General features: G+C 54.2%; 2 protein-coding genes, 1 long non-coding RNA gene and 1 other non-coding gene across 15 annotated transcripts; 3 read left to right on the plus strand and 1 right to left on the minus strand.

Moving 5' to 3' along the window:
- Nucleotides 1–533: 533 nt before the first annotated feature.
- Nucleotides 534–165103, plus strand: HMCN2 (hemicentin 2). 11 transcript variants are annotated; one of them, XM_054501579.1, is made up of 98 exons: nucleotides 534–899; nucleotides 13851–13921; nucleotides 14393–14551; nucleotides 15422–15544; nucleotides 24095–24266; nucleotides 24914–25020; nucleotides 25921–26041; nucleotides 28274–28537; nucleotides 32224–32368; nucleotides 32875–32996; nucleotides 34115–34387; nucleotides 35515–35656; nucleotides 36341–36468; nucleotides 36989–37102; nucleotides 39463–39612; nucleotides 49416–49616; nucleotides 50251–50346; nucleotides 50670–50797; nucleotides 51682–51826; nucleotides 55454–55566; nucleotides 55670–55829; nucleotides 57168–57333; nucleotides 67795–67922; nucleotides 70997–71251; nucleotides 72208–72294; nucleotides 77427–77621; nucleotides 78798–78928; nucleotides 79226–79373; nucleotides 79779–79905; nucleotides 81645–81799; nucleotides 83135–83413; nucleotides 84925–85206; nucleotides 85908–86016; nucleotides 86250–86419; nucleotides 87917–88071; nucleotides 88473–88569; nucleotides 89567–89662; nucleotides 90579–90755; nucleotides 92196–92353; nucleotides 93056–93179; nucleotides 94901–95076; nucleotides 95817–95913; nucleotides 96074–96193; nucleotides 98474–98635; nucleotides 99755–100036; nucleotides 101153–101320; nucleotides 102484–102597; nucleotides 103221–103307; nucleotides 104688–104879; nucleotides 105754–105927; nucleotides 106066–106179; nucleotides 106732–106874; nucleotides 107864–108014; nucleotides 109592–109810; nucleotides 112541–112654; nucleotides 113036–113223; nucleotides 113861–113957; nucleotides 114752–114913; nucleotides 115064–115177; nucleotides 115939–116141; nucleotides 116822–116903; nucleotides 118806–118937; nucleotides 121307–121450; nucleotides 121534–121693; nucleotides 121780–121904; nucleotides 122270–122453; nucleotides 123843–123940; nucleotides 124373–124636; nucleotides 125013–125203; nucleotides 125655–125736; nucleotides 125828–125964; nucleotides 126540–126681; nucleotides 126766–126910; nucleotides 128128–128255; nucleotides 129149–129305; nucleotides 130201–130322; nucleotides 131475–131639; nucleotides 133567–133674; nucleotides 133972–134106; nucleotides 134519–134653; nucleotides 135644–135834; nucleotides 136731–136944; nucleotides 138335–138469; nucleotides 139486–139676; nucleotides 141274–141355; nucleotides 149486–149755; nucleotides 153270–153419; nucleotides 155497–155634; nucleotides 155730–155851; nucleotides 156778–157015; nucleotides 158399–158461; nucleotides 158583–158705; nucleotides 159446–159580; nucleotides 160648–160776; nucleotides 161285–161605; nucleotides 162351–162470; nucleotides 163415–163541; nucleotides 164338–165103. In XM_054501579.1, exons 1-98 carry the CDS (start codon nucleotides 650–652, stop codon nucleotides 164681–164683), a joined length of 15231 nt encoding a protein of 5076 aa, XP_054357554.1. In that variant the 5' UTR covers nucleotides 534–649; the 3' UTR covers nucleotides 164684–165103. The 11 variants fall into 11 exon arrangements, with proteins under 11 accessions (XP_054357554.1, XP_054357555.1, XP_054357556.1 ...); XM_054501580.1 differs by having other exon boundaries at nucleotides 616–899; nucleotides 78894–78928; XM_054501581.1 differs by lacking the exon at nucleotides 162351–162470 and having other exon boundaries at nucleotides 616–899.
- A 10565-nt stretch (nucleotides 165104–175668) lies between these two features.
- ASS1 (argininosuccinate synthase 1) lies at nucleotides 175669–231968 on the plus strand. 2 transcript variants are annotated; one of them, XM_054501340.2, is made up of 15 exons: nucleotides 175669–175789; nucleotides 183010–183119; nucleotides 185092–185160; nucleotides 189075–189263; nucleotides 194835–194891; nucleotides 197418–197492; nucleotides 201524–201594; nucleotides 202177–202207; nucleotides 207551–207641; nucleotides 210391–210475; nucleotides 211069–211133; nucleotides 220063–220194; nucleotides 225620–225776; nucleotides 230255–230320; nucleotides 231690–231968. In XM_054501340.2, exons 2-15 carry the CDS (start codon nucleotides 183015–183017, stop codon nucleotides 231733–231735), a joined length of 1239 nt encoding a protein of 412 aa, XP_054357315.1. In that variant the 5' UTR covers nucleotides 175669–175789; nucleotides 183010–183014; the 3' UTR covers nucleotides 231736–231968. The 2 variants fall into 2 exon arrangements, with proteins under 2 accessions (XP_054357315.1, XP_063506026.1); XM_063649956.1 differs by lacking the exon at nucleotides 175669–175789 and adding an exon at nucleotides 181048–181110.
- Nucleotides 180632–180731, plus strand: LOC129044819 (small nucleolar RNA U13). The gene has a single exon (XR_008504809.1). It is a non-coding gene; the product is annotated as a small nucleolar RNA U13 (small nucleolar RNA).
- On the minus strand, nucleotides 215946–232522 carry LOC129043947 (uncharacterized). Its single transcript, XR_008504571.1, has 3 exons — nucleotides 232364–232522; nucleotides 230662–230828; nucleotides 215946–216088 (listed from the first exon to the last, which is right to left on the minus strand). It is a non-coding gene; the product is annotated as an uncharacterized LOC129043947 (long non-coding RNA).
- Nucleotides 232523–281219: the final 48697 nt, after the last annotated feature.

The following is a 281219-nucleotide window of genomic DNA, read 5'->3' on the forward strand; positions in this document are numbered from 1 at the left end:
ATGGTTAACAACAAGACTTCTTGTTGATTATAACAGTAGTGCTTGCAATAACCGGGAAGCACAGAGCCCACCCAGCAGAAGGAAGAGGCATGGCACAGTTTGTGTGTGTGTTGCGGGGCGGGGGTGCGGGGATTTGTCGCAGCACTGGGTAGAGGGAGCTGCAGAAGCCAGGGTCCTCATTGGCCAGGTCGGGGTGGGGGGAGTTGGGGTTGGAGGGAGACGGGGCCGTTGCGCCTCCCCCTCCCTCTCCCCCACCCCCTGCGCGCCATCGGCGGGAGGCGCAGGTGTCCACTGCATCCTGCGTGTCCCCATGCCTCGCTGCCCTGGCTGGGGCCCCAGCTCCCTTCTGCCTTCCGCCCCGCGTCCTCCCCTAACCTCGGATCTGGACGGACGAACAGTGGGGCTGGGAAAGTTTGAGTCACGGTGTGGGGAGCGGAGGAGGCGGGCCGTGACCCTGAATGGTGTGGGCTTTAGGACCCGCCTCGGGCGCCCAGCAGAGGGACCCGCCGCGCGCCCCTATCCCTCGCGCACTGGCCGCGGCCCGACGGAGCAAGGCACTGCCTGCAGCCGCCGTGTGCACCGGGGCGGCCGGCTAGCTCCGACCTGTGCCTCCACCGCAGCACCCGCAGCCAGAGCCGCGCTCAGCGTGATGCCCGGGGCGCCGCTCCTGCGGCTGCTGACCGCGGTCTCTGCGGCAGTGGCGGTGGCCGGAGCGCCCGGGACGGTAATGCCCCCCACCACGGGGGACGCCACCCTGGCCTTCGTCTTCGATGTCACCGGCTCCATGTGGGACGAACTGATGCAGGTGATCGATGGCGCCTCGCGCATTCTGGAACGCAGTCTGAGCCGCCGCAGCCAGGCCATCGCCAACTACGCGCTGGTGCCCTTCCACGACCCAGGTAGCGCCCCCGCACCCCCGCCCGCCGGGCCCCCCCTTCGCGGTGCTCTCACCTGCCCGACCCCCTCGGTTGGCCCCGAACGCACCTGGACGTCGTGGGCTGCGCCGCGGCTTGGCGGGCGCGCCTTCTCGGCATATCCACGCCGCAGGTACCCTGGGCACCTGGGCAGTCCTTGCAGCTGTCCCTTCTCTCCCACCCCCTGGAACATTCCCTCGCTCAAGAAATCTGCTCTCCCTGCTCTCCCGCGCCGTTGTGAGACTTCAGCAAGTGACCTCACCTTCCCGCGCCTTACCGGCCCCACCTGTGAAATGGTGAGGACGGCCTCCCAGACTCGCTGAGATGTTGAAATGAGGCATTCCTCTTGAGGACTTGGGACCCCACGAGCCTTTGCAGGGTTTTTCCTTTGGCTAATTCTTAGAATTCGCTCCCAGCATAGGCTTGGAGACCGGAAGAGCTCCCAGAGGCAGGCCTTGAGACGAAATGGGGTCCACCACGGACCCTGCAGCGGGGAGCGGACTCACCCTTGCTGGTCTTGCCCCCTCGCCTGTCTTCCCTGGGGAAAGAGCAGCACCTCTCGTGTGCTGGCCCGGTGGCCTCCACCTGCTGTGTTCTCACAGCTGAGTCCCGCCCTAACTCCTTCTTCCCTGCACGCTGCACCTCTGCTTCCCCTTTAACCCCCTTCCTTTCAGCTCAGTGTTAGGAGCGCCCTTGAAACGGTCCCTGGGCGCTCCACTGTAGAGAGTCCCAGGGGGAGCGGTTGCTGAGTGAGCTGCAGGTTCCCAGCCGCGAGGAGCAGGGCTGCTTTCCACACTTCTTTTTTTTTGAGGCAAGGTCTGGCTCTGTCACCCAGGCTGGAGTACAGTGGCGTGATCACAGCTTCCTGCCGCCTCAAACTCCTGGGCTCAGGTGATCCTCCCGCCTCAGCCTCCCAAGTAGCTGGGACTACAAGCATACGCCACCATGCCTGGCTGATTTTTAAATTTTTTGTAGACGTGGAGTTTCTCTGTATTGCCCAGGCTAGTCTCAAACTCCTGGCCTCAGTGATCCTCCCACTTAGGCCTCCCAAAGTGCTGGGATTACAAGCATGAGCCACTGCACCCAGCCTCCCCAGCGTTTTTTGATGGAAAATTTCAAACTTACAGTAAAATGGGGAGAAACGTACATGGAACTGCCTATGCCCACCACTGAGAGCCTCTGAGTCATATTTTGCTTTATCACATCTCTCTATCATTCACCCCTCTGTCAAGGATAGCTTTATAAAGCAACAAACAAACAAACAAACCCCCCCAAAAATAAAACACATACACACACACACACACACACACACACACACACACACAGATTCCTTGCAAAATTGTACTGCAGAGTGTTCTTGTGCTGAGGAAATAGACAGCGGCCATTGGCTGTATGAGCCAGCAAGTCCTTTCAGAGGGATTTGCATTTACTAGTCACAATACCATTACAGGTTCTTAGAAAATGGACAAAACGGTGGAAAGACATAGTTCTACGTAATCTTCAGGCTGAGTTTGTGGTCTAGGGGCTTGGAGGCCCCTCTGCTTCCAGGAGTTCCGGACACCACAGGGTTCTGCAGCTCAAAGCTCAGAAGGCAGGGCTCTAGACAAAGATTTCTAGGAACATCAGATGGACAGCTTCCATCTTGGAGTCAGGGGGCAACCAAGCTGGGGGTTGTGAGGAGGTGGGCTGTGAAGTATGTTCTGGCACTTGAGCTGGAACACAGGTCACCCTCCATCTCCCCAACTCTCTCACCCATTTTCTGAATTGTTCTGGGGCTTCCGAAGACACCACACTGAAGGAGCTTAGAGATCGTCGAATCTACCCCTTTATCTTACAGTTGGAGAAACTGAGGCTCAGGACACTGATGAGACTTTCCCAAGGCCACCTGCCAGGGTGGCGTCATTCCTGAATCATAACCCACATTTGTCTCTGAAATATGTGGCTCCAGTGGCCCAGCAGGATAGCAGCCTTTCAGAGCCAGATGTCGTGTCCTGAAGCCCAGACCAGGGTTCCTGAGGCTGTCCTCGCCGCCCCATTTGTGGCCACGAGCCTCAGGAAGCCCACCTCCCACCCCTGCTCTTCCCTCTCCTCTCTGGGCACTGAGCTGGTGTGCAGTTCTCCAGCCTTCACCAGGCTCAGCCCCCTCACTCCATCCTCTATGAAACAAAAATCCAGTCCTCCATCCTATTTCCCCAAATTAGCTTCCGAGTGACACCCCCCGGTTCAGATGTCGGGGAGACTTCAGCATCATGGAGCCCTTGATCTGTGTAGAGCCCAGGGAGGCTCACAGTGTGAAGGGGGCAGGGTTCATTCCACTGGGCTGGCAGCCCTCTGGGACAGGCCAGGTGGGGAGTAGAAAGTGACATGTGGTGGCTCAGGTGCCAGCTCGTGGCCATGGGCCAGTAAGCAAGGAAGAGGACTAAGGAAAGACCCCCCCTGAGGAAGCAGCCTGTGAGAAGGGCTTGAAGAACATCAATGAATGTTTACTGGGTTTTGGCCGTTTGCCTGGCAGATGCCAGGTGCTGGGAACACAGCAGGGACAGAGGACTCCCTGGGGCATGTGGAGCTGGCTGGGTAAGGACCAGGGGGTGGACAGGAGGGCTGATGTGGAGGGACAGGTGTGTGTGGGAGCTGGGTGTGCATGGGAGGAGTGGAGCGGGAACGTGGGGAGGGGCAAGATTGGACACAGCCATGACTGCAGGGCTGATTGATGCCTTGGCGGACTTGGATATCCTTTTCCTTCTATGGGCTGTGAACAGCCACCGAGGACTTCTGAGCAGCAGTTTGGAGCTGTGATTTAGGCCTGGCTGTGCCTTTTGAATCAGCAAGTAGAATCCCCTTTGGTGGAAGAGGAACTTGAGAAACGGGTTGTAGCTGTTTGTTCCAGCTCCCAGAGCTGCACATGGGGAGGGTTTTCTTAAAGGAAGCCGCTCTCCTAAACCCCAAGAGGCGGGTGCAGGGCAAATCGTGGTGGTTCTGGACTGTTCATGCTTGGAGACAAACTAAGATCCGTGCTTTGGAAATTTTACAGTTTCTAAATTAAAAAGTTCTATGTTCCCAGAATAGAAAAGTGAGAAATTCGCTAATCATTTCAAAAGAGCCCTGGTTCCTTTTTTTTTTTTGGAAAATAGTAGTAGAAACCAAGATCTAGTGCTAAAATTTAGGTTGTTTTCAGTTTTTCTATATTAAAATGTTACTAAAAAAACTCTCTTGTAAAAATCTTTGTCTGCATCTGTGATTGGTTTTTACGTAGGCTTAAGTTCCTCGAAGTGGAATTCCTAGGCCATTTTTAACACACCGAGTTGGGGGGATGACTCTTCAGGTTGTTTTCCAGAATGTTTCAGGAGATTGAACTTCCACCAGAAGCGTTTCAGGGGCCCGTTCAGCACAGCCACCCCCAACACTGGAAATTAATATGAAAACCTTTCTTTTCTAATTCAAAAATGGAAAATGATATCTTCTTGTTTCAATTGCTAGTGAGGTTAAATATGTCTTTCAAGCGTTTTTGGTGTGAATTTCTTATTTTGTAAACTGTCAGTTTCTTTGCAAATTTTTTCATGGGAGTTTTAGTGCTTTTATTTTTAGTTGGAATGAGGACTTTATGTTGATGATGTTATCTGTTTTTTTTTGTTGTTGTTGTTTGTTTGTTTGTTTGTTTTTTGAGATGGAGTCTCACTCTGTTGCCCAGGCTGGAGTGCAGTGGCGTGATCTCTGCTCACTGCAAACTCCATGTCCCAGGTTCAAGTGATTCTCCTGCCTCAGCCTCCTGAGTAGCTGGGACTACAGACGTGTGCCACCACGTCCGGCTAATTTTTGCATTTTTAGTAGAGACAGGGTTTCACCATGTTGGCCAGGCTGGTCTTAAACTCCTGACCTCAAGTGATCCACTCACCTCGGCCTCCCAAAGTGCTGGGATTACAGGCGTGAGCTACCATGCCTGGCCTTACCTGTTTTTTTGTTTTGTTTTGTTTTGTTTTTTTAAGTGTGCTTAGTATTTTTCCTGATTGCTTGTCTTTTAGTATTTGCAATTCTTGATGTTTTGAAGTTTTAAATGTCTATATAGAGAAATCTATATCCACTTTCTCCAACCCCTGCCCTTTAGAGATGGGATAGCTGAGTCTTGGGGAGGGGAGGCGGTTTGATGATGGTGGTGGCTGAGTGCGGGACCTGCCTGGGGTCACTGCAGCTGGAGGAGGGGGATATGTGGATCCAGGGCTGGCTCCAAAATTCCAGCCCCATTTGGAGAGAGAAGCAGGGGCAAGACAGGCCCCAGGAAGAGGCCTCGGCCTGAGATATTTCTGAGACTGGGTTCTGAGTGCCTGACTGCAGCCTTGACCGTGTCCACTGGGACACATGAAGCTGGGCGAGGAGGTGGGGCACCACGTGGGTGAGGGGTTGGGCCATTCCACCCATGCGTGCTCCTCACATGTCTGAGACAGTTCATGGGGCTGGCCCCACACCCTCCTCTTGCCCAGTGGAAAAAACCCCGCCTGTGGCTTGGTGGTTCCAGGCCAGGCTTCTGGGGCTCACATGCTGGAAGAGGGCTTGAGTGGAGCCAAGGTCACGGGTTTAATCATCCCTGCAGCCAGCGGGCCTGCTCGGAGGGACTGCACGCCACATCTGCCCAGCTGTTTGGCAAGTGCCCACCCTCAGTCGTGAACCTCCCTCCCTCTGCAGGCACAGGACAAGAGTCTGGGGAATGAGTTCTGAGTGTCTACAGCCTCATGGATGGTTGACAGCTTGCAACTGGGGTCAGACTGACCTAGATTGGACTCTCCTTTCTACTGCTTCCTAGTTGTAATTCCTTGGGCAGCTCACTTTACTTCCCTGAGCCTCCATTTTCTCATCTATAAAATGGGGATAATAAATAGTAGACCTCATAGTTTCTTGTAAGGCTTTTATGAGCAAATGCACGTCAAATGCTTAGAACAAACCTTGGTGCTTAGTAAACATCAAAACAATGGTAACATCACCATTACCACCATCATCATCATCACCACCACCACCACCATCATCATTGTTTTTGGAGGCAGTGTAGTCAGTGGCAAAGGGAACAGGCATTGGAATGAAACGTTTGTGGATCAGGACATTGTACAGGCTTGAAAAGTGTTCTTCCAAAATTCATGTCCTTCCTGGGACTGCAGAATGAGACCCTATTTTCTTTTCTTTTTTTTTTTTTTGAGACGGAGTTTTGCTCTTGTTGCCCAGTCTGGAGTACAATGGCACGATCTCGGCTCACTGCAACCTCTGCCTCCTGGGTTCAAGCGATTCTTCTGATTCAGCCTCCCAAGTAGCTGGGATTACAGGCATGCACCACCACACCCGGCTAATTTTGTATTTTAGTAGAGACGGGGTTTCTCCATGTTGGTCAGGCTGGTCTTGAGCTCGCAACCTCAGGTGATCCACCCGCCTCGGCTTCCCAAAGTGCTGAGATTATAGACGTGAGCCACCTCACCCAGCCTGAGACCCTATTTTCTTTTTTTTTTTTTTTTGAGACGGAGTCTCATTCTGTTGCTCTCAGGCTGGAGTGCAGTGGCGCTATCTTGGCTCCTGCAACCTCTGCCTCCTGGGTTCAAGTGATTCTCCCATCTCAGCCTCCCGAGTAGCTGGGATTACAGGCACATGTCACCAGGCCCAGCTAATTTTTGTATTTTTAGTGGAGACGGGGTTTTACCATGTTGGTCAGGCTGATGGTCTCGAACTCCTGACCTCGTGATCCTCCCACCTCGGTCTCCCAAAGTGCTGGGATTACAGGCATGAGCCACCACACCCGGCGACCCGATTTTCAAATAGGGTCATCTCAGATGTAATTAGCTAAGCCACGATGAGGTCATACTGCCGTAGGGTGGGCCCTTAATCCAATATGAATGATGTCCTTATAAGAAGAAGAGAAGAGACAGACACCCAGGCAGAAGGCCACGCGATGATGGAGGCAGAGATCAGAGTGAAGTGTCTACAAGCCAAGGAGCACCAAGGGCTGCTGGCATTACCTGAAGCCAAGAGAAACACACATGGCACATTCTTCCTCATAGCTTTCAGAGCGAGCACGGCAATGCTGACCCCTGGATTTTGGACTTCCAGCCTCTAGAACTGCGAGAGAAGAAATTTCTGTTTTTAAGCCACCCACCAAGTTTGTGGTACTTTGTTACAGCAGCTCCAGGAAACTAGTATAGACATTAACTAGCACTTACTAGTGGTTTGACTGTCACCAAGGGCATTGCTTCTGTACGTTGGCATCTTCAGTTGTAACAGGGAGACATTAATAGGACTGAACTTAAGCTTGTAAAATAAGACGTGCTCAATGCATAGAAACAGTTGTTACCATTACCACCACCACCACCATCATCGTCGGTATCATCAATATCAGTATCGTCATCAACATCATCTTTGTCAATATTTTCATCATTTTCATTGTCATCAACATCAGCTGCAGCAGCAGCAGCAGGAGCAGCATCAGCTTTGTGCTAGGAAGGGCAGCGTGTTAAGACCTAAGGTTGTTGGGAATTTTTGTCCAGGACCAGCCCTGCTTGGATAGGGTGAAAGAGGGAGATAAAAAGGGACTCAGTTGACTCCTCTCATGGATGAGCCCCCATGGGGACAAGCCAAGCGTCCTGCCCTGTTTGTCCCGGTGCCTCACTCTCCGTCCTGCTGGAAGATGGAGCTTGAAATGCTGCCCTTGCCAATAGCTCCCTGTCCCAGGGAAGCTTCGGGATGGTGATTGATAATGATGCAGCAGGTCCCAGGAATGACAAATGAAGCCATGAGCCAGCCTTAATTAATGACAAGAAGGCATCCATCTCTGTTTTGCTGCCTGGAGCTGCAGGTTGGAGGGTGGCAGGTGGGCAGCAAGGAGGACAGATAGGGAGTAAGCCTCCGCATCCCCTCTCCTTCTTGGTATCTTGAAAGCTGGCCCTGCCCTGGATATGATGGGAATGGTCGGCAGGAGCTAGCTCCCAGGGCAGGTTTGGGGACTGTCTGTTCAGAGATTGCATGGGGATTGTGTGTGTGTGTGCGTGTATGTGCACGTGTCTGAGTGCATGTGTGTGTGTGTGCGTGTGCACTCTCCTGAGAAAATTCTTTGTTCATAACTTGGGGTGGACATCAAAAAGCTCTTGCCTTCCGTCTTTGCTGGGGCCTGCTCTCTATCTCCAGAGGAATCACAGACACCTTTGCCGATCTGGCCAGTGCCGCTTGAGCATGGCCAGTCTCTCCATATGTCCAAGGAAACTGCATTTGGTTTCCTGCCTTGTTTCAGATCTGTTCTCTGGGCTAGGGGCAGCAACGTCCTGTGGTGGAGGGCCTGGGGCTCGGGTGGGCCGGGCATTCAGCAGTATTTGTTGAGTGTTAACTGAATGCCTGGCATCATGTTGGGCACAGGATGTAAAGATAAGTGAAACTCGGGTCCTGACCTGTAGCTGCTCAAGCAGTATGGGATTCACTGAGAAGTTTATTCATTCATTCCTTTGGACAATATTTATTCAATATTGATTTAAGCACTTACTGTGTGCCAGGCACTGAGCTCGGTATGAGGCCTGCCGTGGTGAACGACAGAGACAGGGTCACTGCCTGCGTGATGTTTCCAGTCTACTCTTGCCCCAGATCCTCCCCCCTGACATGGAGGGGCTGTCTTCTCTTGGGGCCTCAGTTTCCACATCTTTAAAAAGGTGCGGGTCTTCAGATCTCTTCCTCCTCAACATTGTTTTGTTTTTTTGAGATGGAGTCTCGCTCTATCACCCAGGCTGGAGTGCAGTGTCACAATCTCGGCTTCCTGCAACCTCTGCCTCCCGGGTTCAAGCAACTCTCCTGCCTCAGCCTTTTGAGTAGCTGGGATTACAAGCATATGCCACCACGCCCAGCTAATTTTTGTGTTTTTAGTAGAGACGAGGTTTCACCATGTTGGCCAGGCTGGTCTCAAACTCCTGACCTCAAGTCATCCGCCTGCCTCGGCCTCCCAGAGTGCTGAGATTACAGGCGTGAGCCACCGCGCCTGGCCCTCGACATTGTTATGTTTGGCACATAGGTTGTGGTCAAATTGACTTTTCTGAAATTGATTCTTGCTGAAGACCAAATGGTGAAAGCTGTGGTAGGGTGGAATGATATCCTCCCAAAGATGTGCCTGTCCTAATGCACAGAGCCTGCAAATGTATGACCTGCCACGGTGAAAGGGACTTTGCAGGTGTGACAAAGTCATGGCTCTTGAGAAGGGAGATTGTCCTGGATTATCCAGGTGAGCCCTTTATAATCACAAGGGTCCTCATAAGAGGGAGGCAGGAAGCTTGGAGTCAGAGAGGGAGCTGTGACGACAGCAGCACAGGAGAGAGACAGACACCCTACTGCTGCTTTGAAGATGGAGGAAGGAGCCATGATCCAAGGCCTCTAGCAGCTGGAAAAGGCAGGGAAACTGATCCTCCCCTAAAACCCCCAGGAGGAACACAGCCCTGCTGACACTTGGATTTAGGACTGCTGGCTTCCATAGCTCTGTGTGTGTGTGTGTGTGTGTGTGTGTGTGTGTGTGTGTGTGTTTGAGACGGAGTCTCGCTCTGTCACCCAGGCTGGGTGCAGTGGCGCCATCTCGGTTCACTGCAAGCTCCGCCTCCCGGGTTCACGCCATTCTCCTGCCTCAGCCTCCCGAGTAGCTGGGACTATAGGCGCCCACCACCATGCCTGGCTAATTTTTTTTTTTTTTATTTTTTAGTAGAGACAGGGTTTCACCATGTTAGCCAGGATGGTCTCAATCTCCTGACCTTGCGATCCTCCCACCTTGGCCTCCCAAAGTGCTGGGATTACAGGCGTGAGCCACCGCGCCCGGCCTGTGTGTTGTTTTAAGGCACGAAGTTTCTAGTAATTTGTCACAGAAGCAATAGGAAACTGAGACAGAGGCCAACCTTAAAATCCTTTCCAGGGCTCTCTGGTCCAGGGGATCCTTCCTATAAAAATGATGTTTGACTGAGTAACTTTCTGAAAATTTGCTCACACTTGTTCAGTGAAAAGAATCAGGTTAGAAATAGTATGTTATTTATACTTCAATAAAAATTCTGCTTAAAATAGTATGTATTTTTGTAAGATGTATTTATACATTTAAATATATGAATATAAAAATTGAAGATTATATACAAAAATGAAAATTATTATCTCTGGTTGGTAGAAATACAGGCAGTTGGCCGGGCACGGTGGCTCATACCTGTAGTCCCAGCACTTTAGGAGCCCAAGGCAGGCGGATCACAAGGTCAGAAGATCGAGACCATCCTGGCCAACATGGTGAAACTCTGTTTCTACTAAAAATACAAAATTAGCCAGACGTGGTAACAGGCGCCTGTAATCCCAGCTACTCAGGAGGCTGAGGCAGGAGAATGGCTTGAACTCGGGAGGCAGAGTTTGCAGTGAGCAGAGATTGTGCCACTGTACTCCAACCTGGGTGACAGAGCGAGACTCTGTCTCAAAAAAAAAAAAAAAAAAAAAAAATACAGGCAGTTGTGCCCCTTCCCTTTTTTGTTTTGCTTTGTTTTGCCTGTCAGGAATTTCTATGTCTAGTTCCTTGAGAGCAGGAGTTAAGAAGAGCTCTGTTCTTGAGGTTGTCCAGACCTGGGCTCATATCCCAGCACTGCCACTTATTGGCTGTGTGTCACTGGACAAGTTACAGTCCCTGGGCTTCCATGTTCTCTTCTGTAAAAATGTGGGTAAGACTTGGACCCCAGCACTTTGGGAGGCCGAGGCGGGTGGATCACATGAGGCCAAGAGTTTGAGACCAGCCTGGCCAACATGGTGAAACCCTGTCTCTACTAGAAATACGAAAAAATTAGCCAGGCATGGTGGTACACCTCTGTAATCCCAGCTACTTGGGAGACTGAGGCACAAGAATCACTTGAGCCCGGGAACTGGAGGTTCCCGGGATTACAGGATCGCACCACTGCACTCCAGCCTGGGTGATGGAGTGAGACTCAGTCTCAAAAAAAAAAAAAAAGGCCTGGCGCAGTGGCTCATGCCTGCTATAATCGCAGCACTTTGGGAGGCTGAGGCGGGCGGATCACCTGAGGTCAGGAGTTTGAGACCAGCCTGGCCAACATGGCAAAACCCCGTCTCTACTAAAAATACAAAAATTAGCCGGGTGTGGTGGCAGGCGCCTGTAATCCCAGCTACTAGGCTGGGGCAGGAGAATCACCTGAACCCAGGAGGCAGAGGCTGCAGTGAGCTGAGATTGCACCACTGTGCTCCAGCCTGGGTGACAGAGCAAGACTCCGTCTCAAAAAAAAGACTTGGACTTACCAGGTGCTAGGAGGAATTCAGTGAGCTGATACACAGGAAGCATCTCAGGACATAGCCTGGCACTTACAAGGTATTTAGTAACTGTCATTATCATTCATGTCATGTTAATTTCTTTTTACAATGAACATGTGTGATTACCTAACAATGAAATAACCAGCACTGAGTAAAATGATTGCTCTTCTTAGTCAAAGTAGAATTTGAGGACCTCATATTGAAGCAAGACTGTCTTTGCACTGTGTGAGAATACCCGCTGGAGCCTGGCCAAGTGCACGTTCACGTCAGCAGTGCCTCTCCCCATTTGCTGAGCCTTTGCTCCATGCCAAGCTGTGTGCTAAGCTCTGTACCAGGGGTTTAGCTATCTGGCTTCACTGAATTCTCACAGTGATGGTTCTTGGTCAGGAGAAATGGGGTTGTTACATGTCTCGTTCTACAGATGAAGAAACTGAGGCTTGGGGCAGTGAAGTGAGCTCTGCCTGACAGTCCCCACGGCCCAAAAAGGATAAAGGAAGGATTCCAATCAGATCTGGTTGAGCTCCAAGGCTGATGACTGAGCTGCTGCAGTTGGGCTGAATTTGTTACTGTGTAGTTCAGAGGAAAGGACGTGGTGGGGATGGCCAGGGCAGACGAGGGAGGACAGGGTGGGACGAGATGGATAAACATAGAGCAGAGGGGCCAGGGCCACGGGGGAAGCTGGTGTCAGCTCATCCTTGATCATTGTGGGGCATGCTGGATAATTCTACAGGCTATCTTTTCTAAGAAAGACTGAGGTCCGCCAACTGGTTGCTGAGAATGAAAGTTTATTTAGAGCGACTGGAATTTAGAATTCCTGAACTAAAAATAGTCTGTTATTAGAGTTCACTGAGGCTGGGCACAGTGGCTCACACCTGTAATCCCAGCACTTTGGGAGGCTGAGGTGAGTGGATCACTTGAGGTCAGGAGTTCAAGACCAGCCTGGCCAACATGGCGAAACCCTGTCTCTACTAAAAATACAAAAATTTGCTGGGCGTGGTGGCACATGACTATGGTCCCAGCTACTCAGGGGGCTGAGGCAAGAGAATCGCTTGAACCTGGGAGGTGGAGGTTGCAGTGAGCCGAGATCATGCCACTATACTGCAGCCTGGGCGACAGAGCGAGACTCTTTCTCAATAAATAAATAAATAAAATAAAATACATAGAGTTCACCGAGGACTCAAATATTTTCCTAAGAAACCTGATGTCCACACGACCTTGCACAATCCCCACTGTGCGCTTATCCGCAAGGCTCCCCGGAACGCCAGCCCTGCTGTCCAGCACTGGTAGTGTTGTCTTATGTTGGCGTGGATCTCCATTACTGCTATTTAAAAAAAAACAAAAAACTCTTTGTTAGTGAACATTTCAAATATATACAACATAAGTAGAAGAGAATAATGAATCTCCATGTACCCATCACCCAGCATCGCCAAATATTAAACAGCCCTGTCATTCTCGTCTCATCTGTACCTCCTCCCGCCCCCAACCCCCACTCAGTGATGATCATTTGTTCTAGTGCTTTGCTTATGGGGTAAATTTACATACATTGAAATGCTCCCATCTTAGCTGCACACTTTTGACAAATGATACACTGAGGAACCCACATTCCTATCACAATATAGAATGTTTCTGTCTCAGACAGTTCCTTCCAAGTCAAGCTCCTCAGGCAACCTCTGTTCTGTTTTTCTTCACCTTAGATTAATTTTGACTGTTCCAGAACTTACTATAAATGGAACCATATTGTGTGTGCTGTTTTGTGTCTGGCTTCTCTCGCTTGGGAGGTGCCCCTGTTGTTGCCTGTATCGGTAGTTGTCCTGTCTTATTGCTGAGGACAACCTGGTTCTGTGAATTTACCAGTTTGTTTATCTCTCCACCAGATGATGGACATCTGGCTTGTGTCCAGTGTTGGACTATTGTGAATACAGCTGCTATGAACCTTAGAGTACAAGCCTTTGTGTGAACATATGTTTTCATTTCTCTTGGGGACATACCTAGGTGTGGAATGGCTGGACCCCATGGCAGGTGCATGTGTAACGTTTTAGAAACTTCCATTTTCGTCCAAAGTGGTTAAACCATTTTGTGTTCCCACCAGCAGTGAATGAAAGTTCCAGTTGCTCCACATCCTTGCCAACCTTGAGTGCAGTCAATCTTTGTCATTTTTATTGCTGTTCTTTTTAAAATGAGCTCATACATAGATGGGGTTTCTGGAAGGCTTTTCTCTTGTTGAGCAGCTGGTGTTGGAGAGTTGCTGTGTGTCCCAGAATGGATTGCTTGTTTGCTTCTTGTTTCTTTGTCTTCCCAGAATTCCTTCTCCACTGACTGGCAGCCGGTGGGATGGTGGAGGTGGGGGTTCTTAGGAGAGTCTTGGTCACCAAAGGTTGGGAGCTGCTGTCCAGAGGGAGGAGCTGGGGCTTGCCCTCTGCCTCACCTCTGCTTCCCTGGAGCTCGGGTCCTGCTTTGGTGCTGGGCATGGGGCAAAGTGGTCTGACCTTGTTTCCTGGTCTGATCCTGTAGCTCCGGGAGCTGCTCCCTGATCTCTCCCCGTCTTATGTGCCAGCCTCAGCTCCTCTGAACATCCATCCTCGTGTCGCCGCCAAACCAGTCCACTGGGCTGTGTGTCTAGGAGTCCCAGCCCATCTGGGCATCCCTCTCTCTTCTCCACAGATATTGGCCCAGTGACCCTCACGGCGGACCCCACGGTGTTTCAGAGGGAGCTGAGAGAACTCTATGTGCAGGTGGGCAGCCCCTGACCCCCTGTCCCACTCTTTCCAGTCTGTGTCCCACCAAGAGGGTTTGGGGAGGTAGCTTTGAGTGATTCCCTGTTGCCCAGCCTCCACCTCTCCCTCCTCCTGGGCGAATGTGTGGCTTCATTAGGCCATCTGTTAGCTGCTTCCGTGGCCCCCTCCATCCTTGCCCACTTGAAGTACTCGTCATGGTGCTGGGCTTATTGGTGTAGTGACTGCCCTCCATGCCAGATTCCGTGGGGGTGGGCCTGTGTCACTCTTGCATGGATGAATGAATGAATGGATGAATGATGCTGCTTGTCTACAGTTAAAGCAGGTTGGATGTTATATCGTGTCTCTGGGAAGAAAGTGACTGGGTGGGCAGGAAGTGACTCCCCACGCCCAATGGTTTTGGAGGTGTCCCTGAGTGGGTCCCATCTGGAGGAGGCAGGTGGCAGCTGCTGTCACGCTCCTGCCCTTTAGGGAGGTGGTGACTGCCCAGAGATGAGTGTGGGGGCCATTAAGGCTGCCGTGGAGGTTGCCAACCCCGGCTCCTTCATCTACGTCTTCTCGGATGCCCGTGCCAAAGACTATCACAAGAAGGAAGAGCTGCTGCGGCTCCTGCAACTCAAACAATCACAGGTGGGTGAGCCGGCTGTGGGGGCCCAAGTGGGGTCCCCCGGGGGTCCCGAGGAAGCTGGGGTCTCTCTCACCACCTGAACCACCTCCTGGAGAACAGAGCTGGGCAATTCTCTTCCACAGCCTTGGGTCCAGCCTCTGCCATGCATGGCCAGAGCCTCGGAACCAAGTTGGCCCAGGAAGTGTGAGTGTGCTCTCCTGCTGTAGTCCCGGGCCAGGGCTCACACTTCCCTGGCGCAGCTTGTTCCTGTTGGAGACCACACCACCTACTCCTTTCACCCCCATCAAAGTCCAGGCAACCCTTCTTCCTCCTGGCATTGCCTCTGCTCCTGTTCTCTGCCGTTCATGTCCCCTTTGCCATTGTCTCAGGGTTTGGAAGACCTGTCGGATCCCTTGCTTCTGGCTTTTGCAGTGAGGGCTGGGAGAGGGGACGTGATCCAGGGAGGGAGAAGGGCCAGCTGTTTGGCATCCTTGGGCAAGATCCACAGGGCCGGGACTGCTTCTCTGCCACCACGTCTAGAACTTGCTTGGGTTCTTCAAGGTTCTTCTAAGTCTGCAGCCTCCAGGGGCCACTCTGAGATGAGTCGACTTCCACACTCTTCTTTGTTGTTGATTTAATAGCAGTTCCCAATATGGAGCACCTACTGTTTTCCTGGCCCTGTGCTGAGCACTTGTCCTGCATCAGCTCCTGATCCCCATGAGATGGGCACTTCTATTTTCCCTTCTATTCATGTGTCATATGTCATTCTATACATGTGACAGACAGAGGAGAGGGCCCACTCCAGGTCACTCCACCCTGGTCGAGGTCCTGCTGCTCACCCCTGAAGCAGCTGGCCAGGGAAGTCGGGAGCAGGCTGCACGTCCATCTTCCAGGTGGTCTTTGTGCTGACGGGGGACTGTGGCGACCGCACCCATCCTGGCTACCTGGCTTATGAGGAGATCGCTGCCACCAGCTCTGGGCAGGTTTTCCACCTGGACAAGCAGCAAGTGACAGAGGTGAGCACCGGGAGGGGACACCATCCCGGAGCCCATCACTTGGGCACGGTGAGGACATTGACCATCCCTGTGGCTCCAGGTGGTTGAATGACAATCAATCACCTAGAGATGCAAGGACATGTATATAGCTGAGCAGCACTGGGTGCACGCCTGTGGCAGGCACAGGATGCGCTGTGCTCAGGCGCCACCACATCATCTCATCTCGCCAAACCCTTCCACCTGTCCCAAAGGCAGGTGCTTCCGTGTTTCCAGGCAAAATTGTGCAGGTAAAGAGGCTGAGGCTTGACGCAGCCCCTTGGGATGGCCTGGGTTCAGCAGTTGGTCCAGGCTGACAAGGTGGCCCGAGAGACTGTGGCAGAAATGTGGGTGTGGGGCGTCTTCTGAGTGTCTCTCCAGAGTCAGGGAACCTGGGGTGGGTGGAGGAACACAGGAGCTCTCAGGTTCAGGCAGTGGTGCTGGGCACTGGGCAGGGAGGGGCTGGCTTGCTGTGTGGCCCACAGTGCCGGGATCTGGGTTCACTCAGAGCCCAGTGCTCTGCAGGCACCTGCCACCCAGCCTTGCTCCTGGACAGGGCTCTGTCCTTCCTCCTCTCGGGGCTCCCTGGTATCATCTTGTTCAGGGCTGTCCCTGCTTTCCCTCCACCCCACACTCCCATCCCCTCCCAGGAGCACAGGGTCCTTTCAGGGGCCAACTGGGAAATGATTAACAACGCTCTCTCCGGAAAGGACAAGCACACCAATTTCCGTGGTGTAAATGCTCCCACCTTGGCTGATTCCAAGTCAGAGTTGGGAAGTGATGCTGACACTCAGCTTTCCTGAGCCTACACAAGTGGCTCCCACACACCACTGGATCCCGCACAGGCACATCTCACCACCAGGTCCCTCCCGCTTGTCCCCTGGAGAATGTCCAGCCCCTTATCTGACTCCTCTGCCTTTCTGGTCCCCCTGGTATCCCCTTGCCCAAACTTGCTGCCCTGCTGGCTTCTCTGCTGTCTCTGCAGTGTCCCACGGTCCTCCCCGCCCGGGGCCTTTGCTGGTGCGGCCCGTTCTTCGAGCTCCTCCTCTCCTGACTCCTTCTCACCTTCCTAGTCTTGGCTTAAGCGCGCCTCCTCATGGAGACCCTCCTTGACTTCCTCTCAAGATTAAGTCTCCTATTGCTTGAACCTGGGAGGCGGAGGTTGTGGTGAGCCAAGATCGCGCCATTGCACTCCAGCCTGGGCAACAAGAGCGAAACTCTGTCTGAAAAAAAAAAAAAAAAAGATTAGGTCTCCTTGTGTGCCCCTCCCAGCTCCCTGTGCTACTTTGCATAGTCATAACTTTATCACTGTGCGATTATTAAATGTCACTAGGCCGTGAAGTTTCCAGGGGCTGGGCTGTGAGTCCCGATGGCCACAGCCTTCCCAGCACTTTATATTTCCCAGCTCAGAGCAGGTGCTGGGTAAATAGTTGGCGAATGCACAGGGTCCCTCGTGCTCAAGTCCCTGGTAAGAGGAAGGAGAGAGAGGCAGGGTGTCTGAGGCTGGTCATGGCCTCGAGCCAGTCCTGCTTTGTTACCTCTGGGAGAGGGTTTTGTGTGCGTATATTTACGAGCTGCAGAGAGCTATCTCCAGGAGTGTGTTTAGATTAGCGTGCCTTAACTCCCTGTTGACAGATGGCGTTTATGGTTCTCTGTGACACTTTAGGCTTCATTTTTTGGCATGTCAGCCTACCCTCGCACCGAGTCACCCAAGCAAAGGTGGGAGGCATTTCACAGTGGAAGGATTGGTTGGTTCTTGCTTTTGGGGAGAACTATCTGGCCAATTGCATGGGAACTGGGTTCCTGCCAGGGGCAAATCAGACACAGGGCAGCTGTGCAGGTCAATGGGGGCCACTCGCCCAGGTGTGAGGCTGGGCTGTCCTAAGCCTCTTCCTTGAGGCTGGGAACCTGGGCAAGTCCACTACTCCTGGCTGTGGTGCCAGCTTTCTGCTGTGAGAGTCTGGCTGGGCAGCATGTGTCTGACTCAGTAGGACCACCAGTGGCCAGAATTGGCTGCCTCTAGGTAGGGGCCTGGAACCCTCTCCTTCCTGGACATGGAGCTCTATCATTCTTTAGCTTAATGCCTTGGACATAGCCTCTTCCAGATGTTCTCAGACATTCAGCAAGCCTGGGAAGGTGGCTGGGCAGCCAGGGCTGCGGTCACCCTCCCAGTAGAGATGAACGGTGCCTTCACCCTAGCCAAGGAGCCTCCAGCTGGGAGAACTCCCCAGAAGTTGCAAAAGGCTCCAAACTATGCGTGTGTCATTAATCCTTTTACCTCTTCAGAGTGCATCCAGTGCAGCCCGAGAGGCGTCATGCACTCTCTTCCCCTTGTTTGCCAAGCTCCTGCCCCTGGCCAGGCGCAGCTCTGAGTGCTGATAGGGAGGTAGCCATCAGTCACAGCTAGGGCTTACTGCTTTGGAGCATTTCACTTTTTTTCAATTGTGAAGTTGGCCTCACTAGTACCTGGATCACCCCTTGGGGTTCCAGGGTAACTAGAGGAAGGTGAGGATCTCTCCCTGGCAGGGGAAATTTGGAGCTTTTACAATCCTTAAACAGACACGGGATCATGTCAGAGGCAGGCAACGTGGCCCCTTGAACCTGCCCCAAAGGTGTGCATTTTTCATTAAGACTTAGATAAGTCCAAGCACCTGCTGTGCCAGCGCAGCCTCCCCCAAGTTCCCCGGCAGACACACAGCTCAATGTGCTGTCACCAGCCCTGACAGTGGTGGGGGTGGGGGCAGCCGAACTGGGCAAACCTGCCTGTCCTGCAGCTCCCCGGTGCCCAGGAAAGCCCCCCCATCTTTTTTTCCCCGGGAGATCATTGGGCCCGCTGCTCTCCTCTGCACCCCCACCCCACAACTCACAACACACGTTCAAGCACGGCCAATTCTGGAGGCTGGGAGCCTTCCCATGTTCAGCACAAGCGGGCACAAAGGGTGAATTGCCCATGTTCTGTGCATCTGCTAGGAGAAAGGTGTCCTTCTCAGACAGTAAGGGTGGGCGGAAGATGGGGGGGGTGAGGGGGAGCTGCTGGGGGAGCGTCTGACCAGGTGGCTCTGATTAATTTATCAGCAAGGGCCCAGAGATGACCTCATCCTGGACCCCTCCCAGGGGGAGGTGGTTAGGGCTTGGACTCCGGGGCAAGAGCCCTGGCTTCAGACCTCGCAGCCCTGCCACTTACCTGCAGGGTGACCTCCAGCACAGTCCTCAACCTCTCTGGGCCGCACTTTCTTCTTGTGTGCAGTTGGGTTAACGAGAGCCCCTACCTGGTGAGATGGTAGCCAGGGTGAGAGGAAGCCATGCATGGGAAGCCCTTGGTAAGAGTTCACGATGGCTAAATGCCATCCCACCCCCCTGTGCTTCAGTGTGGAGCCCAGGATATGCCCCTCAGTTCCATCAACGCCCCCTGAAGACTAGGAACTCTCTCTGGAAAAGATTCTCTGCTAGGGCGAGTGCCCAGGGTGCCCAGCTGGCAAGGGGCAAAACCCCCTGACTAGGGTTCTCTCTCTTTCACTTCACGGTGAGCCTCCTGGCACAGGGCCCAGGACCCACAGCCCCATCCTCAGTGTTTTCATCTGTGCCTCGGGCGCCCATTCGCCCCCTGGCTTTCCCTCCCTGCTTCCTCAGCCGCCCTGGCTGTCAAGTGTTCTGGGAGGATCCTTGGGGATGATTTATCTGCTGTGAAGGGTCGAGCAGCAGCCATCTGGCTGGGGGAGCAGTGCCAGATTTTTCGTTCCTTCCCCATCGGTGACAGAGATGAGCCCCAGTGCATCGCAGGCTCGCTGGTCCCCCAGCCCCTCTAACATCTGGAAGCCATTGCCTTCGCCAGATAAACATTGAGCTGGCTTAATGAAGGTTCTCTGCACTGGAGCCCTGGGGGCACCACAGGTCTAGAAGGCAATGTCCCCAGGCCTGGCCCTACAGGGGGTCTGGCCCTGCTGTGGGCAAGAGGGTCAGCTCCCCAACTCCCAAGTGGGGATATGCTTACAGGGCAGGCCATCTTGTGGGCCACTGGCTTTTTGCCTTGTGTCCCAGCCCTCTCTGTGGTTCAGTAGTCTGAATTGCCAAGCATCTTCCCTCCATCAGAACATCCTAGAACAAGCTTGTAACAGCAGTTACGACACAGTAGCGGGTGTCACTCCTCTGGGTAATTGTCGACTGGTGCTTTGCTCAGTGACGCTTCCCTCCTGACCCCTGACAAGGCCTGGCCTGGGGGAAGGGGACGGTGGTAATGGACCTGCTTTTTTGCTGTTGGAGGAGTTGCCTCACATGTTCGGCGGGCTTCTGTGGGCCTCTCCAGCTGGGAGTCCTCAGCCACTGCTCCCTTCTGTCCACCCCCACATAGACGAAGAACCTTGTCCTCATTCCTTGGCTAAGACAGGTGGGACGTTTTCAAGAGACACATTACTTAGAAAGCTAGGCAAGACACAACAATGAAGTAGCTCCAATTATAAAAACAGATGCATTTTCAGAATACAGAATTCTTATCACGTGATAGTTGAAATCTAGCCATAAACTTCTAGGCACATATCTTCTAGCTCAGTCTGAAAAAAAAAAAAAAAAACCAAAAAACCCTCATTTTCCAATTCTTTGGATTCCTTTCCCTTTTTGTAGAAGATCACGTGGTAAGCAGAGCTGAAGGACTATGATTTAGAGCAAGAATGACCAATAAGTAGCATGCAAGACACCACTTTCAAAACCCATATTCGTGGCAGACATTGCTAATCAATCACAGAACTTTTTCTACTTGGGGCTGAATGTGGCTTTGCCTTTCTTCTTCAGACAGCTTTCTAGGAAGCATTTCCAGTAGCTTGGAGTTGGCAAGCAACAGTATACCACTGTGATTGTTCAGGTGTATATTAAAGTCACAGCATACTTGCATACTTGATTTTTGTTTGTTTGTTTGTTTGTGATGGAGTTTTGCTCTTGTCACCCAGGCTGGAATGCAGTGGCATGATGTCAGCTCACTGCAAACTCTGCCTTCTGGGTTCAAGCAATTCCCCTGCCTCAGCCTCCCGAGTAGCTGGGATTACGGGCGCCTGCCACCACACCCGGCTAATTTTTGTATTTTTAGTAGAGATGGAGTTTCACTGTGTTGGCCAGGCTAGTCTCAAACTTCTGACCTAAGGTGATCCGCCTGCCTCGGCCTCCCAAAGTGCTGGGATTACAGGCGTGAGCCACAGTGCCCGGTCGCATACTTGTTATTTTTAAATGACTTTACCTTAATAAAAAATTACTATGAAGAATTTCCAAGATGCAGAAAAGTAAAAAGAACACACTTACCAACTAGATTCAACAATTGTTAACATTTCTGCTCGACTTGCTTTATCTATCTCTTTATACTTTTTGCTGAATCATGACACCTTATCTATAAATAATTCAGCATGGATTTCTGAAAAAACATAGTCTTCAGCATAACCCACAATATCGTCTAATAACATTAATGAGTTTCCTAGTATCATCCTATACACAGTCCATGTTCAAATTTCCCTAACTGTCTTCAAACTGTCTTTGATCACAGTTTTCGTCAAATCAGGATTTCATCAAGGGCTGTGCGTTTCCTTTGGTTGTTATGTCTATTACGTCCTCTTTGGTCTGAAGCCATCAGCTCTTTTTTTATGACACTAAGCTGTTCAAGAGGCATGGATTTGTACCCTGTCCCATGTTCTGGATTCTTCTGATTATTTCCTCATGGTGTCATTCACTTTTTTTTTAAATCCCCTATGTTTCCCTCAAACTGGATAAGTCCAAAGTTCTGATTTGATGAAGGCTGACCTTTTTGGCAGGAATATTTCCTAGTTGGTGCTGAGTGTGTCTTCTGTTGTATCACACTGGGAGGCAAATAGTGTCTGAGCATCCTACTATTACTGATGATAAGTTTGATGACCGGGTGAGGGTGGCGACAGCCAGCTCTCTGCATGGTTGGGCCACGTTTTTGCCTTTATGACTCAAGTGGGTAATGTTCTCGCTCTGTGCGGACATCTAGTTCCCATCAACCTTTCATCTAACAGTTTTAGCATCCACTGAGGACTCTTGCCTGAAATGATTTTTCATTAGGGGTTGCAAAATGATAATTTCCTAACTGCATCATTCCTCCCACATTTCTGAGTGGGCATTCTTACAAGAAGAAGAACTTTTATGCATCAAAAGTGATGGATGATTTGGTTTCTCTGAAGTACAATTTCTATTGAAAAGGCACGGAATCACACTTAGTTCTTTCTCTTCAATTAAGGAGTCACTTCAGTGGTGGCAGGGGAGGAGTTACTGTTTGAATTTTCTTTCTCTTTTTTGAGTACCATTACGTGCACATGGATTATATTATTCAATGTGTTTCAATTGAGCACAGTTATTATTCTCTTTTGGGCTCAAGTTGTCCCAAATTTAGTCAGTGGGAGCTCCTTCAAGCTGGTTCCTATGTCCTTTTGATATGTCCCTATTTGTCTTTGAGAACTTCTTTGTTTTATGGAATAACCCATCATTCCAGGCTCACCTTATAAATTGCCTGCCCCAGACCTGGAATTAGCCACTTCTCCAAGGAACCGTAGTGGGGAATGGTATTTAGAAACCAAGATCTAGATACTGGTGGTGATCATTGATATTGAAACTTTGGGCCATCATTCCTTCTGGATCAATTGCTCTATCTATCTATCTATCTATCTATCTATCTATCTATCTATCTATCTATCTACCTACCTACCTACCTACCTATCTACCTACCTATGAATCTATCATCTGTCTCTATCTGGAGAACTTATACTGATATTTCCAATTCAAATTTCACATTGTGGATCTTTTACTTAGCTCATTTGATTTGATACTTGCAGCTCTCTCTTACATTTGTTTATAAGAAAAAAATTTTGATTCCTAAAATATTAACATCTTTACTTATTTGCTTTATCCAACAAGATATATAAAATGGTTTCAAAATCACAATGCTAATAGTTCTTCCAAATTAAATCTACTCACTAAAGTTTTTTTTTGCAGTTCTTGTTGTCCTCCTACTGAGAAAGGATAGTTGAACTGCCGGGTTCGGAATTCACTTGGAGATGTTCTTTTCTCTCATGGTTGTGGTACCGATTTTATGGTTGAGCTCATTGTCTTTCAGTTTTAGGGTTTGCACAGGATGGATGCTCTTTGAGATAACTTGGCCTGGAAAGAGAAGGTCCAGACTTGAAGGGGCCCCCTTCCTCTCCCTCTTTCTTGCTTTCCTTGCTGGAATCTAGGTGACTTGGCTATTGCAAAGGAGGAGACGTGAGCTGGGGAGAGGAGGGGTATGGAGTGAGGTGCCTGAGAGGTGGACTTGAGGTCAGCCTGATGGCTCTGCCCAGGAGATGCATGTCCTACTGAACTCACACAGCCAGCAGGTGCCTCCTGAGTACTCACTCTGTGCCTGGCAGTGAGCTCAGGGCTGAGACACACATGGGCACAGCAGAGGGTCTCTGCCCCCACAGAGCTCCCAGGCCGGTAAGGATGAGAAGCCCAAATCCAATAAATGTGAATGACTGGAGTGCAGATTGCTGCAAAATAGTATGTATCAGGGAACAGAGCCTTTTCAGGATTAGAGAGGCCTCTTTAAGCAGCGAGCCGAAGAATAGCAAGGAGATGGTCGATGAGGAGGCAGGGCATTCCTGCAAAGAGCACAGAATATGTGGGTGGGGGCTGCCTGTGGGAGGGGTGAGGTCAAGTGTAGCAGGCAGGGGGAGGCAGTGGCACAGTGACCTTGGGTTGGCGTAGGTGCCTAGGACCATAGAACATAGGGTCTTGAAGGCCATGGTCAGGATTTGGAGAAACTAAATAAGTTCGTGCTCAGTTTGTGGTAGGGGGAGTATCTCTGAGGGAGTTTGGGAACCTCCTAAAGTCATACCCTAAATGTGTACCTAAGGGATAGGATGGTATCCCAGGCAGAGGGTCCTTACCTTTTATCTGATTCTCAGTGGGACTTGTCCAAAAGATGTAAGACTTTAGAATGAATAATCAATTATAGAAACCAAGGATTTAGGATTTCTCAATATTGCAAAAATCCATCCAGCAATTCCTCACTTCTGTGGTTTGGAAAGAGACGTGAAGTCTTTGCAGCAGTGCCTCTCAGTCCTGCTTAGGGAATGTGGCACCCTGGTGGGAGCACAGTTGGAGGCCCCTGGGGTAATCAGTCATGAACTACATGGGTCTGGGGGAGTTTCCAGATCTCCAGGGTTCATTGTGTGTAAGAGGCACCAAGAGGGCTTCCTGGAGGAAGTGTGGGTGCTGTGGAAGGAGGACAGGTGGAGAAGTGGGGAAGAGTCTTCCCAGTAGAGGGACACACCCTTGCTCCTTCCCTCTGTGCTGAGTCCTCCGAATGCCTCAATTCAGGCTTCACAGCTTGGAGCCTATGGAACCCGGAGGGTCACAATGTGTGAATCGGGCCTGGTGTTGGACATGGAGGAGTGGGGTGGCCTTGGGCGACCTGGAAAGTTTGTATGCTGCCTAAAATCCATGGGAGGGGGAAGAAATTGTGGGCACCTGCCGGCATCAGCTCCTCATACTTGCCTCCAGGTGCTGAAGTGGGTGGAGTCAGCGATCCAGGCCTCCAAGGTGCACCTGCAGTCCACAGACCACGAGAAGGAGGGGGAGCACACATGGAGACTCCCCTTTGACCCCAGCCTGAAGGAGGTCACCATCTCATTGAGTGGGCCAGGGCCTGAGATTGAAGTCCAAGATCCGCTGGGTATGGACCACCCCGGGGCTGGCCTCCTCTTTGGCCCCAAGACTGAGGTGGAAGCCCAGGATGGGACAAAGAAAGAGACCAAGGCTCTTTCTTGGTGACAGGGCTTCAGACATGAGGCTCCAGGAATAGGGAAATGTGGGGTGGGGGGGCACGAAGTGGAGAGAGGGCGCCCATGGTGTGCGAGGAAGCAGGAGGGCCATAGCAACCGACGATGGGAATTAAAGTAATGGCGGTCCCTGCATCGTGAGGCTCTCCCCAAGTCTTTTCCGTGGTACCCCAGTGGATTCTCATGGTGGTGAGAACTAGTAGCATATTGTACAGATGGGAAGCTGGGGCTCCAGGTGCTGAGTGCTCATCAAGGTCAACAGAGTCGGGGCAGTGTGATTCAGACATGGTCACCTGACCCAATGGTGCTCTGAGGATGTCATGAGCACCCAGGTCTAGAGGGCGGGCACACAGCCTGCCCCTGGGGATCCCTGAGGGTGGAGCGTGGAGTGAGGCAGTGGCTGAGGACCACCAAGACCCCTTGTCAGTTCCGGGAAGACTGAGGCTAGTGTTTGGTGCACTGTGGATTCCTGGAGACATGCGGGGCTCCTGCCACCCCCAGGAAAGGGTTAGGGACTGAGCAGCCCTTGGGGCTTCCACAGGGAGGATCCTGCAGGAGGACGAGGGCCTCAACGTGCTTCTCAACATCCCTGACTCGGCCAAGGTCGTAGCCTTTAAGCCTGAGCATCCGGGGCTGTGGTCCATCAAGGTAGGGGCACTGGGTTGCAGGAGAAGAGTCAACTAGCTTTACTGGGCTGGAACCATCTTCCTCCTGCTTGCCCTGGGGAGCCTGTGGCCTCGGGAAGCTGATGGCTAGAGTGTGGGTGGTGATGTGGTCATATCAATAGAAGTAACGGGTCAAGGACAGAGAAGGGCGTTTTGCCTTGTACCAGTAGGAGGAAATAGAGTGGTTTGGGGTTAGTTTGGGAACATTTAAGAAGGACTTGGAGAAATGACTTCAGGGTTCAGAGGTGCATAACCAAGCTATGAAGAATGTGTAAAAGAAGCAACAGCAACTTTGGTGGGAGGGCTCAGTGGGGCAGGGCTGGCAGGAAGAGGAGGGCCCTGCTGTAATCTACAAGGTGCTGGGAGCCAGGGACTGCGGGCCAGCTTGGCTCCCAACAGAGCATCCTGGGATGGGCAGGCTGCTGCCCTGGAAGAGTGGGGGCTCCTGCTGACCAGGCAAACATTTATTGAGCACCTTCTGCAGGCACTGTGCTAGGTGCTTCAGGTAAAGGGGCAGTACCACCTCTTGCCTTTCAAACTCTGAGCACCTCTGAGCCAAGAGCTGTAATGCCAGTGGGGAGGGCAAGGCAGGGAGTTAGACATGCAGGGGGACAGACAGGGCCTGCAGGGGCTGAGGCGAGCTGAGGGGCAACACAGCCTCAAGAGTACTGCTCAGGTTGGGGTTGTAAGCTGGGGCTTCAGCTCCTTCATTTGGGGAGCATCATGCTGGGCCCCTTGGGAGCAGGTAAGTTGCCCATGTGTCTACAAAAGCAGGAGGATTCCAGCTGCTGATGCAGGGCTGGGTCAGGTTGGTCGCCTCCTGCCCTGAGCTGGAGTGCTGGGGTCCCATCCTCTGGTGATGTGAGACCTGGGCCTGTGCTAGGTCTATAGCAGTGGCCGCCATTCAGTGAGGATCACAGGCGTCAGCAACATTGACTTCCGAGCCGGCTTCTCCACTCAGCCCTTGCTGGACCTCAACCACACCCTCGAGTGGCCCTTGCAAGGTACAGTACCCCGACCCTACAGACAGTGCTGAGCTGCCTCTGAAGACCTGGGGCTTGGCTTTGGGAAGTAGGGGGGAGGTGTGGGGGGAATGCTTGGCTGTGTGTGACTGTGAAAGGGACCCTGCAGGAGGCCAAGTGGGACTGTGCTCCCAGACCACAGCGATGTAAACTGAGCTTCCAGGCCAGCATTCTTTCCACTAGCCCCAGCCCAGGTGACATTGTGACATTTACCTTTAGAACATCCTCCCTGCCTCCAAAGTCAGTGTCCTGGAGGACACTTACACTGTGCCTTTTATTATTGAGTTCACACCTTCTTCTTTCTTTTTGTCAAAACATATCTGCCTAGAGTCCTACTTCTTCAGTTTTCCAGTGAACAGCAGGCTAGTTCAATGAAAGAACACATGCCAGCGAGTTGACGGCTTACCAAAAAGGAGAGCAGTGCCTTACTCCAAAGGAAGGAATGTCCTGGGGGACATTTGGGTGTCCCAAGACTGAGGAAGGTTGGAGGAGCCTGGGGGGGATATTGAGGGTGGAAGCCTAGGCATCCAATTCAAAGCCACCCACCAGGGTCCGAGGATGCCTGCATGCCCGCTATGGTTCCACTGGGAGAAGCCTGGGCACCGAGGCAGGCTTCTGGTGTGGGCTGTCTGAGCTCCACACCAGAAAATACCATCTGGTGGCCAGATCAAAGGTCTCAATTTATAGTTGGGAAAATATAGTCCCTGCCATGGGGCCATTTGGAGACTTTTGCAGGGACCAGCTCAGCTCAGCTCCTCCTGGGAGGAGCCTGGATCAGGTCAGGCTGACTCTGGACCCTGAACAGTGACCAAAAATGGTACAAGCCAGACAGACCTTTAGTGCTTTCTTTCGAGTCTGTCTGCTCTAATGTTTGTTATTCTTGTCAGCCCTTGCCGGTTTTCCTGCCAGGACCAGGAGTCACATCTTGAAAGTGAAAAGGGGCTGCTTGCTCAGTTTGTTTGTTTTGCTGATAGCAGAAAGGGAAGAAGCAGGGAAACTTTGATTCTACTGTTAAGCCAGGAGAGCTAAGATATCCTACGTGTAGTGATGGTGCGGGGACTGAAAACTGGCCTGTCTCCAGTGGAAGTGGGTGCAGGAGGCCATATGTGACCCTGTTGGGTTTCTGCTTTTGATAAAGATGTATATCCAAGATAATTTTTTTTTGAGATGGAGTCTCACTCTGTCACCCGAGCTGGAGTGCAGTGGTGCGATCTCTGCTCACTGTAACCTCTGCCTCCTGGATTCAAGCAATTCTCTTGCTTCAGCCTCCTGAGCAGCTGGGATTATAGGTGCATGCTACACACCTGGCTAATTTTTGTATTTTTAGTAGAGACAGGGTTTTGCCATGTTAGCCAGTTTGGTCTTGAACTCCTGACCTCAGGTGATCTGCCTGCCTCAGCCTCCCAAAGTGCTGGGATTACAGTCATGAGCCACTGTGCCAGGCCAAGAGAGTTTTTTTTAAAGAGAAACATTTGGGAGGCCAAGGTAGGAGAATTGCTTGAGGCCAGGAGTTCAAGACCAGCCTGGGTGACACAGCAAGACCCCATCTCTATAAAATTTAAAAAATTAGCCAGGTATAGTGGTGCATACCTGTAGTCTCAGCTACTCAGGAGGCTGAGGTGGGAGTATTGCCTGAACCCAAGAGTTTGAGGCTGCAGTGAGCTGTGATTGCACTACTGCACTCCAGCCTGGATGACAGAAAATTTAAAAAGACGTTATGAAATTGGAGTCCAGTTCTGCCTCTTCTGGGATAGTGTGAAAAGTACCACATTTCCATCAAGACAGTAAAGAAAACCAAAGAAAACCTGAACATGGGGAGAGTCTGGTCAGAAGTTGGAGTCCCCAAACTTGGTGTTTGCTTTATCTGAGGCCATTCCCTGAAGCCTGTCTGATTATGGCCCACACCAGAGTTAATGGGGTGGGGGACAGTTCTACTCCATGGGACTCCAACTCAGTGCAGTCAGAGGGGATGCAGCCATTGGGAAGCCATGGTTGGATGACTGTGGTGTTTCAGCACCACGGACAGTAGCAAGGTCCCTCTACCTATCCCACCCCCAGCGTTGGTCAGCACCAGGGTAGGTAGGGAAGGAGGGACCAGGTAGGAAGGGCCAGGCAAGCAGGACCCCTGGGATGTGGTTCGAGGGCCCCTACTTGAGGGGGATCACAGAGGCAGACACTGACACCAGCACTTTGTTCTTCACCTTCCCTCTGCAGGAGTCCCCATCTCCCTGGTGATCAATTCCACGGGCCTGCAGGCACCTGGCCGCCTAGACTCAGTGGAGCTGGCACAAAGCTCAGGGAAGCCCCTCCTGACTCTGCCCACGAAGTCCCTCTCCAATGGCTCCACCCACCAGCTGTGGGGCGGGCCGCCCTTCCACACCCCCAAGGAGCGCTTCTATCTCAAGGTGAAGGGCAAGGACCATGAGGGAAACCCCCTCCTTCGTGTCTCTGGAGTGTCCTACAGTGGGGTGGCCCCTGGTGAGTGGTTGGCTGTTTTGTCCCCCAGGCCCCTGGCTCATTCAGAGTCCCATTTCTTCCTGGAGCCTTCCCTGACTGAATTAGATTAAATTAGATTAGAAAGTGTTTGTTCATTAAGCTTCTATGGACAGCTATTCCCTATAAGGCATTATGTTAAATACTAAGATGCTCAGATGTGGCTCTCAGCTCAAGGATTTAGAACAAAGTCATCAACTCAACTATCCATTCATCCATCTACCCATTCATCCATCCATACACCCATTCATTCATCCACTGACCCATTCACTCACCCACCCATCCACCCACCCATTCATCCACTCATGCACCCACCCATTCATCCACTCACGCACCCACCCATTCACTCACCCATCCATCTACCCACTCATTCATCCACCCACCCATTCATGCATCCATTGACTCGCCTATTCATCCATCCACCCACCCATTCACTCACCCATCCATCTACCCACTCATTCATCCACCCACCCATTCATGCATCCATTGACTCGCCTATTCATCCATCCACCCACCCATTCACTCACCCATCCACTCACCCATTCACTCACCTGTCCATCTACCCACCCATTCATCCACTCATCCACTCATCCACCCACCCATTCATGCATCCATTGACTCACCTATTCATCCATCCACCCACCCATTCACTCACCCATCCACCCACCCATTCACCTACCCACCCATTCATCCACTCATCCACCCACCCAATCATGCATCCATTGACTCACCTATTCATCCATCCACCCACCCATTTACTCACCCATCCATCTACCCATTCATGCATCCATCCACTTACCCATTCATGCATCCATCCACTCACCCATTCATGCATCCACCCACCTACCCATCTATCCATTCACCCATCCACTCACCCATTTGCTTACCCATCCATCTACCCATTCATGCATCCATCCACTCACCCGTTCATGCATCCACCCACCCATCCATCTATCCATTCATCCATCCACTCACCCATCCATCTACCCACCCATTCGCTATTAATGCACCTATCTATCCATCTATTTATCCATCTATCCACCCATTCATCCACCCACCTGTCCACCCACCCATCCATCCATCCATCTATTCAGCATTCATTTTGAGTATCTACTATGTACCAGTCATGGTGCTAGACACCATGCTGTAGACACAGCAGTGGGCAGGGCAGACATGGGCATTTGCTCTTCCATAATCACAATCACTGTCATAATCACAATCATCTGAGTCACCATTTGGACACTTTCCATGGGGCAGTCCTGGGCCAAGCTCTTGCCATGTGCTAGCTCACTGATGCTTACAGCTTTTTAGAGGTGTGTCCACACTTCATGGATAAGGAAACTGAGCCCACCCAGCTCACAGGGCTGCCCTGGGTGTGCCCAAGCTAATGCACACAACAAGACAGCATTTGGGTCCTCAGAGGCTGCACTCAGAATGTGTCCATTTGTGGGCAAGGGCCCTCCAGTGTGGCAGCTGCTGTTACCGTTACATCATTGCAGGAACAGGTCACTTTGTCCTCCAGTCTTTGGCCATGGTCTGTTGGTTCCCATATGTGTGGCTTTTTGCTGGTTTCCTGTGTGTCCCTGAGGTCTCATCGTTCAGGCTGGAAGCTCCCAGGGAGAAGGGTGGATCTTTGGTCTTTCAGGTCTGCCCCTGGTCCTAACAGTGATGTCTAGGGCCACTGGCCAGCTGGCCTCCTTGCTGGCTTCATTGCCTTTCTCCTGCCCACTGTCTCCCTCCCCTGGAGGTGGCCCGAGGGGAGCTTACAAAGGTGGATGTCATTAACATTCTAGTACTTCTTTGTGGGGGATCTCAATGCCTCCTCTGTCCACTTCAAATAGGGATGCAAGGAGGGGAAGAAGGACCAGCTCTTGAGGCTGGCCAAGGTGCCCATCGTGCCTACAGTGCCCATGGTTGGTGGAGGACTTTGAGGACCTCGGTGGGGCAGGGCAGGGCTGGGCAGGAGAGCTGGAGACTTCTTTCCAGCCTCTCAGCTTCCACTCCCCTACTGTGGTTCCGGGGCCTCTCTTCCCTCGGCCTTTGCAGCCTTGAGGAGGAACTTTCAGGAAGGAATTTCAGCAGGGGAAATAACAGCCTCTGTTTTCTTTCCCCTGTTCTTTCAGATGGATCCAAGAGTTTGGAGTTTAGCTCTGGCTTTTGTTCTCTATCTCAGCTCTAGATTAAAGTTGGGGGAGGGATTTGGTTTGGATTTTTGCTTCCTTCCCCACCCTCCAGGTCTGGGAGGCTGGGATTTCGCCTTGCAGCAGGTGGCTCTGGGTTTGGAGAGATGAGGGTGGGCCTGTGGTCCCATTTAGCTCATGGAAGTGGGGAGCCCAAACTGGCTTGGCAGAGCCTCCCAGGGTGCGTGGGTGAGTGGCGACTGCTTTGCACACAACCGAGGACGTGGCTGGATGGTCGGACACCCCCCCACCGGGACAGATGTGGCAGGGAGCCTGGAGCATGATGTCACCGCCGCCTTCCCATCCCCAGCCTGGGCTCCGAGGAGGTCTAGTGCATTGTCTCACTCCCGGAGCATCTCTGCTGGGCTCCTCTGCTGGCGGAGATGGGGAGACGGTGACACAAAGGTTGAGCCCCTGCCAGGGGGCATCCAGCTCTGATGGGCCATGGCTGACCCTGCGGGGCAGTTTCTCAGACTTCTCCATTGAAGTAATTCCAATAGCCAAGGGAAGAGACTGTGTCACTCCAACACCAGGCTCCGGCCAAGGAGGGGTCCCATGGGGCTCATTACAAGCTATGAGATTTTATTGAAGTCTCTGGTTTTATCTCAACAATGTGTGTGAATTTTGCATTTATACCCATCCTCTAGCTGTGCTTTTTTGTTTGTTTGTTTTTGTTTTTTTGTTTTTTTTTTTTTTGAGATGGAGTCTCGCTCTGTAGCCCAGGCTGGAGTGCAGTGGTGTGATCTTGGCTCACTGCAACCTCCGCCTCCCAGATCCCAGTTCAAGCAATTCTCCTGCCTCAGCCTCCTGAGTAGCTGGGATTACAGGAATACGCCACCACACCCAGCTAAGTTTTGTATTTTTAGTAGAGACAGGGTTTCACCATGTTGGCCAGGCTGGTCTTGAACTCCTGACCTGGTGATCTGCCCACCTCTGCCTCCCAAAGTGCTGGGATTACAGGCGTGAGCCACCGCGCCTGGACTGGTGGGCTCATTTTTAAATGAAAAGGCTTCTTTCTAACAAATTTGGGTAAAACTGATGTTCTAGGCAGAGAAGCAATTGCACAAACCCACCCATACCCTTGGGGAGCCTAATCCTAGTTGGTAGCATTTCATCAGATTTCATACAGTTGAGACGGTGCAGTGGAAGGGCCTGGTCCAGGCTGGCCAACCTTGAATTGAATAGTCTAATAAACCACAAAAGCCCCAGGAGCTGTGCCTAGGGGAGCTGGTGATGCCACATGCATTGTGCCGTGCGTTCTCCATGCACCACTTCTCACCAGCTCTTCAGGACAACACGATGAGGATGGTACCATGATCACCCCATTTTGCAGAGGTGAAAACTGAGCTTAGAGAGGTGACCACCAAATAGTGGAGCCAGGGGTTGAATCCTGGCCTCCTGGCTGCTGGTGCATCCCTACGGGTCTCTGTGTCACTGGGTGTGGCAAGGGGGCAGTGGGGAGACATTCTGAGTCCTGGTCCCCGCCTACAGGCGCTCCCCTCGTCAGCATGGCCCCCAGGATCCATGGCTACCTGCACCAGCCCCTGCTGGTCTCCTGCTCGGTGCACAGCGCCCTTCCCTTCCGGCTGCAGCTGTGGCGAGGTGAAGCCAGGCTGGGGGAAGAGAGGCACTTTCAGTGAGTAGCCCACGGCAGCTGATTGTCCCCAGTCACAGGGCTCCTGGCTGCTGAGGCCCTGGAGGGATCTCAGGGGAGTGGGTGGCAGGAGAGAGACCTTGGTCTCTGTCATTGTCCTCCTGGGCAGCCCAGCCTCGGACTTCTAGTGCAGCCGGGGATGGAGAAGAGTTTGTCCCTGAAACTCCCACCACTGCTGGGCCATCAGCTGGTGAAGGAGCCGGGGGCCTTCCTCAGCTCCTGGAAAACTCAACCCATGCATCAGGGCAGGAAGGATGAGAGCCCAGGACTCAGAGAGAGGAACGGCCTGACTCCAAGTCATACAGTGTGTCATGGAATTTCCATGTACTTGGCTGTGTACGTCTTCTTATCACATCTCACAGAGGAATTGGGGTCTCCCCTTTGGACAGGATTCAGGGGACTGAAGTCCCTGAGGGGCAGATGAGACCGGGGGGACCCTGACCGGGGGTCAGTGTGGTTGTGCGTCTCCCACTGTTCCCTATTTGCAGGGAGTCGGGAAACAGCAGCTGGGAGATCCCGCGGGCCTCCAAGGCCGAGGAGGGCACATACGAGTGCACAGCCGTCAGCAGGGCTGGGACCGGGCGAGCAAAGGCCCAGATTGTTGTCACAGGTCAGTCCCTTGGGGTCCCTCCATGTACCCCTTCCTTACCCTCTTCTTGGGTTCTTCTCCCTAGGATTTCCTCCCGGCAAGTCTCTAGCCAGCTGCTGGGACTGTTCGTCATCCCGGATCTGGCTGCCCAGGCTGCCACTTGCCTGCTGTCCCTCATTTGGGGCTGTCTCACCCAGGAACGGCCTGTGGGTCTCCGCTGGAGGAAGGCTGAGGACCCGGCTTGGGTCTTCCTGCCCTGCCCAGATTTGATCCCAACTCTGACTTCTTGGGGCTCGGCTTCCAGGGGCCGCCATCCATCTCGTGGTCGGGACAACCTTTGTGCCTCCAAGTCCCGGCTGGGATGGTGCCACCGAGCTGGGGAGGTTGGATACACCACAGACTGTCTCCAAATGAAATTGGCTTTATTTAAAAAATTACGAACGCAAGCTGCTTTGTAGAGAAAAAAAGGAACCCGTAAGCGTGGAAAGATCAGCCACTCTACATAGACAGCCAGAAATTACACATGCTCTTTGTAGGAAAGCTGGAAAAATATAAACAACCCAAGAGAAGATCAAAATAACTTGTAATCCCTCCATTCTGCCATTTGATTTACTTCCTTTTAGGAAGTTCTTGTTCAGCAGTCTCTGATCTTGCCACTTCTTGTGGCTTTTTGCTATCCAGATAGCAGTTTGCTTAGCGCTTTCCTCCTTGGGGGCATATTTGGCTGCTATAAATAGCCCTGCTGTTGGTACAGAGAATCGTTTTGAACACATTACTCTCTTCCTCTGGCTGGAGACTTCCAAGGCTTTATTCCTCAGCGTGGCATCTTTGGCTCGGAGGCATGAAGATGGGTCTCTGGCTTGTTGCACGTTGCACTGGCTGTATTTTGGAGAGCAGGCGTGTACCGTGCGGCCCCTGGCAGGTGTATAATGGTGGTGGGAGAAGTGACCTCCCACGGGGGTGATGCCTGATGGTGAGCAGATGCTGGACACCCTATGCTGCTGGCTGACATATCCTGAATGATCTGGTTCGGGTGGACCTGCACCTCAGGGTGGGGTTCTGGGCAGCACCAGGGCTTACACGATGACCCCCTCCCTTGCCTCAGCTCCTTGGTTCCTTCTGTGTTCATGTCCCTGCAGACCCCCCGCCGCAGCTGGTCTCTGCTCCCAACGTGACCGTGTCCCCAGGGGAGACTGCCGTCCTATCCTGCCGGGTCCTAGGCGAGGCCCCCTACAACCTGACTTGGGTCCGGGACTGGCGAGTCCTGCCGGCCTTGACGGGCCGAGTCGCCCAGCTGGCTGACCTGTCCCTGGAGATCAGTGGCATCATCCCCACAGACGGCGGGAGGTACCAGTGTGTGGCCAGCAACGCCAATGGGGTCACAAGGGCATCCATCTGGCTCCTGGTGCGAGGTGAGGCTCATCCTGCTGCTGCTGTTCCCCTAGTTCAACGCGCGACCTGGTGTTTACCCCAGAAGCCGTGAGTCCTTCCCTCTGTTCAGACATTGTCTCTGGCAGGCAATAGCAGCCCTTTCAATGTTTTTTGAACTTTCAGGGACAGAGAATTCTGTAGCCTCCTAGCCAAAGTCTAATGGCTCTCACTGCTGGGAAGTTCCTCCTAATATCTAACTTAAATTTCTACTGCTGTACGCCAAGCCAATTTCAATTGTGTCTTGTCCTTTTTCCGTGCCATCGAGCCCCTCCATTGTTCCCCACTCCCCACTGCACCCTGCCCAGTATGTAGGGCAGGGACTGAATACTGGAACCTTGCGGAAGCTCAGAGGTCAGATGTATTTGGCAGGGATTGGGCAGCACTGACTAGATGGGGGTGGAGGAGGCAGTGCCAAGAGCACCCATCTGGGAGTTTTAAGAACCCAGAATCTAGACAGAGCCTCCTCCCCAAGTGTAAAAACAAGCATGTTGAACAAATGTTCTCTCTTGTGCCAGCGGCTCTTGAGTGGCTGCTGGAGTGTGTTGGGCAGGATTCTGAGGCTGTGTCTAGGCTCTGCAGGAAGGAGGGAGTCCACCAGCTGTGTCTGCTGCCAGTGTGGGAGGGCTGTAGTTGCTGTTTCTAGATGCGCGGGCCTGTGAGCTCTGTTTGAGTCCAACCAGCCTGTTGTTCTTAGTTTCCAAAAGGCCAGATTAGAACCTAAGCTTGAGGCCAATAGTAGGGCAGACCTTGGGGTCAACCTCAAGGTCACTGGAGACAGGAGCTGTCCCCAGCCCTGGCAGCTGCCTGACATCTCCCTAAGGCTCCCCAGAGCGCTCAGCCTGGAATGGACGTTCTAGGAGCACAGGGCTCCGGGCTGGGATTGTTGGAAAATCAGCCTCCATGTGGCCTGGGGATGTGCTCAGTGGCCACCTGGTCTACCCAGTTCCCAGAGGAGCCACCCCCGGGGGATTGAAGCCCTCTGGGGTCTTTGCTTTCTCTGTCTTGCCTATCTGTGACTGTGGGAGGGGAAGAGCCCAGGGCAGGGTGCCTGGGATGGCACGGCTGCTCTGATGGGCTCATCCTCACCTATCCACTTTTTGCGTGACAGAGGCCCCACAGGTCAGCATCCACACCAGCTCCCAGCACTTCTCCCAAGGTGTGGAGGTGAAGGTCAGCTGCTCAGCCTCTGGGTACCCCACACCCCACATCTCCTGGAACCGTGAGGGCCAAGCCCTACAAGAGGACAGCAGGTGAGGGGCCCAGGACACAAATCTCAGCGACTCGCAGCAGGTGGACAGGACTTCCAGGGGACCTCTCTGGGCCTTGGCCTTCCTACCTGTAAATGGGGGAGTAGAAGTTGCCTTCCTTGCTCCTGGGATCATTTGAGACTCGAGAGTGAGATCACTTTGGGAACATAAGAATGCCACCATGTGGGCTCAGTGCTCAGGGGCGCAGGCTGTGCGGACCTGCGCCCAAATCCCGCCCCCGAATCCTGCCCCCACCATTCAGGCTGTGCGGACCTGCGCCCAAATCCCGCCCCCGAATCCCACCCCCACCATTCAGGCTGTGCGGACCTGCGCCCGAATCCCGCCCCCACCGTTCAGGCTGTGTGGACCTGCGCCTGAATCCCGACCCCACCATTCAGGCTGTGCCGACCTGCGCCCGCCCACCCGAGTCCCATCCCCACCATTCAGACTGTGCAGACCTGCGCCCGAATCCCGCCCCCACCATTCAGGCTGTGTGACCTTGGGCAAGTCGTCTTACTTCTCTGAGCCTCGTGAATTAAATGTACATAAAGTGCTTAGCACAGGCCTAGAGCAAGCCATCAGTATAGAATGGTTGTCGCTAGTGGCATTGTTAGTGAATTTGTTATTAATGATGACTGTGGAGCAACCCCTGGTGTGACCCTATGTGTTTCTATGGCATGATTCTAGAATCCATGTGGATGCACAGGGAACCCTGATTATTCAGGGAGTAGCCCCAGAGGATGCTGGGAATTACAGCTGCCAAGCGACTAATGAGGTTGGCACTGACCAGGAGACGGTCACCCTCTACTACACAGGTACCTGGGCCACGAGCATCACATCACAAGAGAGGGGCCTCCTTCCCTCCCTCCTCCCTCCCTCCCTCCCATCCATCAGTATTTATGGAGCATTTACCTGTCACGCACTGGGGGCATAGCAGTGAACACATGGTCCCTGTCTGGGTGGAGCTTATCTTCTAAGGAGAAGGCACACACAGGCCAATGGGATGCTTCCCGATGCTGAAGGTGCTGCGAAGAACTGGGAGCCTCCTGGTGTGAGGGAGGGATGTGTGCTGGGGGCGAGAGAGAAGCGGCTGCCACACCCAGGACTCGGTCATGACCTCTCTGAGGCAGTGACCCTTGCCTTAGGGTCACTATGGGAACGGGGTCGCAGGTGGAGGGACCGGGAGGGGGCATTGAACCTGGGGTGCTCCAGGGGCGGCAAGGAGGTCGGTGTGGCAAGAGTTGGGATGAGGGAGAGGGCTCCCTGAAGCTGTGGAAGACTTTCTTTATGACGTTTGAGGGTTGGTCCCAAATTCTGCATCTCTTCCCCATGCAGACCCACCGTCGGTCTCTGCTGTAAACGCCGTGGTGCTGGTGGCCGTTGGGGAGGAGGCTGTGCTGGTGTGTGAGGCGTCTGGGGTCCCCCCGCCCCGAGTCATCTGGTATCGAGGTGTGTTGGTCGATGGGGGGGGCCCTGAAGGAACAGCTTTCCAGAAAGCAGGGAGTTGGGGGAAGGTGGGAAGTGTCCTGAATAAGGAGTCTGGGGAGAGCTGGCAGGTTCCGCACCCCTCTGGCCCCGACCCTCAGCCAGTGTCAGAGCTGGTTGGTTCCAGCTCCCCCACCCTCACCCCCAGCCTGTGCTGACACAGCTGATGTAGGTATTCAGAGCAGCACTGAGCCAGGCCCAGATTTGAATTCTGGCTTCCCTGGGTGACCTTGGGCAAGTGACTTGGCATCTCTGAGCCTCAGTTTCCTCATCTGGAGAATCAAAGATAGGTTGGTTGCGTGAGGATTAAATGAGTTCATATGCACATATGGTTTTATTTTTTATTTTTTTGTTTTATTTATTTATTGATTTTTTTGAGACACAGTCTCACTTTGTCACCCAGGCTGGTGTGCAGTGGCGTAATCTCGGCTCACTGCAGCCTCCACCTCCCGGGTTTAAGGGATTCTCGTGCCTCAGCCTCCGGAGTAGCTGGAATTACAGGCGTGTACCACCAGGCCTGGCTAATTTTTGTATTTTTAGTAGAGATGGGGTTTTACCATGTTGGACAGGCTGGTCTGGAACTCCTGACCTCAGATGATCCACTCGCTTTGACTTCCCAAAGTGCTGGGATGGCAGGCGTGAGCCACTGTGCCTGGCCATATGTGCAAAGGTTTTAGAACAAGCCTGGCACATGTGCTGTGCTCGGCATTCTTAGTGATAGTGCCGATGATAATGTGATTATCTGAAAATGACAGTAATAATGACAGGGTTATCCTGAGGCCCTGAGGTCATGGACAGAGCATTTTCACAGTGCCTGCTGCCAGGCTGGAGTTTGACGGACGGGTGCTGGGGTCGCACTAGGTCTTTCTGGGAGCAGTACGCAGGGCTCCCTCTCGAGGGTCAACCGAGGTCAGCAATACTGTCCCCTCCCATTCCTTGCAGCAGCTGCCTGGGACCTCGTCAGAGCCTCACCCTGACTCTGAGAAAGGCAGGGCAGGTGATATTAGCTCAGAGTTGAGCGTTTTTTTTAGGGTCACCAGCAAGTGGGTGACACAGGCTTCTGGACTCCTTCCTCACTGCATATTCTGGCCAAGAACCCCATCAACCCAGCCCTAGAGCCCCTCTTTAAAAGGTGGCCTTACCATGAAATATTCTTCCATCTTCAGAAGGAAGGAGATTCTGACACATGCCACATGGATGTCCTGCTAGGTGGATGCTATCCTAGGTGAAGTCAGCCAGACACAAAAAGACAAATGCTCTCTGATTCCACTTATGTGAGTTACCTAGAGACGTCAAATTCATAGAGACGAAAAGATGGAGTGGTGTTTGCCAAGGACTGGGGAGAGGAGAACATGGGGGGTTAGTGTTGAATAGGTATGGAGTTTCTGTTTGGGGAGATGCAAACAGTTCTGTGGAGGCCAGTGACGGTCACACAACAGTGTGAATGTACTGGATGCCACTGAGCTGGCTGCACAGCTAAAAATGGTTCAGATCGTCAGTCTTACATTATGCATATTTAACTACAATAAATAAAATAAAAATTAAATTAAATTTAAAAGGGCGGTTAGAATCAGGTGTGTCCATCAGGCCTCAGGGGCGGAGGGAAGTCAGGCAAGAAAAATGAGGGAGGGGCCAGGCGTGGTGACTCACGCCTGTAACCCCAGCACTTTGGGAGCCCGAGGTGGGCGGATCACCTGAGGCCAGGGGTTCGAGACCAGCCTGGCCAACATGGTGAAACCCTGTCTCTACCAAAAATATAAAAAATTAGTTGAGTGTGGTGGTGTGTGCCTATAATCCCAGATACTTGGTAGGCTGAAGTAGGATAATCGCTTGAACCCGGGAGGTGGAGGTTGCAGTGAGCCGAGATCATGCCACAGCACTCCAGCCAGGCAACAGAGGAAGACTCTGTCTCAAAAAAAAAAAAAAAAAAAAAAAAAAAAGAAAGAAAGAAAGAAAGAAAAAGAAAAATGAGGGAGGGCTTAGGGCTCCCCAGAGCCCTCCCAGAGCTGACCCAGATCTCAGCCTGGACCTGGGGTGGAGGAGTGGACACCAGAGGGGAGGTCCAAACATGGAGTTATTGGATGATGATCCTGTCATGCAGGGCCTGGCCTAACCCCAACCCCGTTCAACAGAGGGAAAGCCTGAGCCCCCTGCAGGACTGGACTCAGGGGTCCTGACCTTGGGGCTTAAACCTGCTTCCACCCACCGTCCCCCAGACCCTGACCTTGTGGAGCTGCAGGAGCCAAGGGTCAGGCTCCCACCTCCCACCCCGGCCTCCATGATACCAGGGACACTGGCCTGATGCTTCTTCCTCTTTGGTCCAGGGAGTCTTGAAATGATCCTGGCCCCTGAGGGCTCCAGCTCTGGAAAGCTGCGGATCCCAGCGGCTCAGGAGAGGGATGCCGGCACCTACACCTGCCGGGCTGTCAATGAGTTGGGTGACGCCTCTGCAGAAATCCAGCTGGCGGTTGGATGTGAGTGTACACCTTGTCTCCCCGTCCCCTGCCCATTCCCCTTTCCCAGCCCTCTGCCTGCTTCTGAGTAGGGAGAGGAAGCTCTCCCACACAAGTGGCCGGTGTGGATGGCATCATGTGGATCCTGAGCGTGTGGGGACAGGGGAAGTCCAGGTGAGGCGGTGCATGCATCAGCTCTTGCTGGGTAACAAATAGCCCCCAAATTGTGTGGCTTAAACAATAAGTATTTATTTCACAGTCTGAGGATCAAGAATCTGAAAGTGGCTTGGCTGGGTGATTCTGGCTCAGGGTCCATCCTGAGATTGAAATAAATATCTTGGCTAGGGCCGCAGTCATCTCAAGGTTTGCCTGGGCCTAGGGGATCCACTCTAGGCTCACTCATGGGGCTGTTGGCAGGAGGCTCCCTGAGAAAGAGAGAGAGAGAGAATCTCAGAGGGAAGCCACAGTCTTGGAAATAACAAGCCATCGCTTCTGCCCTATTCTCTTGGTCCCACAGAGCAACCCTGGTGCAGTGTGTGTGGGAGGGGCTACCCACGGATGTGAACACCAAGAGGCGGGGGCTACCCACGGATGTGAACACCAAGAGGCGGGGGCTACCATGGGTGTGAATACCAGGAGGCGGGGATCTCTGGGACCAGCTTGGAGGCCCACTGCAGACAGTTTGGTTCAGCTCGGGATGAGACCTGAATTCCAGTCTCGTCTCTGTCCCCACCTATGTGCCTTGGTCATGCCATGGAGCCTCAGTTTCTCTCAGTTTCCCATCTGTAAAGTGAGGCTGACTGTACTACTCCCCTCCTTGGGTTGCTGTGAGGATTCAGTGAAATCAGGCCTGTTAGCACAGGGTTGGGCCCACAGTGATTGCTTAGTAAATTGGGGGAGAGGGGTGATTATCCACTTGCTGCAGATGTGGAGTCCAAATTCCTTGGTGGCCAGTGCATGGTCTCAGCTGTGACTTCTGGGATGTCTCCGTTCCATATTGGAGTTCCTGGCACTGGGACTTGCTCGGAAGCTGTGGGCACAGCTCCTTGGCACACAGAACTGGGACAGATCAGGCTCTGAGTGTTTGCCGAGGCCACTGCGAGAGAGGCAGGTGCTGGAGTTCTAGAGAAGTGCAGAGAATCGAGAATGTGCTGGTCTGGGCTGAATGGGCCAGGCTGGGCCAGGGCTGGCTGGGGCAGCCGAGGAGCTCCCAAGGCGGGCCAGGCTCTGACTGGAGTAGACATAGACAGGAGGGTCTGGCCTGGGGGAGTTGTGCTGTCTCAGGGTTGAGATCCTCTCAGGCTTGGGATGCTCTTAGACTTTGTTCACTTGTTCCATCTTTCATTCCTTCAACACAGGGTCACCAGGTGCTTGTGTGCCAGGCCCTGTGCTGGGGACACAGGGCAGGTGAGACACAGCATCAGCCTTTGTGTTGCTCATGAGCTCAGGCAGAGAACAGAGGACAGGCAATGAGCATGCACAGGGCATCGAGTGGCTGGAAGTTGCATCCTCAGGGGCTGTGGGTGCCCAGAGAGGGCTAATCCCGGGAAGACTTCTTGGAGGAGGTGATGTCTAAACTGAAACCAGAAGCACCCAGAAAGATGACTAGCTGGGGAACAGTGTTCCAGGCAAAGGGAACAGCACATGCAGCCCTCCCCATGGCAAGAGAAGTGAGGCAGAGAGAGGGTGGGGAGGGGGCGGCAGGATGGCTGCCACCTGGTACCAGTCACTCCCCGCCTGGGGAGCTGCGGAGGAGTTTGGGCTGTGCGCTGAGGGGGTTGGTGAGAGGTTTCCAGGAGCAGAACCGTGTGCTCAGACTTTTCCACTGTGGCTGGGTTCTCAGATAGGCTGGGCTGGGCCATGGGCTCAGGAGCCTGATAAGGACAGCCATGGAAACACGAGCCGGCGCTTCTAGGATGTTCACCAGGTGCTGGCACCAGCTCAGAGCACGTTTTGTCGCTAGCTCATGTAACCCTCACAACAACCCTTGGAGATCTCCATTTCCCCTTTACAGATAGGGAAAACAAGGCACAGAAAGGTTGCATGCCTTGCCCAAGATCACACAGCTGGTGAGTGGCAGAGGTGGGATCTGAACCAAGGGTCTTGCACCTTCAGCCCCTGGCCTTGAGTCTGATGCTCACCAGCAGAGTGGGCCTGGCGCTGCTTCCCCTCTCCAAGCCTTGGGCTCCTCATTGCAAAATGAGACATTGTGTGAGCAAGAGAGAAGGCAGGCCTGTGGCACGTGAGCTGTGATCCAGCTGCTGACACTGGTATTAGAGGTTCTGGGTGAGCAGATAAGGTGCTCCAGGGAGGGCGCACCTTGTGTTGTGATGGGCATTGTCATCCTTTGCTCAGCATCTGACTTATTTGAAGCAGACCCTTTCTTTCTTTCTTTCTTTCTTTCTTTCTTTTTCTTTCTTTCTTTCTCTCTCTCTTTCTTTCTTTCTTTCTCTCTCTCTTTCTTTCTGTCTCTCTCTCTCCCTCTCCCTCTCCCTCCCTCTCCCTCCCTCTCCCTCTCTCTTCCTCTCTCTCTCTTTCCCTCCCTCCCTCCCTCCTTTCTTTCTTTCTTTCCTTTCTTTCACGGAGTCTCACTCTGTTGCCCAGGCTGGAGTGCGGTGCAGTGGCACAATCTCGGCTCACTGCAACCTCTACCTCCTAGGTTCAAGTGATTCTCCCACCTCAGCCTCCTGAGTAGCTGGGATTAGAGGCGTGCGCCACCATGCCCAGCGAATTTTTGTAATTTTAGTGGAGACGGGGTTTCACTATGTTGTTTAGGCTGGTCTCGAACTCCTGACCTCAGGTGATTTACCCGCCTTGGCTTCCCAAAGTGCTGGGATTATAGGCATGAGCCACTGTGCCTGGCCCAGAGTCGCATTTCTTTGGGATCCAGGCTAAGTGCCCACCTAGACCTGTTCCTTTGCCTGTCTGCTGTTGACCTCGGAGCCATGTCCCTGTGGCAGAGTTTCTGGGCCACTGGTGGCCTCTGGCCTTAACTTTAGGTCAGGGAAGGGATGGACAATGGCCCAGCACCTGTGGGTCTGGGGTGAGCTGGTCTGGCAGCAGTGGTGGGAAATGGAATTTCCTGCCTATCTGGGTGGCAGCTGTGGTCCAGCCTTCCTGGCCAGGCTGGCAGAGGTCGGGAACGGGTGTGTACTGTGCCCACTTCCTGCTGTTGAGCTGGGAGCTGGCTTCCTGGTAGTGTCTGGGGCATAGGAAGGGAGGCACCCTACTCCTCTGTGCCAGGAGGACCTGCACTTGTGGACCAGCCTGCAAAGCACTGGTGGATTATCTTCCAAGCCTGGCATTTGCCAGTCAGGAGTCCTAGGCTCCATGCCCAGGTCTGCTGGTATTTGCCTGCATTATTTGCCTCTTGAAGCTTCACTTTCCTCGTCTGTGAAACGAGGAGGGTGGTAGCAGAGCTGTGCTCATAGGGCCCTCGAGAGGCTTCCTGAGAATGTGCTTCACTCAGGGCTTGCGTGGAATAAATAATGCATGTGGGCACCCTCCCCCATAAACCTGTGTCCAGGCTGGGTGAGCTGACCAGCGCTCGGTGAGGCGGGGTGACTTGTCACATGGCTGGTTGCCTGACTGTGTGTGGCACCCCCTCCGGAGTTCAGTGCCCTGAGCTGTGGTCTGTGCTTTACTTCATTCCTCTCTAAATGAATGTGTGTCCTCTTTTTTTTTTTTTTTTTTTTTTTTTGAGATGGAGTCTTATTCTGTCACCCAGACTGTAGTGCAATGGCACGATCTTGGCTCACTGTAACCTCTGCCTCCTGGGTGCAAATGATCCTCTTGCCTCAGCCTCCTGAGTAGCTGGGGTTACAGGCATGCATCACCACACCCAGCTAATTTTTGTATTTTTTGTAGAGACAGGGTTTCTCCATGTTGGCCAGGCTGGTCTCGAACTCCTGACCTCAGATGATCCGCCCACCTTGGGCTCCCAAAGTGCTGGGATTACAGGCATGAGCCAGTGCGCCCAGACTAAATGGATATGCCTCCTCCCTCTGTCCTCTCATTTCAGTCCCTGCTTCTTAGTCCCACCCTGGAAGCTCCTGGTTGCTGGGGGCCGAGCTGGGGAATAAGGAGATGTGCTGTTTTGGACACTGAAGACTCTCCGGCCAGCCTTGGGGGAAGGGAGTTGGGGAGAAATGGGCCGGGCTTTGTGGCGAGGCGACTTCTCCCATCAGGCACAGCAGGCACTGGCAGAAGGCCCTGCACTTGTAGGGGTCCAGGATGCTTTTCTAATTTTGATTTCTTTTAAAATCAGAAAAAAAAAATGACCAATAGTGAATAGATAAAGACAAATCCAGCCTGCATCGTTCATGTCTTTGTGCCAGTGCAGTTATGAAATATAATTTTCCATGTTTCTTTATGGAGGAAGAGGAGTAAAGGCATCTTGTGGCCCTGACCAGCAGAGCTGCCACCCTAGGCCCAATCGCAGGATTCCCTCTGTGGGAAAAGCGGTCCCCGAGTCCTCAGGCAAGGGGGCTGTGGAGACCCCTCCCCAGGGTCCACTTTGCCCATCTGCACAGTCTTCCGGCCTGAGACTCCTCCCTCCTCCTGGCAAACTGAGTCGCAGGGGGCTCTTCTCGAGCTGGCTGCAACCCCCAGCCCTGCCCCCATGCTCTGAGCCACAGCCCTGGGTGGGAGGCAGACGCTAGGGGTGCGGGCTCTCCAGGCAGTGATAAGGAGTCCTAGAGCTGTAAGATACCAGGACCAAGGTGAAAATAGAGTTACTGCCTTCCAGATGGGTAAACTGAGGCCCAGAGTGAGGATGGGACTCATTCCCACATGCCCAGTGAGGCTGAGGCAGAGGCAGAGTGGGGGCCTTCAGGCCTGTGTCCCTTTCGCTGGGGGAGCAGCAGGCTCAGGGGAGTCACCACCTCTGTCATCTGACTTCACCAGGGCCTTTCCCCTGGAAAATCCCCGGGAGGGGAGCGTGGCCTGACCAGCTGCATCTGTGCTCTCACCCTCAGCAGCTCTGACAGCGCCTCCTGCAGTGGGTCAGCAGCCTTACATGCAAGCAGGAAGTTAGTTACCCCTTCCCTTTGAACCTGCCCTAGACAAGATCCTTCCTTCCTCCCTCCCTCCCTCTCTCCTCTCCCCTCCCTCTCCCCTCCCCCTCCCTCCCCTCCTCCTCCCCTCCCCTCCCCCTCCCCTTCCCCTCCCTTCCCCCTCCTCTCCCCTCCCCCTCCCTCTCCCCTCCCTCTCCCCTCCCTCTCCCCTCCCTCTCCCCTCCCTCTCCCCTCCCCTCCCCTTCCCCTCCCCTTCCCCTTCCCTCCCCTCCCCTCCCCTCCCCCTCCCCTTCCCCTCCCCTTCACCTCCCCTCCCTCATCTCCCCTTCCCCTCCCCTTCCCCTCCCCTTCCCCTTCCCCTCCCCTTCCCCTCTCCTTCACCTCCCCTCCCTCATCTCCCCTTCCCCTCCCCTTCCCCTTCCCCATCTCCCCTCCCCCTCCCCTTCCCCTCCCCTTCCCCTCCCCCATCTCCCCTCCCCCTCCCCTTCCCCTCCCCTTCCCCTCCCCTCCCTCCTCTCCCCTCCCTCTCCCTTCCCTCCTCTCCCCTCCCTCTCCCCTCCCTCTCCCCTCCCTCTCCCCTCCCCTCCCCTCCCCCTCCCCTCCCTCTCCCCTCCCCCTCCCCTCCCCCTCCCCTTCCTTTCCCCTCCCTCTCCCCTCCCCCTGCCTTCCCCTTCCCCTCCCCTCCCCTCCCCCCCTTCCTTTCCTTGCCCTCTCTTCCCTCCCTCCCTATGCACCAATTATATGCCAAGCTTGGAGGGATGGCCCTGCCTGTTGCTGGCCAGATCCTTGTACCCACGGGCTGGATGGTACTGGGGTTCTCTCCAAATGTCAGCCGAGTGAGTGGGGGGTTGAGGCTGGAGGCAGCAGCCACGCTGGGCTGGTAGGGGCATCTGAGCCTTTCCATCGCCTGGACTCTGCCCTGCCGTCCTCGGGAGCCAGGGACAGTATCCTGGTCAGCTCAGGCTGCCATGATGAAATACCACAGACCAGGGAGCTTAAACAGTAGACACTCCTCACAGCTCTGGAGGCTGGGAGCCGATGATCAGGCTGCTGGCCCAGCTGGTTCTGCCAGGGTTCTCTTCCTGGCTGGCAGCCTCTGCCTTCTCTCAGGTCCTCTCATGGCCTTTCCTTGGGACCTATGGGTAGAGAGAGGAAGGACACTCTCTGGCATCTCTTCTTAAAAGGACACTAATCCCCCTGGTAGGGGCCTCACCCTCATGACTTACCCAACCCCAATCACCTCTCAGAAGCCCCATCTCCAATTCCGTCACACTGGGGGTCAGGCTTCAACATATGGGTTTGTGGGGGACACAGTTCAGCCTGTAGCAGACAGGGCTTAGGCAGGCAAAGCCATGGTCCAGCCTGTGCCCTGGGAAGTCCCCTCTGCTGCACCACCGAGGGTGGCTCAGGGGCAGTGTGAAAGGCAGGGAGAGCAGCCAGGGGCCACCGCCATGACTGAACTCAGTGAGAAGTGGATGGAATGAGGTCGAGGAAGACCTGCTGCCCCGTCACTGCCAGGAGTGCAACAAAGGAAGCAGCATCAGGGACTGTACCCTGGGGTGGTGGGTGGTGCTGAGCCGGGAGGCACTGTGTTGAGGGCTGGGGAGTTGTGGAAGTGTCTAGGGGCAGATGGACACAGGGGTAGGGAGCTCAGTGGAAGGTCTGGGCTGGAGAAAGATGGGGGGGTGGGGGTGCTGCCCTGGGCGTGGCTGAAGTCCCAGATGTGTGGGTGGGGGAGGGAGGCAGAGCAGGAAGAAAAGGATGGGGCACCCCTGCAGGCGGCAGCCCCTCCTGTCCCCTCGCCCCATCCCAGTCTGGTGGCAGGCACCCTTCACCAGGCACGTTTCCAGGTGTTCTAGGCTCCCCCACTCAGATCCCCATCCCCACAAACAGGCAGCTGCAGCCATCAGCTGACAAGAGGCCCCTCCAGGAGTCTCCAGTGCTGCTGACAACATCGCCTGTATCCGGGTGCTTTAGCTCCCGCCCCAGAAAACTGACCGTGGCTAAGGCAAAAAGGGTCATTCCTGTGGAGCCACGGTGGCCATGGAGCCAGCTTGCTGTCCTCCCTGGGTCACGGCAGAGGGTCACCTGGGAGTCTGTGTGAGGAGGGGCCTGGGAGCCAGAAAGCAAAGATGAGGCCCTGGGCAGAGCACTGGGCTGGGAGTCTGGCATCTCCCCTGACCTCAGCAGGACTCGGGGCCTCAGCCTTCACCTGTACAATGAGGGGCAGACCAGAGGGCCTTCAGCTCTGTCCTCTGAGGGTCCTGGGCTCCTGCCTTATTTGGGGGACTCCAGGTTAGCAGGGGGAGGGATGGCTGCACAGACCCATGGAGTCACAGTTGTCTGTGTGGGTCCAGGGCACAGCAGTGAGTCTGGGATTTGGCTCTCTTGCAAGAAGATGGAGGGGGTGAGTGCAGCTCTGGCTGGGGCAGCCACCAGCTGCTGAGGGGGATGCAGGGGTGGGGTGGTTGAGAGCCTGGGCTTTAGCATTGGACAGATCAGGGCTCTGATCTTAGCCCTGCCACTGGCTTCAAGCTGTGACCTTGGGCAGGTTCCTTCATCTCTCCGAACTTTAGCTTCCTCATCTGTGAGATGGGGATTGTGACGATATCCACTTATGAGTTCACTGAGCCATAAGTGAAATTATGGTTACAATAAGTGCTCGTCTTCATGCCTGTCACTTAGGGATGCCAAATGGTACCCTTTACACTTGAGCCTCGAGGCTGCAGTGAGCTATGACTGAGCCACTGTGCTCTAGCCTAGATGATAGCGAGACCCCACCATCTCTTTCTCTCTCTCTCTGTTTTTTTTTTTTTTTTGGAGACAGAGTCTCACTCTGTCACTCAGGCTGGAGTGCAGTGGCGCTATCTCGGCTCCCTCCAACCTGACCCTCCTGGATTCAAGTGATTCTCCTGCTTCAGCCTCCTGGGTAGCTGGGATTACAGGTGCCCAACACCATGCCTGGCTAATTTATATATATATTTTTTAGTAAAGACGGGGTTTCCCCATGTTGAACCCGGGAAGCAGAGGTCACAGGGAGCCGAGATTGCACCACTGCACTCCAGCCTGGGCGACAGAGTGAGACTCTGTCTCAAAACAAACAAACAAAAAAAACAAACAAACCAGAGTCAGGAGACAAAGCAGGGCTGTTTGGGGCTAAGGAGGGCAGGGAATTGAAAGCGGTCTGGGAGGAGAGGAATCAGAGGCATCCTTGGAGTGGGAGGCTGGAGCTGGGCTCTGCAGTTGGGCTGGATGCAGCTGGGGAAGGTAGGCTGTTGTGGTGTTCTGCTCCGGATAGGTGAGGTATGGCAAAGCTGCACCCCTGGGGGCCAGGGCTCTGCAGGAACAGTGACCTTGTCTAGGGCGGGCCCAAGGAAAGGCTTTCTGGGATTCTGGGATTCTGGGATTCTGAGCTTTGGCGGCTGCCAGGCCCCGATGAGAAAGGGTGGTGTCTGAGGTTGGGTCCAAGACCGTCTTCCTCCTCGCAGTAATTTTCCAACTTGTGTTTATATCTGCCTGGAACTTCCCTAATCCCTGTGGCCAGGAGGGAAATTTGATGTCATGATTTGGATGGATGAAGGGTATTTCTGGAGACAGATGGAAAGAACAAAGAGATAGAGGCTTTTCCATGGTACCAGACTCAAAGGGTTAAAAAAAAAAAAAAAAAGGCCAGGGACCTCCCTGCTGCAGGGGCCTGGGACAAGGACCTGAGGACGGTGCCCAGAGGCTGCCGAGGGAAGGACCTGGACCCACTTGGCTCAGACCTGCTCCTGGCCTGCTGAAGGAGAGACAGGATCTTGAGTTTCTGTTTTGGGAAATAACTTCTCTTTTTCTTCTCCTGATTATAAAAGTCAAATGATGCTTAGGAAAAAAAGATTTGGAAGAAACACTGCAAGCTATTAACAGTGGTTACCTTAGGGAAGGGCGTGGGATTTGGGGTGTGTGGAGCAAGAATTAGGGGAATTTCTGCCCTTTGTGTATTATTAGAATGTGTTATAACTCCTGGTTTCCAGGACAGCCCTTGTTTAGCCAGTCGTCCTGGGGTCACTATTAATGCAGCCCCTTTTCACTCTTGAGTGGCCCAGTTCAGACCCTGATGTATAAGGTCACGTTATTTATAACAAGCAAGTTTTAATTCTGTATGCTCTTTCCAAAAAAGTTCAGCCAAGAGGGCAAGCTCTAGAGAAGAGGGTGAAGAAGACCTATAATCCCCCACGTCGCTGGCTGTTTGGGGTGGCGGCAATAGAAGGGGCTGTGGAAATGGCAGCTGAGTCCCACCAGGCCCCCCAGGCCGTGCTCCCCTCCACAGAAGTGGGCGTGGCTTAGGCCAGGGGCTTAAGCATCAGAGGGGAGCTCAGGACACCTCCAAGAGGAGGCCTCTCTGGCCCAGGAGGAGGGGAGGGGTAGGGGAGGGTAGGCAGGGGTAGAAGCGAAGGCTCACCCTTAGCTCCTATGTCAGCGTGTCACAATCAGACTCAGAAACACACCTTAGAGCCCCTTGAAGGGGCTTCCTGGGGGGTGTCACAGCCAGGAGTGGACATGCTCCTCCCTCCCCTGCACCTCTGGGGTAAAGCCAGGCCCCTGAGACCCCACGCACCATCCCACGAGTCACTTCCTCTGCCTTGTCCCAAGAGCTCTCCAGGGGTGGACGCCACTCAGCTCAGGTTGACCCTGGAGCCCTGGACAGGAGTCGGCCCCTAGGTTCACAAGGGCAATAGTACAGGGGGAGGAGAGGGAGGCAGTTCCTCGGGGACCTGCCGCTGAGCAGGTCCAGCCTCCGGGCATGGTTGACTGGTCACCTCCCTGCAGATGCACCCCAGCTGATGGAGCTGCCCCGGGATGTCACTGTGGAGCTGGGGAGAAGTGCCCTCCTGGCATGCCGGGCAACAGGCCGCCCGCCCCCGATGGTCACCTGGCGCCGCGGAGATGGCCAGCCTCTGGGACTCAGGCTGGAGGCCGGGCGAGGCAGTAGGTCTCGGCAGCCGGATTCGGGAGTGCTGTTCTTTGAAAGTAAGAGATTGGGGCTGGAGGGGGATAGGCACCCTAAACCTCAGGCCAGGTGGCCGAGAGCAGGACCCTGACCGCCAGCACTGACCATAGAACAGAGGCGAATACGCAGTCACACTTCGGCTGGGTGGCTCTGGCCAAGTCATTCCACTACTCTGACCTTGTTCATAATCACGACCATGAAATCTGCTACCCACCTGGCTGATTAACAGCCAATTTATGGGGCTGTTGTGTGGATAATCTGTACCAAGTGCTTAGCACACTTCTTGCCGCATGCTGTCACACACATATAAGCTACTATGATTACCATAATTACTACTGCGCCTACCCCACCACCCACTGTTTACTACACGCCAGGCCCGAGGGCGGGCACTTTGTCAACCCCTCCCCATCACACTACAAGGTACAGGCCAATTACCCCCATTCCACAGATGAGCAAACTGAGGCTTTCTCACCTTCCAAGGTCCAGCAGCGTCCCTCACCCCTTCCCTGTCTACCATCCCAGCCTTCCCTCCTGAATCTCTGTAAGGCCAGGCCATGCCAAGGGGCTGTCTCTGCACCTGGGGAGCTGGATCCCATGGGGGCCGCAGCTGTGGTGTGCCTTGGCAGTCACACCTGCCTGTCTTGTGCCCCTCAGGTGTGGCCCCAGAAGACCAGGCCCCATATGTCTGCGAAGCTCGAAACGTCTTTGGGAAGGTCCAGGCCGAGGCCCGGCTCATTGTCACCGGTCACGGTTCGCTGGTGGATCTGAGGGCCGTGGGAGGCGAGAGGTGGGAGGCAGGTGCTTCCGGGGGCACAGCAAGGCCGTGGGCGCCTCTAGGGAGCCTCTCCTGGCCCATCTGTTGGAACAAACGAATCCACAGCCAAATTCTCCAAGAGTAGCACCTGTGCCCCTGCGTCCAGGGCAATGTCCTGGGGGTCCTGTGACCCTTTAGGATCCCCAATTCTGATGCATCTCCCAGTTCCCTGGGGAGGGAGAGGGGAGCAGGAGCCTCCGTCCCCCAGACAACCACCCAGGGCACCTATTGTGGCTGACACCGGCTCCTCTCCCCACAGCCCCGCCACAGATCGCCAGCAGCGCCCCCACCGTCCGGGTCCTGGAGGGGCAGCCTGTGTCCCTGCCCTGCATCGTCCTAGCTGGGCGGCCCCTCCCAGAAAGGCACTGGCTCAAGGACCGCCAGCCCGTGAGTGCCGGGCTCCTCTGGGTGTGGTGGGCAGTGGCACCTGGAGAAGAAGGAGGCTGTCACAGCCACGCCTCGGTCTCTGCTTGGCTGTTTCCCCTCCTGGGAGTGTCCTCTTCCTTCCACCCTCTTTTTGGCCCCATTTCAGAACCTTCTCTGATAATGCACTGATGGTGTTTGTTGCCCTCTAAAGTCCTGCCGGCTGTCAGATGCCTCATGGCTGCTTGGACCCCTGGGAGCTCTGCAGGGGAATCGTGTGCCTCAGGAGTGCTGTGGGCCAGGCAGCAGGGATTTAGTGGAGGCCCAGTGTCAATGCAGTGGTCTCCCTGGTTCTTACGATTCCAGAGCAGGGATGTGACTTGTGCAGTTTCCTATCTGCCCCAAACACCGGCGCGCGCTGAACACACAGTGGTTGCCTTATCAACCAGTTCACGTCCATTTGATTTTCTTGGTGTTCTTCTGTTTGCCCTCTCCTGTTGACTGTTTCATTACCTCTTCCCTTTCCTCAATTCTTCTGCCTAGTCTCAGACACACCGGGTGCCTGTGTCCTGCAGGCTACAAAGAGGTGCCTTCCCAACTCTGCATTCCCGGGAGAGACTCTCGTGGGCCCAGCTTGGGTCAGGCTCACCCTGGTCCAGTTGGCTGAGGGAGAGGTGGGGTCAGGGTGTGCGGGGGTCAGGCCCACCCAGCCCTGCAGGGTCTCTGGAGGGCTTGACTGGGCACTTGGTGGGGACTCACAGAGCTCCTCAGCCTTCTCTGAGCCCACAGGCTCTCAGGCCTGGCTGCTCCCTACTGGCCCAATGGGCAGCATAGTTTTCCGAGGGTTCTCTCTCGGCTGCCTCTGAGTGAGGCCCAAGGCTAAGCTGGTGCTTCGTCACCCCCACCAGCTCCCACCTGGCAGCCGGCATTCCATCCGAGCAGATGGCAGCCTCCACCTTGACCGAGCATTGCAGGAGCACGCGGGGAGGTACAGCTGTGTGGCCACCAACACGGCTGGCTCTCAGCACCGGGACGTGGAGCTGGTGGTCCAGGGTGAGTCCTGGGGTCCCGGAGGTGGTGGTCATGGGGCAGGGAACATGATGGGGTGGGGGAATGTGCAGAGGTAACTTGATCTTGAATGCATTTGCTTTAAAAAATCACGCAAATCATATATATTCTCTGTGGGAAAATTAGGGATTTGACAAGTTAAAAAAATACTCTCATAATACCAGTAGCTAAGAATAACCAGATTTTGCATTTTGGCATGTATCTTTTCATACTCTATACACACACACTCTCTATATGTATATCACACACACCTATGTGTAGTATATATATACACTATGTATACATAGCATATATGTTCTTTATACATGATACATACAGATTCTTTATATGTTCTTATAAATTATATAAAAATTATCTATCATCTATCTATCTATCTATCTATCTATCTATCTGTCTATCTATCTATCCATCCATCTAATCTATCCACCTGTTTACAAACCTATTTAAAAACCAAATAGGATCACATGCTGTCATTGTCTTGGCACCTAAGTGTTTCCATGACAAGGTGTTATGGCTGTTCTGCTTTCTGTCAATTAAGATTCAGAGGCATCAGTTTAATAAGGGGATGATCATGTCCCCTGATTATCTAATTACCTGATTTTCTGTACCCCCCCTCCCCCACTGCATCCCCCACACCCCGGGTATGAACAGCCTCGTACCTACACATTGTAGGTGACCACGTACCTACGTGACCAATTCTTTCCTTAGGATAAACCCATTAACGTGGATTAAGTTTTACATCACAGAGATTTTACATTTTTGGAATTTTTAGTGTTTTGCCCAACTGCTCTCCTGCCCACAGCACTGGGTTCTTTTGTTCACCCAACTGGCAACCACTGTGCTTTTTAATGTAAGATGAGACGTTTCAAGCTAAATTTGGTTATATTTTGTGATCAACCAAGTATGTTAATATCGTCTTTTTTCTTGTTTGTTTCATAAAGCCCCCGAGGGATTAGTGGGAAGAACGCGCGTTCCCCATTATATAGGGGAGTGCAAAGTTCAGAAGGGCTGGGTTGAGCACTCAGGTGTAATTCTAGGTCCCATCCCCTCATAATTCCAGATCCAAATCGCCATCCAGGGTCGGGTGTGTACCACATGCCAGGCATCTGCTAGTTTCTATATATGATTCCACTCAGTTTCACCCCCTAACTTCCCACTGTGCCCTCACAGCCACTTCTGCGGGGCTGACATGAACAGGCTCAGTCTCTCTTGGCTCAGTTCATTTCTATTCAGCAAATATTTATGGGCCTCTGCTGGCTTTGCCCACCTGGGAGTCCAGAAGGCCATTTTCCTCCCTAAAGGAGCTCCAAGTGCTAGCGTCAGAGCCCCTGGCTTCTGGATTCCTCTCCTGGCTTCTCCATGCCTAGTTGCCCATCTCTTGCTCCCCTTAAAGACCCCCGTTTTCAAGCCTGCGAATCTGAGTGGTGCCCAGGGTGGGTGTGACACCTGTTTTTAAGCTCACTGTGTTCTGCAAACACTGCTCATCTATCCATTCCAGAAGGGACGACCAGGGAACTGGGGTTAAATTAGCTTTTGTGCTGATCAGGGAATCTGGGTACCAAAAGATTAAGTGGCTTATCCAGAGCCCCAGAGCAATGAATCAGCACAGCTGGTTCCCAAGCACATGCTGCCTTCTGTATGGGAAAAACAAAAAAACTGACAATGGCAGAGGCAGTGGTGGCTCAGGGATTGTGCCAGTTTTATTCTCCCATTGAAAGCTTTTTTTTTAAAAATTTTTATTTACTTATTTATTTCTGAGACACAGTCACTCTGTTGCCCAGGCTGGAGTGCAGTGGCACGATCTTGGCTCACTGCCACCTCCACCTCCCGGGTTCAAGTGATTCTCCTGCCTCAGCCTCCTGCGTAGCTGGGATTACAGGCATGTGCCACCACGCCCGGCTAATTTTTGTATTTTTAGTGGAGACGAGTTTCACTATGTTGGCCAGGCTGGTCTCTAACTCCTGACCTCAGGTGATCCGCCCACCTCAGCCTCCCAAAGTGCTGGGATTACAGGCGTGAGCCACCGTGCCCGGCCTGAAAGCTTTTAAAATTGTCAAATATACATAACATAACGTGTATCATTCGACGATGTTTAGGTGTGCAGTGGTGTTAGTACATTCACATTGTTGCGGGACTATCACCGCTATCCATCTGCAGGACTTTCTCACCATCCTGAACTGAAACTCTGTCCCCATTAAACATCAGCTCCCCATTCCCGTCTCCCCTCAGCCCCCTGGGAGCCACCCTTCTGCCTCCTATCTAGGGACTTCATAGAAGTGGAATCTTACAGTATCTGTCCTCCTATGTCTGTGATTTCACTTAGCATGTTTTTAAGGTTCATCCATGGTGTAGCATGTGTCAGAATTTTATTCCTTTTAAAAAAACAGACTGGACTTTTAAGAGCAGTTTAAGTTTATAGAAAAATTGAGCGGAAGGTACAGAGATCTCCCACATACCCCTGGCTCCCGCCACGCGCAGCCTTCTTCACCGTCAACATCCCCCACCAGGGCGGCCCGTTGTTAGCACTGAAGACACGTGGTCATCACTCCAAATCCCATAGCTTACACTGGGGTTCCCTCTTGGTGGTGTTTATTTGTTTTATTTTTTATTTTTATTTTTTTTTAGGTGGGTTCCCTCTTAGTGGTTTTTTTATTTTTTATTTTTATTTTTTTTGAGACGGAGTCTCACTCTATGCCCCAGGCTGGAGTGCAGTGGCGCAATCCCAGCTCACTGCAACCTCCACCTCCCGGGTTCAGGTAATTCTCCTGCCTCAGCCTCCTGGGTAGCTGGGACTGCAGGCGCCCACCACTGTACCAGTCTAACTTTTGTATTTTTAGTAGAGACGGGGTTTCACCCTGTTGGCCAGGGTGGTCTCGAACGCCTGACCTCAGGTGATCCACCCACCTTGGCCTCCAAAGTGCTGGGATTACAGGTGTGAGCCACTGCACCCAGCCTTGTTGTGGTTTATTTTGTGGGTTTGGACAAATGCATAGTGACATGGACCCATCACTGCAATATCACCTGTAGCTTCACTGCCCTAAAAATCCTCTGGGCCCTGCCTCTTCATCCCTTCCTCCCCCAACCTGGCAACCACTGATCTAGTTTTGTCTCTTCTTCTTCTTCTTCTTTTTTTTTGGAGACAAGAGTCTCACTATGTCTCCCAGGCTGAAGTACAGTTGTGCAATCTCTGCTTACTGCAACCTCCGCCTTCCGGTTCAAGCAATTCTCCTGCCTCAGCTTCCCGAGTAGCTGGGATTACAAGGCATGCACCACCATGCCCAGCTAATTTTTGTATTTTTAGTAGAGGCGGAGTTTCACCATGTTGGCCAGGTTGGTCTCAAACTCCTGACCTCAAGTGATCCTCCTGCCTCAGCCTCCCAAAGTGCTGGGATTACAGGGGTGAGCCACTGCTTCCAACTGCTTTGCCTTTTCCAGAATGTCATACAGTTTGAATTTGCTTCCTTTTTAAGGATGAATACTCTTCTGTTGTGTGCACACACTGCATGCTGTGTGCCCATGCATCGCTGATGGACATTTGGGCTGTTTCCACCTTTTGGCCTATGAATGATGCTGCAATGAGCCTTGGCTTTGACATTGGTTTATTTATAACAGTGCCACCTAGAATCCATCCCACTGCCACCCACCATATCACCAATGAAGGGGTTCCGGCGTCTCTCCCCTGTGTCGCTTCAGGAGTTCCCACCCCCACCATCACCTGGACCAAGGTAAGCAGTGCCTGTTACCGAGAGGGTAACTGGAGAGTTAGGTCCAGTGTGTCATGGGGTGGAGGTGTGGGCTTCGCTGATGTCACCTGTGCCTCTGCCCTAGGAAACCAATGCCCTGACCTCCAGAGGTCCCCACTACAATGTGAGTAAGGAGGGCACCCTGCTCATCGCCCAGCCGTCTGCCCAGGACGCAGGGGTCTATGTCTGCACGGCCACCAACACCGTGGGCTTCTCTAGCCAGGAGATGCGACTTTCTGTCAACAGTGAGTGATGCCAACCCTGTCCTGGGAGAGGGGGCTCAGTGGATGTGGAGACAGAGAGTCCCACCTCAGCCCTGTGGAGCCTGAGGCAGGGAAGACGTTGCATCAGCAAGTCCTGCAAAGACACGTGGCTCAGCACAGGACCCACGTCCCCAGCAGCCCTCTCACCCGCCTCTCTCTGCCCCAGACCCTCTGGTCTCCTTTCTGTTTCTGGAATGGTCCAACCTGCCTCAGGGCTTGTGCACATGTAGTTCTTTCTGCTTGGAATGCTGTTCCCCCACCTCTGGGCCCAGCTGACTGCTCCCATCTGTCAGATCTCAGCTCTCCCTGTTTCCCCAGGCTGGTCAAGTCACCTTGCTGTAAACTGTGGAATATCCCCTTCCTGGCACCCCTCACAGCTGTGATTCAATAATTAATCACATAGTGAGCTTTTTGGTACCAGTATTGCCAAAGGACCCTAAAGGCTGTGAAGATGGGGCGGGACCTGTCTCCTTCGCTGCCGTCCCCAGCATTCCCCATAGGGCTAGCACTCAGTAAATACGTCTGGGAGGAGTGAGCAAATGTATAAGCCAGGCTTTTTCTCTCATAGACCCTTACAGTCAATATTTTTATATTGCAAAAAAAATTCCTAATGGAGGAGCATTTCCTCTCTGAACTACAAATGTATGGGGGAACACGGGAGGGCTAGATGGGTTTTGATGTCCCCAACTGGCTGGCTTCTTTCACTGTTGCTGCTCAGACAGGTAGCGAGTGCCTTCCTTGTATGAGCTCCAAGGTAGAAAGGCAGGGGCGGGAAGAGAGGAGGAAGGAAGGGTACCATGCAGTTTCTGCCATCGAGGGGTCTTCAGCTTAAGGTGAGAGAGAAGTGACATGCACAGATTGCCATCAATCCCTCACCAGGCTTCGAGAGGTCCAGAGGGAGGGTCTGTGCATTCTTTGGTGGCTGATATCATGGGAATAAGTGAATGAGCAAGGGGAGAAGGTAGAGAGAGAGGAGGAGTTTAGACCCTTTCAGAATGTCCCTGGGGAAGGGACAGCAGGATGAAGAGAAGCCAGAGAAGGCACAGATCCTGGGGCAGAAGGGACTAGGTCAGGGTCCTCAGAGCAAGATGGTGATGGGGAGGTGAGTAGGGGAGGACTGAGCGAAAACCCCGGGACCTGAGTCCCACCTCCAATCTGCACTCTCCCCCTTCTGACAGCCACATCTACCTTCTGGACCTCCTGAAGGTCGAGGGTGCAGTACCGGCTCTGCCTCCTGGGGGAGCTGCCCCATGGCCCAGGGCGCTCATGGACCCTAGTCCCCTCTGCCCTGCTGACAGGCCCTGCTTACTCTCCCCACAGCCAAACCCAGGATCCATATGAACGGGTCACGTAATGCAGACGTGCCTCTGAGAGTCACAGCGAAGGCTGGCGAAGAGGTGACCCTGGACTGCGAGGCCAAGGGCTCCCCAGCCCCACTGGTCACCTGGATGAAGGACTCCCGCCCTGTACCGCCCATCACCAACAGGTAACCCCAGTCCCATGGCCTCAAGGGACAGAGCTTAGGGCTGGAGGGAAACCTGCCTCGGGTGACCAGTGACCCAGCGAGTGTCTTGGACCCTGCAGTCTCTCCCATAGGGTGCTCCTGGGCTTCTGCACACAAGGCTGTTGTCCACGGGCCCCCAGAAGCCTGGAAGGGGCCTCTAGAGGGTGCCTGGAAGCCCAGGGTGAGACTCCCCATCTGAAATAACATGCACGGGGCATTGCCTGCAGGATCCCATTTAATCTGCATAGCCATCCTTGGTATCTGACAGGACACTGACGCTCAGCCAGGGAGTGAGCTGCTCGCCATCACCCAGCTAGGAAAGAGCAAAGCCAGGGCTGGGACCACGTCCCCGCCACGACACACACCACCCCCATGCCTGCTCTGCAGACCAGGTGTCTGGCGGCTGGGCTGTCTGACTCAGCTGCTCCCGATCCGGGATCCTGGGAGTGGGCGGACAGGGAGGAGGCTGGCTTGGGTGTCCTTCAAAGCCACGCCGTACCCCCCAGGAGGGGATGTGGGGGATGCTAGGGCCCTTGCCCCTGGCTGGGGGGTTCTGTGGCTCAGTCTGGTGACATCAGCCCTGGCAGGGTCTTTGAGATGTTCCAGACCCAGAAGGTCTCGGAGCAGCCTGCTCTGTAACGTGACCCCTGCCCCCACCATGTGTCAGTGCATCTCAGAACATCTGTTTGGTGAGTCCTGCCAATCCTTGCAGCCGGGCACTCCTAATGGTGGCGGGGGCCCAGGGAGCAAGCCCTGGGCATCATCGGTGGGGCCCCCCATGCCCTCTTGGCGTCGCTGCAGCTCTATGTTGTGGGTTGGGGGTGTGGCAGGGGCCGTGGGAGCCCACAGCTCCACTAGAAAGCCTGGTCCTGGCTCCGCGGCTGGGTGGTGGCCCTCAGCTGGAGGATGCGTGTTGATTCGTGACTTGTTACTGAAACGGGAACTGCATTTGCGTTCGTTCACCCCTCCTCGCCATGGTGCGTTAATAGGTCAGCTGGGAGCTGTAAATTTGCGAAAGCCACTTTTGCAATCCTAGAGTTGTGTTGTGTTCCCTCTCCCTTGTCCTCTTCACTTCGTGCTGGCTTACGTTGTTTTATCTCCAGATTTGGGAGATTCTGAGAGTTTATCTAAATAAGGAGGAAAATGTGCTGGGAGGCAGGGGTGGGGTTAAGTGCTCAGGCCCTGGAGTTCCGCAGACCCGGTGCGGAACTGCCTGCTCCCTTCTTAGTCATGCAACCTCGGGTGGCCACTGGCTCCCCTTGGCCTGTTCCTCCATCTGCAAAGTGGACGTTATTTAAATAGCACCCTTGTGGGGTAATGATGGATGTGCAGTGCTTAGGAAGTCAGATGTGCTGAAAACTCACTCCCTTTCATATGATTTCCCTGCTGTTGCTGTTCACAAACTGAGACATCCTCTCCAGCTTTTACAAATTTATCCTCATCCTACCACACCTGTTATCTCAATTGTCACCTGCTTTTTAAATATAAAAGCTTTATTGAGATGTAATTCACATACTGTATCATTCGCTTATTTAAAGGACACAGTTCAGTGTTTTTAGTATATTCAGACTGTGCAGCCACAATCAATTTTAGAACATGTTCATCACCCTCCCAAAAAAACTTCATACTCATTGGCAGCCACCAGCCCCCCGCCATTTCTGCTCCAGCCCCACTGCAGCCCCTGACAGCCACTGATCTGCTTTCAGCCTATTCTGGACATTTCATATAAATGAATTACATGGGGCCTTTCGTTCTGTCACCTAACTCAATGTTCATCCATGTCGTAGCCAGATTAGTGCTTGCTTCCTTTTAATGGCCGAATAGTGTCCCATCCTGTGGGTGCTCACCTTTTGTGTGTCCACTCATCAGTTGATGTGCACTGGGGCTGTTTCCACATTTTGGTGACTGTGAATAGCCTCACTTTTTTTTTTTTTTTTTTTTTTTTGGAGACGGAGTTTTGCTCTTGTTGCTCAGGCTGGAGTGCAATGGTGCGATCTCGGCTCACCACAACCTCCGCCTCCCTGGTTCAAGTGATTCTCCTGCCTCAGGCTCCCAAGTAGCTGGAATTGCAGGCGCCTGCCACCATGCCCGGCTAATTTTTGTATTTTTAGTAGAGACAGGGTTTCACCATCTTGGTCAGGCTGGTCTCGAACTCCTGGCCTCAGGTGATCCACCTGCCTCGGTCCCCAAAGTGCTGGGATTACAGGCGTGAGCCACTGCGCCTGGCCACAGCCTCACTTTTGATTGTACTTGAAGCTTTGTTCACAGGCTCTGGGTCCTCTGGTTCCCTCCCTGGCCCACACTGGCAGTGTCCACACACAGAACCACGCTCAGCCTCTCACAGACACACCACACCCCCTCCGTCCCTCAGTGACTCGACCAGAACACAGATCTAAAAAACCCCTTGGAAAACACACAGTGAGACTTTCTGTCTGTCTGCTTCCCCCTCCCCTCCCCCCCTTCCCTACATCCTCTTCCTCTTCCCCTCCTGTCTCCCTCTTCCCTTTCCCTCCTCCTCCTCCCCTTCACCTCCCTTCCCCTCTCCCTTGTCTTCCTTGTCCTTCCTTCTCCAAGGACGTCCCCAGGCTCAGCCTCAAAGCTGCCCTTCTGGAAATGGAGCACTTATCTGGCTGATGCGTCTGGTGAGTCATAGGTGCCCATCTCTTGATGAGAGGGGCCAGCAGCCCTCCACACCCCCCTCCCCACTCCCCTGCTCCCTTGTCCCTCTTCCTTGCTGAGCTGCCCCAAGGACAGGGCTCCACGGCAGCCCCTTCTCCTGTCCGTGGGGAATTCTGTGGTGTGGTCAGGGCTGAGAGCCAAGATGTGCTGAGCCTCTGAGGCCCCTTCCATTCCCCTTGTCCAGGGGCGGCCCTCTCCTGCCAGCGCCCTGCAGGTGGTTGGGGTGGATGGCCCCGTGCCCAGTGCACTGAGGAGGAAACAGAAACACCTGGGGTGTGGGGACGTGGAACCTGACCCTGCAGCTCCTGGGGCTGGGTCCCAATATGCACAGACACGCAGACACACGTAGACGCACGCGCAGGGACACACGTGTCAGGTGGGCCACTGCTCTGTGAACTCCTAGGTATCTTCCACACCCCCAAGTCAGCAAGTGCTCACAGAGGAAGCATCCTAGGAACCTCAGAAGCCGTGAAGTTCTGAGCCAGCTGCGTCCCAGTCCCTTTGGAGCGGCTCTTGTCCTTGTAGGGGCTGTTCTAAAATTAAACCTCGTGCATCTTATATTCTGTCCTCATCACTTCCTTTTCTCTTTTACCCATTTTCTTGATTCATCCTGGCCCACGTCACTTGCTTTTCCTATTAAAGGGCAAAATAGACCGGTCGTGGTGGCTCATGCCTGTAATCCCAGCACTTTGGGCAGCCAAGGAAGGCGGATCATGAGGTCAGGAGATCAAGATCATCCTGGCCAACATGGTGAAACCCTGTCTCTACTAAAATACAAAGAAAAAAAAAATAGCCCGACGTGGTGGTGCGCGCCTGTAGTCCCAGCTTCTCGGGAGGCTGAGGCAGGGGAATCGCTTGAACCTGGGAGGTGGAGGTTGCAGTGAGCCAAGATCACACCACTGCACTCTATCCTTGCAACAGAGCAAGACTGTCTTTAAAAAAAAAAAAAAAAGGGCAAAATAACATTCCAGGATGCTCGGCTCCCATCATCACTTAAGTCATTGCTCTGTGTGGGGCACGGCCATGTTGCCAGCTCTCACGGTCATAAATGGGACTGTTGGAGCAGCTTTGCACAATGTTCCTCTTTCTCTCCTGGGTCGGTTCCTTGCGGGATGGTCCCAAAAGCCAACGGTGAAGTCGGAGGGTGGGAATGGTCACTGAGTGCTTCTTTCCTGTGGGGCTTGTTTTTGAAAAAGACATCCAAGTTGCAAATTCAAAATTGAAGTCAGTAGTATTGACTGAGCAGTATCCTGTGCCCAGGATTGTGTTGCAGCCTCGGAGACAGAAGACATGGGCTTGGGCTGTGTGTGAGGTCAGGTGGCAGAAGACCTGGGGTCCCATCCCAGCTTCACCCCAGCTCGCCCGGTGACCTCGAACAAGACCCTTCCCCTCTCCCCTCCCTGGGCCTCAGCCTTTCCGTTTGAGAAATGAAAGGGTTGGACAGGCGATGGTGGCCAGAGAGCATCTCGGGGCTCTGGTCCCATGATTCAGCCCAGGGATGCTGGGGCGAGGCAGTGTTTCCAGGCAACAATGTTTGTTTGGGATTCCGATGAGGAGATGGGACGGCTGTGAGCACTCCTGGCTCTGGCTGTGGCTCCCGGAGGCAGCCGGCCAGCATTCCACACAGGGCCAAATCCCTAATCCCAGCGCGGTGTGGGGGCAGTGAGAGGATGGTGCACTTCTATCTTGTTCTTCCAGGTTTTCTTCCTTTGATACCCCCACCACCCTCCTCTGCCCCTTCCCAAGCACACTGCAGGACAGGCTGCCCATCCACCCTTCTCCTGGAAGGGGGCCACTGGGCCGGCTCATTAGAGGTGAGAGGTGAGGCCTGCAGCTGGGATCTGGTGACTTGTGGCAGGGAAAGTAGCTCACTGCTCTCTGCAAGCCAGTGGCGTGCCTGGACTGCCCAGGGCCCTGTATGGGGACTGTACCTTGGTGGATCCTCAAAGCCCTTGTTGGTTTCTGGTCTGCTGGCTCTGGAGTCTGTCTGGTCAGGCTGTGGGCAGTGGCTCTCTTTCTGGAGAACATTTAAATTTACTCGTCTTCAGAGCCGGACGTTTAGATCACCATGGCGGTTAGGAAGGAGCATGGTCGCACAGTGTGAAGGTCCAGTCCTTGCTGTGCCCTGGCCAGCTGAGTGGCCGTGGACACCAGGACCACACCTCCGGAGGCTCAGTCTTCTCCTCTGCAAAAGGGGGTGTAGTAGTGGGTCTGCCTGCCTGGTAGGTCTGGCTGTTGGGATTCTAAGTGAGAGCGTGCTTAGTGGCACAGTGACACACAGGAAGCGCTCAATAGTTGACAGCTGTGGCTGGCGTCAGCACCATCCTCGTTAGCAGCACCAGCATCGCAGGGCTTATGCTCTCCGGGCTCATGCGATGGCGCTTGCTCTGTCTCCCCCTACCTACTTATTGTGCTTGGCCCCTTGGCGTGTCTCATGCACCTCCTGCTGAATTTCTCCAGCATGACCTTCCCTCATGTGGCCTCCTCATAGGTCTGTGATGCTGTTCAGGCTACAGGAAAAAGATGCGAGTTGGGGCAGTGGTTACCGGGAGGAGTTCTCTCCAGGCCGCCTGCCCAGGCTCAGACCCCGTCCTGGACCCAGCAGACAGGGCTGGCGTCCACTAGCGCATAGTGGGCATCTGTTGAGTGTTGCCTGACTGTGCGCTCTGTGCTGAGAACCAGCCCTGCAGCAGGCTGGGTGACTCTGCGGGGAGTGCCGTTCATTCCACAGCCACCGGCCCTGCTCCTGGATGCTTTATAGACAGAGGCAGCAAGAACAGCAATGTGGGAGACAGCGGGGGTCTGGGGAGGGCAGGAGAGCAGTATTGAGATGGTGGAAGGTCTGGGGGGAGGGAGGGAGAGCAGGGACCCGTGTCAATGGTGGCGGGGACGGGAGTGTGTGGCATGGACAGGCAATAGCTGCAGTTTGCCATGAAATATTTATTGAACACCCACTGTGGGCCAGGCCAGGGCCCATGCTGAACTGGGGACATGCTGGGGACCTGGGCACACCTGGCTCCTCCCCTCACGGAGCCGTCAGACAGCGTAATGACAGGCGTGGTAAACTGCAGAATGGCATGGGAACTATGTAATGGGAGGCAGGGCATTGCCTGGGGCAGCAGGGAAGGCTTCCCTGAGTGCAGCAAAGGTGTGTGCCGGGGATGAGGCAGACAGGTGAGGCCTGGGAACTGGCATTATTCCTGGCACTCCCTATCAGATGCCCTTTGGTCTCTCTGGGCAGCCCTCTGCCCGGTGGGCCCCTCTCGCTTCTCCCCACCACTCTGACATCTGTGTGCGCCTCACTGCAGGGGCTCAAGCCAGATGGATGTCATAAACAGGAAATTCCCCTCAAACCTCTCCACTCTCATCTGGGCGCTGCACGGAGCCATCTGGCCGTGCATGCCGCGATGAAGTCTGCCCTGCTCATCACACCATGCGCCCAACAGCAGCCTGTTCCTCGGAGACTGTGGCCTCCTCCCTTTCTCCCATCTCTCTGCTGCCGCCTCCCCTTCCCTGCTGGGCTGCAGCCCCCAAACCTCCCACTGAGCTTCTGGGAATGTGGCGGGAGAGTGGTAGGGGGCAGAAGGAGCAGGCAGTGGGCTGCCCTCGAAACCCCAGGCCCATAGCTGCAGCTTCACCTTTTCCCTGAGTCTCTGCAGAGCATGCGCAGGGTCGTGATAAGGCATCTCTCTGTGCCAGATCTGAGCAGGTCCTGGAGATACCAAGAGAAATAAGACGGATGACCCCTTGGAGCCACAGGCAGGCAGGTGACAGGTGGTGACAAGCCAGTGTGGTGAAGGCTATGATGGCAGGATGTTCAGGCAGCTGTGGGAGCCTGCAGGATGGACCTACCAGCCTGGGGCATCAAGTCAGCCTTCCTGGAGGAGGTGATGTCTCTGTATTGGAAGATGAATCAAGTATCATCCAGCTGAATGGGAAGTGCAGGTGTGTCCCAGGTAGAAGGAACAGCATGTGCAAAGGAGGGCTGGTGAGAAGGGCCTGGCCCCCTGCGGAGGAACGGTGGTCCAGTGCCCCCATGCAGGGATGCAGGGGAGTTGGGGGTGGTCTGTGTAGGTCCACAGAGGCCATAGTACTGTGCTTGGGTTTTGTCAGGGAGCAGTGGGCAGCCACAGAGGGCTTGAGAGCAGGTGAGGATGTGGCCAGTTTGGCATTTAGAGCAGACACAGGCTCTGCTGGGCAGGTCCTGGGTCCTTTGGCCTCAGCTTGTCCATCTGTAAAATTGATTCCCACATTTCTTCCTTGGTGATGTAGCAAGCAGAATCCTCCTTCTAGGAAATGATCTGGGCTGCTCCTAAGAAAGATAAGATACCCACTTTTATTGGTGTGAATTGTTAACACTTTTGGAAGTTTTTTTTTTTTTTCAGAAGCCCCCATTTCCTATCTTTTTAAGGGTTTGGTGAGGAGGGGAGTAGGTGTTCTATGGTCCTTAAAGTTCTGGAAGGCAACTTCTCAGATTAGAGTCTGGAGCTGCTCTCTCTCCTTCCTTCCTTCCTTCCTTCCTTCCTCCCTCCCTCCCTCCCTCCCTTCCTTCCTTCCTTCCTTCTCTTCTTTCTTTCTTTCTCTCTCTCTCTCCCTCTCTCTCTTTCTCTCTGCCTCTCTCTCTCTTCTCTCTCTCTCTCCCTCCCTCCCTCCCTCCCCCTTTATTTTTCTTCACAGAGTCTTGCCCCGTTGCCCAGGCTGGAGTACAGTGGCACAACCAGAGCTCTCAATCTCCTGGGTTTGAGTGATCCTCCCAACTCAGCCTCTCAACTAGCTGGGACCACAGGCATGTGCCACCATGCCCAACTAGTTTTTTATTTTTTGTAGAGACGAGGTCTCCTCGTGTTACCCAGACTGGGTGCTGCCTTTTCAAATATGAAATGGGGTTCAGAGATGTTGACTGCCCTGCCTGGGGCGGCACAGCATGTCTGAAGCACAGTTGAACCTCGGATCCAGAACTCCAGTTTCTAGCCCAGACCTCTTCCCACTGGCCCACATCGTCCCTGTTTGCCAGCCTAGGTGTTGCGATGAAATCTAGGGAGGGAACCGCATCCCAGCCTGGAATGTGATTGAATGTATAAGTTTCAGGATTTGGCCGTTGATTGGTGGGTGTCGACATGTCAACATTATTTAATTTTTTAAAAAGCTGTAGAAGAGAACATTCAAGCTGGAGTGGCAGACAGAGGAGAGCTATGCAGGGGAAATGTTTACTCATTGCCAGGACACATACATATTTCTGTGGTGTTTTCTCGCGTTTTCCTTTGCACTATAAAGACTGAGCAACCTGTTCAGGGCTGCGCAGCTGATTGAAGACTGGGGAGAGGTCCCAGACACTGGCTGGGGATTTGTGTCACACTAATAGTGTGTGACACATTTGTGTCACACAAGGCAGTTAGGTGACCTGGAGGAGGTGATGTCTCGGTATTGAAAGATGAGCAGGTGTTATCCACATACTATGTCCCGGGCACCTCAGGCTTTGTGTGCGTGATATCAGTTCATCCTAGATAAGGACACTGAAACTCAGGGAGATGGCGTCCTTGGCCCAAGCTCAGCCTGTAAGAGGCAGAATAGTGGTTCTCACCAAGACACCTGCCGTCAAAGACCCGCACCCATCTGCTCTGCCATGCTGCTTCTTGGGGAAGGGGCACGTCTTCATGTCCCCAGGCAGTGGTTCCCCGGAGGTGGTTCCCCAGCTACTTGTATCAGCTACCTAGGGCTTTTTAGTAAAACCCCAATTCCTACCTCCTCCATGGAATGGGTCTCTGGGTAGGGCCTGAGAATCAACATGTTTCACATGCAGCTGGGAGAATCTGATGAGAACCCCTCCCCTGCAAGGTGTGAGATCTTTGAGAGCAGAGGGTGTGAGCCTGTAGGCCAGGAGACCTGCTCTGGTGCATGTGAGACATACAGCAGTGAGTGAGTGAGTGAGAGAGAGAGAGGAGATGAAGCAAGGAAGGGAGGAAGGAGGGAGGGAAGGAAGGAAGGAAGGAAGGAAGGAAGGAAGGAAGGAAGGAGAAAGGAAGGAAAGAAGGAAGAGATAAAGATCTGAATGTTTAAATGTCCACTCAAAAGGGAGCAAGTTAATAAATTGTGGTGTGGTCATACAAGGGAATATTACACAACAGTCAAAAATGAGTGAATTAACCCTATATGTATACTCATGATGCCATTTATATCATGATATAGCTCATGATGCAAGTTTTAAAACATGCAAAACTTTGTGTATTATTTATGCATGTGCTCTTCTCTCTGTGGAAGCAGCTGACCCTTGTTGAGGGCCTTTCTGTTCCAGACGCCGTGTTATGAATTAGGCCATTCAGTTCTTTTGACAACCCTGTGAGCATTGAGCACAACTGATGGCTCTATTTTCCAAAATGAGATGGCTTAGGCACAGGAAGGTGAGGTGACTTGCCCAACCTCACACAGCTAGCACATGGCCCAGCAGGTTAGACCCAGGCAATCCAGCCCAGTGCCCGGGCTCTGGAGACCACCACCCACTGTGTCATCCACAGCCATCCTCAGAGAACTTGTCCCAAGAGGCTGCTGGATGCTCGGGACAAATGGATGGAGGGGGTGGCTGGAAAGGGGGTGTCATTGCCCTACTTTACAGATGAGACAGAGTTCTCAGCTAGTAGCCCGAGAATTGCCGATGGTATTGCCCTGTTCAATGACTGCATGGCCCGGACTTTGCTTACCATGTCTCATGTGATCCTTACAGCTGCCTTCAAGGTGGGGCTATGAGGAGCCCTAAGGATCCTATAAGGGGCTCTGTGAGCCCCGTTTTGCAGAGGAGGAAATTGAGGCTCAGCAGAAAGCAAGGTGGGAGCCAGGACTGGAGCATCCCAGGCTTGCTGGGTTCTAGAGCCCAGCTGGTGAGTGCAGGGCCAGCGACTGGGCCTTGGAGTCCCCCACCCCGATGCTGGCTGCGTGCTCTTGAGGCCAGCCAGGGTCAGTGGCCGCAGCTGCCCTCTGCGGAGGCAGGGACTGTGCGGAGCCAGCACATATGGGCCAGTGACATCATGTCTGCAGGGGGCCCTTGGGGTCCAGCCCAGCTGCAGGAGCCTGGCTGGGGGTCCTAGATCCCTGTGGGATGGGGGTGATGTGACTTATCAAGCTGAGCCAGACTGGGGAGGACAACGATGGCAGCAGGGGTGGGGACTCCGCAGCTTCCCCATGAGGACCCTCAACACAGTTCTGGACGTAAGAGCACCAAGCGACTGCAGTCAGAGTCAGGCCAGCCCTGGCGCCAGACCAGAGGGCCTCAGGGCTGCCAGCTTCTTCATCCCATACACAGGGCAGGTGTGTGTGGCAGAGGAGGGGGAGTTGCCACCTGCAGTCAACAGGTGTCAAGCGGTGGGCAGGTTCCTGGCCCTGGGCTGAGCCTGTGATAGACTCCGTTTACCAGCCCTGGCCCAGACACGGGCCGTCTTAGCATGCCCATTTTGCAGATGAGGAAATGGAGGCTCCAAGAGGTGAAGCAACTTGCCTGAGGTCACACAGCTAGGAAGGATTTAGAGTTTAGACTCGAACGCAAGCCAGTGGACTCCTAGTCCAGTGCTCTTCTTCTCTTACACTAGTAGGCGTGAGACTGGCCCTGGCCTGGTGGTTCAGGGAGGATGGAGGCGGGGGTGGGAGCTAGATGGTGGGTGCTGGCTTATTCCCAGAAGGCTTCCTGGGGGAGGTGGCTGGTTCAAGTTGGGTCTTGAAGCCTTTCCATGAGGGTGGGGTCAGTGGGGGTCTCACCAGTGCTCCTCATTCCCGCAGGCATGGCCTCCTCCCGTCTGGTTCCCTGCGTCTGGCCCAGGTCCAGGTGGGTGACAGCGGCCACTACGAGTGCACAGCCAGTAACCCTGCCGGGTCCACCTCCCGTCACTACGTCCTTGGGGTGCAAGGTAGGACCAGCTGTCAGCCCCAGTCCCTCCCTGTCCCCCATCACCCTGCCTGTCTCTCAGGTCTCTCAGTGCCCCTCCTGCAGCCCACGCCCAGATCTGTCAGGCTCTGTCACCTCTCCCTCCATGCGCCTCTGCCACCTCCTCTTGCCACCCCCACTTCCTGTCTCCCTCAGGCCTGTCTCTCCTCCTCCACCCTTTTTCTCCACCTCTCCGCATACCCCTTGAGGGGTCCTGGAGATGCTGTTCGGAGGCCCCCAAGAACACAGGGCAGAGCGCAGTGGGAACCTGGGTTTGGGAGGACGGGGGTCAGAGGGGAACCCCTGAAGGTGGGTCTGAGAGCATCTCTGCCTGGTGCGCGAGGCCCAGACGGGAGCCCAGGGTGTGGCAATGGGAGGAGGCCTGTGAGGTGCCACAGAGCCCCCTCCTGCTGTGAGCATCTGAATGCCCCCCAAGAGGCCCTTCTGAGCCCCTGCTCCCACCACTGCCATCAACGAGGCACTTTGTGCACCTATAACAGGAGGTGCCACTCTCTCTCCATGTATCCCTTCCTCTTGTCCAAGGTCCCTATGTACCCACTGTGGCTCTGATTCCCAGCCTGGTGGGGGGTCCCAGGAGTGGGTGTTCCCCTGTGAGTCCAGGGCTCATTCAAAGGGAGCCAGCCACTGGGAGTCATACACTGAAAAGGGAGGGTGCTCGTCATTCGAAAGAACCCTGAGAGGCATCCAAGACAGGCCCAACTATGGCCCCAGGGCCCAATCTGCCCTCCTGTTTTCAGAGATCATGAGCCAGTGAAGAATGGCTTCCCTTTTTAAAATAATTGGACAAGCATAAAAAACCAACCAAATAATATTTTGTGACATTTCAAATTTATCTGAAATTCAAATTTCAGTGTTGGCTAGACACAGTGGCTCATGCCTATAATCCTAGTACTTTGGGAGGCCTAGGTGGGAGGATGGCTTGGGCCCAGAAGTTCGAGACCAGCCTGGGCAGCATAGCAAGACCCCATCTCTACAAAAAATAAAAAATTACCCACTCGCAATGGTCTGCACCTATGGTCCCAGCTACTCAGGAGGCCGAGGTGGGATGATAGCTTGAGCCCGGGAGGTCGAGGCTGCAGTGAGCCCTGATCGTGCCACTGTACTCCAGCCTGGGCAACAGTGTGAGACCCCGTCTCAAACAAAACGAAAAACAAAAACTCAGTGTTTATAAATACAAGTTTTATTGGAACACGCCCATGCATGTTCATCTACGTGCCGCCTGTGGCTGCTTTAACCTCTGACGGCAGAGGTGAGAAGTGGAGGGAGCCTGCCTGGCCTCACAGCCCAGCATCCTGACCACCTGAAAAAGTGTGCTGCCCCAGATCTAAGCTCACACCCCATTTTACAGATGGACAAGCTGAGGCCCAGAGTGGGAAGGGGCTCCAGGGTTCCCATGGGTTTGCATGGGGGTGTGAGACAGCCACGGGAACACGGAGGCAATGTAATGAGCAGGGCCTCAACGTTGACAGAGCTGGGTTTGAATCCTGACTCTGCTACTGACTGGCTGTGTGACCTTAGGCCAGTCCCTTGGCCTCTCTGAGCTTTGCTTTCTTCCTCTATAAAGTGAGGCTACAATAAAGCCCATCCCATTGTGGGCATTGAATGCTCGGAACAGTGGAAGCTGTTATTGTTTTCAGCGGGTGTGTGTGAGAGAGATCGACAGATGGGTGGGGCATCCATGCTCTCTGTGCTCCTGGGCACCCAGGCCCTGGGCTAAGGGATTGGTCTCCACCCAAGGGCCAGGATCCCATGCGTGGTTTTATATCCAGGCTCCTTCTCAGAAGCTGCGTAGGGGGTGGGTGCACCTCAGCTTCCCTCGAGGGTCCAGGACACTTGTCCCAGTGTCCCATGCAGTGCCTGGAGCAAGGTGGCCCCTGGGCTCTGAGAAGTCTTCTGTGCCCACGCAGTTTGGCCCTGCAGGAGCCTGGACCCTTGGACACTCAGACCCAGGGTTGGTGCCAGCTCCTATACCCTGAGGGAGGGGGGCGACTCTCGCCAAGTCATATAACCTTTCTGAGCCTCAGTTTCCCCCCCGCACATGGATGGCATCACTTGCCGTGTAGGAAGGACCGAGTGAGATGGAGGATGAGAAAGTGACTTGAAACCACAAATGTGAAAGAACGGGAAGCCACAGCCAGGGGGAGGGAAGGACGGGGCAGTGGTGCCGCCCAGCTGGAGTGACTCCAGCCACAGCGTGCCAGCCACCGGGCTCTGTGCTGGCTGCTTTACTGCCGCACCTCATTTCACCCCGCGGGGCGGGAGGGGTTGTGATGAGGGGAACTGAGGCTCTGGCTGGAGCAGGGTCCCTTGGCTATAAGGAGCTGAACTGGGATTGGAGCCGTCTCTGCGCATGCTGCCTCCGAACCTTGCTTAGCCATTATGAGTCAACCCCTCTGCCTTGCCTCAGTTTCCCCTGTGCACTGAGCTGGATGAATCCCAAGTGGCACTTTTTTTTTCTTTTCTTAGACAGAGCCTCCCTCTGTCACACAGGCTGCAGTGCAGTGGCACGATCTCAGCTCACTGTAACCTCCGCCTCCCGGGTTCAAGCAATTCTTGTGCTTCAGCCTCTGAGTAGTTGGGATTACAGGTGCGCGCCACCACGCCCAGCTAATTTTTGTATTTTTAGTAGAGATGGGTTTCGCCATGTTGGCTAGGCTGGTCTCAAACGCCTGACCTCAGGCGATCTGCCCACCTCGGCCTCCCAAAGTTCTGGGATTACAGGCGTGAGCCACCGCTCCCAGCCCCGAGTGGCGCTTCTTAAATGATGTCAGGCACATTGGCGAGGGCAGAGGGATATACAAGCTCAGCCCTGAGGGTTGAGTCTTTCAGGAGTGCGTGTGTTCAGGTGAAAGACCGGAGCTCACTCACTTTGGGGGAGTCCATGTGAGGTGTCCCAATGTCTTTTCCTGCCAGCCTTAGATTGTGCTCCATGACAATTTTGCTGGTTGGTGACATCTGAGATGTGGCTTGGGTCTAGGTTCTGGGACCCTCTCGCCTGGGCCCCCCAACCTTGATACCCCTCGTGTGGCCCCTCAGTCCCCCCTCAGGTGCAGCCAGGCCCTCGGGTTCTGAAGGTGCTGGTGGGAGAAGCCCTGGATCTGAACTGTGTGGCTGAGGGCAACCCAGAGCCCCAGCTGAGCTGGTCCAAGGATGGCGTGGCGTTGCAGGGCCGGGGGCCTGAGGGCTCCGTCCACTTTGTGGCCATCAGAACCTCTGATGCCGGGAGGTACCGCTGTGAGGCCTCCAACAGCGCCGGGGTGGATGCCTGGGAGGTGGAGCTCAGGGTGCTGGGTGAGTCTCCCTGGCCCCAGAACCTGCTTCTCCCCAGCTCTCCCAGTCACAGCCTGGACTTGGGAGGTGCTCATCTCTGTTCCAGGCTCTGTGCCTGCCCGTTCCCTTCCTTCCTGGGACAGATAGAGCCCTGGCCCTTTCTGGGACCTTCTGGCCCCACAGCTTTGGGGCTATCCTGTGTCCAGGAGCCTTTGTCAGCCCTTGAGTATGGACCAGGTGGTCCTCAGAGCTCCCAGCAGGGGTTCCCTGTACTCCTTACCCTTGGGCGGTGACCTGTGAGGCCCCTGAGTACCTGGGTGGACAGAGGCACCTGGAGCAGTAACCAGGGAGTGGCACTGGACCCAGGGCCATCCAGACAACCATAGGCCAGTCACCTACACCCTCTGACCCCAGTTTTCTCACCTGCAAAGTGGGTCCAATAGTATGTGGGGGGTCCATGTGAGAGAGTGTGTGAAGCACCTGGCGCATAGAAAGTTCTGGATCAGTGGTGCTAGCAGTTTCACTATTAGGAATTTAAAACAAGCTTGGGGCTGAGTGCAGTGGCTCATGCCTGTAATCCCAGCAATCTGGGAGGCCGAGGTGAGTGGATCGCTTGAGCCCAGGAGTTCGAGACCAGTCTGGCCAACATAGTGAAACCTCATCTCTTAAAATAAATTAATAAATAAATAAAGGCTTGGAAAGCCACTTCTGAGAGGGACCACTCATGGCCCCTTGTGTTTGAGGGTACAGCTCAGCCTCCCCAGCCTGTGGGGCTCGGCCCTGGTGGCTGCATCATGGGGCCTCCCTGCACGGTGAGCCAGTACCCCTGGCCCTGACTGGACTTGCCAGGAGGCTAGGGGCTGGGATTCTAGAAGGGGACACCCTCCCCATTGGCCCTGGGTTCCTTGGAGGCAGGGGTTGAGGGGTCCCAGGCTTTGGGCTCGAGGTAGGAGTGTGGCCATGTTGCCTCCCTACAGAGCTACCACACTGGGGGGCTGATGAGACCAGCGGCCTGCTGGAGCGAGTGGCCGGAGAGAACGCCAGCCTGCCGTGCCCTGCCAGAGGTGAAGCTGCGTCTGGGGTGGGACTGGGGAGGTGGGGTGGGCTGGCTTGGAAGGAGTCCCCACTCACATTCCAGTGCCCTGGGTTGCACATGGCAGGCGGAGCCCACGGGGCACATCCTGCTTGTCAGCAGCATACCAGGTAGTTTGTCCCATTGTCAACCCTGCAGGATGCTGTTAGCATTCACTCCTTTTTATTGGGGGCAATCCAGGCCCAAGGGGGTTAAGTGACTTGCCTGAAGTCACACAGCCAGGGTGTGACTCAGAATGTGGATACGTGTGACCCCTGCCCTGCCCCCCTGTGCCCATCAGCATCTGGGGGTGTGATCGCCAGGGCTGAGGCAGCCCAGGGTCCTTGTGGGTTGGGGCTTTGTGGTCAGCCTGCCTCTCCCCATGCCCCTGACTTTCCCACAGAGGATGGATTCAGTGGTTCTGGCCAAACCAGCTTTTCTGGGCTTGTCTTCGGGGTAGGAGCACAGCGTGGGGCCGATAGCCACCTTGGGTCAGCTGCTCAGCGCCGAACCCTGCCCTGGCCCTTCCTGGCTTTGTAACTCAGGGCAGTTTCCATCTCCTTTCTGAGCCGCACTTTCCCTGTCTGTACAGTGGGGTTGTACCAGCCCCTCTGCATGGAGCTGCTGTGAGAACTCAGTGGGACCCCATGCGTGCAAGGGGCTGGCACCTTAGGAGGGCTCAGGAAATGTGCTGGATGCCTGGCTTCTGCCTTTTTGTGAACCCCACGGCCCCACCCAGAAGATCCCTCCTCAGCCCCTGCCACTGCCTCAGTTGCTTCTTTCGGCATTGGCCTCCTCCATGGCTGGGAGCGCCGCCTCCCCTCTGTGGGGCTGAGGTTCTCTGGAGGGTGCTGTCTGGTGTCTGGTAGCAAGTGGCAGGTCACCAAAGCCTGGCAGGAGCCTGGGGGGCATCTCTAGTCTCGGTCGTTGCTATGTGAGCCGCAGGATGCCCTGGAAGGCCCCAGAAAAGGACTCGGGGAGGCAGGTAGAAGCAGGGATGGCACCCACCTAGGCAAGGGGAGGACCTGGGTGGGAGCTCTGGGAGCCCCTCTGGATCCCCAGGCGCAGAGCTGCCCACCTGCCCACCTGCCCACCTGGCCCCCGGACCCTCCCCGACCCAGGTCCCGGGCCCTTGACTATGGCGCCACCTTGCGTTGGACTCTGCTGACAGCAAGCAGCCGTTCTGTGCTTTTGGGAGGTGGGAGACAGTGGAAGGTGGGACCCACCCAGCCCCTGACTACCACACGCAGCCCTGGTCAGTCAGGGACCAGCCCTGAGCCTGTCAGCCTCACCCAAATCCCCTCTGATAGCACTGCCTCTCCCCCACCGGGCCTGCCGCCTGGGCTGCCCCGGCCTCCTTCCCGGTGAGGAGGGCCTTGTTTCACAGCCCTGTGGCCTTGAGCTTGGAGCACTCTGAGGGCTACAGGGATGGGACTGAGCCCAGCACCCTCATGGGGACTCCCTGGGCCCTGCAGTGACACCATCTGCCTCTTCCTCGTGGGGTGGGGTGGGGTGGGGTGGGGTGGGGTGCGAAGGCCCAGAGCCTGGACACCCACTTGGTAGTGTGTGTGGTGTGTGGTGTGTGGGACTCTGCACAGTGGGGAGGGGGCGACGTGAGTGACTCTGGGCAGCAGCTGGTGCCCGGGGATCTCCTTGTCACAGAGCTTCAGGGCCGTCCTGCACTAGAGCACTTTAGGCTGAGATTGTCTGTGCTAAACAAAGTTCCACAGCAGAAACCCATCACCCCTCCTGACCTGCAGCTTGGAGGCCCCCGGGGCGGCGGGAAGTACAGGGGCTCTCAGGGGAAAGCTGAGGAAGATGAGAGGGGGGTGTGCATGTGTGTGAGTGTGTGAATGTGTAGTGTGTGTATGTGGTGTGTGTGTCATGTGTGGGATGTGTGTGCATGTATGTGTTCTGTGTGTATGTGATGTGTGCATGTCGTATGTTGGGGTGGTGTGTGTGTAGTGTTTGGCATGTATGTTGTGTAGTGTTTGGTGTGTGCATGTATGTGTTCTGTGTGTGTGTGGTGTGTAGTCTATGTATATGGTGTTTGGTGTATGTCGTATGTGTGGTGTGCACGGTGTTTGTGTATAATGTGTGGTATGTGGTATGTGGTGTGTATGTAGTACGTGGTGTTTGGTGTGTGTAGTGTGTGTGTGGTGTGTGTATGGTGTTTGGTGTATATGTTGTGTGTGGTGTGTAGTGTGTGGTGTGGTATGTATGTGGTATGTGGTGTTTGGTGTGTGTGGTGTGTGTATAGTGTTTGGTATGTATGTTGTGTGTATGTGTATGGTGTTTGTTGTGTGTAGTGTGTGATGTGTGGTGTGTGTATGGTGTTTGGTGTATATGTTTGTGTGTGGTGTGTGTATGTTGTTTGATGTGTATGTAGTGTGTGTATGATGTGTAGTGTGTGGTGTGTAAGTGTGAATGTGTGGTGTGTGTGTGTGTGTGTATGGTGTTTCGTGTGCATGGTGTTTGTGTGTATGGTGTGTAGCATGTGATGTGTATGTGGTATGTGGTGTTTGGTGTGTGTGGTGTGTGTACTGTTTGGTATATATGTTGTGTGTGTGGTGTGTGTATGGTGTTTGGTGTATGTAGTATGTGGTGTGTGTGTGTGTGGTGTTTGGCATGTATGTTGTGTGTGTGGTTTGGTGTGTGTAGTGTGTAGTGTTTGGTGTATATGTTGTATATGTTGTGTGTGTGGTGTGTATAGTTTTTGGTGTGTGTGTGGTGTGTGCATGGTGTTTGGTGTGTATGTTGTGTGTGATGTGTGTATGGTGGTGTGTGTAGTGTGGTGTGTGGTATGTATGTAGTGTGTAGTGTTTGGTGTGTATGTTTGTGGTGTGTGCATGGTGTGTAGTGTGTGTGTGGTGTGTGTGGTGTGTGGTGTGTGTAGTATATGGTGTGTATGTGGTGTGTGGTGTGTGCAGTGTTTGATATGTATGCTGTGTTTGTGGTGTGTGTGTATGTTGGTGTGTGGTGTGTGGTGTGTATGTGATGTGTGTTGTGTGTGTATGTTGTGTGTGTGGTGTGTGTAGTGTGTGGTGTGTATGTGGTGTGTGGTGTGTGTGGTGTTTGGTATGTATGTCGTGTGTGGTATGTATATGGTGTGTGGTGTGTGTAGTGTGTGGTGTGTGTAGTGTATGGTGTGTATGTGGTGTGTGGCATATGTGGTGTTTGATATGTATGCTGCGTGTGTGGTGTATGTGTATGTTGGTGTGTGTAGTGTGTGGTATGTGTAGTATGTGGTGTGTGTGTGGTGTGTGGTGTGTATAGTGTGTGGTGTGTGTGGTGTTTGGTATGTATGTCGTGTGGTATGTGTATGGTGTTTGGTGTGTATAGTGTGTGGTGTGTGTGGTGTTTGGTATGTATGTCGTGTGGTATGTGTATGGTGTTTGGTGTGTATAGTGTGTGGTGTGTGTGGTGTTTGGTATGTATGTCGTGTGGTATGTGTATGGTGTTTGGTGTGTATAGTATGTGGTGTGTGTAGTGCTTGGTGTGTATGTTTGTGTGTGGTATGTGTGTATGGTGTTTTGTGTGTGTAGTGTGGTGTGTGGTGTGTACGTGCTGTGTGGTGTGTGTATCATGTTGTGTGTGTGTGGTGTGTATCCCCACAGTGGGGAGTGGGGGTAGCAGCCTCTGGCGGTGGGACATTCTGGCCTACATTCTGGGCAGAGGATTCCAGGGGAAAACGGGCACAGAGGGATTCAGTAAGTTGCCCAAGGACACGCAGAGCGTGGGTGGACATGGAGCAGGGCCCTGGGCCCTCCCTGTCCCTCATGCCAGCAGGGAGGGTCTCTGGCACTTTATGGTGGGCAGTCAGGGTAGGGCGGAGGGGGCAGGGCACCCTCCTGCAGAGATGATGCCAGTGTGCCTTCCATGTGCCATGTCTTCCCCGCCACCATGCTTACTGGTCCTTCCAAGGATGAAAGAGTGAGTGGCCCACAGTGTTAAGTGTTTACCCCTGGGCCCCCGCTGCCAGGGGCGGGCCTTTCTGGTGATAATCAGTGTTAGCTACAACAGTCCTGATGACCAGTGGTAGCAGCAGAAGGCGGGTGGGAGTGACGTGCCGATCTGCAAGTGTGGGGACCCCACAGGCTCCCGTGAGTCAGCACTGGTGGAGGTCAGGGGGCAGGTGAGAGCTACGGCCAGGATGGCGGCAGCAGAGTGCGTGCCTGGGGCTCACGCTGTGACCTCTGGGCAGTGTGCCTCAAAGGGGTCACTTGGAGGACTGGGCTGTTAGCTTCAGCTCACATAGGACCCCCTCTGGGCAGGTTCTGTCCTTGGGGACCGTGAATGACAGCTCCACTCCAGCCCAGTGGGCAGCTGCTTCTGGCACACCTACTATGTACCAGGCTGTGTTAACAGACCAACATGGGGTGTGTCCTAGAGGTCAAGGGGCTGGGGGGTGTGGCACTCACGGTGGGGCTGGAGGCTGGGGGGTGTGGCACTCACAGTGGGGCTGGGGGTTGTGGCTGGCAAAGTGACTGGCCCAGGCTTGTGGAGGGAGGAGCAGGAGCAGGCTGAGCAGATTTGGGGCCTCCCGCAGGCCCTGACACCAGGGCACAATGCAGGGTGCTGGAGCGTGGCAGGCTCGGCTCGTTCGTTGATTTAGTGCCTACTGTGTTCCAGGCACTGAGCTAGAGGCTGGCGGTGGCAGCAGGGAAAAAAACAAAGAGCCTGGCCCTCATGGGGTGGGGGACACAGACAAGAGGCAACAGAGACCTGGATCATAGATGCGTCCTCTGGTCACTGGAAAGTGGAGGACGATGGCTGAAAAGCAGGGAGGGCAGGGGCTGGGGTTACCAGTTGGGGTGCAATTCTAAATGAGGGGACTGGGGCCTTGCTGTGAAGAGAACCAGAAAACAGGCATGCAGTCCCCTGCCTTGGTCCCTCAGGGACCCCGGGAGGCCGTATGGATGGGCAGTGTGGGTAGGTGGCGGGTGTGGGGGCGCCCACAGCTCCGAGGGAAATGCTCCTCCCAGCCTCGGGGAGACGGAGGTGCCTGGAGTCATCCCTGGAGGGTCAGCCCCTTTTGCACAGAAGAGCCATGTGGGGGACAGTGCAGGTGTGGAGGGGAAGGTGTCAGGATGTTTGTACTGATGACTCCATGCACCCTGCCAGGAACGCCCAAGCCTCAGGTCACATGGCGGAAGGGCCCGTCCTTGGAGCCCCTGCATGGCCAGCCAGGTGTGGCAGTGCTGGAAGAGGGGTCTCTGTTCCTGGCTTCCGTCTCACCCGCGGACAGTGGAGACTACGAGTGCCAGGCCACCAACGAGGTGGGCTCCGCGTCCAGGAGAGCCAAGCTGGTGGTCTATGGTGAGCAGGGAGCCAGAGCTGGGGGCAGGAGAGGAAAGCGGCAGGGACCGAGGGACGGGCCTGTCTTCCTCCCAGGACCGCATCCGGCCAGTAGGCCCACAGTAGCATGACAGTAGCATGGCGTGCCCAGGTGTGGCAGTGCCAGTTCCCCAGGGCCTGAGAGCTTCCTACACAGGAGAATCAGGTCCTGCCACCAGATGCCAGTGAGGGGGAGGGCTTGAGGGGGCTGGGAGAATGGCAGGTTGCACTGGACACCCCACTTCCCTAGAGAGACCCCCATGGAGAGAGTATGGGGGAAGCACCTGAAATTCCATCAGTGTCTTTGAGATTGGTCTAGAGGTGAAGGCATTTTAAAATGACCCCTTGGCTGGGTGTGGTGGCTTGCACCTGTAATCCTAGCACTTTGGGAGGCTGAGGCAGGAGGATTCCTTGAGCCCAGGAGATTGAGACCAGTTTGGGAAAGAGAGACCCTGTCTCTACATAAAATAAACTTAAAAAATTATTTTTAAAAATGAGCATGGATGGCAGTGCAGAGCCCCAGAGCCCACCTCTGGGTTAAAACTGTTACCCCTGGCCTCTTCTCACATTCTTGTCCTCAGCAGGGAGAGCGCCCACCCCCCACATCCAGGGTGCTATGTGCAGAGGAAGGGGACCCCCCTTAACACAGGCAGTGTGGGTGGGCTGGGGAGTGGTCTCTGCCAGCAGGATGAACTGGCCTCACTTGGGCAGTTCTAACAGCTCCTAATGCCACCTGCTGCTTCCCCAGGACCAGCTGCTCTGGCTCACCCTGTAATGACTTGCTTAAGACATTTGTTACAAAAGCATGGCCAGGCCTCACCTTCAGAGATTCTGACTCAGGGGGACCCTCCCTGGTCACTGTGACACCAGGTTGGGTGTAGAACCGGATGGATCTAAGGGGACTCCAGCACCTTGCAAAGCTGAGAGTCAGAAAGGGTGGCACCTGGGCCTGGGCACGACTGGGGGTGTGTCAGTCCCAGGGCAAGGCTGCTGTGGCCGTCTGCAGGTCCACAGGACCCTTTGTGGCTGGGTGGACGGGGACAGGCAGACCTTCTCCAACCCCAGTGACGAAGGGGAGGGAATGGCCCAGATGAGGTCCCTTCGGATGTGGCCCTAAGGGGGCAGGGAAGCAGCTCCTTGGCTCTCCTTGCCCCTAAGTGCCCCCCAGCATCCGGGAGGATGGGCGCAAGGCCAATGTGTCGGGCATGGCCGGGCAGTCCCTGACGCTGGAGTGTGATGCGAACGGCTTTCCAGTCCCTGAGATCGTGTGGCTGAAGGACGGACAGCTGGTGGGTGTCCCCCTAGGGTGAGTGGGGTACGGGTGGGATTTGGGCTGGGGACAGGCCTTCTGGATGAGCGTTCCTGCGTGTGCCAAGGTGGGGCAGGGAGATGTGACAGCTGTCTTTCGGGGTGCTCTGGGGTTCAGGGCAGTGGAGGACAGTGGAGCCTGGCGGGGGCTGCGTGGCAGAGAGCATGGCACCGTTCCGGCCACTGGCCACCTCTTGAGCCTCAGTTTCCTCATTACTGATGCTGGGGGTGGTGGCTGGATCCTCTCTTACTGGCTCCCTCTGGCCTCTCCTACCCAGATTCCTAAGGTGGGCAGCCACCGCCTCCTGGATGGGGGCCAGTCCCTCCACTTCCCCAGGATCCAGGAGGGTGATTCTGGGCTCTACTCCTGCCGGGCAGAGAACCAGGCTGGGACCGCCCAGAGGGACTTCCATCTCCTTGTGCTCAGTGAGTGAGGCCTGAGCCCCGCAACTCCCAAGTGTGTCTGGCCCTGTAGCCCCCACTCTTGCAGGCACGCCGGGGGAGAGGGTGGACTTTGCCTGCGGAGAGCAGGGGGCACAGAGGGGCCCATGACAGACCCAACCCCCATCTTCACAGAGCTATCAGGCTCGGGGGACAGACATCAGACAGGTGATTAGCAAAACCATTACTGCCACAAGTGCTACCAAAGAACAGTCTGGGTGCTGAGGGCTCCAGAGCAAGCCCTTCTGGCCAGGGTTTTGGGGGGCTTCCCAGGAAGGTCAGGTAGGAGGGGGGCCCAGGCTGGGGGGTCTGCACAGACAAGGGCCCCATGGTAGGTGGGGCTTGCAGGGTTTGAACAGTTTCCCACCCCTCATCCCTTCTCACCCCCAGCCCCTCCTTCCATGCTTGGAGCCGGGGCCGCTCAGGAGGTGCTGGGATTGGCTGGTGCAGATGTGGAGCTGCAGTGTTGGACCTCAGGGGTCCCCACGCCCCAGGTGGAGTGGACCAAGGACAGGCAGTGAGTGCCCCCCCTCCCCGAGGATGGCGTGGGGGTGGTGACCAGACTCGGCCTGCTGGTTGTGGGGGTTGGGGGAGGTTGAACTCTTCTTGGGGAGCTGAGAGGCATGGCATGTGCCACCCAGGGCCCAGACTGAGGGCTGTAGGGGTGCCTCCCACCCAGCGGAAGATTAGCCAGGGAGACCCCACTCTTACCTCAGCAAGGTCTTCTCATCTCTTAGCCTTTCCTTTTTTTTTTTTTTTTTTTGGAGACAGGGTCTTGCTCAGTTGCTCAGGTTGGACTGCAGTGGAAGGATCTCAGCTCACTGCAGCCTCAAACTCCTGGGCTTCTTGGGCTCAAGAGATCATCCCACTTCAGCCTCCCAAATAGCTGGGACCACAGGTGTGCACTACCAACAACGGCTAATTTTTTAAAAAATGTTTGTACAGATGGGGTCTTGCTTTGTTGCCCAGGCTGGTCTCGAACACCTGGCTTCAAGCAGTCCTCCTGCCTTGGCCTCCCAAAGTGCCGAGATTACAGGAATGAGCCACCATGCCCAGCCTCCTTTTTTAAACTCACTTTTTCTCTAAGTAAAATTCACATAACGGGCTGGGCGTGGTGGCTCACGCCTGTAATCCCAGCACTTTAGGAGGCCGAGGTGGGCAGATCACCTGAGGTCAGGAGCTATCAGCCTGCCCAACATAGCGAAACCCCGTCTCTACTAAAAATACAAAAAAAAAAAAAAAAAAAATTAGCCAGGCGTGGTGGCAGGCACCTGTAATCCCAGCTGCTTGGGAGGCTGAGGCAAGAGAATCACTTGATCCTAGGAGGTGGAGGTTGCAGTGAGCTGAAATCAAGCCACTGTACTCCAGCCTGGGTGACAGAGCGAGACTCTGTCCAAAAAAAAAAAAAAATTCCACATAACATACAATTAGCCATTTTAAAGTGTACAGTGGGCTGGGTGCAGTGGCTCACGCCTGTAATCCCAGCACTTTGGGAGGCTGAGGTGGGCAGATCATGAGGTCAGGAGATTGAGACCATCCTGGCTAACACGGTGAAACCTCGTCTCTACTAAAAATACAAAAAAAAAAAAAAAAATCTGGGGATGGTGGCGGGTGCCTGTAGTCCCCGCTACTTGGGAGGCCGAGGCAGGAGAATCACTTGAACCCGGGAGGTGGAGGTTGCAGTGAACCATCATGCTACTGCACTCCAGCCTGGGTGGCAGAGCAAGACTCAGTCTCAAGGAAAAAAAAAAGGCGTGCAGTGTAGTGGCATTTAGTACGTTGCAGCATGGGGTAACTTTCACTTCTATTTAGTTCCTGACATTCCATCACCCCAAAAGGACACCCTGGACCCATCAGCAGCCAGTCGCTGTCCCCCTCTCCTCAGCCCCTGGCAACCACAAGCCTGCTTTCCTCCTCTATGGACGCGCCTGTTCTGGGCACTTCACATCACTGGTATCATAGAGTGTGTGGCCTTTTGTGTCTGGCTCCTTCCACTCGGCATATTTTCCAGGTTCATCCATATTGTGGCGAGCGTCAGAATTGCCTTCATTTTTGTGGCTGAATAATGTTCCGTGGCATGGACGGACCACACGTTGTTGATCTGTTCCTCGCTTACTGGGCCTTTGCGTTGCTCCCACCTCTTGGTGCTAATGAATGGCCCAGCCTCACTTTTTACAAGCCACACACTCCTGTGTGCAGCGTGCCCCATCCAGCCCCTCGGCCTTACTGGCACTTTTCCCTTGCCCGTCTCTCCAGGCCTGTCCTTCCGGGAGGCCCTCACCTGCAGGTGCAGGAGGATGGCCAGGTTCTCAGGATCACCAGCAGTCACGTGGGGGATGAGGGACGATACCAGTGCGTGGCCTTCAGCCCAGCTGGTCAGCAAGCCAGAGACTTCCAGCTCCGAGTTCATGGTGAGCCCCAACGCCTTCTGGGACCCCGCCACAGGTTACTCAGGAAGCTTCCCACCCAGCTGCCTGCTGCCTTAGAGGGAGAGTGAGGGCTGAAATGGGGGACCTGGTGAGTGATCCCTGAGTCCAAGAAAGCTGGGGGCTGGGGTCGGGGTTGGGGTCAGGGTCAGGGGATAGAGGTTATCTGGCCCAGCATTTTCCAACTCCATGGTTTCCATCCCAGCTCTAAAAATTTACTACTTTTTTTTTTTTTTTTTTTTTTTTTTGAGATGAATTCTCTCTCTGTTGCCTAAGCTGGAGTGCAGTGGCACCATCTTGGCTCACTGCAACCTCCCCCTCCCAGATTCAAGTGATTCTCCTGCCTCAGCCTCCCAAGTAGCTGGGATTACAGGCGCCCACCACCACAACCAGTTCATTTTTGTATTTTTAGTAGAGATGGGGTTTCACCATGTTGGCCAGGCTGGTCTCGAACTCCTGACCTCAAGTGATCCTCCTGCCTTGGCCTCCCAAAGTGCTGGGATTACAGGCGTGAGCCAATGTACCTGGCCCAAATTTACTACTTCTGATACCACTTGGAATTATGATTTACTTTTCTTTAGATGAGTCACACTTCCTTACACTGAAACACATTTATTTAAATATCCCTTATTCTTATAAAGGATATTTAATATCGAAACTGTAAGCAGAAAACCAGTGCCGCTTGGCTAAGGAAGCTGAAAAAACAAACACACCCCATAGAGCAATGTTGTAAGTCCTCGAGGCGTGGACTCCGCAGAGGGCACCAAGCCTGCATCTGCACTCTCTGTGCTAAAAACGCAGAGAGTAGAAAGTGCTAGAAAGGTTAGGGACATGCATAGTAGCACCAAATGCAGCCTTTCCTTGCCGTAACCAGGATAGAAGGAGATTTGGGAGGGGCGTAACCATTCCATTCTGAGATGCGGTTATTTCATGCTGTGCCCATGTGCCCCTAGCATTGTCCTGGGTAGCATCGGTGGTGAGTGATCAGCCCTGTGTGAAGTCCTCATCTAGTCCAGCCCCTCGTTTCACAGATGAGGAGACTGAGGCCCAGAGAGGGGAAGTGGCTCACCTCTGGTCTTCCAGTATGTTAGAGCAGAGCGGGGCCCAGAATCCAAGCCTGTGGCCCCGCCCCCACCTCCTGCACCTTCCACACCAGCATGTCCCCATGCAGGCCTCTCCCATCTGTCCCCAGACCCCTGCCCTCCTTGTCTACCATGCCTTCCCCGCCCCTGCAATGGAAGCATGAGTCTGCTGCCCTGGGGAAGGTGCTAGAGGCCTCAGGGGCTGCCTGTGACCAGCCCCCACTGCTTTCCTTCTCAGCACCCCCAACTATCTGGGGCTCCAACGAGACAGGCGAGGTGGCCGTCATGGAGGGCCACCTAGTGCAGCTCCTATGCGAGGCTCGAGGAGTGCCCACCCCAAACATCACCTGGTTCAAGGACGGGGCCCTGCTTCCCCCCAGCACCGAGGTGGTCTACACTAGGGGCGGTCGGCAGTTGCAGCTGGGGAGGGCCCAGAGCTCAGATGCCGGCGTCTACACCTGCAAGGCCAGCAATGCTGTGGGGGCTGCAGAGAAGGCCACCAGGCTGGACGTTTATGGTGAGCAGCCAGGGGCCACGGCAGCCAGGGTGGGCAGTGGGAGGGACTCAGCCATGGTGGCCCCTGCCTGTCTCCAGAGGAAGGGTAGGTGGCCACTCGGAGTGGTCAGAGGCGAAAGGATAATGGGACCAAGACATTATCTAGGGAGAAGGGTCCTCCCAGCTCATGCAACTTCCTTCATACCCGTAAAGAAACTGAGGCCAGGAGTGGAAAGGCCTGTCTAGGAGGCCATGGCGGAGCTAAGTGTAGAATCCAGGTCTCCCCTCGTGGTGTGGGGCTTTTCACGAAACCATGCCCAGACCCCTGTGACTACCACAATAATGAACTGCCCTTAGTCATCACTTCTGGAAGCTAGACCCGAGGGGCACTTTGCAGCATCAGCGCATTTGATCAGCTGGCAAAGGGACTTGAGCTCTCATGTCCCCATTTACAGATGGTCACAGTGAAGCTCTGGAGCAGAGAGGTTTCCCCAGGTTCACACCACTAGGAGGTGGTGGGACCCGGTCCATACGTGGGCAGATCTGACTCCAAACCTCACGCTGTGAACCTCAGCGTCAGCTCAGCCCTGAGGGGCTTGGCTGCAGTGGCTCTGGATGGGTCTGAGCAGGGCCCCGGTGAAGTGTGAGAGGGCAGTGTGCAAGCTGATAGGGGTCAGCCTGGCCCCCAGTGGGGAGTCATTTCGGGAGCTCTGGCTTCCAGAGATGCAAAGGGCTTGGGTGCTGGAGCCTCAGGGACCCCAAAGGGCTGTTGAGCTGCATGGGCTCCACAGCAGCCTCTGAAGATGGCCCCGCTACTAGCTCAGGGAGTCTTATTTTGGGACCTGAGGTCCCCCAGGAAATGAAATAGAAAATGTGCATGTGTATGTTTTTATTAAATTTTCAAAGGGTCTTACGCCCAAATAAGGTTAAGAAGCATTTCCCAGGCTACAGTTGCCCCTTGTCCCCTGGTAATGGCTTCCTCAGCTCAGCAACTTGAGGGTCTCCTTGAGGGTAAGAGAGAAATTTCCCCTCTGGCATGGCCACCATGGGCTCCAAGTATAGTTAACATCTGGTCCCCTTGGCCGTCGCTGGCTAAGTTAGGAGCCCCCCAGGCCAAGCCATCTGGGCTCAGGTCTGCCCCAGTCTTCTGCCTCCTGAGACCAGGGAGGGAGGGGACTTCCAGGAGCAGAGCTCTGTCCCGGCCCTGGGGGTCTCATTTGAGTCCACGTGTATAGGCACTGGGGATGCAAGTAGGCTGGCCCTCGTTCCACTCATGCTGGGCTTGCCAGGGTAGCAGCGGGGACGGAGAGGCAACAGTCAGCACCCAGGGGTGGGGTGGCGCGCCCAGGGGCTGAGGAGGGTGAGAATGCTGCCCTGGGGTCTGAGCAGGGGGTTCAGCCAGTGGAGGTGAGGGAAGGAAGTGTTTCACATGGAGTGGGGTTAGTGAGGGGCTTCAGCGGGCCTGTTGGGCTGAGATGAGAGCAGGCTGGCATCTGGCTGTGGTCCCCAAGCTGCCCCCTGCCTCTTTTCCAGTCCCACCCACCATCGAGGGCGCCGGTGGAAGACCATACGTGGTGAAGGCTGTGGCTGGGAGGCCCGTGGCACTGGAGTGCGTGGCCAGAGGCCACCCGCCCCCCACCCTCTCCTGGCACCACGAGGGGCTGCCCGTGGCAGAGAGCAATGAGTCGTGGCTGGAGACAGGCGGCAGTGTGCTGAGGCTGGAGAGACCGGGGGAGGCATCCAGCGGCCTGTACAGCTGTGTGGCCAGCAGTCCTGCCGGGGAAGCCGTGCTGCAGTACTCCGTGGAGATTCAGGGTGAGCCCGGCCTACCCCACTCAGAGCTGCCTGGGCTGTGGACCTCTGCCCAGGCCTGCTGCGTGCTTGTCCCAAGAGAGCTCCTGGAGTTGGAGGGAGGGTGGGGAGAAGTAACCAGTGTCCCCGCATTGCATGACACAGATGAGGACACTGAGGCCTGGGCTGTGGGGCCGGCAGGGCTAGGAGTGGGCAGGGTGGAGCCTCAGGATCAAGGGTCCCTGACCGTGCCCAGGACCCTGGGCCGGGTCACCCAGGACGGAGGACCTCGTTCTGCCTTCTGCCAATGGAATAGCCCTTTACGGAGACTTTCCTAAGGCCGGCTTGTGGGTGTGGTCCCAGCAGGGCGGTGGGGCCTTCGCCTGCTCTTCCATCCATTGCTGAAGCATTTCAGGTCCTAGTGCTGTGTTGACCTCAAGTGGCACTGGAAATGAAGCTGGGAACAAGGCCAACTGGACTCCTGAGCCCTCAGTCTGCCAGGGAGGCAGATGTTAAATAATTAGGCCCAAGCCTTTGGGGAGCCCGGGGTGTCCCCTTACCCGCCTTGGATGGCCCTGGAAGGCCTCCTGGAGGAAGGGCCACTGATAGGGAGACCTGAGGGTGAGGTGCGGCTGGGCCTCGCTCTGAAGGCACTGGGGACTTGGGAGGGTTTGAGGCCAGTGGCTGCTCAGCTTCAAACACCCAGGAGTGTGTTCTGCCTGCAGTGCCCCCACAGCTCCTGGTGGCTGAAGGCTTGGGACAGGTGACCACCATCGTGGGACAGCCCCTGGAACTTCCCTGCCAGGCCTCAGGCTCCCCAGTACCCACTATCCAGTGAGTCTGGGGTGGTGGAGGCCAGGGCTGGGGGTAGGCAGAGAGCGTGTGCTTTGCGGATTGTGGGGGGAAGTGAACAGGAGAGAGGCTTCCTGTTTCCAGGAGTAGGAAAGAGGCCTGGAGCCACGGCTGGTGAGAGCAGGTGGGAGAAACTTCTAGGCTTCCTGCTTGTCCTGCCTGGCCTGGCCTTCCCTTGTCTCAGGTTGACGCGCCCCCCTCCCTACTCACCTTAGGTGGCTGCAGAATGGCCGCCCAGCCGAGGAGCTGGCCGGGGTGCAGGTGGCCTCGCAGGGGACCACACTGCGCATTGACCATGTGGAGCTGGACCACTCAGGCCTCTTCGCCTGCCAGGCCACCAATGAGGCGGGCACTGCTGGGGCTGAGGTGGAGGTGTCTGTGCATGGTGAGTGGGCGCCTGGGGTTCTGGAGCTGTGGGCAGCCTGAGATGCCAGGGGTGGGTGGAACCAGAGGGCTGTGGCAGGCCTGGAAGGGCATGGGGCTGGTCTTCTCTGGATGGCGTTTCTGGGCTGGACTTCCCAGTTCCCCACAGAGACGTAGGTGTGAGAGGCTGGCTGGGCCACTTATCACACTTATCCTCGGTCCTGACCAGCTCCTAGGCCTCACTCCTCTCCCCAGCTTCCTCTCTCTCCATCTGCTCTCTTCATGCTAACCATGCTGAACTTCACTTAGTTCTTTTAATATATCAACCCTCTTTCTCTTATCTTCGGTTACGTATGCTGTTCCTTCTGCCCGGAACATTCTCCCTCCTCTTTGCCTGCCTAGCTCCTTATCTTTTAGGCATATCCTGAAATACTCTTCCTCCAGGAAGCCTTCCTTGATTCTACCATGTTTCTCATCTGTACTGCCCAGCCTCTCAATGCCTTAGCCCTCCACCCACTACATTGAGATTGCTTATTTGGTTGTCCATCTCCACTGTCCACCTCTGTGAGCTTTGAGAGGGCAACATGGTAGCTGCCTTTCCCTGCTGTGTCCAGGGGCCCAGTATAGTTCTGGCCACAGAGTAGATGCTCAGCACACATGAGGATGCATGGATAGGTCGGTGGGTGGGTGGATGGGTGGGTGGATGAATGGGTTGGTGGATGAATGGGTGGACAGATAGAAGGGTGGATGGATGGATGGATGGAAAGGTGGATGAATGGGTAGATAGATGGAAGCATGGGTGGATAGAAGGGTGGATGGATGGGTAAATGGATAGATGGGTAGATGGATGGATGGGTGGATGGATGGATGGAAGGGTGGGTAGATGGATGAATGGATGGGTGGGTGGATGGATGAATGAGTGGGTAGTTGGATGCATGGGTGGGTGGGTGGATGGATGAGTGGATGAATGGGTGGGTGGATGAAAGAGTGGGTAGATGGATGGGCGGGTGGATGGATGGATGGATGGATGGATGGATGGATGCGTGGATGGGTGGAGGGATGGATGGATCGATGGGTGGATGGGTGGAGGAATGGATGGATGGATGGAAGGGTGAGTGGATGGATGAGTGGATTGATGGATGGGTGGGTGGATGGATGGAAGGGTGAGTGGGTGGATGGCTAGCTGGATGGATTGGTAGATGATGAATGGGTGGGTGGATGGATGGAAGGATGGATAGACAGAAGGATAGGTAGATGAATAAATGCATGAATAGATGCATGGGTGCACAGATGGATGGGAGAATTTTTAAAGGGAATAACTACTCTGCTGGCTCCCAGTCTAGAGCTCTTTCCCCTAAGCCATGTGTCTGGGGGATATGGTGGGCAGAAGCTAGATGCTAGCCTTTGGCCAGCCCTTCAAGGGCACCTTCTCACCCCCAGGCATCGAGGGGGTTGCTGGGTGCCCACTGTACTCCTCCTGGTTCTGACCCGGGCTCTTCCTGACTCTTTCCCTTCCCAGAGTTCCCATCGGTCAGTATCATTGGGGGTGAGAACATCACAGCTCCTTTCCTGCAGCCTGTGATCCTCCAGTGCATAGGGGATGGGGTGCCTACCCCAAGCCTCCGTTGGTGGAAGGATGGTGTAGCCCTGGCAGCCTTTGGGGGGAACCTACAGGTATGTGCAGGGGCCCCAGGCATGGTGAGCCAGCTGGGCACAGGTGGAAGGGCTGCTCTGGGGGCTTCCTGGAGACTCTGAGCAAAGCCCAGCAGGCTGGGGATAGGAAGGGCCCAGAGCCCTCTCAGCCTGAAAGGGCGAGCCTCAGTCTCTTCCGGGTCCTAGGAGCTTCAGTTGTCAGAGGGAGAAAATGTCAGTGGGGGGGACAGGGATTGGTATGCCTGGAGATCGGACGAATCCCTGGAATCCAAGTGCTTGGCTCATAACTCTACCTCCAGAGCCAAAAGTGTCCCCATGCCTCACTGCTCCTGCCCCCGGGCTCAGCAGCAGCCTGGCCACTCGCCATGTCCCGTCATCACTCGGACAGCCCCGTAGCATACTCTCTACCCTCTCCCCTCCAGATTGAGAAGGTGGACCTGAGGGACGAGGGCATCTACACTTGTGCCGCTACCAACCTGGCTGGGGAGAGCAAGAGGGAAGTGGCACTGAAAGTTTTGGGTGAGGACGTGGGTAACCAGCAGGGCCCAGGCCAAGGATGTTGGGTGATCCCTTGGGGACCCTTGGGGCTGGGGTGTGTGGCGAGGGAGGGGGAGGAGGTTTTTCAGTCATAGTTGTGCACTTAACTTCAGAGGAAGTAGAAAGCCCTGAAATGAAAATGTTAGCAACAGTTCTGTAGTCCCTTTTGGCTGCTTTTGGGGGGATTTTTTTTTCTTTTTTTTTTTTTTGAGATGGAGCCTCGCTTTGTTGTCCAGGCTGGAGTGCAGTGGCGCGATCTCAGCTCACCGCGAGCTCCACCTCCCAGGTTCACGCCATTCTCCTGCCTCAGCCTCCCGAGTAGCTGGGGCTACAGGCGCCCGCCACCATGCCCGGCTAATTTTTTGTATTTTTAGTAGAGACGGGGTTTCACCGTGTTAGCCAGGATGGTTTCAATCTCCTGACCTCGTGATCTGCCCGCCTCGGCCTCTGAAAGTGCTGGGATTACAGGCGTGAGCCGTGGTGGGATTTTTAGTAGCAGACCTTGCCCACATTCATATTTACGTTTGCTTATTTTGGGGGTTTATTTGCAGGGAAATCCTTGTCCTTGTCCCTTCCCCTGGCTGTGCTGGCGTCGGCTGTCCCGGGGTGGGGGCTGGGTGCTGTATGATTGCCGTAAGGATGGTGGGGGCTGGATGCTGTATGATTGCCGTAAGGATGGTGGGGGCTGGGTGCTGTATGATTGCCGTAAGGATGGTGGGGGCTGGGTGCTGTGTGATTGCTGTAAGGATGGTGGGGGCTGGGTGCTGTGTGATTGCTGTAAGGATGGCAGCCTGTTGCCCTTTGTTCTTGGGCTTGCTTCCAGGAGTGGGGTTGCTTAGTCTGAGGACGTGAGCTGTTTTAGAGCCCTTTGTCTAGGATTTTCTATGGGGAGCAGGGAGCAGCACTGCTGGGATGGCTGGGATTAGAGCTGCCCAGAGCTTGCACCTACCAAGCTGGGTCTCTCCTTGTCTCCCGCTAGTGCCCCCCAACATCGAGCCAGGCCCAGTCAACAAGGCAGTGCTGGAAAATGCCTCAGTGACCTTGGAGTGTCTGGCTTCGGGCGTGCCCCCTCCTGGTAAGACCCCTCCTCTTGGCGGAAAGCTACTTCCAGCCCAATTCACTGTCTAATGAGGCTGGCGAGTGACCCAGGGACTCTGTGACTGGACATAATGGGGAGAAATCAGCAGGTCTTTCCCCCCATTTCTCTCATGTTCCTCTCTTCCTCTTCAACAATGTCCTTCGGGCCAAGGCACTGCTAGGGTCCAGATCCAGTGTGAAACAGGCCTGCAGGGCATCTACTCACAGTAAGCTTCACAGGGCTGTCCGGGGTTGGGGGCAAGGATCAGGACCTCAGAGTCACCATCCGATCTGTAGGGCCCTCCCCTCTAGAGCAGTAGTGGAGGAAAGGGCCGGGAGCTGGGGGCGGGGTGTGGTTGTTTGCACAGGGGACTGGGTGAGGCTTACGGTGGCCCAGGAGGAAGGCCCCTCTCCTGCTCCCATCTGACCTAGGCCCACCCTGCTTTGCTTGTTGCCTGTGAGCCCTGGGGATATTTGCCCCTTCTCGTGGGGATGCCTGCTAAGTTCCGGGGGCACGTCCTGGCAGGATGCAGGGAAGCTGCAGATACACGTGGTCCAGCCTGGCTTTGAGGCTGCTGCTTTGGGCTGGTCCATGTTCTCTAATTCCCCCTAGGGGAGGGGGTCTCCTGGTAGGGGGAGGGCAGGGCTGAGTTTGACTCTGCTCCTGGCTACCTCAGCCTCTGTCCACAGGGCTTCTTCTGCACCCTTGGTCCTGTCTTGGGCAACATTGCCCGGTTCCACCCCGGCTCCCTTTCCTGAATGAAGAACTCTGACCTTCTCCAATGCCTGAAAAAATAGTGTGGTCACCCTGGAAGTTTCTCTTGGATGTCCACCACACCAGCAGAGTCTGACGGGCTGGCAGCACCCTTGCTTCTCTCTTCCATTCTCCCTTGCATCTCTCTTCCTTTCCCCAGATGTCTCCTGGTTCAAGGGCCACCAACCTGTCTCTTCGTGGATGGGAGTGACAGTATCAGCGGATGGGAGAGTTCTCCGCATTGAGCAAGCCCAGCTTTCTGATGCTGGGAGCTACCGCTGTGTGGCATCCAATGTGGCAGGTAGCACAGAGCTGCAGTATGGCCTACGGGTCAATGGTGAGCTTCCCTGGGCCTACAAGGTCCGTTGTCCAAAAAGTTGTCTTTTCATTCATTTGTCTATTAGTCTGTCCATCCACCTGTCCACTCATCCATCCATCTACCACCCCATCCATCCGTTACCCCATCCATCCATCCATCCATCCATCCATCCACCCACCCACCCACCCACCCACGCACCCACCCATCCATCCGCCCACCCACCCATCCACCCACCCACCCACCCATCCATCCACCTACCCATCCATCCATCAACTCATCCACCCCTCCATCCATCCACCCATCCACTCATCCACCTATCCACCCATCCATCCATCAGCTCATCCATCCATCCATCCATCCATCCACCCACCCACCCAACCATCCTTTCATTCATTTATCTACCCACCTGTCTGCCCACCCATCCACCTGTCCATTTGTCTACCAGTCCACCCTCCCATCCATCCACCCATCTATCCATCCATCCATCTACCTACCCATCCACCCACTCACCATCCATTCACTCATTCAACTACCCATTCTTTCATTGATCCATTTTGTATCCAACCACATTTATTGAGTCCATGCTCTGGGGCAGACACTGGCAGACACAGCCCTAAATAAGACAGACCTAGGAGCTTTCAGTCTAGTGGAGGACACAGCAATTAGATCATTCCCCAGAGTACTACTTGATATCAATTGTGATGGCAGCTGGTGAACATGAGGTGCAACTGAGCACCTATAACAGGGCACTGACTTGGCCTGTGGAGTCCAGGAGGCATCTTTGACACTTGGATACCTACACTGAGGTCTCTGCCAAGGCCTGAGGTTATGAAGACCTGGGGAATTTGAGAAACTGAAAGGAGGCCACGGGGCCTGGGGTTTACAACACTGAGAAGAGGGCCAGGATGGTGCTGGTGGCCATATGGAGGCTGGACCTCTTGGGCCTCATGGGAGAGGTTGGGTCTAAGAGCAGTGGGTAGCTGGACAGAGGCCTGGGACCCTGGGCATCATGCCTGGTGCCTCCCAGATACAATGGAATCTTCTGGCTATTTTCTGCCAAAAGGGGACTGCCTGTACTATGGTATTTCATCTCACACCCCTGAGTTAGGAAGTAGCACTGTCCAGGGACCCTTGGTCCCCTCCCCATCCCCATAATAAATGACCTTCTGCTGACCAGAGGCCTGAGTGCGAGTGCTGCTTCCTGGCTGGTCAGCCTTGGGCAGGTGACTTCCCCTCTGTGAGCCTCAGTTTCCCATCTATAGAAGCCTCGTGGTCGTGTTGAAAGGATGGAAGTAGCAGCCTCGGGGGCAGTGGAGTGGCTCAGAGCCCGTGTCTGGATGGCTGTCCTTGTGCTTTTGCTGTGGCTGTGTGTTTCCCGCGGGGGTGCCCAGCCAGGGGCCCTGCCTGCTTTGCCCCAGTGGGGCTCAGCCTGTGCCCCATGTCACCCCTGCCCTGCAGTGCCCCCTCGAATCACGCTGCCGCCCAGCCTGCCAGGCCCTGTGTTGGTCAACACTCCTGTCCGGCTGACCTGCAATGCCACCGGTGCCCCCAGCCCCACACTGATGTGGCTGAAGGATGGAAACCCTGTGTCCCCTGCAGGGACCCCTGGCCTGCAGGTCAGTAGGGCTGGGTGGCCCCGGCTCACCTCCCTGCACCTCCCGTAGGTGCTGGGAACAGAGGTCAGGCCCTGGGAATTTAGGGTGAGGGAGAAGCAGCGATAGCCCAGGGCCGAGGGCTGGAGGGAGGCGGGACTGAACAGAGAGGCTGGAGCCACGCTGCTCAATGGTAACGATACATTCCATGAACGTGAACCATCTGCGTCATTGTAAATGTTCTTGTAGCCACAGTAAACTGAGTAAAAAGAAACAGGTGAGATCAATGTTAATAATACACGTTAGTTAATCCAATATATCCAAAATAGCTTCATTTCATCATGGGATCAATACAAAATAATTATTGAGATATTTTATATTCTTCTTTTCATATTAACTCTTTGAAGTCTGTGGTGCATTTTGTACCTGGGGCCCGTCTCAATTTGGCCTGGCCACATTTCAAGGGCTCACTGGCCATGTGTGGCAAGCGGACAGAGGGGCTCTAGAGGGCTCTTCCTGAGGTCCAGTGTCATTGCCAGCTGGCAGAGGTCTGGAGGCCCAGATGCAACCCTGGGTTTCCCTGCGTCATGAGGGGCTCTGAGGGTCTGGGGCAGGCTGTCCAGGCGTGCTCGGCAGCAGGGCCGGCTTGGGCAGGTGGGGTTCTGCCCCTTGGGGCCTGCAACAGCAGGACGGTTGCCTAATTTGGGCTTCCCCCTGGGGTCACAGGTCTTCCCTGGGGGCCGGGTCCTCACCTTGGCCAGCGCCCGGGCCTCCGACTCTGGGAGGTACTCCTGCGTGGCTGTGAGCGCGGTGGGCGAGGACCGCCGGGATGTTGTCCTGCAAGTCCACAGTGAGTCTCAGACCGGGAAAGCCACGTGGTTCAGAGCAGCAACTCCAAGGAGATGGGGTGGGGGGCATTCCCAGTCACTTCCAAAGGGAGAGAGGCTGGGTGGATGGAGGAGTGTCCACCTGAGAACAGCTGCCTTCCAGTAGGAATCAGTGAGATCCAGAGACCTGCCCTGGAGTCTGAGCTCCCGCAACGGGTGGGAGGGTGGGCAGGTGGCCCCGCATAGCCAGGAGCTCTGCCCTGTGTTCAGGGAGAAGCGGAAGGGGTGTGAAGTAGCAGGAACAGCGTGGAGTGGTGGTTAGGAAAGCCGGCTCTTGAGTGTCACCGACATGGGGTTCAAACCCTGCCTCTGTGACTTTGAGCTGGTTGCTTTGCTTCTCTCAGCCACCATTTCTTCATCTGCAAAGTGGGAAGACTAGCACTCACCTCAGAGGTCACCCTGGGGACTCACTAAGCTCCTGAGCTCATGAATCTACTGTAACCACAGTAGCTTATTTTTAAATGTCCTCCTCTGGGTTTTTCTGGGGCTCTGTGGAGGTATAAGAAAGAATGCTGGGAGCTGGGCATGGTGGCTCACGCCTGTAATCCCAGCACTTTGGGAGGCTGAGGTGGGTGGATCACTTGAGGTCAGGAGTTTGAGACCAGCCTGGCCAACACGGTGAAACCCCATCTCTACTAAAAATACAAAAAATTAGCTAGGTATGGTGGTGCGTACCTGTAGTCCCAGCTACTCGAAAGGCTGAAGCAGGAGAATCACTTGAACCTGGGAAATGGAGGTTGTAGTGAGCTGAGATCATGTCACTGCACTCCAGCCTGGGCAATAGAGCCAGACTCTGTCAAAAAAAAAAGAGAGAGAGAGAAGGAAGGAAGGAAAGAAGGAAGGAAGGCAAGAAGGAAGGGAAGGAGAGAGAGAAAGAAAGAGAGAAGGAAGGAAGGAAAGAGAAAGAAAAGAAAGAAGGAAGGAAGGAAAGAGAAAGAAAGAGAAAGAAAAGAGAGAAAGAAAGGAAAGAAAGAAAAAGAAAGAAAACAAACGAATGAACGTAGTCTTGGGTGGGAGGCGGTAGGAAGGATTCGATTCTAGCTCTTTCTCTTTGCTGGAGTGAAGATGGTGGTTAACACATATTGTATGCCCAAGAGCCCCACCTGTGCCATTGGATTGAACCTCATGGCGGCCCCATCAGGTGCGGATTTTCATTATCCCCACTTTACAGATGAAGAGACTGAGGCCCAGGAGTGTAAGTAGCATCCCCAGGGCCTCGCATGGCGAGTGAGTGGTGGAAGGCAGGATTCCACCCCAGGAGTTCTCCCCCTGGACCCTGCGTTCCTTCCTGCAAAGCTGCACTGGTTATTTTTGCTTCAGGGGCAAAAGGTGGTTCTGAGACCTGCTTTAAAAAAAATTTTTTTTAAACAAAAATTTTAAATTTTAGAAAGTTTTGAGATAACTGTGGATAATTATAGATTCACAGACATCTGTAAGAAATAACACAGGGAGACCCTGAGTTTCCTTCCCCAATTTCCCTCCGTGGAAACATGCTGCAGAAATCTGGGATGTGGATATCGTGACAATTTTACTCAGACTGGCTCCTCCGAAGCAGGACTGAAGGCAGAGGAAGGGTGGTCACTCCTGGCTGCTGCGAGTAGCTAGGCCTGACCCAGGGTGTGGCCTCTCCTTGCCAGCCCCATCCATGTGCCTGAGGGAGCCCCTCTCCTGCCCCTTCCCGCAGTGCCCCCGAGTATCCTCGGAGAAGAGCTGAATGTGTCCGTCGCGGCCAATGAGTCAGTGGCCCTGGAGTGCCAGAGCCACGCCATGCCCCCTCCCGTGCTGAGCTGGTGGAAGGATGGGCGGCCCTTGGAACCACGGCCTGGAGTCCACCTCTCCGCAGACAAAGCCTTGCTACAGGTGTGCAGGCCCCCGGCCAGCCAAGCAGGCCTCCACCTCAGGCCAAGGGCAGGGTGGGGCCTGCAGGTGCCCCAGCTCAGTGACCTGCAAGCCCCTTCACCCCAGGGGATGGGGGACAAAACCCCAGGACTGGTTCCTCGGGGCCTCCCTCAGGGCCCCTGACTCAGCTGAGTGGCGCCAGCTGTTGGGTTAGAACCTTCCTCACCTGTCTGCTCCTCCTCCCACCCCTCTACACCTTGTGATATGATCATTCCCGACTCAGAGCACTGCCATTTGGTTTCCCCTCCTTCCGTTCATTCTTCAAAGCCACAGCCTAGCCCCAGCAGCCCCATGTCAGGATCTGACCCCTGAGGACAGGTCCCCTGCACCCCACCAGCCTCATTCCTCCACCTTCTCTTCGGGTCTGTTTTCTTGGGCTTTCCAAAGAGGCTGGGAGCAGATGAAAGGCAGGAGCAGGTCTGATCCAGTCACATGCCTCTGCCTTAGCAGATCTGGGCTGTGAAGGTGGGGAGGCTGGCAGGACTGCCATCGAGGGTGCCCTTCTCAGGCCCACCACAGGCACGTGCTTCTGGAAACTTCCCGGTGCAGCTGATGGGGAGATGCTGTCACTGTCCCGTGCTCCAAGTGGGGAGCTTGTGGCTCAGCAAGGTCACGTGACATTCCTGCAGTCACACAGTCTGTCCAGGGCTCATCCATCTCTGTGCTGTCCCCGCCCATGGAGTGTCTTTGCTCTCTGCCAGGTGGACAGAGCCGATGTGTGGGATGCGGGCCGCTACACCTGTGAGGCACTGAACCAGGCCGGCCGCTCAGAGAAACACTACAATCTGAACGTCTGGGGTGAGGGTCTCCCGGGCTGGGCAGGCGGAGGGGGCTGTTGCCTTGATTGCGTCCCAGGACACAGCCCTCCTCCAGCCTGCCCTCGCCTTGCTCATCAACTTGCTCATCCCCTCCCCATCTCAGCCCCACCCCCACTAACCCTCTCTCTGCTCTGACTCAGTTGCTCCAGTGTTCCCCTTGAGGGAATCCCACACCCTGACTGTGAGAGAGGGGCACCCTACCAGGCTGTCCTGCGAATGCCGGGGTATCCCCTTCCCCAAGATCTCCTGGAGGAAGGATGGTAGGATTGCTGCCCTCGCCCAGCCCCACCTCATTGCCAGGCACACGGAGGCTATGCCCAGACCCCACTGGTTACCCCCACCCCAGAGCCTAGCTGAGATGGGGGGGCTTATGCCTCGAGGGAGTGGGGATGCTGGTTACAGAAGTGATGTTTCCCCCAGCCCCTCTCTACTCAGTCTCTGAGCCTGCAGGAGCCCCTGGTCCTGCTCTGCCAGTTAAGAGCTGGATTGATCTTCAGGCCTCACTTCAGACGTCCCTTCTTCCAGGAAGCCCCCTCTGACTGCCAGGCTGGGACAGAGCCTCCCTGATGCAGTCCCTGTCACTTGTCACGTCACCCAAATTAGTCCTTCTGTGTGTGCTCCTCCATTAGTCTGTGACCCCTGTGAGGCACCATCTTGACCACCACTGAATTCCAAGTTCAGTGTATAGTACAAAAAAGGTGCTCAAAAAACATTTGGAATTCACTTCACCAATTTTTTTTTTTTTTTTTTTTTTTTGAGACAGAGTCTTGCTCTGTTGCCCAGGTTGGAGTGCAGTGGTGCCATCTCAGCTCATTGCAACCTCCGCCTCCTGGGTTGGAGTGATTCTTCTGCCTCAGCCTCCTGAGTAGCTGGGATTACAGGCAGGTGCCACCACGCCCGGCTAATTTTTGTATTTTTAGTAGAGACAGGGTTTCACTATGTTGGCCAGGCTGGTCTCGAACTCCTGACCTCAGGTGATCTGCCCACCTCGTCCTCCCAAAGTGCTGGGATTACAGGCATGAGCCACTGCACCCAGCCCATTTAACCAATATTTATTGAGAGACTGTATCAGACCCTGTTCTAGGCACTGGAAATACAGCAGAGGATAAAACAGATCCCCACCCTCACAGTGGGGGCAGTCAGATAATAAACACAGTAAGACTCAGTACCTTAGGTGATAAATGCTATGGAGAAAAATAAAGCTAGGAAGCGGGGGAAGATGTCCTGGGGGGTTGTAGGATTTGTACTTTTAAGTTGGGTGGCCAGGAATGCTTGACCAAGCAGACTTGAAAAGGTAAGGGCTGAACATGAGAATATCACAGGGAAAAGCACCCCAGGCAGAGGTAAGGGTAAGTGCAAGGGTCCTGGGGCAGGAATGCTGGTTGGATGGGGGAATGAGAGGAGGCAGGGAATCAGGGATGATGGAGGAGAGTGGAGCTGCCATTACCGAGATGGGAGACCCCAGGGGCAGGTATGGTGGAAAGACCTAGCGTTTGGGGTGAATTAATCTTGAGACATCTGCTAAATACCTAGTGAGGTGTCAAGTGGACGGTGAGAGACAGGTGTCTGGAGCTCAGAGGAGAGGTCTGGGCTAGGAAGCAGCCTGGGAGTAGCAAGACAAGCTGAGGGCATCAGGACAGAGAGGGAGGAAGCAATGCCAGGTGGCCCCTGGGTCTGCTTCCCTGATGGGACATGAATTGAGTCATGACCCAGCCCAGAGGTCTGCTCCTCTAGAAACAGAGGTGGAAGGGTTTAATCCAGTAGGTCAAGGTTGACAAATCCTCCTCCTACAAGGGGTCTCTTGATGCCAGGTCTACCAGTTGCCTGGTCACCCTCCTCAGGCCACTGTAGCTAAATGGATGGTCATTCTGTCAGTAGCCTTTATTGAGCCTTGCTGTGTGCCAGGCCCTGGGGAGCCACTAAGGATCCCAAGGGGAGGCTGGTCACGGTGGCTCACGCCTGTAATCCCAGCACTTTGGGAGGCCGAGGCAGTGGGTCACCTGAGGTCAGGAGTTAGAGACTAGCCTAACTAACATGGTGAAACCCCGTCTCTACTAAAAAATACAAAAATTAGCAGGGCATGGTGGTGTGCACCTGTAATCCCAGCTACTTGGGATGCTGAGGCATGAGAATCGCCTGAACCCAGGAGGCAGAGGTTGCAGTGAGCCGAGATGGTGGCACTGCACTCCAGCCTGGGCAACAGAGACAGACTCTGTCTCAAAAAAAAAGGGATCCCAGAAGGAAACTGAGGCAGGGTCTGCCATTCCGGAGGGCTCAGGCCAGGGTGGGATTCAGATGGGGCACCTGTAGGCAGATCTGTGATGCAGAGAAGCCTAGGGGGATAGGGAGGAGCTCAGAAGAGGCACCAGGACCAGAAGTGGCACTCATGGAAGGCTTCCTGGAAGAGGTAGTGTCTAAATGGACACCTGAAGGATGAGCAGGAATTGGCAAGAATGGGTGGGAGGACAAACTTTCCATGTGGAAAGACATCACGTCCTTGCAAATGCCCTGGACCAGGAGTTTCTTTTTTCTGCACCCAGGTCAACCCCTCCCCGGGGAGGGGGCTGGCCTCCAGCAGATGTCGGCTGTGGGGAGGCTGCTGTACCTGGGACAGGCCCAGCTGGCTCACGAAGGAACATACACCTGTGAGTGCAGCAACGTGGCGGGGAACAGCAGTCAGGACCTGCAGCTGGAAGTGCACGGTGGGTGAGCTGGGTGGGGGCTGGAAGGGTCTGGGATCATGGGCTGGCTGGGCAGGTGCCGCCCCCAAATCGGAGCAAACACAGGGAAGTGATGGTGTGTGGTGCAGGCTTTCTCCTCCCTCACATTCCTGGTGTGTGAGTCCGTTCTCACACTGCTCTAAAGATACTACCTGAGACTGGCTAATTTATAAACAAGTGGCTTAATTGACTCACAGTTCCACATGGCTGGGGAGGTCTCAGGAAACTCAAAATCATGGTGGAAGATGAAGGGGAAGCAAGGCACGCCTTACATGTCGTCAGGAGAGAGAGAGCAAAGGGGGAAGCACCAGACACTTATCAAACAACCAGATCTCATGAGAACTGACTCACTCACTCGCTATCACAAGAAGAGCATAGGGGAAACTGCCCCCATGATCCAATCACCTCCTACCAGGTCCCTCCCTCTGCACGTGGGGATTACAATTCGAGATGAGATTTGGGTGGGGACACAGCCAAGCCATGTCACCTGGCATTTTAACTGCCCCTCCCACACAGCTTCTCACTAACCCAAGCATTGGGGATGGGGGCCGCAGTACAATCCCTAAGGGCCCCCCAATGGTCCAGAGGAGAAAAGCCACATCTGAAACAGCTGGAAACCCGAAAGAAGCGTGAGCATTATGTGAAGCTCCTAAAGCCCTATCTACTGGTCCTGCAGTGATGAAATGAAATCCCCCAGCCTTGTAAAAATCCTGCTAGAAAATAAAACCAGGAACAGTGCTGTTCAACATTTTGAGGAGAAACCCACCCATAGAATAATTTCCCACCCCCAACCAGTCCCAACAACTGTTGAAGCTCCAGGAAGTCTCTGGTTTTTGAGGAAGAAAACCTGTCACACTTCCTGAAAGGGCTGTTCCCCACATAGCAGGCCTGCCTGTGACTCCCAGGCTGTAGTAGCAGTAGGGTGCTGTTATGACCCCATTGTTGGGAAGGAAAATGGAGGCCCAGAGAGGTGAGGTCACGAGGTCACACAGCCAGCGATGGCAAGGGGAGAGGGTGTGTCCCTATTGGGCCCAGGGCAAGTGTGTGGTGCCTGGTGGCCCCAGCAGCTTTCTCTGATGGGCTTTCTCCCCACCCCAACAGTTCCCCCTCAGATTGCCAGTCCCCGGGAGCTTCCCACACAGGTCTCCGTGGTCCAGGATGGAGTGGCCACTCTGGAGTGCAATGCCACAGGGAAACCCCCTCCGACAGTGACATGGGAGCGGGACGGCCAGCCCGTGGGGGCTGAACTGGGCCTGCAGCTGCAGAACCAGGGTCAGAGCCTGCATGTGGAGCGGGCCCAGGCTGCCCACGCTGGACGCTACAGCTGCGTGGCGGAGAACGTGGCTGGGAGGGCAGAGAAGAGGTTTGAGCTCTCTGTGCTGGGTGAGGACTGGCAGCTGCTGGAGGAGGTTGGGCTGGGGCAGATTAGAGTGGGCAAGGCCGGTTCAATCTCCAGGCACAGCCCTCAGGCTCTGATCCTGGGGTCACACCTGTTCTTTCTGGAGTCAGGGCTCTAATGAGAGCTGCTGTGGGGGGGAGGAGCCACCAACACTGCTCTCAAAATCAGGACTCGTCCCATATGGGCCCAATTTCCCCCAGTTCACCTCTCCTCCCTCCCTCTCTCCCTCTTGGGTTTACTCTTCCTCTACTCTGTTCTGGGCACTGGGGAAGTAAGCAGTCCCTGTCCTGCATGACTGGTATGTGATGGGGAGAATTCAGGGGCTTGTGAGAGACCAGGAAAACCTTGAATACTGTTGGGGCAGGTCAGGGCAGCCTCCCGGAGGAGGTGCCCTTTAAGCTGGACCATAAAGGGTGAGTAGGAGTTAGGCAGCTGCTTGGTGAGGGGAAGCATGTGCCAGGCAGAGGGTGGCTGGGGCAGCCTCATGCATTCCATCATTTACTGAGCTCCTACTGTATTGCCTGAAGGATAATTCAGGGTGGAGACAGGGAGTGGTAAGAGATAGGGTGGGAGAGGTGAGCAGGGATCAGTTTAGGGAGGGCGCCCCTCACCATTGCTGGGATCTCGAGCCTCACCCAGATATCACCAACACCCCCACCCCCTGGGTAGAGAGTGGTTTCCTTCAGGAACAGGTTCCTTCAGAACTGCAGCGTTGCCACTTAGCTTCCACATGTGGATTTAGGAAGCACATCTGGCTTCACCTTTGCACTAATTCCAGTCCCACTGGCTCAGCGCTTGCTCTGCCTAGGTACTGGACTGGGTACTTTCACATGTTCCTGTTACATCCCCCAGCATCCCGCTGAGGGTTTGGGGAGACTGAGGCCCAAGGAGCCTGCCTGACTCCAGAGCCCAGCCTGTGGCGCCATGGGCTCCCTCCTAGGTGTCCTCGCTTTAGGGGGAGCAGCTCTGCTCTCATCACTTCTGCTCCTCAGACTCCCCCAATTGGGTGGAGTTGGGGGGCAGTCAGTGGGGCTGCGGAAGGAGCATGAAGCACACAGCCCAGATCTGCACCCTGAATGTGGCTTCTTCTTTGTGTCCAGAGCCCCCAGAGCTCATCGGAGACTTGGATCCGCTGACCAACATCACTGCTGCCTTGCACAGCCCCTTAACTCTGCTCTGTGAAGCCACGGGGATCCCACCTCCAGCCATCCGCTGGTTCCGAGGGGAGGAGCCTGTCAGCCCCGGGGAGGACACCTACCTGCTGGCAGGTAAGATACCAGCCAAGGTTGGATCCTGGGAATCAGGTCGGGCCCTCTGCCTCTGCCTCTATCCATTACATGCCCATGACCTCTGACCCTGAGCTACCAGGCCTGGTTGGAATAATCATTCCAGCTGCTGGTCCCCAAAGAATGCAGCCCAAAACACTAGTCAGGTGAGGTGCTCCAGGAAAATATCATGGATTTAGATAAATTTGGAAAAGACTTCCTGCTCTGCTCATCTAGAGAACCACAGTGAACATTTGCATAGCAAAGGTTCTGATAAGTCCTGCAGAAAAAAACAAAACAAAACTTTGGCACTTATATATAACATCCCACAGAACAGTAACAAGTTTTGGATGTGCTGATCTAAGCACCTTCTCCTCTGAATATTTATCCTCCTCATAAAATGGGTTTGTGAGGTTCTTGCTAGTATACAAATGAGGAACTGACGCCCAGGAGTCTCTGTCCCATCCAAATCCTGCAAGGACTTCAAGGCCCCTGAGGCTATGCCTCAGTCACCCATTGGTTGTTCCATGTAGCCCATGATGAGAAGACGAATACATTTCCTCTTGGGCATCACTTCTGAGCACTTGATAAGAATTGCCGGGTGCATTCTGTGGATAGGAATTCAGAGACTGCATTGGGCCCAGTGGAAAGAAATGTGGCAATCAATTAGTAATGTCTGCTCTGCGTGCGGTAACAGCAGTGGTGGCCTGTGTCCTGTGTATCTGCCCTCCCCACCCTAGTCTTGGGAGACCCTTGGGTTCCTCTGAGAGGGGCTGTCTCTCCCTGAGAGATCCTTGGGAGGAGAAGCCCTTTTACCATGTCTGTCAGAGTAGAGCAGAGGTCTGCTGGGCCAGGACTACATAACCCATTGCTCTCCCTTCAGCTCCAGCCAATCCCCAGAGCCAGGGGTGGCCAGGGTGACAGATACTTCTTGCTAGAGCAGGGTCCTCAGATTTATTCTGGTACGTGTCTAATCTCCAGGCAGCTCCATCCATTTGTTTACCCTCCTGGGCCTCAGTTTCTGGATCTGAGGAACAGGACACAATGGGAGACAGACACGTACACGTCTAATTATAATGCCTTTTCCTGCTGGGAAGCCGGGGGCTCAGCTTGGGACAGAATGCTGCTCAGAGCCCTGCTTGGGGCCCACGCCCCTCCCTCCCCAGGTGGCTGGATGCTGAAGATGACTCAGACACAGGAGCAAGACAGTGGCTTTTACTCATGCCTGGCAAGCAACGAGGCTGGGGAGGCGCGGAGGAACTTCAGTGTGGACGTGCTGGGTGCGTTACAACCCCATTCTCATGGGTGCCCTGTGAACTCTTCTGCACTGCCTGGGAGCTCCCAGAGGCAGGGCCCCAGACTCATGGCTCATGCTGTAGCAGGGGCCCAGCACAGAGAAGGAGGGAGAAGCTAAGCCTTGTACGCTTTGCCTCATCAAAAACCTTTGTTTAAGCCTGGGCAGTGTGGTGAAACCCTGTCTCTATTAAATGTACAAAAATTAACTGGGCATGGTGGTACACGCCTGTAGTCTCAGCTACTCGGGAGGCAGAGGCTGCAGTGATTGTGCCACTGCACTCCAGCCCAGGTAACAAGAAACCTCTGTTCTGGGGCTGCCATGAAACTTTCCAGAAACAGCAGGGACGATCCAAAGTGGAAGGGGGCAAATATTTTTGACACCACTAAGACTACCTGCCTCTCATCAGAGTCTTCTTCTGAGACACTGGTACTTCCATCAGCTAGCAGGAAATGTTTCTTAAACTCACCACCCTATGGAAACAGGCATGGGATGGGGAAACTGAGGCACAAGAAACGGTGGGCTCTTGGCTTCCTGTTCTGTGATTGTGTAGCCTGGGCGGGCCAGCCCCCCCCAGTCACTAGCCATTTGTCTCCCTGCTTCTCCCAGTTCCTCCCAGTATTGAGAACGAGGACTTGGAGGAGGTGATCAAGGTCCCTGAGGGACAGACTGCCCATCTTATGTGCAATGTCACAGGTAAGGGCCACATGATGTGGTGGGCTGGGAGAAGGGGTGGGAAGGCACCTTTAGAAAGGAGGGGATCCCTGGGGATCTGCCCGCCTGCCCCAGCCCCACTCCTCCTGACTGGGGTCTCTCTACGTCTTGGACTCGGCACCAGGTCCCGGCTCATCTTTACATGTGTTCTTCCATCCCAAACACTCTTCCCTCTCCCCACCTCACTACAGACCTCAGCTTTCAGGACCCTCCACAGGGAGTCCTTGGCTGGCCCCTAAGGCCCAGTGGGCCACCTCCACTGGGCTCCCACAAGCCCCAGTGCTTCCCTGTCCTAGCACTAACCCACATTGGACCATAGTGGCCTTGTGGCATCTGAGCTTCTTGAAGACCCAGCTGCTGCCTTGTCACCATGGTTTCCCCAGTGCCTGGCAGAGTAGGCTCCCATTAATGCTTATGGGTTGAAGGATGGATGGATGGATGGATGGATGGATGGATGGATGGATAGAGGGATAGGTAGGTGGATGGATAGATGGATAGGTAGGTGGATGGGTAGATAAATGAATGGGTGGATGAATGAATGAGGGTTGGGTGGATGGATGGATGGATGGGTGGGTGGGTGGGTGGACGGATGGTTGGATGGATGGATGGATGGATGGATAGATGGATAGGTAGGTGAATGGATAGATGGATAGGTAGGTGGATGGGTAGATAAATGAATGGGTAGATGAATGAATGAGGGTTGGATGGATGGATGGATGGATGGATGGATGAATGGATGTGTGGATGGGTGCATGGATGGATGGATGGATGGAGAGATTTGTGGATGATTGGCTGAATAAAAGGATAGGTGGGTAGGTAGATGGATGGACGGTTGGATGGTTGGGTGGTTGGGTGGGTGAATGGGTGGATTGATGGGTAGGTGGATGAATGGAGAAATGAATGGATGATTGGTTGAATGGAGGGATAGTTGGGTAGGTAGAAGAATGGATGGTTGGATAGTTGGATGGTTGGGTGGATGGGTGGGTGTGTGGATGAATGGAGAGATGAATGGATGAATTGATTGAATGGAAGGATAGGTGAGTAGGTAGATGAATGGATAGTTGGATGGATGGATGGGTGGGTGGTGTGTGGGTGGGTGGATAAGTGAGTGGATGGAAGGAATAACTTGTTTTTCTGTCTTGCCTGTCTATACGAAGCCATCTCTACCCATTCCTCAGTAAGGAGAAGGCAGCCGAATCACAGGGAAGCAGCACAGGCTGCTGCTGCTTCTTTTTGTGCTTCATGGCCTCTGGGCCGGGATGGAAAATTCACATCCCCTGACCCATCTGGGAGCAGCCTGTGACCCCTGGGCTGCCCTAGTCAAAGCCTGCCAAATTGTCTCATTCTCTGCGCTGCATACAGGCCACCCACAGCCCAAGCTCACATGGTTCAAAGATGGCTGGCCCCTGGCTGGTGGAGATGCTCACCACATCTCCCCAGATGGAGTCCTCCTGCGGGTCCTCCAGGCAAACCTGTCCAGTGCTGGCCACTACTCCTGCATTGCAGCCAACGCTGTTGGGGAGAAGACAAAACACTTCCAGCTCAGTGTCCTGTGTAAGTTTTGGGCATCTCCTGGCCACTGCAGGTCCTGGAGGGAGGGAGAAGCAAGGTGACTGGCTCCTTACAGACAACTTCCCACAAACCATTCTACTATTTTTCTTCTAATTCTCCGAGTTTCACAACAAAAATCATATAGCGACTCTATTGACTGAACATTTATTATGGGCCAGGCATTTCAACAGGCCTGATTGATTGAATCTTCACAATGACACTAGGAGGTGGGAGATGTGCTTGTCCCCATGTCATTGATGAAGCCCTGAGGCTCAGAGAGGTGACAAGAGTTATTGCCAGGCCCCAGGGTGGTGGGTTCACAACCAGGCATCTCTCCATCTCCTGAGGACAATACATACCTACTATTCTGTTAGCCTGGAGAAACAGAGCATCTATCAAATGAGAGGGGCACAGACCAGCTTAGAAAAATCTGTTTCTAAAATGCTGGCAGTTAAAAGGAGAGTCCCCTGCCGGGGTTGAAAGAAGAAATCCTGGGACCAATGAAAGCAAAGCTACTCTACTCAGCGGGGAACAAAGCCCCCCAACTCCCACTCCCCCCTCAAACAGAATTGAGAAGCCTCTGGTTAGTTGGTAGAGAGGCTGGATGTTGAGAAGCTATGGGGGAAATGGAGGCAGAAATTATTCAGCTTTCCCTTGTAGTATTGCTTAGTGTTTGGAGAGCTGGGCTCTGGGTCACCCAGGCCTGAGTTCAAGCCTGGCCACCCGGGCATGGGCTTCTCTAAGCCCCAGTTTCCCATCTCTGTAATGTAACTGACAGAAGTACCGAGGCCAAGCACTGGGGTCTGAGGCTTTCCTGGTCCTTAGTCTAGGGTCAGGGATCTCTGCTCACAAGTGCCTCCCTGGCCCCCCATCACAGTGGCTCCCACCATCCTGGGAGGGGCCGAGGACAGTGCAGATGAGGAGGTGACCGTGACTGTCAACAACCCTATCTCTCTGATCTGCGAGGCCCTGGCCTTCCCTTCCCCCAACATCACCTGGATGAAGGACGGGGCACTGTTTGAGGCCTCCAGGAACATCCAGCTGCTCCCAGGTGACGCCCTCTGGGGGGAAGGAGGGAGGGGACAGGTGACATGTCATCAGAGTTGGAGGAGAGGACCTGTGAGCCTGTCCTCATGCCTGGCATGAGGCTGCAGATTTGGGGTGACCCTGGCCACTGGCCCCCACACAGGTACCCACGGGCTGCAGATCCTGAATGCCCAGAAGGAAGATGCTGGCCAGTACACCTGCGTGGTCACCAATGAGCTCGGGGAGGCTGTGAAAAACTACCATGTGGAAGTGCTCAGTGAGTCGGGGACCCTGGTGCTCAGTGAGTGCTCAGCGAGTCGGGGCACAGCCGGGTGGGCAGAAGACCGCCCAGGAACCTAGGGCCCTAGGCACCTGAGCCACCCTTGGTGCTCCAGGGGGTCTCCATGTGGCATATGTCCTCTGACAGTCACCGGGCAGCTAGGGCAGGCTCCAGAGGACACGATGAGGAGAGAACAGTGAGTTAGGGCTTGGGCCACGTGGGCTCCCAGACCCACTGCAGTCCTAGCTTCCTCCTGCCACTTCTGCTTTAGGGTATAACCAGAGGCTCTGCAGATTGAGACTTGGGACCCCCAAGGAAGTCCTCTGAGGTGACCCCAGAAATTCCCCTGCCTCAGACCTGCCCCGTCCTATAACTTTTGCAGACAAATGCTCTCTCCCTTAAGTGGACAGCCAGGAGCAGGCTGGCTTCCAGGATCCCTGTGTCTCTTGGGCCGGCCCCCATGTCTGGGGCTACCCCCAGGACCAGGGTAAGCTCAGGGTCTCAGCACCCATTCCCCAGCTCTGCTCTCAGACCCCTCGTGCTTTTCAGTCCCCCCTTCCATCTCCAAAGACGACCCCTTGGGGGAGGTCGGCATGAAGGAGGTGAAGACCAAGGTCAACAGCACCTTGACCCTGGAGTGTGAGAGCTGGGCTGTGCCCCCACCCACCATCCGCTGGTACAAGGATGGACAGGTGAGTGTGGGACCTCCTGCGCAGCTTCTGGCTCTCACCTCTGCTTCCAGCTGGTTCTGCTTGGAACCTTCCAGAAAAGGCTTCCCTTAAAGCACCTAGCCCTAGAGCTGGTCCGGGCCCCAGTCACCCTTTATTTATTTTATTTTTATTTTTTTGAGATGGAGTCTTGTTCTGTCGTCAAGGCCGGAGTACAGTGGTGCAATCTTGGCTCACTGCAACCTCTGCCTCCTGGGTTCAAGCAATTCTCCCTGCCTCAGCCTCTTGAGTAGCTGGAATTACAGGTGCCCGCCACCATGCCCAGCTAATTTTTGTAATTTTTGGTAGAGATGGGGTTTCACCGTGTTGGCCAGGTTGGTCTCGCACTCCTGACCTCAGGTCATCTGCCCGCCTTGGCCTCCCAAAGTGTTGGGATTACAGGCATAAGCCACCGCACCCGGCCTTTATTTTATTTTATTTTTTTATTTTTATTTTTGAGACAGAGTCTTGCTCTGTCACCCAGGCTGGAGTACAGTGGCATGATCTTGGCTCACTGCAGCCTCTGCCTCCTGGGTTCAAGTGATTCTCCTGCCTCAGCCTCCTGAGTAGTTAGGATTATAGGCGCCCGCCACCACGCCCAGCTAATTTTTTATATTTTTAGTAGAGATGGGGATCCTTCATGTTGGCCAGGCCGATCTCAAACTCCTGACTTTGTGATCCACCCACCTTGGCCTCCCAAAGCTCTGGGATTACAGGCCTGGCCACCGCGCCCGGCCATATTTTTAATAAAAAGTTGAACTCTTTGTAAACTTTAAACTCTACTATTTTCACCCATGTGTGGCCCTTCTCATCTTTATGCTCTATGGATTTGGTTTTATAAACGTCTCAGGGTGTTCTTGTCACTTTATGCTGCATTTTTGGAGAATGTATTGAGAAGAAAGCACACTTGTCTTGCTGCTCTCGGCCCCTCATTTCTGATCTCCCTTCCCCTGACCCCCTCGTCCTCCTCACAGCCCGTGACCCCCAGCTCGCGGCTGCAGGTCCTGGGTGAAGGGCGACTGCTCCAGATCCAGCCCACACAGGTCTTGGACTCGGGGCGGTACCTGTGTGTGGCCACCAATGTGGCTGGCGAGGACGACCAGGACTTCAACGTGCTCATCCAGGGTGCGTGGCACCAGTGGGCCGCGGGTGGGGCATCAGCCAGTGTGAGGACATTGCGGGGCTGGCCCTCCGCAGGCCCCCACCATGTGTCCTGCAGCTCACATGCCACCTGCGGCATCGCCCACTGGCTCATCTCAGCCGCCCAGAACGGCATCCTGCCCCAACCCCTCTGCCTTGAGAGACCAAAGTCAAAGACATGAGGGCTGTGGCCCCAAATCATAGAATTGAGTGGTAGAGCCTGGAATGGTCTGATTGAGCGAGAACACCACACTCTTAGCCCCTCTGCCAGATGCCTCTCGCCCTGTTAGGGAAACCTGGGGATTTGCTTCAGAATCTCTGGTGGAGAGTAAGCTGAGTGGCTGCCTCAGTGGTTGAAATTGTTTGTGGGTGCCTGGGGCTCATTATATTCTTCTCTTGCTTGCGTCAGTGTTTGACGTTTTCCTTTTTAAAAAGTGAAGGAAGGAAAGGAGGGAGCTGGGAGTCAGAGATGCTGGGAGGGAGAGGCTGGGAGGCTGGGAGAGGGGGGCTGAGAAGCTAGAAAGAGGAGGCCGGGAGGGGGATGCTGGAAGGCTACATGGGGGAGGCTGGGGGGAGACTGTGGAGACTGGGAGGGAGAGACTAAGAGGCTGGGATGAGGAGGCTGGGGAGGAGGCTGGGATGAGGAGGCTTGTAGACTGGGATGGGGCGGCTAGGAAAGGGAGGCTGGGAGGGGGAGGCAGGGAGGCTGGGGGGGGAGGCCAGGAGGGGGAGGGTGGAAGGTAGGAAGGGGAGGCTGGGAGGCAGGGAGATGGGAGTGGGAGGCTGGGATGGGGAGGCTGGGAAAGAGAGGCTGGGAGGGGGAGGCAGGGAGGTGGGAAGGGGAGGCTGGGAACGGGAGGCTGGGAGGTGGGAAGGGGAGGCTGGGAGCAGGAGGCTGGGAGGCTAGAAAAGGGAGGCAGGGAGGCAGGAGGCTGACAGGCAAGCTGGGCAATGGATAAGTGTTCAGAACTAGGTTTTGCTATACAATGCCCGTGGAGTGTCCTGGCAGGAGGAACACCTGCTCCGGGCTGCTTATACCCTTTTTCATCTCTGGTGCTTCTGGCCACCAGTCCTCTAGCCCTGGCTCTGTCATGGACTGGGTATGTTACCTGGGGACAACCTGGGGATGACACGGCCCCCTCCGGGCCTCAATTTGATCCTTTGTGAAATGCAGGTGATCAAAGCAGGTGACCTTGAGGGCTCCCCTCCATTTCTAAAACTGATGATTTTGTGCCTCTATGCTCTGATAAATAAACATTGGCTAAAGTTTAGTATCTGGCTTCCAACTGTGAAAAATATTTCCATGTTACAGGGAGTCTTTAGCGTCCATTAGACATGAGCTGCTTAGGGAAGGAGCCTTATCCTAGTGCTCAGCACATAATAGTTGCTCAATAAACACCGGTTTAGGGAGTGAGGGAATTTAAGGTCCGTGACCTAAGGGAATGTTGCCCAAATAATGGATTTCCGCACCTGGGAGAGGCTGGGACAAGAATCTCCGTGAGCAGAGGTGCATTCCCCACCCCTCTGCTGTGCTTCCTAAGGGGTTTGTCTCCCCCACCCAGTGCCCCCCATGTTCCAGAAGGTGGGTGATGCCAGTGCAGCCTTCGAGATCCTGTCCCGGGAGGAGGAGGCCCGGGGCGGAGTCACGGAATACAGGGAGATCGTGGAGAACAACCCAGCCTACCTGTACTGCGACACCAACGCGATCCCACCCCCAGACCTCACCTGGTACAGAGAGGATCAGCCCCTCTTGGCCGGGGATGGGGTGTCTGTGCTACAAGGTGGGTCAGGGCTGCGTGAAGAAAGTGGGCGCTTTGAACTCTCCTGTGTGCTGCCTGCTGTGTGACCTTAAACAGAGCACACAACCACTCTGGACCTTAGCTGCAATTTGTAAACTGGGGCTACAAGTTCTTTGCCTATGTGAAGGCAAAGACTGGATTGCCTTTTGCCTCTGGTTTATAGAGCAGAGCCTCCTATCATGAGGCATGCCCTTCTGGGCTTCAAGATCCGTAATGTCGTTAAATGATCGGCAGAAGCTGCCACTTTCTCTGCAGAGGCAGCTGGCTTCTTTGTTAATTGTCAACAATTCTCATGACCCCAAATGCTGACGAAGCTCTAGCTGGGCGTTGAAGGGCACACTGTGGTGGCTGAACTTATGTCTTTTGTGTCTGGTTTTTTTTTTTTCTTTGTCTTTTTTTCTATTTTTATTTTTTAAGACGGAGTTTCGCTCTTGTTGCCCAGGCTGGAGTGCAATGGTGCAACCTCGGCTCACTGCAACCTCCACCTCCTGGGTTCAAGTGATTGATTCTCCTGCCTCAGCCTCCCGAGTAGCTGGGATTACAGGCATGCGCCACCACGCCTGGCTACTTTTTGTATTTTTAGTAGAGATGGGGTTTTTCCATGTTGGCCAGCCTGGTCTTGAACTCCCAACCTCAGCTGATCCACCATCTCGGGTCGGCCTCCCAACCTGCTGGGATTATAGGCGTGAGACACCACACCCAGCCAGGTTTTGTTTTTTCTTTCACCAAGGTGGTGTTTGTTTATTTAAGGTAATTTAATTTTTTTAAGTAAACCTTTTATTTTAGAATAATTTTTTGTAGGTGATTTTGACTTAAAAGGCTCCAGGGGTGGGGCTTAGAAATGCCCGGCCCACCTGGCTCATGAGGGAAGCCTGGGTGGTCTCTCTGAGATTCGAACTGTGTCCTGCCAGAGATGGGCCAGCGGTGGGGCTGGTTTTGGGGAGAAGTGGTCAGTTGCACAGGTCTCCAATGAGCAGAATCAGACCAGGATTTCTACTTTGGTGCTTGCAAGAAAAGGAGGTGGCCGGGTGCGGTGGCTCAATCCCAGCACTTTGGGAGGCCGAGGTGGGAGGATTGCTTGAGCCCAGGTATTCAAGACCAGCCTGGGCAACATCGTGAGACCCCATCTGTACAAAATATTTTAAAACTAGCTGGGCGTGGTGGCATGTACCTGTGGTCCCAGCTACTCAAGAGGCTGAAGAAGGAAAATCCCTTAAGCTCAGGAGGTCAAGGCTTCAGTGAGCTGTGATCATACCACTGCACTCCAGCCTGAGTGACAGATCAAGACTCTATCTCAAAAAAAAGAAAAAAAAAAAAAAAAAGAAGGAGGCCTCTTGCAGATCCAGGAGTGCAACTCTTACTGAACACTGTTAGTTCCTATTAGAAACCTCTGGACAGACCCCTTAACCTGGTCACTGACTACTGATCCTGACCCCAAGTCCTGGGTGCACAGTAGGCTCTGTCACCTGCTGATCCCGATCAGACTCTAACCATCAGCTAATCCCAACCAATAGCTGAACCCAGACCACAGCCACCAACTGCCCCCCAGTCCTACCCACTTACCTTCAACCCTACCACTCACCTCTTACCCTGACAACTGATCTCTAACCTCTGTTCTCTAATCCTGAGAACATAGGCGTCATGGTCACAGCTGACCTGAATTCTTACCCTGACCTTACACTAACCTCAAACATCAACTGACCCCTACAACGCCACTGCTGCCCCAATCCTGGCCACTGGGCTCTGCAGGCTCTTAACCTGCTCAAGCCACCCACAGCCCGGGCCAGCCAGCCCCAATCTAGAATTCTGAGCATGCAGTAACCCTAACCAGGCCCCCACTGGAGACCAACTCCAGCCCCCATAGATGCCAGGCTCTGGCCTTGGCTGGCTCTATTTTTTTTTTTTTTTTTTTTTCTGAGATAGAGTCTCACTCTGTTGCCCAGGCTAGAGTACAGTGGCAATCTTGGCTCACTGCAACCTCTGCCTCCTGGGTTTAAGCGATTCTCCTGCCTCAGCCTTCTGAGTAGCTAGGATTACAGGTGTGTGCCACCACACCCAGGGAATTCTTGTATTTTTAGTAGAGATGGGGTTTCGCCATGTTGGCCAGGTTGGTCTTGAACTACTGACCTCAGGTGATCCACCTGCCTCGGCCTCCCAAAGTGCTGGGATTGTAGGATTGTAGGCGTGAGCCACTGTGCCTGGCCCCTGGCTGGCTTTTGATCACAGAGGGTCCCAGGCGATGCCTCCCCTGTCCCCACCCCTACTCCTACCCCCACCAACCACCACAGCCCCAGGAGCTGCCTCCCTTGCCTCCTGAGTCTCTGCTTGGACTCTGCCCTTGCCAAGGAGCTGGGCTCAGCACAACAGCAGAGCTGAGCCAGCAACCACTGCTGTCACGCCCAGCACTGCCATGAAGGCTCAGGTTTGCCATCTGTAAGATGGGAGTGACAACAGCGTGTGCCCCACAGAGGCACTGTGGGACAGACCGAGAATGTGCAGCCCAGGGCCTGGCACGCAGCGAGTGGTGGCTGTGCCCTGACTTGACTCCACTCCACCCGTGAGCTGGGCAGGACAGGCTGATTCTCCTCATTTCACAGATGAGGCAGGGGACAGTCACATGCCCCAGGTCCACTCCAGAGGAGGGGGCAGCGTCCTTGCTCTTGTGGGTGGCTCTCATGCCGGAGCTCAGGCCTCTGTCCCATGTCCCTGCAGGAGGCCGGGTCCTGCAGATCCCCCTGGTGCGGGCAGAGGACGCCGGGAGGTACTCGTGCAAGGCCTCCAACGAGGTGGGCGAGGACTGGCTGCACTACGAGCTGCTGGTGCTGAGTGAGTGGCGGGGCCTGCAGGTGGGGATTCCCGGGACTGCAGGCGCTGTAAGGGCCTCCCTCGGAAGGGGACGAGGCAAAGTGCACGCAGTCTTGCTGTAATCAGAGGTTGAAATTGGAGTTACAAGCTTGGCCTCAAAAAATCATGCAGGACTGGGCACAGGTTCCAAGTCAGAAGCTTCCTGGCTGTGTGATGTCAAGCAAATCACAACCCTTTCTGTGCCCCTGATTCCTTAGCTGCGTCAGGGATAGGGAGGGCTTGGAGAGAAGGGCATGAGGATCCCGGCGAGCGCCTGACACCAAGTGCCACTCTCGCCTCCGCGGCCACCCCCGCCCCCAGGGACCTGCGCCGGCCCCTCAGCCTCTTCTCCCCCACCCCCAGCCCCACCTGTGATCCTGGGCGACACAGAGGAGCTGGTGGAAGAGGTGACAGTCAACGCCAGCAGCACCGTCAGCCTGCAGTGCCCGGCCCTGGGAAACCCCGTGCCCACAATCTCGTGGCTCCAGAATGGGCTGCCTTTCTCCCCGAGCCCACGGCTGCAGGTCTTGGAGGATGGACAAGTCTTGCAGGTCAGGGCAGCCCCCTGTACGGGCTAGGGGCAGTGGCTGCTGAGGCCCAGCACCACTTGTCTGGGAGCCAGGGAGGGGTCGTTATCTGCAAATGAGGCTCTTTGCTGGGAACCATGCTGGAGCCCAGCCAAGAATCACCTGTGAGGAGCCATGCTGGGCCAGCACAGGCCTGTGCACGGCATCCAAAGCTTCAGGAGACACCTAGCAAAGGATGCACATGAGTGCGAGACCCAGAGCCCAGCACCGCATAGAGCAGCCTTCCGCGGGACCGCCAGCTGGCGCGTGCAGAGCCGTGCCCAGCACTCAGACATCAGGCAGCCCCCTGAGTCCCCCCATGTGCAGACACAGAGCTGCAGGGACCCCGGGAGCCCAACACACACAGCACGGCCCTCCACAGGGGTGGGGGAGGCTCTTGTCACATCTGATTTGCTACAAAGAACCACCCAACACCAACCTCATATGCCCGCTCCTGAGCGCCACACAAGGCCCTGGATGGAGGAGGTTCCAGGTCTCCATGAGCTACCTGGGGCCTGCTTCCCTGGCATGGGATGGGAGGGAGTCCTCGCAGTCATTCCTGGCGGTGGTGGTGTCCAAGGGGTCTCAGGCATCTCCCAGGCATGGCTCCCTGCACCCACAGGTTTCCACGGCAGAGGTGGCCGATGCCGCCAGCTACATGTGTGTGGCCGAGAACCAGGCGGGCTCCGCTGAGAAGCTCTTCACCCTCAGGGTTCAAGGTGAGCTGGGCTGAGCAGGCAGCCCCTGTGGGTTCCTTTTCCCTCCCCAGGGAGCACTGCCTTGGGGCTTCCAGTATCCTGGGCTCTGGGTCCTGCAATCAGAGTTCAGGGATCCCAGCCTGGCCCCAGCCACATCCCGAGACAGAGAGCATTTGGAGGACCCTGATCACTACTGGGCCAACCCCAGGTGGTTTTAAGCAACTTTGGAGGTGGCCAGGGAACAGCTCTTTTGAGGCGTTAACACCACCATTACTGAGCACTTACTATGTACCTGACACGAGGCTAAGCACTTTCCCTGGGCTGACTCCTTCCAGCAGAGCTAGGTTAGCCAAGCTTTGCAGCTGTAGGAGGAGACTTAGGGAGGTCTCCCTCAGAGAGGAGTGGGGGGGTCTCACTGCCCCAGAGCCTGCGCTCCAAACCTCTGCAACTCATGACGTACACCGCACTGCAGTGGCTGTGAGTTCTGTCTCCAGATGGGGGGACAGCTATGGTCTCGGAGATGGAGGAAGACAGTGCTGAGCCCTCAAGGTCATGGGCTCAAACCTGAATTGATATCATAGCTCTGCCACTGACCAGCTGTGTGGCCTTGGAACAGTGACTCTCCCTCTCTGATCCCCTACCCAGTGTCCTTCTGTGTAAGAGAGTCATGGCAAATGGAGGTTTCTGAATTATTTGAAGTTGTGCCGAGGTGAAGCCCCAGGAGCTGGGTGAGGCTCAGGGTTTCTCTTGGGCTCCGTGATCCCCTACTGGTGTGATTCTCATGCCTTTCTCTACCGTGGTGGCTGTGGGGATAGTCCCACCACGAATCACAGGCCTGGACTTGGAGCAGGTCACTGCCATCCTCAACAGCAGCGTCTCCCTCCCTTGCGACGTCCACGCTCACCCAAACCCCGAGGTCACGTGGTACAAGGACAGCCAGGCCCTCTCCCTGGGTGAAGAGGTCTTCCTCCTGCCTGGTGGGTAAACTGAGGTGTCCGGCCCAGCTCTAAGGTTACATGGGGAGAGAGTTGCTTCCCCGACCTGGGACAGGGCTGTCAGTTGGGCAGGGATTTAGGACTGGAGGCTGGGCTAGAATGCTGGTGTGAGGGGCTGGCTCCCCCTGGCAGGCACCCACACGCTGCAGCTGGGGCGAGCACGGCTGTCGGACTCCGGGATGTACACGTGCGAAGCCCTCAATGCTGCCGGCCGAGACCAGAAGCTGGTGCAGCTCAGTGTTCTGGGTATGTCCATGTCTGTCCCCGACTCGTACTGTCCCTGCTCCTTCAGTCACCCCTCAGCCCACACCCCCTGGGGAACACAGCCAGGAGAGGGCCAGGAGGCACAGGGGGAGGCTGGGACGCCCACATGGATCAGCTCTGAGGAGGGGGAGCAGTGGGATGGGCCCCAGGAGCCTGGCTGGGGAAGGGGCCTCCCCAAGCCTTGTGTGGTTGGGGAAGCCTGTTTCACGATGGAGCCTGTTTCTAGGCTCGTGGTCTTCAGAATCCTCTTGGGGAAAAGCTGGTCCAAGGCGTCTTGAGCAAGGACTCACTGGAAGGTTCTTTCTAAGCCCTGGGGCTGGTCCATCACTTGCACGAACACCAGCCAGACACTGCGCCAGGCCTGTGGGCTCACAGCCATGCGGAAGGAGGGCTTCTACATTGGTTCACTGGAGCCACAGAGGGCTGAAGGGGCCCCGACAGAGGGCTGTAACCCAGCTGGGGCCTGCCCCTGTAGGAAAAACCCTGGATGGGGGCGGGCGTCAGCATCTCCCCCATCTAGGAGGCTGAGGCTCAGAGAGGCAGGAGGCTGTCCCTGGTCACTCAGCGGGTCCTTGGCGTGCTGGCCTGGTTCTCTTCCTCCAGCTCCCCTGGGTCTGTGCCAGCCTCCGGGGCTGGGTCTGCTGTGTGACCCTGGTGGGTCTCCCCTGGCATTTTCCCTGTGGCTGAGTGGGGAGGGCGCAGGGACAGCTGCAGCACCTCACTCTGCTATCTCCTGCCCCCAGTTCCCCCTGCCTTCAGGCAGGCTCCCAGCGGCCCCCAGGATGCGGTCCTGGTGAGGGTCGGGGACAAAGCTGTCCTGAGCTGTGAGACAGATGCGCTCCCTGAGCCAACTGTGACCTGGTACAAGGATGGGCAGCCCCTGGTCCTGGCGCAGCGGACCCAGGCTCTGCGGGGTGGGCAGAGGCTGGAGATCCAGGAAGCCCAGGTGAGCAACCTTGGGGGCGCGGGCAGCCATGAGCAGCTGCAGGAAAGTCGCCTCCCAGCCCTGGCGAGCTGCGGGGAGGAAGGTGGACAGGATGTGAGTTGCTGCCTCCTTGGCCTGTGGGACCCCAAACCGAGTTGATTAGCAGCTTCCAGGGTAGAAGACATGGGCGGAGCTCAGGGCTCTGGAGTCACGCTCCAGACCCAGCCCTGCAGTCATGGCATGAGCCCTTCCTGCCTCAGTTTCCTCAGCATCTAGATGCTTTTATCTGGTCCGCTCCGGCTGACCGTCTGAGACTCCTGGGGGTCTGCCCTGCCCTCCCTCCCTCCTTCCGTGGTGTGGATTAAATGCTCACAGTGTTTGTTGGATGAATGTTTGCTGTCCCCCTGGAAATCCATTCTTGGCCAGGCTCCATCCCCACAGCAAGGGGGACCTCTTCCTCCCAGCTTCGCCCAGGGAGGGAGGCCCCCAGAGCCTGTGTATTCACTGTTGAGGGGCCCTTCTGCTTCTTGAGGCTCTTGGAAAAGGCCAGAGCATCCTGATTCCCTTTGGCTCCCCTTTCAGGACCAGCATATTTGGGAGGCCCCTGCTCTGGAAGTTTTGGGGGCTAGATGCTTTTGGGGAGCTCTAGCACCCCACTTCTAGCTCCCGCACACAGCCACTGTGTGCTCTTCCTCTCTCAGGTGTCGGATAAAGGTTTATACAGCTGTAAAGTCGGCAACGTGGCTGGGGAGGCCGTGCGGACCTTCACCCTCACTGTCCAGGGTAAGCCAGGGACCAGCCTGGCCAACGTGACCATGGAGCCCCTAGCAACACCCAGGGCTGCCAAGGAGGACAAAGACAATAGCTGGGCAGAAGCAGTGCCACCAAGTGCTGAGGGCACGATGACTAGAATTTGTGTACATATCTATATCTATATCTATATCTACATCTCTTTCTTTTTGTAGAGATGGGGTCTCATTATGTTGCCCAGGCTGGTTTCGAACTCCTGGGCTCAAGCAATCCTCCTGCCTCAGCCACCCAAAGTGCTGACATTACAGGCATGAGCCACTGCACCCAGCTAATTTCTAGAATTTAAAAGACTAAGGTTAGCAGGCTCCAAATAGAACTCTGCCAGTGACCTGCGTTATAGAGCTTAGTAGAGTGACTTTGTCCCTCAGAGCCTAAGGTTTACCTTCAGTGAATGAGTCTAAAAGCAGAAGCTGCCTGCCAGGCACAGTGGACCTGCCCGGTCCCATGGATCCCATGGACCGCCATGACAGTGTCTATAAAGTGCTGGGCACAGGGCCTGGCACATGGGCACTAAGATGAAGGAGCCCTATGAGATCAGACACACAGGAGGCCATGTCACCTGCATCTTGATCCCCAGGGGGGCCTGTCCCATCCACCCAAGGATGGAGCACAGATGCTGTTTGATTGGACATGTGGCTCCAGCTGGGGTGAGGAGGAGCCTATTTACGCTGTCCAGGAAACTTGGCCAGATTTTCTGGCGCTCAGATGTCATGTTAGTTAGAATATAGACTTAGCTGTGCCACAAAGAGACCCCAAAATATAGTTGAGTAAATGAGAGAGTTTAACTCTTATTGAAAAGCCCAGAGGTGGGTGTCTAGGCTGGTGGGTAGCTCAGCTCCATGCGGTAGTTAAGGGACCCAGGTTCCTTCCCTCCTGTTGATCTTCCATTTCTTAGGTTGTTGTTCTTATGCATATGGTTGAAACTGGGACACGGCATCCTGTCCTGGCCCACAGGAAGCAGAAAAGAGCAGAAGTGGTGGGCAAGCATTTATTTCATGCAGAAGTTGCACCTGTCCCTTCTGCATGTATTCCATTAGTGAGCGCTCAGGCAGCTGGCTGCAGGGGATGCTAGGAAATGTAGTTTCTGCTAGAGTGATCGTGGGCTCAGCTAAAACTCTGCTATGCACAGTGGGAAGAACGGGCTGGGGGACACCAGCCATCTGCCACAGATGCCAAAGCCAGTAGCCTCCCAACCAGGTGAGCGGTGGATACATGCAACCCTGAGCCATATGCAACACAATCGTTGAAAAGGACTGACAAGATGGAGTTCAGGGGCTCATGCCTGTAATCCTAGCACTTTGAAAGGCTGAGGCAGGGGGATCACTTGAGCCCAGGAGTTTGAGATCAGACTGGGCAACATAATGAGACCCTGTATCTACAAAAAATAAAAACTAAAGTAACAAGAAAAGGACTGACACCAGGCTTGCTGCTCAAAGCTCCCAGCCCTTTCTGATGGCTACATTAATGAACAGTGGAAAGTTGGGGAATATCTGGTCCCTGAGAGCAAAGGCATTTCATCTTGAGCCTGGTTGACTCTGTTCCGCTGGTGGTGGCTGCCTGGGGTGTGTGACTTCATCCTGGTGGAGCAGGAGAGAGTGTTGGGATCGATTAGTGATGTCTGCCCTGGCACAGGTTAAGGACTGTGGGTGAGTGAGCCTCCCATTTACCATCCTTGGGCTAAGTAGACCCTGCTGGAGCTTTGCTTTGTAGGCTTTAAAATAGCCAGGCACTGGTTCTATTTATATTTGTGAATAAAACGTAAAATGGGAACTCCTAATTACCAGGAAGAGCTTCTTAGGCCTCCCTGATCTGCCTGAGGGGAAGGAAATGGGGGAAGAGTCTCAGAATTCTGACAATCTGGCTTTTTTCCTGCAGTGCCCCCAACATTTGAGAACCCCAAGACAGAGACAGTAAGCCAGGTGGCTGGGAGCCCCCTGGTCCTGACCTGTGATGTGTCCGGGGTCCCTGCACCCACAGTCACTTGGCTGAAGGACAGGATGCCCGTGGGTGAGCACATCTGTCCTTGTCTGTTTCGTGTAAAGCATTCCTTTTTTTAATAAGATGACAGCGGAAGCGGAAGAAGGAAGTTATTGGTTGTTGATGATCTTGGCAAAACCAGAGACTGGCGGTGCCGTGTCGGCCCCGCCCCATTTGTGTTTGAGTGAAGCGTTATTTATTGGCCCTTGGAATCCAAACATAAAGAGCGTCTCCTGTGGGGGTTTGGAAGCTCCTTTGCATCCACGCCCTCAGTCAGCTCCCACGAGACAGCAGACGTGGGCTCTCCATTGTGCAGGGCAGGTGCTGAGGGCCGTGGAAAGCCCACTGGCTGACAGCATTGGCCCCCAGAGCTACTCCTTGGTGGTGACTCAGTTCTGTCCTAGCTGGGCCATTGGTCAACCCCCATCCCCCATCCAGGCCTCCCCATTCTGGCCACTTCTGTGCCCACTGTTCCTCCGCGTGAGAGCAGAAGCCCCACATGGTCTCCTGGGCCCACTGTGCCTCTCATGCAGGCTCCACGTGGGGCAGAAAGGTCTGAAGGTGCAGCTCGGAGCTGGTCCCTTGTCTGGTGGAAATCCATCCACAGCAGGGGCCGGCACTGCCAGCCACCTCTCCCTGCCCCTCCATGCACTAAACGTGGCTGTGCTGGCTCCTCGAACCTGCCCCTCTCTCAGTAACAGCTTTATTGGGATATAATTCACACACTATATCATTCACCCACTGAAAACATCCAATTCAGTGATTTGTAGTACAGTCACAGAGTCGTGTGACCATCACCACAATCAAATATAGAACATTTTTATCACCAAAAGGACACCCCATACCCATTAGCAATCACTCCCCATTTTCCCCCCATTTCTTCTTCCCCCAGGCCCAGGAAACCACAAATCTGCCTTCTGTCTCCATGGATTGGCCTGTTCTGGGCATTTCACATCAATGGCATCATAGAGTGTGTGGCCTTTTGTGTCTGGCTCCTTCCACTTAGCATGTTTTCAAGTTTCACCCATGTTGTAGCATGGATCAGTACTTCATTCTTTTTTTTTTTTTTTCTGAGACGGAGTCTCACTCTGTTACCCAGGCTGGGGTGCAGTGCCACAATCTCGGCTCACTGCAACCTCCGCCTCCCGGGTTCAAGCGATTCTCCTGCCTCAGCCTCCCGAGTAGCTGGGATTACAGGTGCGCACCACCACGCCCAGCTAATGTTTGTATTTTTAGTAGAGACAGGGTTTCACCATATTGGTCAGGCTGGTCTTGAACTCCTGACCTAAGGTGATCCACGTGCCTCGGCCTCCCACAGTGCTGGGATTATAGGCATGAGCCACCGTGCCCGGCCAGTGCTTCATTATTTTTAAAAATTAAATTTTTCTCTTCATTCCCTTCTGTGGCCGAATATTCCATTGTGTGGCTGTGTCACGTGTTGTGCATCCACTGGTCAGTTGATGGGCATTTGGGGTGTCTGCATCTTTTGGCTGAGATGCTCAGTGCTGCTGTGAACCTCTGTGTTCGTGTTTCTGTGTGGACCTGTGTCGTCACCTCTCTCGGGTCAGGTGGCTGCAGGCCCCGCCCCCCTTTGCGTCCAGCTCTTGGCACATGTGTTCCCTGCCTGGAATACCTACCCAGGCTCCTGTGGTCACCTCTGCTGCCCCAGGCTGATTCCTGCTCAACATTCACGTCTCAGCGGAGGCTCACCACCTCCGGAAGCCCTCCCCCACCCTTCCTGTCCCCCAAGTTCCCCGGCTCCATCAGGGGCTCACAGGGCTTGTCAGCACTGGGTCCCCTTGTTTCATGGCCCCCACCCCTGGTACATTGTGAACTCCTTGAGGACAGGGACTGAGCTGCCCTCATCTTGATTCCCAAACTCTGCGCTGGACATGGGGCAGTTGCTCGTGTCTTTGTGTTGAAAGGCTGGCTGGATCCATGAGGATCTGGGCAAGGAGATCGGCCTGGGCTGGGGCAATTAGGGATGGCTTTGGGCAGGGGTGTGGCTGGAGAGAATGAAGGGGGAGGCCTGAAGGCCGGGAGTGGGAGGAGCCTGAGCAGAGGCCCGGGGGAGGCCCCAGGGTGACCTGTGTAGGGTCAGTGAGGGGCTGGTTTGACTTGAGCAGAAACCTTGATAGATGGGGGTAGAAGGGCAGGGCGGGGAGGGAGAGGATGGGAGGTGAGAGCTGGGCCCGAAAACAAATCCTGGACACTGAAGGGAGAGGGTCCCTTGGGAAGAGCTGTCTCAAGTGGAAGGAAATGAGGGAGGGTTCTAAGGAACAGAGACTGGGCTGGGGAAGGTGGGGACATATAAGAAGGAGCCTCTGCCTCTGTGGAGCTCAGTTTCCCATGAGCACAAGAAGGGGCTGGGGGATTCAGGGGACCCCTCTGTCCCACAGAGAGCAGTGCGGTGCACGGTGTGGTCTCCCGGGGGGGCCGCCTCCAGCTGAGCCGCCTGCAACCGGCCCAGGCGGGCACCTACACATGCGTGGCTGAGAACACCCAGGCTGAGGCCCGCAAGGACTTCGTGGTAGCAGTGCTGGGTAGGTCTGTGCCTGCACCCTCCTGTCCCACTCCCATGGCAGCCCCTGCCATCACCCAGGGCCTCACTGTACCCCTGCCTCAGTGGCCCCCCGGATCCGGAGCTCGGGCGCGGTGCAGGAGCACCATGTCTTGGAAGGGCAGGAAGTGCGGCTGGACTGTGAGGCCGATGGGCAGCCGCTGCCGGACGTGGCCTGGCTGAAGGACGGCAGCCCGCTGGGCCAGGACATGGGCCCCCACCTCCGGTAAGACTTGGCCCATGCCCTCCCCAGAGGCGGCAGGGCCCACGTCCCCTTACGCCTCTGCCCTGGGCCCTTCTTCCCTGTGGCAGGTCCTACCTGGACGGCGGCTCCCTGGTGCTAAAAGGCCTGAGGGCCTCGGATGCGGGTGCCTACACCTGCGTGGCCCACAACCCAGCCGGGGAGGACGCCAGGCTGCACACGGTGAATGTGCTGGGTGAGGAGCCCTGGGGCATCTGGAGGGTGATGCGTGGGCCTGGGCATGGGAGATAAGGTGACATGTGCGCAAAGCCCACACTGTGACCTGGGCCACGGGTCTGACTTCCCTGGGCCTCCATGGCCCATCCTCAAACTAGGGGACAATAATGCCAGCCCAGGGCATAGCGGAGATTCGGGAGGTGAGAAGAGAGTCAGGGAGTGGCTGTGCCCCCCATGCAGTGGGCCTCATCCCTCACAAGGGCGGAGACCGCTGTGGTTGCTGGCGGCAGAAGTCCAGGTCTCCACCTCTGGGATTTCCCTGGGAGGAGCCCACCTTCCTCCCAAGACCTCCTCACTACCCCTCTTTTTTCTACCCACCCTCAGTTCCTCCCACCATTGAGCAGGGAGCAGACGGCTCGGGGACCCTGGTGAGCAGGCCTGGGGAGCTGGTGACCATGGTGTGCCCTGTGCGGGGCTCCTCGCCCATCCACATGAGCTGGCTCAAGGACGGCCTGCCCCTCCCGCTCTCCCAGCGCACCCTCCTCCACGGCTCTGGCCGCACCCTCAGGTAGGGGAGATGGCAGACAGGCGTTGGCTATTCCACTCAAAGTGGACACGTGGGGATTGTCAGCAAATGGGAGGTGCTGGAAGCCAGGACTGGCTGCAACACCCACTCCCCACCCCACAGCGAGTGTGGACTGCGCCCCAGATGCTAATGCTAGGATGGGTCTCAGGGACCCAGATGCTGATGCTAGGATGGGTCTCAGGGACCCAGATGCTGATGCTAGGATGGGTCTCAGGGACCCAGATGCTGATGCTAGGATGGGTCTCAGGGACCCAGATGCTGATGCTAGGATGGGTCTCAGGGACCCAGATGCTGATGCTAGGATGGGTCTCAGGGACCCAGATGCTGATGCTAGGATGGGTCTCAGGGACCCAGATGCTGATGCTAGGATGGGTCTCAGGGACCCAGATGCTGATGCTAGGATGGGTCTCAGGGACCCAGATGCTGATGCTAGGATGGGTCTCAGGGACCCAGGGAAGGGGAGGTGGTCGGGGTAGGAGGAGTTGCAGGAGAACTCAGGTTTCAGGGAAGGAGAGACCAACTGGGCCACAGGAGACGAGGCCTGTTGGCTTTGGTGCTGTGGCTGTCACTGGGGACTGGGCAAGAGCAGCTCAGGAGGAGTGATTGGCGTGAAAGGGGCTGAGAGAAAGTGGGAGGACAGAGAGTGAAGCCAGTGAGCTGAGATGACTCCAGTGAGCTCTGAGGGCAAAGAGGGCTGCGTAGAAGAAGGGGAGCCAAGCTGTCCATGTGGGACATGGAGCTTCCCGAATTTGGGAGGCAGGAGGTCTGGCTTCAGAATGAGATTTGTTGGAGCAGGCAGCAGGAGTGGAGGCAGCTGGAGGCTTTATCCTGGGGGCACCAGGAACCCAGGTAAAGAGTTTAAGCAGGCCGGGCGTGGTGGCTCACGCCTGTAATCCCAGCACTTTGGGAGGCCAAGGCGGGCAGATCACAAGGTCAGGAGATCAAGACCATCCTGGCTAACACAGTGAAATCCCGTCTCTACTAAAAATAAAAAAAATTAGCTGGGCCTGGTGGCGGGCACCTGTAGTCCCAGCTACTGGGGAGGCTGAGGCAGGAGAATGGCGTGAACCCGGGAGGCGGAGCTTGCAGTGAGCCGAGATCGCACCACTGCACTCCAGCCTGGGCGACAGAGTGAGACACCATCACGCCATCTCAAAAAAAAAAAAAAAAAAAGAGAGAGAGAGAGTTTAAGCAAAGGCTGGGCTCAGTCACCCCGCCCCCTCTGGCCAGCAAGCTCTTGGGAGACAAAGGATGGAAAAGGGAGGAAGTCTTTCCTCGCAGCCAGCCTCTCCTGTCTCTCTCCCTCTCTCTTCCTCTCTCTCTCTCTCCCTTTCTCTTGTCTCCTTCTTCCTCTCCTCTCGGGGGATTCAGGATTTCCAAGGTGCAATTGGCAGACGCCGGCTTCTTCACCTGTGTGGCCGCAAGCCCAGCTGGCGTGGCGGACAGGAACTTCACCTTGCAGGTGCAGGGTATGGAGCAGGGGGTGGGGCAAGGGGGTCTCTGGCCTTGGTGGGTGAGAATCAAGGCCCTTGGCCCCCCTGCCCATCTGGGTGGAACCAAGGATGGGCCCTGGGGGCGTCGAGGAGAGCAGACACTGCGGCTCAGTCTCTGACTCACTGGATTGCTCGTTCGCGCCTCACAGGTAGCTGTGGGCACTCTGATATGCCCAGGATAGGTTGGGGCAGAGAGGCATGAAGCAGCTCTGTAAAGAGACAATCACAATTCCAGGGAACTAGTGACACCGGGGGATGGAGAGGATGCTGTGGGAGCACAGAGGAGGGCACCTCACCTGGCCTTGGGGGACCAGGGCGGCTTCCTGGAGGAGGTGATGTCTAAGCTGAGTACTGGAGATGAGAGTCCTAGAATAAAATGGTTCCTGCCTACCTTTCTGCACTCCACAGTGCCCCCTGTCCTGGAGCCGGTGGAGTTCCAGAATGACATGGTGGTGGTTCGTGGCTCCCTGGTGGAACTCCCGTGCGAGGCCCGGGGCGTTCCCCTGCCTCTCGTGTCATGGATGAAGGATGGGGAACCCTTGTCCCAGAGCCTCGAGCAGGGGCCCAGCCTGCAGCTGGAGGCAGTGGGAGCTGGTGACTCGGGGACCTACTCCTGTGTGGCTGTGAGCGAGGCGGGGGAAGCCAGGAGGCATTTCCAGCTGACCGTCATGGGTGGGTCCTCTGGCCTCTGGCCAGCTTCTCTGGGCTCGCGGGAGAGGGTGGGACTCTGGGGGCAATGGGAAGGACAGTGAGGGAGGTGAGTCCCCTGGAGACCCGGGACTGCCACCTGGGAGCAGAACTCAGGGAACTTGGTTCCGGCTGGGATGCTTCTCTCACCTTCCTTGCCTGTGGGGAGTGGCTTGCCGAGCTTTGATTCTCCCAGGGCTGTGCTCCTGGTTTCTTTCCACCAAACCTTGGTGGCAGATGCAAGAACAAGAGCCACCAAAATGTGGGAGCAGAGCCCCCGGACTCAGCACAGCGTTTTCAAGTGCGGTGCTGTCCTGGAAATATGTGTCAATTGTGCGTTCCCCTCCATGGTGGCTTGCAGAGCCCCCTCACATTGAGGACTCAGGCCAGCCTACAGAGCTGTCACTGACCCCCGGCTCCCCCATGGAGCTCCTCTGTGATGCCCAGGGCACCCCCCAGCCCAACATCACCTGGCATAAGGACGGGCAGGCCCTGACCAGGCTGGAGAACAGCAGCAGAGCCACACGGGTGCTCCGGGTGGAGAATGTGCAGGTACCAGTGCCGCCGCCGTAGGGCGAGGCTGGGGGTTGGGGGAGAGGGGAGGGACTGCAGGTTCCCCAGACCCAGTGGGCAGTTGACAAGGTTGGGCTGAAGCTCCTCCTCTGTGTGGGGTGTGAGGGTGTGGAGGTGACCCACCTAGGCCGTGCCCTTGGGAGCTGCCAGCAGGGTCAGGGCCCAGGCTGATGCCAAAACCAGGTGACCCCATCTAGGCCAGAGGAGGGCTGGTGCAGTTAAGGGGGACTTCTGGGAAGAGGCAGGCATCACACCAGCCCTAAAGCAACAATGAGATGGAGGGAGAGGGCGTGGGTTGGCTGGGAGGTGGTTGGCAGACCTCACAGTGCTGAGTTTGAATCCTGGGTCCCTCGTTGCATGAGAAGGAAACCAGATCGGGAGGCGGGCAGAGAGGGGCCGGGGGCAGCTGCTCAACCCGCTCCATCCCCAGGTTAGGGATGCCGGGCTGTACACCTGTCTGGCTGAAAACCCTGCAGGTGCAATTGAGAAGAGCTTCCGGGTCAGGGTTCAAGGTAGGTGGTGGGGGCAGGGCCGGGAGGCAGGACGGGCTTGTGGCAGGGGTAAGTCCCCCTCTCATATCCTCTTGTGCCACCCCCTTCCCAGCCCCTCCAAACATTGTTGGGCCCCGAGGTTCCCGCTTTGTGGTTGGCCTGGCACCGGGGCAGCTGGTCCTAGAGTGTTCTGTGGAGGCAGAGCCAGCGCCCAAGATCACGTGGCACCGAGATGGCATCGTGCTGCAGGTGGGCGCCAGGCGGGGCCCCAGGGTGCTGCCTTCTGTCCCTCTCAAGCCTCAGACCTGACCTGGCTGGATCCAAGATCCAGAGTGGGTGCCAAGGGCCCACTCTGAGCTGCACTTTGCACCCCGTTCCCCAGGTGTCGTACCCCCAGCATTGTCATTGTCACTCCCATTTTATGGATGGGGACACTGAGGCAAGGCTCAGGTCACTCAGGGCTTCCGAGGCCCACCCAGTATTCTCCCCCTGGCTCCTTCAAGCTATGCTTAGCAGCTGTGTGGCCTGGGCCGGTGACCAAGGCTCTCTGTGCCCACCCCTCAAATAGGGTCAGTTTGCGGCTGTGGATTCAGGGTTGTGGGTGTTCTGACAGGAACTCCATGGACAGGAGATGCATTCCCTCCCAGAGGGGTGCATTTCCTTAGAGGGTCCTCGGTGGGGCACAGTCAGGGCCTGCGGTCAGCCTGGAAGGAGAGAGCCACTGTCCGGTTTCACCAGTTCCTCAGTCTTCCACATCTGCTGCCGGGTGGCCTGGCGCAGCTGGGCACTGATAAGGGTCTCTCCACCTTGGCGGGGCTCTCCAGGAGGACGCCCACACACAGTTCCCGGAGCGGGGCAGGTTCCTCCAGCTGCAGGCCCTGAGCACGGCTGACAGCGGTGACTATAGCTGCACAGCCCGCAACGCCGCAGGCAGCACCAGTGTGGCCTTCCGCGTGGAGATCCACAGTGAGTAGGGCCCGCCCCACCCCACCCTGCCCACCCCCTTAGAGCCACAGCTCCCGGCACCACTCCCTCTGTGCCCCTCCCCAGCGGTGCCCACCATCCGATCAGGACCACCTGCAGTGAACGTCTCAGTGAACCAGACAGCCCTGCTGCCTTGCCAGGCTGAAGGCGTACCCGTACCCCTCGTGAGCTGGCGGAAGGACGGGGTCCCCCTGGATCCCAGGAGCCCCAGGTGGGAGAGGGAAGGGGTGGGCCTCGGGGAGTCTCTCAGGTGCCACTTTGTGGGTTGCAAATCAAACTCACTTGGGCAATTGGAGCAGAAAAGTGACTTTATCATCAGGACGTGGGGTGTCTCAGAACACAAGGACAGGCCCACCACTCATGAAGGTCTTTTGCTTGTTTAACTTGATCAGAAGCCTTGATGGATGGGGCGGAGTAGAGGGGCATGAATGGGTCTCACGAGATCTGATGGTTTTAAAGCTTCTCTCAGCTTCTGTCTGTGTGGGCTTCATCTCTTTCTGTCTCTTACCTTCTTCCTTGGTGAACACGGGAGAAACACACCCCCTGACAACCCCATGGCCCCCAGCCCCAGGTTTACAGCTCCTCAGCTCACTAGCAAGTTGTCTGTGAATCCCAACTCTAAATTCCCAGGGCACAGAATGCCATTGGCCCAGCCTGAGTGATGTGTCCATCCCCCATCCAATCAACTGTGGCCAGGAGCGGGATTGCACGGTACAGACACGGCCCTTGGAAAGGGCACTTTTCAGATCTAGGGGCTGCTCTCAGGAAGAGCAGGGTGCTGCGTCTTCTGCGTCTCAGGAGAGGTCAGGCCCAGGGGGGTGTTGGAGATGCCCAAAGCGGCCCTTCTCTCCATCTTTCCAATGTTGGCTTGGGCTGTGGGGAGCTGCTCATGGCTCTGACCCCCTGACCTTGGCCTCATGGATGCAAGACTCTGACCTCCAAAGTTAGCATCTGTATTAGTCCATTTTCACGTTGCTGATAAAGACATACCTGAGACTGGACAATTTACAAAAGAAAGAGGCTTATTGGACTTACAGTTCCACATGGCTGGGGAGGCCTCACAATCATGGTGGAAGGAAAGGAGGAGCAAGTTACATCTTACGTGGATGGCAGCAGGCAAAGAGAGAGCTTGTGCAGAGAAACTTACGTTTTTAAAACCATCAGATCTTGTGAGACCCATTCACTATCACGAGAAAAGCACGGGAAAGACCCGCCCCCCAATTCAATCATCTCCCACCAGGTCCCTCCCACAACATGTGGGAATTATGGGAGCTACAAGATGAGATTTGGGTGGAGACACAGAGCCAAACCATATCAGCATCCTCTCACTGGGAAAGTGGGGGCAGAGGGAAGGGTCTTGCTAGAGACAGCCCTGCTGCAGACCCCACTGGCTTGCTCATCTCCAGGGCAACCCCCCGTCCATTCTAGGTTCGAAATTCTGCCTGAGGGTTCCCTGAGAATCCAGCCAGTCCTTGCCCAGGATGCCGGCCACTACCTCTGCCTGGCATCCAACTCTGCTGGCTCCGATCGTCAAGGCCGTGACCTACGGGTCTTGGGTAGGTGGCCTGGGGAAGACCTTCAGTGTCCAGTCCCTGTCGGGGTCCAGTCCTGCTTAGTTTCTGAGTCACCCCAGCTGTCAGAAGCCAAGAGCCAATGGTCTTCAAATGTTTTTGACCATGAAGCCCATTAGTAAAAAGTTGTGATCATGCACACTCAAAGGACACAGAACTATTTTAGTGCATATATTACGTAACAGAACAGTGATTCGATTAAATAAGAAACCACATACAAAAGGTAAAACAAGTCTGAGAGGCCGAGGCAGGAGGATCATTTGATCCCAGGAGTTTGGGACCAACCTGGGCAACATAGTGAGACCCCATCTCTACAAAAAAAAATGTTTAAATTAGCCAAGCATGGTGGCACATGCCTGTAGTCCCAGCTACTTGGGAGGCTGAGGTGGGAGGATCACTTGAGCCCAGGAGTTTCAGGCTATAGTGAGCCATAATCACGCCACTGCACTCCAGCCTGGGTGACAGAGTAAGACTCAGTCTACAAAAAAAAAAAAGTAAAAATGTGAAAGGATAAAATTCAGAATCACTAGAATCAGATGCCCCAGTCTCCTCCCCCTCCAACAGATCAGCTTGTGTGAGGTTGCTCTGGCGGGCCCTGGCCTCAGGTGGGGGCTGATGGGAGTGGAGGCCTGGAGGCCTCAGTCAAGGAAAGGCAGTGAGGGGGTGCCAGGCTCAGGGATGGGGAAAGCCCAAAACACCCAGTTTTGGGAGCCTGTTGGAAGCGCTGTCTCGGGGCTTTCTCCTGCTCTCTCCCTCTGTGCTCCCTCAGGGATGGGTGGAAGACAGTAGGCAGTGGCTTTGCCCCTGGGCACAGCCTCAGAGAGCCCCCAGCCCCTGCGCCGCCTGCACCTGTCTCCTGACCACTGTGCTCTCCCCAGAGCCTCCAGCCATCGCCCCCAGCCCCTCCAACCTGACCCTGACTGCCCATACCCCAGCCTCGCTGCCGTGCGAGGCCAGCGGCTCCCCTAAGCCCCTGGTGGTCTGGTGGAAGGACGGACAGAAGCTGGACTTCCGCCTGCAGCACGGCACCTACCGGTAACGAGCTGGACTTCTTGAGATGCACGGGGCGGGGAGGCACTCTCGTCTCACGGGGGCATGTGGCAGGGATGGGGCGGGGTGTGCTCAGGTCTCACCGGAGTCAGGACCAGAACTTGTATCTCAACTTTGGGGATCAGAGAGTCTTCACACTGAGATAGGGGTGAGGGCACTGGGGACATACAGCTAAGCAGAAACATCTGGGCTTTATTTATATCCACCAGAGTCACTCTTGTCTAAAAACAAAACATGAACTGGGTGTGGTAGCTCACACCTGTAATCCCAGCACTTTGGGAGGCTGAGGTGGGAGGAGTGCTTGAGGCCAGGAGTTCAAGACCAGACTGGGCAACATAGTGAGACCCCATCTCTACAAAAAATTTAAAAATTAGCGGAGTATGGTGGTGGGTGTCTGTGGTCCCAGCTACCTGGGAGGCTGAGATGGGAGGATCCCCTGAGCCTGGGAGGTTGAGGCTGCAGTGAGCTGTGATTGTGCCACTGCACTCCAGCCTGGGCAACAGAATTAGACTGTCTCAAAAAAAAGAGTGTCAATTTTTAAAAATTGGAAAACCAATGTAACAAGCCTAGACTTAGTGAAAATGAAATCAGTAACTAAGACTCTGAGTCACTTTGAAGTGGTTGTTCTTACAGAAGTTATCATAGATTGTTATTATAACAAATGTGCAGGGTTACAGAGAAACAGGGATGAAAACGAAAATCACTCACAAATCCACTAGCTAGACCTTTGGGGTAGAAACTTCTAGAAGACATTTCTAGAGTCAGGGCTGGAGGTCAGATACAGGAAGGGGAAATGGGCATGAGACCCCCCACAGCCAGAAAGCCAGGGCTGGTCTCTGTCAGCCCAGCAGCCACTTGGCCGTCTGTCTGTCCACCCCAGGCTCCTGCCCTCCAATGCCCTGCTCCTCACGGCCCCCGGCCCCCAGGACTCAGCCCAGTTTGAGTGCGTGGTGAGCAATGAGGTGGGCGAGGCCCGCAGGCTCTACCAGGTGACCGTCCATGGTGAGTCAGGGCAGAGGTGGAGGGGGACACCTGGGGTGGGGGCAGCGCCTTCCCGCTCTTGGGTGCTCTCCCTGCCTGCAGAGAATTGTGTGGCTTTTTCCTGTGCTGCACTGGACACCTCCTCCAGGAAGCCCTCTCAGATCCTGCTGGGCCACACTGACATAACCCCAGCTCTGGCACAGTTCCTGGCACACGGGAGCTCACAGGAGAGGCCCCCCCCAAATCCAGAATGTTCTAAACTCAAATCTGACTTTGTCATCACCCCCGTTAAAAATCCCTCCCTCCACAGCTGCCCGCTGCCCTCAGGATGGAATGCAACAATTCAGCTTGACACACCAGGTCCTGTGTGGTCTGGCCCTGCCAGATTCAGCTCATGCCAGACCTGCCTCATTCCAGGGTCTAATCAAGCTGCTCAGCTTTTTGTTCCTTGCCTCAAGGGCTTTGCACACGCTGTTCCCTTTGCCGGGAACACTCTTCCCCTCACTCAGCAAACACCTGCTTTCCCTTCAGATCGCAGGTTAAATGCCACTTCCCCTGGAGGTCTCCTCTGGCCTCCCCTACTCCAAGTGGAAAACCCATGGTAACCCCCTGTGAAGTTACTAGGCCAGGGTCTCTGTAGAAAGCTGTATCCCACTGGGTGCAGTGGCATGTGCCTATGGTCCCAGCTACTCAGGAGGCTGAGGTGGGAGGATCGCTTGAGCCCAGGGAGTCCTGGGCTATAGTGCACTATGCTGACTGGGTGTTCGCACTAAGTTCAGCATCAATATGGTGACCTCCCGGGAGCGGGGAACCACCAGGCTGCCTAAGGAAGGGTGAACCTGCCCAGGTCAGAAACAGAGCAGATCAAGACTCTCATGTTGATCAGCAGTAGGATCACACTTGTGATTAGCCACTGCATTCCAGCCTGGGCAACATATTGAGACCCCATCTCTGAAAAAATACACTTTTTTTTTTTAAAGAAAAAAAACTATAGCCCCGTGCCCAGAAGGATTTGCTGAGTGGGCAAATGTGACTTCTCCCTCTGTTGCCCCACCTCCCTCTTTGGCCCTTTGTCGCTAACGTCACCTTGTGTACTAGCTTTATCCCCTGGCCCCGTGGCCGTGAGTGTCCCGTGCCCGCCGGCAGGGCCTCAAGCCTCGTCTTGGGTTTCAGTGCCTCCCACCATTGCCGACGACCAGACAGACTTCACCGTGACCACGATGGCACCCGTGGTCCTCACGTGTCACAGCACGGGTGTACCAGCTCCGACCGTGTCCTGGAGCAAGGCAGGCGCCCAGCTAGGAGCTCGGGGGAGTGGCTATCGTGTCTCGTCATCGGGTAAGTGAGGGTAAGCCACAGAGAGAGGCAGCTGTGGGGAGACTGGGAGAGCAGGCGCAGCTGTGGGGAGACTGGGAGAGCAGGCGCAGCTGTGGGGAGACTGGGAGAGCAGGCGCAGCTGTGGGGAGACTGGGAGAGCAGGCGGAGAGGGTAAAAGGTCACATGATGGAATAGGATGGAGCAATCTGGCCTGGCTCTGCCTCTCCTGGCTGTGTAACCTGGGAGGACCCTCTCGCCCTCTCTGAGCTCCATATTCTCCTCCCTGCTCTGCAGTGTTGAGACCCATCAGTGGTTCCCCAAGGCTCTCTGGCATACAAGTGCTATTTCATGGCAAAGTAAGAAAAATAACAGCTCCCTGGGAGTTTTTGTAAACCTGGTTTAATCCCATCAGAAAGATCCTCCTTTATTCTGAAGTTATCTTTTGGTGTTGAAACTTCGTTTTCTTGATGATATTAAGATAATAGTACATGGTGATTTTTTTTTAAGATGGAGTCTGGCTCTGTTGCCCAGGCTGGAGTGCAATGGCGCTATCTCCGCTCACTGCAGCCTCCACCTCCCAGGTTCAAGGGATTCTCCTGGCTCAGCTTCCCAGGTAGCTGAGATTACAGGCACCTGCCATCATGCCTGGCTGATTTTTGTATTTTTATAGAGATGGGGTTTCACTATGTTGGCCAGGCTGGTCTTGAACACCTCACCTCAGGTGATCTGCCCTTCTCAGCCTCCCAAAGTGCTGGAATTACAGGTGTGAGCCACATGCCCGGCCTAACATGGTGATTTTTTAAATGTCTTTGCTTGTCAAAATAAAACGTTGGAAGCTTTATGGAGAGTCTCCAAATTTATTTGTTAGTTGGTTAGCGAAATACTAAAGTCTAGGAACCACTGGCCAAACCTGTGATTTTCAAACTCTTCTGAAGCAATAGAACTTCCTTCCAGGCCAGACGCAGGGACTCAACGCCTGTAATTCCAGCACTTCGTGAGGCTGAGGCAGGAGGATTGTTTGAAGCCAGGAGTTTGAGACCAGCCTGGGCAACACGGCAAGACCCCATCTCTACAAACACATTTTAAAAAATTAGCCGGGTGTGGTGGTGCACGCCTGTGGTCCCAGCTGCTTGGGAGGCTGAGGTGGGAGGATTGCTTGAGCTTAGGAGTTCAAGGATGCAGTGAGCTATGATTGCACCACTGTACTTCAGCCTGGGCAACAGAGTGGGACTGTCTCAAAACAACATACAAAACAAAAACTTCTTTCCAATAGTGTAATAAGTGGTAACAGCAAAGTCCAACAAGTGAAACAAACCACAGTTCTGGTTCCATCTGGGGCTGGAACAGGGGCTGCGGGTGGGGCAGAGTGCCGTGGGCCTTGCTTCCTTCCCCCACCCAGCAGGCCCCCAGGGGTCCACGGAGCACAATTTAGAACCCTCGTCACTTGACTGCCAAGGTGCAGCCTGCAGTCTGGGAAGGTTAAAATGGTGTTCACTGAGTAACCAAGGCTAAGGCCGGGAGGATAAAGGGAGGAGAAGAAGCAGTAATCCTGGGAGGCTTCCTAGAGGAGGTGAGTTTTTAGCAGAGCGAGGTGAGAATAGCAGGGTGTGGAACTGTGAGCGGGGGATTATAGATAGGGGAGTGGCAGATCCTGGAACTTCACAGCCTAAAGGGTCTAGAGACCATCTTGTCTGATTCTTCATTGCGCACACGGGGAAACTGAGGTCCGGAGAGTGGAAGGAACTCACCTATGTCTCTGCTTTGGGCAGGGCACAGAGGCAAACCTAGATGCCAGGTTCCCATATAGTCACATCCCCCAGACTATCTATAAATGGGCAAAGGAGGCAGATTGAGTGACCAGAGACAGAGTGGGGTTGTGTAGGAGCCCCGCCAACTCCATCCCTGGGGACTTCTGTCCTGATCCCCTCACCCTGATTCCCACCCGCAGGCGCCCTGGAGATCGGTCAGGCCCTCCCCATCCACGCAGGTCGCTACACCTGCTCAGCCCGCAACTCTGCCGGCGTAGCCCACAAGCACGTCTTCCTCACTGTGCAAGGTAAGGGTCCGTGGTCCAGACCCCAGAGTTCCTAGGGCCAGGGGAGCAGGTGGAGAGCCAGAGGCAGGTGGGGCTCAGGATGGAGGTGAGGCCCCGGGTCTCAGAGGCCCTGACCTGTCTCCCATGGGATTCTTTGGCAGGAAAAGAATCAGCCATGGCGTTCTTGTTGCTGTGGCCGATGTTTCTAGAACCCCCTTTCTCCTTAGAGGCCTCTCTCTCTGATGCTCCAAGACCCCCTGGTTGGAGGAGTTGTGTTAAGGACATTCTCAGGGCCCTCTGCACCCCCGTCCTTTGTAGCCTCCCCGGTGGTGAAGCCGCTGCCCAGCGTGGTTCGGGCAGTGGTAGAGGAGGAGGTGCTGCTGCCCTGTGAGGCCTCGGGCATCCCCCGGCCGACCATCACCTGGCAGAAGGAAGGGCTCAACGTCCCTACGGGTGAGGGCCCCTGGCAGCCAGCCTGGGAAGGGAAAAGAAGAGCGTGGGCCTGGGCGGGGGCAGGGGTCCTGCTTCCTGCCCTGGGGGACCCCGCAGACCTGCTGAGAGGTCCTGGAAAGCCCCTGACCTGCCCAGATACGTCCCCACCCTTGCTCTGGCCTCCCCCTCCCCAACCCTTCTCCTGTCACCACAGCCTGAGATGCCATCCGAGCACTCGGTGCCTGAGTTGGGAGGTCGGGAGGGGGCAGCTGGGCTGGGCTCGGGGTCAGGCTTCTTGGCTCCTTCTGTCCCTTGGTCATTCTGTACCCCAGCAAGTCATTTGCTGCCTGTGAGACAGAACAGCCCAATCTGCCCACCTCGGGGGTCCCCAGTCCCAGCTCCCAGGCCCCCGATTTTCTTCTTCCTCGTTCAGGAGTGAGTACCCAGGTCCTACCAGGTGGACAACTGCGGATTGCCCATGCCAGCCCAGAGGATGCTGGAAACTATCTCTGCATCGCTAAGAACAGTGTGGGCAGCGCCATGGGGAAGACGCGGCTGGTGGTGCAAGGTGGGACTGAGGACGGGGCCGAGGTGGGCCCTGGCAACTGAGGGGCTTTGAGGGTCCTGCAAGCTTCTCCCTTCCCTGCCTGACAGGGCACACTGCTTATAGTTCTAGAAGGAATTAAGGGGAAAACATCTCTCATTGTGCCCCTGAGTTCTGGATTGAGACATAAACTCCCATCCCCTCTGCCTTCTCTCTGGCCCTATGGAACACAAGTCTAGCATCCCTCATTCATTCCGGTTTCCAGTAGCTGTAGCCTCTCTGGCCCTGCTCTGGCACATACACAATTATATGTGCCCTTCCCTTAGTTTGATCAATCGTTGGCTTCAAAGATCAGGTGGCATCACTGGCCAAAAATCTGCAAAGTCTGCTGGGAATATTCAGTATGGGCCGGTCGTGTCTTGGCCGCTGTGGCCTGCTTTGTGGTATCTCAGTGGCTGTCCCCGCCCGCAGCTGTGTAGGGCTGGAGTCGGACTCTGGCTGTGAACTCAGAGGGGCTCCTGGCTCCAGGCTTCCTCCGCTTCTCCTTGTCCAGCCTGCTCCTCTCCCCTCGGACCTGGAGCGTCGCTGGTCACCAGACCAGCCAGACACCAAGTCATTGACCCTCACTCTGCCCAGCATAGCTCCACCGCAGGGATGCTCTGTGACAGCTGCCCTGCTTTTGTTCCTGGAGGTGGCCTAGTACAAGGTCCAAGTGGACCCTGCCCAAGGCCTCTGTCCTGCAGCTTTTAGTCATCTGTGTGTGTGCATGTATGTGTGCACGTGTGTGTGTGTACACATGTGCATAGGTGCAATGGAATCACCGTCACAGCTACACCAAACTCAGGGAGTCCCCAAATCGTCTTGAGCATGGGCAATGGCCTATGACTAGGGAGTTAGAGGGGGCAGCTGATGGCCAGGGAGGGCTGAAGGGTTGGGCCAAAGGCCAAGGGCCCTGGGATGGTATCAGCCGCCTCCCTGAGCCCTGGTTCTGAGTGGGCCTCCCTCTGCCCACAGTCCCACCAGTGATCGAGAATGGCCTCCCAGACCTGTCCACCACCGAAGGCTCCCACGCCTTCTTGCCTTGCAAGGCCAGGGGCAGTCCTGAGCCCAACATCACCTGGGACAAAGATGGCCAGCCTGTGCCGGGCGCCGAGGGGAAGTTCACCATCCAGCCTTCTGGGGAGTTGCTGGTGAAGAACTTGGAGGTGAGGCACTGCCCCGAGGGGCACAGCAGGGAATAATGGCTGAGACCCCTGTTTGTCATGCTCTGTGCTGAGCACTGTGCAACCTTTAACCCTGGGAGCCTGGGGAAATCAGTGTCACCATCCCGGGTACAGACGGCCAGAACTGAGGCTCAAAGTGTACCTAGTTGTCCACCATTGCCAAGAGGCAGAACCCAAATTTGAACCTGGACCTCGGCAGCCAGCTCCTGGGGAAGGGAGGGAACTCGGACTGGGGCTCAGGGGTACGGCGATGACTTTGTGTCCCGAAAGTCTACCCAGTTGTTGTCACCCATGCGTTGGCATTAACCATCCTCTGGGTTTTGGGGAGTGTCGAGCCAGGGGTATGGGTGGGACCCCCAACCCCCTTCCCCTCAGCACTCATCAGATTCTGCAATTTTGTGATGAGACCCTCTCCAGATGGGTTCAGTGGACACACCTAGAGGGGTCAGAGACGTCGGACCCGGCCACCCAGGGAGCCTGGAGGTGCAGTGGTTAGCGCACCGGCCCTGCTTAAATGCACCATAAAACTCCTCCTCTTGGAGCCCCTGTTGGGCCCTCTATCAGGGCACCAAAAGCAAGGCCTGCAGTGCAGGTCAAGTTCTGAGGACAGGGCAGCACACAGTAGGTGTTTGGTAAACACTGGCTATTGAGATCATGCAGTCAGGGCTGGGGTTATGAAGCAGCAGAGCATGTGAACGCTGCAGGGCAGGGCAGGGGCACGGTGGTGATGCTGACCCGTTTGCCAACTGTGTGACCTTGGGCAAGTCCCTTCCCCTCTCTGGACTGGATGCTCCATGAGAACCTTCAAGGGTCAGGGGCATCCTGACCTATGCCAAGGTGGGGGCAGTTCTCCTGCCAACCCCTTTCTTTGCTCACAGGGCCAGGACGCAGGCACCTATACCTGTACTGCTGAGAACGCTGTGGGCCGGGCCCGCCGCCGCGTGCACCTCACCATCCTGGCACTGCCTGTGTTCACCACGCTGCCTGGGGACCGCAGCCTGCGCCTCGGGGATAGGCTGTGGCTTCGCTGTGCAGCCCGGGGCAGCCCCACCCCTCGCATTGGCTGGACTGTCAACGACCGGCCAGTCACAGGTCTGGGTCTGCTGGGCATGGGTGGGACAGAGAGCCAGGACCCTGGGAGGTCAAGAAGGGAGGGCAGGTGGGGAGACCCAACCCAGTGGAAAGGAAGAGGTTGTCAGCCAGCCCTGTTGGTTCTGGGTCTTCCAACGTGGTCCTATGTAGGGGACAGGGCAAACCCACCTGTGGCCATATGTGACAAGCCATATATCAGAGCTGGCAAGAGGCCACCTGAGAAAACTCAACCCAGAGACCTCAGGGCCAGGAAGGGGAGGCCTGTGTTCTAGTCCAGAGCTGCTGCTCCCATTATGGGACCCTCAGCAAACCCCTTTTGCTGGGGGGCCGGGGGGACTCTGTCCTCCTACCGGAAACCCAGGTGATGTCTAGGGAGACACAGGGCCTGTGGAGTACCTGCTGGGTACTCAATGTCTGCTGAATTGATAAATTGCTAAGTCCCCTCCACTGCAAAATGATACTTTCCTACATTAGGATATGACATCACACATTCCTAACTCTGAGTCCCCAGGTGTGGAATACCCACGCATACCTGTGGTGAAGGCTTTTTTGGGCCCCACCACTTCCTGGGGAGGGACCTTGGGCAAGTATAATAGTTCGGCCTCTCTGAGCCCCGCTCTCCATCTGTCAAATGGACATAACCAAGGGTCCTGAGGACAGAATGACAATGGAGGGGCCGTGCTCGGCACAGGCCTGGCCAACTGATGGTGATGCTTGTCCATATTCATCTCCTAGAGGCGATGGCCAACCCCAAAGGAAAAGTCCATTGTTAGAATCCTTCTCTCGGCTGGGCGCGGTGGCTCACGCCTGTAATCCCAGCACTTTGGGAGGCCAAGGCAGGCGGATCACCTGAGGTCAGGAGTTTGAGACCAGCCTGGCCAACACGGTGAAACCCCATCTCTACTAAAAGTACACAATTAGCTGGGCGTGGTGGCACATGCCTGTAATCCCAGCTACTTGGGAGGCTAAGGTAGGAGAATCAGTTGAACCTGGGAGGTGGAGGTTGCAATGAGCTGATATTGCGTCATTACACTCCAGCCTGGGCAACAAGAGTGACACTGTCTCAAAGAAAAAAAAAAAAAAAGAATCCTTCTCTCTAGAAATCATGGCAGTGTTTCAGTAAGTGCCCTGTGCTGAGAGGCCCCCAAAGACCTGCCCTTGACCGTTTATCAAACACACAGTGTGCACTGGAAAATGGTAGAAGGCAGGTTCATTAACCACAGCCTCCAGTGTGGCCTGTGCCTCCCAGGAACGGGTCTGATTTGATCAGCCTTCACCCGGGACTCCCATCTGTTTCTGCATTTTTATTAAGTTCCTGCAGGTACCCAGGCACCAGGGAAGTGTTTAGGGCAGGAGTTCCCTGCACCCGACTTCTCTTTCTCCACCACAGAAGGGGTGTTCGAGCAGGATGGAGGCAGCACGCTGCAGCGGGCCACTGTCTCCAGAGAAGACAGCGGGACCTATGTCTGCTGGGCGGAGAACAGAGTGGGCCGCACACAGGTGGTCAGCTTCGTCCACGTGAAGGGTAGGGCACATTCCCCAGGTGGCTTCTCTCTCAAGACCTCCAGTCTATTGGGACCCAATCTATTGGTTTCCTAAGAGCCCAGCCTCCTGTCCTCTGAATTAGCGGTTCCCCCGCCTGGGGGACTTTAAATTCTGAAGTCCAGGTTCTACCTCCAACTCTGTAAACCAGCCTCTCTGGGGTGAGGCCTAGGCATCAGTATTTTTGACGCTCCCAAAACGACCCCGGCTGCAGGTAGAATTGGAATCTGACCAATTGCCCTACAGCACTACCTTCAGCTGGATGGTGCCAGGGTGGGAAGAGAGCATGGAGGCCAGGGCGTCCTGGCAGAAAAATGCCAGAAGCTTGCCAGCCAGCCAGTTGTCCCCTATGACCTACTCATCCACCAGGAGTAGCACAGGAGCCCTCGGTGATGCCATGTCTTAGTTTGCACAACTTCAGGATGGGTGGGGCTGGATGGGGGGAATGAGCAGCCCCAGGCACCAAAAGAGAACTGCAGCTTTTGGTAGATCCAACCTCAGGAAACCAGGAAGGATATAAGCCAGTCCAGAGCATCCAAGAGTGTTTTGAGATTAGCATGAATCTCATAGTGTTGCTTTGTACAACAGAGGTGTCTAGGGTTCTTGTTTTTTTATAGTTATTGATTTCCAGAGTACCTGGCAGGTACTCCACTGCTAGTGTAATCCATCTGTGAAAGAGAGTATATGACACGCGTAACACTGTCTTCCTGCCTGTGCCCATCTCAGGCATCACTAATCAATCACAGCACTGTTCTCATTCAGCTTCAAATGCTTCTCAGCACAGTTCTTGGAAAGTCTTTGCCAGTCTTCGTGACTTGACCCATGACATGGACACTGTTTGCTGTCCCTGATGCACTGACTAAACACAACCATGCTGTGCTAGCAGGAGCCTCTGGAGGCCCCTGGAGGCAGGAGTTGGGCAGACCTTTGGGGTTTATGAGAGGTTGAGCCTGCAGGGAATCTCTTTTCTGACAACTTGCTCGACGTCACCCCATGCAGAGGCTCCTGTCCTACAAGGGGAGGCTTTCTCCTACCTGGTGGAACCTGTAGGAGGCAGCATTCAGCTAGACTGTGTGGTGCATGGAGACCCAGTGCCGGACATCCGCTGGATCAAAGATGGCCTTCCACTGCGGGGCAGCCACCTCTGGCACCAGCTGCAGAATGGCTCGCTGACCATCCGCAGGACTGAGGCAAGGCGGGGCCTGGCACCTTGGGTGGGGCCACCGAGGACAACTCTGTGCTTTTTCTGATTGCTCAAGAGGGTTCTTCATGTTGCCCCCTCTGCTTCTGCAGTCTACGAAGCACCTCCCTGCCCGTTCCTCAGACATCCTCCCACTGCCACCAGTATTGACCTCCAGCCACTGGGCTTTTCTGTTCCTCGGTCATCCACCCATTCAATGGAGCCAATTAGTTCTACCTCGTAGGATTGTAATTAGAAATCAGTGAGATGTCTCATACCCATTATTTAAGAGTGATCTGTGGGTTATGCCTCCAAAATGTTGTTATTAACAACCTCAGGGGGCAGGGTAGGCAGGTAATAGTGCTCCCTATTTACAGACGAAGACACTGAAGTTCAGAGAGGCCCACAACCAATAAGTGCAGGAGGCAGGGCCCCCACCCCCAGGTCTCCTGCCTCAGGCTCCGAGTTGTTTCCAAAGACTTGGGCCCTGGGGCAGCCCCTCTCAAATTCCATTTTGTGTCTCAAGTTCTGGTGATTGTGCAGAAATCCCCGAGTCAGGACTGACTCAAGTTCATCTTAGGGGGCCTTGATCTCACCCATTTGGGAGCCTTTCTCTGGGTAGTAATGATAATAGGACTAGTAATAAGAGTAGCAGTAAGAGCAGTGGTAATAATGGCTCCTGTTACCCAAGTACTAACTGTGGGCCAGGCACGGGGCCTTGCACTTAGCAAGCATTATTCCATTTAATCCTTATAAGATCCTAGCAGTTATCATTGCCATTTTACAGAATGGGAAACTGAGGCTCCAGAGGCATGAAAATGTCCTAAGTAATGGGCTCAGGGCAGTAAGCGTGGGGCTGGGATTCAGTCCCATGTTGGTCTGACCTCCAAACCTATACTCTTAACTTTGTGCCATACTATCCCCCCCAGTCCCTTGGGTGTGGCCCCCCAGCTACCATCTTCTGGGAGTGGACATGGCCTCAGGCTGCCCCAGGCCCATCTGATGGTGGTGCTGCCACTCACAAGTGATGTGAGCCAGCGCGCCACCTGAGTTCCATCACATATCCGTGGGCCACCTGTTAGGGAAACGCTGCAAACCTTCTCCCTTCTGGAAGACTCACTTTGCACACTGGCACAATAAATGCCCTGAGAGGTCCTGCAGTTCAGACTGCCATGCTGTTAATACAACAGAGGTGTCTAATGTTCTTGTTTTCCTGTAGTTATTGATTTCCAAAGTACCATAACATGTTGTCAACTCAATGTCTCCCAAACTTACTTGACCATGGAACCCTTTTTTCCAAGGAGTCTCAAATAGTGTGCCGTGGGACAGTAAGATTTCAACGTACACAGTTGTTCCACCTAAGGCAACAAGGACCTTAGTCACAGCCCCCTATTTTTGGGTGTGAAAAGGGGCTGGATTCTCTTTGCATGTCTGCTGACAAGTGGTCACAGAGGCCCTTCTGATGCTCTGCGGGAGATCAGGTGTCCCTGGCTGGTTCACAGCCTAAGCCCCTTGCTGGCTGGCTGGCCTCAGTCCCCTACCCAGCTGTCTGAGCTGCTCATCTTCTTCTCTGAGCACCATGCGCCCTCTCCTGTGCCCACTTGCAGAGGGACGATGCGGGACGGTACCAGTGCCTGGCAGAGAACGAGATGGGTGTGGCGAAGAAAGTGGTGATCCTCGTCCTGCAGAGTGAGTCTCGGCCTCAGCAGAGTGGGGACGTGGGAAGCGTGCTTGGGGACGGCGGTGGCGTGTGCAGCCTAGATGGCAGACAGGCAGGGCCGGAACTTGGAATTCTTTCATTAATACTTATTTGGAACACACTTGAATCCTACCAAATGTTTCCCAAATGTGGGGTGAGTGAGACTCAGGATTGAGCTAGAGAAAACCTGGCAACCTGGGCCGAGGGGGAGCTGGGCATTTAAAACTCGGACCAGCCGTCAAGATCACTGCGACAGCTCTCGCATGTGCCAGGGAGCTCGTAGTTTACCAGGCGCTGTTTGAGCCTCAGAATAACACTGTGAAGTTGTCTCAATAGGGATTCTGTAGAAAATGTTTTATTGAAGATGAACACCTGTGGAGAAGAGCCAGGATCCTAAGTGCAGAGCTCAGTGAATTTTTACAATGCGAACCCACCCAGTTAACCCTCAGCCAGATCAAAGAAATAGGACAGTGCTGGCTCCCAGCCTCCAGCATGCCCACCTCCGTTCACTGCCCCCTGCCCCAATAATCACTGTCCTGGATTCTGCCTCTTTAAAAAAAAAAAAAAAAAAAAAAACTTTATTGAGTTATAATTTGCATACCATAAAATTCACCCATTCATACAATGCGATATTATTTAACCTTAAAAAGGAAGGAAATTCTAGGGCTGGGCTCGGTGACTCACATCTGTAATCCCAGTACTTTGGGAGGCCAAGACGGGTGGATCACCTGGGGTCTGGAGTTCAAGAACAGCCTGACCAACGTAGTGAAACCCTGTCTCTACTAAAAATACAAAAATTAGCTGGGCGTGGTGGCGCCCCTGTAATCCCAGTTATTCAGGAAGCTGAGGCAGGAAAATCACTTGAACCCAGGAGGCAGAGGTTGCAGTGAGCCAAGATCGTGCCATTGCACTCCAGCCTGGTTGACAGGCAAGACTCAATCTCAAAAAAAAAAAAAAAAAAAAAAAAAGAACAAAAGGAATGAAATTCTGACACAGGCTACAACATAGATGAACCTTGAGGGCATCATGCGAAGTAGAAAAAGCCGGTCACAAAAAAACAAACACTGTATGACTCTGTTTATATGAGGGGCCTAGAGTGGTCAAAAGCATAGAGACCCAAAGTAGTATGGAGCCTGCCAGGGGCTGCGGGGAGGGGAGAAGGGGGAGTTAGTGTTTAATGAGTCCGGAGTTTCAGTTTAGCAAGAGAAAAAAGTTCTGGAGATTGTACAACAATGTCAAATACGCAACACTACTGAACTGCACACTTACAAATGGTTCAATGATAAATTTTATGTAATGTATTTTTTTACCATAATTATTGTTACTAATGTTTTTTGAGACAGGGTCTGGCTCTGTTGCTCAGGCTGGAGTGCAGTGGCGCCATCTCTGCTCACTGCAACCTCCGCCTCCCGGGTTCAAGCGTTTCTCCTGCCTCAGCCTCCTGAGTAGCTGGGATTATAGGCGCACACCACCACACCCGGCTAATTTTTGTATTTTTAGTAGAAACGGGGTTTCACCATGTTGGCCAGGCTGGTCTTGAACTTCTGACCTCAGGTGACCCACCTGCCTTGGCCTCCCAAAGTGCTGGGATTACAGGAGTGAGCCACTGCACCCAGTGCTTGTGCTTATTCTTAAATGGAGTTGTTTATTTTACTAGTGAGTTTCTAGAGTTCTTTACGTAGCATGGATATAGCCCTTTATCAGATACATGATTTGCAAATATTTCTCCCAGTCTGTGACTTGTCTTTGCATTTTCTTATTGGTGACTTTGAAGAGAAAAAGTGTTAAAATTTGGTGAAGTCCAAATTTATCCATTTTGTATTTTTTGAATCATGTATTTGGGGTTACACCTTTTAAAAATCTTTGCCTAATCTAAGGTCATCTTTTTCTTTTCTTTTCTCATTTCTTTTCTTTTCTTTCTCTTTCTGTTTTTTTGTTTTGTTTTGTTTTAATGTTTTTGAGACAGAGTCTCACTCTGGTGCCAAGGCTGGAGTGCAGTGGCAAGATCTCAGCTCACTGCAACTTCCACCTCCAAGGTTCAAGCAATCCTTGTGCCTCAACCTCCCAAGTAGCTGGGATTACAGGCACGCACCACCACACCCAGCTAATTTTTGTAATTTTAGTAGAGACGAGGTTTCATCGTGTTGCCCAGGCTGGTCTTGAACTCCTGGCCTCAAGCAATGCACCTGCCTCGGCCTCCTAAAGTGCGGATTACAGGCATGAGCCACTGGACCCTACATTTTCTTATATGATTTTTGTAGTTTTAGTTCTCACATTTAGGTCTGTGATCCATTTTGAGTTAATTTTTGTGTGGGGTAAGGGTCTAACTTCCTTTTTTGCATACAGATAGCCAATTGTTCCAGTACCATTTATGTTGATCTTGAATTTCTTTCAGTGATGTTTTGTAGTTTTGAGTGTACTGGTCTTATATTTTTGTTAAATTGAGTTTAAGTCTTTATTACTGTTGATGCTATTTTGGGTGGAGTTGTTTTCTTTGATTTTTGGATTTGTAATTGCTAATATGTAGAGATACAGTTGAATTGATATCGTATCATCTATGAATAGGGACAATGTGACTTCTTTCTTTCAAATCTGCGTACCTTGAAGTTTTTTGCTTTGCCTTATTGCCTTGTTGGACCCTCTGGTACACAGTTGAAGCAGCGAGAGCAGCCATCCTTGCCTGGTTCCCTGGTTTAGGTGGAAAGCAGTCAGTCTCTCACCATGGGGCGTGATGTTAGCTGTGAGTTTTTGTGGATGCCCTTTCTCCGGCTGAGGAAGTTCCCTTTTTGTACCTAGTGTGTTGAGAGTTTTTGTCATGGATGGAATAGGTTTGTGGTTCCAGACAAGATGGTATAGATGCACTTCTCCCTATTTCTCTTGCTAGGGACAGCTAAACACCTTGGACTTTATATAGAAGCAAACATAAAGAGCCTCTGAAAAGTAGAGAAAAGAAGGAGGATAGACTACCAATCTTGGGACCTGAGGAGCAACATGGTGGTGAATGCCCTGGTGTTTCTTTTTGTCCTTTATATCCTGGGCTGTGTACTTGAGAAGCCAACAACCTGGAACCACCAGTAGGCTCAGATACACACACACACACACACACACACACACATACACACACACACACGGGGGCATGTGCACCTCAACAAGAGCCTGTCCTCTCTTGCAAAGGACTAGGAAAGGGACAGCATAGTAAGAAAGAAAACTTGTAAATAACAACCCCCAACCAGGTGTGGTGGCTCGTGTCTACCTCAGCACTTTGGGAGGCTGAGGTAGCCAGATCGCTTGAGCTCAGGAATTTGATATCACCCTGGGCAATATGGTGAAACCCCATCTCTACCAAAAATACAAAAAAAAAAAAAAAAAAAAATAGCTGGGCGTGGTGGCGCACACATGTAGTCCCAGCTACTTGGGAGGCAAGCACCATGAAAAACACCCCAGCCCCATCATCACACCAACTGGGAGCCCCGAGCTTCCACCCTCACCCCTGTACCGAGGCACTGCTCTCCCCACACTGGAGCGGGATGCTGTCAGGTGACACCTAATTAAGAGACAGAATTGTCACCACTGTCATCTACTGAGTGGGAAGCTCCTCCCCCGTCTGGCCAGGTGAGCAGCCAGGGTAGTGCCAGCAGAGGCCCAGTGTGGGCATGCCTCCACCCATGCCCAGCAGTAATGAGGCACCCCTCCCTGTTCTGGGGTGACCATGGAAGCCTCATAGGGAACCTGAGCTTCCACTCTGACCTGGCAGAAGTGAGTGGCACCACTTTTTCTTGGCAGTGTTCCAGCTCTGCCAAAAACGGAAGATTTAAATAAAAATCCGAGTCTTACAATACTGAAACTCACTTACACACCAGGAACAAGGAAAATCTCAACTTACATACCAGGAACAAGGAAAATCTCAACGAAAGCAGACAACAGATGCCAACTGAGATAGTACAGATATCAGGTAATCTGACAAGGACTTTTTTTTTTTTTTTTTTAGACAAGGTCTGACTCTGTTGGCTGGAGTGCAGTGACATGATCATGGCTCACTGCAGCCTGGGCTCAGGTGATTATCCGACCTCAGCCTCCCAAGTAGCTGGGACTGCAGGCATGTGCCACCACACCCAACTAATTTTTATTTTTAGGTATTTATTTTTTGTAGAGATGGGGTCTCCTTATGTTGCCTAAGCCAGTCTCAAACTCCCGGGCTCAAATGATCCACCTGCCTCAGCCTCCCAAAGTGGTGGGATTACAGGCATGAACCACTGCGCCTGACCAACACTGAACTGTCACCACTGTCACCCACTGAGTGGGAAGCCCCTCGTCTACACAGGCTGAGTGGGGAACAATAATCAGTGCCCCTCTCCCTCCCAGCCAGGATGGTGCCAGCAGAGCCCCACTTGAAGCGCCAACTCCCACCGATCCCCAGCAATAATGAGGCACCCTCCCTGTTCCTGGGTGTCCATGGAGGCCACGTAGGGAACCCGGACTTCCACTCTCATCTGGCAGAAGTGAGTGGCACCTCCTTCCCCTGGCAGTGTTCCAGGTCTGCTAAGATGGAAGATTTAAATAAGAGCCTAAATCTTATCATACTGAAACTCACATCATACCAGGAAGAAGGAAAAATCTCAACTTGAATGAGAACTGACGCTCAACAGACACCAACTGAGATAGCACAGATGTTTGAGTCATCTGATAAGGATTTCCTTTTTATTTTTTGATGGGGTCTTGCTCTGTCACCCAGACTGGAGTGCAGTGGCACAATCACAACTCACTGCAGCCTCGACCTCCCGGGCTCACGCAGTCCTCCCACTTCTCAGCCTCCCAAGTAGCTGGGACTGCCAGTGCACACTACCATGCTCGGCTACTTTATTTATTTTTTGTAGAGATGGGGTCTTGCTGTGTTGCCCAGTCTAGCTGACAGGGATGCTTCTGTGAGCAGTTGTCAACATGCTTGAAACAAGTGAAAAAAACAAAATCTCAGCAAAACGTGGCTGTGGAGTAATTTGAAGTTCAGGCAATTTTCAAGTCAGCCTCGGTTTGACTGTCCTTTGTACCCCTCAGGTCTCCCCTGCACAGGTGCATATTTCCCACGTTGGCCAGCGATCGTGGGAAGCCAATCCAGCCTGTCTGTGGCTCCTTCATTTCCAGGTTCTCCCCGTTACGTTGCTGGCTGGGCCCCTGCTCTTCTCAGCCAGGGCCATGCCACAGGCCAGCACAGCAGCCATTTCCCTTTTGGTTCCTACCAGTTTTGCTCCTTTTCCTGAAGATATTTCTCAGGGCGTGCTTTCATCCTCTACTGCACATCAAGGCAGCCCCCAGGGGTGGCAAAAGCTGCTGTTTTTCACAGCCATCCCTGATAAAACCACTGCGATGGTCACAGTGGGGTAGGGAAGGGTACAGCCCTAGGCAGGAGAGCCAAAGGCTTCCACTGTTCTTACCCAAAGTTCTAGAGGCTTTTTTTTTTTTTTTTTTTTTTTTTTTTTGGAGACAGAGTCTCACTCAGAGTCACCCAGGCTGGAGTGCAGTGGCGCGATCTCGGCTCACTGCAACCTCCACCTCCCAGGTTCAAGAGATTCTCCTGCCTCAGCCTCCCGAATAGCTGGGATTACAGGCACCCACCACCTCGTCCAGCTAATTTTTGTAATTTTAGTTGAGACAGGGTTTCACCATGTTGGCCCGGCTGGTCTCAAACTCCTGACTTAAGGTGATCCAGCCGCCTAGGCCTCCCAAAGTGTAGGGCTTACAGGCGTGAGCCACCGCGCCCGGCCTCGATCTTCATTTAAATGGAATCACCCCACACGTGCTCTTGCGTAGACTCTTCTTTTGCACATCATTATTTGTGGCATTCGTCCATATTGTTCACATGGAATTAGTTTATTGGTTCTCATTGCTGTATGTTTTTCTGCTACATGGATGTACCACAGTTTATTCATGTACTCCACTGTAGGTTAGTTTCCAGTGACGGGCAGTTAAGAACAGGGCTGCTGTGACCTTCTTACGCACGCCCTCCAGTGAACACGCACACACACTTGTGCTGGGGTATTCGTCCAGGAGCAGAAGCGCTAGGTCTCGTAGTACACGTGTGTTCCACTTTAGGACACACTGGCTGTGGTAGTATCTGATGAATGGCCCCCAAAGATATGTCCAGGTCCTAGTCCCCAGGGCCTGTGAATGTTTCCTTACTTGGAAAAGGAATCTTTGCAAATGTAATTAAGTTAAGGATCTTAAAGTGAGCAGATTTTCTCGGTGGCCCCTAAATGCTATCACAAGTGTTTTATTTATTTATTTATTTATTTAGAGATGGAATCTCGCTCTGTTGCCCAGGCTGGAGTGCAGTGGCGCAATCTTGGCTACTGTAACCTCTGCCTCCTAGGTTCAAGCAATTCTCCTGTGTCAGCCTCTCAAGTAGCTGGGACTACAGGCACAGACCACCACACTAATTTTTGTATTTTTTAGTAGAAATAGGGTTTCACCATGTTGGCCAGGCTCTTCTCAAATTCCTAGGTTCAAGCAATCCACCCACCGCAGCCTCCCAAAGTGCTGGGGTTACAGGCATGAGCCACCACACCCAGCTGCAAGTATTATTATAAAAAAGAGCCGGGGCCAGACATGGTGGCTCATGACTATAATCCTAGCACTTTGGGAGGCCGAGGAGGGTGGATCACCTGAGGTCGGGAGTTTGAGACCAGCATGATCAATATGGCAAAACCCCATCTCTACCAAAAATACAAAAATTACCAGGCGTGGTGGCACACGCCTGTAATCCCAGCTACTCAGGAGGCTGAGGCAGGAGAATCACTTGAAGCCGGGAGGCAGAGGTTGCAGTGAGCTGAGATCGTACCACTGCACTCCAGCCTAGGTAACAGAGTGAGACTCCGTCTCAAAAGAAAAAAAAAAAAAGAGAGAGACAGAGAGCTGGGGTGGTGTGGCAGGGGAGAGCGAAAGAGAGAAGAGAAGGTAAAGTGGAGATGGAGGCAGAGGATGGATTGTTGCAGCCTCAGGCTAAGGAATGCTGGCGGGGCGGAAGCTGGAAGAGGTGAGGAATGGGCTCTCCCCCAGAACCTCTGGAGGAAGCAGGGCACCTTAACTTTGGCCCAGTGAGGCTAATGTGGGCCTCCTGGCCTCCACAGTTTCTCCCATGTTTCTGCAGCTTGCTGCAGCATCCGCAGGAAGCGAACACACAGGCACACAGCACCCCACCTTGGCTGAACCACGTTGCATTTCCACCGCAGTGTGTGCGAGTTCTGCTTGTTCCGCAGCCTCACCAGCACTGGGCCTTTCCCATCCTTTCCATATTAGCCTTCCAGGAGGGTCTATAATATTAAGTGGACAGGAAGCATCATCCCCATATTTCAGATGGGAACACTGAGGGTCAGGGAGTGACTTGGTGAGAGCCACCCACAGTAGGTGACAGAGCACGAGTTTGCCCATTTCATTGGCATCAACTAGAGGCAGTTCTGACAGATGGCCCCTCCCCTTCACTGGAAGCAGCCTAACTGTCCTATAGGAGAGGCGTGGTTTAGCCAATCCCAATAGAGCCAGGCAATAGAAGACTACCTAGCCACTAACAACAGATATGTAACTGCATGGAAAGGTAGTTATGATCTATTGCAGAGAAAAAATAAAAGCAGATGGCCAGGCGTGGTGGCTCATGCCTGTAACCCCAGCACTTTGGGAGACTGAGGCGGGTGGATCACTTGAGGCAGGAGTTCGAGACCAACTGGCCAACATGACGAAACCCCGTCTCTACTAAAAATACAAAAATCAGCCAGGTGTGGTGGCAGGTGCTCTTGGGAGGCTGAGATGGGAGGATCGCTTGAACCCAGGAGGCAGAGATTGCAGTGAGCCGAGATCGCACCACTGCACTCCAGCCTGGGGGACAGAGCGAGACTCCATCTCAAAAAATAAAATAAAATAAAAGCAGGTACGGCCATATGATCATATTTTCGTAAAGAAGCAGTGTCTAGAGGGAAATATTCAGGAACGATGACTGGGTGGAAGGATCCTATGCAGTTCTTATTTTCTTCTTTCTGCTTCTCTGGATTTCCCAGTGTGTCTAAATGAACATATCCCACTTGAATATGCAAAAATAATTAAATGTTCCTAAAAGCCACCTGGGCCTCCCACAGGTGCTCCGGTGTTCCAGGTGGAGCCCCAGGACATGACAGTGAGATCTGGGGATGACGTGGCCCTGCGGTGCCAGGCCACTGGAGAACCCACACCCACCATTGAATGGCTACGGGCGGGTCAACCCTTGTGGGCCAGCCGGCGGCTCCGGACCCTGCCCGATGGGAGCCTGTGGCTGGAAAATGTGGAGACTGGGGATGCAGGCGCCTATGACTGCGTCGCTCACAACCTCCTGGGCTCTGCCACAGCCCGGGCGTTCCTGGTCGTGAGAGGTATGGGGCATCCCTGTCTGGACCTTTTTGGACAGAGGCAGGATCTCTTGCCGATGGGGATTGTGTGGTGCTTATGGGGGACCTGTCCCCTGCCTTGCCAGCTCCCCACCTCTTCCCTTTGCTTCGTCACAAGCCCAGAATGAACCCCTACCCTGCCCGTTTACAGTTGGGGAAACTGAGTCTTGGAGGTGCTGTTTGCCGCTCATCTTGGACAGGGAACACTGGTTGTTCCCGCTTAACTGGCACAAATGCATGTCCTCTGTCTGGACACTGCACAGCCCCTGGAAGCAGGCAGAGGAAGACAAGGGCATCCCCGGTGCCCTTGGGGGCTGCTGTGAAAAGTCTGTGCGTCAGTGCATGTCCCAGGCATCACACATTGCCTGGCTGTGGCAGGTGGTTGGAAAAGAGATGGCTTCCTGGTGGGATGGACCCCTGCCATCTCAGATTCCTCAGTCAGCTCCCTTCTCCCTTGGGTCAGACCAACTTTAAAATTAAGAAAAGATCTATCCTGAGAAACCACAGTAAATGGATTCAAACCTGCATAAAGGCAAGTCATAAGATATTATTTCTGTGGCCTGTGCCTCTGGAGGGAACACTCTATATGTGTGGGGACACGTCCCCTTCCCTGTACCTGGCAGACATCACTAATCCATCACCACATGGCAACACTCCCTATGTGTGGCGATGCATCTCCCTCCCTGTCCCTGGCAGACATCACTAATCTATCACCACATGCGCTGGCAGAATCTTTCTCCAATGAGCCCTCCCAGGCAGCGCCTCTCAGCTAATTGGAATTGGGACTTGACACTCGGCCCCCTGGAAATCCACATGAAACCCACTGTCAACCAAATGTGGGACCCTTTCTGGCCGTTGCTGTCATTATCTCCCGCAGGCCGGGGCAGGGTACCAACCTATGCAGCTCTGAAAGTTCAGCGGTTCTCTGACCCCCCAGCCAGAGATGCAGTCTCAGAGTTAGCCTTGGGTCTAAGCAGACCCCCCTCTATTTCAGGGCTTTGTCCCACTTCTTTTTTTTTTTTTTTTTTTGAGACGGAGTCTCTCGCTCTTGTTGCCCGGGCTGGAGTGCAGTGGTGCAATCTCGGTTCACTGCAAGCTCTGCTTCCCGGGTTCACAGCATTCTCCTGCCTCAGCCTCCTGAGTAGCTGGGACTACAGGTGCCCGCCACCACGCCTGGCTAGTTTTTTGTATTTTTAGTAGAGACAGGGTTTCACCGCATTAGCCAGGATGGTGTCTATCTCCTGACCTCGTGATCCGCCCATCTCGACCTCCCAAAGTGCTGGGATTACAGGCGTGAGCCACCGCGCCCGGCCCGTCCCACTTCTTACCCTCTCCTGTTGGCAGGCCCCAGTCCAAACCACAGAGCTATGCACATGGCCTTTGTATTTGTTCTCCAGGGCTACTGGTAAAAAAAAACAAAACACCACAAGCTGGAGGTTTAAGCCACACTGATTGTCTCATAGTTCTGGAGGCTGGAAATCCAGGACCACACTGTCAGCAGCCCTGGTTCCTTCTGAGCACTGTGGGGAGGATCTGGTCTGGGCCTCTCTCCCTGGGTCTTGCTGGTGGTCCTCGGCATTCTGTGGCTTGTGGAAACGTCACCCCCACCTCTGCCTTCATCTTCCCTGTGTGTGTCTACACTTCCCTATTTACAAGGACACAGTCATGTTGGATTAGGCCTGCCCTAATGACCTCATTCTAACTTGACTTACTCTATAAAGACGCTGTCTTCAAATAGGGTCACATTCTGAGGTCCTGGGGGTTAGGACTTCAACGTATGAATTTTGGGTGGGGTGGTACCATTCAATCCATAACCCAGCCTCCTTATTTTTTTTTAATAGAAACAAATATTCTTCCTTTATATATGTTAACTGTAGAAAGGCCAGATACTATAGAAATCTATGAAGAAAAAGGTAATTCTCTCCCATAATTGAGTGACCCAGAGTAGCTTAAGCAATTATTTGGGGAGATACATTCTTCCACACTGTTTTCTCTGGATAGAGGTGATACACTTTTCTTTTTACAAATGTCAAATTTACACCCTCTATAACCTGCCATTTTTACTTCCTCTATCTTGGAAGACATCCCATTATGATACACATCGGCCCACAGCTTTTTTATTGGCTTCATATCATTCCATGGGAACGTTTTTTATCTTCATTCCTGTCGGCTTTGTCAAATGAGCAACGTAGTTTATTTTCCTAGTTTCCATTCCCCAAAGCCACACTGTGCTGCGCATCTTTGTGTGTGGCCCTGAAGATTTCTGTGGGATGATTTCCTTAAGGGGCATGGGTGGGTGAAGGGAGTTCAGGGCTTGGGAACTTCTAACTGTAAACCTGTTTTCCCTCCTGAAAACCTGCTTTTCCTCCTTCCCCATCAGCCTGGCAGGTCCCAATCCTGGCCTTGTAGGGGGACAAGAGGCTGCTACGTCACTCCATGTCTGAGAGAGCTGGCGGTGGCTTGCTGTGCCTGGGTTCCGTTTCCTGTCCCCTTCCAAAGCTGCCCGGGTCACGCTCCAGCCTTCTCATCTGCAGCTCCCGATCTCTTCCTCACCCCCTATTAAAAGGCCAGGGATAGGTTCACGGCCCTTCTCTTGTCCCTCCCATGGGCCCCAGAGCATCGGATACTGATGAGAAACATCCCAGATGGGCTTCAAATCTCATCAAACCCCAGCTATGGGCTGCAGGAAATGGCCCTGCTTCCTAGAACCCCAAATTAACCAGCCCCTTGATTCATCCATTTAGGATCCTAGCACTTGAGTGTTTTATGTTATTTTTTGACAGATCATGGGCAATTTGTTGTTAATTTCCCCTGAGAGCTGGTGAGTGGAGAGGCAGGCTAACTTCTGTCTCTCGCCCCCTGGAATGCCATCTGCCTAAACAAGACAGCTGGCGCATTAGTCAGAGGAAGCACCCCCCTGTGCCTGCATCATCCGTTTGATTAGCGCTAAAGAGCATCTGCTCACAGACGGCCTGGCGGGCAGCCGCTAGGAAGCCAGCCCACCCAGCCAGGCCAGCTGCAGGGCAGCCGGAGCCAGCAGCACTGACGGAATGGGGCTGTTCAGGTGACGGCACCTGGCTCTGGTTCGGTGCCCTGGCTCCTTCAGTGTGCCAGCCATGCCATCGTGGGCTCCTGGCATTTCAGAGACCCACAGGTCTTCTGTGAGTTTGTGGTCCCACCTCCTCATTTTACAGGTGAGCCAACTCAGGTGTGGCTTGGGGGCCTGACGTGGCCAGGTTTTAAGTAATGGCAGAGCCAGATTTAGAAGCCAGCTCCGCTCCCAGCCCAAGGTTCCTCCTAACAGCCTCCCTTCCCTTTTAGAGCCAAGATCCCCTGGGCGTTGAGTCCATGACCCCTTAGCTGTGTGTCCTTGGACAAGTGGAGGTGAACTCTCCGAGCCTTCATTTACTCCTTCATGAAATGGGAATGACAGCCTGCTTGTGCCGTGGGCCCTGGGGTGGATAGTCAGTGGCACTGTCATTCTTTCCCTTCCTTACAGGGGAGCCCCAGGGGAGCTGGGGCAGCATGACCGGGGTAATCAATGGCCAGAAATTTGGCGTGGCCACACTCAACACCAGTGTGATGCAGGAGGTGCACTCCGGGGTCAGCAGCATCCACAGCAGCATCCTCCATGTCCCAGCAAACGTGGGTGAGTGGAAGGCAGAGCATCACCTGCCTCTGGGTCATTGTCCCAGCCCAGTGAGGGTCCTCCAGAAGATGCTGGACATAGGAGGGGCAGAGCCTGTGCCCCGAGACTTGCTCAGGGCCTGATGACCAGAGCACGTCTGACCATCTCTCAAAGCTGAGTGCAAGCCAAAGTGGACTTAGGTGCAGGCAACTTCCTGTCCCCCTTACAACCTCCCAAAAACAAAGGAACTGCATTTACAGTCAGACCAAGAGTGTGCGAAACGGTCAGTGTTCTGGGGGTGCGGGCACTCAGATTGTGGTTTCCCAAGCCACCGATGGCTCCCTGAGGCTTTTCCCCATTTAAGTTAAGGCTCGGGTTGATGGAAGTGGAGGGATCTCCAGTCATGAGTGAGGGGTGCAGGCTGGAGGTGACGGGAAGCAGGAAACATGGAGAATTGAATTGCCTAGAAAACCTAGAGGACTAAGAAGAGTCACCTGCACACAGAGCTCTCATGTACGGTGTCTGAGCGATGAATGCTCTGAGAGACTTGCAGAGCTTGTGACAGTGGACGTCACTGTCTCTCCCTTCCCAAGGAATCCCTGGCCCCTCATGGGGGTCCAGGAGGGGCAGTGTTCATGGGGTCTTCACTAAAAGTAGCTCCTCTGAAGCTGCCCTTGGCCATGGTCCCGCATGAGCAGTGTGGGTTCAGGGGATTTTGCTGGGGAAGTCACTCTGAGCTGGCTGTCAGCAGACAGCAGATGAAGCGAGATGCTGCCCAGACATGGCTGCTTATTCTAGCCGCAGGAGTGCGAGGTCTGGAGAAGCATCTGGCCCCAAGCCCACGGGCCAGGCTCTGTTCCATGAAACAGATGCACAGAGAGGCTGGGAAGGTGGTGCCCATGCACAGGGACCTGGCCGGCTCCTGTGAACCTTGCAAAGCTGGCACCGTTCCTGAGTCGGAGCAAGTGGGGAGCGGGTGCGTTCCCCTTGCCCAGTCCGTGTCCCCACCTGGCCCTGCGTGGAGGGCGGGGCATCACATGAAGAAGATCTGAGAATCCACGTCCAGGGCCATTTTTTGGTTCTTTTTTCAAATGGTTTGGAACAAACCCGGGCTCATCCAGAAGGGATCTGCAAGTTAGAAAAGTTGGTTCACTTCAACTCAGCAAATATGTAATGACAGTCTGTGGAGTCCCTGGCTCCGTGGTGACCCAGGGGCCCTCAACCGATATTTGTTGAACTGAGTTAAATATCAGCAAGGTACATGCATTTATTTCTTCTTTTTTTTTTTCTTTTTGAGACTGCTTCTCGCTTTGTTGCCCAGGCTGGAGTGCAAGTGGTGCAGTCACAGCTCACTGCAGCCTCAACCTCCCAGGCTCAAGTGATCCTCCTATATTAGCCTCCCCAGTAGCTAGGACTATAGGCATATGCCACCACACTTGGCTAATGTCCATATATATATATATATATATATATATATATATATATATATTTTTTTTTTTTTTTTTTTTTTTTTTTTTTGAGACGGAGTCTCGCTCTGTCACCCAGGCTGGAGTGCAGTGGCGTGATTTCGGCTCACTGCAAGCTCCGCCTCCCGGGTTCACACCATTCTCCTGCCTCAGCCTCCCCAGTAGCTGGGACTACAGACGCCCCCCACTACGCCCGGCTAATTTTTTTTGTGTGTATTTTTAGTAGAGACAGGGTTTCACCATCTTAGCCAGGATGGTCTCGATCTCCTGACCTCGTGATCTGCCCGCCTCGGCCTCCCAAAGTGCTGGGATTACAGGCATGAGCCACCGCGCCCGGCCTGTCCTTAATATTTTTATTTTTTGTAGAGACGGAGTCTCACTATGTTGCCTAGCATTTCCTTGTATAAATTTATTAATTCCACAGTTACTCCAGGAAGTAGATTATTTGCCTCCACCAGGTCCCGGATTCTGGTTAAATAATTGGCCTGGCAGTCACAAGGCTGAGTATGGGCATCAAGGGAAGGGGCTGAGCTCTCCTGGGGGCAGTGGGGAGCCATGACAGGACCTTGAACAGGAGAGTGGCTGCCCTGAGGATCAGCTCTAACCTGGCCTCTATACTCTGCCCCACCCAGGGCCTCTGATGCGGGTGCTCGTGGTCACCATCGCCCCCATCTACTGGGCCCTGGCCAGAGAGAGTGGGCAAGCCCTGAATGGCCACTCCCTGACCGGGGGCAGGTTCCGGCAGGAGTCACATGTGGAGTTTGCTACAGGTAAGCAGGGCCTCCCCCAGGTGGGCCAGGTAGGACTGAAGCCTGCGCCCAGGACCTCCCGTGGTGACTCTGGGCTGGGTGGGGATGGTTTGCAGGGGAGCTGCTCACGATGACCCAGGTGGCCCGGGGCCTGGATCCTGATGGCCTCCTGCTCCTCGACGTGGTGGTCAATGGCGTTGTCCCCGAGAGCCTGGCTGACGCGGATCTTCAAGTGCAGGTCGGGGGTCAAGCCCTGGGGTGTGCAGACAGGGTGGGTGAGAGAGACGGAGGTGCCCAGCTCTCAACCACCCCTGAGCAGCCAGGCCCACTCTCCCTCCTGACACCGCTGCGGGGCTGGGTCACAGTCTGGCCTTGGACTTGGGGTAGGATGAACAGTTGTAACAGGCTCAAGTTTAAGCCCTTGAAGGGATGCTCTGAGCCCTGCGACTTCAGATCAGAGTATTCTTATTCAAAAGCACGAGTCCTGAAGAGAGGTGAGCACCCAGAGCAGCTCAGCTGGTTAGAAGAGGCTCTGGGAGGCTCACCTCATCTCCTCCCAAGGCTCACCCCATGTCTTCCCAAGGCTCACCCCATGTCTTCCCAAGGCTCACCCCATGTCTTCCCAAGGCTCACCCCATCTCTTCCCAAGGCTCACCCCGTCTTCTCCCAAGCCTCCTTAAGCCCCTGAGTTGGAGTAAGGGTCTCAGGCTGCTTGGGAGTTGAAATCTCAGCATTTTCCTCCTCCCCTTCCAACTCTGACCCCTTTCTCCCTCTCCCCCACCCTCCTCCTCCTCCCCTCCCCCACCCCTCCTCCTCCTCCCCTCCCCCACCCCTCCTCCTCCTCCCCTCCCCCACCCCTCCTCCTCCTCCCCTCCCCCACCCCTCCCCCTCCTCCCCTCCCCCACCCCTCCTCCTCCTCCCCTCCCCCACCCCTCCTCCTCCTCCCCTCCCCCACCCCTCCTCCTCCTCCCCTCCCCCACCCCTCCTCCTCCTCCCCTCCCCCACCCCTCCTCCTCCTCCCCTCCCCCACCCCTCCTCCTCCTCCCCTCCCCCACCTCTCCTCCTCCTCCCCTCCCCCACCCCTCCTCCTCCCCCCCTCCCCCACCCCTCCTCCTCCTCCCCTCCCCCACCCCTCCTCCTCCTCCTCTCCTCTTCATCCTGCAGAACTTTGAGGAGCACTACGTGCAAACAGGGCCTGGCCAGCTGTTTGTGGGCTCCACACAGCGCTTCTTCCAGGGCAGCCTCCCCTCGTTCCTGCGCTGCAACCACAGCATCCAGTACAACGCAGCCCGGGGCCCCCAGCCCCAGCTGGTGCAGCACCTGCGGGCCTCAGCTATCAGCTCGGCCTTCGACCCAGAGGCCGAGGCCCTGCGCTTCCAGCTCACTACAGCCCTGCAGGCGGGTGAGGCCCCTCTGCTTTGTTCCACCCCCACTGCCCCAGCTAAAACCTGCCAGGGGCCCAAATACATGTGGCTGGAATCCACCCCTACCCCTAACATCCACTGACCATGGGCCAGAGACTTCAGACTGAGACGGCCCACCTGGCCTGCTCACCTGGCCTGTCCCCACTCCCATCCATCCACCCACCCTCCTCACAGGGACACGGCTCTCTAAGCCACCCCTGTTCCAACCTCTGGATCCTTTCCCCAGGCCCCAAGGTGAAGGTCCAACCACCCCAGGCTGATGTTCAGGAATTGAGTCACCCCACCCTCTTCTCCCGAGGGCACCTGCACCGAGACCTCACCCAGGGAGCCAGGAACCACTGTTGGAACCCTAGAGACCCACAGGAACATGCTTCCTATTTACCCAGTGAATGCTAAAGATACACACGTTCACATCATTTGAGGTCCCAGAGTGTTTTGAACATTGAATGAGAGACAGTGGTAAGAGCACCGCTTTGAGGTCAGGCAGACCCCAGTTCAAATCCCAGGTGCACCACTTTCTGGCTGTGGGACCTTGGGGGCAATGTCCTGGTCCTCTTGGAGCTTCAGTGTTCCCATCTGCACGGCGGGCATGACATCGCCTGCTTTGCAGGGTGTTGCCGTACAGATGTTGTCTCTAAAACCCTAGCCTGGCACCTAGTGGCTGCCTCATCAAGGGTGGCTGTCCCTGCAATTATTTGGACCAAGCTTGTCCAACCCGTGGCCCACAGGCCACATGCCACCCAGAACAGCTTTGAATGCGGCCCAACACAAATTTATAAACTTTCTTAAAACATTATGAGATTTTTTGTGATTTTTTTTTTTTTTAGCTCATCAGCTATCCTTAGTGTTGGTGTATTTTATGTGTGACCCAAGGCAATTCTTCTTCTTCCAGCATGGCCCACAGAAGCCGAAAGATAGGACACCCCTGATTTAGACTGCCTTGTGTCCTTCCCGCCTCCAGAACCCAGCTCACCCCTCCCCTGCCTTTGTTTTTGCTGCCCGTCCGACGCTATCCTCTGCCCCTCCGCACGGTCTCTGTGCGTTGCTGCTATGGTCTCAGGAGAGCCGTTCTGCCCGTGTTGACCTCCTGCGTTTGGTTTTAATGGTTTTCCTGGGGCTGCCTGACTCACTGCCCAGCCCCACTGGGAGCCCTTCAAGACACATTTCCTGGACTGGGCGTGCCCTGCAGTCATCGCCTCCAACAGGCCTGGGCAGGAAATGGGCTCGCTGACTCTCTGGCACCGTCTTGGCTCTGCCTGGCTAAGCTGGCAGTGGGGTAGCTGCGAGCCTGGGCTACGGCCAGGGCAGCCTTGGGAGAGGACACCCTCATGTCCTTAGAGTCTATCCTCTTTGCCTTGCAGAGGAGAACGAGGTTGGCTGCCCCGAAGGCTTTGAGCTGGACTCCCAGGGAGCGTTTTGTGTGGGTGAGCGCCCCCAACCCTGGCATGGATGTGGGAGGCCTCTCAGCCTGGGATGGATGGCTTCTCCCAGCCAGCTGGCAGGAGGGCCTGGGAGCAGAGACCACCAGACCCCGTCCTGCCCCAGACAGGGACGAGTGCTCAGGAGGCCCCAGCCCCTGCTCCCATGCCTGCCTTAACGCACCCGGCCGCTTCTCCTGCACCTGCCCCACTGGCTTCGCCCTGGCCTGGGATGACAGGAACTGCAGAGGTGAGGGAGCCGCTGGGAGGAGGGAGGAGACGTGCTCCTCAGACCTGACCCAGGTGTGCAGAAGGGTCCCCAGGACCAGGACCCTGGCTGGGGACACAGACCTGCAGGGATGGCCAATTCTTGAGGGTGTTTGATGTCAGCCTGGGGGTCTCGATGCGATGTCCCCACCAGGCTCCTTCCTGCTATGGGAGCTGCAGCTGAGTGAGGCCCAGGTATCAGGGGGTGATGGGCAGCCCCAGAAACATATGGGTGGTTATCACATGCTCACGGCATTCTGAACCGGAACAGGCCTCGGAAGCTCTCCCAACACTCAGCATCATTTCCAATTGGCTGAGACTGGCAAGTGAGTTGTCCCCCTCAGCAAGGTTGCTGGATGACAAATCTGACCTCGGGTGACGGTGCTGATGGTGACCCCCAGTCTGCATCCCTGCACTTCCACCACGAGGGCCTGGTGCCACCAAGTCTCCGCTGGGCTCCAAGGCGGGTGCCCAAGGGGACGTTGTCTGCAGCCTTGCATTGGAAGCTGCAGGCCCAAGTGCTCAGGTCCCTTGGAGTGGGCCCTGTGTTTTGGGGTAGGGAGTAGGACAATGGAAAGAGCTAGCAGAAGGGGTAGGGACCTTCCTGCCAGTGACTCCTGGGTCTGCAGACGAAGCCTCTGTGGATAGGCCGGGCCAGGGTCAGGTGGCGAGGCAGGCCTGGGGATCATGTTCACACAGCCGTCTGCCCTGATCTGCCCCCAGATGTGGACGAGTGTGCGTGGGATGCTCAGCTCTGCCGAGAGGGACAGCGCTGTGTGAACCTGCTCGGGTCCTACCGCTGCCTCCCCGACTGTGGGCCTGGCTTCCGGGTGGCTGCTGATGGGGCCGGCTGTGAAGGTGATGGGGGCACAGCATGCGGCCTGTCATACTCCTGGAAACCCAGAGGTTGCCAGGGATCAGCTGATAGAGGGCTGTGTGTCACTGGGCTCTGGGCTTCCAGGAAGACCGGGACTCTTGGCAGAAGGAGTACAGCAAGGCTGGGGACAAAGCCTGAGCCAGGGTCTGGAGGTCTGAGTCCTCCCCTGGCTCCTGGCAGCTGGCACCTTCTTTGACACGGGTGTTTTCTTTCTGGACCTCAGTGTCTTGTCTGCTTGATAAACAGGGAGCCAGGTCAGGGATGGCAAACACACGCTCCCTCAGCTGCCATCCGTTCTGTTCCCCTACATGAATCGAGGCCCAGCTAGAGACCACCTCTGAATCCTTCTTCACCCAGCAGCCCCTGCAGCCACCATGGAACAGGTTCAGTCAACCGTTGAGATAAAACTTAGGTGCCACCCCTGGATGGGTGACCTCAGTGGTCCTTCCTGTTCTAGCAGTCTATGGCTGCAGGACCGTGGGTCCACCCAGCTCCTCTGAGAGACTGTACGGTGGAGAGGGAAGCATGGTGGAGCCTGACCCAAGAGGATCAGCCATCGCACCTCTGTGGCCCCCAGGGCCCTTGGAGTGCCCGACAACTCACCGGGCTCTCCTGCCTGCCGCCCTTCCTGCCGCCTTTCCTCCTTTCTCACCACTTTCTTAGCTCTTCCCACATACCAGGCTCCCCTCCTCACCACGACCCCATGAAGGAGTCACATCTTTACCCTCTTTATGGATGAGGAAACTGAGGCTCAGAGAGGGAGAGTTCCTTGCCCAAGGGCTAGAATATGGAGAGCTCAGCGGAACCCAGGACTCTGCCTGCAAAGCCCACCCTTTCAGCCCCTTCCTTTCTTTGGGACCTGGAACCCTGTTGACCTCCAACCTGGTATAACTGGGGGAGGTGCTGCGAGGGCTGCCATGCAGCCTGGTGGCACTGAAACTGGAGAAGGGGACACGGAGGAGGCCCAGATATGGAGGGGGATGGTCCGTCCCTTGGGGGACGGGCTCTGGGCTAGACCTTGCCCCCTGACCATGCCTCTGCCTCCCAGATGTGGACGAATGCCTGGAGGGGTTGGACGACTGTCACTACAACCAGCTCTGCGAGAACACCCCAGGCGGTCACCGCTGCACCTGCCCCAGGGGTTACCGGATGCAAGGCCCCAGCCTGCCCTGCCTAGGTACGGGGACACCCACCCTCTGGCCAGCACCCCCAGCTCAGGGGCTGAGGGTGTCTAAGGCACCAGTGCTGGTGAGTTCTGAGAATAACCAAACAGCAGCTGACACTTTGCACTCACTGGGTGCCTGCCTGTGCACCAAACCCTCAGCCTGACCCTGTGGGGTCATCTTCCAGGGAATTTCAGGAGCGGGAGGACTGTAGAGGCAAGTGGGTGTATCTCAGAGAGGCTTAGGAGAGGGAATGGATCTAACTGGGGCACTGAAGGGCTGAGGGGGAGCTGGAGTCTGGGATGATGCTGAGAGCCGGGGAGGCTGGGCCTCTGGGAGCCATAGGTGGAATCAGAGAGGAGGCTGGGGTTGGTCCGGGAGAGGGGGATGCAGTGTGGCCTGCATGCAGCATGGGAGTGGCTGGATTCTAGAGAGTGCCAACGAGAGAGAAGGCAGGGCCAGGCAATGGCTGCAAGGCAACCCGGGCCCCCTGTGCACACACCTGACCCCACTCCTCTGCAGATGTCAATGAGTGCCTACAGCTGCCCAAGGCCTGCGCCTACCAGTGCCACAACCTCCAGGGCAGCTACCGCTGCCTGTGCCCCCCAGGCCAGATCCTCCTTCGCGACGGCAAGGCCTGCACCTCACTGGAGCGGAATGGACGAAATGTGACCACCGTCAGCCACCGAGGCCCTCTATTGCCCTGGCTGCGGCCCCGGGCCTCGATCCCCGGTGGCTCCTACCATGCCTGGGTCTCTCTCCGTCCGGGTCCCGTGGTCCTGAGCAGCGTGGGCCGGGCCTGGTGCCCTCCTGGTTTCATCAGGCAGAACGGAGTCTGCACGGGTAAGGCCAGGCCCTGACCATCCACGGGACACTGCCATTATGGGCTCTTGGGCCCCTAGGGTGGGTGTGCAGGTGCCACCCACCGAGTTCAGAAACCCAGACCTTCCAGGCAAGTGGGGTGGGGGGTGTGGTGGATGGTGGCTTCTCCGATGCAGGGTGTCTCAGAGCCTTGGCTGTGCTACTGGGCAGGGGGCTTCCAAGATGGGGTGGACTATTTTTTAAACCATTTGACTTCAGGACACTTTGCCCAGAGGGAGGGCATCCTAGGCAAGTGGTCCTGGGAACCCCCTTTGAGAAACACTCCTCTTAGCACTCAGAGGGAAAGCAGTCAGGGAGGGAGATTTTCAGGGGTGAAGGAGAATGTTCCAGGTAGACATGAGAATGTGACAAGGGACTGCTGGGTAGAGGGGGTGGGGGTGGGGGACGGCCCCTGGACCCTGCAGAGAGGGACAAAGAGGAGGTGGCCTGCCCCAGGGCTGATGCTTCGGCATTCCCACCTGGGCGGAGGGGTCTGTGGGGCGGTGCTGCTTGCTCCCTCTATGCCTCGGTGAGCACAGGGTAGGTAAGGTGGGGCTCCTCCCTCTCACCAAGCCCAGGGACTCCCCTAACTCCTGAACCCGGGCTGGGAGGGGCAGGACAGGGAGAAGGAGCAGGGCAGCTCCAGAGCCCAGTGGGCAGGTGTGTGTGGCTCAGTGCATCTCACTGCCCCCGTCCCCCACCTGCCCCACCCCCATGCCCGGGCCAGACCTTGACGAGTGCCGGGTGAGGAACCTGTGTCAGCACGCCTGCCGAAACACCGAGGGCAGCTACCAGTGCCTGTGCCCCGCTGGCTACCGCCTGCTCCCCAGCGGGAAGAACTGCCAGGGTGAGCCGGGCTCAGGCTGCCGCCCAAACACTTGTTGGGCTAGGGCAGGCAGTGTGGGATGGGACGTGTGGCATCTTACCTACTCTGTTCACTCCAGCCCCTTCACAACTATCCTGTGAGGTGAGGCAGGGAGACAGGCTCAGAGGGGTTCCGTGAACACCCCAGGCTCCCACAGCCACACCAGGGCCCGTGCTCCGAACAGGAGCTCTGAGATTACACGGGCAGGCTCTGAAAGCAGCTCTGCAAGGCCAGTCCTAGCTCTGCTGTGTGTCCCTGGGAAACTCACTTCGCCTCTCTAAGCCTCCGGCCTCCTGATTAAATGGGGCTAGCACAGTCCCCCCTCAGATAGCTGGGATGAGAGCTGTGGAGGTTGAGCACAGAACTGCACAGCTGCTGCTGCTGGTGTAGTAAGTGCCTCTTAACTCCCAAACCGGGCACAGTTTCCCTGGTGTGCACGAACGGGGCTGGGGCCAGTCATGCTGCTTCCTCCACCCTAAAGAACAGGAACCATGCCTGCCCTGCCTGTCTCTGTCCCTCACGCTGCCATGGAGGTCACCGAACATCCTCTGAGAAGGGTGGGGCTTCCACTGAGGAAGACAGGATCAGGGGCTCTGCCCATAGGCAGTGGGCACTCTGGGTCTTCGGGCAAAACAGCCACCCAGGGAAAGCCCCATCTCTCACAGGCCCTCCTACCCAGCACTTGCTTAGGAGGCCCCTACGGTTCCCACCTACACGCCCTGGAAAGCCCTGGCCCCCCCAGGGAGATGAGAAGGTGCTGGGGGCCTCTAGGCTGGGTGGTCACAGGTCAGACTGGCTGGGGACAAAGGGAGAAGGGCTGCTCACCTCACTGGTCCCCCAAAGGTACTTCTCCCCATGCACTCCCCCCTTCTCCTTTGCTCCATCTTTTCATCTCCCTCCCCCGCTTCACCAACTTCCCCATCCAGACATCAACGAGTGCGAGGAGGAGAGCATCGAATGTGGACCTGGCCAGATGTGCTTCAACACCCGCGGCAGCTACCAGTGTGTGGACACACCCTGTCCTGCCACCTACCGGCAGGGCCCCAGCCCTGGGTAAGGGCTGAGTTGGCAGGGCCTTGTGCCCTCAGGAAAAGCACATTTTTCAGTCACTCGGGGTGCAGGCTGGCCCTGTCATCGTCACTCCCCACACAAGTGATGCAGGCAGGAGCGCACAGAGCCCTCGGGGCAGGGAGAGGCCAGAGTGGGAGAGAACGGGGACACAGGAGCACACACACCAAACCCAGACATAGGACCACCATGCAGACTCACACACAACCCCAGGACAAAAAACTCAGACACACCAGCACCAAACCCATCTCCTCCATACCACTCACAGCGGCCACGGACACTCATCAAGACGCACGGAGACATGGGGGACCTTAGGGGTGGCAGCTACTGCCCTAGAAAGGTTTCTCCCGGCGGGTGACCTGCCCCAGGCCTTACAACTAGAAACCTAGGCTGGGGTTGGAAGCAGATGCCCGCGGCAAGGCTAAGCACAGTCTCCACCTCCAATCCCGCCCCCGCAGGGCAAATCCAGACTGGGTGACTTGACCCAGGGGCACATCGCTCCCCTGTGTCTGCTGGGCTTCCCTGGGGCATGGATCCGGAAAGTCCGCTGGAGGCACCCTGAAAGGGCACGCCTCTGGCTTCTCTGGGCTTCAGTTTGTTGATCTCTAAAACGGGGTAGCGTGGGCGCCTGCAGAGAAGGCGTGTGGGGCTCTGCGGGAGAAGGACGGGCAGCGCGTGGGCGGAACTGCAGGGGCTGGCAGGGAGGTCTGAGTTACGCGGATGGGCCACGCTCCGACCGCACCCCCGAGTCCGCCTGCCTGTGTATTTGTGCCGCCCGCAGGACGTGCTTCCGGCGCTGCTCGCAGGACTGCGGCACCGGCGGCCCCTCTACGCTGCAGTACCGGCTGCTGCCGCTGCCCCTGGGCGTGCGCGCCCACCACGACGTGGCCCGCCTCGCCGCCTTCTCCGAGGCCGGCGTCCCCGCCAACCGCACCGAGCTCAGCATGCTGGAGCCCGACCCCCGCAGCCCCTTCGCGCTGCGTCCGCTGCGCGCGGGCCTCGGCGCGGTCTACACCCGTCGAGCGCTCACCCGCGCCGGCCTCTACCGGCTCACCGTTCGCGCCGCGGCGCCGCGCCACCAAAGCGTCTTCGTCCTGCTCATCGCCGTGTCCCCCTACCCCTACTAAACGGGAGAGGGCATTGGCGGCCGCCCTGGCGTGACCCCCGAGGAAGGGATCGAGGAGAAGCTTGGTCTATGCCCCCTGCTGTGGCAAGCGGAGCGTCATCGTCTCCCGCCCCGTGCGTCAGCGAGACCTTGGGTCAACACGACCCTGCGCACAGCCTTGACCCCCGACAGCGAGGACCTGACCTCACAGAGGGAGGCGTCCAGGGCGGCCCCTGGGTGGCCAGGCCCGCAGGCAGGGCCAGGGGAAGCCTCCAGGTCTGATCCGCCCCTCAGTGGGAGCGGGACAGGGACACAGGGCACCTGGACGCGCGGGAGAGGGGGCAGACCCCGCGTTGGGGGTGGCAGCGGCTGTCGCCCGGCCACGCCTGGCGGTGTCATTCTGAACCCTGTTGCAATATAAAAGGATTGTTTTTTTAACCAACTTGGTTTCTTTGTCTAATTATTTTGCTTTGTAGGGAAGGATTTGGGCTGGGAAGGAGACCACGCCTTCTGTTCTGATCCAGGAGCACAGCAGTTTGCACTACCAGCCTCCTCTCCTTAGGAGCAGGGCTGCCTCAGGCACCTCCTGGCCTCAGTTTCCTAATCCATAAAATACTGCAATAGGGCCCTCCCTTCCCCCATAGGGCTGTAGGGGCAATTAAATGAGGAGTAAATGTGTTGCACAGACAGCAACAGCCGGTGGCAAAAAAAAATACTTTTTACTTTTTAGAGGCAAGGTCTTGTCCTGTCACCCAAGCTAGAGTTGCAAATGACTTGATCGTGGCTCACTGCAGCCTCGACCTCCTGGCCTCGTGATCCTCCCGCCTCAGCCTCCAGAGCAGCTGAAACTACAGGCACATGCCACCATGCCTGGCCTTTATATTAATTATTAATGTTTTGTATATATGTAAGGCATACAACATGATGCTTTGATACACATAATGAAATGGTTACTATAGTCAAACCAATTAACATATACATTTGGATTTTGTGTGGGCTTGAAAAAAATAAAATTAAAACATACCCATCATCTTGTATATACTTATTTTTGTGGCAAGAACACCTACTATCTACTCCCTTAGGAAAACACCAGTGTGATATTATTATGATGTTGAGATAGGATCTCACTGTGTCACCCAGGCTGGAGTACAGTGGTGTGATCTCTGCTCACCTCAGTCTCTGCCTCCCAGGCTCAAGCGATCCTCCCACCTCAACCTCCTGAGTAGCTGGGACCACAGGCATGCACCACCACACCTGGCTAAATTTTTTTTTCTTTTTTTTTTGAGTTGGAGTTTCACTCTTGTTGCCCAGGCTGGAGTGCAATGGTGCTATCTCGGCTCACCGCAACCTCCGCCTCCTAGGTTCAAGTGATTCTCCTGCCTCAGCCTCCCAAGTAGCTGGGATTACAGGCATGCGCCACCACGCCCAGCTAATTTTGTATTTTTAGTAGAGATGGGGTTTCTCCACGTTGGTCAGGCTGGTCTCAAACTCCTGACCTCAGGTGATTTGCCCACCTCGGCCTCCCAAAGTGCTGGGATTACAGGTGTGAGCCACCAGGCCTGGCCTAATTTTTTAAATGTTTTGTAGAGATGAGGTTTCATTATGTTGCTCAGTCTGGTCTGGAACTCCTGGGCTCAAAGGATCCTCCCACCTCAGCCTCCCAAAGTGCTGGGATTATAGGCATGTGCCACTGCACCAAGCTTACCCCAGCCTATTTTTAACTGCTAACTCTTGTTGCTTTCCAGTCACAGACTCCTACAGCGGGCTTCTTTATGGCTTGCTTGTTGTCTTGTATCCTTTGCAGCTCGCCCCTGGGTTTCACTTGCAGTCCTCTTCTGAGCTATCTTTTTCCTGATAGCATCTCCCCTTCTGGGGGATGGATTATTGAAGGCAAGGTCCGTTTCTAGGCCCTGGCCTTAATAATTTACCTAATTCATCTACAGGAAGGGCCTTTGTTGGATGAATGGAAGTTTAGTGCAACAATTCCTAAGTAGTCCTTTTTTTTTTTTTGGAGACAGAGTCTGGCCCTGTCGCCCAGGCTGGAGTGCAGTGGCACGATCTTGGCTCACTTTAAGCTCCGCCTCCCGGATTCACGCCATTCTCCTGCCTCAGCCTCCCGAGTAGCCAGTATTACAGGCATGCACCACCATGCCTGGCTAATTTTGTTTTTTTTGGTAGAAACAAGGTTTCTCCATGTTGATCAGGCTGGTCTCAAACTGCTGACCTCAGGTAATTCACCTGCCTCAGCCTCCCAAAGTGCTGGGATTACAGGCATGAGCCACCGCGCCTGGCCTAATTTTTGTATTTTCAGTAGAGATGGGGTTTCACCATGTTGGCCAGGCTGGTCTCAAACTCCTGACCTCAAGTGATTCACTCGCCTCAGCCTCCCAAAGTGCTAGAATTACAGATGTGAGCCGCTGTGCCCGGCCCCTGGGGTAGTTTTAATAGGCGGTCAGGGCAGGCCTCACCAAGCAGGTGGCATCTGAGAAGAGACCTGAAGAAGGTGAAAGAGAAAGTTACACGGCCATCGCAATAGAGGGAAGGGTGTTCCAGAAGAGGGGACAGCAAGTGTCAGGGCCCTCAGGCAGGAGGGTCCAGCCAGGAGGCTGGGGAGGCTGGAGATGAATGAGGTGGGAGAAAGGGAAGAAGAAAGCTCAAGGGGGTGGGGTGGATTCTGTGGGGTCTTTGGGCCACCATGGGGACTTTGGCTTTGATGAGTGAGCTGGGGAGAGAGAAGAGTAAATGTATGGCTAGGTGTGGTGGTGCACCAGGGACTCCAGCTACCTGGGAATCTGAGGAGGGAAGATCCTTAAGCCCAGGAGTTTGGGGCTACAGTGAGCTATGATTTGGCCACTGCACTCCAGCCCGGGTGAGAGAGCGAGACCCCATCTCTAACGAAAATGGTTTTTAAGAAAGTCAATGCATATCTGCGTGTTGGCCTATCTCCAGTGTGCTGGGTCTCGGGAGGAGTGTAGGTGAAATGGGGCTTGGCAGAAGCCCACGCTGCTGTTCGTCCTTCTCCTCCCGTTCCTGCCCTTCTCCCTGGGCTGGCAGCAGCCCCTGCCTGCGTGGCCTCTTTGTTGCCAGCTGCCCCTGACACAGCCACTGGGAGAGAGAGGTTGTCTTTTGCATATGGTTCTGAAGAAAAGAGTTCCTCTCTCCCTGTTCCTCCTACTTAGTGTGACATGGTCAGCTCCCCCTAATTGTCCCCTCCCTCTCATCTAGGCAATGAGGAAAGTTGTCTGAGTTAGTTCCTTCTAGAGATGAACGACAATCAGGCTGTCTAAACAGAGCTGTTCTGGGTACACAGAGAAAAAATCGCTGTGTCCATTTTACAAATGCAGAAAGGGGGGTATAGGGAGGGAACATGATCCAGTCACTTGACTGAGGTGTGACTGGTTAATGGTCAAACTGGGACTCTTGATTCCCACCTAACAGCCCCAATAGAACCTTCTCCAGGGCGCTTCTTCCTGTAGGTTTCCTTCAAACCAGTCTGTAAAGTTTTTCTGTTAGGGGCCAGATACTACTTTCTGCTTTGCAGGACATTCAAGCTCTGTCAAAATGACTTACCTTTGCCATCGCAGCGCAAAAGCAGCCCCAGAGGACCCATGAAGAGATGGGCACGGCTGTGTTCCAATAAAACTTTATTTGTGGACACTTACATTTCAAATGTATTATCATTTTCATGTGCCATGAAATATTCTTCTTTTGATGTTTTTCAACCATTTACAAATGTAAAAGCCATTCTTAGTTTGCACGCAGGCTTTACAAAAACAAGTTCAGACCAGAGTTTGCTGATCTCTGGTTTAAACCACAGAAATCACTGATGGTAGAAGTCCAGGCTGGGTGGAGAGATTAGAGGAGGCGGGAAAAAGTGGGGGAGGGCTTCCTAGGCCCTCCCGTACCCTATTCGTCCAGGGTCCACCTGTGAGGGCCTTCCTTGGGCCGAACGCCCCTCTTTGTGCAACGCCAGGGGTCAGCGGGTCAGAACTGGAGCGCTGCTCTTCACTAGGCTGTTAATTTTTTATGGAGCTGGGGACTTTGTGGAGGCGATGCGGAGGTGGAGACCCACAGAGGGGAGGTGCCACTCCTCTCTCACCCCTGCTGTCTCCTGCCGGCCACTCCCAGTCTCACCCAGGCCTTCCATGTTTGTAAAACTACTACTTATTAAGTCGTTGTCCAGTGTCTTATAGACTTGAGTTTTTTTTTTTTGAGACGGAGTCTCACTGTATCGCCCAGGCTGGAGTGCAGTGGCGCGATCTCGGCTCACTGTAAGCTCCGCCTCCCATGTTCACGCCATTCTACTGCCTCAGCCTCCCGAGTAGCTGGGACTACAGGCATCCGCCACCACACCCGGCTAATTTTTTTTTTTTTAAGTAGAGATGGGGTTTCACCACATCAGCCAGGATGGTTTCGATCTCCTGACCTCGTGATCCGCCTGTCTCAGCCTCCCAAAGTGCTGGGATTACAGGCATGAGCCACTGTGCCCGGCGACTTGGGTTTATTTAGTCCTTCCGGGAGCTCCAGAGCCAAGAAACAGTGTCCCCATTTCACAAATGAGAGAAGGAGAGCTCAGAGAAGGAAGCCACTTATCTCATCTCACACAGCCTGGAGGGGAAGAGAAGGACTCAACCCAGGCCCATCTGACTCCAGAGTCCTGGGCTCTGACCACCAGGCTCCCCTGCCTCCACTTTCCAAGGAAGCGGGAAGAGGGAGAGGTCCAGGGGCAAGCTGAAGACAAGGGCCCTTGGCAATTCAAGATCTGAGGAGCTAAAAAGGGAGTGTCCATTCAGCCCCCTGCCTCCCCACTTTTCCCTCCTTTTCCATTTGAGGCTATGGAGCGGAGGCTGGGGGAAAGGAGTGACTTACCTAAGGTCACACAGAAAGCCCAAAGCAGACCAGGCCCTGGAGGTAGTTTCTGACCCAGTCCCTTCCTCCCCTACACTCCAACTACTTACCCCACCCCCAAGGATGGTTACGAGCAGAGGAGGCCCCTCCCAAGCAAGCTGCAGCCAGAGCCAGAGAGTATTTTCCATCCAAGAAGGGTGTTTGCCACTTCTCTTTTTCTAGCTGCCAGCTGTCATTGGCCAAGGCTCTGTCCAAGCCGCCCAGCCCCCTGGTGCCACCTGACCTCCGCCAGTCTGTTTGCACCATCAGGGGTGGAAAATAGGCCTGCAGGTCGCTCATTGAACTCCCTGATGTAGGTTTTCCACGAACCCAACAACTGGACTCTGTGTTCCTGTGGGCGAGGACTGGCAACCTAGGGTCTGGCCTGAAGAAAACTCTCTTTTCCCAGGGCCAACGCCCAGGCTTGGGCAGCGGCAAAGTGGCTTCTGGTGCCAACCACGAGGAGGTTTCGGGGTGAGATCCTTGAAGTCTCTACACAGCCAGGCCCCTTCACGCCCAGCAGGTACAGAGCCCTTGGGTGGCAGAGGCGAGAGAGGGAGGCAGGAGGAAGCCCACTCCAGGGCTCTGTGCACAGGCTGTATCTATGCCTTTAGGTGGCTGGAGGCATTTGATGAGATCACATCCATTAAGCTTGCCCTGTAGCCATTCAGACAAGTGGCCACAAAAGTTAGAGCTGAGGCCAGGCGCGGTGGCTCACGCCTGTAATCTCAGCACTTTGGGAGGCTGAGGTGGGCGGATCACCTGAGGTTAAGTTTGAGACCAGCCTGGCCAGTATGGTGAAAACCCATCTCTACTACAAATACGAAAATTAGCCAGGTGCAGTGGTGGGCACTTGTAATCCCAGCTATTCTGGAGGCTGAGGTAAAATAATTGCTTGAACCCAGGAGGCAGAGATTGCAGTGAGCCGAGATTGTGCCACTGCACTCCAGCCTGGGTGACACAGCGAGACTTATCTCAAAAAAAAAAAAAAAAAGGTCAGAGCTGACTCTTAGAAAAGCCCCCTGGCTGCAATGTGGAGCATGGAGCAGAGGGGATGGCGAGCACAGGCAGGAGGATAGGTGAGGTGTCTCCTGCAGAGGTGCATGTGAGAGGTCACAGTCATCCAGGCTAAGATAAGAGCAGTGGGGAGAGAGAGCAGGAACCAGAGCGCTCACATTCTTCCATTTTCTTGCTGGAGTCCTCAGTCCTCTGCTCTATGCCAGTATCAGAGCTTGTGACAAGCAACTGATCTGGTGGGGGAGGGAAAGGATAAGAGAGGCATCACTAAGGAGCAGTGTGTGGAAAGAACACAAGGCAAAAAGGGCTTGACACGTTGAAACAACCACAGCCAGGCTGGTAGCAGCAGTATAGTGGGTAAGGGCAGAGGAGGAAGTACAGCCATTGAGATTTGATCCTAAGAGTCATGGGGACCATCAAAACCTTGTTTCAGAAACCACTTTATTCATTAATATTGCAGTACATAGCTCTAAAACTTTACAAATCTTTCAATAAAAATATAACTACAAGCTGGGTGCAGTGGATCATGCCTGTAATCCCAGCACTTTGGGAGGTCGAGGTAGGCAGATTGCTTGAGGCCAAGAGTTCAAGACCACCCTGGGCAACATGATGAAACCCATCTCTACTAAAAATACAAAAATTAGCCAGGTATGGTGGTGGCACGTGCCTGTAGTCCCAGATACTAAGGATGCTGAGGTGGGAGGATCACTTGAGCCCAGGAGGTGGAGCTGCAGTGAGCCAAGATCGTGCCACTGCACTTCAGCCTGGGAGACAGAGGAGACCTTGTCTCAAAAAAGAAAAGTGACTACAATATCATTATTATTACACCTAAAAAATCAATAATAACTCTGTCTTGCTGTTATTGAATAGCTCATCAGTGTTCAAACTTCCAATTGCTTATAAAAATATTTCTTTTGCACTTAAAAGAAATCAGGATCTAAATGAGATCTAAACATTGTGATTTATTTAATTTAATTTAATTTTATTTTATTTTATTTTATTTTTGAGACACAGCACATTTTGTGCCCAGATTGGAGTGTGCACTGGTGCAGTCTTGGCTCACTGCAATCTCTGTCTTGGCTCACTGCAACCTCTGCTTCCCAGGTTCAAGCAATTCTTGTGCCTCAGCCACCTGAGTAGGTGAGATTACAGGTATATGCCATGACACCTGGCTAATTTTTTGTATTTTGACTACAGACAGGGTTTCACTATGTTGCTCAGGCTGGTCTCAAAGTCCTGGCCTCAGTGATCTGCCTGTCTCAGCCTCCCAAAGTGGTGGGATTACAGGCATGAGCCACCACACCCAGCCTTGATTTTATCTTTTATAGCTCTTTTATCCCAAAGATTCCCCTTCTGTTTCTTTTTTTTTTCCTTAAAAATCAATTTAATTGAGATATAATTTTTTCCAGGAATGCAAGGTTGGTTCAACACCTGAAAGCCAATCAATGTAACACACCACATTTATAAAATAAAGGAGAAAATCATATGATCATTTCAATAGGTGTAGAAATAGCATTTGACAAAATTTAGTACGTATTTATGTAAAAATCTTTCAATAAATTAGGAAGAAAAGTGAACTTCTTCTGACAAAAAAAAAAAAAACTATGAAAAACCTACAGCTAACATTGTACTTAACAGTGAAAGACTGAATGAATCCTCTGCCCTAAGATCATGAACAGGGCAAGGATAACTACTCTTACCAATTCTATTCAACATTCTACTGGGGTTACTGACCATGGCAATAAGGCAAGAAAAAAAGGTACAAAGGTAATAAAGGGGAAAGTAAAACTGTTTCTATTCATAGACAACATTGCTGTCTACCTAGAAATCCTAAGGTATTTACAAAAATCTACTAGAGTCAATAAGTGAATTTAACAAGGTTGCAGAATACAAACCTAATTTACAAAAATTGATTTTATGTGCCAGCAACACTTGGAAAATAAAAATATCATTTATGATAGCATCAAAAAATTAAAATTCTTAGAAGTAAATTTGATGGAAGATAGGCAAAACTTGTATACTGAAATCCATAAAACATTGCTCAGACATCTGAACCAAGATGGATCTCTTGGCACCTCCACTGAAATTGAAGACTTACTCTGATTTGATGATTACTCACTGTATACACGGATCAAAACATCATATGTACCCCCAAAATATGTATAACTAAGATATATCAGAGAAAAATACAAAAAAAAAAAAAAAAAAGAAATTGAGGACTTTTATACCACCTATCAAAGATGTCTCAACCTACCAGGTCTTCCTCTCCACTGAATGGAAGACTTAGGCCTTTGCCTGGGCACAGGCCTCCACCTGGCCAGTCATCCAAGGTGTCCAATAAAATAGTCATCTCAGAGCTGGGCCCTGGAGTACCCATACCTGTGACCCCAAGAAACTCTATCTCTTAAAACAAACAAACAAAAAATCCTCTCTGGCTGTTGGGGAGGAAATGTTGGAGGGGCAACTAGGGTAAGTGGGGGAACCAGCAAAGAGACTTAAGTAAGAAATTATAATGGTCTGAGTAAGAGAAGATGGTGGCCCTGTGTGGAGGAAGTGGAGGTGGAGAGAAAGGGGCAGACTTGATATATTTAGAAGACATGAATGTTGTTGGGTGCGGTGGCTCACACCTGTAATCCCAGCATTTTGGGAGGCGGAGGTGGGTCGATCACCTGAGGTTAGGAGTTCAAGACCAGCCTGGCCAACATGGTGAAACCCGTCTCTACTTAAAATACAAAAATTAGCCTGGTGTGGTAGCTGGCCTGTAGTCCCAGCTATTCAGGAGGCTGAGGCAGGAGAATCGCTTGAACCTGGGAGGCGGAGGCTGCAGTGATGGTGCCACTATACTCCAGCCTGGGTGACAGAGCAAGACTCCAAATAAAAAAAAAAAAAAAAAGAAGGTATGAGTGTCTCAGATCCCAGTGCCTTTGTTTCTCCACCTGCTCAGGCCTAGGTGCTGCTTTGTTTTTAGGAATGCCACCAAGATCACTTACCTAGAAGGTGCAAAGGCTCCTGGAGGACCCCTGACCTAGGTGTGGGCAGGGGGTAAGATGAAAGTCAAAGGCCATGGTGCCCCAGCCTCAGGTGGGGGAATCCCTTTGGGCCACGCCCCACTTTGGCCCTCAGCACTGCTCTGCAGGGTAAGGGCCAGGGCAGGGTTGAAGGTCCCCCTGGCCGATGGAGGGGTCCAGGCAGAATAGGGCTCATTCAGAAGCTGGCCAGTCCACTCTCACCTTGGTCTCTGCCTCTGGGCAACCACTCACCCTGCTGTTGGTGGCAGGGGGGTGGGGGTGGAGGGCGGGGTGCTGCTGGCAGTTTGGGCCCCTGTTTTCTTCTCAGGAGCACTGTGACCTCACTCTCCCTCATGTCACTGGTGCATGTGAGTTAGGAAGGGTCTGTCCCCTAGGCTGGAACCATTTCTGCGGCAGGGAGTAAAGGTCCCAGCAGCCTGTGACCCTGGGACTGTGACCTCAGTTCAGCTCAGGCTGGAGCTAAAGCAGAGGGTTTGGGCCAGAGCTTCAGACACTGGATTCTAGCTCCGCTCTGCCACTCACATGCTGTGTGGCCTTGGGAAAGACACACCATCTCTCTGTGCAGCAGGTTTCTGCCCATATCGTGGAGATAACAATCACAGGTACTTCATACAGGGTAGTCGTGAAGGTGAAAACAGAATACTTGCTCTTTCCAGGGCAGCCCTACCAACGAGAAAACAGGCTGCAGTGGGGAGTGACCGCCCCAAGGCCACACAACTGCTGCAAGGATGTCATTGTGTGGGCGTTCCTCACTTGCCTCCTGCTAGTGTGGAAGGCCCAGAGACTCCATGAGACCCCCAGCTGGTCCTTTGAGAGGGCCGAGGGGGGCCAGTTGTGATACCGCCTCCCATCTAGAAGGGGCCTCAAGCCACCCATGTACACCCAGCCCCATGTGGCTCAACAGGGGCCCCTTTGCCATCAAGGGCCACATCCCAGGTTTAGGTGTCAGAGAACTAAGGGGCTTAAGAAAGAATTGAGCTGTGGCTTTGTTTATGAATTGGTTTCATCCATTTTTCCTTCTAGAAGGACTCACAGCTACTGTTGCTTGCCATGGGCTTGAGGAGGTGGTGGGGGCTGACTGGCAGAGGGGCTGAGAGTGGATGGTGATTAAAAGGAGCACTGACTCCAGGGTAGCGGCTGGGCAAGGCTTGGGGCTCCCACCTCCCCCAGGTTCAGAGCGGGCTGAGTACCGTGAGTCCTCCCCTCTAGGGTTAGTGCTCACTATGGAGCAACTGCCTTGGATGGGGTCCCAGGACTTCTCTTTTACTGGGGCTGTGGTTGCAGTGATCAGGGCTTTGAAGCTGGCAGACCAAGCTGGGAAACTCCTGAGGTAGAGAAGCTTTTGAAGGCCGGCCTGGGGTCACAACTCCCAGTTGCTTTTTACAAGCAAGAGACTTCTCCTCTCTGAACCTCAACCTTCCCTCCTGTCTAGTGGGTTCGCAGCCAGACAGTCTTTTACTCCCTGCTTACTGGGTGCCCTCTAGAGTCTGGGCAGGTGCCAGGCTCTGAGAAGACAGGCCAGCAATCAGCCCTGGCCTAAGGGATGAAAGCCGGGTCTTCCCGCGCCGGCTTATCTCGGGTTTCTCATCCTTACTCGGCTTCTGGAGGCTACGGTGGGGAGGGAGGGGCTCTGGGGACTGCAGAAGGCCCAGGCTGCCGGCACCAGATAGAAGTCAGCACGAAGCTCCCTGCGCCGGTGGAACTTTTATCCCGGCTCCCACCTCGAAGCGTTTGAATGCTTCCCCAGGGCCAGGAGGCAAGTCTCTCGAAGGACAGCTGCGGCCACCCTCCGCCCCTGAGTTACATGGGTAGCAGCCACTGCCGCCCTCCTTGGCTCCTCCAGCCCGCGGGCCAGGGCCAGGAGCCGCGAGCCGCCTGCGCCCCCACCGGCGCACCCCTGGGAGGGTGAGCCGGCGCCGGGCCCAGGCGGGGACCTGGTGGGAGGCGGGGGGAGGTGGGGACGAGGCGGGGGGAGGTGGGGACGAGGCGGGGGGAGGCGGGCCCCGCCCATCTGCAGGTGGCTGTGAACGCTGAGCGGCTCCAGGCGGGGGCCGGGCCCGGGGGCGGGGTCTGTGGCGCGCGTCCCCCCCACGTGTCCCCGGTCACTGGCCCTGCCCCCGGGCCCTGTGCTTATAACCTGGGATGCGCACCCCTGCCAGTCCTGCTCTGCCGCTTGCCACCGCTGCCCGAGCCCGGTAAGAAGCCCTCGGCCCCTCTCGCTGCCCACTCCCTAGCCGAGAGCACCCCCTTCCCGGGCCCAGCCGAGGAGGCGGAGGAGACGGGCGCTCCGGGGCCCGCGGAGGCAGAGGGCGGACCCCGATCGCCACTCGCCGGGGACTGGGACCGAGGCAGGAAGGAAGGGGCTCCCGATGCTCAAACGCCTGGCGCCGGATTCCAGGTTCCTGGAGCGTGGGGGACGCGGCCGGGGCGCGAGTCCCCGGGTCCGAAGAGCGGCTCGGGTTATTTGTTCCCTGCGCAGCCGGGTCCATTCTGGACTCCTTCTCGGATCCGGCTTCCTCTGTGTCGTGAAGCCCCCACATGGAGACCTGGGGAGTCCGGAGCGTGTCGGGGGGCTCCCGATTTTCTCTCCCTCTCTCGGACTCGCCGTCTGTCTCCACCTCTATTTCTCTGCGTAAAACCAGGAGTCCAGCCCCTCTGGGGCTTTGACGTATCGCTTTCCCCACAGCCTCAGTTTACCCTGGACAGATGGGCATGGTGGCCCTGGCTCCCTTCCCTGCAGGGGGCGGCAGCCACCTGGCCCTCCCCAGTGGGGCTGGCGGCCTCGCGGCGGGGTTTCCTGCTGGCCTGGGCTGGGCTCTGTGGGAGGGGCCGTGCCAGGAATATTTTCTATCTGGGCTGCTGTTGCCTTTGGCCCCTGAGCGGCTGCGCCCTCCAGGGAGGCAGGGTCATTGTGAAAGAGAGGAAACTCCTCTCCCGGGCTGCCAGGGCTGTTCCTGAGGAGGGCTGTTCCTGAGGAGGGCTGGCCTGGCCTCAGTATTCTTCTCTAAGAAGTGGAGGGTCCACTCCCCAGTGGCCGGGTCAGGCTGCAGGTCTCAGGGCAGGAACAGACCTGTTCTCTCCCCAGGGGTAGATCAAGACCTAGGGGACTTGGGCTTTGATCCTCCCGCTCCCAGCAAGCACAAACCCAGTGATGGGGAGAGCTGGTGAGGCCTTGGCTCAGCCTCCAGGTTCTCAAGCTTCCTTTTCATTTTCTTTTCTTTATACAAATTTATCAGAGATGTGGACTCGTCATGTTGCCCAGGCTGGCCTCGAGCTCCTGGGCTCAAGCGATCCTCCTCCCTCGGGCCTCCTAAAGTGCTAGGATTACAGGCTCGAGCCACCCAAGGCACCTGGCCCCCAAGCTTCAGTCTGTTAGAGCTGGGTGGGGCAGAGGGCTCAGGAAACATTTGCAGATAGTGTGAGGCTGCTAAGGGCTCTGTAGACTGTTGGGTGCTGGGCCTGGGTCCAATTGCACAATAACTGTGCCTGGGGTGAGGTTCTGATGAGAGGGAGGTAGAAGCAGCCACACGGACTGGGAAGCTTAGCTAGGAGCAGGAACTGGAGGAGTCTCCATTCCAAACTTCCTCTCCCTCCCAGATCCCTTAGGCCCAGGGCCTAGGGCGGGAAGTTTGGCGGTGGGGGCCCCTGTCCTGGCGGGGCCACCTGTGCACCATGCTGAGAAGTCATTCTGGTTCTGCTCTGCGTGGGTGGATCAAGTGAATGAATAGTGACTCCTGCCTGCTGAGCGCGCCTGGCCGGTGCGGGGGCAGGCACGTGGTGAGAGGGAAGGGGAGGCCCCACTCTCAGCACAGTCTCCATTCCTGAGTGCTTGGGAAGCAGGCCCAGGGCCGCAGGAGCCTTGGGGTGGAGCCAGGCCCAAAACCGCCTGCTGCACAAGCGCTTCCCCCTCCCAACCCGGGCCCATCTCATCTTTGGCCCGCGGGTGCTGGGAGGCCAGCCAGGTCAACCAGATGCCTCATCTGAGCACTGACTACACAGCCCCTGAAGTCAGTGGCTTGCCTGTGGGCACCGAGCACCCATGTGGAAAGAGGTAACTTCGCTGGAATTCAGTCTAAGGCTCTGATTTCTGATGTAGCTTTGGGCAAAGTTGATCTTCCAGGGCGTGGCTCCCTCCCCAGATTTGGGGTAGACTAGGCACCCATAGGCACTTTGATATAAGTTGAATGAGTGAATGAATGAATGTGCCCTTCTTCCATCACCAAAGACAAAACAAGCTTAGCTGAGTTCGAATGTCGAGAGAGGTTGCAGGGGAACCTTCCACGGGGCAGTAGGCCTGAGCTGTAGCACACAGGCTCTCCAGAGAAATAGTGGGCAGGTTGGCCATGACTCACTTGGGGGCTGGTTTTCTGGAAGGTGTGTAGAGTGAAGGGGAGATCTGAGGTCTCCTAGGAGCCAGGGAGTGTAGGGCCTAGTGCAGGGAAGAGCAAGTGGCTTGCAGTCAGGCTGGGTTTGAAGCTGCTAGCTTGTGACCTCGGCTAGCCGCTTAGCCTCTGCCTCTTCTTCTGTAAATAGGTGGTAATGGTAGTCGCCACCTTGAGATGACGCACCTGTGACTCTGAACATAGTAGCTGCTCTTGTTGTCATTCCAGCTCTGACGTTTTCAAGTAGCACGAGTTTTCCTTAGCGTCAAGTGAGCACCCAGGCTGGCCTGTTTGCTGGAAGCTGGACAGATGGCTGTGGCTGGGGCCACAGAGAATGCCATCCCAATGAAAGCCAGGTGGCTCTGGTACCTTGATGCGAGGCCACCTTCCCTCCTCCCAGGTGTCTCTTCCGGTGAAGGAGGGCTGGAGGGCAGTGGGCATTTGCCAGGGAGCTGGAAAAACCTGCCGTGGCCCTTTCTGGGGAATGTGGTGGGGGTGGAGCTGGGACTAGGGGAGGGTGAATTCAGCCAGGATCTGCCTGCCAGGCGCAGCTCCCAGGAAGAAAGCCCAATGTCCGAGAGGGTCAGAACCCAGAGGGCTGTTAGGTTGTACAGATGGGGAAATTGAGGCTTAGCAAGCCAGGAATTTGGCTGAGGTCAGCCATGGCAGCGGTGCACAGAGCTTAGTGGGCACATGCTTGGTGCCCAGCTCTGGGCTCCTTCCCCCAGCATCTCACCCAATCCTTACAGTCGCCTTGTGGGGAGCAGGCTGTTTGCACCCCTATTTTGCAGCTGAGCAGTTATGCTAGAGAGCTGAAGCCACTCAAACCCATGTCTGGTGGCACTGACCTCTGTGCTGTGCATGGAGTGAGCACTCACTGGATTGCAGCTGTGGTTCCTTCTCTCCCTGTCACTTCCTCCCCGACATCAAGCCCTCAGTTTCCTTTAGTTTTTGCCTTGGGCTGCAAATGCAGCTTAGGGACCTGCGGAGGCTGAGGGAGGGGGGTGCCCCACCCGCTGCTGGGAGGGCAGGAGCAACGCTGCTGTCTGATTGCATCATTTTCCCAAGCCCATCTGCCCAGCTCATTTCTCTGCATGCATACACAGGCCCCAACACCCGCACACATGTGCATGCACACAGGCACACATGTGCAAGCCCAAACACATCACACACATGCATGCACACACATTGTGTACTCTCAGGTACACACCCCTAGGTGCTCACAGGTGTGCGCGCGCACACACACACACACGCTGTCTCAGGTACACACACCAGGTCCATGCATTGCTTCACACTGCCCAGCCCCAGAGGCTGAGGACCTCAGAGTCCACACCTGCCCAGATACAACCTGGCAGGCAGGAGGGGCTCACTGGTTTCTTTTGGTTTATTTAAGACAGAGTTTCACTCTGTCACCCAGGCTGGAGTGTGGTGGCACGATCTTGGCTCACTGCAACCTTTACCTCCCGGGTTCGAGTGATTCTCGTGCCTCAGCCTCCCGAGTAGCTGGGACTACTGGTGCGTGCTACCACACTCAGCTAATTTTTGTATTTTTAATAGAGACGGGGTTTTGCCATGTTGGCCAGGCTGGTCTGGAACTCCTGACCTCAAGTGATCCACCCACCTCGGCCGTCCAAAGTGCTGGGATTACAGGCGTGAGCCACTGCGCCCAGCCATGAGAGCATGTGTAGGACTCCACAGCTTCAGGGCACCCCAGCCCTCTTTTTGCGGTGAGGAGTTGACCTCCAGAGAGTGGAACTAGCAGCATTGTTCTAAGTGTCTGCCACAGGCATCTGGGAGATAGTCCCTGTTTCCATGGAGCTCCTAGTGGGGGAGAGGGCAGTTAGAATACAGCATGATGGCCGGATGTGGTGGCCCGTGCCTGGAATCCCAGCACTTTGAGAGGCTGAGGCAGGCAGATCACTTGAGTCCAGGAGTTCGAGACCAGCCTGGGCAATGTGGTGAAACCCCATCTCTACAAAAAATACAAAAATTAGGCAGGTGTGGTGGCATGTGCCTGTAGTCCCAGCTACTTGGGGGTGGTGGCACTGAGCTGGGGTGGGAGAATCCTTTCAGCCCAGGAGGTCGAGGCTGTGGTGAGCTAAGATTGCATCACTGCACTCCAGCCTAGGTGACAGAATGAGACCCTGTCTAAAAAAAAAAAAAAAAAAAAAGAAAAGATACAGCTCTGATGGGCAGGAGGCATCGTGGGTCACTGAGGTGATGCAGGTGATCTAGCTGTTTCTGTGGAGCTGCCCCTCCCTGTTTCTGTAGAGCTGCCCCTCTTGGCTCCAGCTGCCTCTGGGAGGGGGCAGGAGCAGGAGTGACTCTCAGAGCTGGGTGAATCTTGGGCCAGCATCATCAGATCACACTTGCCCAGGACTTCCCTTCCTTGAGTCTCCGGTGGTGGTCTTGTACCTATGAGCAGTGGGTTAAGGAGCCGAGCTGATCTGAGTTTGAGTCCTGGCTCTTCTGCCTACCAGTCAAACAAGACGCAGGGCAAGTTCCTTAGCCCAAGCCTCAGTTTTCCTGCCTCTAAAATGAAGAGAACCCCAAATGGAAGGGCTTGGCCTAAGACGGACATGTCCATTGTGGTGTTGTCACAGGCGCATCCGCATGCTGAAACTTGCTAAATGGGACACAAAAAAATACGCGATTATTTTTGTAGTTGATGAATGCGCTGATTGGGTATTCTCGTGTGTGTGTGAGGTGCCACCCTCAAACTTTGTTATGATGTTGGCACATTACCCATCTGATATTTAAAAAATGCAATTTATGATAATGTCAAGTAGACCTCAATAGAGCTGTTTTAAAACATACAACAGAATTTCCCCCAACCCAACCACACCACCTGCGCTGTCACACACAAACAGGGGTAGGCTTCCACACATTTCCTGAATGCCTTCTGGAGCAGGGGGCAGGAGGCAGGAGGCAGGACAGGTGGCTCTGGGGCTCCTGGGCCTCCTCCGCTCAGTGAGGCTGCTCACGGGAGATTGGGCGGCCGGGAAGTAAGGTTTAGGGCCTCTGGGACTGCCCGGGCTACCTGCAGGCAGCTGAGTAGCTCTGCTTTTGCAGAGTGGTTCACTGCACTGTGAAGACAGATTCCAGACACTGGGAACTCATGCCTCCAATCCCAGGTACTGCCCACCTGAAGTCCTCCCTGCCTCCCTTCCTCCCTCCTTCCCTCCATCCTGCATGGCCAATTGCCTGGCTGCAGTTGCCATGGATACCACCTGCTGGCTCCAGGGTTAGGGCTGGCTGAGTCACCAGCAACTCAGGGGCAGGGGGTTGAATGCCAAGTAGGGACGTTGTGGGCACCGACCAGAACCATCTCCTCTGCCCCAGCTGCATGGCCCATGAAATGTTTCCCCTTCTAAGTCCAAAGAGCAGCACAGGCCTGTGAGCCCCGGCTGACTGGTGGGTGGGACTGTGCAATATGCACGGGACTGAATTCTCATGTGATGGAGCTCCAAAGTCCACCTGGCTACACGGCCAGGCTCTGCAGCAGAGGCCGGGAGGCCTGGAAAAGCCACTTCCTCTCCCCGAGCTTCTAGGCACACGGAGAGTGCTCAGGATAGCGATGCCTGCATCACTGCAATGGTGATGGCCGGGTGACCCTTCTGGGCTCCGCTTCCCCAATGGTGTCTAATAAAGACCCTGGGTGACTCTGACCTTGTGACATTGCTGAGACTCCGGTGGAAACGTTCCCAGGCAGAACAAACATGCGCTGTACATTCGGGAAATGCGGGATGCTGGGGCCAGGTGTCCACAGAGGCTGGAACCAGGAGGCCTGGGCCCACATCTGCCCCTGCTACTTGTTGATCGGATGACCTTGGGCAGGTGACCTCGTCTCTCTAACCCTGGTTTCCTGTTCAGCAAATTGGACACAGTAAAGGCACTCAAGCCCAGGGCCACAGGAGGCATGTGTGCGGGGCGGAGGGGGAGGTGCAGGGCGAGCCCAAGGGCAGCCCGGGATTCAGGGAGAGCCCTTGGGGAAGAAGCATGGCTGCAAAGATCAGGAGACAGGAGGCCGTGGTGCCTTCGGGAGGCTTCATTGTGGCGGAGGGTGGGGCAGGATGGGAGAACGCAGGCACTTCCCGGCTGCAGAGGGCCTGGCTGCAGAGAGCCCGCTTGCCCATCTGTCCACCCGGGGAAGCGCCGCTGGTTGCAGAGGTCTTAGGCCTCTGCCTGTCTATCGCCTTCCCTCCCTGGGCCTCAGTTTCTCTACCTGCACACTGGGGGAAGTTGGTCTCTGAGCCCCTCCAAACTGGGCATTGGCAGAGTTGAATTCAGAGGTGCTCACATTTGGAGACACGATGTCTAAAATTCCAGCCAGTGAAGGTTCCGTGGGGTTCCAGGTAGGAGAGGGACTGGGGCTGGGCGCCTGCCCCACAGCGTCCTGCTCCACCTGCAGGTGGGCGGCGGCACTGCATGCTGGGGAAGCACGGATTTGTGTGCCTTCTGTGACCTTGAGCCTGCCACTGACCTCTCTGAGCCCTGCTGGCTGCCTCCCCAATAGGAATGACAACTCCTACTTCATGAGGTTGTAGTGGGGGCTCAGGGGCACAGGGAGATCCAGCTGAGGCTCCCAGGGCCCTGCCTCGTGCTTGGCAAGGAGCAGTTCTGATGGGGGATGTGTCAGTTGCCAGAGGCTCAGAGCCAAGGCCCCTCCCACATCTCCTGCCTGCGTGCATTCTTCACATCCTGGCCTTGGGCCAAACTGCTCAGCCTCAGCCGCCTTCCCTCGCTGCTGGGGGATCAGGTCCAAGAGATGCCTCTCCCCGACCGGCCTAGGACTGCAGTCAGCATTCCCAGGCCCCAGTGTGGTCTGTGGGGCTGTGTGCAGAGTGTGCGAGGTCAGGGTCCCCGGGGGTGGCAGGCGCTGAAGGTGAACATCCTGTTCCCAACCTCCAGTGGCAGCTTGCTCGGGAGACAAGGCTGTCCAAGGCCAAGGTCGGGGCTGGGCTGTCTGCAGGGGCTGGCGGGGGGCACTGTCTGTCTCAGGGTTACTCAGGTTCTTCCTCGACTCCCGCCAGACGCTATGTCCAGCAAAGGCTCCGTGGTTCTGGCCTACAGTGGCGGCCTGGACACCTCATGCATCCTCGTGTGGCTGAAGGAACAAGGCTATGACGTCATTGCCTATCTGGTGAGGGAGCGACCTGGGTGTCTGTCTTCCTGCGTGTCCCACAGCCTGTCCTGTCTGCCCCCTGCCAGCCTCTGTCCGGGTTGTCAGCCTGTCTGCTCACCATCACTCATTCAAGCCTGGCCTCTTCTCTTGAAGCCTGTCTTGAACTGGAACTAGGAAAATAGCTTCTCACTGTACTGCCTCACTTTCTCCATTTGCAAATTGGCCATCCTTGAGATGCCTTCCAGAGCCAGGTGATGGGGGCACGGGGAGGGTACAGAAGTGAACTTGGCAGTGCTGCTGGCTCAGCCTGCTTGCAGAGAGGCAGTGGGCTGGGACCTGCTGCCAGCCCTGGGAAGGCACACAGTTTTCCCATCTCCAGAGTACACTGTCAGCCTGCAGTAATTCAGCAAAGATTGTGGAATCCTGAGCTGGAAGGACCCTGGGGGATCACCTGGTTCTGGGATGGGAAATAGGTCACAGGTGGTGGGTTATGTGTGAAGCCACTTCCCCATCCAGGGCCCATAGGAGTCACCCCTCTCAAACTAGCTCCTCTTCAACTGAATCTGGCCACAGCTCTGAGTCCTTCTCTGTGTGCCTGTGCTATTCAGGACTCTTAGGTGCAAATTTTAGAAACTTAACTCAAACCAACTTATGCAAAAAGGAAAGGGAAAAGACCATTCTTGGCTCACATAACTGAGAAGTCCAGGGGTAGGATGGCTTCAGGCAGGGCTGGATCCAGGTGCTTCTAAGATCTGTCTCCAACTCTACTTGGCTTCATTCTTGGCCTCTCCACAGGGCAGGCAAGGCTCATAGTCACCCTCATAGCCCACCTTTCCTAAAAAGGAGGGCTTACCCCCAGTAGGACCCATGGGGACCCACCATGCATTAGTCACTACGGCTGCATCATGGGGTGCGAGGCTTGGGCCATGAGCCTACTCCTACAGTGGGCGGGATTTGTTCCTCTCCATCCCTGTGGAATGGGGTCCACCCAGGAAAGAAGGTTCTGTTTCCAGAGGAAGTGAGGCTGGGTCTCTGGACAGACAAAACTTAGCTCTTGCCAAAAGTGGCTTGTTTGCCGGCATATTGGCGTGTCTAACTGCACCCAATGCCCTTGTCATTCAGGTTGGGGAAAGTGAGGCCCAGGGGAAGAAATACTTTGCTCACAGTCACCTGGTGGGTGAGAGCACAGCTTTGAGGGGTTGCAAAGAGCCCAGGGTGTATCCATCTCACTGTAGGCAGCACAGCGGGGCAATCAGAGCTGGAGCTGGCTGTATAGACCCCTGGGCTACCACCTGGGGGATTTAAAAGCTGAATGTGATTCAGATAAGCACCTGCAGCTGGGCTTTGGCAAGATTCCAGGGTCTGGTGAGCAGAATGAAGGGAGTGAGGGCTGAGGCCAGGATCTGGGCAGCAGGCCAGAGTCCAGGCAGCAGGAAACATGGTAGTGTCTAGACAGGGGCTGTCGGACCCCGAGGTCAGGGCACCGGCCGCAGGGACGGAGCTGGAAGTTCCTGAGCACGGGCTTCTCTGCCTCCCACCTCTCAGCTGCCTCAGGATGGCCAAGGCATGGCCTTTGACTAGGAAGGAGAGCTGGAGGCTAGGAAGGCCCTGACAAGCTAATCTTTGCACTGGCTGAGAAAGAGTTTTCTGGAAAAGACAGATGAGTTTCAGGAGAACCCTAGACCTTCCAGCAATGACAGCAAATGGTTGTCTCCCAGCAGCCTGTGTGGCCAGGGCCAGGCTCAGCCAGTGCTCCAACCCATGGAAGCCACCGGCCATCACCACGCTGCAATCCAGCTCCCAATCTCACCTCCTGGAAGAATCTCACCTCTCCAGGCCTTGGGCTTTGTCCTTTTGCCTTCTTATTGTGACTTGGCCATGGAATGGAAGCTGTCTCTGTAGCAGGGGGTGAGGGGCTGCTGTATGCGGACGGTGCGAACCCAGGGCTCCCCCCAGGGGCTGACGGAGCCTCTCTGCTTTTGCTCCTCAGGCCAACATTGGCCAGAAGGAAGACTTCGAGGAAGCCAGGAAGAAGGCACTGAAGCTTGGGGCCAAAAAGGTACCAGGCGGGAGGCAGGGGTTTGGGCTGCGAGTGGGGCGGTGATGTGGAGGGCAGTGGTGCATGCTCCTGCCCCAGGGATCCCATCCCTTCCATGTGTCTTCTTGCTTCTAAGAGTATGAGATCATCCTGCTCTCAGGTGTGTGAACCCTCTTGTTTTTCTGCCTCCCCCACGCCCTCTTCCACCCACCCACCTTCCCATCCAGGTGGAGTGTCTCTTCCTCACCCACCTACCTTCCCTTCTCTTTTATCTCTCTGTCCATCTATGCACCCACTCACCCTCTTTTATCTCTGTTTATCCACTCATCCACATATCCATCCATCATTCATCCCTCCATTAGCTATCCATCCGTCCATCTATTCAGCCATCCATCCATGTATCCATCATCCATCCATCCATCCATCACCCATCCATCCATTCACCCATCATCCATCCATCCATCCATTCATCCATTCATCCATCGTCCATCCACCCATCCATCCATCACCCATCCACTCATCCACCCATCCATTATCCATTCATCCATCCATCCATCATCCATCTATCCATCTATCCATCCATCCATTCATCCACCATCCATCCATCCATTCACCCATCATCCATCCATCCATCCATCATCCATCCATTCATCCATCATCCATCTATCCATCCATCATCCATTTATTCATCCATCATCCATTCATCATCCATCCATCCACCCACCATTCATCATGTTTCCATGGATCATCCGTTCATCCATCCATCATCTACCCATGCATCCATCCATCATCCATCCATCTATTCATCCATCCATTCATCCATCCATTATCTATCCACCCATCCCATTATCCATTCATCCATCCATCCCTTCATTATCCATCCATCCATCCACATATCCATCTGTCATTAATCCCTCCATTGTCTATCCATTCATTCATCCAGACAGCCAGCCATTCATCTATCCATCCCCCATCCATCCATCCATCCTTCATCCACCGTTTATCCATCCATTCATCCATCCATCCATCTGTCATCCATCATCCATCCATCTGTCCATCATCCCCCTACCTGTCCTTCCCTCTTTCATCTCTCTGTCTACCCATTCTTCCATTCATTCAACAGAATCAGAAAACTCCAGTTGAGTCCGGTGCATTGATTGTCAGTCTAGGCATGTGGCAGGCAGACCCCTGTCCCATATGGGGCATTTATGGTGAACAGGGTCATCAGGACCCCTGCTCACATGTGCTCACTCCCCATGGAGAGGCCCTTGCCACTTGTGCCCCTTCCTTTAGGGGAGTGAGCAGGGGACATAGCAGGGATGATGTGCAAGGCCACCAGCCCACCTGCAGGGTCAGAACTGATCCCCTCTGTGGGGTGCTTCTGCAGGTTGCCAGGGTAATTAGCATGTTAAAATGAACACGTGAGGGAGTGGATGCCCCAGTCCCAAGTCACCTACTGGCCACAGGCCTTGGTTCTGTGTCTCCCGAGTGCTGGAGAGCAGAGGGGTTGTCTGAGCAGTAGCCCAGGAAGGGGAGAAAGAGCCCTGAGTGTTGAAGATTCGAGTGCGCTTTCAGCAGCGCAGGAGCAGGCTTTGTGCACAGCTTCAGCTTTTGTCCTTTATTCTAGATAAGCAGTTCTCAAACCTTGTGGTCTTGGGAACCCTCTACACTCTAATTTACGTGGCGTTTTTAATGTTTATTTTCTTGCATATAACATTAGGATGGGCCAGGCACAGTGGCTCACGCCTGTAATCCCAGCACTTTGGGAGGTTGAGGCAGGCAGATCACCTGGGGTCAGGAGTTCAAGACCAGCCTGGCCAACATGGTGAAACCCGTCTCTACTAAAAATACAAAAATTAGCTGGGCATGATGGTGGGCGCCTGTAATCCCAGATGCTCGGGAGGCTGAGGCAGGAGAGTCGCTTGAACCCAGGAGGCGGAGGTTGCAGTGAGCCGAAATCACGCCATTGCACTCCATCCTGGGCAACAACAGCAAAACTCTGTCTCAAAAAAAACCAACCAACCAACCAAACAAACACAAAAACACATTTATCCTAATTTTTTTTTATATATCCTTAGTCCCAATTGCTTTCTTTCCTTTGCCTTTTTATTTCATTTTTTAAAAGGATTTTTTTCAAAATAATTATAGACACAGGAAGTTGCAAAAGCAGTACCAAGAATTTCTCAACCTTAAAAATTATTGAAGGCCTTGGCTGGATGCAGTGGCTCACGCTTGTAATCCTAGCACTTTGGGAGGCTGAAGTGGGCAGATCTCTTGAGGTCAGGAGTTTGAGACCAGCCTGGCCAACCAGCCTGGTTTCTTTAGTAGAGAAACCCCACATGCCTGTAGTCCCAGCCACTCAGGAGGCTGAGGCAGGAGAATCACTTGAACCCGGAAGGCAGAGGTTGCAGTGAGCCAAGATTGCACCTCTGCACTCCAGTCTAGATGACAGAGTGAGAATCCATCTCAAAAAAAAAAAAATTACTGAAGGCCTTAGAGAGCTTTTGTGGATTACATCTGTTGATATTTATCACATTAGAAATAAAAGCTGAAACGTTTTAAATGAACAGTTCATGTTAACATAAGTAACATTATACTTATGAAAAATAACTATTTTCTCAAACAAAAAATTTTAGTTAAGAATCTTATTGGCTTCCATTTTTGCAAATCTCTGTAATGTCTGGCTTGACAGAAAACAGATGGACTCTTGTAGCGGTTTTCTGCATTCACCTGTTTTTTTGTTTGTTTGTTTGTTTTTCTTTTTTAGCCTCCCAGGGCTTCCTCGCTATGTGATGCCTTGTTTCATTGAAGTTTATGAAGAAAACTGGGCAACACAGTGAGATCCCATCACTACAAAAAATAAAAAACTTAGCCGGGCATGGTAGCACATGCCCGTAGTCCCAGCTACTCAAGAGGCTGAGGTGGGAGGATTGCTTGAACCCAGGAGGTTGAGGCTGCAGTGAGCTAGGATCACATCACTGCACTCCGGTCTGGGTGACAGAGAAAGACCCTGTCTCAAAAAAACAAAAAAAGTTTTCACTCAGTGTCTCCATGAAAAGTCATTGGGAACCCCTGGGGGTCTACATTTCAAGAACCATTCCTCTAGATCGGGGTTTCTCAGTCTTGGCATTGTTTCCGTGTGGCTGGCCGTCCTGTGCACGGGAGGATTTTAGCAGCATCCCTAGCCTTTACCCACTAGATGCCAGAATTCCACCCCCCACCTGGTAGTTGTGGCAACCAAAAATATCTCCAGATATTTCCAAATGCCTCCCCTACTCCTACCCCCACGGGACAAAACTGTCTCTGGTTGGGAACTACTGCTGTGAGATCTTAGGTGACAACTAAGTTTCATCTTGTTGGGGCTGATTTAGAAGCCACATCCAGTTTCACGGAATGGTGCATCAGGATTGATTAGCAGGCCGGCCGCGGTGGCTCATGCCTGTAATCCCAGCACTTTGGGAGGCCGAGGCAGGTGGATCACCTGAGGTCAGGGGTTCGAGACCAACCTGGCCAACATGGTGAAACCCTGTCTCTACCAAAAATACAAAAATTAGCGGGGCATGGTGGCATGTGCCTGTAATCCCAGCTACTCAAGAGGCTGAGGCAGGGGAGTCGCTTGAACCTGGGAGACGGAGGTTGCAGTGAGCTGAGACTGAGCCACTGCACTCCAACCTGGGCAACAGAGCAAGACTTCGACTCAAAAAAAAAAAAAAAGCTATTGATTAGCAATGTCTGCCATGAGTGCAGGAGGGAGAGTAACAGTGCAGTGTGCTGGGATTGATGAATGATGTCTACTACAGATGCAGAAGAAGAAGCACCAGGTACAGTGGGGGTGGCCCCTTATAGGTCTCAGCTAGCTGAGGCCCCTGGGGCTCTGTATGCCAGATGGCCCCTGTCCTTGCCGACTTCTTCCTTCTGGGCTCCTCTTCCCGTAGGTGTTCATTGAGGATGTCAGCAGGGAGTTTGTGGAGGAGTTCATCTGGCCGGCCATCCAGTCCAGCGCACTGTATGAGGACCGCTACCTCCTGGGCACCTCTCTCGCCAGGCCTTGCATTGCCCGCAAACAAGTGGAAATCGCCCAGCAGGAGGGGGCCAAGTATGTGTCCCACGGCGCCACGGGAAAGGTGAGGCACCTGGGAAGGGCTGGGCAGAGGGAGATGGAGGCGGAGGGGCGTGGGAAGGAGGTGAGCACCCCTCGAGCGGTTTCCTGGTGTGCCTCCTGGGCAGACTTGGTGCAAGGCGGCTACATGGCTTTGTTTAGACCCCAATGAGAGGGGTAACAGCTCGCCCCTGCGCTCCGTGCACTGTGGCACCTGAACGCCCATTTTGAGTCCTCACCTCCACCCTTTGCTGTGGGAGCGATGTCACCCCATTTGGCAGACTTGCCACTGAGGCCTGGGGACATTGTCCACGGTCGCACTTGCCAAGGTCTGCGTGAGTCCCCCAGGGGACACGCAGGAAAGTGTTGAAAACCCTGAGTTGGCAGAGTAGGGTTCAAAGGCAAGCTCTGCTGCTGGCTTGCCATGTGTCCTTAGCCAGGGCCCTTCCCCGCTTCCTGAACCTCAGTTTCTTCATTTGCAAGATGGGGGTCATGCCCTGTCTTAGTTTCCCAGGGCTAGGGTAACAAAATGTCTCAAACTGGTGGCTTAGAACACAGAACTGTTCTGCCTCATGGTTCTGGAGGCCTGAGGTCCATAGTGAGGGCGTGGGCAGGGCCACGCAGCCTCTGAAGGCGCCAGGAAGCCTCCGGCTCAGGCCTCTCTCCAGCTCCCGGTGGCCTCTGGTGTGACCTCAGCGTGTGGCTGCGTCACTCCTGTCCTCCTGTCCTCCCGTCCTCCATCTTCCCAAGCTGTCTTCTTCCTGTGTCTTTGCATCGTCTTCCCTCTGCTTGTCTGTTTACCTTCCCCTTGCTACAGGAACCCCAGTCTTGGATTAGGGCCCTGCAATGACCTCATCTTAACTTGGTTACTTCTTTTTCTTTTTTTTTGAGACAAAGTCGCACTCTGTTGCCCAGGCTGGAGTGCAGTGGCTCGATCTCGGCTCACTGCAACCTCTGCCGCCCAGATTGAAGCAATTCTCCTGCCTCAGCCTTCTGAGTAGCTGGGATTACAGGTGTGTACCCCACCACACCTGGCTAATTTTTTGTATTTTTAGTAGAGACGGTGTTTCACCATGTTGGGCAGGCTGGTCTTGAACTCCTGACCTCAAATGATCCACCAGCCTTGGCCTCCCAAAGCACTGGGATTACAGGCATGAGCCACCATGCCCAGCCTTAACTTGGTTATTTCTGTCAAGACCACATGAGGCCACATTCAGAGGGCCTGGGGTTAGGACTTGAACCCATCATTTTGTGGAAACACAAATCAACCCGTCCCACACCCCTTCCCTCTGGGCCGTGTGTCCCGGTGCAGACTGTGGGGACCCCATGGGGTGCAAGACAGGAAGCCCCCTGCCTGCTGCTCTTCGGAAAGCAGTCCTTGAGCAACCAGATTGCTGACAATGTTGGCAACTGTCAGCCGATGTTTTTATAAAGACCCAAGTCATGAGCTCTCAGTCAGTGGACAGCACACCAAAAGCCTGGTACAGGAATTGACTGTTTACCAACCCCACAGTCAGAAGGCTCAGAAACTGTCCAGTGACGGGGAGCTCACTACCTCACCTGCCTGGGCTGGTCAGGGTGCTGATGGTGGGAACAGGTCCTGGCTCACTGTGGTGCAGGGACACACACAGCTAAGATGATGATGGAGGAGACACGGTTGATTTCAGGGTGGCCTCGGAGACAGCCACCCACCAGGATGGCACCTGTCACGTCTTTGAAAGTCCAAGTGTTCATTTCTTCACTGGAGCACTGGTTCAGCAAGCTTGCACTGGGTATCTGCTGGGAGTTGGGCACTTGCTGGTGCTGGCACAGTGCTGAACTTCTTGGGCTCATTGCGTACCCTCAGAGAGCCCGTTTCCTGGCAAGAGAAGAGAAAATGGATGTGATGAGGAATGGGAGTGGGGCCGGGGGTGTGCCAGGGATGTGATGGGGAATGGGGGTGTGCCAGGGAACTGCGGGGGCAGCAGGCAGGGGCTGAGGATGAGTCTAGAGGAGTGAATAATGGCATAGAAGAGTGTGAGAGGCAGAGGAAACAGCCTGTGCAAAGGCTTAGGGCCAAGAGGCCCTGAAGGACAGTCTGTCCGGGGCTGTGGAGCAGGAGCTAGTGCTGTGGGGGAGGCAATAGGGCCAGGACTGGGCTGAGGCCATGCTGGGAGGTTTGGCTTCATCCTGAGGACAACTGATTAGTGGCTGGAAGGAGGTCTCAGGTTGGATGGAGGTGGCCAGTGACTCCCCCAGCGAGATGCTGGAGAAGAGACAGGGGAGAGCTTCTCACAGACTGCGGCCTTGGTTTTTACTGTCACTCCAGCTGTGGATGATGGGATGGTAGGAAACCAGGCAAGGAGGGTTGGGCAGTCCTGGGCTGTTGGGCAGGATCATGTGTGTTCTGCCATCTGTGCAAAGGTGGTGGCAGAGGAGGAGAACTCAGAGGATCAGGACTGGGCGACAGAGCGAGACTCTATCTCAAACAAAACAAAACAAAACAAAAAAGCTCCCGACCCATCTGCCTTAATGGAATGAGCTGGATCTTGAGCCTCCTGTCCCAGAAGGCATACAAGCCGAGGGCAGGGGATCAGAATTCTGGGAGGGGTCCTGCCCTCAGGTCTTTCCAACGGTACCATTAAGGTTCAGTAGGGCGGCATTCAGGTCTGGTGGAGTGCATGGGTGGGTGAGTGAGTGTGGGTGGGTCGGCTCTGGCTCAGGTAGTTACCGGGTCCATGCGGAGACCCCCACCTCGGACCAGCCCACATTTAGCCTGCAACAGCCTCCCGCAGCCGTGTGCGCCCCTCCTCCATGTGGCCACCAGAGGGCGCCAGAGGCTTGGGTTTGAGGCCTTGGGGGCCGACCAAGGCGGGAGGAGGTGGCGGCACCACCGGGGTCCTCTGTTCCCCACCCTGGTCCTGCAGGGCGTGGTTCTGAGAAGAACGCCCCCCAGGGTAGTGCTGTGGCCGCTCGGGACTTGGGGGCGTCCCTGCATTCACACTCAGAAGACCCAAGAGGGCCGGACTCCGGGGATGCCAGGGAGCAGGTGCTACCTGGCACAGCCACCTCTTTCCTGGGGTTGACAGGCAAGGCGTACTTCTGTGCCTCAGTGTCCCTTTATGACAGTACCCAGGAAACCCCCAACAGCCTCTGGAGACAATTTCCGAGAACTGGGGGTATGAGTGGGGAACCAGGAAGGCTGGGAGCGAGGCGGATCCAAGGCCTTGGAGGTGCTGGTCCAGCCTTCAGGCATTTACCCCCTGAGTAACCACCCAGCACCACCATCCCATGAGTATCCACCCAGCACCGCCCCGGGCGCCATCACGGGGGACGGGCCAGGTGGAGGCCCTCGGGTCTTTGGGCTCAGGGAAGGTGACAATGAAATGTCGGGTCTTTGGGCTCAGGGAAGGTGACAATGAAATGTCGGGGGCGGGGGGGTGGGGGAGCACGGATTGGCCTGGGATGTGAGGGGGAAGGGCATCCTGTTTGCTGGAACCGCCTGAACCCAGCCCTGAAGGCAGAGGCGGAGGCAGCCTCCCTCCCAGCACCCCGTCCAGACAGCACCTGGTGCAGAAATTGAGCCGCACTCTCCCCTCCCATGCCCTGCTGCCAGCCCCACCCCTGCCCACCCAGAGAGCTGCACCGAAGCTGGGGTGGCCCTTGCGGGGCTCCTCTCTCCCCCTAGTTTTGGGAGAGGGGCCTGGAAATATGATTCTGAGACTCTGGCCGGGGAGCGAGGGTTTTGTAAATGGCACCATCTGTGTGGCTGCCCCAGGGCAGATGGGAGACCCCAGGCCCCCCAGTCCCAGTGGGCCCGTGTTTACATGCATGTTTACACACGTGTGCACAAATATCAGCATGCGGACACTTGTGTGTGAGACACTACATCCCCCTTCTCCCCGGAAAGCTGCCAGGAGCTGCCCTGGTGCTGGGGTCTTGGGGTTCAGAAGGGGAAGGACTGGACTGGCCTCCTTGGCTCTTGCCTGAGACAAGGGCAGAGTTTGAACCAAGGAAGCGTTTGTTTGGCCTCTTCGAGGGTCTCTGGCTCCTGAACAGATGGGTGTCCCCATGGCAGCATCTGGATGGGCAGACAGCAGCCCGGCCGTGCCTGGCTGGTGAGGCACAAGCCGTCTTTGTGTTGGGGAAACATGAAGCTGTGGGGGAAAAATAGCTGGGCCATGCAACGTCGGACCGTGCCTTACCATCTAAAATGAGGCTGTCTTTTAGTTGCTCCAGGAACGGGGCTGGCTGGGGGTCGGCCACCCCCACCTCAGTGTCCTCATCCGTAAGATGGGACTAATAGAACCTGCCTCCTGGGGCTGCTCGAAGGATTCAGTGAGTTAATTATGCATGGAGCTCAGCCCGGCAGCCTGAGTGTGAACTATTAGGATGAGTGTGTTTGCTGTGTGGCCCTGGGCAAGTGGCTGCACCTCTCTGAGCTTCACTTTCCTCATCCATAAAACAGGGCTAAAAATCCCCCTGGCCCTTGGGGCCTCTCTGAGTGACAGCACATAGTAGGTGCTCACTAAAGGGGCTGCATGGAGGGTGAGTGAGGCCAGCCCAAGACCTGTGCCGCACACACAGCTCCCAGCTCTGCAGAGAGGCTGAACCCTGGATTCTGTGCCACCTGACGAGAGTCTGGAAAATAGCATGTAATTCCCACTGCTGCCTGGCTGCGCCCATGCAGTTTTCACAGTAGGCAAAAGGTCCCTCTGTCATTTCCACAGCGCTTAAGTCTCCCTCTGGGCTGCCGAGCCCACGGGGAAGCAGGAGACATGCGCAGCCATTTTCTCTCTGGGGACAGAGCTGGGCTGGCGGATGCCTGCGCTGACCCTGGCCGCCTCCTCCTCGGCATCAGTGTGGACGGTGGTCCCAGCTGTGTCGGGGGTAATATTCACAGCTCAGTGGGGTGTTGAGGTGTCTCCATTTGCCCACAGAAGATGCAGGCGAGGCAACCTGCCCAAGGGGGTGGCCGTGGTGCTGGGGACCTGAGCTTGGGTCCTGGGCCTGCCCCGGCTGTGTGTCCTTGAACTGGTTCCTTTCCCTTTCTGGGCCTCAGTTTCCCTCTCTGTGCAGAGAAGAGCTGAGGAGCAAAAGGCCCTCAGTAGTCACCTACTTCCACCTCCTCCCTGAAACCAGCCATTGAAGAGATGCGGAAACGGAGGCTCAGAGAGGTGACAGCGTTCCCAAATGGGGGAGTCCAAGCACCCTGGTGCCCCAGCTCTGAAGTGAGCTTGATTTGGGGCAGGGCAGGGTCAGCAACGTGGGAGCCTTGAGGAAGAGACTATAGTGTGAGCTCTGGGGCTGCAGGAACAGCGCCTGGCCCCCCAGGTCTTGACAGTGGCTGGGCCTCCAGCTCCAAGGGGTCAGATGTGTCCTGCACCCACTCACGTGACATGTATGCCCTCTCCTATACTCTGCCATGTCCCCAGACGTGCACATCTCCCTCCTGCCACGTGCCCACACATACGCGACCTACACTGCATGACCCCACATGTATACACACTCTGCCCAGCTCTGTCTCTGCCACGGGCTGTCCTTGTCCTCACTTCCTCCCCCAGACTCCAGAACCCCCATCCTGTGGCTCCTGACAGCCCTCTGTTCTGCATTGCAGGGGAACGATCAGGTCCGGTTTGAGCTCAGCTGCTACTCACTGGCCCCCCAGATAAAGGTAGGATGTGGCTCCTCCCCTTAGCGGGGAGCACTAGCAGCTGCAGCACCTGATGGGGAGGAGGGCTCAGGGTTCTGGGAGATTCCACAGGACAGGCACAGAATCTCCTCCGTGGCAGGGGTGCCCATCGGGTGGACAGCCTGCTGGGGAGGCTCCCTTCGCTGGGGCCAGCTCCAGGGGACACACTTTATTCCCCGCCATTCATTTTTCCCGGAGGGGCTGTCCAGGTGCCGGGGCATGGGATAGAAAGTCCCTGCCACTCTTCAGCCACATCCCTGGCACCCCAGGTGTGGGCGGGGATGGCTCTGGCACCCCAGGTGTGGCTGGGGATGGCTCTGGCATCCCCAGGTGCGGGCGGGGATGGCTCTGAGACGTGGTTGCTGGTGTCCGGGATGCTCAGAGCTCTCCGAGCCCCAGTCAGAGGCCCCAGCTATGCCTGGCTCCCCCACCAGGCTGCCTGTGCCTGGTCCCCAGCATCTCTTGAGCCTTTCCTGGGGTGGGAATCACCAGGATCTCAGGGCATCAACCGCCCTGGCCCGTGGCATGTCACCCAGGCAGGAGGGCACCTGTGGGTATTGCCCAGCCTGCTACTACCACCCCCACCTCTCCAGCTTGACCTTGGACCTGGCCTGTGTCCATGCAGGAACGAATGGACACACTCATTCCTTCACTCGCTAGCTCATACTTCATCCAGTGTCTACTGAGCACCCACTCAGCTCCAGGAGTGCTGTGTGCAGGGCCCAGGGCAGGGCCAAGCAGTGGGAATTTGATGCACACTGCCACTGCAAGCTGCCCAATTTTTCTAGTAGCCATACATATAATTTATAAATATTTATATATAATATGTATTTTATATATATATATATTTTCTTTTCTGGAGACTCGCTCTGTCACCCAGGCTGGAGTGCAGTGGCGCAATCTCACTGCAACCTCTGCCTCCAAAGTTCAAGCGATTCTCCCTGACTCAGCTCCTGAATAGCTGGGACTATAGGCATGCGCCACCATACCTGGGGTTTCAGCATGTTGGCCAGGCTGGTCTTGAACTCCTGACCTCGTGATCCGCCCACCTTGGGCTCCCAAAGTGCTGGGATTACAGGCGTGAGCCACTGCGCCCAGCTTTAGTAGCCGTATTAAAAAATAGAAAAATGAAACAAGTGACATGATTTTAATAACATGTTTTACCGAAACCCATATATCCAAAATGTTATCATTTCTCCTGTAATCAATGTAAAAAAAGAATTATTAATGTTTACATTGTTTTTTTTTCTGTGTTGAGTCTTCAAGACCCAGAATGTGCTGCATGCAGGCATGTCTCGCTAGCTGACCGGATTTCAGGTGCTCTGAATGGCCACCCGTGGCTTGTGGCCACCTGTGGGCAGCACAGGCCGGGACTGAGCTCTTTTGAGGCTGCTTTGGGCTGAAGCTCCGGAAGCGCTGCCCCCTCCTAAGCCCCCAAGGGGCTCACAGGAGTTTCCATTTTGTTCTTTCTAAGAGGAATCTCTTTCCCTGTTCCTTTAACCAGCTGGTAGCTGCTTGGGATGCATGGCCTGGAGGTGAGCCGTAATGAGCTCTAATGATCTGTTTTGACCCCAGACACCAGGCAGCTGAGTGGCTGGGAGAGTAGCTGCTTGTTGACTTGCTGCCAGCGAGGCTGCAGGACGGGGCCCTCCCTCGGTTCCCACAGCAGCTTGGGGGGCCAAGGTGTCCAGTTTCGAGGTCTTTGTCTGCAGAGGCCAAGCCCAGGCACTGAGATGGGATTGGGGCAGGGGCCAAGCTGCTCCAGGACCTAGGAGTAGGGCTGTGGTCTTCCCATGGCTGCTCTGAGGGGCTGAGGAGGTGGCAGGCCCCTTCCATCGCCCTGCACCACCATCAGCTCCACGGCCCAGCAATCCAATGGCATCTCCACCCCTCACCACACACATGCCCCCGAGTCCTGCTCAGTGGCAGGGGCCTGGTGAGCTCCAGGGCTGAGTGGGGGGCTCTTTTTACCAGCTCAGGCCAAGGGGCTAAAGTGGAATGAGCTTGGTCCCTCAGCCAGGCTCAGAGTCTTCCCCCACTTCTTTCCTTCCACACCCAGAGAAGTGGGTGGGGGGCAGCCTATGCCTCTCTGGGCCCCCGACCACACGTGGGGCCAGGCCAGCAGCGGTAGCTCTGTGGACTCTCCCTGGGTCATGGCAGTGTCCCTGTGGCTGAAGGTGCTGGCAAAGACCGTGAACCCTGTCTAGTTCAAACTCTCAGGTCTCAGTTACGGAGACTGAGGCCCAGGGAACAGGGACCCCCTTTACCCCCAACACACCACCATTCTGCCATGGAGTGCAGGCTCCGTCCAGCTGGCCCCAGTGAGGGGGTCTGTGTCCTTCCCCTCCTTCATGGGGCTCCCTCTCACCGTCCACAACGGCATCCTCTCTGGGGACATGCTGGAGACCCCCATGGGCCCCTCCCAAGAGATGCCAGCTCTGCAGCTTACAGGCCAGGGGAAGCCCGCCGCTCAGCCCTCCTGGCTCTGACCCCTTGTCCTATGTCCAGGTCATTGCTCCCTGGAGGATGCCCGAATTCTACAACCGGTTCAAGGGCCGCAATGACCTGATGGAATACGCAAAGGTATGGCCGATTCTCCTCACCACCCCCAACCTTTCCCTACAGCCCCCTTCCCGGGCGCGTCCCTGCTGGGGGCTGTCTGAGCCAGTGGCCTAGGCCAGGACTGACCCCATGTGATGGGGGATTGAACTTCCACCCCAGCTGCCTACACATGTGGCCTCTGTCCCCTGGGCCGACCCCACAGAGGTGTGGTCATCTGCCAGCCTGTTGCCAGGGCGGAGCGCTCTGAGGCCATTTCCCAGTCCCCTGAGCCAGAGAACACAGGGCTCACTCTCTCCTGCTCCCTGGGAGGCAGAGACCAGAGCCTTGCTTGCCACCTCCACAGTGTGTGTCCCTTGGTGTGTGTCACTTCGGGGGATGGCTGGGGGATGTGATCGGCCGGCCGGGGGGGATGTGATCAGGAGCTGTTCTCCCAATTCCCTGGATACTAATTGCCCCTAGCGCTTTCCCGGGAACAGGTAGGTGCTCCAAGGGACAGTCGCAGACAAAGCCTTTTATGGCACCAGCCCTTTTTGAAGTACAAGTTGCAATAAAACATATTAGAAGTTTTGCATCAAGATCTTTAGCCGCTCCCCAGGGCACCTTTCTTTTTAGCGACTCGATGGCAGCCCTTGACAAACAGCCTCAATCAATCAGGCTGGGGAAAAGCAACTCAGTGCACACACCAGAAAATTGCTCAGGTTTTTAAATAGCAGTCGCCAAGGCTGGCTGTGAGCTCTCATTGCAGCCAAGGTGCCGCGTGGTAGGGGACGCGGCAGGGACGCAGCCCTGCCCCCGCCGCCAGCAACCCATTAAGACCTGGAGTGCTGGGAGGGAAGACCTTCTCTACCATCTGTTGTTTTATTATTAAGAGGGGAGTTTACAAGAGCAAGCCCATATGTTGCCAAACAAATTGTCAAATAGCAGAGCTATTAAGGGAGCTGGGTTGGCGAGGTTTCTCCCCCTTGTATCCTTGATGATATAGAATATGAAGCGTGTTTCATCTTTAAGAATAATGAATTGGAGCCCCCACCCAGCTCTACCCTCATGCCTCGAGTCCTGGATAGAGAGGGGCAGGGCTGACCCATACGTTGCCCTTTCTTTCCGTTAAGTCCCCAGACAAAAGCGGCTTCTGGCTTTTCTAGCATAGATGAGTCTCAGGAGCACACTGCTGTCCTTCCTTCTCAGGTTTTGAGGGGAAGGTGCTGGGCTCAGCTTCCATCCCAAATAACCTTTTGAGCCGGAAAAGTTTGCCGGGGAAAGATGAGCATGGCCCCCTCGGCCACCTACCCTCTCCTGGAGACGGGTTTCATCAGAAATGACTGTGGGGAATCTGAGCACGTTCTAGAACGCGGCAGAGGCAGTGTTTCTGCACCCAGGAAATGTCAGAATGGCTGAGCAGCGATGAGGCCTTCTCCAAAATTCCAAGCCAGGCAGGATCTGAGATGGATGACACAAAAATCAATGGGGCTTTCAAAATCTCTGCTTTCAAGACCCTTCAGTAGCCAAGGCAAAAAGGCACCAGAGGACTCATAAAAAACATGCATTTGCTTCACTGGCCATCCTCTCCCAAACCATCGTCCAACGGAAAAACACTCAGAACCACCCCATCCTTGTCACTGTCACCATAATTAAAAAAAAAAAATTTTAGAGACAGTGTCTCACTCTGTCACCCAGGTTGGAGTGCAGTGGCACAATCCTAGCTCATTGCAGCCTCAACCTCCTGGGCTCATCTGACCCTTCTACCTCAGCCTCCTGAGTAGGTGGAACTACAAACGTGCCCTAGTACATCTGGCTAATTTTTGTTTTTTATATTTTTATTTATTTATTTTTTTACAGACAGGGTCTCACCATGTTGCCCAGGCTGGTCTTGAACTCCTGAACTCAAGTAATCCACCCTCCTTGGCCTCCCAAAGTACTGGGATTGCAGGTGTGAGCCACCGCACCCAGCTTTGGCTAATTTAAAAAAAATTTTTTTGTAGAGACAGGGTCTTGCTATACTGCCCAGCCTGGCTATAATTATTATTATTTTTAAAGCCAGACTACAAGGTGGGAGCTAGAAACAGGATGGTCTCACGTTGTCTACATGTTGGAGATCATTTTGTTTTCTCTCCTCAATTACAATGAGAGAGTGAGGGGGGCACCTCGAGACCAAGAGAGGCTGGGAAACACAAATCTCTTTGGTCTTGGGAGGGTCATTGTCATTGGCCCCTGTTGCTTTCCTCCCCGCCCTTTCGCCGCTCCTTGCTCCTGGATGGAGGTCCGCTGAGAAGGGAGGCAAAGGTTTTTCCACGCCACCCCCCAAAAACAGAGGCTCCACGGAGCCTGGCGGGCTGCTCTTCTTAGCACCCAGCCGCTGAACTGAGAGAGGAGCGAGGATGGAGCCCAGCAGGCCACCAGGACATCTCTGCTGGAGAGTCCAGTCTTGCCTTGCACAAGGTCCAGGTGCCCATGCCTGGCCAAGGGCACAGGGCGAGTGTGTGGGCTGAAGAGTCCTCAAATTCTGGAGTAGATCGTGGGCTGTGTTTTGTTTTTTTAAGTTTCAGTTTTCATGTGTAATATGGTAACTGTTGATGAGATTATCTACACAAACTAAGGCTCTTAGGGGCCCTCAGTGATTTTTTTCTCTTTCTTCTTTTTTTTTTTCTTTTTTGAGATAGAGTTTCACTCTGTCACCCAAGCTGGAGTGCAGTGGCACTATCTCAGCTCACTGCAGCCACCGCCTCCCAAGTTCAAGTGATGCTCCTACCTCAGTCTCCCAAGTAGCTGGGACTACAGGCGCCTGCCACCATGCCAGGCTAATTTTTGTATCTTCAGTAGAGATAAGGTTTTACCATATTGGCCAGACTGGTCTTGAACTCCTGACCTCAAGTGAGCCACTGCACCTGGCCTTGTAGGCTGTTTTAAAATGAGTCTCCTGGCTTTCTAGAAAACCCCGAACCCAGAGCATTTCACCTCATTTTAATGTTAAGGTGGCGATGGGGAAACAGCCGCTCCCTGCAGGAGGCCTCTAGAATCTCACCATCTTGGGAATGAACCTGAGTGGGGTCGACCCCATCAGGGGAGAGATGGGGGGGTGACCCGGTGGGGGCTGCCTGTGGTTCCCACGGGGACCCAGTGGGGCTGAGGGGCTGAAGGGGCTCAGAGGCAGAGCATCAAGTCTCGCTGGCTCCGAGGGGCTGGATGGGGTCCCTTCACTGCGCCCTGTGCCCTGTAAGCGTGGGGCCAGGAGAGCAGTGCCTGGTGTCCGAGTGCAGGAGAAGGCTGGAGTGCACGCACTGGATTCCAGTCGGGCGTCATCAAGGGTGGTGTGGGTCACCAGGGCAACAAGCCTCATCTTCCTCCTCCTCTTAAGGCTGAGTCAGGTGGGCCTTCCATGTGTGACCTGCAGCCCTCCTAGCCTGGGCCTCCTGGGCAGAGGTGGGTGTCCTCCTGTAACAACAGACTGGGCCATTTAGGAAGCAAAACAGAGCCAGAGCCGAGTCCCGTGGAGACGGGATCTGCTGGGCGTTCCCCTTCGAGGGTCTGCAGAGTGATGTGTGCGGCTGTTGTGCCAGGCCCAGGGAGGGGTGTCCCCGGAAGGTGCGGGCCATGAGCTAAAAGCTCTCCCTGCATCCCACCTGTCCTGGAGTCCACAGGAAGCACCGCGTGGGCTCTGGTGCCAGGTGCCCTGGTCCACAGTGCGAGTGGGTTCACGCAAGCCCCAGCTCGTAGGGTTTGGTGGCGGGGTTGGTTGGCTGGTGCCGGGAGACCTGGGCATGGCACCTGCGCGCTTGCTCAGTGCTTCAGGGGTCCTTGAGATGTAGACTCAAAGTCTTCTGGAAGGAACCTCCAAGGTCAGCATCGCAGACACACGGTCCTGCAGTTTCTCTGGGGCATGTCCAGCAATAGGGTCCCCCCAGGGAGGTGACCGTGACCAACACTAGGAGGTAGCCGGGGTCTTGTCTGAATGGGGGCCAGAGTTTGGGGCTCTCTGAAAAAGCAGGGCCCCTGGGACGGACCTCACGCCTCCTTCCAGCCGCCTTACCTCCGCCTGTGCTGTCTCTTTCCTGCAGCAACACGGGATTCCCATCCCGGTCACTCCCAAGAACCCATGGAGCATGGACGAGAACCTCATGCACATTAGGTAAATCCCACCCTCCACCCATCCTTGGTCCTCCCGGGCTCATTCCAAAGGACGGCCACGCGCTGCCCCAGGATGTGCTGGTGACACCCACACCAGTGGTCTCTGCCCTCGGGGAGCTGAGAGGCCTCAGGCAGGACAGAGGTCAAAGTGCCCAGCTCATGCACTGCCCTCATTGCAGTTCTGCTGAGTGTTGTTGGGGAGAGAGATCATGGGGACCCAGCCTCATCAGGAGTATCAAGGAGGGCTTCTTAGAGGAGGTGGCATTCAAGGATGGAGAAGAAGCCCAGATGGGGCACAGGGGAAGAGTGTTTAAGGCAGAGGCAGAAGCCCCCCCACCATGTGCAGAGCCCCGGGGCAGTCCCCAGAAGACTGAGGTAAAGGCCCTGGCTCTTTCTTACAACCTGCAGCTCCACGGGTAGACTGTGGTGGACCCAGAATGTTTCAGGCAGGTTGGCAGCAGATGCTCTGGCAGAGAGTAAAAGGCAGACCAGGCTCATGGGCACAATGGGGTGTGTGTGTTCGGGGATGGGGGCATGCCGCGTCCCTCCCCAGCTGACCCTGTCTTTCCTCTCCCCTCCACAGCTACGAGGCTGGAATCCTGGAGAACCCCAAGGTAATCCCCCCAACCCCGTCTCCTCCCAGCCGGCCACCTTTGGTGGTAGCAGCTCCATGCCGATGCTGTCTGATGTATTTGTAGCCTAATTTGAGATTTCACGGGGGCCAGCCATGGGGCTGGGGCCAAGCCCTGCCTGTGTTCCCCGACCCCCGCACTGGCCCCCCTCTGCCCGCCCTCTCCTCGCTGCATTTGAAGACCTCCCCCAGCCCTTCCTCTTCTAATTGCCGCTGGGATGAACAGGGGAAGGAAATATCTCAGGGCAGCATAGAGAGAGAGTGTGATTGTGAAACAATAAAGAAGTAATTAGGCAGATGAGACACTTGGGGGAGGGCCCAGCCTGTGCCCACCAGCTCCCAGGCTGTGCTGCTGGAGTTTTGGTTGTAGGGGGCGGGGGGAGGCATGGCTGAGAGCCCCAGGCCCCATTTGTCTGGATCCGTGTTGCACACCCGCCACCACCGGCCACCCTGATCCCGTCCCAGGCCTCCCGGGCAGGCCAGGCTGGGCCCTCAGCTCTGTTTGAAGTTTCGGGTTTCTCTCCCGGGGGTAGGGGGCTTCTTTGTGTCTACCCCTGACCACTGTGGGAGGTGGGGGAGGCAGGGCCAAATCTATCATGGGAAGAGAAAAATCTCTTTGTCCCTGAGGGAATGTGTCTTAGTTCCCGGGCCCAGCCCCACACCCTGGGGAGGCTGGTTTGGGGGTGGGAAAAGTGTGCTTTTTGAGGGGGTGCAGCTGGGCCTGGGGGAATCAAGAAGGCCAGCTGGAGGGGAGGGTGCCCGGGGAGGTTTGGTGAAATTGGGGAGCGCCAGAGCCCCGCCCAGGATCCCCCAGGGCCCGGGCGTCTGTCACTCTCACGCCCGCGTGCCGCCCCCTGGTCGGTGTTGGCTGTAATATCACATGGCAGCCACCATGTCTGGGGAGCGGGCCGGGGGGTTGTGCTGGCTCAGTTCCTAGGACAACGGCTGGGAGCATCCTCACTTTATGGGCGAGGAAACTGAGGCCTGGAGCCACAACACGCCCCAGGGCACTGGCTGCTCGAAGCGAGGGAACAGGCCCTGGGGCTGGTGCCCTCCAGCTCTGTGGCTCCCCTACTGCCCACGGCCCCCTCCCTGTCCAAACCTGTCACTCAGGAGAGCTGCCACCCTTGCCCCCTGGGGGCTGATGGCCCCTGTGTGTGGCTGCTGCCTGCTGGTCACAGGTTTTTCTAGTTCATGCTCTGCTGACCCCACAACACTCAGGCCAGCCACCCTAATTAGCCAGTCAGTCAGCTCCAAGGGAGGCAGGGAGGCCGACCCTGCAGAGTGGCTTCCAGTCAGGGCATCCTCTCAGGCCCGTGGGCCCCAAGCATGCCGGGCAACCACTCCCGGCCATTCTCCAAGCAGCCTATGGCCTCTGCAAGCAGCCTATGGGGGCAGAGAGGAGGCCCCCCAGAATAGAGGACCTCAGGATTGAGAGAGCAGAGCGAGGCCAGAGGGAAATCACCCCTCGGACCGTGTAGGAGGGCATCCGGGGCCTGGAGCAGGTTACTGAGCTACTGTGGGCAGGTCCTGCGTCCTCCCAGGCCTCCTGTCTCATGAGGGCATTGGGTGGAGAAGTCAGTGCTAAAGAGAATCTGGATTAAGGATCCTGCTACCTCACCCACACTTGGGTCCCAGAGACAGGACACCCGAGTCTAAATCCCAACTTTTCTTCTTATTGCTGTGCAACCTCGAGCAAGTTACCCAACCTCTCTGAGCCTCCAGTACCCCTTGCCCAAAGTGGGAAAACACAGCACCTCCCTTCTGGGGCATCTAAAGTGCTCGGCCTGTCTCAGGGCAAGCCCTCAGTCATGGAGCTGGGGGTCCCATGCTCCCTCTTCATGGGAGGAAGGGTCCAAGGTCCTTTCAGGGACCCCTCTCAAAGAAGGCTGGGCTGGGCTGGGCTGAGCTGGGGAAACATCATCATCATTCCTGCTGAGAGGCCTGGGGCACCCAGAGTCCCACCCAGGCACCCAGAGTCCAGTCACTCTGGAAGGGAGTTTGCCCCAGCCATGCAGACTCCCCAAGGGCTTTGTGCTGGGGGTGGGGCTCAACGTCAGGACGCACCCTTGCATCCCTGGACCTGGCAGCCCTGTCCCCCTTGGGATGAGCTCAGGGGGACAGAGCCTGGGGAACCCATGCCCCTCCCCCTCTCCAAAAAAAGCCAGGAGACCTGCGGAAGGGAGGGCTTGAAGGCAGATGGCTGAGCCATTTTCTGCCTCCGTGAGGGCTGATTGAAGGGCAATGAGGCAGCTAATGCGAAGAAAGATAGAAATTTACTTGCTTTAACTTCATACGGTCCACAGTGAAAGAGTTCATTCAGTCGCCGGCCCGCCATAGCTGATGGATGAATAAACCATTTGCGGCATCGATCATGCCTCTACATCATGGTTTAGTTCATGGGCCATTTGCTTCCAATTTCTCCTTCTCGGGGCCTGTTTCATGCTTTCTTTCGCCTTCTCCCCTACCCCCCACCCCGATTCTCTCTCTCTCTCTTTTTCTTCACTCTCTTCCCTCCCCCGCTCCCCCCTCCACCCCACAGATGACATTGGAAGTGAGCCCTCCCGCTGGGAGGGATAAATAGATGGCATTGATACTCGGCAACAAACTATTTGTCATTTGAACTGGGCTTTTAGGAAGGAGAGTAAAAAGAAGGCAGGCGCTCGAGCCACCGCGGAATGCAAAGCAAATGTCATTTTATTTCTATTTAGTTATTTTATTTAATCGGCGCTGTCAGGTGCCCGCCCGACAGCTGCCTCTGACTTCCGCTGCAGTCTGCAGAAACTCGTCCTCCAGTCTTCCCATCCTCTCTCCTTCCAAATGCACACACTGTCAGCCTCCACTTCGGTCTGGGGCTCCCTTAGGAAGTGTGGCGGGAGAGAAAGTGACAAGCAACGCATTGAAAACAGTTGACAGTCGGGCCCAGCGCAGGTGGAGGTGGGAGAGAGCTGGGCTTGGGTGGGAGTGGGGCCCTCGTACCAGCACCCTGGTTGGAGGCTTGGGGGGAGTCCCAGGCAGCTGGAGATGGGGCTATGGAGTTGCGTAGTCACCCCAAATCCAGTCCAGTTCACTTTACTTTTTTGCTGAGGATGAGCCTTGGGGACCGTCTGTGCCCAGGGAATGCTGCAGTTGGCAGGGCCCAGTGGGCCAGCCCTGATGCCTGCCTGTGGCTGTGATGCTGGCTGGCTCTGGCCACAAGCCTCACCCTGTTTCTCAGCCCAGGTTACTACAGCAGCTGGGAACCAGCATAAGATGGCGGAAAGAGTCCCTACATTTAGCTTCCAAAGCATGGTTTGGAGAAGCCACTTCTCAGACTTGGCTTTCCCTGTAGTCCATAGAGGCATCAGGCTGGGGGTCCTTCAGGGCCCCTCCTACCTCCTGGAGTCTGTCTTTAGGGAAAGTTCTGGGTTCTTGTTCCTGCCCCACAAATGGGCACTGATGCAGGGATACAGCTGGCCCTGAGTCACATCATACCTTGGGGGTGGGGGTGGAGGATCCACCACGGTCCCTGTCTTAGAACGATCAATTGTCCTGGTTTGCCCAGGACTAAGAGGTTTCTTGGGACAAAGGACTTTCAGTGTTAAAACCAGGAGAAATCAGGGCGCTTGGTCACTCTAACACAGAGCCACAGGCAAATGACCACAGGTGAGCTTCCAAGGCACTTATGTAGCCCCATCCCATGCAGAAGGAGGAGGCTGGGCTGAGCATGTACCCCCAGAGTGAATTTCAGCTGCCCTTTCCACCTGCAGAGCATGTTCCAGTTTGTACCAGGCCTTCCCTGACATTTTCTTGTGTGTTTTCACGTCCAATTAAAAAATATATATATACTTAAATGGTAAGATGGCCAAGGGCAGGTATCATTTTCCCCATTTTACAGGTGAGGAAACTGAGGCTGGAGGAAGTGAAGCTTCCCCAAGGCCCCACAGCCTGAGATCTTGATCCTGGCACGGGGGTATTGCCCATCACTCTAAAATCCAATGTGTATTTGGCGAGGACCTCGCGGGGCTCCTGAACTGAGTGCCAGGGAACGAGTCCCACGTGGTCTCTGCCTGCACAGAACTCACAGTTGCAGCTCCAGTCCCTCCCACTCAGCCTCGATTTCTTCATCTGTAGATGGGGTAAGAGCACTTGACCTTCTTACCAAATGGGGCTGCTGAGAACTCAGACTGCAGATGGGAAGTGATATGTGAATGTGTGCAAGGTGTTTTTTTTTTTTGGTGGTGGGGTTGGGGGACGGAGTCTTGCTCTCTCACCCAGGCTGGAGTGCAGTGGCGAAATCTTGGCTCACTGCAACCTCCGCCTCCCAGGTTCAAGCAATTCTCCTGCCTCAGCCTCCTGAGTAGCTGGGACTACAGGCGCACACCGCCATACCCGGATAATTTCTTTTGTATTTTAGTAGAGATGGGGTTTCACCGTGTTGCCCAGGCTGGTGTCGAACTCCTGAGCTCAGGCAGTCCACCCATCTCGGCCTCCCAAAGTGCTAGGATTACAGGCGTGAGCCACCGTGCCCAGCCGTCTGCAAGGTTTTTAAAGCAAAGATGAGACAGTAGTTCCTAGATGTCAGCAGGTGAACAAGGACCCCAGGCACAGGATGCCCACAGGAGGGACCTGAGCAGTCAGGCCCAAGAGGCCCCAGTCCCCACAGTGGCAAGTGTCCAAGCCACAGCCTGGGGGAGCTGGGGCCTCCGAAGGTGGGAGGGAATTTTGAGAGTTGCAGGCAACACGCAGCCCCTCCACCACTGCATCAGACGAGAGGCCCATTTTCCAACACGCCCAAGAAAAAATATACATAAAGGTTGATGTGTTTTCAAATGGGTTTTTGCTTTGCTCTTCTCTTTTCTCCCTGTGAGTATTAACCTTGGGGACCCCGGGGATGGCTCGGCTTGCCAGAGCACCTGCTGGGGTCACAGGCAGTCATTAGCTTTGCGGTCAGTGCAGAATAAACCCCAATCCCGAGCCGGCGAGAGCGTGCGTGCCGCTCCTGGGAAGCCCTCAGAACGCTGCCTCACTCCTCCAAAGTCACACTTTTTCCTGCCTGACTTGTTCCTCTCCAGCTATTCTACCTCCAGCTGTGGGGGCGTCGAAGAAAAAGATGAGATCAAGTTGAGGGGAAAAATTGTCTGATTTCTCCAGCCCTTTGTTTCCCAGGCCCCTGGCAAGCGGGGCTGGTGCTAGGCTGAGGGCTGGGGACCGGGGGATCTGCTGGACCCCAGCAGCTGGTGGGGAAATGGACAGAGGAGAGGGGTGCAGATCCCTGGGGGAGGTGGGCTGGAGGGTGTCCGGGGACTGGCATGTCATCCTCCCACCTCTTTCTGTCTTTTGTCAGAACCAAGCGCCTCCAGGTCTCTACACGAAGACCCAGGACCCAGCCAAAGCCCCCAACACCCCTGACATTCTCGAGATCGAGTTCAAAAAAGGTATGTGCCCACCTGTTGAGACTCGAAGGGGGTTGACTCTTGGGGCCCTGGCTCCTTTCCCCTCCCTGCCTGGGAACCTAGGCCCCCTTTACCCCCGCCCTGCATTCCTGGTAGCTGGAGTTCAGGCAGGGGCTTCAAGGTAACGCACAGCCCACCTCCCTGGACAGTACGACCCATGGACCATGGATGCCTCTAGGCTTGGGAGGAACACGCCCTCGGCTACCCATCACTCGGGTTCATGGGCACCAGGGCTGGAATGAGAGCGCTCTAGTCCCTGAACAGCCACTCAACTTTCCTGGGCCTCAGTTTCCTCACCTGTATCTGAGGATGAAAGAGTACCTGCTGTTTTCCCGGGGTAGAATGAGGCCTGCAAAGGAGCATCCAACCCTGGGCCCTGACCCCGGAAGGTGCTCAGTAAACGGTGAGTGTTGGCGAGCTGGCCTCAGGGACCCCTGGGACCCCACATGGAAAGCCTTCAGCAGTCTTCACTGAGCCGCTCTGGGCCTCACCCTGCTGACCCCACGTTCAAAGCTGGAGCCACTCTTGCTCCCCTCAGCAGTGGAGGCTGTCCTGATCGCTCCCTTCTCCTCACTGCTGTCAACAAGAAGCGTTTGCTGGCCTGGCCCGAGTGCCTGGGTGCCTGAGATTGGGAGAGGGCATCTCTTGGCCTGGAGGAAGGACGGAGAAGCGAGGCATACCTGCCTGGGCTCAGAGGGAGGGCTCAGAGGGCCTGAAGGGGTAGCTTTTCAGGATGCTGGAGAGATCAGGGAGGCTTCCTGGAGGAGGTGGTGCTGGGCACAAGGGCACCCAAGGACCAGGCGGGGGGCTGGCCCATTCGTCCACAAAGTGGCTGCCCACACTGGAGCTGGGATGAGAGGGAGAGAGGCTCGTGGAGAGGCCTGGCCCGGCTCTGGCGCTCGGCTCTTACCCCGGGTACCACAGAAAGGAGGATAGGGTGAGGAAGCCTCAGGCCGGTGGGGAAGCCGAGCTGCAGACCCCACTCTCACCCTTGCTGGTGTGACCTTGACAGCCAGCTTCACCATGCTGGGCCTTGGGTGCACTCGTCTAAAAATGGACCACAGGCATGATGCTCACAGGTGCCCAGCATAGTGTGTGGAATGGGGCGTCGGAGGCTAAGTGCTTTAATAATCTGCCTCTTCTGGGCCTTTCCCAAGAGCCTGGCCAAGCCAGCGACTGTCTTCCTCGCTCCCCTCCATCTGTCCCAACCTACTGGAGGGCCAAAGAGGACCCCAAAGGCAGCTGGGCCCCCAGGCCTGTTTGCAGGCACAGAGCCTCCCTTGAGGATCATCTCTGAGAAGATGGTGGGAGTGGCCCCAGCAGCACCTCCTGGCTTCCTGCACAGGGCTCCCAGGAGCCTGGAGAGCTGTGAGGGTGGGAAGCGGGTGGCAGGCTGCGGAGGGTCCTGGGCACCAGACTCCGGCAGCCCTGCCCGAGGACCAGGGCAGCTCCACAGGCTGAGCTGGAGAAGAAACGTGACCTATTGTCATGATTTGGGGACTGTCTGGAAGAAGAAAAAAAGACCGGAGGAACCCTCCCCTGGCTAGTACCCATTCACTCTCTAGTTAATTTATTTGAAGTTTTAATCTAATTATTAACTATTTTAAAGGCTAAGAGGCTTTCTCCGGCAGCAGCACCAACAATGTCACCTCTTCTCCCGGGCAGGCCCCATCTAAGGCCCCAGTGAAGGCCGATAATAGGACCGGGGAGGGAGAGAAAGGGAGAGGGGAGAAGCGGGGGGTGGCGAGAGGGGCTTAAGGTTCATTATTGGGCAGACTTACATTTAATAGCAATTTACAACCAAGTTATAAAACCCCTGGAAATGAGGGTTAAGAATGGCGAGGCTGACAGCGCCTTGAGTGAAGCCCCTCCAAGCGGCGCCTGGCTAATAAAGCCTCGAAAGCCGCTATTGAGGCCTGATTGGCACCCGATGGCTCGCTCCATGGTAATGAGCCGGGCAGATGGGTGGGGGATTAGCCGCCAACTTTGAACAGCTTTTCTTTGTCACTGTTTCAGCTCTCTTGTTAGCCCCAATACATTTATTGCTCATTTCACACCGCTCGAGAAAGTGCCCCTTGCTATTCAAAGTCAACCCCGAACCCACCCACTGCACCCCCCCAACCCCTTCCCTCCTGCCCTCCTGCCACCCCAGACCCAGCTCCTCGGATTCAGGGACGCTGCCGACACCTCGCCTGCTGGAGCGGGTACCGTGTCACCCCCATCAATCAGATGGCTGCGTGTGGGTCTGGGGTACAGGGTCGGGGCTCGGGGTCCGCCTGACAGACGTGGCAGGGTGCTGTGTGTGTGTGTGTGTGTGCGTGAGCGAGTATGTGTGTGCTTGAGCCCAGCCACACCTCGGCCAGGCGGCCCCCGGGTGACTGGTGGGACAGAAGGTGCTCCCGGCGTAAGACAATGGTGGAGCGTGAAATTCAATTAGTTCAGGGCCTGGTTCCAATTTCACAGCCCCTAAATGCAAAAGGGGCAAAGAGAATGGGAGGGTGGGGGAGAGCGTTTTTATTGCATTTTCTCTTTCATTCTGGGGGGCTTTCTCGCCCCTTCTCTCCCTGCAGCAGGCCTCAACCTGCACAGGGCTTTTGAAGGAGTCATTTGGAGTCCATATCTGTCACATCCATTTAAGGCGTTGCGGGAGGAGGGAGAGGGTGGGGTGGCGGGTGCAGGCTCCTCTGCTGAGCGGGGCCCAGAGGCCCACTGCCCTCTCTTCCCACCCTAGGGGTCCCTGTGAAGGTGACCAACGTCAAGGATGGCACCACCCACCAGACCTCCTTGGAGCTCTTCATGTACCTGAACGAAGTCGCGTGAGTGTCTGCAGCCCTGTCCGGCCTCCTGGGAACCGCTGTCTCGGGCGAGCACGAGCCTGGACCGTTGCAGCTAATGGTTGTGGCTGAGCCTCAGGGGTGCGGAGCACAGGCTGTGTCCCTTCCCCATAGCCACAGAGTTTCCCGGACCAGGGGGACCCATTTGGCAGGAGAGGCTCCGTGGTCCTTAGCCTTGGAAGATAACAACCCCAGGGGGTCTCCTGCCTCCAAGGGGTCATTAGGCCGGGGCTCTCAGGCCCTTGGCTGGATGCGAGGCCAGGATAGAAGGAAAGGGAGCAGTAGTTAGCTCTGGTGCTAAGCAGGGTCCCAGGACACAGGTAACAGAAGGAACAATTTGAACTCACACCTGGGCAATCCCTGCTCTCTCTGGGCCTCAGTTTCCCCACGTGTCCAGTGGGCACCAGGTGCCACCTGGATAGGTGACCCGGCTCAGATGTCCTCTGGAGTCTTAGATCCTGAAATGCTGCCTAATGTGTGGCCTGAGCTGTGCCCACCCTGGGACAGCCCAGCTGGGTGGGTGACTCTGAGCCTTGCGGTAGCGCCTGAGCCTAACGGACCGGTTCTTCCCACAGGGGCAAGCACGGCGTGGGCCGTATTGACATCGTGGAGAACCGCTTCATTGGAATGAAGTCCCGAGGTGAGTCTGCTCAGCCCCCCTCAGGGCCTGCCTCGGGGCCTAACAAACCCAGAGATCCCTGAGACCCTGTCCCATTTGGACGCTACCACCCCCATTCTACGTGGGCGACTTTGGGCACGTCCTTTCACCACACCCCCTGAGACTGCAGTTTCCCTCCTGCCAAGTGGGGATCGTGGGCCCTTTGCCACTGACTTTCAGGGTGTTATGAGAAGAGCTGTCCAAGGGCTGGGAGAGGCCCGGGAGGGCCTGGGGAGTCTCCGAGGAGCAGGGAGGCCAGGGCCAGGCCTGGAGGTCAGGCTGTCTTGTGTCTGGGGCGGGCAGGCCAGGTTTGGAGGCAGACCGTGCAGGCCCGATTTCGTGGTCATTAAGGCCGCATGGAGGCCGCCAGCCAGGCAGGGCCAAAATCCTGCCGGGGGTGGGCGCTGTGGCTGCACAGGCGCTGGGAGCCGGCCAGGGCCTAAGGGCCTGTCCCAGCATCAGGGACGGCTCACGGGCCCTTTTTCCAGGGATGGGGCTGTGCTTCAACATGTGATCAGTTGAGGCTGAGCTTCGGTGTGACATACCTGCCACCTCGGCTGGCCTCTAGCCTGCCTAGCCTCGTATCCGCCTATGGCTGGGCTCAGGAGCAGGGCGGTTGGTCCCCAAGCAGGTGCCTCTGTCTTCTCTTAGCAGCCAAAGCCCATGATTCCCTTTGTCAGCCACTCACAATTTCATCTTGACCACATCCTCCTCTCCAGGACTCAGTTTCCCCATTCATACACCAAGGGGATCTCAGCTCCCTGAGGGTCTGCCAGTGTGCGATAAAGCCATGCTGTGTTCTTTCTTGGGGGCCCTAAGAGGGAAAGAGCAAGGTTTCAGCAGTTGGAGCCCCTGAATTGGGCAACTGAATTTTTAATACTGGTGGTGGGGTCAGGGCTCCCCGTTTTGGTAAATGTTCAGATCTCTTTGCTTAGGGTTGATTTGCAAAGATACCACAGCCAAATAACACCTGGCCACGGTATAGTCTCAGCCCCATGTCTCTCAGGCTATTTTTACTAAGATTCTAAAATCCAAAGACAGCCGATCACCCCATGTGGGCCAGAAGAAAAGGGTGGTGGTCCGGAGGGCAGGACGCCTGGTTCTGGTCCCAGGTTTGCCCTGCCTTGCCCAACAACCTTGGACTTGTCATCTATCGCTAGGCCTCAGTTTCCCCAAGTGTAATGCGGTGAGCGCTGGGAGTTGTATCACTCTGGCTCTGACCTGTTTGCATTTACCTGGAAAGACATGGGAGCACGGAAGAGGGAGGCAGGCTTGCCCCTTTCTTGTGGTTTTAGCTCCTTGCTTGCTGTTTGTTATTCAGGAGAAACAACCTAATTGAAGCTCTGGGAAGGCCTTGAGAACAATGTTACTAATTAGCTGCTCCTTTTTATCCTGGCTTACCTTTGTCTCTTACCTATATTAACATGTGATTAGATGCCCCTTTGTCACAGCCTGCCCTTGGGAGCCAGCGTGGTGTGCACCCTCCAGGGAGAGCTGGGAGGGACCTTCAGGAGCCACAGACCATCACCCCATTTACAGATGGGGAAGCCAGGGCTGGGAAGGGGTGGGATAGAGGGCTTGCTTCAAGTCCCAGGCACTTTAGTGGCAGGACCAGGACTGCCATCTGGGCCCAGAGTGGCATGCAGTGGAGGGCTAAGAGCTTAGATTGGAGTTGGACAGATCTGGGTTCAAACTCATGTATGGTGGCAGGAACTGGTACACTGGAAGTGCTCCATAAATAGCCATCAGTCCCCAGGGCATGTGGAATGAGGACAGAAGCAGCCCCCACCCTCTGGGAGCTGTCAGTGTGGCGGGGGTGGGGAGGGTTCCAGTATTGCACTTGTCTTATTATGCCCTTGCCATGCCTGTGGCAGGCATCACCAGTCAATGCTGGCACTATCCTGTTGACTCCAGAGGTATCTCAGGGCTGCTTGCAGGCACTACCAAACGATCAGGATTGGCATACGTGATGAAATGTATTGCCTTCCCTATTGGAAAGATAAGGACTGGCCTGAAGTCACTGTGAAATTGCATCCCGCGAGGTGGGGCGAGTCAAGCAGAGTTGAGCAAAAATGAACTGAAGGAGGTGGTTAGTGATGAAGACCTGGACTGCACTATTCTGAATGTGGAATGGTAGCTGAGAGCATTCCAGGGAGGCCGGACCTTTTTCCCAGAATGGGGGCCTCATCCCCATAGGTCAGAGCCATGAGATCAACAGTCTGTTCTAACCCCCGTGACTCCTTACCACCCACCTGGGGAAAGGTTCCTGGAGCCCAGCCTTCACTCTGCCCTGGTACTTTGTGTGTACTGTTGGAGGCTGTCCCCAATAACACAGAATTTCGTCAGTGTTGTACAAGGAAGAAAATCGGGATGCTGACGGCAAGAACTTGCTGTGTGATCTTAGGCAAGTTTCTCCCTCTGGAACTCCAATTGTCAAGGGGCCAGATGAGGAGGTCGTATCATCTCCCTCTGAATGTCCTCACTTGCCTATTTTCTTGCTTTGGGTTGGGGAGAGAAGAGAAAGTTGCTAGGTAATTTTAGGGTGGTGTCTTGTTTTTATTTCTCTACTCCAAATATTTCATGTGAGAAGGAAAGAGGAGAGACGGTAAATTAGGGCGCTGTGGATTCCCCCATGACAAGGTTTTTATTAAGTGTACAGTAATGAGAGAAGCTGTTAATCATCAATTATATTGAGGGCAGAACAGAAAGATGCTATTGTCCGCATCTCGGTGTACAAGGGGAAAATGTCATTTGTATTGATTTTACAAAGCTCGTAATTGAAATTCGTCAAGGGCTGATTTTTTCTCTGGGGGGCGGGGGCGGGTAGGGAGTTGGGCAGCGCCAGTGCCCCGGGTCTGGGGTGGCCTAGTCAGCGGCGCTCAGGGTCAGGGACAGGGGGCTGGGGAAGCTGCGGCTGGAGTAGCTTTCTCCGTATTGTGGCTGTTCACATGTCATTATCACATTATCTTTTTAACTCTGGAGGGGGGCTAATTAAGTGAAGTAAATGAAATCAGTGGGGAGGAGAAGGGGGGTAAGGCAGGCCGGAGGGAAGCCGAGGGAGGCCGGGAAGGAGCCAGTGCATGTCCTTGTGCTCAGCCTCTCTCTCTCTCTCTCTCCTCTCTGGCCCCAGACTTCTCCAGCCACTCTCCCCTCTCTGCTCTCCTCCCAGCCCTGCCCGTCTCACCTCTGCCTGCCCCCGCCTTGCTCCTCCTCCTTGCCTTCCTTTCCTCCTTCCTCTCTCCCTTTCCTCCTTCCTCTCTCCCTTTCCTCCTTCCTCTCTCCCTTTCCTCCTTCCTCTCTCCCTTTCCTCCTTCCTCTCTCCCTTTCTTCCTCCCTCTCTCCCTTTCCTCCTCCCTCTCTCCCTTCCCTCCTCCTTCCCCTCTTCCTCCCTTGCCCTTCCCTCTTTGCACATCCTCCTCCCCTTCCCCACTCTCCCCTCCTGTCTCCCTTCCTCCTTACTCCTCCACTTTCTGGCCCAGAAGGAACAAGGGCTGCCACCCACTTGCCCAACGTGCCCACCCACCATCTGGAACATTCCAGATGGAGAATGGAGGGAGACCTGTGAAGCAAAGAGGTTTTCAGCCCCAGAGGCCCACCCAGGATGGGGCCCGCCGGGCACCAGGAGCATAGAGGATGGCTAGAGTCCCACCCTGACCTGCCTCCCGTCACCATGGCAACTGCCTCTCACCTTGGCCCTGGTACCTAAGAGGGGAGCCCTTGGGCTCCAGCCAACCCCCATGCCCCACCTCTTCCAAATCACTTCTTCTACTTTCCCAAAGGACCAGAGCCTTTAGTCCGGGTGCCCTCACCTCCAGCCCAGGCCCCAGCTGAGCTGGCGGATCCCACTCAATTCTGCAAAATTGTTCATTCCGGCTATCCTGGCAGCCTCAGGGACGGACGAGAAGAATTTGAGCCACAGCAGCTGTTTGGTTCCCACCTCTTTCTGCTTGGTCCACTCTCCCCCGAGCCACCCCTGGCCACCCCCAGCTCCTTGCCCTTCTCCCCACTCCCCGCTGCACCCTTCTTGGCAGTAATTATGGTGTGATTGAAGCTGCTCCACAGAGAACTGCTGACACCTCTGTCTTTTTCCTGTAAACACGGGGAGATGAAAATAGACACTTGGAGCTGCTGTGCGTGTCACTCCAAAGATGTCTGTTGTCTCTTCCACGGCAACACAGAGACTCAGCTGTCATTTCCTCCTTCTCTCTGCGCAGCGGTTTGTATGCCAACTGTCAAAAGCCCCAAATCCATAGTCTTTTAGCATCAGGTTTCTGTCACTGTTTTTTTTTTTTTTTTCCAGAAGAAACACACAGAAATCATCTCTACCCCCTACCCCTGTGGAGAGGAGAGGGAAGAGCTTTAAAATGCGCGCACGCACACACACACACACGCGCGCGCGCGCGCGTGTCAGCAGCAACCTAAAAACAAGCTTTTTGATCCGTCACAATTAACTTTAACACCTTCAAAGAAAAGGAGCAGGAATATTAATTGCACTGGTGTGTTTCGTGGCTGCAGCCTTTCCCCTTGCCTATGAGCCCTCCGGAGGCTGCCTGGGAGGGCAGCAGCCAGGAAGCCGGTGCTGGGGGCTCAGGAAGAGGAGAGTTCTGCCTGGCCTCTGCCCACCAGACACTCTCTGCTCCCAGTGGCACTGGCCTCATTTTCCTGGGGACACCTGTGATGGGCCAGTAGCTGGAGGACCTTGGGCAAGTCACAGCTCTTCCTTGAGCCCTGAGCCCCAGCTGTGCCCTCCCCTCTCTGGACTGATGGGAGGAGATGCTGTGATGGGAGGAGTGTTCTCGAGACAAGACTGTCAGTAAGTAGGGCACACCTGGAGGACGCTCTGAACACTTACCTTTGAGGTAGGTCCCAAAGGAAGTTGCAATGTCAGAGCAGCAGGAACTTGCAGCCTTCTTGCTTTCCAGATGGGTTGCCTGGGTCTGAGAGAGGCGGCTGAGATCGGCCAAAGTCACACAGCAAAGCCAAGCTGGGCACCTTCTGTAAAGGCCAAGCTGGGCACTTTCTGTAAAGCATGGTTGTAGGATTCCTGGTGCCCAGCTCCAGCCCTGCAAATATAGTTTGGACTGCCCCACAGTTGGCCAAACTGAGGACAGAAAAGCAGGGAGGCAGGCCTAGGTGTCTAGGAGTTGAAAATGAGGAGGGCTGCTGCTACTGGCCTGCCCAGGATGGCGCTAATACGACTCTGTGGCCAGTGTAAGGATGGGCTTTGCAAGTTTCTGGAATTTTCCAAAATGTACCCAAACTAATCACTAGAAGGCCTGTTTCCAACCCAATATGTGTCAAGTTCTAGTATGTGCCAGGATGGGAGGACCAGCAGGACTTTGTCAGTGTCGTGCTCTTGGTGGCTCTTGGGAAACTGCTTTATTTCTGGTAACAAGGTTTCTAGGCTAATTGAAAACTTGCTCCTTGAACATTATCGTTATATCTGCCATTTTGGAGACAGAGATTTCCTGTTTTTGCACACACTGGTCTTTCTGAACACACTGCTGAACCATTCCCCTTTCTGGTGGCTTTCTTGGTGCTGTCATGTTTGTTTGGGGTCATCACATTTTGTTTCTTTCAGACAGGGTCTTGCTTTGTCACCGAGGCTGTAGTGCAGTGGTACGATCATTACTCACTGCAGCCTCAGCCTCCCGGGCTCCAGCAATCCTCCCACCCAGCATACATCACCACACCCAGCTAATTTACCATTTTTTTTTGTAGAGACGGGGTCTCCCTACATTGCCCGGATTAGTCTTGAACTCCTGGGCTGAAACGATCCTCCCATCTTGGCCTCCCAAGTAGCTGGGACCACAGGCACGTGCCACCACACCCAGCTAATTTTTTAAATTTTTTGGTAGAGATGGGGTCTCACTATGTTGCCCAGGCTGGTCTTGAACTCAGCTCAAGCAATCCTCCCGCCTTGGCCTCCCAAAGTTCTGGGATTACAGGTGTGAGCCCCCGCATACCTGGCCTGTGCTAAGTTCTATGTCCCTGTTCTCCAGGCTGTCTATAATGACTTTTCTCAGTCATTCCTCTGTTTCTGCTGCCATCAGCCTTTTTACCTCTTCCTGGTTTGTGGCTCTGAGCTGCTCTGCAGAAAATGATGACGGACCCATTTGAACTGTGTTTACAAGAGTCAAGGTGAGGCCTGAGGAACTCCCGAGGGATTTGAGGGCTTGGACCACTGCATAAACTTGGAGAGAGGCCATTTCCTAATCAGAGGTCACAACTAGATTCAGACGGTGGAGATGCCGAAAGCTGCAGCCCCCACCAATGAAGCCGGACAGGCTCTTTCACAGCACACGATACTGATATTTGCACCTGGTTGCTCTGAGGGGCTTTCACAAGCATGTCACCTGACACCGGTATATCAGGGGTTTACAGATGAGCGAACCAAGCCCCCAGAGAGGTTCCCTTCTGCCCAGGAACACGGAGCCGTGGTGAGAACCAAGCTTTTCCTCCACAGCAACAGCCCGGACTTGGGCTTTTTCTCTCACGCTCTGGTTAGCAGTTGATCACTTTGCCAAAGGCCCTTCGAGGCCACCTGGAGCCGAGATGGGAGACCCGGTGCTGGACCCATTCCCCCTCCATTTGGCTGGGTGGTATTAGGCAAGGCACTCCCTCCCCAGGCCTCAGGTTCTCATTTGTAAAACTGGTGTGTGGGACTAGATTTAAGGTGAGTCCAGAGTTTGCAGAGGGGCCTCTGTTCCTCCCAGCACAGCCTCTGCCATCTCTTCTATATGCTGGGCTTCTGCCGCAGGCTGTTTGAATATTAGGTTGGCAGCTAACAGTTGGGAGAACACGGTACCGGATTGATCCTAATGCAAGCTCTGACATTTCCGTGATTCTAAGACTTAAAGATCAAAGACTGGAGGAGTTCTCCAAGGAGGAAACTTCTGGTTAGTGCACGAGGGCTCAGCAGACTCAGCCTCCCCAGATCCCCAGTGGGCTTCAGAGTCAAAACCAATATCCTTCATGGTTTGTTTGTTTTAAATTAAAATTGTGGTAAAATACATGTAACATAAAATGAACCATTTTAAAATGCATAAGTGTGCCACTCAACGGCATTAGATCCTTTCCCAGGGCTGTGCCGCTGTCACTACCGTCCACCTCCAGAACATTTTCATTTTGCAAAGCTGAGACTCTGGCCCCATGAAACACTCCCCATTTTCCCTACCCTGGCCCCTGGCAACCACCATTTCTGGCTGTATGATTTTGATGACTCGAGGGACCTCCCATGAGTGGAACATACAGTGTTTGTTTTTGTGCCTGGCCTTTGTCACTTAGCATCACGGCCTTATGTTGATGCTGTGGCATGTGTCAGGATTTCCTTCCTTTTTTTTTTAGACAGAGTCTTGCTTTGTCACCCAGGCTGGAGTGCAGTGGTGTGAAATCAGCTCACTGCAACCTCTGCCTCCCAGGCTCCAGTGATCCTCCTGCCTCAGCCTCCCAAGTAGCTGGGGCTACAGGCATGTACCACCATGCCCGGCTAAATTTTTTTGTATTTTTAGTAGAGATGGGGTTTCACCATGTTGGCCAGGCTGGTCTTGAACTCCTGACCTCAGGTGATCCACCTGCCTCGGCCTCCCAAAGTGCTAGAATTATTACAGGTGTGAGCCACTGCGCCCGGCCCCCTTCCTTAAGGCTGAATAATATTCCATCGTATGGATGGACCGCATTTTGCTTCTTCACTCATCCCTCGATGGACACCTGGGTTGCTTCTGCCTCTTGGCTATTGTGATTAATGCTGCTATGAACATGAGTGTACAAATCCTTTCTGGGTTTTTTTCAAGCAGCAACTGTAGAAAGATGTTAGTAAATTCCCAGGATAACCGAGAACCTACCCCTTTAGCGATGTAACGTATGGTGGAAGAAAGGAAGCTCTCGGGGTAGAATCCATGGAGATGGGGGAGCTATGGCCCCTGCTCCACCCAGACAGCAGCTGCAGGGCAGGCTTGCCCAAGGCCAGCTCTGAAGTTGATTCGAGAGGTCGCACTCCTGGGGCAAGAGGGGGCCTGGGCTGTGTGCTGTGGGCAGTCCTGCCTCTTGGTGCCCCACTGTCCTCCAATGCAGTAGGAAGGACCTTCCCCCAGACCCAGCTCAGCCCAAGGCCAGGCACTTCTGTGTCACTCGGAGATCATCTGTTCCAAGCAGGTTGTTTTCCAAATGGAGGGACTGGGCCTGAGGTCACAAGAGAGGACTTGAGCAATCCCCTCTCCCCTGACCTTCCACGGTTGGGCCTCCATGGCCAGGTGACTTACAGGGCAGCAGACAGCACTGGTGAGGGACTCGGGGGCCTACATTCAGTTCCCAGCTCCACCTAGAGCAAGTTCCTGCTCCTCTTGGGCTCAGTTTCCCCATCTGTACAGTGGGGTCAGCCTAGGTGATTGCCCAAGCCCTCTGCCACCCCAGTGGCCTCTGGAGAGACCTGGCCGCAGGGGCCCCACGGGCTGAAGGTGGCATGTGTGTACACATGTGTACATGTATGTGCACAGCCGTCCCCCTCCCCTGGCTCCCTGGTGGAAAGGAGGAAGGGATATTTGGGGCTCTGGGCTCTACCGTAGTCGCTTTAATTACAGGCTTTCAACCTCAGGCCGGTGGGCACGCATGGGGAGGGAGGGGTTGCTGCTCCGAAACCCTGTCATTTTCTAGCGTCTGAGGGCCCCTTCAAAGGGGGCATCTAGACATTTTCTCCACAAGCCGCAGAGTGGACTGTCGTGGCCCCAGCATGAACATAATGACAGATGCATTTTGCAGCAAGCTGGGAGTGAATGGGTCCGACCGGCTTGTCTCCTGTCAGACGACTCATTATTATTATTATTATTTTTTTTTTTTGTCATTTGCTGACAGTTTGGGTTTCATGCGTTTCTCTCTTTTTTTTCCTTTTCCCCCTGCCTGGAAAAATGGCTAGGTATCTACGAGACCCCAGCAGGCACCATCCTTTACCATGCTCATTTAGACATCGAGGCCTTCACCATGGACCGGGAAGTGCGCAAAATCAAACAAGGCCTGGGCTTGAAATTTGCTGAGCTGGTGTATACTGGTGCGTAAGACTATATGGCTGCCCCCTCTAACCGCCCCACAAGGGATCCCAAATCACCGTCCGGCTCTTGGGCCTGGCCCTCCCCTCCGTATCAGCACCTTTCTCCCCTGCCACCCACTGCCATCCTCATGTGAGGCCCCAAAAGGTGCAGGCCAAAGGGGGTTGAGGGAAGGTACAGGGCATGAGGGAGCAAGGGGATGCTAGAACCTGCCTTGCCATGGGGTGTGTCCAGGGAGATGTACCGGCTTCCCAAGGTGTCCAGCAGCTTCCACCCCCTACAGTTTGCATGACTCCAGCACGTGCCAGGCACTGGGCACTGTGCGGTGACATGCATCACCCCACATGGTCCTCACAACTTTCCCAGGAGGTCTGCAGCTCCCTGTACACATGAGGAAACTGAGGCTCAGAAGGAAAGCATAAAACCAGAAGTGGCCTAGCTGGGTTTGACCCCCAAGTCAGGCTGTCTCCAGGCAGAACCTGGACCTACTCCATCAACTTGAGGGAGAGGCTCCCCGGACCAGGAACTCAGCCCCAGACCCTAGTACTGCAGGAGCCAGATCTTGACCATGAAACCACCAAGGTGACCGCAGGGCCTGAGCCCTGTCACACACCCAGCCCATGTGTGGAAGGACCGGTGGGTGACATGAGCACCTGGTGGGGGGTGTCCCCGTTTTGCAGGTGAGGAGCCTGGGTTTCCATGCCTTGGAATCTAGGCCTCCTGACTCCAAAATCCAACCCTCATGCGGTGTAACAGAGGTCCCCAAACTACAGTCCCTGGGTCAAATCCAGCCTGTCACCTGTTTTGTTCAGCCCATGAGCTAAAAATAGTTTTTACATTTTTTATTTATTTATTTATTTATTTATTTATTTATTTATTTGGGACGGACTTTCGCTCTTGTTGCCCAGGCTGGAGTGCGATGGTACGATCTTGGCTCACTGCAACCTCCGCCTCCCTGATTCAAGCGCTTCTCCTGCCTGAGCCTGTCGAGTGACTGGGATTACAGGCATGCGCCACCATGCCTGGCTAGTTTTTGTATTTTTAGTAGAGACGGGGTTTCACCATGTTGGCCAGGCTGGTCTCGAACTCCTGATCTCAGGTGAGCCGCCCATCTTGGCCTCCCAAAGTGCTGGGATTACAGGCGTAAGCCACTGTGTCTGGCCAGTTTTTACATTTTTAAATGGTTGGGAGGAAAAAATTTTAATGCTATTTCATGAGAAATTATATAAAAGTCGAGTGTTGCCGAGCACGGTGGCTCACGCCGGGTGAGGTGGCTGTTTCTGCGTTGTCCGTGGCTCCCCTGGAGCGGCAAGGGTAGGTTGAGCCATTTTGAGAGAGTCCGTAGGACCCAAAGAGCCTAAAATACTGACTCTCTGGCCCTTCCCACCCGCCTCCACAACATACACATAGCCCCGATTTGGGGCATTACATTAAACAGCTGCCCTGAGCTGTGGGAGGACGGGCTGCTGCCTGAGGACGACCCTCACATCTTCAGGGGCCTGGACATCAGGGGACCCATGCAAAGTTAGTATTAGTTAATCTAATAGCTACCTGGGCTAAGCTCTCCTCCCCTCGCCTCTTCCCCTCCACTCCCAGATTTTGTTTCCTTTTAAGCCTCCTAATCACTGTAACTCATCTCAGGATTTCAAGAGGGCTCGATGGTTATTGGCTGGCGTTATTTCTCCCTGCCATTGTTCCTGGCAGCTTTGAAGCCGAGTTTCTGCCCCCCTTCCCAGGTACAGACAGGTGCTTAAATACCATTGTCTCCTGCGGGCTTTCCAGCCCGGTGGGATTGCAACCCCGAAAGGAGGATTTTAGTTACAAAGTGAGAGAGTCATTAAGACGTGGCGGAGGAGAGAGCACCTGGCCGGACTGCTCCGGGGCCTCCATGAAGGCTGATCCCACCATGGCTGCAGCCACGGCTGCCACTTATCCTGCCGTCTTGCTGCTAGGCTCTGAGCTGGGCACCTGATGGGGTATTATCTAATATTAGCTGCGCAGAGGTGAAGAAACGGAGGCCCCCAGGTGAAGACACTCGCCCAGGCTCTCCTGGCTGGTGATGGGCAGCTTTGAGCCGGGGACAGGCCAGCTGTAGCGGCCAAGTTCCCAGTTACTCCAACAGATTCCAGGATGCTCGTGATCAAGGGGCGCGGCGGCACAGACAGGGGAACCCTGGGTGTAGGGCACAGTTTGGCTCCTGGCTGCAGTCACGATGCCTCTACACTGGACTGGCTGGGTTGAGTCCCTGCTCTGTCAGCCAGCGACAAGCCCTCTACATCCCAAACTGAGGTAAAATGATTAGGAGACTTAAAAGGAAACAAAACCTCAGAGTGGAGGCGAGGGAGAGTAGGGGCTTCTTCTGGGTAGTTATCACTAATATTAACTTTGCCCTGGTCCTCTGACATCCAGGGCCCCACAAACATCAAGATCGGCCTCGGGCAGCAAGCTGACCCCCACAGCTCAGAGGGCCTGTTTGATGCGATTTTCCCCATGAGGAATACAGACATGGTATAGACCAGGGCTTTGCTTGATCATGTTACTTAATTTCCCTAGGCCTCAGTTTTCCCATCTGAAGAGTGGGAATAACAGTTCTACCTGTCTGGTGGGTGAGGACTAAAAGCATGAGTATTTGTGAAGCACCTGGAACAATGTCTGGCAGACGGGTGCTTATTCCAGTGCGTGAAATAACTGCGAGCACCTGGTGTGGTTTCCCAGTATGGAGGCGGGGCACTTGGAGTCTTGCCTCTGGCTGGGTTAATGGTCTTGAGCAGGGCTGTCTCTTCCTTGAGCCTCAGTTTCCCCTCCTGTCAAATAAAGGGCACCAGGCTGAGGGCACGCCAGGGTCTCTTCCCAGTCCCATGTAGCTCCTGGGTGGAAAGCCCACCATTCTGCTGTAATGCTTGGCTTCCTCAGAGCCCCTGTGGTCTCAGCACAGGTAGGGAGACTGAGGCATGGGAAAGCCCTCCTGCCCCAGCCTCACTCCGAGAGGCCCTAGGTTCTGTGACCACTGCCACCCTGCATCTGTGTGTCTGTATGTGGCTGGCTGGCTCCCTCTCCTCTCCCACCATTCCCAAATTTCCTGGTCTGGCTGTGTGAGCTTCAGGCAGACTGTCTCCAGGAGTGGCAACCACGGTTAGCCTGGCAGGACCCCAGCTTCAGGACCCTGGCAGGGCCCAGTGGAGCATCTCTTCTAGGGGGTATAGCTCACCTCTTCTCCCCTCACCTCCATTTCTTCAGCAATAAAATGGGTATAATGTGCAACTCACACAGAATTGCTCCAGTTAGAAAGGATCGCGTGTGTTTGGCTGGGCCTAGCAGCACGGGGGAGAGGGGAGGGGTCCCTCTCCAGCTCAGCCCTAAGCCCCACCCACAGTGATCTGCAGGTCTGGGGGGTGCAGGGTCTCCCCCGATGCAGCTTATGCCAGGGTCGCTGTCCCCCAACCCAGGCTGGGTCCGCTGGGAAAAGAAATCTGAGCAGAAGACCCCCGTGGGGCAGAGGTAGAAAATTCTGAGATAAAGCCCAGGCCAGTTGCTCCCACAGAGATCTCTGTCCTATCTCTGGCTCCATCTCCTGCCTGTCTTCTGGCCTGGAAACTTAATGGGCTAATTATCCCAGCTCCGTCAGAAAGATGGCCAAGCCCTGGACACCAGGGCATGGGGGGCTGGGAGAACATCAGTGGCCCCCTCCACAAGGGTCTCGGGATGTGTTGGAAAAAGCCCTGGGCCAGAGTTAGGAGTGCTTCGTCAGACCTGGGCTCTTCCACAATCTTGCTGTGTGGCCTTGGACAGGCTCTTTCCCTCTCTGGGCCTCTCTCCCTGTGTACAGTGAGGGCTGGCACAGAGCATGGTGTTCAAACTGCAAATGCAAAACGCTCTGCGCTCTGTGCATTCCCTCACTGCATCCACACAACCTCTGGTTAGTAATGTTTTCTCACTGTGCAAATGAGGAAACCGAGGCACAGGGAAGTTACATCACTTGTCCAGGTGTGGCTGGGATGTGGATTCAAAGGGTGGGACACTGGAGAGCAAGGACTCAACCTTTACTCTCTATGCTTGGCCCTCTCCCGCCTCTGCAAGCCCCAGGACCCCATCCCAGAGGCCTGTCCCCTTTCCCACGGAGGGCCTCAGCAGGTGCCCCTAGGGGCCTGGGCCTCCCACAATAGCCGCAGCCCCTGGGCTGACCCAGCCCTTTATCAGGGCAGGAGATCATGCGCCATCTGGCCCCGCAGCTGCCCAGGTGGGCTCACCTTCCAGGCTCCATTTCAGGAAACTCTAGCCTTGCCCTGTCCCTCCCCCGGCCATGGCCTGCCTGCCTGCCCCTTGGTCCCAGCCTCCCTCAGCAGAGGCTAGAGAGAGGCCCGGGGCAGACTGTGGTCTGAGCGCTACCCCTCCCTGGCCTTTAGGGCTCTGGGGGAGAGGGGAGGGAACATGTTTCTCAGGCACCTCCTGCCCCCACCTACACACCAAGGGATGTTCCGGCCATAGAGAAAGCTCCAGGTTTATCATAGGAAGCAGAGTTGTTACAACTCGGGCCAACACAAGTCAAATGGAGGCTCCCCACTTCCAGCCTGTGTGATCCTGGAGAAGTTTCTTAACTTCTCTGAGTCTCCCTTCCTCACCCAGAAAGGGGAGAGGCTAAGAGAGTTTCTCTCAGAGTGCTGTCTATGAGGATTCAGGGAGCTAGCCCAGATCAAAGCCTGAGCGCAGTGCTGCTTATCTATGCAGAAATATTCTATCTGCCCAGGAAAACAGTAGCAGGTGCAGAAAACAGCTCACTGATTCCAAGGGGCCTGCCCACCCCAAGGGGTGGGCTCCGGCCAGGACTCCAGTTCACAGTAGCCTCTAAGGCTGGTGCTGCTCAGGGCTAGGGGATCCACATGAAATATTACTGTGACATCCCTACTCAACAGATGGGGAAACAGAGGCATAGAGAGAGGAAGGCTATGCATGGCCATGGTCTGAACCACCACCCAGCTGCCTGCACTGGACACCCATATCACCAAGCCCCAAGCAGCACGTGCCTCTGAGTCCTGTCTGAGGTCTTCTGCCTCCCCCAGAAGATTAAACCCTCCATTGGGCCAGGGATGGGGTCCCTTTACCACTGTGTCCCAGTTGCTGGCCTGTGGCACTTCCTGAATGCCTATGGCGTGAAGCAGTGGGTCACTTCCCTCCTCCTGACCCTTAGGGAAATGACCTAGGTGGTCACCTCCTTACCCACAGGCCCTTTGCAAGATTAGAGGGCAGGGCTATGAAAGCATGGTCCTCAACTCAGCCACTGGCAAGTGCACATTGTGCCAGACTCACGGGAGGCAGTCATGGTCTGCATGGCGGGGTAAACCATGGGGCACCCTTCCTGTGCTCCAGGTCTCCCTGTATCCTCGCGGTGCAGGAGGCCTCCCTAGTGGTATCCCGTTTTCCTCCCCGTAGGTTTCTGGCACAGCCCTGAGTGTGAATTTGTCCGCCACTGCATCACCAAGTCCCAGGAGCGAGTGGAAGGGAAAGTGCAGGTGTCCGTCCTCAAGGGCCAGGTGTACATCCTTGGCCGGGAGTCCCCACTGTCTCTCTACAACGAGGAGCTGGTGAGGTAGGTGCCCCACACCTCATTCTGACCCCCACTTGGGCGAGCCTATCTTTTGACTGGATCCTCAAGACACCTGTGCCTGAGCACATGTCAGGCATCATGCAGAGCACAGAGCGATGGTCACAGAGGATACAGACACCACTATGCTCCCGTGGAACTTACAGGCTAGCTGGGAGAAAGGCATGGATCAAACAATCACCAGAATGTAGAATTAGACAAGGTAGCAGCAGGCTGTGAGGAATGCAGGATAGTCCGGCTGGGTATAATAACTGGGATTGGCTAGGAGGCGTGGTGCATGCCTGTAATTTCAGCTACTCAGGAGGCCGAGGTGGGAGGATTGCTTGACCCAGGAGTTCAAGACCAGCCTGGGCAACATAGAAAGACCTTGTCTCAAAAAAAAAAAAAAAATATATATATATATATATATATATGTATATATATATATATATGTATATATATGTATATATATGTGTGTATATATATATATATAAATAAAATAATTGGGGTTGTGGAGAAGCTCCTTTGCTATTCAAACAATAGCAGAAGGAGTTAACAGGTGAATGAGGGGAGGGGTGGAAGGGCAAAAGAGGCCGGGGGAAGGAGCTGAAGCTAGATCTTAAAGGGAAGGGCAAGATCAGATCTGTTCATTTAGAGGGTCCTCCTGGCTGCTCTGGAGAACGGATTTGAGTAGGTGGGAGGTGGAAGGGCACCTGTGGAAATGCAGTAGCTTGGACCATGCTGATGATTCCCGGACTAGATAGCAGCAGGCGAATGTGACACATATCTAGGAGGAGGGATTGAAATGACTTGGATGTGGAGGGAGATGGAGGGTCCAGAATCACCCTGGTGTCTGGGGTCATGAGCAGCTGGGTGCAGTCCCTGGGTTGAGGAAATACTCTTGAGGAAGGATCTTGCATTTGGATTTAGGTGTCATGAGCATGGGTTTCTTTTGAGATAGCTGGGAAAACTAACTGGAAGGCCGTCGGACACTTGGGTCTAGAGTTGAGGAGAACCCAGGCTGAAGACCCTGGAGCATCATAGGCATTTTGATGTTCTCTGAAGCCCTGGGCCAAGAGAGACTGCCTAGGGGAAAGTGTGGAGTGAGACAAGAAGGGAACTAGTCAGGCAAGATGGCACACACCTGTAATCCCAACTCTTTGGGAGGCCAAGGCAGGAGGATTGCTTGAGGCCAGGAGTTCAAGACCAGCCTGGGCAACATAGTGAGACCTCATCTCTACTAAGAACAAAAGAATTAGCTAAGCATGGTGGCATGTGCTTGTGGTCCCAACTACTTGGGAGGCTGAGGTGGGAGCGTCTCTTGAGCCTGGGAGATCAAGGGTGCATTGAGCCATGATCATGCCACTGCACTCCAGCCTGGGCAACACAGCAAAACCCTGTCTCAAAAAGTAAATACATAAAATATTAGCCAGGCGTGGTGGCATGCACCTGTAGTCCCAGCTACTCAGGAGACTGAGGCAGGAGGATCACTTGAGGCCAGGAGTTGGAGCCTGCAGTGAGCCAGGATCGCACCGCTGCACTCTAACCTTAGTAACAAAGCTAGGCACTGTCTCTTAAAAAAAAAAGGAAACACAAGTGGAACCATGAGGAGATTTCTCATTGACGGACCAGGCAGAAGGTGGCCAAGGAGGAGCCCCTGGAGGGGCAGGAGGGCCCTGGTGAGCCAGGGCAAAGGTGGCAGGTAACGATTGGCCACTCCTGTGTCCACCCAGTGGATGAGAGTGACGGGCACCAAGGGACGAGGTGTCACCTCCAGAGGTCACCTGGCCAAACTAGAGATGGGGCAGGCCCCTGTGGGACAATCAGTCCCCACTAGACGTGGGTCCCCTAAGGCCAGCTTAGCTCAGGCTAAGGCCAGCCCCTCCCTCCTGGAGGCTGGTTGGGAATTAAAGTACGAGTCTTGTTTGGCAGTCAATATTATTTTTTTCTTTCCCTTCTCCTTGCCATGTTGAGTTTCTCCCCTCTTCAATCTTTCTAAACACTTTATAAGCCATAAATACAACTGAGTCAGTTTAGATCAGTCGGGGTAAATGTCAAATTATCTTCTCTCTTTCTCTCTCTGGCTCTTTCTTCCCTCCCCCTCCAAATCAACAGCCTCTAATAATCTGTCCAACCCTTCATTAAGCCTTACAGTCTCGCTCAGGGAGATTAAATGAATAAAGTAAAAAGGGAAAGGGGAAAAAAAGAGAGAAAAGCAGGAGCATTTATTCTCACTGTGTCTCCGACCATTTCCCTTTTCTTTTTGATTTCTACATCGCTGACTTGAAAGCCCTTGAGTGACAGCGTCACAGGGACCAGCGAGGAAGCCGTGAGAGGTAGCAGAACTGGAAATGCCGCGGCACAGTAGGTAGAAAGTAACGTAATTATAGAGCAGGTCAGAGCCACTCGAATGAGCAAAAATAAAAGCACAGAGGTTTTCTGTAGACCGTCAGGGGAGGTAAAAAAAAAAAAAAAAAAAAATCATTGTAAACTCTTTTTCCACCTCCCCCCTCACTTCAAACCACAATTTTAAAAAGAGGTTTTTTAGTTCCTGAGAAACCCCTCTTGGAACTCCCAGCAGCCTCGTGGGACAAGTTTGTCCCTGGATGTATGTGGGCCCTCTTTGCAGGGGCTGCCAGGGCAGTTGGGAAGTTCCCACCTTGGGGAACGGGATGGGGAGAGTTTGTTGTGACTTGTGAGAGATGGAGGTGAAGGGACAGATGGACACAGAGGTAAGGGGATTCTGTGTCCTACGTGCTCCCTGGGCTGAGTATAGGGGCCAGCGGGGCTGAGGCTCGGTTTCTAAAACAAGGTCTGTTAAAGGGATCTGAGGAGCTTGGTGGTCTAGTTTGGTCTAGCTCTTCCTAAGCACTGACTGCACAGAAAGGGGTGGCCAGCAAAAGTCTGGCATCTCCTCCTCTTCCAGGGAATGCAAGCTCCTGGTGGCTTCAGTGCCTGAGCCCTGGAGGGGCCGTGGAGGTGCAGAGGAGGGAGGGAGGGAGACCAAGGACGTACAGGAGCATGGGAGTGACTTTGCAGAGAGTTCCACGCACCCACCGGCTTCAAGGCCTGGTGAAGGTCAGGGCCCGGGTCCTGAACAAGTCACTGGGGCCAGGCAGATGCAGAGACCTTATTTGTTCTTGTAAAAAGTCCACAGTCTACAAAGAACCAGTCAGAGGTCCAGCCTCAGGGTCTCAAAGCAGCAGATCCTCCTGCCTCCCAACACCGACCCCCACCCCCAACCCCTACCTTGAGAACCTTGAGTCAGCTTTGTCCCAAGGCTGGAATTCTGCAGACAAGGGACTGATTCAGAGCAGGACATGACAAGGGACCCCATCCTCTCAGAGGCTCAGAGGCTGGCCTTGTAGAGTAGGAGGCATCTGAGTCCACGTGCCCTAAGTGCTTAGCACAACCATAATTAATGAAGGCAATGGGTGATTGATTGCTTAGGTCTGGCCCCTCCCTGTGGACACCACTCTTGCTCTTCCTTCCTCGGCACCTGGCCCGGCACCTGGCAGGCAGCAAGGGCTTAATAAATGCCTGAACAAATGAATGAGTGAATGAATAGTGTTAGTACTAGTGGGTGCTCACCACGTGCCAGGCACCAGCTACATTATTTCATGTGGGGCCAAATGTGACGCTGAGAGCTAACTACCGTCACGCATTTCACAAGTGCAAGGCCGAGGCTCCGAGTGCAGGAATACTTGCCTGGGCTCTCTGGTGGCAGGTGGCGGAGCCAGGACGCAAACCCCAGTCGGCCGGCTGGAGTGACTGCCATGGTTAGGAAGGTTGGGAGGAGCAGCTAAGGGTGGAGAGCCCCAAAGCAGAAGGCTGGTGGAGTCTGGGAGGTGGAAACTGTAGAGAGGTAAAATCTGCTCTGCTGAGTACAGCGGCAGTCAACCCAGCATTTTCCATGACACACTGGCGGTGGATGCCCAGGTTTCAGGATGGATTAGGTAAGGTCTAACTGGTTGGACACATGAGGGGAAAGGTGACTTGGTGGGCCAATCTTGCTGTGAATGCTGGAGGCCTCCCTGCAGCTTGCGAAATGCCTTTGTGCTGTTGCAATTCACGCCCTAAGGCCTCCTGAGCCTTCAGGTCACTGGATGCCATCCACACAGTCCCAAGGGCACAGCTGGCTTGGACGAGTTATCCATTTACAGACAGAGTGCTCTGGTTGGTGGGATTTCATAGGGCTAGTTCTGGGGTGGCTGCTCCTAGCCTCCTGCCACATTGTTTAGCAGGGAAGAGGCTGCTGTGTGCTCCACTAGGGCTCTCCAACCTTTGGGTTGGTGCCTGGCCCAGAACAGGGTTCCCTGAGTTGTACAGAAATTCAATGGAAAGCTGACGTGCAGGGAGGGTTTGGACCCACACGGGAAATGCCCTGGCATCTGGGAGGTGGGGCTGCTTCTGGCCCCAGCAATCCTCCCTTCAAGCAGAGGCCAGGGCCAGGCTGAGCTGACAAGCTTCTACTCTCCCTGCAGCATGAACGTGCAGGGTGATTATGAGCCAACTGATGCCACCGGGTTCATCAACATCAATTCCCTCAGGTGAGAAGCTCAGGGCCCTGATGGGCCTTCAGAGCCCCCAGGTGTAAAGGGTAGGCTTTGATGGGACCTTGACTGCTGCCCTGCCCTGCCCTGCCCTAGACAAACCTCACTTTCCTGTCCATCTGCCCATAGCATCCTCAGAGGCATGCTTTGATAGCCGACAGCAACAGAGGGTCCTAGGCATTGGGGTCCTAGGTTCCTGTGTCCCACCCGGTGCCTCTGATACTTGCCCTCCCCTCCCCCTAAGCCACAGGGACTCCATTATGAGCTCCTTTGCAGGGCAGGTTAAATAAGGAAACAGCGTAGAGGTGGAGAGAAGCCTTTGTTTTCTGTCATCATACCTGAGCTGTAGGTCTAGCTGGAAGCCATCCTAGCCAAGTGGATCTCCATGGCCCAGGAGGGTGGTGCACGTCATCTGAAGTCACTCAGACCTTTGATCCTCTGTGAGTCACCAGTAAGGGTGTCAGCTGTACCTGCCTCACAGATGCAGTGAAGGTTCAATATGAGCCTGTGGAAATCAAGCATGCGGCTCAGGCTTAGACCCTGGCATGCAGAAGAGCCAGGGGCAGTGCCAGCAGCAAGCACTCTCAGCCCAGGGCTGGTGTGCTCAAGGGCAAACAGGGTCGTTTGTCACCAGCAGCTAACATAGACTAAACTGCTCTGGGGCACTCTCCTAGGATGTCTCATTTAATTCTTACACAAAATTTGCAACTCCCTGGAAACAGGCTGAGTGGTTAAGTAACTTTCCAAGGGTCACACAGGTAGGAGGTGGTGGAGCTGAGTCCGGAGGGCCTATCCTGCTGTGGGTTCTCCATCACCAGCTCCCTTCTCATGGGGATTGGAATCTAGAAGAAGATGCAAGTCTGTCTCCTCTTGCTAAAAACATGCCCTGGGCACAGAGCCACCATTTTCTCCCAGAGCCAGTCTCTTGTCCCTGGAGGCACCTCATGCCCCGAGAGATGTTGAATCCCGCCCATCTGCCCAGGGTCCTCTCCCTTCCCCTCTGTCACCTCCACCTCCCCTGCCTCCTGCGCCCTCTGTTTGTATTTTATGACTCTATAAACCCTTTTAAATGGCCCAGAACAAACAGGGCTTACATAATGGCCTCTTCATTTCTCCTATTGCCAGTTAAACGCTTTGTCTTCAACAATGACAAACAATGTTTTCCCCCTAAGATAAATTAATTACATTATCCTGATTGGAGGGCAGGAGGGGCCAGGGCGGGAGAGAGAATAGAAAAAAAGGCAACTTCACACACATCTTAACAAACAGCTGCCCCAGCCACCCCAGTTCTGCCTGAATTAATTGAACCCAGTGTGTGTTGTTATTGTTAATTTACATTTTTCTTTGTTTTGAATCTGGTTTACAGGCTGAAGGAATATCATCGTCTCCAGAGCAAGGTCACTGCCAAATAGACCCCTGTACAATGAGGAGCTGGGGCCTCCTCAATTTGCAGATCCCCCAAGTACAGGCGCTAATTGTTGTGATAATTTGTAATTGTGACTTGTTCTCCCCGGCTGGCAGCGTAGTGGGGCTGCCAGGCCCCAGCTTTGTTCCCTGGTCCCCCTGAAGCCTGCAAACGTTGTCATTGAAGAGAAGGGTGGGGGGCAGCTGCGGTGGGGAGCTATAAAATGACAATTAAAAGATACACTAGTCTTTTGTTTCTTTATTTCTACCGTGTGTGTGTGTGTGTGTGTGTGTGTGTGTGTAGTTAATTATGGTTTTCTTAGGCCAACCTTTGTGTTTTCGGACCTAAGTGCTGCCGAAGGCCGCCATTTGCCAGACAGCCTGTTAATCTGGCAGTCGACCCCTCTCCAGCAAAAACTAGGAATCCAGAAGTGCCGCCTGGGTCAGATCCTAGCCAGCAGCCTGGGAATCTGTCACCAACTGTGGTCCTGTGGCAAATGTCAGGAAACCAAATAAAATTTAGGGGATGCCCTTTGGGGACATCAACGCACAGCCCTTTCTCTGGAGCTCACCTTTACTCACAGCCCACAGGGAGCTTCTATAGAGGGCGGCCATGAGTGACCCTAGGACACTTACCACAGCTGCATGGCCTAAAGCGGCCTAAATCATGAAGCAGGAGGGAGAGGCCTGAGCAGAGAGGAGAAAAGAGCAAGCCCGGAACTTGGCAGCACTTCTCACGGTCCACAAACCAGGCCCCAAAGCACCCATATTTGTAGTGTGGCCCCCGCCCCCCCCGCCTTGGTCATATCTGATTGGACCGTGGATGGACACCTGACTCGAACTGGCCAATCAGCACGCCCAGGAATTGGGCTTTGGCACGTGGCCGGAAGTGAGGGCATGTAACACAGGCACTCACCGCTGGGATGCTGTGGACCTGGGGCACAGAGCAGGTGTAGAAGGAAAGGAGAGGGAAGGGATGGGAAGAGAGGGTCATGGTATTGGCGTCAGTATTTCTATACTGGTGCTTCATGAAAGCTGGTGGCATCTCTTGGCCTGGTTTCCCTGACACCTGATATCATAACGAATTCAGGACTCCAGCTCAGTGAGAGAGTTGCTGCTCCTTGCAACCAAAAGCATCTTCACTGGGAAGACTTGAGTGCCACTTGCTCTGTGCATTGTCCTGGTTCTGAACTCAGAACCTGACCTCAGGGATCGCCTCGCCACTCCGCTGCCTGTGTCCATGAGGGTTTCTCGCAAAAGAAGTTTTACCTTTAAAACTTATTTTCCTCTGATTATTAATGTCCGTGGTAATAATAAATGACTCAATATTAGCTTTGTGCCAAACACTTCACTACACACTTTATTCACATTATCTCATTGAGTCTTCAAAACCACACTTGGAAGTGGACACTTTCATCTCCATTATGTAGAGGTAGCAACGAAGCTGCAGATAAATTGACTTGCCAAAAGCCACTCAGCTAGCAAGTGACAGAACCAAGAACCAAACCCCGGCCTGGCTGAGTCCCCAAATCTTGTGCGTTTGTCTTTTTGTTGTTGTTGTTAAGATCGTCTCCAGAGCAAGGTCACTGCCAAATAGACCCCTGTACAATGAGGAGCTGGGGCCTCCTCAATTTGCAGATCCCCCAAGTACAGGCGCCAATTGTTGTGATTATTTGTAACTGTGACTTGTTCTCCCCGGCTGGCAGCGTAGTGGGGCTGCCAGGCCCCAGCTTTGTTCCCTGGTCCCCCTGAAGCCTGCAAATGTTGTCATCGAAGGGAAGGGTGGGGGAGCAGCTGCGGTGGGGAGCTATGAAATGACAATTAAAAGATACACTAGTCTCTTAAGATGGTGACAGAGTCTTGCTCTGTCACCCTTTGTTGTTGTTGTTGTTAAGATGGAGTCTTGCTCTGTCACCCAGGCTGGAATGCAGTGGCACAATCTCGGCTCAGTGCAACTTCCGCCTCCCAGGTTCAAGAGATTCTCCTGCTTCAGCCTTCTGAGTAGCTGGGATTGCAGATGCCCACCACCACGCCTGGCTAATTTTTGTATTTTTGGTAGAGACGGGGTTTCACCATGTTGGTCAGGCTGGTCTCGAACTCCTGATGTCAGGTGATTCACCCACCTCCGGCCTCCCAGAGTGCTGGGATTACAGGCGTGAGCCACTGCACCTGGCCATTATGTCTTTAACCATAGTGATAAGCTGCGTCTTTAAGAAAAGAAATAACTAGCCAGGCACGGTGGCTCGCCCCTTTAATCCCAAAACTTTGGGAGGCTGAAGCAGGTGGATCACGAGGTCACGAGTTCAAGACTAGCCAGTTTGAGACCAGCCTGGCCTCGGCCTCCCAGAGTGCTGGGATTATAGGCATAAGCCACCACGCCCAGCCACATTTGGTATATTATCAGTCATATTTTGTCTTTTTCTTTTCTTTTTTTGTTTTTTGGCTAAACATCCTATAATCCACTATATTTTTTCCTATGCTTACAATATTTTTGTAGTTATTTAGGCTAAAGTATAAATGCTTTATATTTTATAGTTTTAAATGTATACCTTACACTTTAAAGTATAAACTTTAGCCGGGCATGGTGGCTCACGCCTGTAATCCCAACACTTTGGGAGGCTGAGGCGGGCGGATCACAAGGTCAGGAGATCGAGACTGTCCTGGCCAGCAAGGTGAAACCCCGTCTGTACGAAAAATACAAAAAATTAGCCGGACGTGGTGGCGGGCGCCTGTAGTCCCAGCTACTCAGGAGGCTGAGGCAGGAGAATGGTGTAAACCCAGGAGGCAGAGCTTGCAGTGAGCCGAGACTGCGCCACTGCACTCCAGCCTGGGTGATAGAGTGAGACTCCGTCTCAAAAAATAAAAAAATAAAAAATAATAATAAAGTATAAACTTTATATATTTATGCTTTAATGTATATACTTTGCACCCTATTTTTAAAATTTTAACATATCATAAATGCTTTCCTATAACATTAAAAACTCAATCCTTAAGCCTGGGCGCAGTGGTTCATGCCTATAATCCCAGCACTTTGGGAGTCCGAGGTGGGTGGATTGCTTGAGTGCAGGAGTTTAAGACCAGCCTGACCAACATAGCGAGACCTCATCTCCATAAAATAAATAAATAAATAAATTTTTAAAACTCCTTAAACATTTTCAGCAATTACATAATATTTCGTTACATTGATACTCCCTAACTTAACCTTTTCCCATTTATATATTTAGTTCTTTCCATATTCTAAATTATTTTTCTGCCTTTTGTTGAATTTAGATAGAGTCTCACTATGTTGCCCAGGCTGGTCTCAAACTCCTGGGCTCAAATGATTCACCTGCCTCAGCCTTCCAAAGTGCTGGGATTACAGGCATGAGCCACCATGCTCAGCCCTTTTGTTGAATTTAATGGAATGTTTTTAATAATTGGTTATTAGCTATACTTAATTATTAGTTATTTCTTTTTTAGTGGCCTCTCTGAGAGTTATTTTATACATCTTTAACTTACCACAGCCTACCTTCAGTTAATAGTATGCCACCTCGAGTGTAACATAACAACTTTGTAACAGTACGAGCCTAGAACGTTTCACTTTATGCTTTTGTTGTCATAGATATGCTACAAAATCCCATAATACATTGCTATTATTTTTGCTTTAGACAGTCAAATATCACTTTTAAAAGATTAAAAATAAAAATTAAAAATTAAAAAAATTTTTAAAAGATGAAAAATAATGGTGGGCCATGCCTATAATCCTAGCACTTTGGGAGGCTAAGGTAGGAGGATTGCTTAAGCCCAGGGATTCAAGACCAGCCTGGGCAACATAGGGAGACCCCCATCTTTACAAAAAATTTTAAAATTAGCCAAGTGTGGTAGCACATGCCTGTGGTTCCAGCTACTCAGGAGACTGAGGTGGGAGGATCCCATGAGTCTGGGAGGTAGAGACTGCAGTGAGGTGTGATCACAGCACTGTAACCTAGCCTGGGCAACATCTCAAGACTCTGTCTCAAAAAATAAAAATAAACAGCTGAGATTGCACCACTGCACTCCAGCCTGGGCGATAGAATGAGACTCTGCCTCAAAAAATCATAATAATAATAAATAAAGATTAAAAATAAGAAAAAAGTTTATCTTATATTTATCCATATATTTCTTTTTCTGATGCCCTTCATTCCATTGAATAGATCAAAGTTTCTATATATATCATTTTCCTTCTGTTGAAGAACTTTTAAAAGTATTTCTTCTAGTGCAGTGATTAATTCTTTCCTTTTTTTTTGTTTGTTTTTTTTTGTTTTGTTTTGTTTTGTTTTGTTTGAGACAGAAGCTCACTCTGTAGGCTGGAGTGCAGTGGCATGATCTCCGCTCAACCCCAACTCTGCCTCTCGGGTTCAAGCGATTCTCCTGCCTCAGCCTCCCGAGTAGCTGGGATTACAGGCGCCCGCCACCACGCTGGCTAATTTTTGTATTTTTTGGTAGAGATGGAGTTTCACCATTTGGCCAGGCTGGTATTAAACTCCTGACCTCAAACGACCCACCTGCCTCAGCCTCCCAAAGTGCTGGGATTATAGGCATGAGCCACCCCACCAGGCCCAGCTTTTATTTCTTTGAAAAAATTTTATTAACATTTACAAGTAGGTCCTTGCTCCATTTTGAGTTCATTACTGTGTAGGTTGTGATTCAGGATCAAAGTTTATTTTTTGAAAATACTGATGTTTTGCTGTTCCAGCACCATTTCTTAAAAAGTCTTTTTCCTATTATATTACCTCAGCATCTTTGTCAAAAATCAATTGATTAGGCCGGGCATGGTGGCTCACGCCTGTAATCCCAGCACTTTGGGAGGCCAACATAGGTGGATCACCTGAGGTCAAGAGTTGGAGACCAGCCTGGCCAACATGGTGAAACCCCATCTCTACTGAAAATATAAAAATTAGCCGGCCATGGTGGCGCAAGCCTGTAATCCTAGCTGCTTGGGAGGCTGAGGCATGAGAATCACTTGAACCCGGAAGGCAGAGGTTGCAGTGAGCCAAGATCGCACCACTGCACTCCAACCTGGGCAACAGAGCGAGACTCCGTCTCAAAAAAAAAAAAAAAAAAAAAAAAAATCAGTTGATGGGTATGGGTCTACTTCTGGACTCTCAATTCTGCTTCATTAATATATGTGTCTAGCCTTACACCAAAAATTCTCTGACTTTCTTATTATAGCTTATAGGAAACCTTAAACCTCATTCTTTTAAGATTGTTTTGGCTATTCTGAGTCCTTTACTTTTCCATATACTTTTTTTTCTTTGAGACAGAGTCTCCATCTGTCACCCAGCCTGGAGTACAGCAGTGGTGCCATCTTGCCTCACTGTAGCCTCCACCTTTTGGATTCAACCAATTCTCCTGCCTCAGCCTCCTGAGTAGCTGGAATTACAGGTGTGCACCGCCACATCCAGCTAATTTTTGTATTTTTAGTAGAGATGGGGTTTCACCACGTTGGCCAGGCTGGTCTTGAACTCCTGACCTCAAGTGATCCACTCACCTCGGACTCCCAAAGTACTGGGATTACAGGCGTAAACCACCTGACCAGCCCATATATATATATATATATATATATATATTTTTTTTTTTTTTTTTTTTTTGAGACGGAGTCTCACACTTGTCACCCAGACTGGAGTGCAGTGGTGCGATCTCAGCTCACTGCAACCTCCGCCTTCTGGGTTCAAGCGATTCTTCTGCCTCAGCCTCCTGAGTAGCTGGGATTACAGGTGCCCCCCACCACGCCTGGCTAATTTTTGTACTTTTAGTAGAGATGGGGTTTTGCCATGTTGGGCAGGCTGGTCTTGAACTCCTGACCTCAGCCTCCACTACCTCCCAAAGTGCTGGGATTATAGGTGTGAGACACTGCGCATGGCCCCATATAAATTTTTTAAACAAATTATTCATTTCTTCAAAAAGTCTGCTAAGATTTCATTGGAATTGCATTAAAACAACAGATTCATTTGAAGAGAATTGTCATCTGAGTTAGTCCATTACCATTGCTATAAAGGAATGCCTGAGACTATTTATAAAGAAAAGAGGTTTATTTTGCTTTATGCAGGCTCTACAGGAAGCATAGTGCTGGGATCTGCTCCTGGTGAGACCTCAGGAGGCTTCCAATCATGACTCCTGGAAGTTTCCAATTATTGTAGAAGGTGAAGGGGGATACAGAACGTTGTATCACATGGCAAGTGAGGGAGCAAGAGAGAGAGAGAGAGGTTCCAGGCTCCTTTTTAAACAACCAGATCCCAGGCGCGGTGGCTCACACCTGTAATTCCAGCACTTTGGGAGGCCAAGATGCTTGAGGTCAGGAGTTAGAGAGTAGTCTGGCAACATGGCGAGGCTCCGTCTCTACTAAAAATACAAAAATTAGCTGGGTGTGGTGGCGCACATCTGTAATTCCAGCTACTCCGGAGGCTGAGGCAAGAGAATCGCTTGAACCCAGGAGGCAAAGGTTGCAGTGAGTTGAGATAGCACCGTTGCACTCCAGCCTGGGCAAAAGAGCAAGATTCTGTCTCCAAAAAATTAAAAATAGACAACCAGATCTTGTGTGAACTCATTACTGTGGTTAATTTTTTGGCATATGTATATATATCTCTCTCTCAAAATTGGGAGTTGAATTTTGTCAAATGTTTCTCAACATCCCTTGAGATGTTTTCTCCTGTATTCTGTTACTACAATGAATTACATTAATTGATTTTTGAATGTTAAACCAATTTTACATTCATGGGAAAAATACCATTTGGTATTGCTGGATTTAGTTTGCTAAAATTTTGTCAGAGATTTTTTGTGTCTATATTCATGTGGGATGTGGATCTGTAGTTCTCTTGTGGTTCTTTGGTTTTTGTGTCAGGGAGAGAGTGGCCCCCCAAAAAATACATTCAGAAATGCCTCTCCACCTCCTCTGTTTTTTAAAACAGCTTTTTTGTAGGATTGGTAATATTATTTCATAAACATTTCATAGAATTCACCAGTGGAAGGCCAGGCATGGTGACTCATGTCTGTAATCCCAGCACTTTGGGAGGCTGAGGTGGGAGGATTGCTTGAGCCCAGGAGTTCAAGACAATCCTGGGCAACATAGCAAGACCCCCATCTCTGCAAGGAAACAAAAAGAAAAAGAAAAAAGAATTCACCAGTGAAGCCATCTGAGCCTGAAAATTTTTATGTGTGTGAGGCTTTTATTTTTTTATTTTTATTTATTTATTTTTTTTCTTGAGACAGAGTCTTGCTCTTGTCTCCCAGTCTGGAGTGCAATGGCATGATCTTGGCTCACTGCAACCTCTACCTCCCGGGTTCAAGTGATTCTCCTGCCTCAACCTCCCAAGTAGCTGGGATTACAGGCACCTGCCACCATGCCTGGCTAATTTTTTGTACTTTTAGTAGAGACGGGGTTTCACCATGTTGGCCAGGCTGGTCTCAAACTCCTGGCCTCAGGTGATCCACCCACCTCGGCCTCCCAAAGTGCTGGGATTACAGGCATGAGCCACTGTGCCCAGCCTGAGGCTTTTAAAAAATAAATTTGGCCAGGTGCAGTGGCTCATGCCTATAATTCCAGCACTTTGGGAGGTCAAGGTGGGCAGATCACTTGAGTCCAGGTGCTCAAGACCAGCCTGGCCAACATGGCGAAATCCCATCTCTACTAAAAATACAAAAATTAGCCAAGTGTGGTGGTGCACACCTGCAATCTCAGCTACTTGGGAGGCTGAGGTTGCAGTGAGTTGAGATTCTGCCAGTGCAGACTCTGTCTCAAATAAAATAAATAAAATAAAATAAAATAAAATATTCAGTTGCTTTGATTTATGTAAGGCTATTTAAGTTGTCTATTTCCTCTTGGATCAACTTTGGTAATTTGTATCTTTTGAGGGATTTAACCATTTCATGTAGGTTTTCAATTTTATTCACAGAAAGTTTTTTTTATAATTTTCCTGACCTCAAGTGATCCACCTGCCTAGGCCTCCCAAAGTGCTGGGATTACAGGCATGAGCCACCACTCCTGGCCCTTTCTAGGTTTTCTGCTTAATGATTCTTATATTCAGTGAAGTCTGTCTACTCTGGCTGGGGGAAACTCAAAACAATTCTCAGTCCTGTATGAGATTCTCAGTAAGTTTTTTCCCCTCAAAAGTTGCTCTTGGCCTGGCAGGGTGGCTCACACCTGTAATCCCAGCACTTTGGGAGGCCGAGGCAGGCAGATCATGAGGTCAGGAATTTGAGACTAGGCTGGCCAATATGATGTAACCCTGTCTCCACTAAAAATACAAAAATTAGCCAGGTGTGGTGGTGCACAGCTATAATTCCAGCTTCTCGGGAGGCTGATGCAGAAGTATTGCTTGAACCTGGGAGGCAGAAGTTGTAGTGAGCCGAGATCGTGCCACTGCACTCCAGCCTGGGCGACAGAGCAAGACTCCATCTCGGGGGGGAAAAAAAGTTGCTCTTGTCTGGTCTCATGGGGTTTTACTCTATACATGAGGAGATTGGCATCCACCAAAGACTCAAATGGACACTTCACAGATTGTTGGAGGTCTTTCTCCTGTAGTGCCCTCCGTGCTGGTTGTGAGTCCCACAGATTTCAGCTGTGTCGGCTTCCCCAAACCCCATCTGTCTTCTCAGCTTGGCATGATCACTGGACTCTGTGTCTCCTCCCTATTTTGCAGTTTTGGAATTACCTCCAAGCAGAAAGCTAGGTGATGATAGGGCTTGCCTTGTTAGTTTCCCTTTTCTCAGGAATCACAGCCCTGTGCTACCTGTTGTTGAATGTCTGAAAATAGTGGTTCCTTCTGTTTTGTACAATTATCTGTTGTTTACAGTGGGAGTATAATTCTGGACCACCTCAGTCCTTTGTGGACAGAAATGAAAGTTGATTTTTTTTTTTCTGAGACAGAGTCTTGCTCTGTTACTCAGGCTAGAGTGCACTGTGATCTCAGCTCACTGAAACCTCAAAATCCAGGGCTCAAGTCATCCCCCACCTCGGCCTCCTAAGTAGCTGGGACTGCAGGCATGCACCATTACACCCAGCTAATTTTTGTATTTTTCATAGAGACATGAAAAATGGCTCACTGCAACCTCCATCTCCCGGGTTCAAGCAATTCTTGTGCCTCAGCCACCTGAGTAGCTGGGATTACAAGCACACACCACCATGCCCAGCTAATTTTTGTATTTTTAGCAGAGACAGGTTTTGCCATATTGCTCAGATGGTCTCAAACTCCCGGCCTCAAGTGATCCACCCGCCATGTTGCCCAGGCTGGTCTTAAACTCCTGTCCTCAAGCGATCCCCACATCTTGGCCTCTCAAAGTGCTGGGATTACAGGGGTGAGCCACCATACCCAGCCAAAAACATAAATAAATAATTTTTTAATATAAGCGGGAAAAAGATGGCCAATGTTAAAGAAAGGCATTGAGAAGAGCTTGGGCTAGCAAAGTGCTGGGCTGGAGCAGAAGCGGGAGGAGAGGAGGCATCTGGGCAGAGTGGAGCCGGGGATCCTCCAAGGCAACTGTGGGCAAGGCAGCTGGGATGCGGGAAGGGGCAGGATGCTGCACAGGCAGTTTGGCCTTTAAGGAAGGTGACGTGGGGTGCAGAGTGAAAGGGGAGAGCCCCAGCTCAGGGACCAGACTTAGGTTACACATATTAAATCCTGGTTCCTTCCTCTTTCGCGGTGAGAACTTGGGCCAGAACTTTACCTTCTTGAATCTCAGTTTCTCCATCTGTAGGATGGGATTGTAATGGCCCTTCCTTCCAGGGCTATTGGAGGTTCCAGGAGGCCCACAGTGGGCCATCAGGAACGGGAGCCTGGTCTCGGTCTCTATTTCACAGGGCTTTCCACAGCATTAAGGAAGCTGGTCAAGACAAATAACTGCCTGATTGGCTGGGCGTGGTGGCTCACACCTGTAATTCCAGTACTTTGGGAGGCCGAGGTGGGCGGATCACCTGAGGTCAGGAGTTTGAGACCACCCTGGCCAACATCGCAAAACCCCATCTCTACTAAAAATACAAAAATTTGCTGGGCGTGGTGGTGGGCACCTGTAATCCCGCTACTCGGGAGGCTAAGGCAAGAGAATCACTTGCACTCGGGAGGCAGAGGTTGCAGTGAGCTGAGATCATGCCACTGCGCTCCAGCCTGGGCGACAGAGAGAGAATCCATCTCTAAATAAATAAATAAATACTGCCTGACCTTGCCAGGCTCAAACCTGTAATCCCAGTACTTTGGGAGGCCAAGGCGGGTGGATCGCTTGAGCCCAGGAGTTCAAGACCAGCCTGGGCAACAGAGTGAAACTCTGTCTCTTCCAAAATTACAAAAATTAGCCAGCCGTGGGGGCACACACCTGTGGTCCCAGCTACTCAGGAGGCTGAGGCAGGAGGATCATTCGAGCCTGGGAGGTCCAGGCTGCAGTGAGCCATGATTGTGCCACTGCACTTTAGCCTAGGCAACAGAGTGAAACCCTGTCTCAAAAAATAAAAAACCTGGCCAGGCATGGTGGCTCACACCTGTAACCCCAGCATTTAGGGAGGCTGAGGTAGGTGGCTCACCTGAGGTCAAGAGTTCGAGACCAGCCCGGCCAACATGGTGAAACCCCATCTCTAAAATTTGTAATATTTGTAAAAATACAAAAATTAGCCAGGCTTGTGGCGCATGCCTGTAATCCTAGCTACTTGGGAGGCTGAGGCAGGAGAATTCCTTGAACCCAGAAGGCAGAGGTTGCAGTGAGCCAAGATTGTGCTGCTGCACTCCAGCCTTGCAACAAGAGTGAGACTCCTCTAAATAAATAAATAAATAAGCCAGGCGCAGTGGCTTACACCTGTAATCCCAGCACTTTGGGAGGCTGAGGCAGCCAGATCACGAGGTCAGGAGTTCGAGACCAGCCTGGCCAACATGGTGAAACCCCATCTCTACTAAAAACACAAAAATTAGCCGGGCGTGGTGGCACATGCGTGTAATCCCAGCTACTCAGGAGGATGAGGCAGGAGAATTGCTTGAACCCAGGAGGCAGATGTTGCAGTGAGCTGAGATCCCACCACTGCACTCTAGCCTGGGAGACAGAGCAAGACTCTGTCTCGGAAAATAAAATAAAATAAAGAAAAATTAAAAACCTGCCTTGACGTGTGCACGGGGTTGACAGCTCAGAAGGCGCTCTCTCCTCCTTACTTATGCCGTTGGAGCCTCACAACCATCACAGAGAGGAAAGGAGGTAGAACGAACAACCCATTTTTCAGGTCAGGCAGCACAGACCTGGGTCCGAATCGTGGCTCTGTCACTTCCTAACCCATGACTCAGAGTGACTTCCTTAGCATCTGACTGGCCTCCATGTCCTCGGCTATAAAACCAGGATAACATTAGGGCTCACCTTACTTGTGAATGTCAAGGGGAATACATGCCGTGCATGGTTTTGTGCTAGAACCAGTATTCAGTCAGGTCTCAGTAAATACCCAGGGTTGGGGAGGGGAGGTGAGGAGGGAGCAGTTCCCGACAGCCAGAGTCCAGGTGAATTCAGATGCTGTTGGTACCCACCCTCTCCACTCTGCCCCCGAAGTTCACCAGTGGCTGTAGTAGAAAGTTTCTAGCATGCTGACAGCATCCTCCCTCTAGCCCCTCTTGTACTCATCATGTTTGTTATTTCCCGTATTTTATGATGCTTTCTCATCCTGGGGCCTTGCTCATCCTGGGGAGACTGCTCCTCCCGGGGCTGGCTAATTCCTAGAGTTAGCAAACAACGCGCCTGCAAACCTGCCTTTCATGTACAAACCAATCCAGAGCCTGTGTACCCAAGCATCTCCTTCCTCTAACTCTCATACCCCAAGCCAGTATTTCCCCTGCCCTAAATCAATCCAGGGCCATTTCCCAGACAACTAGAGGCCACCCCTACAGCCCAGAGCCTGCCAGAATTCTCAAACTAGCCATCCCAAACTTGCTGAAACGCACCTACCCTCCCTTGCCCATTCCTTCCCACAGGAACCACAGTGAAGGCTTTGGGCCAGGCTCTGCCCTCGCTCCTGCCAACACCGACCCACCCTGGTGCCTCCCCATGGGATGTGGGGTCCCTCCTCTAGAAACTGTGAGTAATCAATTCCTTCTGGGCAGTTGTCTCTGTGTCTGCCATCTTGCCATACCCGAAAAGAAAGTCCTGGGCACACTTGAGAACACCTGCAGCTCACTTCTTTTCTGCCTGACACCTTTCCCCAGCACCCAAGAAATTTGCTCTGAGACACATGCACCCCGGAAGCACAAGGGAGTTGTCTCCACCAAGGGAGGTGGGTGCAGAGGTCTGGATGCCCCATTTCCTGCCAAGTGCTTTCTTTAACAAGAAGTAGAGGTGGGCAGTGGTGGAAGCTGGGGTAAATGCCCAGCTCCCTGGCCTTCCAGCATGTTCCACACGATGCCAGGGAGGGCCCAGGCCAGGTGCTGTGCTTGAGATGGCAAAACCCCGTCTCTACAGAAAACACACACACACACACACACACACACACACACACACACACACACACACACTTGGATCAGGCCCCATCTGCTCATAGGGAACTCCCTATCCAACTCCAGCAGCTATCAACACTCCCAGAAAATCCAGTTTCCTACCCAAGTGGAAGAATGAGGAGGTACTAACTCTGAAAGCTGAAAAAAATGGCTTACATTTGTCCCCGTTTATTCTCCTTAAGAAATACATTTATAGGCCGGGTGAGGTAGCTCACCCGTAATCCCAGCACTTTGGGAGGCCTAGGTGGGAGGATTGATTGAGACTGGCCTGGAAGACATGGCGAAACCCCATCCCTACAGAAAACACACACACACACACACACACAAACACACACACTAGGCTGGTGTGGTGGTGCATGCCTGTGGTCTCAGCTACTCAGGAGGCTGAGGTAGGAGGATGGCTTGAGCCTAGGAGGTCGAAGCTGCAGTGAACCCAGATTGTGCCACTGTACCTCAGCCTGGGTGAAAGAGTGAGACCTTGTCTCAAAAAGAAATGCATTTATAATAACATTTTACTTTTTGTGTGTAATAATCCTTTATCTAAACTTGCCTGATTAGAGGGAGCCACAGATGACCTAGGAGCTGCCAGCAGGTGGGGGTGCCTGGGAAGGAGGCCTAAAGCACAGGAGGACAAAGGGGGTGTTAAGGTCCTGTTGCCTCCTGGCCCCAAAGCTTCCACTGTCCTCCCGAGCGCCAAGTGCTGGTATCAGGCCATCCCCAGTCCGAGACAGCCTCCTCTCCACTCCCCACAACCCAGCCAGGCATCTCCTCCTGAAGCTCGATGCAGACCCAGCCAGGCGCGGCTTCCTTTCCATCTTCACACTTTTGCTGCCACCCCCCTGAAACACCTCCTCCCCATCTCCGATCTGGAAATCAAAGAGCATGGGGAATACAGGCTCAGAGCCCAGGCCTCAGCCTGCTCCGAACCTCAGGATGCCAGCCCAAACCAGCCCACCTGGTGGGGCCGCTGTCAGCTCCACCTGGATCCAGAAGCTCCTGGCCGCATGGAGGAGGCCAGAGGGCCTTGGCTGCCTGGAGCCAGGAGCCACGGGCCGTAAGCCGGGTGCTGAGCTGATCTGCACGCCTCTCAGGCTGAGGAAAGGGCTCGTCTGGGGTCAGCGCAATCGATATCTCATCTGCGGCTCTCCTAGCGGAAGTGATGGCTATTGGAACATGGTAATGGGTGTTGTCTAGTGGAAGAGACTAATCTTCCCAGCTGTGGAGGGCTCTGCAGGTGGCCCACGTGCCAGCAGGCTCCGCTCAGCGGATCACTGCTGTCACTGCCACCGCTGATGGGGCTATCGAGGCAGTTTTTTTTCTTTTTTTTTTAAGCCCACATCCAGTGACCTATCAAATCGAGGCGGCATGTTTAAAGCCACAGCAGCCTGGTGTCATGCTGGTGTCCATCCCAGTCTTCCTGGCACCTTCCTGGCACAAAGCCTCAGAGCTGATCCTGACCCAGTCCTTCCAAGCACATGTGGGGATACCAAGGCCAGTGATTTGCCCAAGCCCATGGACTCAACTGGGAGAGAGCCAGGATGAAACGCTAGTCTCCAGACTCCCCAACCAGCATCACACAGAACACTGACTATGACTAACCCATGGCCAGGGGCCTAACTCGGCCCTTAGGTATGCCAGGGTTTCTATTGGTCGGCTCAATGCTTCTTGAAAAAACCAGAATTCAAATGCCATCGATATACTGGCTACAGTCCTTACCACTCCCTAATGTCACACACTCAGCCAGCTTTACTCACTTTGTCATCTATCTGATCTTGCATCAGTAAAACCGAGGTCTCCACATACGGGGGTGAGGAGAAAGGGAATCAGCCTTCTCCCCTAGAGAGTGGGACTCCAGATCTGGTATCTTTGTCCCGGAGGCCACGGAGCCTGGCAGGCTGTGTGCCCTGCTGCCCACTGCTGTGAATGATGCTTATTACAAACTTCAGTAAATATTAACTGAGCAGCTGCTGTATGCCAGGCTCCAGGGACTCATCAGCCCAGCTAGCGCAAAGCCCTTTATTTTTTATTTCATTTTGAGACAGGTTGTCACTCTGTCACTCAGGCTGGAGCACGTGGCGCAATCATAGCTCACTGCAGCTTCAAACTCCTGGACTCAAACGATCCTCCTGCCTCAGCCTCCCAAGTAGCTGGGACTACAGGTGTACACCACCATGCCCAGCTAGAAGCCCTTTATTTTAACGACTTCATGTGCTGCTCCTTTACAGAGCCCTCCCAGCAGTTAGCAGTAAGCACTGACCCTCTCGTGGCGGAATTCCAAACACCTGTTACCCCAAGCAGCTTGGTGTCGTGCGAAGTGACTGAACTGACTCTGCCATGAGCTTGCAGAGGGCTCCTCAGGCCAGAACCTTGGGCAGGGCTCGGAACATTTCTGGACCCAGCTTTCTCCAAATGTAAAACAAAAGGCTTGAACTCAATGACTCCTGAAAAAGGTAGGTTCCCTTTCTTTTCAAATGTCTTTTTTAGAATTTGTGCAATTTTGAAAGCCCCTCTGGTATTCTCCTCTGTGAGGCTTCCAGGGGCGGGGAGGGGTGGGACCCTGCTGGTAAGACCCCATGGGAGGGCTGGGAGGGGCAGGCCGTAGAATTTGAGACAAGTGGGCCGGGCGCAGTGGCTCACGCCTGTAATCCCAGCACTTTGGGAGGCCGAGGTGGGCGGATCACGAGGTCAGGAGATCCAGACCATCCTGGCTAACACGGTGAAACCCGTCTCTACTAAAAATACAAAAAATTAGCCGGACATGGTGGTGGGCGCCTGTAGTCCCAGCTACTCGGGAGGCTGAGGCAGGAGAATGGCGTGAACCCGGGAGGCGGAGCTGGCAGTGAGCCGAGATCGCGCCACTGCACTCTAGCCTGGGCGACAGGGCGAGACTCTGTCTCAAAAAAAAAAAAAAAAAAAGAATTTGAGACAAGTAGTTCCAGCTCACCTCTCAGAGTTCTGGATGGGCTTGGGCATGCCGATACAAAAAGGACTCTGGGCTGTTTTCCTTTGTGACTTTTGAAATGGCGGAGCGGTGTGCACTAGAAGTGGGTGTTTCTTGATAAATGGGCAGATTCCTAAATCTGGAACCTCTCTGAGTCTGGGGCCTAGAAATCCACCTGTTTCGCAAGCTGCCTGAGTGATTGTGATGCTCGCTGAAATTTGAAGGACACAGGCCTGGAGAGATGGAGGCCAATGGCATCCACAGAAGCTGATTGCCTGATGACCAGGATCCAGGCTGGTTCCTAGGATCTGGGCGGGTTGAGTATCTGCATGTTTAGCCAGGACCAACTGTGCAGATGCTGCCCACTCGGGCCTCCCCCACCCATAAGCCCACGTTCACCAGCCTCCCCGGAAAAGACGATCACAGTTGCCACAGCCTCTGAGGGCTCCCTGCAGAGCCCCACGTATTCTGGGGAGCCAAGTGGTCATAAGCCCCAGTTGGAACTCAGGCAGAACTGGAGCGTGCCAATTACTCCATCTCTGAGTCTCAGTTTCCTCATTTGTAAAATGGGCCCAATAATAGTACTTATCTTACAGGATTGTCTTGAGGAATATATTATGCACATAAAGATCTTAAAACAGGGCAGACACCGGGTAACTGTTCCACAAATGAGAACTTTTGTCCTATTGCTACTGATTATCACCGTTCTGCCCTGACCCTGTTGTATTAGTCTGTTTTCACACTGTTATAAAGAAGTACCTGAGACCGGGTAATTTACAAAGAAAAGAGATTTAATTGACTCACAGTTCTGCATGGCTAGGGAGGCCTCAGGAAACTTACAGTCACGGCAGAAGGCAACGAGGAAGAAAGGCGCGTCTTACATGGTGGCAGGAGAGAGGGAGAGAAGGGGGAATTCCCACACATTTTCAAACCATTAGATCTCGTGAGAACTCACTATCACAAGAACAGCATGGGGGAAACCACTCCATGAGCCAATCACCTCCCACTAGGTCCCTCTCTCGACACATGGGGATTACAATTCGAGATGAGATTTGGGTGGGGACACAGAGCCAAACCAAATCACCCATGCACTGGCTTCATCCTCGAGCCCCTCCCCCACACCCTGACCCTGGAGGGGTGGCAGGCACCAGTTGTTACTAATCATGACACAACCCCCACCCCCACAGGGCTTGCAGGGACACAGCCAGCAGCTCAGTTAAGATGGTAATGAAGCAGCTGTGAAACAAGAGGCCTTTCCATCGGGGATCCCAGCTGACCTGACTCCTGCCTGAGGTTGGGGAATCCGCTGTGTGGATGCCGCCCCCCGCCCAGCTGTTCATCGCTGGTGTGATGATGGCTCAGGCTTACTGCAGCCTCAGCCTCCTGGGCTCAAGCGATCCTCCCACCTCAGCCTCCCCAGTAGCTGGGACTACCTGTGTGCACCACCACGCGTGACTGATTTGTTTTATTTTTGGTAGAGATGAAGTTTTACCATGTTGCCCAGGCTGGTCTCAAACTCTCTGAGCTCAAGTGATCCTCCCGCCTCAGCCTCCCAAAGGGCTGGGATTAGAGGCGTGAGCCACTGTGCCCAGCTGCAATCACTTATTTATGTCTGTGTTAACCTGCTCGCAGGCCCAGCTCCTGCCTCATTCGCCTCCATGGAGGCAGCCCCCGTCCTTGGGCGCCAATGGTAGGATGGAGTAGGGGGGGTGTGTGTGGAGAGATGGAAGTAGGAATACAATGCCCCCTTCCCCTTCCTCTGGATGGGAGTGGCAGAGGGCAACACGCTACAGCTGTGGGTGAGATGAAGTGGCCCTAGAAAAGCTCTGGGATGAAGTACCAAGGGCTACAGTCCTGGCCGCTCCTCCCACTCACTATGTGACTTGGGAAGGGGCTTGACTCCACCTTGGAGGGACAGGGACACCTGATTCATTCAGAAATTGTTGATTACACTTGCCCTTTGTGTTCAGCACTGTTCGAGGTGCTGGGGATATGAAGATGAAGGAAACAAACCAGCTCCTGGGTGTGCCGCAGGAGGGAGCATCTGGAGAGGGGAGTCAGGGGTCCTCCCAGGAGGGAGAGCAACAGCAGCCATGTGAAAAGTGCAGGGAAGGGCATTCCAGGCAGAAGGAACAGCATGTGCAAAGGCCAGAGGGTCAAGGAACCAAAAGGAGTTAAGAGTTGGCTCAGGAGAGAGAGAAGAATAAGGGGCTGGAGAGGCAGGCAGGGCACGGGCATAGGGTTGATTCTAAGAGCACTGGGAAGTTGTGGGTGCCTGAAGTGATGGAGAAAAGCCAGGTCAAATGGCAGTCAGGGAACTCCAGGACCCAGGAGTCCTACTGTCAGAGATCCCAGGCCCCTCAGCCCCACCCTCCCTAACCTCATGGTCCTGGGGCTCAGTGAGGTTCGGGGCCCCGTTCCTGGGAGCAGCTGACCCTGTGCACCCTGGTGAGCCCCTGAGGGGAAGCTGCTCACCAGGGATTGGGGTCCCCACTCCTTCCGAGCCCTCTCAACAAGGCGGCTTTGTCTGGCAGCCCCAAGGACCCCCACACTCCTCCCCAGGCCCCCTACTCTGAGCTCTGAAAGGAGGCTTTATCTGCATCCCAGGCCAGATTGCTGGGAAGTGAGTCGCTGGGGCTGGCACATGGGGCCAGGCAGCAGCCTCAGCCCTGACTCCTGGGGCTGCAGACACAGAGAGAGCCCAGGACAAAAGGGTGCCCTGGGGAATCAGCTCGACCCCAGAGGAAGACAAGAGGACTACACAGGCTCCCCTGCACCCTGTCGCCTCCCCCGCAATCTGGTCACTTGATCGCAGTGGTCAGTGACATGGCCCTTTGTGCAGCCCCTGCCCCAGGGGAGAAGGAGGCAGGTAAGGCAGGGCTGCTTGTAATCGGACCTCCTGGGGCCTGCTTCCCGTTCCCTTTCTCTGGTCCTGGGAAGCTTTGGGAGGGTGGGAACGGTTTGTCAAGGACGGTACCTTTCCAAATGAAAAGGAGCTTCAGGAAAGATCGATGCCCTAAGCCATCACTGGGCCAACTGGAGAATGAGAAGCAGAAAGAAGAAAGGCCAGAAAGGCTGATATTTCTGAGCCACCTCTTCCTGGCTGCACGGAAGGTGGTGCCTCTCGGCCAGGTTTCTGCCACCCTGCTTAGCCCTGGTTAATGTGGATAATAGCAACAACGATGTATTCCAAGTGCTTCTATGGAGATTACCTCTACCATCCACAATGACCTTTTGTGGCAAGGAGCAGCAGCCCCATTTTACAGGGACAGGTACAGAGGCCCAGAGAGACTAAACCACCTGCCCAAAGCCACGCGAGAGGCCCAGCCAGGATTCAAACCCAGGAACGTCTGATGCCAGAGCCCAGGCCTTGAATGTTGTGCCTCCCAGCTTGGCTGGGTCCACCCATCTGCCAATGCTGTGTCCAGAAGCCCCACGTCAGCTCTGTCCTGGCTGCAGACATCCTGGATGTAAGACGTGGGAGGAACCCCAGCCATCACCTCTACAAAAAACTTAAAAATTAGGCTGGGTGCGGTGGCTCACGCCTGTAGTCCCAGCACTTTGGGAGGCAGGCAGATCACTTGAGGTTAGGAGTCCAAAACCAGACCAGCCAACGTGGCGAAACCCCGTCTCTACGAAAAGTAAAAAAAAAAAAACAAAAAACAAAAACTTAGCCAGACATGGTGGCGTGCACCTGTAGTCCCAGCTATTTAGGAGGCTGAGGCAGGAGGATCACTAGAACCAGAGAGGCAGAGGTTGCAATGAGCTGAGATTGTGCCATTGCACTCTAGCCTGGGCAACAGAGCAAGACTTCATCTAAAAAAAAAAATTAAAAATGAGCCAGGCGTGGTGGCACACACCTGCAGTACCAGGTACTCAGGAGGCTTAGGTGGGAGGATTGCTTGAGCACAGGAGGTTGAGGCTGCAGTGAGCTATGTTCTCACCACTGTTCTCCAGCCTGGGTGACAGAGTGAGACTCTCTCAAAAAATAAAAAGGTAGTTAATTAACATGACTGAACTGTACACTGAAAGATGGTTAAGATGGTACATTTTATGTTATGCATATTTTGCCACAATTTAAATTTTTAAATGTTCAAACATAAAAAGGTGATTCTAGCCAATATTCAAGTAGCACTAAACCAAGTGACACCAGCCCAAGTCTCTCTGATGCAGTGAGAATTTGTGGGATGGAATGGAAGAGAATGAAAAGGAGGATACATTTAGGCCGGGCGCGGTGGCTCATACCTGTAATCCCAGTAATTTGGGAAGCCGAATGGGTGGATCACCTGAGGTCAAGTGTTTGAGACCAGCCTGGCCAACATGGTGAAACCCCTTCTCTACTAAAGATATAAAATATTAGCCGGGCATGGTGGTGGGTGTAATCCCAGCAACTCAGGAGGCTGAGGCACGAGAATCGCTTGAACCTGGGAGGCGGAGGTTGCAGTGAACTGAGATCGCGCCATTGCACTCCAGCCTGGGCAACAAGAGCGAAACTCTGTCTCAAAAAAAAAAAGAGGATACATTTATCACAGCGGGTGCAATGTTCCGCCCAAATCATCTTTTGGGCCACCAGTTATGCCTCTTGCATTTGGGAAATGCCAATCATTGCACAAATTGGGAGACTGAGACCCATAGAGAAGGGCACACCCTGATGCAGGGCCAGTCATAGTCACATCCAGGCTGGAACCTGCGGTCACCAGCCTCTGGATGTGCCTCACCCCAGGGGTCACAAGGGGACCAGCAAGGAGTTAATGCCGCTGGGAGGACAGCAAGGCACCCCCTGGATCTTGCCCCCCCAACCCCAGGAAAGAGGGTAAAGGCAAAGGAAGAAATGGCTGGTTGCCTCCATACTGTGTGCCCTCAGCCCATCTGGGTTGGGCACCAGGGACTGGGCAGGTGTGCAGGCTTTCCTTCCTGCAGACCCCAGGAGGGCTATGGCATCGGGAGGGAGACTGAGGCTGCCTGGCTGAGGGGAAGTGGGATGGTGACAGCGGCCGCATTGACAGCTCGGCCCCAGGCACTGTGCCTGAACGCATCTCAGCCAAACCTCTAATACTCCTAGAGACACAGGCTGGGAAACTGGAGCTCAGAGAGAAGTCACTTGCAAGTCAGGGGCAGAGATGGGATTCGAACCCAGATCTGTGACTCCAGGCCCTGCGGGGAAGTGCCTAGGAAGATGGTGGGGGCCCATGAGGAATCATTGCAACCAAACCAGCTTCCCTTCTGGCCCCGCGCTGAAGCCATGTGAGCTTTCTGGAACACACTTCCATGTTATTCCTCCCTCCCTTGCCGGAGCTGAAGCCCTCCTGAGGCTCTTTAAAGTGTGACGCTGGTCCCTGGCCACCTCTGGAGCCCTGTCCCCGCCTGTCTGGACTCCCTTTGGATTTTGTCCCCCAGCTAGATGGACCTGTTTGCAGTCCCTCAAATGCTCTGCCACCTGCAAACCGGGCCACCTGGGCCCAGGCTGAGCCCAGTCTTCCCCCCCATCAAAGTCTGCACCCGCAAGGACAGAATATGGAGCGCGTGTGGTGCACACTGTAAAGTGCGGTGCCCCTGCTACGTGACGACAAGGGAGAGCAGCTCAAACCCAGCCTGGCTGCAGCTGGCGAACGCTAAGAATCCAGCCGCTCAGACCGTGGTCTCTCACTTCCCTGGCATGCCCTTCACTGCCTCCGCCTGCCCTGTCCTCGCTGTCTCCACTGTCCCCAGGGGAGGCAGGTCCACCCTCAGATTTACTAGGGCATGTTAAGACACAGTTTGAAGCCATCTCCGAGGTCATGAGGTCATGGCAGTTTCCCATCGATCTATTTGTCCCTCCCTTGGCTGGCGCCCTTTGCCCCCACGGGCCCCCAGAGCCATATCAAACTTCAGCAGTTTCTCCCAAGGTCCAAGGAACCAAAACACAGGGCAGGGCCTTAAAACACAGCCAGCGGGCGATTTACCAGCTGGGCTGCCCAACCCCTGACCTCCGGAGGAGATGTAATGCATCTCCCTGGTTTAGCCGGATCAATGGTGCTGTGAAAAACAGCCCCATGTGGGCCAGTTAGGACAGGAGGGAGACACCCCTGCCGCCAGAAATCCCACCCGGACAGCTGCGGAGCCAGCCTCTGTGCACACGCACGGCCCCAGGACCTTGCTGGGCTCGCTGACTGTCTCAGGCAGGAGCTGGGATTACTGAGTCCAGCCCCTAGAATTTGGATGGGGAAACTGAAGCTGGGGGGCTTCTCAAGGTCACAGAGCAAGTTCAAGGAAGTCCCCAGTTTCCCCAGGGGGAGCTCTCCCTGCTCAGCTTCTGCCTTCTCCTGTGGGTGAAGGTGGCAGTGGCTAGTCTGGTGAGGCAGTCGTGGTATTGGGGGTATCATAGGTCCCTGGAAGGCCAAGCTTGGCTGTCCCACAGCCTCTGGGCAGGACCAGTGGACCCAGTGTGCCTCCAAGGTGGGACTTCCTGCCTTTGACTCTGTGTGGGGCAGAAACTCCACCTTCAACAGAGTGTCCTGCCTGAGTCACAACATCCCAACGAGGGCAGAGGCCAGAGGCACCAAGCCACCCCCTGCTGGGACCCACTTCTCCCCAGAAAGCACAGTAGCCCATATTTAGGGAGGAAGTTTAACAAGGGCAGGAGGGCTCTGCGTCCAGATTCTCCTCGGTCCTCGTGTGACCCCCTACCCCTAGCCTGAGGCAGCAGGAAGAGCGGGCGGCTCTACAGCCTCCTGCCTTCAAGCAGGGGCCATAGACCCACAGGGGCCCCTGGGAGCTCACTAGAAAGGCAGAATCTGGGCCCCTTTGCTCCAGACCTACTGACCACAGTCTGCATTTTAACAGCTGATCCATGTGCACGCTAAGGTTGAGAGTGCTGATGTTTAGAACCTCCCGGAGTGAAATGAGAAGGGTGAGTGTGCATGTGTGTGTGTGTTAAGATATTTACCCTAAAGAAAGGACCTGAGATGAGGAGGGAAGGTGGGAAGGGAGGGAGGTAAAAAGGAAGGTAGAATGGAAGGGAGGAAAAAAAAGATACACTGCTGATGTCCAAAAAGTATTTGAAGTAACTTCATTCACCTCCCATTCCTTCACTGCATATTTATTGAGCATCAGAGACATGCTAAGAACTGAGCTGAGAGCGCTGGGGTAGAGCAGCGAGCAAAATGGGCGAGACCTCAGCCCCATGCGCCCCGCCACCCCACAGCTTACGGTCTCAAGCTATGCTGTCCAGAACAGTAGCCCCACCACGTGTGAGCGCATGAACTGTGGCCAGTCCCATTGAGATGCGCTGTGAGTGTTAAATACACACTGGATTTCAAAGACAGTGCAAACTGGCCAGGCGCAGTGGCTCATGCCAGTAATCCCAACACTTTGGGAGGCCGAGGCAGGAGGATTTCCTAAGCTCAGAAGTTTCAGACCAGCCTGAGCAACATGGCAAAGCTCCGTCTCTACAAAAATACAAAAATTAGCCCAGCCTGTTCTCCCAGGGAGGCTGAGGTGAGAGGATCATGTGAGCCCAGGAGGTCAAGGCTGCAGTGAGCTATGATCACGCTGCCACTGCACTCCAGCCTGGGTAACAGAGCGAGACCCTGTCTCAAAAAACAATGCAAGCAAAAGAATGTAAAATATCTCAATTTTAAAAATATTCACTACATGCTGAAATGATCATACTATGAATATATTGCATTAAACAAATTCACATATTTCTTCTTTTTTTTTAATGAGGCTACTAGAAAACTTTAAATTATGAGGCTCACATTTCTGTTGTACAACACTGCTTTAGAGGATGAGACAGAAAACAAACTAATAAGCAGACAAAAAGTTACAAGCAAACAAAAATGTAAGAAGATTACATGTGATGAAAAGCCCTGGGAAGGAAACCAGCAGGATGAGATGCAGGACTAGAGATGAGGAATGAGGGCTCTTCAAATAAAGACATATGAGCTGGCACAGTGGCTCACGCCTGTAATCCCAGCACTTTGGGAGGCTGAGGCGGGAGGATCACTTGAGCCCAGAAGTTTGAGACTAGCCTGGGCAACATGGTGAGACCCTGTCTCTACAAAAAATTTAAAAATTATCCAGGTGTGGTGGCATGCACCTGTAGTCCCAGTTACTTGGGAGGCTGAAGTGGAAGGATCACTTTAGCCTGGGTGTAAGTTACATATAGTCAACTGCACAAATCTGAACTGCACCTCAGGAGTGTTCCATGCTGCTCCCGGTCACTATGGCTATGGTGGTGCATTAGCTACCTATTGCTTCAAACAACATACGTTGATCTCACAGTGGCTGTGGCTCGGGAGTCTGGGCACAGTTGAATGGGTCTTGTCTTCAGGGTCTCATCAGGCTGCAGTCAACACACACACACACACACACACACACACAGACACACGCACACTCACCCCTTCTCATTTCACTCCGGGAGGTTCTAAACACCAGCACTCTCAACCTTGGCGCGCACATGGATCAGCTGTTAAAATGCAGTCAAGGTGTCAGCCGTGCTGCATCTTCTTTCAGAGCTCAGGTTGTCTTCCAAGGTCTTGCACTGGTTGGCAGAATTCAGTTCCTTGCACAAGTAGAACTGAGCTCCCTGTTTTCTGGCTGGCTGTCAGCCAGTGGCCACCTGGTGCCACCTGGCCATCTCTAAGGCAGTTCACCCCATAGAAGCTTGCTTCTGCAAGTCTCTCTTCAGCTTTTTTTGTTTGTTTCACTTTTTTGAGATGGGGTCTCTCTCCGTCACCGCCCAGGCTGGAGTGCAGTGGCGTGATCTCAGCTCACTGCAATCTTAGCCTCCAGGGCTCAAGGGATCCTCCCACCTCAGCCTCCCAAGTAGCTGGGATTACAGGCATGCACCACCACGCCAGACTAATTTTTGTATTTTGGTAGAGATGGGGTTTCGCCATGTTGTCCAGGCTGGTCTCAAACTCCTGGACTCAAGTGATTCACCCACCTCGGCCTCCCAAAGTGCTGGGATTACAGGCGTGAGCCACTGGGCCCAGACTTAAGGTTTTACCTAATTAAGTCCAGCCTAACCCTTTCAATGAACTCAAAATGAACTGCCTTGAGATCTAAATTACATTGCAAAACTCCTTCAGCTTTATCATCTCAGCCAAAAGCACATCCCTAGTCCCACCCACAGTCAAAAGGAGGGGTTACAAAGAGTATAAATACCAAAGGTTAAAAATTAGTGGGAGTCAGCCAGGGATGGTGGCTCATGCCTATAGTCCTAGCTACTTGGGAGGCTGAGGAGGGAGGATCTCTTGAGCCCAGGAGTTCGAGACCAGCCTGGGCAACATAGCAAGACTCCATTCCTTTAAAAAAAATTATGGGGGTCACTTTAGGGTCTGTCTGCCACAAATGGTAACGACAATTCTAACCTCTTCAACCCCAATTAAAAATCATTTACTAAAAACTTATGAATTCATTCATTAATTGTGTCAGACTCCTTTTTTCTTTTTTCTTTTTTTTTTTGAGATGGAGTCTCGCTCTGTCACCCAGGCTGGAGTGCAGTGGTGCGATCTCAGCTCACTGCAACCTCTGCCTCCCAGGTTCAAGCGATTCTTCTGCCTCAGCCTCCTGAGTATCTGGGATTATAGGCACAGCCACCATGCCTGGCTAATTTTTGTATTTTTGGTAAAGACAAGGTTTCACCATGTTGACCAGTCTGGTCTCAAACTCCTGACCTCAAATGACCCGCCCGCCTAGGCCTCCCAAAGTGCTGGGATTACAGGCGTGAGCCGCCGCGCCCGGCCTGCGTTATATTTCATTATGGGAATGCACCACAATTTATTTCACAACTTCTGTTGACAGATATTTGGGTTGCTCCCAGTTTCTGGCTATTGAAATAGAGCTGCTAGCACGTGGGATTCTGGATCAGATTTTAGACAATCCAAAGACATTAATGAAAAAACTGATGAAATCAAAGTCTGTAGTTTAATTAGTAATATTGCACCCATGTTAATTTCTTAGTTTTGACAAATGGGCCATGGTTATAGAAGATGTTAACTGTAGAAGAAAGTGAATGATGAGTATACAGGAGCTCTTGGCACTATCCTTGCAACTTTTCTATAAAGCTAAAATTATTTTGGGGCCGGGCGCGGTGCCTCACATCTGTAATCCCAGCACTTTAGGAGCCAAGGTTGGAGGATCACTCGAGGCCAGGAGTTCAAGGACAGCTTGGTCGACAGCGTGAGACCCTGTCTGTACAGAATAAATAATAATAAAATAATTCCAAACTAAAAATTTTTATAAAAATAAGTAAATAAAGCTAACAGCAAACATCTGCTACAGGCTGCGGTGGAGTGGTGGGTATACAACTAGCCCTCGACGGAATCTATGAGGCTACTATATTCAATGCAAGATCATAGATTCAGACTGTGCAAGACCACAATCCCTGAGAGAAGGGAAACCCACGAGGTGAGCCCCACAATCACCAGATCTCTGCCTGGGGCCAATTTCCCAGCCACAGACCAGAGAGCAGGGATCCACGCTGCAGTCATCCTGCTGAGCTGGGAGGCAGAGATAAGGACAGGGAGCTACTGAGGCCGCCGGGTCTGCAGGGCTGGAGGAAAGGATGATGCCCGGGCTGGGTTTGGGTTTCTTTTTTTTTTCTTTCTTTCTTTCTTTCTTTTTTTTTTTTTTTTGAGAGAGAGTTTCGCTCTTGTTGCCCAGGCTAGAGTGCAATGGTGCGATCTTGGCTCACCGTAACCTCCGCCTCCAGGATACAAGCAATTCTCCTGCCTCAGCCTCAGTAACTGGGATTACAGGCATATGCCACCACACTCAGCTAATTTTGTATTTTTTAATAGAAACGGGGTTTCTCCATGCTGGTCAAGCTGGTCTCAAACTCCTGACCTCAGGTGATCCACCCACCTTGGCCTCCTAAAGTGCTGGGATTACAGACATGAGCCACCACACCTGGCTCTTTTTTTTTGAGACAGAGTCTTGCTCTGTCACCCAGGCTGGAGTGCAGTGGCATCATCCTGGCTCACTGCAACCTCCACCTCCCAGGTTCAAGCGATTCTCCTGCCTCAGCCTCCCAAATAGCTGGGACTATAGGCATGCGCCAAGCCTGGCTAATTTTTGTATTTTTAGTGGAGACAGGGTTTTGTTATGCTGGCCAGGCTGGTCTCAAATGCCTGAGCTCAGGCAATCTGCCCACCTTGGCCTACCAAAGTGCTAGGATTACAGGCATGAGCCAGCACGCCCGGCCTCAGGCTGGGTTTCTAAGCAAGTCTTTGACTATGGCCTGGGGGGCACACACTCAGGACAAGACGACTTCAGGCTTTCCAGAGAGCAGCTCCTGTGAGTGGAGTGTGGGACCAGATCCTTGAAGACCCCCTGAGGGAGAAGATAGGGGATGGCAGACGACAGGGTGGGAGCGGATCACACAGGTCCCTGAGGGTTGAGAGGAGGGTTTGGCTTTTGCTGTGAGCAAAGTGAAGACACCAAATGGTTTGGGCAGAGGAGTGCCTTGCCCTGCCATTGATAAAGGGCCCCGCTGGCTGCTGAGTGAAGAGCCCGTTAGATCTGCGGTGGGGGCTCGGGTCAGAGCCGAGGGTGGAGGTGGCCGTCAGTGTCAGGGCGGAAGCCACTCTAAAGGTGGAGACCTGGGGTTGGGAGGAAGACAGGAGCCAGGAGGGCTCCAAAGTTCTGGCCTGTTGATTTCCGAGACACTTGGCTTTTCCTTTTTTTTCCTTTTGAGAACCAGTTAATAGACACTTGGCTTTTTCTTACAGCAGGTGTGCATTACCATTGCAATAAGAAAACCCCAAAAAGACATACCTTTTACTGGAGGGGGAGAAGGCATTCTCTGTGTTGAAAGCATTCTCCATTCCTCTCCCAAGGGGAGCCACGCGTCTCTCCCAGGTGCCCCCGCTCACCCAGTGGTCTGCCCCGTCTGCTGCACGAGGTTTGTCTCTGTCTCTTGCTCCTTCTTCCCACTGTGTACGTCCCTCCTGTCCTCCAGCCCCTGAGCAGGTGCTGCGGGGATGGACAACGGGGAAGAGCCAGCACTGGGGCTGGGTGGGGGTGGATGAGGGGTTCAAGAAGTTCAATGAAAGACTTGCCTTTGGTTAAAACAAATTTTTTTTTTAAAAAAAAGAGCGTCTTTCTCCCCTGTTGACTGGATTCTCAGCCCAGGCAGCTGGGCATGTTCTGGGCAAGGATGGACTTTAGGCCCACCAATGCTTGTGACTACGACTTGCAGAACAGGGGCCTCTCTTGGTCTCACTCCTGTGCCCAGCCTCTTGTGGCCTCACTGGCCCTGGCTGTGGTCCCTCCTGCCCCTCAGGGGTCCCCTCCCTCCCCAGAATCTTCCTTTTTTTTTTTGAGACAGAGTCTTGCTCTGTTGCCCAGGCTGGAATGCAGTGGTGCCATCTTGGCTCACAGCAACCTCCACTTCCCGGGTTCAAGAGATTCTCCTGCCTCACCCTCCTGAGTACCTGGGATTACGGGCGTGTGCTACCATACACCGCTAATTTTTTTTCATATTTTTAGTAGAAACAGGGTGGCCGGACGCAGTGGCTCACGCCTGTAATCCCAACACTTTGGGAGGCCAAGGCAGGCAGATCACGAGGTCAAGAGATCGAGACCATCCTGGCCAACATGGTGAAACCCCATCTCTACTAAAAATACAAAAATTAACTGGGCGTGAAGGCGCGCGGCCGTAGTCCCAGCTACTTGGGAAGCTGAGGGAGGAGAATCACTTGAACCCAGGAGGCGGAGGCTGCAGTGAGCCGAGATCGCGCCACTGCACTCCAGCCTGGCAACAGAGTGAGACTCCACTCCATCTTAAAAAACAAAACAAAAAAACAGAGTTTCATCATGTTGTCCAAACTGGTCTCAAACTCCTGACCTCAAGTGATCTGCCCACTCGGCCTCCAAAAGTGCTGGGATTACAGGTGAGAGCCACTGCCCTGGATGTCCCAGAACCTTCTCCCTGTTCTGTTACCCAGACTCCTCCTTTCCCTCTCTCTCTGCCCACCTGGGGCTCAGCCTCCTTCAGGGCTCAGTGTCCCGGGGCCCCTCATCTCCCTCCCCCAACAGTCTCCCCACCCATAGGGTCTCTGCCTCCAGGAGACCTCCAGACCTTCCAGCCAGCTTGGGGCCTGTTACAGGCTTGTGTGGCTCCCCTCAGAGCAGTGTCATGGCTGTAATGAATGATGATTTCTGGGATTTTTCATTCACTATCTATCCCCCGTGCTAACCTGGGAGCTTCTCGTTCACCTCAGTATTCTCAGCCCCTAGCAGAAGACCTGACCCATAACTGATGCTGAAAAGATACTTATTAAATCAAATCCTATATAACTCAGACAAAGATGAGTGCATCTGAACAAGTGGCATACAGGAGCTGGCATGCAAAATGGGCTTTGAAAGTGGATACAATTTCACTAAGCGAAGATGGAAGAATGGAGGTTTCCTGGGGGAGAGCTCACCATGAATGAAGAAAGGGAAGCAGGAAAGTGTGTGTCAACTTCAGTGCCCGGAAAACAAATATTTTTAACCTTTTTACAAAAAATACTGGGAGTCTCTCTGAACCTATTCTGGTCTGGGGGCTGCCCAATTCATGAATCACCAGAATAAGTAAATAAATGTATAAATAAAATACTTATGGCAGGGTGTGGTGGCTCACACCTGTAACCTCAGCACTTTGAGAGGCCGAGGCAGACAGATCACTTGAGGTCAGGAGTTTGAAACCAGCCTGGCTAACGTGGGGAAACCCTATCTCTACTAAAAATACAAAATTTAGCTGGGTGGGGTGGCACATGCCTGTTATCTTGCTACTCCGGAGGCTGAGGCAGGAGAATTGCTTCAACCTGGGAGGCGAGGCCGCAGTCAGTCCAGATGGCGCCACTGCACTCCAGCCTGGACAACAGAGTGAGACTCCGTCTCAAAAAAAAAAAAAAAAAAAAAAAAAGACAAAAACTTACCAAACGAATGACTATTTGGAAGGGTGGTTGGACGGACAGGCAGATGGGCAACAGGTTAAAGCAAAGCTCCTCCCATTAAGGAAACAGAAACCGAGGGCTGGAGAGAAAGGGGGCTCCTGAAGATGACTGCATTGCATTGAGGCAAAAGGAAAGCCGTTGTACCTTCAGACCATCTCTCGCCATCCACCCTGCGTGACCATTGCCTACGCCAGTCTTCCCTCCTTCCAGGACCCCTGCTCCCCACCCCCAGCATCCCCTCCAGTGCCCCCCTCAAAGGTAGCTACTTTCCTGCTCATTACTTTTTACCAAACCTAGAGCCGAAGCCCTGAGTGAGCAGCTGGAAGCAGGGATGGGCCCTTTGTCCAAGCCTCAGCCCGAGGGTGGGGGTGGGGAATGAAGCTGGGGGGCTCCCTCCTCCCCGCTCTCTCTGCCATCTCCCTCGCTGACTTTTGTCCTTGGATCGCCTGCGTGATCAGAAGAGGTTTCATTCTCTGGCAACTGGGCAGCCATTAGCAAGAGGCAGACGCATTACCCTCTCACCGCACAATAGTTGGCTACTTCAGTTATTCTGTTTCACCTGAAGACTCTATTTGCAGCCGAGCCTCCCCTTCGGAGCAGGGCAGGCCCCATCTGTCGGACAGTTTGCTCCAACGTCTCCGGCCATTATGCCTCCACTTGGAGGACGGGATGGATGGCGTTCATGCAAGTGAGCAGGGGAGAGAGTGCGTGTGTCTGCCTGCCTGCACTCCCTCCCTCTTGTCTCTTTATCATTCTCCCAGGGCCGAACAGAACTTGCTTTAAAGAGTGATGTCAGACGTGTGCAAAACAGAGCGATAAAACCTAATGCACTCGCGCCCCTTTGTCTGCCTGATTCTCCTCCCGAACATTTCCCACTCAGAAAGCCACTTAAAACACATCAGCAGTAACTCCACAAAACAGCCACTTGTTGGCTAATTGTGCTAAGCAGCTGCCAGCAGGGCTAGGGGCGGGGTGGGGAAGGAAGCTGGAGGCCCCTCCGCTCCCCGAGCCAGAACCCGGCTCCTGGGGAGGGTGCCCGGCCCAGCCATTGCCTCCCTCCCGTGCCTCTGCACCGCAAGGCTCTGCAAGGAGAGAAGAGGCAGCTCTGGGTGGAGGGCGGGGAGGTGAGGAACTCGGGCCTGGGGGCCGGGTTGGGGAGCCAGGTGGGCAGGATTCTCTGCCAGCTCCCTGGGAGTCACTGGCCATCTCTGGGCCTCAGTTTCCCCACCCACCCCATAAGCGGGTTGGACTGTGGCTTCTGAGGTCTCTTCCAGCTCCCAAAGGCTGCCTGTTGTTACGCCCTGGGAGCTTCCGACAGACCTGGGTTCAAATCCCGGCTCTGCCTTTTGACCTGTAGCCTCAGGGTCTCTGTGTTTCCTCATTGGGAAAATGAGATACCAGCAGCGCCTGTCATGATTGGCGCAGGATGAGGTGGTGCCTGGATAGTCCTTGGAGCCAGTCAGCACAAGACAGGGCTGCTGGGGCTCATAACAGGGCACCCTGGCCCAGACTTGGAAACTAGGATGAGTTAAGCTGAGACCGGAAGGATAAGAACCTCACCAGACTAGGTTGTGGGCACAGGCAGGGGCCGGCGCACAGTGGGCAGGAACGGCATATGTAATGGTCCTGAGGCAGAGCTGAATTGGAGGACCAGAAAGGAGGCCAGCGTGAGTGGAGTCCCAAGGGAGGAGCCAGAGAAGTGGCCAGGGCCAGGTGAGAAGGACCCAGTAGGTCGTGGTAAGGAGCTTGGCTTTATCCTGAGGGCGCAGGGAGACATGGAGGGAGGGGAGCAGCCAGGTACCTTTTTCAAAGACCCTTCCTGGTTTTAGGTGGAGAAGAAGCTGGTGGTCAGGGTTCAAGAGCAGAAGCAAGGCGCTCTTCCTACCCTGTTCCAACAGCCCAGGCTGGATGGCAAAAGTGATGGACCCTCCCTCAGAGGGACAAGGATGAGACGGCCGAACCAGTGCTCCTGCCCAGGCTCCACAGGCCCCTTTCGTCGCTGGCCCCACTGGAGAGGCAGGGGTTAAGCTCCATGGCCTGTCCCCTCTGTCACACATGCACCCCGCCATCTCTGGGCTCGACTGTCACTGCGCTGTATCAGGACTCCATTAGGGAGGCTCAGGCAGCAGCTTGCAGTGTTCAGGCCGGCGGTCTCGAGGGTGGTGAGTTCTTGCACCCCTACAACAGCGCTTGAGGACGGCTCTGTCCGCTGGCTGATGCTGCAGCCTCCTCCTGCCCCTGCGGCAGAAGAGGGAGAGCCGTGGGCACAGCTAGCACTAGCATGTGTGGGTTCAGAGGTCTGAGTGGCCACTTCCCGCCTCCAGACCTCGGATGCGATGCTCATCTGCACAGTGTGGGCAGAGATAACATCCTCCCCAGAACAGCATGGAAATGTTTCAGCAGGGTGCTCGGCTTAGGTAAGTGCTCAGCAAACCAGAGTTGCCATCATTATTCCCCAATGGCCCTAAATCCTCTCCACCCTGCAAAGCGTGCATTCTTTTTTCACCCCATCTTCCACCCCTCCCGACTTCCCTTTTGGCCTCATCTTGGAGGCTGTAAGTCAGGGTGAATCATTCATCAAAATAACTCACTCTTCCTCTTCCAGGGTTCCTGATATAATTACCTCCCTCTTCGGTTTTGCTCCTGATGCCTCTTCTGTTTTTTTCTGTGTGAACTTTATTTTAACCATCCTTTGTGTGTGTGAATGTTTTTTTAAAAAAATCTTGCCAATGAAAATAACTTAATTGCTTTTTCTGGTTTTTAAAGTAATACATGCTCATTATCAAAAACATCCAGACAACACAGAAAGGTAGAACGAGAGGAAAAACAGTGAGGTTGTTTTTAAGCAGCCTCCAGTAGTTTGTAGCAGAGTTAGGATAAGGAGGCCCCCTCTTTATAAAGCTGGGGTGCTCCCCACCTGCCCCCAACCCTCAGCCACCAACATCTTGCCCACTGCCTAAATGCCAGCTCAGGTTCTTGCTCCCCCCCATAGGCTTCCTAGACTCCCACAGCCCAGGGCGATCTTTCTTTCCACTGACTTCAATTCTTTTCATTTCTTTTTTCTTTCTTTCTTTTTTTTTTGAGACTGGGTCTCGCTCTGTTGCCCAGGCTGGAGTACAATGGCTTGCAATCATGGCTCACTGCAGCCTCAACCTCACTGGCTCAAGCAATCTTGATCCTCCCACCTTAGCCTCCTGAGTAGCTAGAACTAAAGGTGTGTGCCACCATGCCTGGCTAATTTTTGTATTTTTTTGTGGAGACAGGGTTTTGTCATGTTACCTGGGCTGGTCTCAAACTCTTGAGCTCAAGCGATCCACCTGCCTTGGCCTCCCAAAGTGCTGACAGGCAGGAACCACCGTGCCCAGCAATCCTTTTCATTTTGACAAACATTTATTGAGCCTCTACTTTGAGCCAAGACACAGGATCTGGCCATCTGGATTCATCCACTTCTGCCTGCATTTCATTGGTTTTTCGTTATTTTTCTGCCTGGTGTGTAGACTCCTGCTCCCCAGCCTGGACTGTCAGGTCCCCACGGGCAGACCTACAGCTCTGTCTCTGTATCCCCATCCCTAGCACATATTGTTCCTGAGAGGGACCTCGCAGCTGCCTACAGGGAGGGCAGGTGCTGTGGATTGCATGTGCCGGGCACCATGCCAAGCACTTGGCACCAATGTTCTTGTGTGATCCTCACCTTGACAATGGGAGGTGGGTGTTGTTATTAGCTTGACTTTTCAGGTACAGAAACTGAGTTTATACAGGCTTGCCCAAGGAACCACGATGGGTGAGCTGAGAGTCAGGAATTGAACCTGAGTCTCTGAGACTGAGACTTGAGTTCTGAGCTGCTACAGGGATTGCTTCCTTGTACAGCTCAGTAATGGCACAGGGCAGGGGACAAATGCTCTCAGCAAGGAATGCCTGGGACAGGAAGGACAGTGTCATTGTCCTGGGCTGATGCTTGACCATGTTTCTTTCTTTCTTTTTTTTTTTGAGACGGAGTCTCTCTCTGTCACCCAGGCTGGAGTGCAGTGACACGGTCTCGGCTCACTGCAACCTCTGCCTCCCGGGTTCAAGCGATTCTCCTGCCTCAGCCTCCCAAGTGGCTGGGATTACAGGTGCCCATCGCTACGCCCAGCTAATTTTTGTATTTTTAGTAGAGACGGAGTTTCACCATCATGGCCAGGCTGGTCTCAAACTCCTGACCTCAGGTGATCCACCCGCTTCAGCCTCCCAAAGTGCTGGGATTACAGGCATCAGTCACGGTGCCCGGCCTCTGCCAAGTTTTTTGAAGAACAAATGAATCATAAAATGCTGGTCATGTCACTTCTGGCTTAAGACTTCTCCCAGCTTGCAGGAGCAGTTTCAAATGCATTTGCTGCAAACCATTCAAATGAAATCTTACACTGAAAATCTAAATGAACAACCAATGAAAGTGCAGCTTCCCTGAGACCCGGGGTGGGGCTGGGTGCAGAACCTGCATCATCTCGTCCATTCCCTCCCTCCGGTTCACCTTCCTTCAGGTGCCAACGGGGCTCTGAGGATTCCAGGGAGCTCAGTTTGAACCACTGGCTTAAAGCTCAGGTCCAAATGCTTGGTTAGAGCGTATAACACCATGGTGCCACCAGCTGGCCAGCCCTCTCCCCCACCTCCCTGCCCTGCTCTGTGTGTACCTGCACCTTCCACTCAGAATGGCCAATGGTTCTCCCACCACAACTGATTCACAGCTTTGGCTTGATCACAGGCTGTTGCCTCCTCTTCAATGCTTTCCACTTACTTTCCACTGGGCTAACTCCTATGCAGCCTTTCAAACTTGGTCAAGTTCAAGACCAGCCTGGCCAACATGGTGAAACCCTCTGTCTTACTAAAAATACAAATTAGCCTGGTGTGGTGGTGTGCACCTGTAATCCCAGCTACTTGGGAGGCTGAGGCAGGAGAATCACTTGAACCTGGGAGGTGGAGGCTGCAGAGAGCTGAGATCTCACCTTTGCACTCCAGCCTGGACAACAAGAGTGAAACTGTCTCAAAACAAAAACGAAAACAAAACAACAGTAACAAAAAACTTAGCAGAGCTTTCACCCTCTACCCTCCTGACTTCTGGCTCTAGGGAGGGTGTGTTCTGTTGTGCCTGCCTTGGGGAACCTGTGTCATGGCCCCAGAGTCAGAATCCTGGGGTTCTAGTCCCAGCTCTACCTGAGACTTACTAGGGGGATTTCCCCCTCTCTGGGTCTCAGGATTCTGGCCCTCAGCCTTGGACTTGACCCATGCCTATGGCTACAGACCAGAAATAATCTTACCCTGGCCAGTTCTTTTCAGGGCAGCTGTGCACTCCTGATGGGCCTCCCAGATTAGAAAAAGAATCATGACAACCATAGCAGCCACCGCCAGAACCAGTACTGCAGGCACTTCTTCCGCATTGAGGCTTCACAATCACCCATTTTACAGGGAGGAAAACCAAGGCTCAGCAGTGAGGTCACTCAGCAGCTATATATTGGAGACAGGACTTGAGCCCAGGGCCTATGGCTCTGAATCCTGCCTTCAGCACCACCCGCCACTGGGAAGAGGGCAGGGGCAGCCTGCCTGCAGCTGCCGTGAATGGTCCCCACCCCTGAGGCCCTCCAGGCTGCTGTGCTCTCAGATGTCAAGGTGACCAGGAAACGTCTCTGAGGAAGGGAAAGTTCAAGGCCCCACTGGAAGAAGGGACAGGGCAGGTGCTGGCTGGACTGTGAAGGTGCTCCCTGCCTGCCCACTGTTGACTGTGGCCAGTCACTCCCAGTCTTGGGATGCGATGCTTGTGCTGGGGGCCTGAGGACTTCCCTCCTGGCCTCCACCTCCTGCTGTCTCTGGGGTCCACCTTGGTTCACACTGGCAGCTCCAACGGGAGCTTTGTTCCCATCCCCAGCCCCCACCATACCACACAGAGTCACCCACACCAGTGCTGTGGGTTTAGTGACATTTCCTGGAGATAGCTGGGCTTGGGGGTCCCATGGTGGTCACTGTGCTCTCCCCCATCTCTGCTCCTCGACATGCCCCGGGACCTCCACCGTCTCCTCCCTCTGCTCCACAGGACACCTCCTGCCTGCCTGCCCTGCCTCCTGGAGGGCCTCAGGGCCAGGGGCTGTTCACAGCTGCTGCAGGCAGACCACCCCCACCCTCTGCCCACTGGGAAGGTGGTCCTGAACGCAGGCTTCAGAGCCACGGGCCCTGGGTTCAAGTACTGCCTCCAATATGTACCTGCTGAGTGTCTGGCAAGTGACCTCACTGCTGAGCCTTGGTTTTTATTCCCCGTAAAATGGGTGGTTGTGTCACAGCCATAAAAAAGAATGAGTTCATGTCCTTTGCAGGGACATGGATGAAGCTGGAAGCCATCATTCTCAGCAAACTAACACAGGAACAGAAAAGCAAACACCGCATGTTCTCACTCATAAGTGGGAGATGAACAATGAGAACACATGGACACAGGAAGGGGAACATCACACACTGGGGCCTGTCGGGGGGTGGGGGCCAAGGGGAGGGAGAGCATTAGGACAAATACCTAATGCATGCAAGGCTTAAAAGCTAGATGACGAGTTGATAGGTGTCGCAAACCACCATGGCACATATATACCTATGTAACAAACCTGCACGTTCTGCAAATGTATCCAGAACTTAAAGTAAAATAAAATAAAATTAAAAATGTATGTTTGTGAAGCCTCAATGAGGAAGAAGTGCCTGGGGTACCGGTTCTGGTGGTGGCTGCTATGGTGGCCATGGTTCTTTTTCTAATCCTGGAGGCCCATCAGACATCTGACATCTCAGGTACCCTCATTCCCAGTCTCTGCTGTTCACCTCTGGGGTTCACCTCTGCTGCGTGGTTTGATACAGCAGCTTCGGTGAGTTGGACCCTGCCTCACATTTTACACAACAGTTGCGTTATCTTGCAACCTTGACGTTGGATTCGCCTGAGCAGAAACCCACATGGAGTACCACGATCAGGGAGGGATGTAGAGTGTGCGCCTCTCCCAAGGAGCAGCTCTGCTTCACAGCTCTGCTTCACAGCTCTGCCTTCTCTCTGGAAGTGTGTGGCTGGTGGGGCTTTTATGAAATATTCTCTCTACACAGGGAGTTCATTGATTTTTTTTTTTAAAGAGGAAAAAATTCTTCAAATACCCTTTTTTTTTTTTTTTTGAGACAGAGTCTCGCTCTGTTGCCCAGGCTGGAGTGCAGTGGCATGATCTTGGCTCACTGCAACCTCCACCTCCTGGGTTCAAGCGATTCTTATGCCTCAGCCTCCCCAGTAGCTAGGATTACAGGCACCTGCCACCACACCTGGCTAGTTTCTGTATTTTTAGTAAAGATGGGGTTTCACCATGTTGGCCAGGGTGGTCTCGAACTCCTGATCTCGGGTGATCCGCCCACCTTGGCCTCCCAAAGTGCTGGGATTACAGGTATGAGCCGTGTGCCCGGCTGTCAAACGCCTTTTCTAATAGGATGCTGATTTTGAGTATTTCCCCAGATATGGCAAGTTTATATAAAGTCAAGACTTCTGTTAAGAAGTGCTCATCTTCAAGCTGGGTGAGGTGGCTCACCCCTGTAATCCCAGCACTTTGGGAGGCCGAGGCGGGTAGATCATCTGCAGTCAGGAGTTTGAGACTAGCCTGGCCAACATGGTGAAACCCCATCTCCACTAAAAGTACAAAAATTAGCCGGGCGTGTGGGCGGGTACCTGTAATCCCAGCTGCTGGGGAGGCTGAGGCGGGAGAATTGCCTGAACCTGGGAGGCAGAGGTTGCAGTGAGCCGAGATTGCACCACTGCACTGCAGCCTGGGTGACAGAGTGAGACTCTGTCAGAAAGAGAGACAGAGAAAGAAAGGGAGAGAGAGAGAGAGGTAGGAAGGAAGGGAGGGAGGGAGGGAGGGAGGCAGGGAGGGAAAAAGAAAGAGAGAGAGAGAGAAGGGAGGAAGAGAGGGAAGGAGGAAGGAAGGAGCTCCCATCTTCATTTATCATGAAAAACGTGGCTATTGCTCACTTCTGCAGCTTGGGTGAAAAGAGGGGGCCAGGAGAGCAGGTTCTACAATTTTTCTTTAATCTGCTCCTTTAGCAAGTAAGTGTTGAGTTCCTGCAGTGTGCTTGGAGTATAAATTTGAAAAAGGCAGAAGCAGGCACCAGCCTGGGGGAACTCACAAGCTAGAGGAGAAACAGGTCATGAGTCCCCTTGTGACCCGCATGGGGGAGCATGAAGGTGGGGCTGCTTCACAGCCTCAGGGAGCTCATCCCTGGGAAGGGGAGGTCTGGCCAAGACCTGGAGGAGGAGGATTAGCCATGCAAAGAGGAGGGGAAGGGTGTTCTGGGCACAAGGAACAGCACATGCCAAGGCTTGGAGGTAAGAAAGAGCAGATCTGTCTGGGGACAGGAAGGACCAGTGTGGCTGGAAGGAGACACCCAGCCAGGGTGATGGGGCTCAAGGGAGACAGGAGGCAGAAGATGAAGGCGGGGTCAGGACTTGCAGAACTCTTGGGCTGAGCCCAGGAGTTTGGAGGCCACTGAGGAGGATTATGCAAAGAAATGACCCAATCTGAAATGCACTTAGAAAAGTCTCTCTGGGCCAGGCGCGATGGCTCACGCCTGTAATCCCAGCACTTTGGGAGGCCAAAGTGGGTGGGTCATGAGGTCAGGAGTTCAAGACCAGCCTGGCCAAGATGGTGAAACTGGCAAAGATGGTGAAACCCTGTATCTACTAAAAATACAAAAATTAGCCTGGCATGGTGGCGGGTGCCTGTGATCCCAGCTACTCGGGAGGCTGAAGCAGGAGAATTGCTTGAACCCGGGAGGCAGAGGTTGCAGTGAGCCAAGATCACGCCACCGCACTCTAGCATGGGTGACAGAGTGAGACTCTGTCTCAAAAAAAAAAAAAAAAAGAAAAGAAAAAGAAAAAGAAAAAAGGAAAAATCTTTCTGGAGAAGCCTTACCATTATAGATTAGCAGTTGAGAGTTGAGGCCAGGTGTGTTGGCTCATGCCTGTAATCCCAACACCTTGGGAGGCTGAAGTGGGAGGACTACTTGAGCCCAGGAGTTCGAGACCAGCCTAGACAATAAAGTGAAACTCCATCTCAATTTAAAAAAAAGATCATAAGTTGAAAGTTCAGGTTCTGGCATCCCAAGGGCTTGAGTTCAAGTCCTGGTTCTGCCAGTAAGTGAATGATCTTGGGGAAATTGATCAAGTCTGCTGAGCCTCAGTTTCTCCAGCTGTAAGGTGGGGACAATAATTGTCTCTACTGCCAAGAGCCATGGGAGGAGTCAGTGAGACATTGCAGGAAGTGGATCCCTCAGAATGGCAGCTGTCAGGGGCAGGCTTTCCATCTGATTTATTCACTGCTGTATCTCCATACCTGGAAAATGATAGAAACTCCATAAAATATGTACCCAGTGAATGGAGAAATGGTTGTTGAGTGCATGATGGATTGGAGGGGCAAACAGGGATCCCTCTTGACTCTGGAAGGCAAGAGGACAATGAATATAGCTAATTCAATAATCATGCAAGCTCAAGACACAAGGCGTTCAGCAATGTACATACATTAGTCCCCCGCAAACCCAACATCTCCCTCATTTACAAGTGAGGGCACTGAGGCTCAGAGGAGTTCAATGCATTGCCCAAAATCACCCAGCAAGAGAGCACTGAGCTTGGAATTTGCACCCAGCCCTTTGCCTCGGAAGCCTTTGAAGTAAACCACAATGCCAGGGGCCCCACTAATGCCATGCACTGCACTGGTTTTCTTGCTCTGTTGGCAGCTGCCTGCAGCTAAGGCACCTGCAGGTGCAACATAGGAGGGGGCTGGTGGGCATAGAATTTAGTGGTCCCCAGAAAGGGCCTGGTCCCAGGGCTTTTGCATCCATCACCAGCTATTTATTGAGCACCTATGATGTGTGCCCTTTATAGCTACAAACTTGTGAGGTGGGGTGGGGGCTTGCAGGCTAGTGGAGGTGTCTGCCACCAAATTGAGAATTACTGGAGGGCGGAGGCACACGGACAGGGATAGACAGGCTGATGGCCAGTGGCAGCCATGGTGATTAAAACACAACTGGAGTCCCAGCTACTCAGGAAGTTGAGACACGAGGACTGCTTGACCCCAGGAGTTCAAGGCTGCAGTGAGCCATGATTGGGTCACTTCTCTCCAGGCTGGGCAACATAGCAAGACCCCATCTAAAAAAAATAAAATAAACTCAATAAACATTGGATGCTTCCTGTTTCCATTTCCATCACCCAGGTCCTGCTGCACCTGCCTCACCATGCCTCCAGGACCCTGCAGCTGGGCTCTTATTGGCTGTTCCCTGTCCCCATGCAGGTGCTATGAAAGCCTGACCTGATGGGTGGGGGAGGCTGCTTGAGGAAGTGACGGAGCATCAGTGATGCTCAGTGAGGGTTAAGTGGGTGGAGAGAGAGAGAGAGAGAGAGAGCAGGGCAGGGGAGGACCTACAGCTGCAAGGCCCAAGGCAGGAGGGAGCTGTGAGTTGGGAGAGAGAATTCGTGATGAAGCTGGAGAGGAGGTGGGGCCGGTCCACAGGGCCCTGTGGGCCACGGGGAGAGATTTGGGTTTGATCCGAGGCCAGTGAGGGGTTGTATCCCAAGGTCAATGAGTCATGGAGGTTCTAAGCAAGGGAGGGGTGTGGCCTGGTGGGAGAGGCCCAAGGGGTGCAGGGAGGTAATGGATGGCAGTACCCAGGGCAGAGGTGGATGAGGACGGCACAGAGGCCAGGGACGGTGGGATGGAGAGAGGTGCATAAGAGGTAACTCGGACTGGCAGAAGCCCCCTCCTCTGCATGTCCCCAGCATCGAGGCCCAGGACCTCATGCTCAGACACCATTCCTCCCAGTCCTAGTGCTCCCAGAGACCATTCTGGAGCCTGCGGCAGGTTGCAAGGCTGGGACCCCTCATCTGGCAGAGCGGGCAGGAGTGAGAGCTGCAGCCTCCAGCCCTGGCTCCCCAGAGTGCCAATTCCGAAAATGACAAACGGAGAGCCAATAAGAAGGTTGGAAAATGGGCACCTCCGTGCCTCCCTGTGTCTATTGCAGGGTTTGGAAATAGCTGAGATGAGAAGAGAGCTGCTAGGAGGGGTGCCCGCTGGGCAGAGGAGAGGCCCAAAGCTGCTGCTGCTGCTGCAGGAAGTAAGAGGATAGACTGGAGGGGAGGGGAGGGGAGGAAAGGAACAGCAGAAGACAGAAAGGACAAATGTCAAAATGGACGCACAAAAAAGACCAGCTGTGGTGTGTGGCCTAGGATTGTGGGAGGGGTGTGTGTGTGTGTGTGTGTGTGTGTGTGTGTGTGTGATGCGGGCTTTGAGGAGCAATTCAAAAGCCCCTGGCCCCTGAGCCCATCTGAACACCCCCCTTCTCTCTTCACCCTGCCAACCACCAAAAAAAAAAGAGAGAGAGCGAGAGAGAAAGAAGGAAAACAAAATATCTACAGTTGTCGAGACAAGAGGAGAAAAATAGAGGCAAACATCCGTAATTTTCTCTGTGGGGCTTTGCGGTAATTGAGCCATTTGGATAAAAATAAAGGCAGCAGGCCCCTTAGGTAAGAAGAGCTTTTGCAATCTAAGAAGCTTGAATTATGCGTCTTGTGTCACTTGAAATCCCCCATTCTCCCCCTTCCTTGGGCGACCCAAACCACTTTCCCTTTTCTTATTATTTTTTTAAGTACCCTGTCAAAATGTCGACTGTAGAGTAGAGAATTTCAGCTGTCACAACTAATTTCAATTTTTCCACGTGCTTTCCCCCTTGGGGGGGGGGGGCCTGGCAGAGCCCCCTTTCCCTCCCTCTTGCATCTGCTCACTCTTTTTATTTCTCATTATTCTTATGATTTTAAAACCAGATTTACATCATCAGTGTGTTTGGGGAGTGTTTAAGGACTGTGGTTTGCTCCTGAGGAAGGCTGGGCCTGGCGCTGTTGGTTTTTGGCTCCCGCCCTGCCTGCGCCCACTCCTGCACGCTCCCACCTCCACCCGCCTGAGCCCCCGGGACTCCCACCTCTCTCTTCCTGGTCCCGAGCTGCCAGCCCCCGTCGACCACCCACTAGGGAAAATCCAGACCTCAGAAGAGTCTTGAGGTTCTAGGAGAGCCGTGGGAACCATGTGCATTTCCCTACCAAAGGGAGGTTCTGGGGCAGGTGAGATCCAGAGGGGCAAGTGTCAGTGACTTCCCTCCCTCCCCACTCTCTCTGGCTTTTCCATCTTTTAAAAAATTGTTTAATTTGTTTGTGTAGAGACAAGATCTCACTCTATTGCCCAGGCGGGTCCTGAACTCCTGGACTCAAACAATCCTCCTGCCTCGGCCTCCCAAAGTGCTGGGATTACAGGCGTGAGCCACCACGCCCAGCCTCAGCTGTTCTACCTTCTGCCTCATCCTTCTTGCCTCCTCAGTGCATTCACTCCATGGGCTTCAGTCCAGGGCCATCTCCTGTGAGCTGTCCCTGCCAAGCTGCTGGGCACACCAAGGTGAGTAAGACACAATCCTTGCCCCTGAGGAGACGACAACCTAGTGGGCTCCAGGAGACAAAAAAGCAGGCGGACGGTGCAGAGTATCTGATGATGTGCTGGTCAGCACTGTGCAAGCACAGGGGCGCACAGGGGAGGGACGGGCCCTTCTAGCCCAGCTACTGAGAGGTCTTCTATGGGGTTTTTTTGTTTTTTTGTTTTTTGTTTTTGAGACGGAGTTTCACTCTTGTTGCCCAGGCTGGAGTGCAATGGCGCGATCTCAGCTCACTGCAACATCTGCCTCCTGAGTTCAAGCAATTAACTTGCCTCAGCCTCCGGAGTAGCTGGGATTACAGGCACCCGCCACCATGCCCGGCTGATGTTTGTATTTTTTGTAGAGAAGGGGTTTCACCATGTTGGCCAGGCTGGTCTCGAACTCCTGACCTCAGGTGATCCACCTTGGCCTCCCAAAGTGCTGGGATTACAAGCATGAGCCACCACACCCAGCCTCTGCCATGGTTTGAATGGGTCTCCTTCAAGATTCAGGTGTTGCCAATGTGGCAGTATCAGGAAGTGGGGCCATTAAGAGGTGACAAGGCCACGAGGGCTCCTCCCTTGTGAAAGGTATTGGGTGCCCTTCTGTAAAGGGGCTTGACAGAGGAGGATCCTGCCCTTTTGCCCTCCTGCCTTCTACCATGTAAGGATGCAGCAAGAAGGCCCTCACCAAGCTGGGCGCAGTAGCTCACACCTGTAGTTCCAGCACTTTGGGAGGCCGAGGCAGGAGGATCACTTGAGCCCAGGAGGTGGAGGCTGCAGTGAGCTGTGATTGCGCCGTGGCACTCCAGCCTGGGTAACAGAGAGAGACCCTGTCTCAAAAAAAAAAAATCTTAAAAATTAGCTGAGCATAAGAGCAGCCAACTAAATGCCTGTAGTCCCAGTTACTCAGCAGGCTGAGGCAAGAAGAACACTTGCGCCCAGGAGTTTGAGATCAGCCGGTCCACATTCTACACAGGTCTCTTGTGTAGAGACTCTATCTCTACACAAAATAAATATATATATTAAAAAAAAGAAGGCCCTCACCAGATGACAGCACCAGAACTTAGACTTCTCAGCCTCCAGAACTATGGAAAGTACATTTCTATGTTTTATATAAATTACCCAGTCTGAGGTATTTTGTTAGAGCTGCAGAAGCAGATGAAGATAAAGTCTTCACCGAGGAGTAGTGCCCCAGCTTTTCACAAGCAAATGGATGCTGTCTCTACTTAAAAAATACAAAAATTAGCCGGGTGTGGTGGCACACACCTGTAATCCCAGCTACTTGGGAGGCTGAGGCTGGAGAATCACTTGAACCCAGGCAGCAGAGGTTGCAGTGAGCCAAGATCGCGCCACTGCCCTCCAGCCTGTGCAACCGAGTGAGATCCTGTCTCCAAAAAAAGGGGGGGGGTGTGCGGATTTGGACACAGACACACACATGGAGGCAGAACACTGTGTGGAGATGAAGGTAGAGCTCAGGGTGATGCCTTCACAAGTCAAGGAATGCCAAAGATGGCCAGCAAACCACCAGAAGCTTAGGGCTTGGGGAGAGGCAGGGAACAGACTCTCCCTCACAGACCTCAGAAGAAACCAACTCCACCGACACCTTGATCTCAGATCCTGTCAATCTCAGAACTGCAAGACAAGAAAGCTCTGCTGTTTAAGCCCCCGGCAGGTGTACTTTATGACAGCAGCCCTAGCAAACGAACACACGTGGAGACACGAAACAGCATGTCTGAGAATTGCTGTAATTGAGCAAGTCGGGTGCGTGGAGTTTGAAAGTGGCAGCAGTTGGGGTGGAGTATGTAGAATCAGGGACATTACCTGCAGGGCGGTGGAGAGTCGGGGAGGACATCCATGGAGGGATTTCTTTTTTTTTTTTTTTTTTTTTTTTGAGACAGAGTCTGGCTCTGTTGCCTAGCCAGGCTGGAGTGCTGTGGCGCAATCTCGGCTCACTGCAACCTCCACCTCCCAGGTTCAAACGATTCTCCTGCCTCAGCCACCCGAGTAGCTGGGATTACAGGCACCTGCCACCACACCCGGGTAATTTATTGTATTTTTAGTAGAGACAGGGTTTTGCCATGTTGGCCAGGCTGGTCTTGAACTCCTGACCTCATGATCAGTCCCTCTCAGCCTCCCAAAGTGCTGGGATTACAGGCATGAGCCACCGCGCCCAGCCCATGCAGGGATTTCAAGCAGGAAAGAGATGGGATGAGATGCGCTTTGTTAAATGCACACCCTGGTTACAGAGAAAGCAGCAGAGGGGCTGAGACACCTTTCTCCTCCCATTCCTGGCTCCCCTTCCCACTCTCTCTCCTGCTCCTTCTAGCACTCTCTGGGGATGGGCCTGGCTTTACTCACCTGTGGGTTTTGGGGCCCAGGACAGGGCCTGCCCCTCATGGGCCTCCTTGACCAGTTTGTTGAGTGACAAAACGGGCCCATCAGCTCCTGGTTTCTCAGCTCTTTCTCCTTGGTTAATGGCCCTCATGGAGCACCCTGGCGTGCATAAAACGGGATCGAGGACTGAAGGAGGAGCTGCGGGCAGGTGGCAGGAGCCAGAGGTACCAGCGCCTCGCCCTGAGAAGCCACTGGATTTTTTTTTGTTTGTTTGCTTGTTTTATTTGGTTGGTTTGATTTGAGACAGAGTCTCACTCTGTCACCCAGGCTAGAGTATAGTGGCGCAATCTTGGCTCACTGAAACCTCTGCCTCCCAGTTTCCAGCAATTCTCCTGCCTCAGGCTCCTGAGTAGCTGGGATTACAGGCATGCACCACCACACCCAGCTAATTTTTGTATTTTTAGTAGAGGCGGTGTTTCACCATGTTGGCCAGGCTGGTCTCGAACTCCTGATCTCAGGCCTGCTTCAGCCTCCCAAAGTGCTGGGAGTACAGGTGTGAGCCACCACGCTCGGCCAGCAAGTGCTGTTTAAATGAGGAGGTGAGCGACAACACGTCCACACTGGGACAGAGGCGGAAGGAGAAGCAGTCGCCTTGGGGCTGCCATCACCAAACAAGGGCTCCCATGGACGAGGTAGAGAACTGGGCCCCTGCTTCTCAATGTACATCCTCCTTGGTCCAAGTGGGTTCTCCGTGAGATCGGCTTGGCTGTCTCCTATTGTAGCAGGATGAGCTGTGGACAAAATCCCTCAGACACTGGGTTAAAGAAGGAAGTGGCTTTACTATCTTGCCCTGCTTTCTTCCCCTGCCCCTGCCGTTCCTGGGAGAGAGAAGGGACAGGCTTAGAAAAGGCCAGGACTCTTCTCTAGGAGTGGAGGAGTCTGACCAGTGAGTGACATTACCTGGGAGGAGTCAGGCTGGGTCACTCCGGTGTCCCCAGTGTCTGCCATAAACCCACACTGCGAATGGTCCAATTGCCATCTGCCAGGCCCTGCCCCCAGGGCTCTGTATGGATTCTCACAGCAGCACTGTGTGATAGGTACTTTATTGTCCCCATTTTACAGAAGGGAAAACTGTGGCACAGAGCGGTCACCTGACCTGCCCAAAATCCCAGTGCTGGTAAGAGGCAGAGTTGAGGATACAACCCAGGAAGTTTGGATCTGACCTCCTCACTCTGAAAACATACATGCTGCCCCCATGAGGGCCCCAATGGGCATTTAATACCTATTTATCCAATTCAGCACTCACTTCCAGAGAGGCAGCGTAGCCCAGTGGTTAAGGGCATGCTCTCCGGAGTCAGAGAGCCTGAAGCTGAATTCCAGAACTACCCCCTCCCAGCTGGGCCACTGAACTTCTCCAAGCCTCAGTTTCCTCACCTGCAAAATCGAAATATTAGGTTGGTGCAAAAGTAATTCTGGGTTTTGTCATTACTTGTAATACTAATGGTTGGCCGGGCGCGGTGGCTCATGCCTGTAATCCCAGCACTTTGGGAGGCCGAGGTGGGCAGATCAGTTGAGCTCAGGAGTTCAAGACCAGCTTGAGCAACATGGCGAAGCCCCGTCTGTACAAAAAATACAAAAATTTGCTGGTCATGATGGCACGTGTCTGTAGTCCCAGCTACTCAGGAGGCTGAGGCAGGAGAATCAATTGTTTGGGCCTGGGAAGAGGAGATTGCAGTGAGCCAAGATCATGCCATCACACTCCAGCCAGGGCAACAGGAGTGAAGCCCTGTCTCAAAGAAAAAAAAAAAAAAAAGAAAGAAATACTAATGGTTCCTACCAGTGGCGAGTCCTGGCTGCTTTTCACCAAAAGGTCTCCTTTTCCTCCCAGGTACACAACTAGACTGCATTTCCCAGGATCCCTTGCAAGCAGGTACGGCCATGCGGCTGAGTTCTGGCCAATGAAAGATAAGGAGGAAGTGATGTCACCACTTCTGGTCCTGGCTCCTAAAACATCCTGCACCATCCTTCATGCTCTGGACCCTGGGTGCATGCATGACTTCGTGGAGCAGATCCCATACCCAACACTTCTCCTCATACTGGACTGTGATGTGAGCAGGAAACAAGCTCTTACTGTGAGATTACTTGCATTAAACCAGGTTAGCCTAAAGCTGCCTCCTTACGTATTTTAAGTTCAGCCTAAAGGTTTCTCTGTACGTCATAAAGTATAACCTAAATGGAATTATAAACAGACAGTAGCCTACACTTGTACCAATCACCAAGTTTTGGCCAATCAAATGTACCCACTGTTCAAACCGTGTTCAAATAAGGCAAACACCGAGCTATAACCAATCTGGCATTTTCTTGGCCTCCCAAAGTGCTGGGATTACAGGCATGAGCCACCATGGCTGGCCTGTCTCTATAAATTTTATAACTCCAAAGACCTCATGTGAGTGAGGTCATAGTATTTGTCATTTTATGTGTGACTTATTTCATTTAGTATAATGTCTTCAAGGTTCATGCGTCAGAATTTCCTTCCTTTTTAAGGCCGAAAATCATATTCCATTGTATGGATGGACCACATATCATTCATCCATTCATCCATTCATCCATCAGTGAACACTGGGTGGCTTCCACCTTTTTGCTACGTGAGTCATACTGCTATGGACATAGGTATACACCTACAGAAGATGGCTTTTGATGCCATGACTGAGATACTGAAAAAAAAAAAAACTTTTTTTTTTTTTTTTGAAACAGAGTCTTGCTCTGCCACCCAGGCTGGAGTGCAGTGGTGCAATCTTGGTTCATTGCAACCTCTGCCTCCTGAGTTCAAGTGCTTCTCCTGCCTCAGCCTCCCTAGTAGCTGGGATTACAGGTGCCCACCACCATGCCCAGCTAATTTTTGTATTTTTAGTAGATACAGGGTTTTGCCATGTTGGCCAGGGTAGTCTTGAACTCCTGACCTTAGGTGATCCGCCTGCCTTGGCCTCCCAAAGTGCTGGGATTACAGGTGTGAGCCACCGTGCCTGGCCAAAAACAAAATTTTTTTAAGAAGCTGACATTTTTGAAAATTTGAGACAGGGTCTCACTCTGTCACCCAAGCTTGAGTGCAACGATCATGGCTCACTGCAGCCTTGACCTCCTGGGCTCGAGCAATCCTCCTGCTTCAGCCTCCTGAGGAGCTGGGAATACAAGTGTGTTCCACCACGCCCAACTAATTTTTTGTGTTTTATGTAGAGATGAAGTTTTGCCGTGTTGCCCAGGCTAGTCTCAAACTCCTGGGCTCAAGTGATCCTCCTACCTCAGCCCCCCAAAGTGCTGGGATGTGAGCCACTGTGCCTGGCCAGAAGCTGATATTTGAAGTCAATGTCATAAAAAGAGGGCAAACCAGGAACTCCCCTGACTGGTTTCTTGCTGGGGAGAAGCCTGGGGGAGCCATTGGTTGGCAGAGATCTTACCATCTCTTGCACAGATGAGGAAATGAGGCACAAAGAGGAAGGACAAGCAACATGGTGAAAGTCAAACTGCCCAGAAGTGGAGGAGAGAGGATTTGAACCCAGGGCCGCTCTGTGAGGCTGTGCCATCCAGCCACCTGGCCACTGTGTTCATCCCCTTCTTATTTTTATTTTTTATTTTTTTTTGAGGTGGAGTTTTACTCTGTCGCCCAGGCTGGAGTGCAGTGGTGCGATCTCGGCTCACTGCAAACTCTGCCTCCCAGGTTCAAACCGTTCTCCTGCCTCAGCCTCCTGAGTAGCTGGGATTACAGGTGTATGCCACCATGCCCGGCTAATTTTTGTATTTTTAGTAGAGATGGGGGTCTCATCATGTTGGCCAGGCTGGTCTTCAACTCCTGACCTCAGGTGATCTGCCCACCTCGGCCTCCCAAAGTGCTGGGATTATGGCATGAGCCACCACGCCCGGCCTTGTTCATCCCTTCTTTCAGGCAGATGGCACAGGTTTCTGGCTCACGCTGGTGCCAGCTCAGCGACAGCCCTGTCAGTGACCCGAAGCCATCATGGAGAGGGCGGTTCCTCAGTGCCTGATGGCCGGCTGTGGGAGTCTGAAACCTATTTTGTTCATTATGAATGAAAAGCAGATGTGATTTTAAATGTCATGCTTTGGCTGCTAGTGCCGGGTGGAGCAGGGCCCTGGCGAGCAGTCACACCAGATAAAACATATTATTTAGGAGTGATTGGAAGGCAGACAAGCTGAAACATTGTGCACGAAAGGGCTACCGCAATTCGCTCATGAGCATCACAATCACTTTCCCTGGGCTCGTAGGTGGATTCACATTTAGGGCAATTTCCCTCACGGTAGCTCAGCTCCGTGAGTGGGCTTGGGCTTGAGGACAAGCGATTTCCCAGCCGAATGACTTCCAGCCTCCACATAGAGCGCGGGGCTCAGTGGGGCATGCCTTCCCTGAATCAAATCCATGCTGCCCATTGAGATATGATCTCAGAAGTAGCTCCTCGGCTCTCAAGACTCACGAGAAGGGTGGGCCAAGCCCTGACCCCATGGCTGAGCACCTGCTGTATACCATAACCAGCAGGCCGGGCCCAGGATCGGTAAAGCAGGAAACAGGCCTAGAGAGGTTAAGGTGTGCATCCAAAGTCACACAGCTCTTCCCCAAGGAGCTCCTAAATGTTAGGAAGGCATGGCTGTCTAGCAGGTGCAATTTTTTGTGGTATTGGTGCCACTTGCACAGAAATTTAGACAGAGGAGGCAGCGTAGCACCGTCCAGATGATGGCATTTAGGGGATTCTCCAGCCCTCTGAAGCCAAATCCTAGGAGGGCTCCTCAGACCCGTGCATAAGAACTCTGAACGTAAGGTCTGGGGCATCACCACAGGCTGCGGATCCCTGCGGGGGGAGTGGAACGTCTTTTTCACACTGGGGTTGGAGGCGGGGCTGAGGCTGCAGCTACAGCGAGGAGGAAGGCCACGGAGGCCAAGAGCCACTAGCCAGAGTATTTCATGACAAGAGACCAACAGGAGCCAGTGTTTAGAGACTGAAGTTCTGGAATGGGAACCCTGGCCCCAACTCCAGACACAGGGCAATGAGGCATCCGGGATTTACTGAACACCCAGCAGGTACAAGACCCTTGGGGTTTAGCGGGAGGGAGCTGTGGGACAATGATGACAGATCACTACCCGGGGCTCTCCAAGCACCCAGCGCTGTTCCGAGCCCTTGGGGAGACTCACTCTCTGTGGGTAGCGTGTTCCTTAGCATACGCCGACTACCTTAGCAAGTGTTAAAAGAAAAACTTTAGCCGAATTAGGTTTACAAGAGTTCAGCTGGGTGCAGTGACTCACACCCGTAATCCCAGCACTTTGGGAGGCCGAGGCGGGAG

The sequence above is a fragment of the Pongo pygmaeus genome, chromosome 13 (genome assembly GCF_028885625.2).
Source record: "Pongo pygmaeus isolate AG05252 chromosome 13, NHGRI_mPonPyg2-v2.0_pri, whole genome shotgun sequence".
NCBI lineage: Eukaryota > Metazoa > Chordata > Mammalia > Primates > Hominidae > Pongo > Pongo pygmaeus.

Coding starts and splice junctions, on each gene's coding strand:
- HMCN2 (XM_054501579.1), top strand. CDS start 650: ATGCCCGGGGCGCCGCTCCTGCGGCTGCTGACCGCGGTCTCTGCGGCA. Junction 105,928..106,065: donor GAACATCCAGCTGCTCCCAG/GTGACGCCCTCT, acceptor GCCCCCACACAG/GTACCCACGGGCTGCAGATC. Junction 138,470..139,485: donor CAGCTTCGTCCACGTGAAGG/GTAGGGCACATT, acceptor CACCCCATGCAG/AGGCTCCTGTCCTACAAGGG.
- ASS1 (XM_063649956.1), top strand. Junction 201,595..202,176: donor GAGAACCTCATGCACATTAG/GTAAATCCCACC, acceptor TCCCCTCCACAG/CTACGAGGCTGGAATCCTGG. Junction 210,476..211,068: donor ATGTACCTGAACGAAGTCGC/GTGAGTGTCTGC, acceptor TTCTTCCCACAG/GGGCAAGCACGGCGTGGGCC.